General features: G+C 45.2%; 7 protein-coding genes, 2 long non-coding RNA genes, 1 other non-coding gene and 2 pseudogenes across 47 annotated transcripts; 4 read left to right on the top strand and 8 right to left on the bottom strand.

Moving 5' to 3' along the window:
• Positions 1-8,477: 8,477 nt before the first annotated feature.
• LOC147354866 (uncharacterized) lies at positions 8,478-21,134 on the bottom strand. Of its 9 annotated transcripts, XM_086355004.1 has the most exons (6): positions 20,983-21,000; positions 17,588-17,672; positions 16,296-17,330; positions 12,461-12,587; positions 11,650-11,745; positions 8,478-10,882 (listed from the first exon to the last, which is right to left on the bottom strand). In XM_086355004.1, exons 4-6 carry the CDS (start codon positions 12,492-12,494, stop codon positions 9,165-9,167), a joined length of 1,848 nt encoding a protein of 615 aa, XP_086211130.1. In that variant the 5' UTR covers positions 12,495-12,587; positions 16,296-17,330; positions 17,588-17,672; positions 20,983-21,000; the 3' UTR covers positions 8,478-9,164. The 9 variants fall into 9 exon arrangements, with proteins under 9 accessions (XP_086211130.1, XP_086211128.1, XP_086211135.1 ...); XM_086355002.1 differs by lacking the exon at positions 16,296-17,330 and having other exon boundaries at positions 20,983-21,134; XM_086355009.1 differs by lacking the exon at positions 16,296-17,330 and having other exon boundaries at positions 12,419-12,587; positions 20,983-21,052.
• A 5,736-nt stretch (positions 21,135-26,870) lies between these two features.
• LOC147354865 (uncharacterized) lies at positions 26,871-30,180 on the bottom strand. Its single transcript, XR_015146690.1, has 2 exons — positions 30,031-30,180; positions 26,871-28,101 (listed from the first exon to the last, which is right to left on the bottom strand). It is a non-coding gene; the product is annotated as an uncharacterized LOC147354865 (long non-coding RNA).
• Positions 30,181-30,187: 7 nt separating this feature from the next.
• Positions 30,188-50,306, top strand: ZNF606 (zinc finger protein 606). Its single transcript, XM_086354983.1, is given in 8 exon segments — positions 30,188-30,590; positions 31,634-31,743; positions 32,499-32,555; positions 33,024-33,112; positions 43,617-43,743; positions 43,972-44,070; positions 48,480-50,248; positions 50,251-50,306. Coding segments are annotated over 7 exon segments (2,214 nt in total). The 5' UTR covers positions 30,188-30,590; positions 31,634-31,712; the 3' UTR covers positions 50,293-50,306.
• On the bottom strand, positions 39,576-39,680 carry LOC147354864 (U6 spliceosomal RNA). The gene has a single exon (XR_015146749.1). It is a non-coding gene; the product is annotated as a U6 spliceosomal RNA (small nuclear RNA).
• Positions 50,307-56,803: 6,497 nt separating the features above from the next.
• Positions 56,804-68,289, top strand: C18H19orf18 (chromosome 18 C19orf18 homolog). 2 transcript variants are annotated; one of them, XM_086355099.1, is made up of 7 exons: positions 56,804-57,251; positions 58,810-58,908; positions 59,495-59,533; positions 62,595-62,678; positions 64,006-64,108; positions 67,032-67,198; positions 67,912-68,289. In XM_086355099.1, exons 1-7 carry the CDS (start codon positions 57,062-57,064, stop codon positions 68,058-68,060), a joined length of 831 nt encoding a protein of 276 aa, XP_086211225.1. In that variant the 5' UTR covers positions 56,804-57,061; the 3' UTR covers positions 68,061-68,289. The 2 variants fall into 2 exon arrangements, with proteins under 2 accessions (XP_086211225.1, XP_086211224.1); XM_086355098.1 differs by lacking the exon at positions 56,804-57,251 and having other exon boundaries at positions 58,810-59,533; positions 67,942-68,289.
• Positions 68,290-96,887: 28,598 nt separating this feature from the next.
• Positions 96,888-114,598, bottom strand: LOC147354861 (uncharacterized). Of its 11 annotated transcripts, none has more exons than XR_015146647.1 (3): positions 99,896-100,033; positions 99,091-99,217; positions 96,888-97,139 (listed from the first exon to the last, which is right to left on the bottom strand). XR_015146647.1 is itself a non-coding variant. In XM_086355109.1 (3 exons), exons 1-3 carry the CDS (start codon positions 114,434-114,436, stop codon positions 109,702-109,704), a joined length of 441 nt encoding a protein of 146 aa, XP_086211235.1. In that variant the 5' UTR covers positions 114,437-114,598; the 3' UTR covers positions 108,102-109,701. The 11 variants fall into 11 exon arrangements, 1 of the variants encoding a protein (XP_086211235.1); XR_015146646.1 differs by lacking the exon at positions 99,896-100,033 and adding an exon at positions 99,322-99,763; XR_015146652.1 differs by lacking the exon at positions 99,896-100,033 and adding an exon at positions 98,311-98,394 and having other exon boundaries at positions 99,091-99,222.
• Positions 114,599-116,185: 1,587 nt separating this feature from the next.
• Positions 116,186-155,193, bottom strand: LOC147354859 (zinc finger protein 154-like). 13 transcript variants are annotated; one of them, XR_015146624.1, is made up of 5 exons: positions 154,159-155,193; positions 152,716-152,842; positions 122,099-122,263; positions 119,656-120,218; positions 116,186-116,748 (listed from the first exon to the last, which is right to left on the bottom strand). XR_015146624.1 is itself a non-coding variant. In XM_086354977.1 (5 exons), the coding sequence occupies exons 1-4, from the start codon at positions 154,189-154,191 to the stop codon at positions 119,673-119,675; spliced, it is 393 nt and encodes a 130-aa protein (XP_086211103.1). In that variant the 5' UTR covers positions 154,192-155,193; the 3' UTR covers positions 116,186-116,748; positions 119,656-119,672. The 13 variants fall into 13 exon arrangements, 8 of the variants coding, with proteins under 8 accessions (XP_086211103.1, XP_086211105.1, XP_086211101.1 ...); XR_015146627.1 differs by lacking the exons at positions 152,716-152,842; positions 154,159-155,193 and adding exons at positions 129,245-129,370; positions 131,661-131,912 and having other exon boundaries at positions 119,656-119,740; XM_086354977.1 differs by having other exon boundaries at positions 119,656-119,740.
• LOC147354860 (uncharacterized) lies at positions 126,657-128,151 on the bottom strand (annotated as a pseudogene).
• A 5,980-nt stretch (positions 155,194-161,173) lies between the features above and the next one.
• On the bottom strand, positions 161,174-188,428 carry LOC147354857 (uncharacterized). Of its 6 annotated transcripts, XR_015146629.1 has the most exons (5): positions 188,197-188,428; positions 184,674-184,800; positions 170,243-170,370; positions 168,488-168,614; positions 161,174-163,856 (listed from the first exon to the last, which is right to left on the bottom strand). XR_015146629.1 is itself a non-coding variant. In XM_086355013.1 (3 exons), the coding sequence occupies exons 1-3, from the start codon at positions 188,230-188,232 to the stop codon at positions 162,058-162,060; spliced, it is 1,962 nt and encodes a 653-aa protein (XP_086211139.1). In that variant the 5' UTR covers positions 188,233-188,428; the 3' UTR covers positions 161,174-162,057. The 6 variants fall into 6 exon arrangements, 5 of the variants coding, with proteins under 5 accessions (XP_086211139.1, XP_086211138.1, XP_086211140.1 ...); XM_086355013.1 differs by lacking the exons at positions 168,488-168,614; positions 170,243-170,370; XM_086355012.1 differs by lacking the exons at positions 170,243-170,370; positions 184,674-184,800.
• On the top strand, positions 179,450-179,833 carry LOC147354858 (large ribosomal subunit protein P1 pseudogene; annotated as a pseudogene).
• LOC147354856 (uncharacterized) lies at positions 187,997-190,451 on the top strand. The gene is made up of 2 exons (XR_015146689.1): positions 187,997-188,122; positions 189,410-190,451. It is a non-coding gene; the product is annotated as an uncharacterized LOC147354856 (long non-coding RNA).
• Positions 190,452-199,432: 8,981 nt separating this feature from the next.
• On the bottom strand, positions 199,433-216,517 carry LOC147354855 (uncharacterized). Of its 2 annotated transcripts, XM_086354963.1 has the most exons (4): positions 216,216-216,462; positions 212,897-213,648; positions 210,850-210,976; positions 199,433-203,618 (listed from the first exon to the last, which is right to left on the bottom strand). In XM_086354963.1, the coding sequence occupies exons 2-4, from the start codon at positions 213,047-213,049 to the stop codon at positions 200,860-200,862; spliced, it is 3,039 nt and encodes a 1,012-aa protein (XP_086211089.1). In that variant the 5' UTR covers positions 213,050-213,648; positions 216,216-216,462; the 3' UTR covers positions 199,433-200,859. The 2 variants fall into 2 exon arrangements, with proteins under 2 accessions (XP_086211089.1, XP_086211090.1); XM_086354964.1 differs by lacking the exon at positions 212,897-213,648 and having other exon boundaries at positions 216,216-216,517.
• Positions 216,518-217,167: the final 650 nt, after the last annotated feature.

The following is a 217,167-nucleotide window of genomic DNA, read 5'->3' as shown; positions in this document are numbered from 1 at the left end:
TGACGCGGAGGGGCCGGCCTCTCTGGATCAGGAGCCTCAGTTGTGGCTGCACCGCTGTTTCAGGAGCTGCAGTCTCCAGAGGTACCTTCGTACAGGGGAGGGCGGGGTGGGGGACCAGCGCAGCCCCGCTGGAGAAAGATCCTCAGACTCCACCGCTGTGGGCGAGACCTGCCTCTGCAGCATCCCTGCTCACCCTCCCCCTCCCTGCTGGTCTCAGGAATCCTGACCCCACGGGGTCTTCAGTTGGGACCCCACCCTGTTTTAAAGACATGCTAAATGTATTTGACATTGAACACGTTTCCCAAGGTCCTCGGTAGAGATCTCCACTTTGACCTCACTCATCCGCCCACCACCTGTCCTTCCCAAACGCTGGCCGCTGCAGTGATCTCCTGCCGTGTACTAAAACCACCCCAAAGCGTAGTCACTTAAGGACAGCAGTGTTGGGTACTATCCTTCTGTGGACTGACTGGGTCAGCCGGGCAGCCCTTCTGCTGGGCTGTGTCACTTGGAGGCTTGAGTCAGGCTGGCGTGTCCTGGGTGGCCTCACTCACCCCCTGGCAGTTGGCATTGGCCCTTGGCACAGAGCTCAGCTGAAGCTGTCGGCCTGGGTTCTTGTTCATGTTGCTTCACTGCCTCACGGTGTGGCAGGCAGCTGGGTTCAGGAGGGAGCACTCTAGGAGGGTAGGCACTGTGACATGGCAGCCCCGTCAGTGTTCTTGCCTGAATAATCGCATGGGCAGAAGAGCCTGTTGGGCTACAGTCTACAGGATCACAAAGAGTCGGACAGGACTGAGCGACCAACACAGCAAGTACTGTTGTACGGGTGCTTATCAAGCCTTTGCATCATGTGTGCTAATGTCCGGTAGGCTATATAGGTCACGTGGCCAAGCCACTGTACGTGTGTGTGTGTAGGGGGTGGGCTCGGGCGTAGCAGGGGGTGTACCCAAGGGCATGAATCACAGGAGACGGGCATCGTTGGGGCCTCCAGCGTAACACTAGTTACAATGTGGGTGCGTCTGGCCCTCCTGGTGACAGTCCCAGCTCAGACAGCCCACTGCCAGCGTCAGCTCGCAGTCCGGGCTGACTGGCCCGGCTCTCACGGCAGTAGGAGCCCTTGCACTTGTGCTTTTGGGGCAGCGCTGAATCATGTGGCCGCTTCAGCGATACGGTGGGCGGGGAGCGAGGGTCTTTCAGGCAGCCACGAGCTCAGGGACTCAGAGATGGGAAAGCAGACTGGGGACCACCCTGTCCCGCGCCATGGCCCTCAGCAACTGATCCTGCCTGAGTCCACAGCTCCCTCAGTTCGTCGATGATGGCATGCCCTTGCTCACTCCTCCCTACTTGCCCAGACCCTCCATCCTCACCCATACCTGCTCCCGTAGCCATCTCCTTCTCTGAGCCCCATGAGTCAGGTCCATTCACGTGACCTTGTTTCAGGCAGCAGGAAGCGGCGGGAAAGCAAAGACAGCATGTGAGACGTTCACGAGAGAACTTCTCATTTGCTCCTTGGGGGCACTGCCATGTGGGACGAAAGCCAGCTGCAGAAGTTTATGGGTCCTCGGGAGGGGTACCAGGCCTTCTCACCATAGCCCGCAGCTGTCAGTCATCCAGGAGCCAGCCAGGAGAGCGGCATAGCTGGGGAGAGCCCTCCTGCCTGTCACCCCAGGCACCCTGCAGCAAGACTGGGGAAGAAACAGGCCTCACGCGGAGGGTGTGGGTGGGCAGGGCCCCAGGGTGTCTCCAGCAGGAGCAGCCGCCAGCAATGCCACACGAAGAAGGTGCCTGCTGTGGCCAGGCAGGACCAGGGCACTTCAAGCCGTCTGCTGCCCTGCAGTATGTGAACTTGGGTGGGGGTCGGGGGTCCCAAGGGAAGCCAGGGGCCTGCAGGCCCTGTGGGGAGACCTGGCGGGGGGGACCTGCCATTTCACGGATCATCTCAAGAGCCACAGCAGGAAGCTCTAGGTGAGCAGGGCTGCTGGAAACTTCCACTTCAGCCTGGCCCTGGCCGGGCACCAGGAGACCATGAGAAGGAGTCTGTGCTTCTGAGAGGGCCCTGGGCCTCACCAGGCTGCACGTGGAGCCCGGACCAGCAGAGGCTTGGCAGGTCCCAGAACACGTGGAAGTTGACGTTTGCCCTGTTCACTCTGAGGCAGAGATGAGCCACTTTGCTGTACATGCGGGCACAGGAGGACAGCTGCCTGCCTGAATGTTCCGAATCACACATCAGGTTCCTTCCAAACCCTTCTGTGGTTTCCTGTGGTGTCTGTGTGGGTGTAAGTCCGCCCATTTTCTAAATGAGCTAACGTGGCTAAAGCAGGTAGAACCCTGGAAGGGCTGCGAGGAAGCCCTCATCTTGCAAACAGAGCTAAAGAGGGCTGACCCTTGAACACAAGCCATCAAGAATGAACGGACTCTGCTTTCTTCTATGCCCACTTCAGCACCACCCACACATTGGAACATTGGTCTCTGTGCAAAGTGTATAATTGCCTTAAAGTGTGTCATCTGCCAGCTCTTTCTCCAAGTCAGCCTTGTTTCTGTTCCTCTTGGTAGAACTTCTGAAGGCTGTTGTTCAAGCAGAAATCTTGCCAGCTGTTTTGGCCTTTTCATAAGCACGTCATGTCACATTCACGTCTGAATACTCAGTAGCATACTATTTTAGTTTAACTCACATGTCTTTATAGGTATGGAGTGGCTTATAAAGATCACAAAAACACTCAGAGCCTAGTAATGGAGTGTTTTCAAACCATGTTTCAGCTCATTAGTGAGTTGTGAAATCAAACCAGCAGGTGACCACCAACATTACAAAGTAATGACATAGAATAAAAAAGTCAAAATTCATAATATAGTAAAGGCAAATACTGTTTTATGAAACTTTTCAGCCATATATCTAAATATGAAAACTGGATGCCATGTAAAATGTGTATTTTACTTGGTAGGGAGTGGGGAGGATTGTGATTTAAAAAAAAACGAAAACACAAGTAAAGGCTGATGAGCTCTGTCTGCATGAACAAGGGGAACTTAACTCCTTGGGCTGCATAAGGTGATCTTTTGATTTCTGCCTTTAGTTTCAGATTGTAGCATTGTTCTTTTTTTTTTTGCCTGAGATAAACTTAACTGCTTTCTATAGATACCATTGCCTATTTCTGTCAGTTTTGGGGCAGGAAGTCTGTTGTTCAGTTGCTAAGTCACGTCTGACTCTTTGCAACCCCACGGACACCAGCATGCCAGGCCTGTCTGTCCTTCACTAGCTCCCAGAGTTGGCTCAAACTCATGTCCATTGAGTCGGTGATGCCACCCAACCATCTCATCCTCTGTCACCCCTTTGTCCTGCCTTCAATCTTTCCCAGCATCAGGGTCTTTTTCAGTGAGTCAGCTCTTCACATCAGGTGGCCAAAATATTAGGGATTCAGCTTCAACATCAACCTTCCAATGTATATTCAGGGTTGATTTCCTTTAGGATTGACTGGTTTGATCTTTCTGTCCAAGGGACTCTCAGGAGTCTTCTCCAGCACCATAGTTCTGTTGTAATCATGCCCAAATCACAGGGGCTTCATATAATCAAGGATTTATTGCCTCATTCACATCCCTGTCTTGTAGTTGTTGCTGCTGCTTGAGTGTCAGTGGGTTCACACGGAGTGTCAGAGTTTGTTTAGTCCCTAAGTCATGTCTGACTCTGCAAACCCCGTGGACTGTAGCCCACCAGGCTCCTTTGTCCATGGGATTTCCCAGCAAGAATACTGGAGTGGCTTGCCATTTCCTTCTCCAGGGGTTCTTCCCAACTCAGGGATTGAACCTGTGTTTCCTGCATTGGCAGGCAGATTCTTTACCACTGAGCCACCAGGGAAGCCTGTTGTGTCAGAGGGTGCCTATGTTCAAAGGGACGGGGGAGGTAAAATCACATAAAAGGCAACCTGGCAAGGTGGGAATGAATTCCAATGTGCTTAACTACCTTCTGTTATGGATGAGTCATGTGCTGCCATGCTCCCCCTCCCCAGTTCATGTGTTGAAGCCCTAACCCATAATTTAGAGGTAGGGCCTTTAGGGAGATAATTAAGGTTAAATGAGGTCATGCAGGTGGGGCCTACTTCCATAGGACTGGTGGCCTCACAAGAAGTAGAAGAAAAAGCAAAGATTACTCTCTCTTGCCAAGTGTGCACAGAGGAAGTTAGAGAAAACGGTCTCACCAGAAACCAACCCTGACAGCACCTTGATCTTGGACTTTCAGCCTCTGTAACTCTGTAACTCCATAACTTGGACTTCCAGCTTCCAGCAATAAATTTCTGTTGTTTAAGCCAGCTGACCTGTTTGTTATGGCAGCCCAAGCAGACTAATACATGCCCCCATAATTGCCTGAGTTGATGAGCTTTGTAAATCAGTGTCAATCAGTGCAAATACTTGGAACACAAACAGCCCCATTGCTTAAGACTTACTTTGACACTTGTGTTTCTTGAAATGTAAAGACATGATGATTTTTCCAAAGAGTTAGTGAGGAGTGACTTCCCTGGTCGTCCAGTGATTAAGACTCTGAGATTCCAATGCACAGGGCACGGGTCTGACCCCAGGTGGGGAGTGAAAGTCCACAAACTGTGTGGCACGGCCAAAAATAATTTTTTTTTAAACAGTTAGTTGGGAGGTGGTGGGGCAGGGGAAGGAGAAAGCTGTATACATTGAGGCTGAAATCCTTCCTGGACCTATGTGGGATACTAAAAACAAAATAACTAGGATGTTCATTTACATGGAGTTACATACCCCATTACAGAGGAAGTATGACTTGAATTTTGGTAGGGTCATTCAAAGGAATAATAAGCATAATGATAATCAAGAAGACTGTGTGGAACACGGAAAAATATATTTCTAAGCACTGCTTAGTAAGTAAATTATAACTATTTATTTTGTTGTAACTATAAAACAGTGAATGTGGTCAAATCATAGCAGAGAAAGTGTAAAACTTAAAATAGTTTTTTGGAGTCATGGAATTTTGGTTATATTTGTTTTGCTTTTAATTATCTTGAAAATTATTTACTGGGCTTCTATGAAATTTACTTTCCACTATTTTGAAAAAACTTCTCCCAATCATGGAAAACTTAAAAAAAAAAAAGAAGAGGAAATATTTTCTCATGTTCCCAGAACATAGGAACTATTACTTTTGGCTTTTGAGTGTATAGATGATTCGTTTTTCTGTGTGCAATATTTGGTATGTATGTCTTCAGTGCATATATAAAATATATGAGCATCATCACTATAAATGTCTCTCAAGTATCTTGAGTCAGGGATCAGTCCAGATTCATTGGATTCGAGGCTCACACGACTGAGGAGTGCCTCTTTGGGAGGAAAAATTTTAAACTGCCAAGATGAAATTAGGTATTAGACCTTGGAAGGGGCGCAGGAGTTAGTGAATGACCTTGGAGTATGGCTTCTTTCACCTTTGTGACAAATCCGTGAAACCCGAGCCTCGAAATATAACTTAACCCAGGGCTCTCTCAGCCAACCAGCACCTGAGTGCATAGACAGGACAGTTTGCAGAAGTCTCAGTGGTATCTACTAGCTCTCCAGCTCCAGCCTCTGGATGACAAAAAAAAAACCTCTCTTGAGAATTGTGCTACTGAGAGGCCACACAAAACTGAGACAACTCTCCGAGAACAACGCTGCCCGTGCCCCCGCCCCGCCGGAAGCAGCCTCCCCGGGAGTGTGGGTAAAGGGCCGTGGCTTCTGCAGGGGCGGTTCCGGTTTCCCCGTAGTGGAGACTTCTGAAAGGGAGACTGGGGCAGATTAATCTTCCCGTTTTGTTTTGTTTTTTAACCAAATTTGTTCTCAGTGATTCATTTCCCTTCACGTTTGGATGTGAGGTAAGACCCTCAGCACAGACGCCTAATGCCTGAGCCAACTCACTTTTCCGCTGATACTAACAAATGGGGACATTTGGCGATATTTTTCTCTTTGTAGAATCAAATCATCCATTGGTTTGTTTCCCCATGTCTTGGACAGGATGGTAATAGTAGGGGAACAGCAAACACATCCTAAATTTCTTTTAGCAGGTTTGTTTTCATAATGGTTTGAGAAAAGCAACTCTGGAACTATTTTAGAAGTATTTTAGAATTCAGCAAATTAGTGCTTTTATGGGGGTAATCAGCATTCTATTGAAAGTGAAGTCGCTCAGTCGTGTCCGACTCTTTGCGACCCCATGGACCGTAGCCTACCAGGCTTCTCAGTCCATGGGATTTTCCAGGCAGGAGTACTGGAGTGGGTTGCCATTTCCTTCTCCAGGGGATCTTCCCGACCCAGGGATTGAACCCAGGTCTCCCGCATTGTAGGCAGACGCTTTACCCTCTGAGCCACCAGGGAAGCCCCATTCTATTGAAAACGGACTTAAAAATGTGAGGGAATCATAGATTGGATTTGGAGGCATTTCTGTACATGTATACGCACCCATGTACCTTTTAGTATGAATCTGTGTTCATATGTGTGCCTTTATTTCCTAGCAAAACGCGCTCCTGGCACTCAGATTTGGTCCTGAATAGCGCCCCCCTCTAAACGGAACCAGTTCTTTGGAACTGGAGAATTACGGCTGATTACAGGGTTAGTAACCAGATGAGCTTGTAAATGTTCTGAAAAGAAAGGAAGTCTTCAGAAAATGATGGAGGCATGTCACAGGGATGCCAGGAACTTTCCTGAAGGGACTCTCATTGGCCACTTCTGGGACAACGTAAGCACCAAAAAGACTAAGAACAGCAATGCCATAAAACAGGTGTTCACCAAGGCATCAGGGCAAATCTCTGAAAAAACTGACAAACCACAAGTGCAGAGGCTCCTCATGTGAGCCCCCTCCCAACTCCGAATCCACCATACACAATAATCCAGATGTTAATATCTCTGGCCAGTTTTCACTTTGTCTCCTTTCTATTCTGACTACTTTGTTTCTGATCTTCCCAGCACATCTGATTTCTTTGAGGACAAGAAACTGCACAAAGATAGAAGCACAGGGAAACAGCAGAGGATACATGGGAGGAAAAAGGCACCTGGCCAAAGGATCAAGGCTCTTGAGCTGCCCTGTTCAGTACAGCTAGTGGCTGGCTATGTGTGGCAAAAGAGCACCTGAAACATGGTCACAAAAAATTAATATGTACTGCAGATGTCAAACACACTGGATCTCAAAGACACAGTATACTGAAAAAGCACATTATCTCATTAGTGCCTTTTTATATTAACATGTCAAAGTGGCAACATTTGTGATACATGGGAAAAATAGTAAATTAGTTTCACCTGTGTCCTCTTGCTTTTTAAACTGGACTACTACAATGTATTTAATTTACATCTCTGGCTTACGTTGTTTCAATTGGGGAGTGTTGCTATGCACTACGTATTGATTCATAAGTGGTTTTTTATCAATTTTTAAAAGTACTTATTTGGTTATGTCAGGTCTTAGTTGCAGCATGCAGGATTAGCTGTTCCAAGGCATGTGGGATCTTAGTTCCCCAACCAGGGATCAAACTTGCATCCCCTGCAATGCAAGGTGGATTCTTAACCACTGGACTGCCAGGGAAATCCCCTTAAATGGTTTTCAAATGGCTCAAATTAATTCCATAAAGAAGAGGCATTCCACAAGGGTACTGAAGAACAGTATTGAAGACCATTTGCAAACATGGTCCCCTCCAATGGAGAAATTTCAAGTTAACTGGAAACATATTCCAGCATTGTGATTTGAAAACTCAAACTGATTGATATAACCCTAACTGATGGTTAGTTACCAAAATCAGCCAATGCCATTTACACTTGGGTTCTAATGAGGGTGACAAGTCACTGTCTAAGGATCATGGTTGTCAGGGAAACTGCTGTTAGTGGATTCAGGGTTCAGTGAAATACTATAGACTCCCTTCTAGTTGAATTTTATAAAAACAAAATCTTAATAAACACTAGGATGAAGAGTCAATTAAAAAAAAACAGCTCAAAAAAGATTAACTTGTACATTTCTCAAGAGATAAATCTTGCAAAACATAAGCTCCCAACGTGGATGTGCACTTGCCCATGAGATGGTGGCTCTGTTGTTGTTTAGTTGCTAAGTTATGTTTGACCCTTTTACAACCCCATGCACTGTAGCCTACCAGGCTCCTCTCTCCATGGGATCTCTCAGGCAAGAATACTGGAGTGGGTTGCCATTTCCTTCTCCAGGAGAGCTTCCTGACCCAGGGATCAAAACAGCATCTCCTGCTTGGTAGGTGGATTCTTTAACATTGAATCATCTGGGAAGCCCCAAGATGATGACTTAACAAAGATAAAACCTTTTTGTGAAACAGCAACATCTGCATTTCTAATGCCTTTGAGTCTGGTAGAAAATTTTATAGCAAGAACAAAGCAGTAAAAGCCATCTCAGAATCTGCAAGAGTCTGTGGAGGGGGCTCTACCTTTCAAGTCTTCCTATACAAATCCTTTCAGTTCCATTACATATAAAAATTAACTTATTGCCACATAATGCATACAACTATTTTAAAATCTGTTTATAGTACATGGATAATTATCATATGGCATTCACATTTGTGAGGCTGGTGGCCATGTACCTTGTTCAAACAATTACACACCAATCAGAAAATTTTGTGCTGAGATATTTGAATATTCATGATTCCATAAAAATGCCAGTCATGTCTGGAACATTCTGCCATACTGGTTTTAGCAAATATGAAAGTCAACTTGCACTTTTCATAAGCACCTGAAGAATGTCATGTGCAATACTGACAAGTTCTGACTGCATCTGATTCTTTTATATGAAAGGCATTTGCTGAGTTTCTCACCACTTTGAAAATGTCTGGTTTAGAATATAGTGACTTCTTAGAAGCCACCCCATGTCCATTACATTTTTTCCATTTCTCCCTTTTGTAGGTTCTATAGTGAAGCATTGGTGGGCACTCATGGCTGGAGGTTCTCAACAGTGATTAACCTCACACTTCCCTACTGTCTGGATGACTGGCTATCTGGGATGGATGACCCAGAGCTTGCTGTTCCCACAATCATTTCTGTAAATGTCAACTCTGTGTGGGAGTCTTAGGGTGTGTTGAGCACAAAGGCTTGTTTACCGTGTACTGTTTATCAGGAGTATGACTGGGTCAAATGGAGTAAGTGATGTGCTATGGCTTAAGGCGTTGCTGGGTCCCAGCACACACACCAGAGTAGGCCTACCCAGTATGAGTTCTCTGGTGCTTGATAAAGGAGGAGCTGTGTGTGAAGGCCTTCCCACAGTCCCTGCACTCATATGGCTTCTCTCCCGTGTGGATCCTCTGGTGCTGAGTGAGGTGGGTGCGCTGCCTGAAGGACTTCCCACAGTCCTGGCAGTCGTAGGGCTTTTCCCCAGTGTGCGTCCTCTCGTGTTGGCTGAGTGACGAGCTGTGGCTGAAGGACTTTCCACACTCGTTGCACCCATAGGGTTTTTCCTTGGTGTGAATCCTCTGGTGTTCTATGAGGAGGGAGCTCTGGCTGAAGGCTCTGCCACACTGATTACACTCATAGGGCTTCTCTCCCGTGTGGATCCGCTGGTGTTGAATGAGTGGAGCAAGCTGGCTGAAGGCTTTGCCACACTCGTTACACTCATAGGGCTTCTCCCCAGTGTGGATCCGCTGGTGTTTGGTCAGGGATGAGCTGTGGCTGAAGGCCTTGCCGCAGTCACTACACTCGTAGGGCTTCTCCCCCGTGTGGGTTCTCTGATGCTGAGTGAGGTGTGTGCTCTGCCGGAAGGCCTTCCCACACTGACTGCACGCATAGGGTTTCTCGCCTGTGTGCGTCCGCTCGTGCTGGCTAAGCGATGAGCTGTGACTGAAGGCTTTCCCACACTCGTTGCACCCGTAGGGCTTCTCTCCTGTGTGGATCCTCCGATGCTCAGTCAGGAGTGTGCTCTGGCTGAAAGCCCTCCCGCACTCACTGCACTCATAAGGCCGCTCGCCCGTGTGTATCCTCTGATGCTGAATCAGTGGTGTGATCTGGGTGAAGGCTTTTCCACATGCCTGGCACTCGTAGGGCTTCTCCCCAGTGTGGATCCGCTGGTGTTTCGTCAGGGATGAACTGTGGCTGAAGGCCTTGCCACACTCTCCACACTGGTACGGCTTCTCCCCGGTGTGGATTCGCAGGTGCTGGGTGAGATGGATGCTCTGTCGGAAGGCCTTCCCACACTGACTGCACGTGTAGGGCTTCTCACCTGTGTGCGTCCGCTCATGTTGGCTGAAGGACGATCTAAAGCTGAAGGATTTCCCACACTCGCTGCACTCATAGGGTTTCTCACCTGTGTGAGTCCTCTGGTGCTGGATCAGTGGGGCAATTTGGTTGAAGGTCCTCCCACACTGAGCACACTTGTAAGGCTTCTCACCAGTGTGGATCCGCTGGTGTTTGGTAAGTGCCGAGCTGTTTCGAAAGCCTTTTCCACATTCAAGACATTCATAAGGCCTCTCTCCTGTGTGTGTTCGGTGGTGTTCAGTGAGTGCTAAGCTGTGACTAAAGGCCTTTCCACATTCCTGACATCCATAGGGCTTCTCTTTTGCACAGGTTTTCTGTTGAGCATTTGAGTCTGGATTCTCCCTTTGTCCATGTGTCCCCCACATTGGGGCACCCTGCCTTTCAGGAGTCATTGGTTGAGTTGGGAGATCTGGCCTCAAACTCAAGTTTTCCCCACACCCATCCCCTTGCTGCTGCTCCTCTGTCAGTGTCTTTACAAGTGTGCAGGCTGCCTGTACCACACAGCTATCTGACTTCTCAGGGCCCTGTTCCCTGTGGCCTGCAGCATCTTCATCCTTAGAGTGCCACAGACTTTCCTGTAGGAACCTTTCTACCAGGGCACTGTTGGGTATTTCTTCAGTTACACCTTGATTTTCAGTTGATAGCTTGCTTTGGGGTCTGGTTTCCAAATCTGTAAGAAGCAGAGAAATGGAAATGTCCCCTAATCCTGGTTCTGAAGGAAGTCTCTGTGTGTGTTGTGGGGGAGGGGGGGGGATGGTGAGTGGACAGAAGAATAAAACTCATAGTTCTGAAAGGTCCAGGGCACAGGCAGCTTTGTCCATTAAAAAGTACATTTTTACAAGTCAGGGAAGGACACACTGAGAATAATCATGGGTGGGGCACTGGTGTAGGGGGTGTGGATGGGGTGTTCAGGGGAGTACAGAGAATGAGGGCAGGAGAGGATGCTGAGGAGAAAGCACGCATCCAGGGAAACTATCAACAGATGTCCTGGGCCTGGAGTACCCCTGGCCCAGAGCACAGCTCAATGGATGTGTTAAAGGAAGAAACAAATGCATTTCCTCCTCCTCCCTTCTGGCCCTGGGATCTGACTGTCTCTGTACAGCCATGACCTCAGTGCCTGACATCCCCACCCTGACACCAGACTTGCTTAAAAGTATGATGTGGGCACCTTTCCCATTTGTTACACTCCAGTGAAAAGTTATATAGAAAAGCTCAAGCAAGATGTGGTTGGCAGAACAGAGATTCCCAAACATATCCACGTCCTCATCCCTGGAGACTTTGAATTTGAGGTTACCCTTCTCACAGCAGAACAGGTGCTTGGTGAATGTTCCCTGAGAGACTGAGTTGTCAATTTGCTCTGAAGAACCAAGGGTGGGTATGGAGAGAGAAGCTGGGGGGTGAACAGGCTCCCCCCAGACTGCAGGGCTTTCATCTCACCTGGGCACACACCTCGGGGGCCTCCCTTGTCCGCTGCCCACAGCTCTGCCTCCTGCTCCAGCAAGGAGATGACATCCGGCTTTGGGAGCCAGTGTCCTGCTCAGAGGGAGACCCACGCAGTGAACATCTGTGTCCTAGGAGCCTCCCTAACCCTCTGCCCACACCTTCAGTCTTCCAGGACCATGTGTCTGGGGTTCTGGGAGGACATGGTTGTTGTAACAGCTTCTGCCCTTCCTTAGAGGCCCCTTCCCCCCACTCAGTCCCTGACCCCATCCCTAGCCCCAGGGTAGCCAATCAGAGCTCTGCTTCTTCCTTTGCCTCGTGGCAACAATGACCAGCATGGAGGGGACCTGGCTGCCAAACCAAGACAACCTAGGGGCCTTCTATGGGCGCCCGGGACACAGACCCTGTCTCTCCTGCTGGTCTCAAGCCCAGGAGAGGCACACTGTTAGCTGTCTCATCACCTTCAGGGGGCCCATCTGTGAATAGAGGATGAAAGAGGCATGGGGGGAGGAGGGGGTTCCCAACAGCACCAAAGGCAGATCCAAGTCTGCCCTGGGATTCTGCAGTCACAGGACCAATATGTCCCTTTTACCCCAGCACTTTCTGCTTCTGGTATTGTTCACTCGGATCTGTATTTGCAACCAAAACGCTATAACTGATGTTACCTACACTAAAACAATCGGGTCCCTGAAGCCTAAGACACAGCCCAGATATCTCCATTTAAGGCCTAGATGTACACCCACTTTTATCCCAGGAAAATGAGAACCTGTGCTGGGGGCAGATCGTCAGGGCATGGGGGTGGCCTCACCCACAGAGACCAGGAGCCCGAAGGTCTCCAGCATCACATCTCGGTACAGGGTCCTCTGGGCCGGCTCCAGATGCCCCCACTCCTCCTGGGTGAAGTCCACGACCACATCCTCAAAAGTCACTTGGTCCTGAAACATCACACACATGCATCCTCAGAGTCCCCAGCGTGGCTGTTGGGAGCGAGCAGCTGGCAAACAGGGGCCTCAGCCACGTAGGTGAGAGGATCAGGGGATTTGGGTCAGGTTTCCCTTGGGCGGCCAGGAGCCCTGCTGGAGGAGAGACTCTTGAGATGAAAAAATGAGGAGTAACAGTGAAGAGGACGCTGGTCCTGACATGCTGGGGTCACAGGAAGGGTGCTGGCGTGGGTGTCCCTCAGGGAGAAGGCAGGGAAGCAGCACCTAGAAAACTGTCAGGCTGTTTCTCTGCCTCACCCTGTGGCCAAAATCACATCTGAGGGGTCCGTGGTATATACAGAATGAAACAAAGCCCTCTTTAAGAGATAAGAGGGTCCAAGCTGCCAGAAGCCATTTTCCAGAGACTGGGAGAACGTTAAGTATCTTGCCCAAAGGTATAAAGCTAGTAAGCAGCAAGTCCAAGGGTTGAATCTGGGAGATTTTATTAAGAATCTGTTTACTGTGCAAATTAAATTCAAGTACATGAAGATCCATGCATTAGTGGAATGTCAGTGTGGTAGTGGGAGCATTTCAAAGCAGTGGGGAACACTGGGGCAACTAGCCCTTTGGGGGAAAAACAGTAGATCTCTACCTCATACCATAAAAAAATTCGAGAAATCTTAAAGAGATGAATATTGAAAAAGGAAAAAGTTGGAAAAGTATAGACCATTAATTTAATAAATGGGTGGCAGAGAAAGTCTTCACAAATAAAACAGAAGTTAGAAAGAAGAAAAATGAGTTTGGTAGGAAGAACTGTGTCTCTACCATCCCAGGATTACATAGCAAGGAGGAATTAGGATGGCAGATGGAATTAAGGTTGCTAGTCTGCTGACCTTCAGAGAAGGCAATGGCACCCCACTCCAGTACTCTTGCCTGGAAAATCCCATGGACGGAGGAGCCTGGTGGGCTGCAGTCCATGGGGTCGCTAAGAGTTGGACACGACTGAGCGACTTCACTTTCACTTTTCATTTTCATGCATTGGAGAAGGAAATGGCAACCCACTCTGGTGTTCTTGCCTGGAGAATCCCAGGGATGGGGGAGCCTGGTGGGCTGCCGTCTGTGGGGTTGCACAGAGTCAGACACGACTGAAGTGATTTAGCAGCAGTAGCAGCAGCAGTCTGCTGACCTTAAAATAAGGAGGTTATCCTGGAATATCCTAGTGAGCCCAGTGTAATCACAAGGGTCTTTCAATGAGGAAGAGGCTGAAGAGTCAGCCTCACAGTAATGGTATGTGAGGAAGACTCAAATGGCTGAAGCTGTCTTAGAAGATGGAAGGGGCCAGGAGCCAAGGAATGTAGGAGGTATCTAGAAGCTGGAAAAGGGAAGACAGCAGATTCTCTCCTAGAGCTGCCAGAAGCAACACAGCCCTGTGGACACCTTGACTTCAGCCTAAGGAGACGTATTTCAGACTTCTGGTCTCCAGAAGTATAAAACAATAAATTTGTGTGGTTTTAAGCCACTAAGTTTGTTGGGATTTGTTACAGAATCAACAGGAAAATGATACATTCAGCAATCAAAATTCATGATTTCTAGATGACAGTGTTTACAAGCCACAAGGACCATAACAGCAGAATGAATATTTGCAACATAAATGGACAGAAAAGGATGACTGGCCAGCACACGCAAAGAGCTGACAGATCAGTAGCAAAAGGCAAACAACAGGACAGAGAGTCCGGCCCTTCTGAGAAGGGGGTGGCTGAGTACCCAGGCATGGGTTACTTGCACAACGGACAGGATTTTAAACATACATACAGCAGTTATGCTGGCAATTCCACTTCCCATCCCCCAAGAACCTCGCTCCCTTGCTGCACTGTCTATATGTGACAGACAACTGGTAACAGCCTAGACACCTGTCATGTGGGAGCAGCCAAAGTTGGCGTCTGGAAAGCCTGCAGCCATGCACAAGATGGGGGCACTGACACGCACAGCTGGGGAATAACCTTCCAGGTGGAAAAATCCCAGGGGGGCGGACATCACCAGCACAGTGCTATTTATGTGAAATAAAACAGAGTTCTAGTTCCTACTTGTCTGGAAATGTGTATATTAGCACCGGAAAGTGAGGAGCAGAGAGCGACAACAGCGGCAGCTTTGGACGGAAGCCTAGGAGGCTTGAGAACAAGGGGCTTTCTAAGTCTGCCTGGCACTTTCGCAAGGAGAAGATCATTATGGGACTGTGTGGTCTTAAAAAGCAGCCAACCATGGAAGACAACAGAGTTCTGACACACCAAGAACTTTAGATTTCTGAACCTTAAAAAAAACATTCAGAGCAAACATGCAGATGGTGCTGAGAGATGCACATGGATCGCTCACTTAATAGCCCCAGCCATGGGTGATCACATCCAGCCACTGTTCACCCAGGGAGGACGACAATGGAGTCGCCCAAAACCACCCGGAGAGAGGGTGGAGCCAGGATTTGACCTTAGGAAGTCTGGGTCCATCGATTGCCTGTTGGCCATGGGGCTAAGCCAATTCCCTGAAAGACAAGTGAGAGAAAAGCAGGCTCCAGAGGTCGGAATGGGAGTTCTGGGCCTGGGGCGTAGGCAGGGGACTCGCACCCTCCTATCTGGTTCCTCCTTGGACAAACAAGAACCCCTGAGATGTCACAGCAGAATCGACCGAGGGAGCCCCAGAGGGGCTGCGAAGCCCACGCCTCAGGTGGACCATCCACTGGTGTCCATATGTGCAGGCACGAGGCTGCACACTCACAGAACCTACACGGTGCATAACCAACGCCTGAACACAAAGAGGAACTTGGGAGAGAAAGCAATGGAGAGTGGCCAGAAAAATGAAATGGGGATCCAGGGGCAGGGCCCCCGTAGTGCATGATCCAGGAGTCCTACTCCTGGGTATGTATCTGAAGAAAACAAACAACAGAAATTCTAAAAGACATATGCACCCCCGTGTTCACAGCAGCAGTATTTACAATTGCCAAGATTAGATGAGGAAGTAACCCAAGTGTCCATCAGCAGATGAACCAGTAAAGAAGACTCGGTACACACGTGCACACTACACTCACTGGAATGCTGCCCAACCGTAAAAATGAAATTTTGCCATTTGCCACAACACGGATGGACCTGAAGGGTATTATGTTTAGTGAAACAAGCCAGAAAAAGATAAATACTGATCATTCTCTCACATATGCAGTCTAAAAATAAACCAGCGAACAAACAAAACAACAACAGAGTCACAAGTGAGAATAAGGCCAGTTTCTTCCGTGATCAGGTGGGGAATTTATGCTTTTTTTCACAAGGCGCATGAGGTTTGGGCACTCACATCCTCCACAACAAGATTTTCACATCACTGAAGCAAGTATTACGGATGGCCAGAGTGGAGGGTGGAGTTAAGGACTTGGCCACGTGGAGGGGTGGCCAGGGACACAAGGCCGCCCACTTCCTGGACCCTGGTCTCCCGGCAGAATCCTCCTCTGCTAGAGATTCTCCCACCAGAACGGCCTGGTGGGGCGAGGGTGGGGTGGTGATGTGAAGACTGGCGGTGCATCCACTTGGTGGAGATTCCAACCCCAGCCCCAGGTGTCTTTGCACTACACTCCGCCCCTCTGGCTTCATCTGCAATTTGCTGGAAGCTCCCTGAGAAGGCTATTGGGAGGAATGAGGGAAGTCACAGGAAGTGTGCCCAGGACTCGGCACATAGTGGTTGCTTTACCTGCAGACCCAGCTTCAAATTATGTTGAGGGCAGGGCGGGGTGGTTTTCTTTTCTCTCACCAACCCTTCCTGCTTGCTCCACACTTTCAAGAGTCATTAGATCTTGCTCAGTTATCTGCAGTCCTACTGAGCACAGGTCTGGACACTGCAGAGGCTGTGGAGACAAGACCCCCCCCCCACACACACACACACGCGCGCGCGCGCGCGCTCTCTCTCTCTCTGCCTCCTGCTGCTGTGTGCTAGCTGCTGGGTCGGGGAGGGAGCAAAAATGCAAACTCCAGAAGGGCTCGGTGTTCTGGGGAAAGCGGGAGGGATGCTGCTGCAGCAGCACCAGAGGGACCTGGAGGAAGAGGCACGAAGGAGCAGGACGTGCGCGGGGCCCTGGGGCCTCAGGCGTCAATGCTCAGGCCTAGCTCGACCGCTCCCAGCTGTGTCACTTGCCCCCGTGCCTTGGTCCCTCCTCATCCCGCCTCGTGGGACCGATGTAGAGGTCGAACCCAGTGAAACATGTCTAGCACTGACCAGTGTTCAGAACACTCAGTCTTCACCCATTCTCCGTGTGCCTACTGTGTGTCAGTCCTTTGCACATGGTAAAAATGGCCAGAATTGCTTCCTAAGGCCTCGGGCCCCTGCAGCTGGCTTAGGAGACCTGGCTCTCCATCTTCCTGCCACATGTGTGCCTGGTCTTCACATTAAGTTCCCACCCCCAGGCCTCTGCTCCTGTTGTCCCCTCCACCTGCAGCATTCTGCCTGTGGGCTTGACCCCACCCTCTCCCTTCCTGCAGGTCTCTGCCTGGGGGCCACGCCTCACGGAGGCCTTCTGATGCCCAAGCCCACCCTCTTTGGGGGCTTATTTCCCTGCCCAACACATGGTACATTTACATTCCTCACGAGCTCTGTGAGCCGCAGGGTGGAGATTTCCTGTCTGTTTCCGCACCTGCAGTACCTGGAACAGTGCCTGCTCGTGAGCAGTGCTCAGCACACGTTGGCCAAGTGACTGGAGGGAGTGTGAGCTGGGAGAACAGACTCTGAGCCCTGTGTTGAGAAAGTTCCAGGCCCGTCAGTGGGATGGATGAGCGATGTCTGCCAGGGTGGCACAGGGCAGGGGTGGGGCAGTGGGACCCAGCTGGTCTTCTCGGAGTGGCAAGCTAAGATGTGGAGGGACGTGGAGCTGATGAAAGCACAGGCCGGGCTGGGGACAGGGTGAGGGCAGAGGCCCTGAGCGCAGAACGAGCCTGGTGGGGACGACGGGTGGAGCCTGAGGGCCGGGTGGGAGGTGGCACTGTACTCACCGGGTCCCCGGCAGTGAGGAGCCCAGCGGTCATTCCCTCCTCCTCGGGCCTTTCGCAGGAACAGTCAGCTCCTCTGTAGGCAGTTCTGGAGGGAAAGGGGATATGAGAGACTGGGCAAGTGACAAGTGACCCAGGCCCCGAAAGGGCCGTGTCACGTAGAAGGAACTCTGTGCCCAGGTGGGATGCAATAGGATTGCCACCTCAGCGTGGCATTTCTTGAGCTTCTGCTGTGAGCCTGATGCTATTCCAGGTGCTGCTGAAGGAAGACCTCATTCCAGACAGGGAGACTGACGGCCAGAGGGGCAAGGGGCGCAGCCCAGGTCGCACGGATGATGCCCAGGGTGATAACTCTGTTACTACACAGAAGGCAGAGACCCCAGGCAGTACTGGGTCTCTGGCACTCTTTGGCATGCCTGTTTCTACAAAAGGATTTTCCTCTTATAAAATGAGGATGGTGACCCAGGACAGAGCTTACGAGAATTAAAATGTAAAAAGGCGGGGTTCCCTGGTGGGCTAGTGGTTAGGATTCTGGGCTTTTACTGCCATGGCCTGGAGTTTAATTCATGGTTGGGGAACTGAGATTCCGTGAGCCATGCAGTGCGGCTAAATAAATAAGTAAGTAAACAAAATGTGAAAGGAGCTGAACATAGAGCTCAGCAAGCAGCAGAACACAGAGGAAGGTGACTGCTGTTGGGGGAAAGCTAATGGCTTCAGTGAGCATCTATTTAGCATCTGCTACATGCACAGCCTTATTCGCAGTGATTTACAAGCTCATCCCTGGCTGATTGCCAAAGGAAACTCAGGCCAAAGGCAGCATGTGTTTCCCTTATCTCTGGACTGTCCCTTAAGGACCCTGCCTATCACCCGATTCTGCCCCAGCCACTCTGCCCATTTGTTTTCATTGTAGTTTCCTGGATGGGAGTTATCATATTCAGTGATATTTTATGGCTTATCATCCTCTCCCTGACTCTCCTGTGGCATCCAGGGTGGAGACAATGTTGGGGATATAGGACAGGGCCTGGCACCCAGGACATGTAAACACTTGCTTGTTGAAATAATGAAGGAACCTGGATGGTGCCCGGAATGCAGCTGATGCTCAACAAGATTTTAATTTGTCTGTTTCCTGGGTCCCGTGTGGTTAAGATCAAAATTCATTGCTTTGGGTCTCCTTTACCTTTATTCTTTATGCAAAGAAATAGAGGAAAACAACAGAATGGGAAAGATTAGAGATCTTTTCAAGAAAATTAGAGATACCAAGAGAATATTTCATGCAAAGATGGGCTCGATAAAGGACAGAAATGGTATGGATCTAACAGAGGCAGAAGATATTAAGAAGAGGTGGCAAGAATACACAGAAGAACTGTACAAAAAAGATCTTCACAACCCAGATAATCACGGAGGTGTGATCACTCATCTAGAGCCAGACATTCTGGAATGTGAAGTCAAGTGGGCCTTAGAAAGCATCACTATGAACAAAGCTAGTGGAGGTGATGCAATTCCAGTTGAGCTATTTCAAATCCTGAAAGATGATTCTGCGAAAGTGCTGCACTCAATATGCCAGCAAATTTGGAAAACTCAGCAATGGCCACAAGACTGGAAAAGGTCAGTTTTCATTCCAATCCCAAAGAAAGGCAATGCCAAAGAATGCTCAAACTACCACACAATTGCACTCATCTCACACGCTAGTAAAGTAATGCTCAAAATTCTCCAAGCCAGGCTTCAGCACTACGTGAACCATGAACTTCCAGATGTCCAAGCTGGTTTTAGAAAAGGCAGAGGAACCAGAGACCAAATTGCCAACATCCGCTGGATCATGGAAAAAGCAAGAGAGTTCCAGAAAAACATCTATTTCTGCTTTATTGACTATGCCAAAGCCTTTGACTGTGTGGATCACAATAAACTGTGGAAACTTCTGAAAGAGATGGGAATACCAGACCACCTGACCTGCCTCTTGAGAAACCTATATGCAGGTCAGGAAGCAACAGTTAGAACTGGACATGGAACAAGAGACTGGCTCCAAATAGGAAAAAGAGTACGTCAAGGCTGTATATTGTCACCCTGCTTATTTCACTTATATGCAGAGTACATCATGAGAAACGCTGGGCTGGAAGAAGCACAAGCTGGAATCAAGATTGCCAGAAGGAATATCAATAACCTCAGATATGCAGATGACACCACCCTTATGGCAGAAAGTGAAGATGAACTAAAAAGCCTCTTAATGACAGTGAAAGAGGAGAGTGAAAAAATTGGCTTAAAACTCAACATTCAGAAAACGAAGATCATGGCATCTGGTCCCATCACTTCATGGGAAATAGATGGGAAAATAGAGGAAACAGTGTCAGACTTTATTTTTCTGGGCTCCAAAATCACTGCAGATGGTGACTGTAGCCATGAAATTAAAAGACGCTTACTCCTTGGGAGGAAAGTTATGACCAACCTAGATAGCATATTCAAAAGCAGAGACATTACTTCGCCAACAAAGGTCCGTCTAGTCAACGCTATGGCTTTTCCAGTCGTCATGTATGGACGTGAGTGTTGGCCTGTGAAGAAAGCTGAGCCCTGAAGAATTGCTGCTTTTGAACTGTGGTGTTGGAGAAGACTCTTGAGAGTCCCTTGTACTGCAAGGAGATCCAACCAGTCCATTCTAAAGGAGATCAGCCCTGGGATTTCTTTGGAAGGAATGATGCTAAAGCTGAAACTCCAGTACTTTGGCCACCTCATGCGAAGAGTTGACTCATTGGAAAAGACTCTGATGCTGGGAGGGATTGGGGGCAGGAGGAGAAGGGGACGACAGAGAATGAGATGGCTGGATGGCATCACTGACTCGATGGACGTGAGTCTGAGTGAACTCCGGGAGTTGGTGATGGACAGGGAGGCCTGGCGTGCTGCGATTCATGGGGTCGAAAAGAGTCGGACACGACTGAGCGACTGAACTGAACTACCTTTATTCTTTACGGACAGAAGCCCCTCAAGAAAGCGAGGTTCCAGAGCTTACATGGTGGGGCTTCGTCCTTCCCCACCTCCAAACGTGGGAGGTCTCGCCCAGTCCGGGGAGGAATGCAGGTCAGGCTGGCTCCAGGCTCTGAGGAGTCAGGCCAGCTAATCTCTATGACTACGCTCCTGAAGCCAAAGACCTCAATCCCTTCCACCAAAGTCGTGACCCAATCCCCGCCCCAACTCCTCCCCTCGGACACTGACACCCGTCTCGAATCGGGCCCCGCCCACTCGGCCCAGGCCACACCGCCCACAGCGACCCAAACTAGGCCGAAGCAGTAAAAGGCATGCGACACAGGCGCGCGCGGCTACATACACAACCTGGCCGGAGTCCCAAGGAAGACCCTGGACCCGCGCTCCGCCCGGCCTCCCGTACCCCGGCCAACCCAAACCTCACTTACCGCCGGACTGTAGGACAAAGGCTGAGGCTGCCACGGAGCGCACTGCGCCTGCGCACCGACGCTGAACTACACCTCCCAGAGGGCGGCGCGCGCCTCTGAGCGTCTTCCGCTCGCCACGCCCCCTCCTGGGTGGCTGAGGTTGAGGGGCTCTGAATCTTGGCTCCGCCTTGTTTTCCACCCAGGAATCCTCTCGTTCCGCACTCCTTGGAGGAGTGGCAGGACGAAGGCCACGCCCGCTGCTGGCCGAGATTGCGCCTAGCTGGACGGGCGCCGAACTACAACTCCCAGAGGGTGGTGCTCTCACCTCCGGTCGTTTCTCAGCTCGTCCCACCCCTCCTGGGACGGAGGCTGAGATGTTCGAACCCCGCTGAGCCTCACTCCTAGGACTGGAGCGGGAGGTTGCGACCGCGTTGCTCTGGGAGTGCGCCTGCGCGGAGGGCGCGGACCTGCATCGCCCAGGGCCACTCGCGGTTTCCCTGGGCGTCTATTCCCGCCCGTGGGATTCCTCTGGTACCTGAATTCGAGTCCTAACACCTCTGTGTCCCCATCATAAATATTCCGTGCCGCCGCTGCGGTGAGGCGCCTTGTGATTGTAGCCCGGCGCTCAGTAGGTGCCAGTATTTAGTACAGGGTTATAAGAAACATGGATATTTGAAAACTGCTTTACGCACTGCTTCGTAATGGTCAGAACTGTGCGTTTCAATAGCAGCATCAGTTCAGTTCAGTCGCTCAGTCGTATCCGACTCTTTGCGACGCCATGAATTGCAGCACGCCAGGCCTCCCTGTCCATCACCAACTCCCGGAGTTTGCCCAAATTCACGTCCATTGAGTTGGTGATTCCATCCAGCCATCTCATCCTCTGTCGTCCCCTTCTCCTCCTGCCCCCAATCCCTCCCAGCATCAGTCTTTTCCAATGAGTCAACTCTTCGCATGAGGTGGAGTTTCAGCTTTAGCGTCAGTCCTTCCAAAGAACACCGAGGACTGATCTTTAAAATGGACTGGTTGGATCTCCTTGCAGTCCAAAGGACTCTCAACAGTCTTCTCCAATACCACACTTCAAAAGCATCAATTATTCAGCGCTCAGGTTTCTTCACAGTCCAACTCTCACACCCATACATGGCCACAAAAAACCATAGCCTTGACTAGACAGACCTTTGTTGGCAAAGTAATGTCTCTGCTTTTGAATATGCTATCTAGGATGGTCATAACTTTCCTTCCAAGGAGAAAGCGTCTTTTAGTTTCATGGCTGCAATCACCATCTGCAGTGATTTTAGAGCCCCCCAAAATAAAGTCTGACACTGTTTCCTCTGTTTCCCCATCTATTTACCATGAAATGATGGGTCCAGATGCCATGATCTTCATTTTCTGAATGTTGAGCTTTAAGCCAACTTTTTCACTCTCCTCTTTCACTGTCATTAAGAGACTTTTTAGTTCCTCTTCACTTTCTGCCATAAGGGTGGTGTCATCTGCATATCTGAGGTTATTGAATTTCTCCCAGCAATCTTGATTGCAGCTTGTGCTTCTTCCAGCCCAGCGTTTCTCATGATGTACTCTGCATATAAGTGAAATAAGCAGGGTGACAATATACAGCCTTGACGTACTCCTTTTCCTATTTGGAGCCAGTCTCTTGTTCCATGTCCAGTTCTAACTGTTGCTTCCTGACCTGCATATAGGTTTCTCAAGAGGCAGGTCAGGTGGTCTGGTATTCCCATCTCTTTCAGAAGTTTCCACAGTTTATTGTGATCCACACAGTCAAAGGCTTTGGCATAGTCAATAAAGCAGAAATAGATGTTTTTCTGGAACTCTCTTGCTTTTTCCATGATCCAGCGGATGTTGGCAATTTGGTCTCTGGTTCCTCTGCCTTTTCTAAAACCAGCTTGGACATCTGGAAGTTCATGGTTCACGTAGTGCTGAAGTCTGGCTTGGAGAATTTTGAGCATTACTTTACTAGCGTGTGAGATGAGTGCAATTGTGTGGTAGTTTGAGCATTCTTTGGCATTGCCTTTCTTTGGGATTGGAATGAAAACTGACCTTTTCCAGTCTTGTGGCCATTGCTGAGTTTTCCAAATTTGCTGGCATATTGAGTGCAGCACTTTCGCAGAATCATCTTTCAGGATTTGAAATAGCTCAACTGGAATTGCATCACCTCCACTAGCTTTGTTCATAGTGATGCTTTCTAAGGCCCACTTGACTTCACATTCCAGAATGTCTGGCTCTAGATGAGTGATCACACCACCGTGATTATCTGGGTTGTGAAGATCTTTTTTGTACAGTTCTTCTGTGTATTCTTGCCACCTCTTCTGAATATCTTCTGCTTCTGTTAGGTCCATACCATTTCTGTCCTTTACCGAGCCCATTTTTGCATGAAATATTCTCTTGGTATCTCTAATTTTCTTGAAGAGATCTCTAGTCTTTCCCATTCTGTTGTTTTCCTCTATTTCTTTGCATTGATTGCTGAGGAAGGCTTTCTTATCTCTCCTTGCTATTCTTTGGAACTCTGCATTCAGATGCTTATATCTTTCCTTTTCTCCTTTGCTTTTCACTTCTCTTCTTTTCACAGCTATTTGTAAGGCCTCCCCAGACAGCCATTTTGATCTGATAGATAGAGTGCCTGATGAACTATGGACAGAGGTTCGTGACATTGTACAGGAGACAGGGATCAAGACCATCCCTATGGAAAAGAAATGCAATAGCAGCATAGTATTCATAGTATTCACCCAGGTGGGAGAAGGCGATGGCACCCCACTCCAGTACTCTTGCCTGGAAAATCCCATGGATGGAGGAGCCTGGTAGGCTGCAGTCCCTGGGATCGCTACGAGTAGTACATGACTGAGCGACTTCACTTTCACTTTTCACTTTCATGCATTGGAGAAGGATATGGCAACCCACTCCAGTGATCTTGCCTGGAGAATCACAGGGACAGAGAAGCCTTGTGGGCTGACGTCTGTGGAGTCGCACAGAGCAGGGACACGACTGGAGTCTTAGCAGCAGCAGCAGCATTCACCCAGGTGGCGCTAGTGGTAAAGAATGTGCCTGACAATGCAAGAGTCGCGGGTTTGATCCCTGGGTGGGGAAGATCCTTTGGAGAAGGAAATGGCAACCCACTCCAGTATTCTTGTCAGAAGAATGCCTTGGACAGAGAAACCTTGGGGGCTACAGTCCAGGGACCCGCAAAGAATGGGACAGGACTGAAGCGATTTAGCACCTGCACATAGTATGCAAAGCTTCATTGGCTTTGTTGGCTCAGTTGAGGCGCTCAGTCGTGTCCGACTCTTTGCAACCCCATGAATCGCAGCACGCCAGGCCTCCCTGTCCATCACCAACTCCCGGAGTTCACTCAGACTCACGTCCATCGAGTCAGTGATGCCATCCAGCCATCTCATCCTCTGTCGTCCCCTTCTCCTCCTGCCCCCAATCCCTCCCAGCATCAGAGTCTTTTCCAATGAGTCAACTCTTCGCATGAGGTGGCCAAAGTACTGGAGTGGCTCAGTGGTAAAGAATCCGCCTGCAATGCAAGAGATGCGGGTTTGATCCCTGGGTGGTGAAGACCCCTTGGAGTAGGAAACTGCAACCCACTCCAATATTCTTGCCTGGAAAATCCCACTAACGGAGGAGCCTGGCAGGCAACAGTCTGTGGGGTTGCAAAGAGTCAGATGCCACTGAGCATGAGTACATTAAAAATTGACGTCTGCGCACATGACTGAATTTGCCATATGGTGAACACTGATAGAGGCCAACCAGGTGGCATGCTCAGGGTACAGCAGCCAAGTGTACAAGATGAGACTGTTCACCATTCCCCTACTTGAGCTGGACTTATTTTCAGTAATGCATGTGAACATCCAGTGGAGCAAGAATCTAACCAAGGCTGAGACACCTGCCTTTGCTCTTTTAAGAGGGATTGATTGATTCAGATAAGTTGGGGCTTGCATGATGGATCTGAAGCTGAGAAAAAGTTTCAAGCCAAGGGCATCTTTTCTTTTGGAAAAACTCTGATGCTGAAAACAGCAGACAATAAGAATTCTTATGTTAGGGAAAAATATAGCTGGTGACATCTTTTTTTACACATAACAGGTGAAAGATTTGGCTGGTTCACACATGAGTGAAAGATTTCAAATCTAGTAAGCCTTATAACAGTGGTTGTTATGAAATGTGTCTGATCGGAATGCTCTCATGATGCAAGCTCTAGTTTTTCTTTTAAGGTGTTATTTAGAGACTATAAAGGATCATATTTGTGATTGTCATACTGAAAACTACTCTTCTGTCTGAAGTAAGAAAGCTTTAAAGTGTTCATAAAATGTCAATTACCATTTCCCTCACCTGCAAATCCAAATGAAAAATAAGACTGTTTTCCTTTTTCTTTCATAAAATGTGTACCCCTTTTCTCCCCAGTTTCCTTTTACCCGATCAAAAGGCATGAAAACTTCCCGTGTGGCACTAGTGGTAAAGAACCCATCTGCCAATGCAGGAGATATGAGAGACGTGGTTTCAGCCCCTGGGTTGGGAAGACCGCCTGAAGGAGAAAATAGCAACCCACTCCACTATTCTTGTCTGGAAAATCCCATGGAGAAAGGAGCCTGGCAAGCTACAGTCTATGGGGTCACAGAGTCAGTCACGACTGAAGCAACTTAGCATAAACTCACTCATGACGACATCTTTGCTTAAAAAAATTGTTTCTGGCTGTGCTGGGTTTTCATTGCTGTGCGAGCTTTCCTCTAGTTGCAGTGCATGGGCTTCCTATCATGGTGGCTTCTTTTGTGGAGCATGGACTCTAGGGTGTTGTTTTAATGAGTATTTTTCAATGAACTTAAGTGGCCATCAAAAGTCCAAAGGATAAACAAATTGTGGTATAGTCATTCAATGGGAAACTATACAGCAGCGAAAATAAATGAAATTGAGTCTCACATATCAAAAAGGATAAATTTTTGGACTCTCCTGGAGGTCTAGTGCTTAGGAATCCATGCTTCCACTGCAGGGGGCTGGGTTTAGTCCCTGGTTGGGGAACTAAGATTCCGACAGGTAACCTGGCAAAACAAACAACAGCAACAAAAAACCCTACACAAAGCCAAAAGGATAAATCTTGTAATGATAAATTTATGGAGCAAAAAATGCAAGTTGTAGATGAAATTCGATGCTTTTATATGAATGCAAAAAGTGCTTTGTATTGTTATGAAACAACACATTGTAAACTTTCAGGAAACACATGGCGTGATTCACATCTCATTCAGGACAGTGGCTCCCCTGGAAGAAGGGGGGTTTCTATTCCAGAGGGGAATGTTTTTCAGTAGCTACGTTGTGTCCAACTCTTTGTGACCCCATGGACTGCAGCATGCCAGGCTTCCTTGTCCTTCACTATTTCCTGGAGTTTGCTCAAGTTGGTGATTGTATCCAACCATCTCATCCTCTATCTCCTTCTCTTTCTACCCTCAATCTTTCCCAGAATCAGAGTCTTTTCCAATGAAGAGAGGGGAACAAAGGGGTTTAGGCCTGTAGGTTGATGTTCTTTTTCATTTTTTTTATTCAGCTTAGGAGTCTTTTCACAGGTTTCATTGAATCTCTTACAAATTTTTGTCTTACATATTTTTCTTAAAAGAAAAAGGAGCAGACATCTAACATTAAATTCCAGGGACAGGAGAAATTGGATGCTGAATGTTGAACTGGTGGCAAAGCAGACCTGTGAAAGGGGAGCCTCTGCATGGTCACCAGCTATAGAGAAACATCTTGACTTTCACCTGGGGGCAAGGAGGGGTACTCAGAATCCCAAGTGCTGACCTTTGTGACTTTTAGAATATTAGCTGGAGAAAATGAGTTAATCCTAGGGTTTGAGAGCATGAGGTATTACATTGGTGCAAATGTACTTGCAGTTTCGGACCATGAATTTTAAATCATTATACTGGGCTCAAAACATCTTTATTAATCCAAATAGGAAACATTACAATCAAGATTTTGCCAATGAGAAAAGTTTGCTTATTCTTATAATATAAAAATCCGCACTTTAGGAGTCAATGCACTCTTGGAAAGCATTTTCTGCATCCTGCTGTTTGTGGAAGTGGTTTTCCTGCAAAAAGTTCTCAAGATGCTTGAAGAAGGGGTAGCTGATTGGCCAGAGGTCAGGTGAATACAAATGATGGGGCAAAACTCTGTAGCCCAATTCATTCAATTTTTGAAGCCTTGGTTATCTCATGTTTGGTCAGGCATTGTCATAGACAACTGAACCTTTTCTGTTGACTAATGCTGGCTACAGGTGTTGCAGTTTTTGGTGTGTTTCATACATTTGCTGAGCATACTTCTCAGATGTAATGATTTCACCAGGATTCAGAAAGCTGTAGTGGATCAGGCCAACAGTAGACCACCAAATAGTGACCATGACCCTTTTTTGGTGCAAGTTTGCCTTTGGGAAGTGCTTTGGGGCTTTTCAGTCCAACCATTGAGCTGGTCATTGCTGGTTATCATATAAAATCCACTTTTCATTGCATGTCACAATCCAATCAAGAAATGGTTCACTGTTGCACAGAATAAGAGGACACTACAAAACAACATTTTTTTTTTTTTGTCAGCTCATGAGGCATCCACTGATGGATGTTTTTCACATTTCCAATTTGCTCCAAATGCCAAACAACCATAGAATGGTTGACGTTGAGTTCTTTGGCAACGTCTCATGTAGTTGTAAAGAATCAGCTTCGATGATGCTCTCAGTTGGTGTCAACTTCTTTTTTTTTTTTGGTGTCAACTTCTGATGGTCAGCCACTACACTCATCTTCAAAGCCCTGTCTCCTTTGCGAAACTTCTTGAACCACCATTGTATGTTCATTAGCAGTTCCTGGGCCAGATGCATTGTTGATGTTGCGAGTTGTCTCCGCTGCTTTATGATCCATTTTGAACTCAAATAAGAAAATTTCTGGAATTTGCTTTTTGTCTAACATCATTTCCACTGTTGTTGTTGTTCAGTTGCAAAGTTGTGTCAAACATTTTGCGACATCATGGACTACAGCATGCCAGGCTTCCCTGTCTTTCACTATCTCCTGGAGTTTGGTCAAACTTACATTCATTGAGTTGGTGACGCCATCCAACCATGTCATCCTCTGTTACCCTCTTCTCTTCCTGCCCTAAATCTTTCTCAGTCTAAAATAAATATAAAATCAACAGCAAGTAATATCATTACCAAAAAAAAAATGAGAAATGTGCATTCAAATTATATATAACATAACCACATTTATTTAGAATGTATTCCAATATCAATATTTGAGCAAACTCCAGGAAAAAGTGAAGGACAGGGGAGCCAGGCGTGCTGCAGTCCATGGGATTGCAAAGAGTCAGACTTGACTTAGCAACTGAACAAAACAACAAAAACAGTATCAAACGGCAAATTTGAACAAGCAAAAACTGCAATTGCTTTTGCACCAAACTAATAACTTCGAGTCTAGATGACTTGTACTAGTTATTTTATTGTTGGTGACCCTACAACTCAGCTCATAAAATGCCCTGCTGCTGCTGCTAAGTCGCTTCAGTTGTGTCCGAGTCTGTGCAACCCCATAGATGGCAGCCCACCAGGCTCCCCCGTCCCTGGGATTCTCCAGGCAAGAACACTGGAGTGGGTTGCCATTTCCTCCTCCAATGCATGAAAGTGAAAAGTGAAAGTGAAGTCCGTCCAACTCGTAGTGACCCCAGGGACTGCAGCCTACCAGGCTCCTCCGTCCGTGGGATTTTCCAGGCAAGAGTATTGGAGTGGGGTGCCATTGCCTTCTCCGATAAAATGCCCTACTTTTTCCAAATAAGGTGTCCTTGAGTCACCCTCCCTTTACTTTTCATTTTCATCTGGCTATGACGAAATGGAACCAGCTGGAGCCCTTCACTTGCCATGGGGTGATCACATTTTGGACATCTCTCAGAGGGAGCATGTCCACGGAGAGCATAGATTCTACTACCGCTCTGGTCTTTTCCCATTCAGAAACCTCAGTAACAGCTCAGACACAGCCCAGACTTCTGTAACAGAGGCATCCAAAACGGCTGTGTGGCCCAGTCTTGGCCACCCCATCACTCAGAGAGAGCAGGGCACCATCCAGCAAGCTCCCGTAACCGAAATAGGAGGGGGCCTGGACAAAAGGGAAGCAGTTTCATCACACACCTGTAACACATTCTCCACTCACCCTCGGTAAACAGCTCTGCGTTGAGAGGCCTTCTCCACGCCTTGTTCTCCATATTAGGGGCTGGACTGCAGTCCATGATGCACAAACTTGAACCCCCTGCCTGTTGGCGCTACCCTTAAAATACTAACCTGTCCACAATCTGACCACTGATCCCCATCCACCTTGATTATTGCATTGGTTCAAAAGTCATCACGGTCCTTCCCTCACCCTCTTGAGCCTATTCTCCTCACAAAAGCCAGAGTGAGTGATCCTTTAATGAGGCCAGGGCCTGTGGCTCCTCTGCTCAGACCCATGCCCTGGCTCACAGCAGAGCCTTTCTGATGCCCCCAGGCTCTCTCCAACCCGTCACTCACTCTGACTATCTTGCTGCCGCTACTGCTAAGTCACTTCAGTCGTGTCCGACTCTGTGTGACCCCATGGATGGCAGCCCACCAGGCTCCCCCGTCGTGGGATTCTCCAGTCAAGAACACTGGAGTGGGTTGCTATTTCCTTCTCCAGACCATCTTACTGTTGTTGCAACTAAACAATAGAAACGTGGGTGGACAAATTAACAGGCGAGGCGAATGGGGAGGAAAGAGTAGGGGCCAGGAGGGCCAGAATCCTCTGGGCAAGGGTTCCTCCTCAAATTCTATTCGTAACAAGGGGTACGGCTTCATACGTGAGCCGAAGCTCAAAATTAGGTTCCTTGACCGAAAAGGGTACATAACAGCCCTTCCCTTACAACTCTTCAACTACTGAATGAAAAGGAAAGCGCTTCAACAGACTTCAACGAAGTTACCACAAAGTGCGGCTACCGTGAGCTGCCATTTTACGGACAGGCAAACTGAGGCTCGCCGGGCGGCGATTTACCGAGCTTCCCCACCCCCTTGCCGGCGCGGTCCGCGTCTAGGACGGTATAGCCCACCTCGCCAAGGCCTCGGACACTGCTGTCCCAGTAAATCCCTAGGAGGCGGAACTTGTGACATGTGCCGCTTCAGGACTTGGCCAAGAACGCGCTTCCGGTCCAACCGGAAGCGCGCCCCTGGAACTACCACTCCCAGTAGCCCACGCGACGCGTCCCCGTCGAGGCAGGGGGAGAGGCCGCCATTGTCCGCGGCTGAAGTGAAGCGGTCGCCCGGGCGGTGGGGTTATTACTGTTGCCGCTGCCGCCGGCCCGGAGGATAGGGAGAACGGGCGGGGAGAGCTGGCGCCTACACTTGCGCCTGGCTCGCCTCCAGGGCAGGTCCCTTGGCCCGCCTCTGGCTTCGCGGAGGCGCTGGATCGACTGGGAGGGCCCGGGTGAGCCCCGCGCGTCGGGCCTTTGTCCCCCGGGCGGGAACCCTAAGCTCACGGCCGAGCCGGGACGAATGTGACCGCAACAAAAGCCGAACGCCCTCGGCGAAGCGAGCGCGAGCTTGTCTAGCTGCCCGCTGAGAGCAGGGGTCACCGGCCAGCAGGGGTGGGAGGCCGGCGGCTGCGATCCAGGTGAGGTCCGCCGTTACCGGGACGGGCTGTGAGCCTCGCACCCACAGCGGGAGTGCGGAGGAAGTCTGGGATGAGAGGCCAGAAGGCAGGTGGCGAGGACGCCTCCGAGGCCGTCCTTAGGAGTCCACCTTGTCTTTCCCGACGGGCGTTTCTCGTGAGAACCCGTTCTCATTTGTCATAGAGGGAAGTCAAAAGTGACCTGGGAACAGCCCGGGCCTCCTTTAAAGGTGCAGTGACCGGATGACTTTGTCAAGTTGCAAACAAGCGTGCAGAATATTTAGTGTGCCAACTTGGAGTTCGGGCGCAGATCCAGGTGCTCCCGGTGCCCATTGGGCGTTCCAGTGCTTTATACATGCTCCCAGGAATTCGCAGAGCTCTGCCAGTTGGCGTTGGTGCCCTCCGAGAGGTCGCAGAACTTGCATAAAAGTCTAGAATTTAGGGGGTTGGGTTGGTGTGGCCTCCAAATCTGGTTTTCTGTCGGCCCCTGCACCAAGAGACAGATTTTTTTTTTCCTACATAAGATTTACATAACTTAAAATTAACTATTTTAACGTACAAGTCCGTGGTTTTCTTGTGCGTTCAGAGCGTTTTGCAGTTATCACCACTATATAATTCCAGAACATTTTCATCACCCCTCCCCCCCGCAAAAAAAAAAAACAAAAAAAAAAACCCACCCTGAACCATTAAGCTGCCACTCGCCCGTTCTTCCCTCCCCTCAGCTCTAGGCAACTACTTACATATGAATATTGTAGGTAGGTTTTACAACAACTTTTGTTAAATCAATAGAAAAGCTACCTCTTCGCTGTCAGTACCCGTCTCATGAGAACTGTTAACAAATTTCTCCCCCCTCATCCTGGACCATGCCCTTTTTTCAGCTAACCCGAGTCATTCTTCATTTTTCTTCAGGAATTTGTTTTTGACTTGTAAATTGTTTTCTTTCAGTGCTCTGTAGAAGTCTTTTATTGTTTTTGTGGATGTGTTCTCCTTATTCCCACAGTCTTTGAGAAAAACCATTTTTTGTCTTTTCCTACTTTTGTTATTAGGTGGGTTTTGCAGTTGGTTTTCAATAATCACCCAAATCCACTGCTCCTCGGCGAGCTTCTGGTGGATTAATCCTGCAAGATGGCTGCCATCAACCCGTGGGGTTCATGGGGTGAGTACAAATCCTGTTTCATCTGGGCTTCCCTAGTGGTGACCTGCTGTAGCTAGGGGTCAGAGCTGTAGAGGGGGCTAAGGGTTTTTGGGATTGGAGGGGGTCTCTTTATCTTGGTACAGAATTAGAACTGAGTGAGGTTGTTTTGTTTTTTAATTGGTTGTTTGTATAAAAGATAATGTAATTTTCCTGTGTTTTATAGTTCTCTCCTGAGAAGTCTCATTAGTTCTAAGAGATTTTTCTGGTGATTTGTGGAATTTCTTGGAAGACAGTCATCTACAACCAAAATTTCTATACCATCCTCATGTTTTTTACTTGTTTTATTGTTTTTCACTGTATAGCGTTGGTTTATAATTTAAGAACAACATTAAATGGTGTCAGTAGTGTGTTTTATTTTTAAGTGACATTTCATGTATCTGTCATTAAAGACATCAAAAGACCAGTAATGTTTCTTAAAAATTAAATCATGTTCAATTTTATCAGATACTTCTCCAGCCACTTAAGGAGTTACGTTCTTAATTGTTCAGTAGCTGTATCATATCAATAAATTTCCTGAAAGTGACCCACTTGTGCATTTTTGCTATAAATCTAGCTTATGTTTTTTTTTCCCCCCACACGTCCTTGGGCTCTATTTATGGAATTTTGTTGTGCACGTTAGTGAGATAGATCTCCTTTTCCATCTTGTTGCCTATAGTCACTAGGATCAGTGTCACAGTCCTTTCCTTTCCTTGTCCTAACCTGACCCTCTGGTGTAGGTATCCTTATGGACCAGTCCTGGGGAATGACGACTGTTGACCCGTGGGCCTCCTGGGGTGAGTCAAGACCCTGTTTCTTCATCAGACACATTGGTTACTATGTGGTGGTCTCTCCCATCAGTAACCTGCCATTGCTGGAAATCAGAGCTGGTGGGGAGAGAGGAGAGGGTCTGGTCCAGATCCGTCTCTTGGTAGAGCTGGAACAGGGAAGGATCTGAACACATCACTGAGGAATCTAGCGATGAAATTTCCAGAGCAGGATGCATGTGTAGCCATTTAGGGCTCAGACCCAGAAAGGCTGTGAACAGGCACTTTCGCTACGACAGTGCCTCAGGACAACAGGGGATGGGTCGTGTGTTTAGATTTATTGTTTAACTTCTCTGGATCCCACTGCCTTCATCTGTAATGTGAGGAAGTGGATCTTTTCCCTTGCCCAAATGGGAGGGACAGGGTCTGGAAGTAGTACTCAGCTGGGCCACTTCTGGCAGAGAGAGCTGCCTCTGTGACTTGACTTTCCTCCCCCAGCTCTGTGCCCTCAGGACTCTACCTGGCAAATGGAGGAGACCGCCGAAGAGAGGAGGAGGGCCCCAGGGCTCCCAACAGCCCAGGCCCAGGTGAGATGGGGCTTCTCCTTTTATCTGACGGGTTGCCTTCTTCCTAAGGTGTTGAGGTTGTCCCTGACCATCCCAGTTGATACGGCTCCTCAATTTACCACAGCTAAGGTTTGGATAGAGAAGGAATCAGCCAGAAGTTTATTGATTTTTGAGCATAGGTAGGGAGAACTCAGTTTTCCATGACTTGGAGCCTCACTGTCAACCAGCCTGTTCAGAGTCCTTGAGCCCCAGCTGTGCTGTGGGCTGTTTGGTAGATAAGGGTCAGTCCCTTTTGGCAAGCAGTCCCCTCTCCCTTTTCCCTTCCACCTTCCCCATGTATTCAGTGCCTGACTCACATTGGTCCTATTTGCTGAGCTCTGTGCTTAGGGAGGGGAACAAGGTCAATTGTGAGCCCCCATCCTTAGGAGCTTGCAGCCCCCTTTCCAGGGTGGTTTAGTCAGCTCCTGAGGCCTCACCATCTGCCTGGTGCTGTACATGTGATTCAGGACACAGGCCTGAGGTGCTTAGAAAGGCCCTGATCCCTGGAGGAGCTGAGCACAACGGATGCCTTGGAGGTGGGACAGAGTCTGCATAGAGGCCATGTGCCACAGCTGGGGTCCTTTTGTTGTGGAGAGGGAGGCTGCCTGGAAGATAGGATGCACCTGAGCCAAGAGGTGAAGGAGACACATCAGCCAGATGGGCATAGCCTGGTGAGAGAAATCTGCCTTCTCTAGCACCATGGGGACACACTGCATGGCCAGCATCTGGGTGAAGGCTGACCGTAATTTGCTTTTAGGCCAAGAAGGCCAGGAAAAACCTTGCTGTATCCTGAATGCCTGCCACAGAGTTGGAGCTCCATCCTGGTTGTAGTAAGGAGCCGCAGAAGTGTTGGGAGCAAGAAGCACCAGGGTCTAATATGTAGCTGGAAGGATGTTTCTGGCAGGGGAGTGAAGAGAAGGGGACTGGAAAGCAGGCTGGCGAATCAGGCTTCAGTCTGATCGGCACCTGGAAGCAAGATCTGATATGTATAAGGGAGGTGAAGCAGGAGGACTTTGTGATTATTTGGGTACAAGATTGGCTCCCTAGAGAAACAGAGCAGCAGAGTTGATGTTGGAGAGGTGTCATCCCCCTCCTCCCCTCTTGCCAAGCCTCCTTATTGGAGGCAGCCACTTAAGAACTTTTCTATAACTGTTTTGTGAAAATATTATTCACATACCATAAAGTTCAACCTCTTAAAGTATGTAGTTCTGTGGATTTTTTAGTATATTGGCTGCAGAACTGCAGCCATCACCAGTATCTAGAATTTTCATCACTCTAGAAAGAAACCTTATACATATTAGTAGTTACTCCCTGTTTTCCCAACTCCCAGCTCCTGGTAACCACTAATTTACTTCTCTCTGTGTTTGCCCATCGTGGACATTTGATATAAAGGGAACCATATAATATATGGCCTTTTGTGTCTGCTTCTGTCACTTAGCATGTTTTGACAGGTTATCGATGTGATTATCATTTATCAATTTTTTCCTTTCTCATGACACAGAAATAGCCATTTTTAACTTACTGTTTCAGTTTTTTAGAAGTGTGTTGGTCGCTCAATTGTATCCAACGCTTTGCAACCCCATGGACTGTAGCCTGCCAGGCTCCTCTGTCCCTGGAATTCTCCAGGAGATAATACTGGAGTGGTTAGCCATTCCCTTCTCCAGGGGATTTTCCCAATCTAGGGATCAAACCCAGGTCTCTGGCATTGCAGAGACAAATTCTTTACTGTCTCAGCCACCAGAGAAGGGTTACTTGTAAATGAGAGATTTTTATTTTAATTCTTTGAATTTAGGTGCATCCTAATGATTTTCTACTATGAAAGACAAAATAGTTCCACTACTGTATTTAGGGTTTCATTCCTAAGTCACAGTAACGAATCAAGCAAATGGGAGATGCTATGATATAAAAATGTTAATAACATCTTTGCCTAACTTTGTGTCTCCCACCAACTTAAAAAAAAAAATGAACAAAACCTCCCACAGTTTAAAAGCTGACTGGTGAAGTTTGTCATAAGTGTGCTGTCCCCACATGGCAGCGCTGCTGTCTCTGGGAGGCAAGGCCTGAATCGTGTGATGCAGCGTGGTGGTTGTCTGGCATCAAAAGTTGAGTGACTGATGTTTGCTGCTGTTACAGTGTGCAGTCATTTTTAGATTCTGTAACATAATCAGTAGTGAAGCTAGACTAGGTTGAAAGATGGGCCCTGGATCAGTTGCTTGGGAATAGAAGTTAGCTGCAGTGAAATGCTATGAAGTTCTAATAACCACTGTGCTGCACTTAGCTGGCAATATTTGTGAGGGTTTCTGAGAATTATTAGAGTTAATGCCAAGAAAATAAAATGGAGAATTCAAATAACACCACCCTCCAGTGTCTGAAGAGTTGTAATTTATGAGCACATACTCCTGGCCCTCTCTCTACACTCACTTTGGATCTTTCCCTCTGGGAAACTCAAGCCTTGAATATGTGAGTTTTGTATTAAGTGAGGTTTTCAGAAACACAGACAAGAGCCCATTCCACCTCTGTTGTTCCCTCCAAATTAAATATTTATTGAAATAAAGTATTCACCTGGTGAAAACATCAAATGGCTGTTATCCCTTGTTATCGGTATAGTCTGATTTTAGAAACATATTGGTTAGTGAAGTTTTAGCTAGTGGGAGTCCAGATCCCATTATTCTGATGAACAGGGAAAATAATAATATTCCAGCCCATTAAAAAACTCCAGCCAGCCACTCCAAATGTGGAAACTCTTAAACCCCTCCTTAACAATCCACCAAAGTTTTCTGCACAATAAACTTGCATATAAGACGTCAGTTAATAGAATACTCTGCCCCCATCATTGATTGTCTCAAGGATGAACACACTCTAGTTACATTTTCCTTCTCTGCGAAGAGCTTGCCCTAAAACAGTAATAAATCATGAAGTTTTGAAGATGCCGAAGAGTCCATCTGAATTTTTCTAGGTTCCATGAAGGGGCCAGTGGTCAGAGAATTCAGGTAATGCAGGAACAATCAGATGAGATACTGCCAGGCAAACAGCTGAGACCCAGCTCATCATGCCCTGCGTCCTCCCATGGTTTAGAGTGTGGCTGGTGTATCAAATTTCATAAAGTGCCTTAGAATGTCTAGATAAACGCTTATGCTACTGCTGCTAAGTCACTTTGGTCATGTCCGACTCTGTGTGACCCCATAGACGGCAGCCCACCAGGCTCCCCTGTCCCTGGGATTCTCCAGGCAAGAACACTGGAGTGGGTTGCCATTTCCTTCTCCAGTGCGTGAAAGTGAAGTCGCTCAGTCGTGTCCGACTCTTAGCGACCCCATGGACTGCAGCCTACCAGGCTCCTCCTTCCATGGGATTTTCCAGGCAAGAGTCCTGGAGTGGGGTGCCATTGCCTTCTCCGATAAACGCTTATACATGTATGCAAAGCCATCTGTCCAAAAATGTTTACAAAAATTTGGGTGAAATATCTTTGCAATTCATCATGGCAGATAATAATTTGGAAGATGGGAATTCAGGTAAGGGTTACCTGAGAATTGGAAGGGCTCACTCCTACCTAGAGGTGGGCCCTTCTCTGCCCTGTCCCCTTGCTCCTGAGCATTAGATAACAGTGACACGCCTCTCCCAGCCCCACCTCTTCTCCACAGCTGGTGAGGCTAGGTGCCTGTCTCCTGCCATCTCTTCCTTCTGTTTCATCACCAGCCTCAGTTTCGCATTTTCCTTTGTGTCCCTAAGGCCTCCGTGAATTGTGGGCCCTGATGTTGGGGCATGTTCTGCTGGGGGTCTTTTTTTCTTTCTATTTAGCAGACCATGGATCCTTCAGTTTTGATGACATCTCTCAACTCTGGAAATATGTTTTATTTAGATTTTTTTGACAAATTCTATAGCTATAGAAAAATATAAAAAGTGATAAGCTAGACAGGGTCCCTCCCATCACTCCAAATGAACAATTGTTAATGTTTTGCTGTATTTGCTTTGCTTTCTTTTTTAGTCCCCAATTACATTCTTCTCCCACCCTTCCTGAGAACAGCCACTTACAGCGAGTCCATTTTCATACTATGTAGATAGTATGATACATGTAGATAATAAACTGTAGATATAAGGTAATAAATAATTGTATACTTTTTAACAAGGCTTTATACATGTTTTCTTTACACCTTTCAAGGTCAATTTTGAGGTCCCTCCATGTGAGTGTAAAGATCAGGTGCATTTCTTTTTGCCCCATCAAAGACATGCACTCTATATTCATCTGTTCTGTGGATAGGCTTATAAGTCCTCCCTCCCTCTACCATTTTTCCTATTTCAAACAAAGCTGTGTGGACATTACAGTTTTACTTGTATGCACATGTAAGTTTATCTAGGCATACTCCTGGGAGCAGAACTTTGCTAAGTTTTAGGCATATGTGTTGTCAGTATGACCTGTGCTGCCACATGGCTCTGAAAGAGCAAAGCCCCTTCTCAGTCTCCCCACTCTGAGGGAAGGTGTCTGTTTCCATCTTTGCTGCCACTTGACAGTATTAATATTGGGTCTTTTAATTTTTGCTTACCTTGAAACCAAGGAAGTGTATTACTTTAATTTGCATGTCCTTGATTGTTTGTGGGGTTGAATATCTTTGCATGTAGTTACTGGTCATCTGTATGGCTTTCTCTCTCTGTCTCACTCCCATGTCTAGATTTCTGTAGATTCTGTTGATATATAAGCATTTCATGCTTTCTGGATCCTGAATCCTTGCTGTGTATGGATTATCTTCTCCCAGTCTGTAGCTTGTCTTAACTTTCAGTTCAGTTCAGTTGCTCAGTCGTGTCCAGCTCTTTGCGACCCCATGGACTGCAGCATGCCAGGCCTCCCTGTCCGTCACCAACTCCCGGAGTTTACCCAAACTTATGTCCATTGAGTCGGTGATGCCATCTAACCATTTCATCCTCTGTTGTCCCCTTCTCCTCCTGCCTTCAACCTTTCCCAGTATCAGGGTCTTTTCAAATGAGTCAGCTCTTCGCATCAGGTGGCCAAAGTATTGGTGATTCAGCTTCAACATCAGTCCTTCCAATGAACACCCAGGACTGATCTCCTTTAGGATGGACTGGTTGGATCTCCTTGCAGTCCAAGGGACTCTCAAGAGTCTTCTCCAACACCACAGTTCAAAAGCATCAATTCTTCGGCGCTCAGCTTTCTTTATAGTCCAACTCTCACATCCATACATGACTACTGGAAAAACCATAGCCTTGACTAGACGGAACTTTGTTGACAAAGTAATGGCTCTGCTTTTCAATATGCTGTCTAGGTTGGTCATAACTTTCCTTCCAAGGAGTAAGCGTCTTTTAGTTTCATGGCTGCAATCACCATCTGCAATGATTTTGGAACCCCCCAAAATAAAGTCTGTCACTGTTTCCACTGTTTCCCCATCTATTTGCCATGAAGTGATGGGACTGTATGCCATGATCTTGTTTTCTGAATGTTGAGCTTTAAGCCAACTTTTTCACTCTCCTCTTTAACTTTATGGTGTCTTTTATCAGGGGAATGTTTTTTGGTATATTTTTGTCAGATGTATCTGTTTTTGCTTATGGCTAGCATTTTATGTAAAGAAGTCCTTTATTTTAAAACAAAATCCCTTCCTGTCCTCCTTTATATTGCTTTCCTGAGGTTATTTATATGACCTCCTGACCTGATTGCTGTGTTTTCTGTCTCTTCGTATTCTGTAGATTCTTGTACTCCAAGCCTCTTGTATCATCCTGTCCTGTTTTATACTGAAACTTTCCAATCTGAGGATTAGAATTTCAGATCATTGAAAGTTCTATGTGACTACAGCCTGGATTCTCTGTCCCCTTGGCTGCTAAATTCAGTCTCCACCTGTGCAGATGTTTCTCCTGTGTTCAGGGGCCCTCCGATCTGTTTGTGTTTACCAGAGAACTGTGTGACTGTGCAGCTGAGCAGCTTTGGTTCTTGACCTCACTGCCTCCTTGTCTGTCTTCTGTCTCTCCTGACAAGTCTCATTCTAAACTGCATGGACCTGGGTGGGCCACGATCACCAGGTCAGTTCTGCCTGCAGTTTCCTGGGTATACAGCTGACTGTCAGGTCATCCACAGACCCCCTCCTCTCTGCCTGTTTTGGGCTGAAGGGGGTCTCAACTCCAGAGCGGTCACTCACCTGGGCAACCTGAGAACCTCTGACACGCTTTCCCATCAGATAGAGTGGCTGGCAGGGGGGAGGGGCAACTGGCAAAGGTGACCTGAGTACAGGCCTTTAAGCCTGATTTTCACTCCTGACTTCAGTGGCATTTAAACCCAGAGCCCGGAGCCTCTCCTGGGGTGCCGCTTCCACTGCAGCCCCTTCTCACGTGCAGAGTAGGTCTCTGGTGTTTCATTGGTCAGCCACACTCCTGCTCCTGATCTTACAGGAATGTGTGGACCACCACATGCTGATGGCTTCTTTTCTTCACTGGCTTTTCTTTTTTTTAAAATATGGAATGCTTCACGAATTTGCGTGTCATCCTTACATAGGGGCCATGCTAATCTTCTCTATCGTTCCAATTTTAGTATATGTGCTGCCGAAGCGAGCACCACTGGCTTTTCTTTAAAACTAGGTGGTTTTGGGGACTTTGGTTAGTTGGTCCAGTGACTGAGACTGTGCTCCCAATGCTGGGGTCCCAGGTTCAATCCCTGGTCAGGGAACTAGATCCCACATGCTGCAACTAAGACCTGGCACAATCAAATAAATAAAAATAAATATTAAATATTTATTAATTTAAAATATTAAATATTAAATAAAATAAATATTTAAAAATCACCTATTTTTAAACCTGTTAGTTTCCTGTGGTGCTATAACAGATTACCACAAACAATGACTTAGAGCAACATGAATTTATTCTCTTGTTCTGGAGTTCTAAGTCTAGAATGGCACTACAGGGCTCTTATCTTCCTGGAGGCTCAGGGGAGAATTGGCTCCCTTGCTTTTACTCAGTTCTGGAGGCATCTGCATTTCTTGGCTCGTGGGCCTTTCCTCCATTGTGCATCACTCTGAACTCTGCTTCCATTGTCTCATTTTCTCTGATGCAGACCCTCTGGCCTCCTTCACTTGTAAGCACCATTGTGATTACATTGAGCCCACCTGGATAATCCAAGATAATCTCCCCATCTCGGCATCCTTAATGTAATCACATCTCTGTAACTGTGACATCTTTCGTCATGTTGAGGTAACGGTCATTAGGATGTGGACGTCTTTGGCAGGACCATTATTCAGCTGACCACAGACAGCCACATTCATCAGCCTTAGCAAATGTCACCTTTCAGCTTTCTGCCTTTGCATCTATTTGGATACCTTAAAAAAATATAGATCCTATGATAGGCCATAATGGAAAAGAGTGTTTTTTTTAAATGTATATGTATGTATAACCGAATCAATTTGCTGTACAACAGTTATAAACAACATTGGAAATCAACTATATGTCAATAAAAATTTAAAAAAATAAGTTTTTTTTTAAAAGTTGAGTGTTAGGAAAAAATGTATTTTATAGCAAAGCTCAGATATTACATTGTTTCACCCATGTTTGTATCTGAGACATACCCACCTTTTAGGAAATGAACACAATACCTTTATCACACCCAACAAAATTAACAGTAACTTATTACTTAGTACCAAGCCTGCATTCAGTTTTCCCCACTTGTCCCCAAGATATCTTTTGCAGTTGGTTTACTCAGATCAGGATCCAAGCAGGGATGGCACATTGCATGTATTTCATATGCTGATGAAACCAGGTCGCCTGCCTTATTGGTTTGCCTAATTTTGCCCTTGTGATGTCCTCAGATGAGTGCCTTCATCCTGCTGTCTCCTGTAGATGGATAATTGAGCTAGAGGCTAGAGCAGTTACAGGCCTTGTATTTTGGGCAAGAGTCCTTGACAGGTGGTGCCAAGCCCCTCCTGTGTTGCATCAGTGGCACAAGTCGTCTGTTGCCCCATTTCCAGACGACGTGATGGATTAGTGGGTGCAGGTGCAGCCGGCCTGATCCCTCCATCGTAAATTTCCACGTCTGCTTTTCACCTGTAGTTTGGCAGTCATCACTGATCATTCCCAGAGTGCCAGGGTCCACTGTTTTATTAGGGGTTGCGAATTCTTTCTAGTGATTTTCTTCCTTCTGTCTCTGTTAAAGGTGGTTGTTACTTTCTAAGTATTTGTGTGGGGATCTGCTGGGGTCTTTGAAGGAGTGGGAGATGAACTTGTGGCTCATTCCACCTGCTTGACTGCTGCCAGGGTGTGGGCTTGGATATTGTTAACTGTTGAACTTTGACGCCATGTAAGTAGGTGCCACCTTCCAGGGAGATAGCATCCTAAGAGCACCCTGGGCAGGAAGCATGGCCTCCTGCCTGGGCCCCCTGTTTTGGCGAAAGCTTTCACTTTCATGTCAGATTCAAAGGATTTGTTAACAAAATAAGCCACTCGCTATATACAAATAAGTAATACAGATATTTGTCAGAGAATTATCTTACTTTCAATATACTAACATTAAAAGAGAAATAGAGTGGAGGATACATCACTAAATTGGGTTTTGACCAACATCCAGACTTAAACAGTGCTGGGAAGTCACAAGTCACAGCACATCCGGAGTCCCAACTGGGAAAAGGTTCCAGGCAGCGCATCCACTCTGTGGGTAAGACTTCAGAGATGGCAGTTCAGGTTCCTGCTTATAATCCCAGGACGGAGGCAAACTGAGATCATCATCGATATGTGACCGAACTGCAAGCCTTGTTTCATGTTCATGCTGTTTGTTTTGTCTTGTAAAACTTGGAATGTTGCTGGGGCTTGGGGTTTGGTTGGAGCTTGGTTGGCCAGGCCCCCTTTAGGGGCGCAAGGACCTCAAGATTCCTCCCTCATTTTATCTAAGGTGTTGCAAGTCTTGCACTCAGCACGCAGTTACTCCCAGTCAGGGCACTGTCCACACAGGTTAGAAGCAAGGTCAGAGACCTGTACTGCTTTGTCTCTGAAGCCTAAACAAGACTATTTTTTAAAAATTTCCCTAACACCCCTGAGTGTATCACTCTGGAAGTGCAGTGAGTTTATGCTTTGTGCACACTTAGGTTTTGTGCACTTCTCTACCTGAATGTCGCATTTAAGTAAAAATGTTTACATTACCCAAAAATGTAGAGGCAGCTGCCATTAAGAAAACTGAGGCCTGGGCAGGTCTTCAAGAGGAAAACCCATTGTCATTGAGGAGTCCGAGTTTTGGGAGGGTTTCACCATAGGAGGTTGTGATCAGCAGTTGTAAATGTTTTTTGAAGTAAGAGAATCACTGGAGCAGAAGCAATTCTGTGTTTCAAGCCAGTTGTGTGAAAGGGGTGAGGGGAGCAGTTCAGACCAGTAGAGAAATCTATACTGAAGACCCAGCATGAGAGCTGGCCCTCATCAGAGATGACAGGCTTGGTTTATGAGCCATGACCCACAGGGATGGAAGGAAGGCGGCTGTATGTGGTTGGAAGAGAAGTGTTTAATAGGCTTTGTAGAGGTTCACCAGATGCTATGAGGGGAAGCACACCGCACACGTGTCCATTCAGTGTATTTGTCTTGAGGGAATTCTGTGCTGACCTGGAGGAGAGGACCATAGTGGATAGACAGGCCAAGAGAGAGGCCTCAAAAGGAGCAGGGGCTGTGGGGTTTGTAGCACACGTCCCACAACACACAGCTCACTCCCCACCGCCCTCATGAGGGAAGACATGCCCCTGCCCCACGCTGGAAGTGCCCAGATACCTGAGACTCACTTTGATGGCTTCAAAGGACTGTGCAGGATGCATTTGTTGCAAAAATCAGACATCCTTTAATTTTTCTAGTGGGTATTCCTGGTTGTTTTTCTTAAAAACGTCAGTTTGAACTTTTTAGAACTCAAAGTGCTTTGATAGCAACTGTTAGTGGTTCTCCTTGGCTTGGACAGCTCTGCTCAGTCCTGGCCCACCCCACCTCCAGTGCTTGGGAGGCTGTCCTCAGAAACAGTCTGGGAGTGGAGACTTCTCTCTGTGCCCAGGAAGGCAGCCTCTGAATGTTTAGAGAGCCCTTCCAGGTCCTGGACCCACTTGTGGAGCAGATGTCAGCCCCAGGCTCTCTGCTCTGTGGTCAGGGCTCATGCTCTGCGTCCATCCTGGTCCTGGTTTTAGTCTTGGTCTCACTAAGTGTCTGCAGCTCTGGAAAAGCAGGGAGAACTGTCCAGACACTACCCAGTGTTACTAGGACTGAGCAAGACTTGGGAGAGAGCTGCTCATTTTTATTGTGGTTACTGTGAGCCCAGGTATCCACTTGTCTAAGAGTACATTTCAAATGCAGGGCCCTGGCTGGCTCCCAGTGAGACCTTATCCACATCAGTCAGAATATTGAGTACATTCAGGGCAATTCCTCTATGTTCTGTCTCCTCCCCAACGCTGTCAGCCCTACTCCCTCCCCAGAAAACACTAGATGGAATGGGGGGCAGGGAGAGGCGTCTCCAGGTTGAAGAGGAACATGTCTGGTCTTTTAGGAACCAGTGACCTTCAATGATGTGGCTGTGGACTTCACACAAGAGGAGTGGGGGCAGCTGGACCTTGTTCAGAGGACCCTGTACCGTGACGTGATGCTGGAGACCTATGGGCACCTGCTCTCTGTAGGTAAGCTGCTGGCTGGCTGAATAAATGAAGCTGTCCTTGCAATACCCTCTGCTGCTCCCTGTTTACCATCTTACATGAGCCTCAGGAGGGCCGAGGTGATCATGAGCCCTGAGGTTCAAGGATGGAGTCCCTACTGATCATAAAGTATGAAGTGAAGTCACTCATGGAAAGAGTAGGGGAAGGAGGGTTACATGACTACACAAGTCCATGTTTTTCCTCTTCATGTAGGGAATCAGATCACCAAGCCTGAGGTCATCTCCCTGTTGGAGCAAGGAGAAGAGCCATGGTCAATGGAACCAGCATATCCTCTTCAAGGCACTTGTCCAGGTGAGAGCAGGCCCCAGGTGGGAGTGAGGAACCTTCCTCCAAGCCCTACTTTTTGAGAAAAGGGCTGAGGCCATGAAGAGTTCACTTCCTCAGAAAGCATCACAGTTCCTTCCAAGAAGCTTCATCCCTTGTACTATTTTCAGAGCAAAAATGCCCACCTTCTTAACAAGGTAGCAATTTTTGTATCCTGCAGTTTCCCTCCTTACCTCTCATATTATCTGCTGTCCCTTTTGTCTAAAAAGACTTCTCATTCAGTTACCTGCTTTTTAATTTTTTATTGCAAAACTTGTATCCTTGTAGTCACAGACTCTTCTTTCCAAAAAAAAAAAAAAGTATCAAAAAGTGATTGTTTAATACAGATAATGTATCTACATGATTTAAAAACTCAAAGCTATATAAAATGGGTAAGTGAAAGGAAGTTTCATTTATACTTATTCACACTGTTCTTATCCTCCAAAGAGACACACAGAAACACACACAGGTAACCCCTTTCCTTTTACTATAAATTTTTGGTTATTTTACTAGTGGTTGTCCTGGGAATTATAATTAACATCTTAATTTGCAGCAGTTTAGTTTGGATTTTATGTAATTGTCTTTTAAATCAGATAGGAAACAAATAAAAATGCAGTTATACAGTCTTGGATTTTCCCAAGTAGTTACCTTTATTGGTGGTCTGTATTTTGAGTTATTGTCTTTTCATTTCAGTCTGAAGAACTCCTTTTAGCATTTCTCATAGGGCAGCTTTACTAGCAAACTCTTACCTTTTGTTTTATCAGGGAAGGTCTTGATTTCTCTATTTTTGAATGATAGTTTTGCCAGGTATAGGATTCGTGGTTGACACATTTCTTCTTTCTGTCCTCCCTGGTTTCTGATGAGAAATAAGCTGTTAATCTTGTTGAGGATCCCTTGTGTGTGATGACTTGCTTCTCTCTTGTTGCTTTCTTTGACTTTTGAAAATTTAACTACAGTGTATATATATGTGGCCTTCTAGATTCCCAGGAATATGTTAGAACTTTTCAAAGCTCCTATGCATATCTCAGTCCTCAGCTTTTCCTTTCATTTTTTGGTTAGTATATCGTTTGCCCCAACTATTTTGCATCATCTCGGACAGTAATTAAAAAAAAAAAAGACTTCTTAAAACTTGGCCTGGAAATGTTTGACAGATCCCTACTTCCTGGAAGCTTTTAGCACTGTGCAAGTTCCCACAAGTCTTTCAAGTGGGATCTTTCTGGGAATCACCAAACAGCTCAGATAATGACTATTCTTTGGGAGTGAGGCTTTGAAAAAGCTCTAGCTTTGTTCTGTTTCCTCCAGCACCAGAAATATGGGATGTTATTTTCCAAGGCTACTGCTGAGTTGAGGAGTCAGAGATGGGATTAGGGTAAGTTAAAATGCTACAAATCTGTTACTATCAAAATTAACTATTCTCCTTGAATAAACTCTCTCTGGGTCACTGCACAGCTTTGGTTAAGCATATAGACACAATAGTTACTTTTCACCTTTCCAAAGGTGAAATACAGTACACATTGTTCTGTATTTTGTTATTTTTAATTTAACAATATACTGTGCTCTCTCTTGAGTCCTAAAGGTGGACATCTTCCTGTCCACTCTAATGAAGTGGGCTTTTGTGGGGTCTTACCTGTTGCCCCCATCTGGATCTGAAAGCCTGTACCAAGGCGTCATAATTTCTAGTAGCTTTTATGTGCTGACCTTTCTGAGTAATCATCCTGAGCCCTGTGGTTCCACCAGCTCCAGCTTTACACTTCTGCCTTCTTGCAGATCATCTCAGCTGTCTCCTTGATACTGATAGAACCAGGAATCTCACTTTCCCTTCTGGCTGGTGTCCCCGTCTTCCTGATGTGTATTCCTTGTTCAGCCTTCTGTGAATCCCCGGAGCTGGAAATGGGAAGGTCATCCTGACTCCCTGTTCTTTCCTCTCTAAGAAGGAATCTCTCTTCTCATCCAGCTCAAGTTGCTGAGTAAATTTTATTTGTTATGAGCCTCTCAGGTGGTATTTCTAGATTTACATCCCTGAAGTCTTCCATTAAGAGGCCTCTGCCAGTAAATCTACAATGACTTGGATTACCTTTTAAATAACTGACTCAATTTCAAGACCTTCCTATTTTCTCTATTTTCTTTTTCTCTCGTTATTTCCTGCCTAATTCCTGGAGTTTACTCAGCTGGCATCCTTAAGGATGTGTGATGCCTTTGCTCATCACAGCTTGCTTCTGCTTGTGCCATTCTGGCAGTCTGTATTTGAGCCATGCTCGAAGGCTGAGCTCATGTCGTTTCTTGTGGGTGAAACCTTCCTGGATGGCTTCTGTCATGCTGATCTCCTTTTCTGGCCTCCCACCTGCTTAGCATCTACAGCCCCACAGTCACAGTGATGTATAGTGTTTCGATTGTCCTTTCATCACAGAGATTATAATTTACAGGTGGAAGATATGCTCAGGCCACAAATACTGGTTGTAAAGCTGGTCAGAAATTGTTTGGTCAGTGACTTGGTCAGCTACCATTTAAAAAAGTTTTTTACTGGGAAAATTCAAAAGCTATTTGGAGATCATTCCCAGACTTCTGGGGCTTCCCTGGTGGCTCAGCAGGTAAAGAACCTGCCTGCCAATGCAGGAGATGCAAATTTGATCCCTGGGTCGGGAAGATCCCCTGGAGGCAGAAGTGCAACCCACCCCAGTGTACTTGCCTGGGAAATCCCATGTACAGAGCAACCTGGTAGTCCATGGGGTCACAAAAAATTGGACACAACTGAGCACAAAGAGGGACTCTCTAACTTCTAGGAGCGAAGCTTAAAATTGATAATAAATGCCAGTTCTTTAGCAGAGTAGAATCTCTCTCTCTTGTAATGGACTTGGGTAGTAAAAGGGGAAAATAGTATATAGTGAAGAAAGCATAAAAACCTGAAGAAAACCAGGGTCTAGGTCCATATTGGGTTCCTGTAGCTTTTAGACACTGTGGTATGTTGAATAATGATCCCCTCCTCCCTCCACAAAATGTCCACATCCAAAGCTGAATATGGTGCTTTATGTGGCAAAAGTGGCTTTTCAGATGTGAGTTAAACTAGGAATCTTTTGAGATGCAAAGATTATCTTGGATTGTCCAGATGGACCCATTGTAATCATGAGATCCTTAGAAGAGTGAGTATCAGAGACACCGATATGATTGACAGAAGTAGAGATAGGAATAATATACTTTGAAGATAGAAAGAGGAACTACAAGTCAAAGAATGCAGGCAGCTTTTTAAAGCTGGGAAAAGCAAGGATATGGATTCTCCCCTAGAGCTTCTGAAGGAAAGCTATTTTGATTTTAGCCCAGTGAAAGCCGTTTATAGCCTCTGACTTTCAGACTGTGAGATGGGTGATTTGTTATAGCAGCAATAGGAAACTAGGAGACACCCTTCCGTTGCTGGAGGACTGATAACTCAGGGTGATGATAGGTGGCTTCCACGTATTGAATTTGCCAGACATTTTGTTGGTTTTACAATCTCATTTAATCTTTGGAAAACTCACCTAAGGAGAGTGGCAGAGCCAGTAATTAAATACAGATTATCAGACTGTAACTCCTGTACCTTTTTCATTGCAGTATTCTGTCTTTCAAGTCTGTCTCTTCTGCCATCACTCTACAAATTATTCTGCAGTGTTAAAAGAACTTTAGGAGTATCCTTAAACTTTGTGATTTTTGCCCTTTGGGCAGATGGTTTTGTGTTACTGAGTGAACTCTGTGGAATAGGAAATAAGGCTTGACGCCTTGTTGGTGATACTTTCACTTAACACCCCTCCTTTTTTTGGTAGGTGTCAAAATAGGAGAGCAATAGGACATTATAACATAGAAATTAATTGACATGCTTTAATAATTTAAATATTAGTTGCTGAGGGGCTGCTTGTTCATATGTCTTTTGCTTAACCAGTTGTTATTTTTTCACCTTAGTAGTATTGAATGTGTCAGGATCCTCCAGACACCCCCCCCCTCCACCAAGTTCAGTAATTCTCTGGAAGTACACACTGGACTCAGAAGGCATTAAACTCAGGGTAGTGGATTGTTACAGTGAAATAATACAGAGCAGCATCAGCAGAGGGTAAGGTGTGTGGCGCTAAGTCCAGAGGAAACCAAGTGCAGGTTTTCAATAGTCACTTATTCTAGTCCTCCTTTACACAGGGAAATGTTCCTAAATGGGTTTATTCATATTCATTACGCATTTTGTTTTCTACTTAACTACTTACGCTCACTCTTTACTATTTTCCTCTTTCTTGTTATGATGTTTCTCTGGGTTACCAGTCTATTTGGAAACAAGTTCACAGTTGCCTTTTCAATAACATGGACAATAAATCTTACCTTGTCCACCCTACTCTTAGAATTTGTTTCTCTATACTCTCATGGACTTTTTCTATTTATTTCAGAATGGATGAAAAATCTTGAAAGCAAAGCATTGATCCCAACACAGAGCATACTTGAGGAGGAACAGTCCCATAGCATGAAGTTGGAGAGATACATATGGGATGATCCTTGGTTCTCCAGGTTAGAAGTTTTGGGATGTAAAGACCAATTAGAAATGTATCACGTGAACCAGAGTACAGCTATGAGGCAGATGGTCTTCATGCAAAAGCAGATACTATCTCAAAGAGGCTCTGAGTTCTGTGAACTTGGAGCAGGGTGTAGCCAGAGCTTAAACATTGTTCCATCTCAGAAAGTTTCTCAAGTAGAACATTTCTATAAGCCTGATGTAAATGCTGAAAGTTGGAGATGTAACTCAGCCATAATGTATACTGATAAGATTACCTGTGAAAGTAATGAGTATGACAAAGCCTTCTACCAGTCCATGCAGCCTGTTCACCCTGCAAGGGTACAAACTGGAGATAATCTTTTAAAATGTACTGATACTGTTAAATCTTTCAATCATATACTGCATTTTGGTGATCATATGGGAATGCATACAGGAGAAAAACTCTATGAATATAAGGAATGCCATCAAATCTTTAACCAGAGCCCATCATTTAATGATCCGGGAATTCATATTGGAGGAAACCAGTATGATTACAAAGAATATGAAAACATCTTTTACTTTTCATCCTTTATGGAACATCAAAAAATTGGTACTGTAGAGAAAGCATATAAATACAACGAATGGGAGAAAGTCTTTGGGTATGACTCCTTCCTTACACAACATACAAGCACTTACGCTACAGAGAAGCCTTATGAATATAATGAATGTGGAACATCTTTCATCTGGAGTTCTTACCTTATCCAACATAAGAAAACTCATACTGGAGATAAACCCTATGAATGTGATAAATGTGGAAAGGTTTTTAGGAATCGTTCAGCCCTTACTAAACATGAACGGACTCACACTGGAATAAAACCTTATGAATGTAATAAATGTGGAAAAGCCTTCAGCTGGAATTCTCATCTTATTGTACATAAGAGAATTCATACAGGAGAGAAACCTTATGTATGTAATGAATGTGGGAAGTCTTTCAACTGGAACTCCCATCTTATTGGGCATCAGAGAACTCATACTGGAGAGAAACCTTTTGAATGTACTGAATGTGGGAAATCTTTCAGCTGGAGCTCCCATCTGATTGCCCATATGAGAATGCATACTGGAGAGAAGCCCTTTAAATGTGATGAATGTGAAAAAGCTTTTAGGGATTACTCAGCCCTTAGTAAACATGAAAGAACTCACTCGGGAGCAAAACCATATAAATGTACTGAATGTGGAAAATCCTTCAGCTGGAGCTCCCACCTTATTGCCCATCAGAGAACTCATACAGGAGAGAAACCCTATAACTGTCAGGAATGTGGCAAAGCATTCAGAGAACGTTCAGCCCTAACTAAACATGAAATAATTCATTCTGGGATTAAGCCCTATGAATGCAATAAATGTGGAAAATCCTGTAGCCAAATGGCTCACCTTGTTAGACATCAAAGAACTCATACTGGAGAAAAGCCCTATGAATGCAATAAATGTGGAAAATCCTTCAGCCAGAGCTGTCACCTTGTTGCTCATCGGAGAATCCACACTGGTGAGAAACCCTACAAATGTAATCAATGTGAAAGATCCTTTAACTGTAGCTCTCATCTCATTGCTCACCGGAGAACTCATACTGGAGAGAAACCATACAGATGTAACGAGTGTGGAAAAGCATTTAATGAGAGCTCTTCTCTTATTGTGCATCTGAGAAACCATACTGGAGAAAAACCCTACAAATGTAATCATTGTGAGAAAGCTTTCTGTAAGAATTCTTCTCTTATTATTCATCAGAGAATGCATAGTGGAGAGAAACGCTTTATATGCAACAACTGCGGAAAAGCCTTTACTGGTCACTCAGCCCTCCTCCAACACCAGAGAATTCATAGTGAAGAGAAACTCTGTGAATTGAATTGATGAGGTTTTTATTTTATTGTACACTTGATAACACACTGAAAAAACCCTATAAGTATAATCAAGCGGGGAAATTTTAATAAGAGTTTAGTAAGACTTCTCCCCCTATTAATCAGTAGAAATTATCTTTGTAGAAGAAACCTGTGGATGAAAAGAATAAGTAAAAGCCTTCCACAGTTATGTAGCCCTTGCTTAAAATCAAATAAGTACAATGAAGAGAACTTGAGACTCCCCTCATGGTTCACCAGGAATCCTACTTGAGCAACATGAACATAGGGAATGAAACGGCTATTAGTGAGATCTCTACTGTTTGTGGCTCAGAGTGCATTGTTATGGAAAAAACTTTATCCTAGAAAAGTATTTTCAACTGGAAATACACTGTTTTGCATCCAGCTGGAGTACTGAATGGAAGCCTTACAATAACATTTGTGCATCATTATGGAAACACAGATTGTGCTATTGTAAGAGGAGGGTCTGGGTGCCCTTTAAGAATAGAATATGGAATACTAAACCTGAATTTAAGAAAAGAATAGTATTGAGTGGGATATTTACTGTTGATCAAGATTAGCCTTAGGAAAGAGTAGTAAATGAGATTACTAATGATGGAAAGGTTACTGTGCAGAAGTATGAGACTGATGTTCTTGGAACACAAGGTGATACTTCCTAACCCAGTGTGTCAGTGTCCATGGTTTACTTATGACTGCAGTTGGACAATTAGTTTGTAATCTGTTCTAGGCAATCACATAAGTTATAATTATGGACACTGAGTCAGAACGCATAACATAAAGGAATAAAAAGGACACGAAACTGTATATACATATCCACTAGAACATCTGAATAGTGTATTTGCATAAGGACTGGAAATACTCATGGGTAAATTAACCTAATAAGATTTTAAGTTTTACAAACACATACAGCACTTACTGTGTACTAGACTTTTTTTTAAATGCTTTTCAGATATTAACTTATTCAGTCCCCTTAATTCTATAAGATAGGAACTATTATTATCTCAATTTTACAAGTGGGGAAACTGAGGCACAGATCATAAGAAACCTACCTAAGGACACACAACTAGTTAGGAGTAGAGAGATTGACTCCAGAGTTCATGTTTATAACCACTGTGTTACGCTGCCTCTGCAGTGATTTTTTTTTTCCCCTTAATGTGTTTTTAAAAATTTTCTTCACTGTTTTTATAGTAGATATTTGGTAATAAAAATCAAATTCCTAAACAATGAGAAAGTTATCTGGCTCTTTGCCTGTGGAATTTCTGGTAATATGAGAGCAAAGCTCCCTTTGAAATATGAAGTCTAGATTGGATGTTGAGGATCACTGCATTTTCTGGGCTCTGGTTTCCCAAGAATTTCACCACCTCCATCCCTGAAGATTATAGTCGACCAGGGGCTGGAGGACTCGCTGGAGGTTTGGGCAAATCAGAGGAATGCCCCTTGATGGGTTTAGAATTACCCTTCATGAGGCAGAGGGCAAGAAACACCTCTGCACAGGAAATCCCCGTTTCTCAAGGTCTCCGTGGGATGCAGTGTTTCCTTATCTTCTCTAGATGAAAAGATTGCTTGATAGTAGGGAGGACTCAGAAGGGAAGAGAGATCATCAATCATCTCATAAAGTGAGGAAGTTTCTCTGCTCAGAGTGGAAAGAGGGGGTAAGATGAATAGGAGGACTTGGGTGGTATTTCTTTGGTTCACAAATATTTCCTGTGTTCCCCTAAAGTTGGGCCATTATTTGGGACCAACAATCCTTCCTGGATAGGTTTCAACAGTATTGGTTAGAAATCCAGGGTACAGAAAGTTCATCTAGTTCTCTAGGGGTCCATGACGCTCCAAGGGGTGAGAAGCAGTCACCTGCTGGTATTGTGGGATGCTGTGTTCACTATCTGATGCCTATAGCTGGTGCTTATATAGGTGGTATCTGATCCTTACCTTAATGTATAGTTAACCCAATAAATGTTGCAGGGGTAAATTAATTGGATTTCTCATGTGATTTGTGCAAAGATCATTGAAGAGTCTAGAGCTATCAGCATTATCTCTGTAAGAGAAAGCAATCTAATGTATCAAAGAGTTGTACTGCCAATATATGGGAATTGTATTCTAATACCCAAAGAAATACACTTGGAGTGAACCCAGATTCTCTTGATTTAGTGACTCCAGAGGGTTTTGGAAGTCATACACAATATTCCACATGCATCCTCGTAAGTTCTTCTGTAACTATATTACCAAGCCTAGTATTTTTTAAAAAGTATTTCTCTTTAAAAATTTTGTTTATTCATTTGGTTGCGGCAGGTCTTAGTTGCAGCATGCAGGATCTTGTTTAGTTGTGACATGTGAGAGCTAGTTCCCTGACCAGGGATGGAACCCAGGCCTCCTGCATTGGGAGCATGGACTCTTAGCCACTGGGCCACTGGACCACTTTAGGAGGTCCCCAAAAATATTTCTAAAAGGGCCTCCTGGACTTCTAAAGGGTTGTTCTAAAAGGATCCCAGTCTTGTGTTTCCTCCTAGGAGGATTCCCTATCTCCCTACCACCTATCATACAACCTCATGTGTCCAGGACTCCCAGGTCCCCTCTTACCTCCCTTATTCTCACCAAAACATGGCTCAGTTCATTGCCCTTTTGATACCCCTGCTTCACTCTTCCCCAGCTCTGAAACCTTCTGGGCCCGGTGGGAAGTCTCCATTCATCCATCATCTGCTGAAACACGAGTCTCCTCTTTGCACAGCACCTCTCAAGATCCTTGCAGGGAGTGGCTGCTTTCTCCCCTGCTCTTCTTCACTCGTTGTTCTCCCGCCCTTAGATTGTTCTCCCTCCCTTTTCTCTAAAACAGTGCTGACTCTTGGAGGATCAGACTGTCGTATCACTCCTGCTGCTGTGTTGCAGTCACCTTATGAAAGGTCCGCTCGTCTGCGAAGATTTCCACTCTTGCAGTATTGCGTCCAAGACCACCCCCATCACACTCCCAGTCCCACTCTCCGTGCAGACGACCTTCCCATGTCCTGACCTCACAGCTGTTCAACCTCTCTGCTAGTGGTTTTGCCTCCCACCCAGCCTGCAAGACACTTCATTGTCGTCCCTAGGACCATTCCATTACCAGTGGCTAGGACCTGCCCACCATCTGCTTCAAGTATCTTTTCCTATGCTAGTTGGCTATTTAGTACCAAGATTCCAACAATCCCTTGACTGAAGCTTCCTTCTGGGTTGCTCCCAGCAGATGACTTTGCTTCCTGTTTCCTGAGTGAATAGGAGCCACCAGCAGAGGCCTTCCATTGTAGGTCTCCACCTCCTCTACCCACTTTCGGTAACATCCGTGCCTTCCCACTGGTGCCTTTATACAAACTGACTGTGTTGGCGCCAGAGCCTGTTCCGTGTCCACTGCCTCAAGACATTGTTCCTGCAAGTTTCCCTTATCTCTTGTATCATCAGGTTTTCTATATATACTGAGTTATCCCCATTGATGTGCAAACATACTTTAAAAAAAGAAAACCCTCTAGCTCCTGTATCAGTGTCTGCCTTGTTACAGAATTTCTCAAAGGTGGTCTCTTTTTGCTGTCTTCATTTCCCTTCCATTCTTTCTTTTGCTCAGCCATTCAGTTGCGTCTGTCTCTGTGAACACATGGACTGTTGCCCACCAATCTCCTCTGTCCATGGAATTTCCCAGGCAGGAATACTGGAGTGGGTTGTCATTTCCTCCTCCAGGGGATCTTCCCGACGCAGGGATTGAACTGACGTTTCCTGTGTCTCCTGCATTGGCAGGCAGATTCTTTACCGCTGAGGCACTGGGGAAGCCATTCTTTCTTGAACCCACTCCAAAACCTACCTTGCTGCCACATGTCCTCCACATTGCTGAATCCAGGGGTCAGCTCTGTTTTCTTCCTTGACTTTAGCAGCAGCATCTCAAGTTCTCAGGTGATGGTCCTCTCCTCCCTGAAGTACGCTCACCTGGCTTTGGGGCTTGACCCTGCCCCTCTGGCCTGCACTTCAGGTCCCCTTTGCTGTTTCCTCCCCACTTCCCGTCTGCTCACACTACCTTGGCCTCACCCAGTCTTGGGGCTCTATGAACACCACAGGTATGCTGCCGAATCTCCCTTTACGTCTACAGTTTGGTGAGTTTTGAAAAAAATGTCCATATCCTTGTAACCACCACTACAGTAAAACTAGAGAATTTTTTCCCTTCTCCAGAAAGTTCCCCATGTCTCTTCACAGTTAATCTCCACCACAACCCTAAGACCTGGGCAGCCACATGTCTGTTTTGTGAACATACATTAGAACTGTCTTTTAGAGTTTTCTAAAGGTAGAATTGTACAGTGTTCTATTTGTATCCTACGTTTGTATCCAGATACTTTGGCTCAGCATGATTTTGAAGGCTCCTCCACGTTGTAGTGTGTGTCAGTAGCTTGCTTTCCGTTATGTGGATGAGCCACAGCGGTCATTCTGTTCACCTGTAGATGGACATTACCTTGAGCCCAGCTCTGGGCCAGTGTAAATACAGCTGCTCTGGATGTTCTTTTTCAGTGTTATTTGTGTGTGCAGGTTTTCATTTATCTTGGGTAAAACCCTAGCAGTGGAGTAGCTGAGTCATATGGTAAGTATATGATTAACTTCATAAGCTACTTCTATGGGCCTTTTCATCTGATGTCTTTATTCTGTTTTACATTCTGGGAAATTTATCTCTTCTTTTGTTAAGATTTCATCTATGTATTTAAATTTTTTCTCTTTTTAAGACTCCTATTATTTACACTTAGATGTTAGCACGTTTGTGTCTGTTGTCAATATGTCTTACCTTTGCTTTCATGTTCTCTAATTCCTTTTTCTTTCTTTCCTCTGGACATTTCCTGTTTGCTATGCTAGTTTGCTAATTTGTTTCTCAGCTGTCTATTTGCTACTTAATTCCTCTAATTGTATCTTCATTTCAACAACTGTTTTACATATCTAATATTTCCTCTTGGTTATCTTTTATATGTTATTAGTCTCATTCCCTATGGTTAATGTCATGCCTTATCTCTCTAAATGTATGTTACTACTTTAAAGTTTTGGTCCATCTGTTCTAATATATGTGCCTCTGATAGAATCTGTAATCCAGTGTGCTGTTTTTCTTTTGGAAATAAGTATGCTTAGAAACTTGCTTATTTCCTTGGCCAGTGAGCACATTTATTTCTCTTGTTTTCATCAGCTACTTGTTTTTATGCATACATGGGACGGGATCAGATCCTGGTCCCTGTGAACCCCAGTGAGTTCAGGGTTGGGAGGATGGATCCTGGGATGGGGAGGTGAAGGCACCAGAAAGCTAGTCGGTGACTTCTTAGCTCCCAAGGTAACTCTGAAGTGTGATCCGCAAGCCCGGGGCTTCGTAGGGTCAGGGTGGAAGAACACGTGCCTGGTGTCACGGAGCCTCTGCCTGTTTCTCAGCTACTCCCAAGCACGAGTTACTGCCCAGCCTTGACTCCAGCCCTCAGCGACCTGGACCGGGGCTGTTCATGGCCGTGTTGATGCTGGACCATGCAGCCAGCACGCTTTCCTCACTCCCACTTCACCGCCCTGTCTTCACTGGCTGCATTGCACGCGTCTCTACTTGACATCACCTCGTACATTTTCTCCTTTCTTACTGTCCACTCTGTCTCCCGATGCCACACACCAGGCTCTGTGCTCCCTGGGGACCTCATTGGTCCCGGTCTGCCGTGTCTGAGGTGCCCAGCATGGCACTCTGGCTCTGGAAGTGCTTGGGACACCCGCAGGTTGTCAGTTGTGCTTCTCGACCTCCTCTTCTGGATCTCCTGACTGTGGAGATGTGGGGGCACTGAAGGGGTGCGGCACAGGGAGAAGGGCGCTGAGGTCTCAGCAGATGGTCACGAAGCCCTATATGTGGGAGAAAGCCTGGTCAGAAGGCTCAGCCATATGATGGGGTCCAGGGTGGATGGGTATCAAGGAGGCAGTTACAAGAATTGGTCAGAATTACCAATATCCTTTTAAATGTGCTGGAACTGAATGACACTTTTAAGACAATGACCATTATCAAAATGTGTAATTTCTTAATTTGAAGAATAAGTGTTTAAATTCTTAAAAAAAACAAAACAGCAATTAACTCAGAAGCAACAAGGCAGCCTTGCCTTGTGGACAGAGGAGAGAAGGGCCTGGGGATGTGTGCAGTGCTGGGTGCTCCCAGCAACACAGTCTTCAGTCAGGAGAGCCAGGGCTCATGCCAGCCTCCCCCGCAGAAGCTGTTCTTTCTGCCCGGACAGGGAGTGCCCTCCCTTGTGACATCACAAAGACGACACCCCTCTGCAGGTGGAGCGAGCATGGCAGTTACGGGCAGCGCCCTGCTCAAGGTGGGTCCTCACAGTGGGAGGAACTGGTAAAGGGTCTGGAGAAGTCCTAGTGCCCCAAAGAAAGAGGGTCCCAGTGGAGAAACGGGGGCCCTGATGAGATTTTCCACCAGAAGCCACTAAGTTTGGTCTTGTTCCCCAAACTTCTTATCCTGACAGTTACCTGGGGGCATCTTAAAAATACAGGCCCCTCCCCCTGGCCCCAGAAATAATGTATTTTCAACCAGGCTCTGGAGGTTCTTGTCCTGGGAGCAGACGTTCAGTGGGACATGACACGGTTTATAACTCAAAAGGGAGGAAGCCAGCTTGGCTTGAGGTCACTGTGGGTCCGCTTTGGGCAGGACCCACGCAAAGTGCTGGGAACTCGTAACTTGGCCCCGTGTCGCGACAGCATAGAGGAGGGTGGTGGCCTAGGCTTCGTCTGGCCTAGAGGGGCACTCAAAGGGCTCTGGGATACAGGTGGTACGAAACCTGGAGATACGGGCTGACGGTGTAGAAATTTACCTCCAGGTTCCTAGAAAACACACAGTTAATTCCGTCCAGTATTTTGTGATCCGGGAAACCTGGACTAGGAGCCAGATGTTCACAGACCTGGGGGGAAGGACTGGGCAAGGCAGCAGTGAGCACAGGGAGAGCGATACCCTAGGCCAGTCCCCAGGGACCTTGACAGTCCTAAGTCCAGTCTAAACAGTGCCCACAGGCAGGCCAACAGGAAGCTCAAAAGAGATGGGTTTGATTGGAGGCAGTTGTGAGACTGGGATTTAGAGCATGGGAGCTGCATCCTTACCAGGCTCATCCCGGGGGCACAGCAGAATGGGGGGAAGCCAGGTTGGGTGTTGAAAGAACAGAACAAGACCCTCCTGGTAGTTCACAGCAGGAGGAGGTCTTGGGGGGCGGGGTCCCAGCCTTGTCATCCCCCCAGACATTTAGGAGGGGCAGCTGCCCTCTGGGCTGCAGCACAGGGAGTCGGCTCCTGGTCCTCGGGGCTGTGTAAGCATCAAGAGGTGTCCGGTCTGTTCTTACTATCACTGGTGGGAGGGATGAAAGCCTATTTCGAGTATCATGTGAACTACCGGATGGGCAGAGGACAAGTCCCGGGGACAGCCATCTACACCATCTCATTGTTCAATCCCCTTTCTACATGCTGAGATGATTCAATTAATCTCTCCCTTAAAGAAACTTTTGGAGACAGCCACTTGGGTCTAGGCTTCTGGATGGTACCCCAGAGGTTGGAGGCATACCAAATTGCTTTTTTTCAAAGATTACACTCTCACATTTTACATCCAGAACTAACGCTCAGGGCCAACCCAGTTTTTTAGCTTTGTGTGGATTATTGAGCCATCGCTGTTACCCTGTGAAGTGGGCATTCTTTCCTCCTCCTGTTTTACTGATGAGGAAACTGAAGCTCAGAGGGGTTAAGTAACTTGAAGAAACTCAAACATCTAGGAAGCTGGGGTAAGCATTAGAATGGGCCTACAGAGCCCTGCTGTCTCCGTTTGCTTCTGGTGAGGTGTCGCATTGAATTATAATTGATTCCCTTCTGTCTCCTCAAGAGTCAGGACACTCTGAGGGTCTTACTCACTCCCAGCACACCCTCTCATTCTGTTAGTCTCCCCATTGGCTGACTTCGTTCCATCAAAGAATTCCATGTGGCAACATGAGCTGACCTCACACTGGTGGCTCCCAGTCAGAACCGAGACATTCTGTAGGGAGAAGAGCTCCTTAGTTTCTCAGAGAAATATAGGGCAGATGGTGGACAACAGCTAAATACTCCTTACACCCACACGATAACAAAGTAGCAGTTTTGGAATGATGGACAAGGTTCAAAGTTCTTTTGCTGTTTTATTTTTGTTTTTAATGGAGTGCCCACTTCATCTCAGTGTGCCTTATGCAGGTGAGTTCCAACCACTCGGACAGACAACAGGCTGAATGGGTTGCCTCAACCATTGCTTTCACTCATTTCAGGGGAAGTAAAACGGGGTGATTACACCTCACTGCTGTAGGTTTTCTTTTCCAGATTATTTTCCCTTAGAAAGACGCCCAAATGTCACCAAACAACCCATACAGTTCGGTAAGCAATTTCATTTGGCCCATGGAGCTATCCCAAGACCCAGAGGTGAGTCATTGTTACTACTTGGTCAGTGAAATGGGAACTGTACTCTGTGGTCCTCCTAGCTGCTATTCAGTGTGTCTTTTCTTCTGTATTGTTAGTAGCGTGATCCATCAAATAATAAGATTAGATAGACGTTGATTGGAAATTGGATCCTGTGTGGTTCTCTCTGTAAGCTGGGTGATGGCAGGGCTGTCACTGTCGGGCCCTCCCAGCACCACCTCTCTGAGCTGATGATAGCACCGCACTTTCAGCTCCGCACCAAGTTTCTCTAGGTCCTCTGCTTGAGAGGAGGGTTCCCAGCTTGCACGACCGCAGAAGCGGACCAGGACCCAGATGCACTGTGTTGCTGACAGTCCATATGCATCAGAGGAAACGCTGGCTATGAACAGAGCACCATGCTTTTGCAGACTAAGCCCCATGCATCTACTCGGCATTGGAGTAAACTTGCTAAGAACATTTACCATCTCAGCAATTAATATTTGGAAACTACATGTCATGCCCTTTCATCTAATACCCAGTTATATTGTAATTTTCCTAAATGTATCCTAAACCTCTCTCTCCTCTCTGATCCCCTTCAATGGCCATCTAGCTCCGAGTACCACACCCATGCAGCCCCCAGCGAGCACTGGTAAGTCAGGATCTGGGAGTGCATGTGGGATCCATAAATACCTGCAGAGCTCTTGTATCATATGACTCCTCCAGGAGGGCGTCCCATGACGCTCATAACTAACCTGTACAGCTCCCCCCTGCCCTGTGCAAATTAGAAAAAGGCACGCCTTGCCCCCCACGGCTGGGTTAGTAACCATGTTGCTAGGGACAGATTAGAAAATAGCACAGATGTCAAAGTGTCAGGAAATATAGGGGAAAAAAATCACAATTAATACATCTGTCTATCCCAAAGACATTCTTTATTACTCTTCCTAAAGCTCAGCTATGGGCTTCCTAGGTGGCTCAGTGTAAAGAACCTGCCAATGCAGGAGTCATAAGAGACGCACGTTTGATCCCTGGGTTGGGGAGATCCCCTGGAGGCAGGTGTGGCAACCCACTCCAGTATTCTTGACTAGAGAACCCCATTGACAGAGGAACCTGGCTGGTCGCAGTCCATGGGGTCGCAAAGAGTTGGACACGACTGAGCAACTGAGCACGCATACACATGTACACAGCTCAGCTATAGTGTTTCATTTCCCCATTCACTTCACCACCCCCAAAGTCCAGAGAAGGAAACTGGATCAAAGTGTTGGAAGGCCCACATTCTAGTCTTGACATGAACTATCAACACTAACCTCTTGTGAGGTGGCCCTAGAGGTTTGCTGAGACCTCTGCCATCCTTGAGCTTTCAGTCCCAAGGGTAATTTCTGATAGAGACAGAAGACAAAATTGTTCGTCTAGTTGAATCACTGGAAGACTCCAATTTTCTCTTGTAACTCTAAGCTCTCAGTTACATGGAAAGATGCGTACCTCATAAAAAGGAAAATACACCTTGAAAATACACTCTAATTCCAGTTTTCAGCTATTATGTTGAAGATGGGCGAAATATCTCATAATAAACTGTACCGGCAAAGGAATAGGGAAATTTAATGTCCCATCTTGTGCGTAAGCCAGGAATAAGTGCAGCTTCTACAGAGGGCAATTTGGGAGTTCTTATGAGAAGAATGCATTCACTTTCGACCCACAGTTTTGAAATACACCCAGGATTTGTTTTAATCAGGTATGATAAGACCCACAGACTCGGAAATGATCATCGTGAAGGAGGAAGGTTATACACACAGAATCCTAGAAACAGCAGGCAGGGCGCACCGTGCCAACCCATGTGGGGAAGTACCAGCCTTGTTAGGAGGCAGGGGGCAGAAAGGGCAGAAAGAGGAGAGCATGACCCAGAGCTGCTGTTACCATCTGGGGGAAGGGATGCGTGAGGCAGGGTAGGTACATGGAGTAGGTTTAGTGTTGCCTTTGTTGTCATTCAGTCGCTCAGTCGTGTCTGACTGTTTGCGACCCCATGCACTGCAGCACGCCAGGCCTCCCTGTCCTTCGCTATCTCCCAGAGTTTGCTCAAACTCACGTCCATCAAGTCAGTGATACCATCCAACCATCTCATCCTCTGTCACCCCCTTCTCCTCCCACCTTCAATCTTTCCCAGCATCAGGGTCTTTTCCTGATGAGAGTCAGCTCTTCTCATCAGGTGGCCAGAGTATTGGAACTTCAGCTTCAGCATCAGTCCTTCCAATGAATATTCAGGATTGATTTCCTTTAGGATGGACTAGTGTTGAATAGTTTGAATAATTTTGGTGGACTCTGGGCTACAGGAGTGGCTATAAAAAAAATAGTGTACCCAGCCATTCTGTTTCTAGGGAATTTTATTTATGCCGGTCCGTTTTCCTAGTCCACTTACCCTCCCCCTTTGCTTGGTGACTTTCTCCTCTGTTTTCTCATTCCACAAACACCCCCACCATATCTACCCCAACCTTGCTCTTGGAGGATGGCCTTGTTCCTACCATCACTGACAAAACAAGCACTTGAGCGAGCGTCTGTATCGCCCTAACTAGCAGTTGAATAACACTTTCTCATCTTTCCTCCGGGCCAGGTCAAGGCTGACCCTTCACCTGTGCACCAACTTCCATCCCCTCAGGCCAACTCGGGACACTGGTCGATTCTTTCTCCCTTTCCAGTAGCATCACAATTTAAAGTGTGGTCCCTGTGCTCATGAGATCATGATGTCAATTTTCCTGTATTAAAAAGCAAAACCTGTCTCCCAACCCCTCAGCTCCTTCTGGGAGATGCCTTCATTTCTATTCCCACCATGACAGCAAAACTCTTCAGAAAATTTTCAAAACTTTTGCTGTCTGTAATCCCTTTCCTTCTGTTCTCTCATGAACCTCTGTCAGTTATGCACATGGGTAATATCACTTTTGACTAGGTCTCCAATGACTTTCCCATTGCCAAGTCCAATGACCAGTTTTCAGTAGTCACGGTTTTGAAACCATCTGTAACCCATATCCCCCACATCAGTATTTCATTATGAAAACCTGAAAATGTACAGAAAAATTGAGAGAATCATTAAATGAACATCTGCGTATTCATTGGAAGGACTGATGCTGAAGCTGAACCTCCAATACTTTGGCCACCTGATGCAAAGAACTTACTCATTTAAAAAGACCCTGATGCTGGGAAAGATTGAAGATGGGAGGAGACGGGGACATCAGAGCATGAGATGGTTAGATGGCATCAGCGACTCAATGGGCATGAGTTTGAGTAAGCTCCGGGGGTTGGTGATGGACAGGGAATCTTGGCGTGCTGCAGTCCATGAGGTTGCAAAGAGTCGGACACAACTGAGCGCGTGAACTGAAAGCTTAAGCATTTAATCTGTGAGCATTTTCATAGTCCAGGTTCTTTTCTTTATGTCAAGCTAACTTCACGTTGAGGTGCCAGTCTCAAAGAGTTTCTCAGCTCAGTTGTTGAGCCAGGGAAGGGAAAGAAAGTGAGGGAGTGCTCCGTGTGAGACGAGGAGGAGCACCTCAGTTTGTCAGATTTCACAAACGGTTGAGTAATGTACTTAGTCAGTTGCGCCTTTGTTCAGTTTGTACCCGTAGTAGTTTGTCAGATTTCACAAACGGTTGAGTAATGTACTTAGTCAGTCGCGCCTTTGTTCAGTTTGTACCCGTAGTAGCTCTGTTCGTTTATTTTCATTTCAGATGAAGAGAAGAGTAAGCCTGCGAGGACCACCCTTGGTTTTATAGGATATTCAGTGGGCCTAAACACCAATCCCTGGAATGCAGGTTTGTGGGATTAGATCTCGAATTGCCCTGTGATAGCCTGTTTTATTTAAAAACAGCACTGTACAACCTAAGACTATCCGGCAACACTTGAGTTGTAAAACTAAGGCCACTCTCCTTTCAGCTATATCAGTGGCAGTCTCTGCTATACATCAGGGACCAGTCTCATAAGAAATGGCTTTGGCCAAAGACAGGAGACAGATGAAAAAAAGGAGTCAGGGTTTAGGTGGGAATTCAAATTATACTTGTTCACACAGGCTGTGCAATCTAGCTTGCATGGTTTTCTTGTAAATTAAGAATTTTTATTTTTAATGTTATTTCTGATTTTCTCTCCTATTCCCCTAAAACAATATGATTAACAAATATATTAACTGATACATGTATATGTGCTAAGTCGCTTCAGATCAGATCAGATCAGATCAGATCAGTTGCTCAGTCGTGTCTGACTCTTTGCGACCCCATGAATCACAGCACACCAGGCCTCCCTGTCCATCACCATCTCCCGGAGTTCACTCAGACTCACGTCCATCGAGTCGGTGATGCCATCCAGCCATCTCATTCTCTGTCGTCCTCTTCTCCTCCTGCCCCCAATCCCTCCCAGCATCAGAGTCTTTTCCAATGAGTCAACTCTTCGCATGAAGTGGCCAAAGTACTGGAGTTTCAGCTTTAGCATCATTCCTTGCAAAGAAATCCCAGGGCTGATCTTCAGAATGGACTGGTTGGATCTCCTTGCAGTCCAAGGGACTCTCAAGAGTCTTCTCCAACACCACAGTTCAAAAGCATCAATTCTTTGGCGCTCCGCCTTCTTCACAGTCCAACTCTCACATCCATACATGACCACAGGAAAAACCATAGCCTTGACTAGATGTGTCTAATTCTATGCGACCCTGTGGACTGTAGCCTGCCAGGCTTCTCTGTCCATGGGATTCTCCAGGCAAGAATATTGGGGTGGGTTGTCATGCCCTCCTCCAGGGTATCTTCCCGATCCAAGGATTGAACTCAAGTTTCTTTATGTCTCCTACATTGCCAGGTGGGTGCTTTACCACTAGCACCACCTACGAAAGTCGCTTAGTCAGCGACTGACTAAGTCGCTAAGTCTGACTCTTTGCGACCCCATGGACTATGCAGTCCATGGAATTCTCCAGGCCAGAATACTGGAGTGGGTAGCCTTTCCCTTCTCCAGGGGATCTTCTCAATCCAGGAATTGAACCAGGGTCTCCTGTATTGCAGGTGGATTTTTTACCAACTGAGTTATCAAGGAAGCCCTAATAACTGATAGTCACAGCTAAAAATGAGAGTTTATGAAAACTTCTTTTCTTTCTATTTTTAGCATGGATTCCTCATAGACCTGCTCTTGTTAAAGTAATTACAATTGCGTGTATAGCCCTCACTATTGCCCTGATATTTGGGACCACTATTTCCTACGTGATATAGTAAGTCTATGCTAAGTAATCTTTACCATCCTTTAGTAAGACATACAGGTAACTAGATTATTTCATGGTAGTAATGTTAATAATGGTGATAATGTTGATAATTCTTATAATCACTGAGTAATTATAGTCATTACAAGTTTTCAGCGTTTTTCAGAATATGGCCTATATTCATGGTGGATCATGACATAAATGAAAAATATAAAAAGAAACATGGTGAAACATTAAAAAAATAAAAGTTACGAATAAATAACAAAAAACAGGACAGAATGAATACAATTTAGTAGAATGGAAATGCTGATTTTCAACTTTTCAGACTGAAGATTGTGAAGTAAAACTTATCTCTTACTGTGGTTCATGATAAAAAATGTTCTGAGATGCTGGCATCCTTTCATAATGTGATTTTCTAGAGTGAACTTGATGCTTTGGAAAAAAATCTTAATAGAGCAAAGCAGAAAAGTGACCATTGTCTCTTTCACTAGAAACTTATCATCAGTGTGGTTGGGGTGATAGTAGCATTTAGGGAAGACACTTCATCTTGTTTACACAAATAAAGCTTGTGGCGAAGCTCAGTTTATGTGATCATCTTGAAATTAGTATCAGACAAAAGCAAGCCACTCTGTGACATCATGTGACTGTGATCAGGAGCAGCACGTTGATTCCTATTCTAGGATTTAGTTCCAGGATTCCATTATCTCCTATCAGAAACATCTTGAGGAAGTACTAAATTCTTCATTAGGATTAAATGTGCACATGGGCAATACATTGCCACGTATGGAATATCTTTTAAGGTAACCATATTAGGACTACCTTGAAGTATGTCAAATGAAGGAAAATTAAAGGTGAAATTAATGAGTGAGTGTCACCAGCATGTTTGGTTCTGGATTTTCTAATCTGACGATCTCCTTTGACTCAATTTATGGAACTTCAGTTTCAGTTTATTTCATTAGTATAGACAAAGATGTTAACAAATATGAAGATTCCTAAAATAACTCACTAAAACATTTCATCCTGAACTCTTAGTGACCAGTTAAGTTACTGAACTAATGTCAACGTTTACAGCTTTTAAGTTTGTGTTACCCATAGTGACATTTTAAAACCTGAGGCAAAAGGGAAAATATGTGTTCCAGAGTACATGTTTGTATGTAATTTTCAGCCATTAATTTTTTCCAGAAGTGTATTTTGGATATATATCGATGAGGGCCTTCCCTGGTGGTTCAGTGGTTAAGACTCTGTGCTCCCAATGCAGAGGACCCGAGTTTGATCCCTGGTCAGGGAATTAGATCCCACAAGCCACAACTAAACATCCTACGTGCCACAGTGAAGACCCAGTGCAGCCAAGTAAAATGAATGAATACGAAAAGCGAAAATATATTAGTGAGTTTTATTTCATTTAAACCAGGAAAGTAAAATTATAATAGATTTTGTTTCTGGTATAAATTATTTAAACTTAAAATAATGCCGTGAGTTTTGATATAGGACTTTTCAATTTTTAAAATATATTCTTAACTACTTTAATGTTTTAGAAAAGAAGAACCATAAAATAATACATAAAAGCGTGTATATAGGGACTCAACATTTTCCCTTTTGACTCAGGCTCTCATGCAGTTCATCACAGTGCTGATGGAGCCTGTTTTTTAAATTTTGATATTTGGTTTATTATGGATTTTTCCAGTTTTTTTCCTTTTTTTTTTTTTTTTTTTTTACCTATATTGCATTGCTTGTGGGGTCTTAGTTCCCCAACCAGGGATTGAATCTGGGCCCTTGGCGGTGGAAACACCGAGTCCCAACCGCTGGACAGCCAGAGAATTCACTCATTTCAGTTTTTAAAAATATTGAGTCAAAATATTTATCATCATCACTGAGTTTTTTGGCACCCCCTTAAATTTTGCGCATGAAGTGAGCACCTCATTCTCCTCACCCAAATCCTGTTCCTGTCCCAGTTTCCTGATTATCTGCAGCAGTGTTTACAGTCAGATCAGTTCTTCTGCTGCACAGCATGATTCTGGAACGTTACCCCTACACCGCTTCCTCCATCTCAGCTCCTTAGAACACAGTTAAGCTGACCCTAAAATGATTTATTATTACATGTAGTGTTGCTCAGTTGTGTCCAACCTTGCAACCCCATGGACTGTAGCCTGCAGGGCTCCTCTGCCCATGGAATTCTCCAGGCAAGAATACTGGAGTGTGTAGCCATTCCCTTCTCTAGGGGATCTTCCTGACCTAGGGATCTAACCCAGGTCTCCTACATTACAGGCAGATTCTTTGCCATCTGAGCCACCCCAGAAGCCCATGAGCCAAACAATTAAGAAGGTACATATGTTACAAAAAATTAAACACTGTATTATCCATTTCCACTTCACACAGAAATATCTGTTCAATGATCCACTTCCAAGTTGGATCTAGGTGAGGTGAACAAGGCGCTCACTTCAGGTGCAAAATCTAAGGCAGTGCCAAAAACTTGGTAGTCAAGATAAATAATCATATAGTATTTTTTTAATCTAAATTAATGCATTCATAACCCCATGATGAACATTTTAAATACAGGATCAGTAACAGTGCCAGGCCAAAAAATATTGGAGATTGAGCAAAAGGGAAAAACAACAGTCCCTATGCTATCTTCATTTAAAACATTGACACTTTGTTCAAAGCCTATTTCTGCCTCCTTCCCCATGTATTAGTACCACCACGAACTAGTGACTGCTTTTCAGTCGGAAAACCACAGGACTAAGGATTAAGACCTGATGATTTACTGTGAAAATTATGCTTTTCAAATTTATCTATTTGGGGAATTCTTGTGGTGGTCCAGTGGTTAAGACTCTGCGCTCCCATTGCAGGGGGCACAGTTTGATCCCTGGTCGGGGAGCTAAGATTCTGCAAGCCCCAGGGCACAGCCTTCCCCCAAATTATGTGTTTTGTTCTCCAGTCGACTGGTCGAGGCTGAGGAAAAACAACAACTTGCATCACTTTATAAAAATATCAAGATCCCATTGTTAGGAGATGAAGAGGAATTCTTTGAGGATGAGGGCCAGGATGAGTCCACGTACCTCCTTCCGGAGAATGAGAGGGAACTGGAAACTTTCATTCATTCAGGTAGGGGGTCAACCAGTTTATCTTGTCAGATCCAGTTGCAGGAAAGCTGAGCTGACAATGATGGTTTGGTTTTCTCAAAAGCAAAACTAAGTGGGAGGTAAGAAAGATGAATATTTCTAGCCACACCTGCAAGAGTGAACCATTCTCAGTTACACAGAGGGGCAAACAGCTGTGTGGTTGCTTGGTTCCTTTTGCAAGGCAATTCCAAGGATTGAAAAGAGAGTTCAGGAAACAAAACCTTTCCTGGACTAAATATTTTCCTTACCCATACTTATTAATGTTGCATTATTCTTGAGTTTTGAACGCAGTCAGTCAGATGCCTTCCTACACCGTCTGCCTCAGCCTGATATGGAAATGGGATCCAAGCCCACAAAACAGGTTACTACCCCCGGCTCAGAGACCCCTGCTGAGAGTTGCCCACCACCCCTGCCAGTTCTTGTGAGGAGATAACAGGATATATGCTCATGCGGGCAGGCGTGCTAAGTTGCTTAAGTTTTAAAAACAAGTATAGTTGATTTACAATATTATACATTTTTAAAACTGGGAATTTACAAAGCTTGAGTACAGAAAGTGGGGAAATAATTTCAAAGTGCAGTTTTCCTTATCAGGCAAATAACATTCAGTATAACCTAAAAATTCCATTGTTCCTTCCTTTATTTTTCCATATCTTTCCTCACTTCTTTTGTCTCCATTTATAATTCCTCATTTATTAGTATCTCAGCAACATGATGTCTACATTTTAGTTATTAGATCAAAAAGGAGAAAACGTTTTGAAAAGCAGAGATTGAATGCAGCACAAAACTTAATAAAGGAAGTGAAAGTAAAGGATCCTGTACATCCTGCAAAAGCGGGGAGTCCGTGAAAGCAAGTGATGGAGATGCAGGACGTGCTAGCCAGTGCGGAGGAACACCCGCGGGAGGACAGATGGCTGAGGACGTGGGCCTGACTTCCTTCTGGAGAACCTTGTACAGAAGCACCCTGAACGATGACGACTAGACATGAAAGCAGAAAATAAATTCACATGATGCAGCAGTTCCTGCTTCCTAGCTCTCAGAGTTTCATGAATAAACATAACTTAATTGGAAGAGAAATCTGACTTTTAAGTGTGAAAGAGAAATTGTCAGGATTTTCTTTTCTCACTCCTAGCCAGTAATTTCTTAGGGCAAGCCTCCCAGACCATGCCAGGGACCACTTTCATGAAATAAAGCTTCCCCAGTGACATTATCTGTCAATTCCAGTAACTTGCTTCCATTTTACTATGAGGAGAGTAAGAATGTCAAAATGAATATGATACTAGATTAGGATACAATAACCTTTGTTTTTAAGGATCTGGGACCTGGTGAGGGAAATAAGCCTGCAGGCAAAGAGCTGAAAACATTGTCAGATGTATTGTAAGCTAGGAGTCACCGAGAGCTGTGAGAAACATGAAAAGAGGCAAGATTTAATCTGAACAGGGCTGTTGATTTGGGAAACAGTCTGATGGTTCCTCCAGAAGTTAAATATAGAGGCACTCCATGACCCAGCAACTCCACTCCTAGGTATATATCTGAAAGAATTGAAAATACATGTACCTGCACACAAGAGAAAGCTGTATACACATTCATAGCAGCATTGTTCATAAGAGCAAAAAGGTGGAAACACCACTTACATCCATCAGCTGATACATAGGCGAACAAAATGTCTCCCTGTACAGTGGGATGTTGTTAAGCTGGACAAAAGGAGTACCCACACATGCTCCAACACAGACGATCCTTGAAAACATTATGCATAACTTAAAGAGATTAGACACAAAAGGTCACACATCATATGATCCTGTTTATATGAAATACCCAGACTAGGCAAATCCATAGAGGGTGAAAGGAGATAAGTGGTTGTAGGTGCTGGGGGTGGGGAGAAAATGGAAAAATGGTTTGCGGGTATGAGTATTCTTTTGAAGGCAATGAAAATTTTTACCAAAAAAATTTAGTGTAACTGGACAAGGCTGGTACCAAACCCAAGTTCAGCTGCTCACTGCTGCAAAGGCCAATACTCAAGACGCAAGAGTTATATTGGATTTACAATATTACACTAATTTCTGCTGCACAGCAAAGTGACTCAGATATATGCATTTAAGTTGGGCCACTGCAACGAGTGTTGAGGACTCAACTACCAGGGAAATCCCTGGACTACTCTTTATCAGGTATCAAGGATACGAGAAGAGCATAAATTGTCTCAGGCAGACATGTCTTAGCAAAAACCAGGGTGGCAGGCAGAAGTCCGAGACGGCCCCTGGAAATCCTGCTCCCTGGTGTACGCAGCTGCGTGTACACACCTGCCATTGAGTGTGGGTCTTCGAATATGACGGATGTCAGTCTTGGGATTAGGCCAAGGTGATGGGACTGTCACTCTTAACCATTACATTAAACCATCTCTCCAAGTCTTTATGGACTTTATTCTTTAGCCCACCACTCCTCTGTTTATGGAATTCTCCAGGCTAGAGTGGGTGGCCGTTTCTTTCTCCAGGGGATCTTCCCTGGAGATCCTTCCCGATCCAGGGATTGAACCGCATCTCTTACGTCTCCTGCACTGGCAGGCAGGCTCTTTACCACTAGGGCTATCTGGGAAGCCACAACCCATGCAGGGAAAGACCTTTGCTAATCAACCCGCTGTGAAGGCTTCAGGCTTTCTCAGATTTTTTCTGGACATGCATCTTCCCTGGTGTGTGGGTATGAGTGTTTTCCCCCCATACTGCCGTACACAGTATGCTGCGTTAAATATCTTAATTTCCCTAAAGTCTCACTCCCCCACACCTGATTTTTCTCAGGGCATTAAACATTCTATTGCGTTCCTCTGCCCTAGTCTTTTTATCCCCAGACGTGGCAGGACTGCAGTCTCCCTGCTGCTCTCCCGAGGTTTGGAGTCTACCAGGGGTCTTACTGGCCTCCATCCTGACTTTCAGACTATCGCCACCATTGTCATTAGCACTGAGGCAAGCGATGCAGAAACCAGACTGCTGGCCAGCCTTCGGACAAGCCGGAATGCTGCAGTTAAGTGCCACGCTTCTCCTTCCTTTCCCACAGTAGGACTGAGAATACGGCAGCCTCCACCTCACTCTGCTGTGCCTGGGAGGAGGGCCTGGAGCCGTTGAAAATGCCCTCAAGCTTATCTTTTTTCCCGTTAGTTTTTTGGACTCATGGCATGTGACATCTTAGTTCCCTTACAGAGATCAAACCTCTGCCCCCTGCACTGGAAGTGCGAAGTCTTAGCATTGGACTTCTGGGACATCCCCCCAATTTATCATTTTGATTTGTGGGATTTTTTTCGTTAGGGTGCTTGCTTAGTTTCTGCAGATCCTTCACTGGTTTCTACAGTACTTGAAAAACTATTTTGACCAGCGTGATGTTGTTAGAGTTTTTAGGGGAAACAAGGACCTATAATTTCCTACTCTGCCATTTACCGATGCCCCTCTGATTCAAGTTTGACCCTTTTTTATTTTTTTAGAACTCTTTTCCTTTTTAATATTTAGTTTTATTTATTTGGCTGCTCCAGGTCTTGGCTGCAGCATGTGGGATCTTTGGTCTTTGTTGCGGCATGCAGACCGTATTTAAAAGCTTACATTTCTCACTGCTATCTGGTGTCGCTCTACCCATAAATCCAGGATCAAAATATACACATGCCTTTAAATGTTCTCCATAATCTGTCCTGTTACATTCTTTAATAATGTAGGTCTTTCTAAAAAATTAATTTATTTTTTACTGGACTGGGTCTTCATTACTGCACACAGGCTTTCTGTAACTGCACTGAGCAAGGGCTATTCTCTGTTGCAGTGTGTAGGCTTCTCATCGCTGTGGCCTCTTGTGGAGCATGGGTTCTAGGTGCGTGGGCTTCTCAGTAGTGGTGGCACAGAGGCCCAGGTGCTCCTCAGCAAGTGAAATCTTCCCTGAACAGGTATCAAACCTGGGTTCCCTGCATCGGCAAGAGAATTCTTAACTACTGTACCACCAGGGGAGTCCCGTTCTGTTACGTTTGTGACAAATTTTACGTCTCTATACCAACGTCCGGTGTTTGTTTCTGTTGACTTAAAAAACATGCACAACGTGGAAGTTGTGTATCAAGTTTTATTTGGGGCAAAACGAGGACTGTAACCTGGGAGACAGCATTTCAGAGAGCGCTGCGAAACTGCTCCAGAGAGGCAGAGGGGAGAGTCAGTACATATGTACTTCTGGTGAAGGGGGAGTACATGCAATCAGGCATATTTTTTGCAAAAGTTTTCTGCTAGTCTCATCAAGGTTAGTACTAGTCACAGGGAACAGTCGTCACAATGAAGGGTTTTGGTGCTTTTCTAGATATGAGGAGATATAAGAACTGGGCTCATAAAACTGGCTCCTGAAAACGTCTATCTGAAGACCTATCCTGCTAATTTTCCCCGAGCAGAGTGCCTCATTTCTGCTCTCCACCTTGAACTCCTTTCTGGGAGATGTTGAAAGTCAGCAGCTGCAGAGCACACGAGTTAATCCTTGTAGAGGTAGATAGCAATTGCCAGTTAGTAATTGGCATTTTTTTACTCTAGATTTATGTCTCAATTTCTTGCAGAGCAATTACTCCAAATTTACATAAATTACTTTTGTCAATTTATGATCATTGTCATATGATTGTTAAAGATAATTTCTTGAATTTCAAAACATGGTTGAATTTTTATAATTTTGATGCTTGAATTGCACATGATATTTATGAGTCTTCTCTACTAGTGGACACACCTTTTGTGATTCTACGGAGGACAGGTGCGTTATATCTATAGCTTCTGCGAGAATCTGAATCTGTTTAGCCTCTGAGAGCATGCTGAACTTCCTGGAGTCCAAACTAATAGGTCGCCAAACACCTAAGAGTTTTGGTTGCTGACAGGACGCTCCAGTAATCTGAGTACAACCTCTTTAAGAAGGAGTGGAAGTCCCGCCTCTGCCTGGAAACCCAAAGGCACCATTTCCCAGGAGAGCTTTGCCTCCTTTACTGGAGGATGATTCAGTTCAGTTCGGTTCAGTCGCTCAGTCGTGTTTCTACCCTTTGCGACCCCATGGACTGCAGCACACCAGGCCTCCCTGTCCATTGCCAACTCCCAGAGTTTACTCAAACTCACGTCCATTGAGTCAGTGATGCCATCCAGCCATCTCATCCTCTGTCATCCCCTTCTCCTCCTGCCTTCAATCTTTCCCAGCATCAGGGTCTTTTCAAATGAGTCAGCTCTTCTCATCAGGTGGTCAAAGTATTGGAGTTTCACTTCAGCATCAGTCCTTCTAGTGAATATTCAGGACTGATCTCCTTCAGAATGGACTGGTTGGATCTCCTCGCAGTCCAAGGGACTCTCAAGAGTCTTCTCCAACACCACAGTTCAAAAGCATCAATTCTTCGGCGCTCAGCTTTCTTTACAGTCCAACTCTCACATCCATACGTGATCACTGGAAAAACCATAGCCTTGACTAGATGGACCTTTGTTGGCAAAGTAATGTTTCTGCTTTTTAATAAGCTGTCTAGGTTGGTCATAGCTTTCCTTCCAAGGAGCAAGGGTCTTAGGACCAATTCGCAAGGGCGGGACTTCTGATTTCCCTCTCGTGGCTGACGTTATAACTGCCTTAGGTCTGTTTGGGCACCGGTGCCTAAGGCTTTGGACAGACGTGAGGGACGTTCTGGTCTGAGAAGACGCGCTGTCCCCACTGCACCGAGGCGGATCTGAGGCTCCCACGTGGCCCGGCGTCCCCCTCGCCAGGCCCGGGATGGGGATGGCCGCACCGAGTCCCCCCCTGCTCCGCCCTTCACGAACTCCGATGGCAGCCGGCGCTGCCGGGCCGTCTCAGGTAAACGCACGTCCCGCGGACCCGCGCCGCCCTCGCCCCACCAGACACTGAAGCCCGGAGCGCGGGGCCGCAGCCCGGCCCGGGATCCAGGGCGGGGTGGGGCGTGGGGAGGCGGCGGTGGGTGGCCGTAGGTGTCGTAGGCGTGAGGCCGAAAGCGCAGCGTCTGTGCGCAAGTGCGGGATGGGATCTCGCGCTCGACTTTTCCGTGAAGCAGAGAGAACTGTCTGTACTGCTTTGCCCGGCGCAGGGAGACGCAGTGGGACGTGCCCTGAAACAGTGCGTCCCAACCCCCGGGCTGTCAGTGGGGAGTTACTGGGTTCAAGGGGGCAGTTAGGACCAGGGCGTGTGTGCTGGGCCTGCGTTTCTTCAATCTGGCCTCGTCGGCTTCCTGATCGTCTCAGAAGAATGCTTCCTCATCGTCTCAGAAGAATGCTTCCTCAAGTGCTTAGCGTTTTCTATTTGTTGGTTGTTTTAGTTCTGCAGTGGAAATCAAGATATCGTTGTGTGTATCCCTTGACCGACAGACAAGAAGCTGGGGATGGAGAAAGGCTTCCGTGCCCAGGAGCCGCAGGGCGTCCTGTTGCAGTTTCAGGTGGGCACCTGTTTCTGAGAGCATTGTGGCAACTGGGGGAGGGTGACAGGCAGAGGGACACCTGATAAAAGGCGAAGTGAGCATTGAGGGTCAGAGGTTAAAGGGCTGCCAGACACCTCAGGGCCGTGCAGGAGTACACGGACACACGAACGCGTCCAACCCCCGGCCATAGACTCATCACGTTCTCCACCTTTCCCGGGCTGCTTGTGGAACCAACACAGTAGAAGGTGTCCCATTCCCGCCCTGGGGCGTGACACTGAACCACGTGTTCTCTGGGGCAGGCCACCTGTGGGCTGTGACTTGAGTGAGGGAGAGGTGGACAGAGGAAGGTTCTACAAGGGGGCAGCAAGAGAAACACAGAAGCGGAGGAGAGCCATGTGTGTCTGAGACCCACACGAGGTTCTGTGTGACTGAGTCTGAGGCAGGGAACAGAGCCAGGCGGGGAGAGCTTCATAGACAGTTTTGGGGCTGCGACTGCTAGTGGAAGACATGGGATGTCTGGTGTGATATCAAATCATGGCGAACTGTGTACAGCATGGTGTGGGTGTCATCTGCTAGATTGGCACATAGGCCCGTTATGGGTAACCTTAACGTGGGGGGTGAAAAATACAATGGCTCAGATATCCTGAATACAAGTTGCCCTCCCCACTCTGTTCCTACAGGTAAGCTCTCCTAGCCAGATACTCCCCCTCTTTTTTTCTTTTTTAATCAAGAAGACGAGAGCAGTTCCTGTTTCTCTCTTTGTAGCAGGTTTCAGTTCCTACCAATCCATGGAATTTTGCGAAAAGCCTATCACATCCTCCCATCGAAACCAAGGAACACTTCTCTTGACACTACAAAGCTTACGTTCCGCAGTCCGTGGCGGTTTACTCTTTTCTGTTCTATCAAACTGGGGGTCAGATTATTTGTAAACTAACTTAGTTAGTGAAAGTGAAAGTCGGTCAGTCGTGTCTGACTGTTCAAGACCTCTTGGACTATACTGTCCCTGGGATTCTCCAGGGCAGAATACTGGAGTTGGTAGCTGTTCCCTTCTCCCGGGGATCTTCCCAACCCAAGGATTAAACCCAGGTCTCCTGCATTGCAGGTGGATTCTTTACCAGCTGAGCCACAGGGGAAGCCTACTCTTTCTGAAATACAACCTCCATGTGGTCTTGTGTGGTGTGGTGTGTCCTCCTTTCTTAGGCTCTGCATCTATGTGATTTATAAACGTCTATCTGTGTCATATGTTCAGTGTCACGTATTTGGCTGTCTCCATAACTATACACTGGGAATTCCACCCGCAACAGTGGAGTGAAGAGATGCCAATTAAGGTACAAGTAACATGGGGAGACCAGGGACGTGCCTACGGTGTGAACCCTCAGGTGGTGGTAGCCATGGCATGCGGCTGTGGAATCTAGAGAAGTGAGGGATATGCACTGGAAAGAGTGGTGCATCCTTAGAGAGTGTACCTTATGGCTCTAGGATCTGGTATTGAGCCCTTGGTAATATGAGGGTAAAATGAGCAGCTGGATCCTTCTATGCCAGCGCATGGCTTAGATACACAGTTGACCCTTGAACGACGAGAGGTTAGGAGCACCAACCCTCTGCACACTCTAAAATCCACATGAAATTTACTTTCCGACCCTCTGTGTCTGTAGCTCCATATCTGCTGACTCAACCAACCTGTACACAGCTCATGAAGTAGTATTTATTTACTGAAAAAAATTCAAGCATGAGTGGACGCTTGCAGTTCAAACCTGTGTTATCCAAGGTTCACCTGTATGTTTTTCCACCTTCCTCTTGTGGATGTCTGGATCCAGTGATTCACGGGCGCATGAAGGCACAAGGCATCAGTGGTGTCAAGGTCTAGTTTCTCAGAACCCTGAGTTAGGGAGTTTGCGCGGAGGTTGGGCATGGAATAGACGTGTGGGGGAAGAGACTGTGGCTCTGAAGTGGACTGTTCTGTGATGCTTCTGTCACCATCTTGGCAGGGTAATGTGACCTCTGAGGATGTGGCCATGTGCTTCTCTTTGGAGGAATGGAATCTGCTTGATAAGGCTCAGTGATCCATATACCATGATGTGATGCCGGAGAACTTGGCACTTGTAACCCCCTCGATAAGGCCCTCAAACCTACCCCATACTCAGAGTCAATCTCTGCCCGCAAATCTTAGCTAGTTCTAGCATCAACTCTAAATTCCAAAGTCTCATCTAAGTATCATTTAAATCAGATGTGAGTGAGACTTGAAATACAGCTTATCCTTCAACAGATTTGTCTCCAGCTGAGAATCTGTATAACCGAACAGGTTGTATGCTTCCAGAATATAATAATGGGACAGGCATGGGATAGACATTCCCATGTCAGAAGGAAGCAATTCCCATTCTAAAGGGAAGGAAGAAAGGAGTGATAGGTACCAGATAAGTCCAAAACTTACTGGGGCAAGTTTGTTTGAACTTTAAGCCTTAAGAATGCTCCTCAGTGGTTCAGTTTCTGCCCTCCAGGCCCACTGGGAGCAGTCCCACCTCTGTGCCCTCCTGGGTTGGAGTCTCATGACTGCAGCTCTCCCAGACTGGCAGTGTGAGCTGGGGGCTCTGTTGGTCTTGGGTCCAGGCCCCACAGCTCTGGGAATCCCATCTTAATAACTGCACACATAATTTTCCATTTTGCTAAAACACTTTACATCTGCTGTCTAATCCAGATTAACAAAATCTGAAAGCTGCAAGAAAATAGTGTGCTGATTTCTGTACAATCTACAAAACTCCCACCGCTGATCAGGGACCAGGCGCCACCGGGAGAATGTACAGGGCAGCGCGGGGTCGGCACAGTGTTCTGCAAATGGCACAAAAGGCCCCTCGGGAAGCCAGGCTCGGTTCCGTTCAAAGCGCCTCTGAGAACGCTCCCTCCGCAGTCCCGCACGTGGGACCCAGGTCAGTGGCCCGAACTGAGGGGCCTCCTCTAAAAACTGAGGGGCCTCGGCGGGCATCTGCCGCTCCTGCCACCGGGCCAGGTCCGACCGCCACCTTCCTCCCCTGCTCTGGCACCCCTGTTCCCGAAGCCCCTGCCTGCGACCTGGGCAGGGAGAGGGTGGGGCTCAGGCAGCGCCCAGCTCGCGGCCTGCGCTCTGCGGGGAGCCTGCGCACACCCGGGAGCGCCGGCGCGGACACGTGTTCTGTCGGGGTCTCCCTCCGGATTCCAAACCAACGCTCCACCCCGGCACCCACCCCCACCAAACTGGGCCGGAAATAGTGCGTATTCTACACCACACCGGTGTGTGTGCGCGGGTGTAAACGACTGTTTTGTCCCAAGAGTTAAAGTCATGCAGTCAGGCTACTCTGTCTGAATAGCTTATTAAAAGATAGGTCGGCTTCAGGCTGGGAGGAGCTGTGGGCTCTGCGGTGCAGCCAGCCGCCTGGGCCGGGAAGATTCACAGTACAGAGCCCGGCGGCCGTGAGGCAGGACGTCCTCTCAGAGATCCGGGAGAGGCCGTCACGACGGACTGGCCCTGCGGAGAGGGGACCCCGTGGCCACCTCCACCCAGTTCTCCTGGAGGGCCCTGACCACCGCTGTCCTGCACGTTGCTATGTGAACCAGACCTGGATGATGACGCCAGTCAGCAAAGCCCCAGCAGAGGAGGGGCAGGTACCCAAGGCAAGAGAGCCGATCCGATGTCGGAGCACAGCTGGCCTAGGGGAAGCTGGGGCAAGGGGGACAGTCGGGCTCCAGAGAGCGGGGCCGGGCCGGGCGCTCACTGGTCTGGTCCCGTCTGGGCGGGGCCGGGTGGGAGGCTGCGGCCGGGCCACACCCGCAGCTCGCACGGAGCTCGGCGCTCTGGGGTGGGGGCGCAGCAGGCCAGCCTGGGGCCTACGGGCTGCACGCCTGCGGCGGGCTGGGGTCTGCGGGGCGGGGCCTCACCCCAGAGGCTCTCACACACGTAATTTTTAAGTCACTGAACACCAGCCACTCTGTCGCGGTTGCATTTTCCTGAGCCTAAACTCAGAGCCTAAACTCAGTGTTCTACATAACACACCCATGTCAGCAAACGCCCAGGTCTCCTGAGAGTTTTCCCCAGAGCAAGGACTTATAGACCCTTTCTGTCTCACAGTGGCAGTGTATTTAGCCTCCTGAGTCTGCCTCTGATCTGTGATCTTTAGAGGACCAATTCTGCTAAGTAGACCATTCTCAACCTGTCCCCACGTCTTTAGTCCTCAGAACAATCTCACTGATTGCTCCTGGGTTTGTCCCACACACACTTTTCTACAGGTTACCCCTTCTCACCGGAGTCAACATGCACTTCACCAGCATGTCTTTCTTTCCGGTCGTCGGTGTGTAGCGAGGATAAGGAAGCATCTGAGCGGAGCGTTTCTGCTTTGTCATGCCACAGGACAGGACCCTCAAAGCAGGTCTGTTTCCCCAGAAGGCACACCTGTGTGAGGTGTGTGGGCCCATGTCGAGAGACAGTTTGCACTTGGTTGAACACCAGGAAATACAGCACAGGCAGAAACTGCACACGTGTGGGGCCTGTGGAAATCGATTTCATCTCGTGGAAAACCTGTATCAGCAGCACAGGTGGCATGTTGGCAAGAAACACTGCAAAAGCAGCACGAACAGAGCCTTGTTTTTGAAGAGCTGCAAATTCCAAGCGTCAGGGAAATCTTTTACCTTTAAGGAGGTCGGGAAGGACTTCCTGGGCAGCTCAGGACATCTTCAGCAACAGGCCCCTCACACCAGGGAGAAGCCAAACAGCAGAGGAGAGTGTGCGGTGGCCTTCCACACTGTAAAAAGTCACTGACTGGAGAGCGTGAAAGCTTGGAGCCCCAAACACATACTTGTTCAGCACCAGAGAGTCCTCACGAGGGAAAAATCTTACAGGTGCAGTAAAAGTACTTTATCTTCAGGGAGTATTTGAGAGTTCACACTAGAGAAAAGCCTTGTGTGTGGGGGGAATGTGGAAAATCTTTTAGACAAAGCTCTGGCCTCTTTCAATGCCAGAAAGTTCACACTGGAGTAAGACCTCATGAGTGTGATGAATGTAGAAAATTATTTAGCAATCATTATGCATCAGAAAGTTCCTCCTGGTTAAAAGCCATATGATTGCAGTGAATGTGGGAAAATCTTTAGCTATAAGTCTGACCTCATAACTCACCAGAGAATTCTTACTAGAACAAAGCTTTATGAATGCATTGAATGTCGGAAATATTTTAGCCAGAGCTCTCACATCATTATACAGCAAGGAGTTCACACTGAAGAAAGGCCTTATGAGTGCAGTGAATGGGAAATTCTTTATTTCCTTCAGCCACCTGTTCCAACACCGCAGCGTTCACACTTGTTTAAGATCTCATGTGATGAATGTGTACCAGCTTGTTCAACCTCTTTAAACATCAGAAAGTTCACACTGGAGAAAGGCCATATGGACGGTCCTTTAGCTGCAAATCTTACCTCATTTCACACTATAGAGTTCACACTGGGGCAAAGCCTTATGATTGTGAGCAATGTGGGAAATCATTTAGCCATAGCTTGACACTGTTTCAGCACTGGAGAATTCACACTGGAGAAAGGCCTTATGAGTGTAGCGAGTGTCAGAGCCTTCAGTGACAGTTCTAACCTCATTAAGCATTGAAGAGGTCACACTGGAGAAAGACCTTATGGATGTAGAATATGGGAAGTCTTTTAGCCAGAGCTCTAACCTCATTAATCACCAGAAAGTTCACATTAGAGAAAGACCCTAGAGTTTAGTGAATGGAAGTCTTTTACCTTTAACCCTAGTCTGCCAAAGTACCAGAATGTTCATAAGGCATAAAGGCCGTTATATAATATTGGCCAGTCTGTTGTAGACTGAATTGTGCCCCTCAAAATTTGTACGTTCAAGCACTAACACCCAATGGAACTTTTTAGGTGTCACCTATAAGGAGATGGGTGATTAAGACAAATGAGGGCATGAGAATGGCCTCCTAGTGTGACTTGTGTCCTTATAAGAAGACCAGACACCAGGAGGTGCTTGCTTGTCTCCGTAGAGGACAAGGCCATTTAATGACACAGCAATCCTGATGGCACCTTGGCCTTAGACTTCCAGCCTCTAGAAATTTGAGAACGTACATCCCTTGAAGCCACCTAATCAGGGGTTTTGTTGTGGCAACCTGAGAAGAGACAAAGATGCAGAGAAGGTACCGCATTATATCCTGTTGACTCCGTAATGCTACAGTAGACATGGATAACTTCAAGAACATATATATAATAGTAAAGCATAGTAAATTAGGAAGTTACAAATTTTAAGAGTTTGTTTAAAAAAAAAAGCAAAACAGCTTTATTGAAGTCCAATTAGTTGTCATTCACAATAGTCATTTTTTGTAATTCACTGAGTTAATAGATGCACAACCATTGTTTCTAGGGGAAATAACAGAATTAATTTCCTGAGAGCCTCTAGTCACAAAATTGTTGTCCACTAGTCAGTAAATAACATTGTTTTCCTGTTTTTTTTTTTTTTAAGCAGCTCATTTACTATATACTGTTGATTTGTTAACATTGAAATCATGGCCATCAACAGTGGTTCATGACTGAACAACTCTAACCTATCACGTATTTTCTTTACGGCACATTCTTTGTGCTTAGGAACACCAGGTGGCACGTAGGCACCAGGCTTGGAGGCCTGTTTGGACCACAAAATCACCGAGAAAAAGCATAAATGGGGTACCAAAGACATCATGGGAAGAATGCTTGTTTCCAGTATGAGAGCTGAAATGAGAAGGCAGAGCATCACTGGTGACTCAGATGTTTTTGTGTATCTGTACATCTGTGAGGTGCCTCCCCTGTGGCTGAGTGGTATGAATTTGCCGGCGATGCAAGCAATGCGGGTTCGATCTTGGATCAGGAAGATCCCCTGGAAAAGGAAATGGCAACCCACTCCAGTATTGTTGCCTGGGAAATCCCACAGACAGAGGAGCCTGGCTGGGGAAATCCCATGGACAGAGGTGCTTGGTGGGCTACAGTTGATGGGGTTGCAAAGACTCAGACACAGCTGAATGTCTGTGAACGAATGTAAAAATGTAAGTATTGATTTGAGGGGTTTCCACAGTTTTGGCAAGTAGGCAAGTTTACAAATACTGAATCTGTGAAAAGATGAGGACTACTAATTGTGTTACCATAAATTATGCACATGTGAAAGTGAAGTCGCTCAGTCATGTCCAACTCTTTGCGACCCCATGGACTGTAGCCTACCAGGCTCCTCTGTCCATGGGATTATTTAAAGACATACTTAGGCTGAAACTTGGAATTCACCATTTTGTGGACTCACCAAGATTTTGTGAGGAGTCATGGGTGTTTCATTCGGCCGAGTGCATGTAATCAGTCCTTTGTGGAAGTCACCAGACCGGGGGTGGGTTGCCAGTGTCACCGGGCTTCAGATGACAGTTGGATGAATGGAGGAAGGTTGTAATTTCTGACGGCACAGCAAGTACAGGAAATGCAGGACTATGGGTATCTGAGATCACACTCGGTTCTCTGTGACAGCATATAGAGTGATTTGAGGCTGCCATCACTAAGGGGAATTGTGGGAAATCTGTGGTCATCCCGGCTCCTGTGGAATTTGTTAGTGATATTCTTGCTGCTGTCTGCCAAGTTGTAAGTTTTCAAATGAAGGCCAATAGACATGGTGCCCAGATCTGCTGAAACAAGGATGCCCTCGAATGGCTGTAGTGCATTTCCCTCCACACTCTTCTCACAGGTAATATCTCCTAACCTTACAACCCTTTTCATCAAAGGGAACAGGCGCAGTTCCTGCTTATCTGTTTGTAGTGAGTTTCAGTTCCCTACAAATGTGCAGAGTCATTCAAACAAGCCAGTCACGTCCTCCGGGAAGCGGGGCATCCAACCCTCTTGATCCCACAGAGACTGCATCCCAGACCCCGTGGTTGGCCACCCTCCAGAGTGCAGCCTGCTGGTGGCCTTGCGTGCCATCTCCCACATGTTAACGTGGGATCAGTAAGGGGCTGGTGATTGCGTCTGGCCACCGCCAGGTGTCACGTGTCTGGCCACATGCTGAGGGAATTGCACTGTCACCAGTGGGGTTACGGGCAAGTGACTGAAACACCAGTGCCGGGAGGGCAGTGAGACGCCAGGGGCATGGGTCGCGGTGGCCCTGGGCACAGGGCCTGGCGCACGTCTGCTGATCTGCCTTGGGGTTACATGGCCGTGGCCACACCGCGGGGCTGTCCTGTGGAAGTCACACTTCTCTCTCCACCCAGAGCTTAGATGCCTCCTGCTGCCAAGGGCTTTACCCAGTGAAGAGACAGGGGCACCAGGCCTGGTTTTCCTCTGTGTTGAGGAGTGTGGGAAGAGGATGGGGTCGGTGTTGGCGGGGAGGTGGAGAGTGGATCGTGGCTCCATGGGCATGTGGCTTTCGTGGTTTCGTCTGTCACGGTCATAGCAGGATGGCCTGACCTTCGAAGACGTGGCCGTGCATTTTTCCTGGGAGGAGTGAGGTCTCCTTGAGAGGCTCAGGGATGCTGGTCCTGCGATGTGATGCTGGAGAACTGGGCACTCCCACCTCCCTGGGTGAGAACCTCAGGTCCACCGCGTCTCCCCCTTTCCTCAGTGGCAGCACGGTCCTCCCGTCGGCCACGAGGGAAGGCACAGGGCCTCCGCCTCATTTACTGCTCCTGGTCTGTGTGCATCTCCTATTCCCCATCTGGCCTAACAGCTGGCAGAAGTGGGTGTCGCATGGAGGCCCTGGCACGCCGGGCAGTATGTACCTGCGCTTCGGTCCGGGTGCTTTGCTCTCCTTGGGTACAGCAGGTGGGACTATTGGGACATCCTTCCAGGTTAAATCAGAGGCCAGAGTCAGGCCTAAAACCTTTCAGCAGATACTAGGTTCCTTAGAAGATCGGCTTAGTCTCCATGTTGGGCTCAGTTGGTTAGAGAGAAGGGCACATACACTCTGATCATCCTTCGCCATTTGTCACTTTCCCTGATCCTGGGCGAGAGGAAGCTCCCCTACTACGGAGGGACTGGCTTGCCCTCCTGGGGTAACGGAGGGTATGAAAGGTTTCAGGGAAGTGGGATTTGGGGTCAGTTGGAGGGGTCCAGAGGAGTAGGTGGCTCTGGAAAGGCTGCTGGCTCCTGAGGAGCAGGGGAGGCCGGTTTCCCCGTTGAGGGTTGGGGAGCTTCGAAGGGGATCACCTTAGATGTCAGGAGTGTTTTCTGATTCCCCAGGCCTCTAATTACAAAAGCCACGTAGGGTTGGACTTGGGGAAAGGATCTTGAAGACTTGAACGTAGGGAACCTAGGTCCGTTTTCTCCTCTTGTGATGGTAAAGACCCCATTGCAAGGTGATACTGTAATTTAGAGACCCATTTTCAGGCCATTTCCTCTCCATCCTCCCAGGTTCCATAAAGGACAGGCAGCGTTACAACAAACTTTAAGTGTTTCCGTTCTTAGCCCAACGATTTTTAAGAACTTCCAGTTCTTAAGGATACACTCCAGAGGTGTTTCTTCTGGCTTAGAAGGGGATCCTCCCATGCTGAACAACCCACAACTGGACTCTCCTAGAATGGAATCCGGCGTCCGGGAAACGTTTACCAGGGGGCTTTGACCTGAAGGGGTCAGAGCACTGTCTGAATTCCCTCTGAACCTAATGGGTTTTTACATTTTCTTTGTTCCTGGTTGCACTTGGCCTTTGATGCTGCAGGAGGGTTTTCTGTAGCTGCAGCGAGCGCAGGCTTCTCCTCACTGTGGTGTGCAGGCTTCTCGTTGCAGTGCCTTCTTTTCTGGGGGCGCACAGGCATCGGGGTGCGTGGCTTCTGTAGTTGAGGCACACGGGCTTAGTTGCTCCGCAGCACGTGGAATCTACTTGGACCAGAGATCGAACCTGTGTCTTCTGCTTTGGCTGGTGGATTCTTAACCACCAGACCACCTGGGAAGTCCCCCCAGTGGGATTTTGAGCATCCTCTACTCTCCCGTTGTCTAACCCGATGTCTCTGGTTGACCCAGGCCTTTCACTGGTCCCCAGTGGGTGGGGACAGGGACGTTTGCACACTGCCAGGGCATTGCCAGGACTCTCCCTGAGGAGGCTCTGTTGTGTATAAAGGGTAGAGCCAACAGCAAGTTTCCCTACCCTGGGGTGTATTCCTCGCGACTGAGCGTCTATAAAGATTATAACGTGGGCTTCTGGGCAGCGGCCAGCCCAGGAGACTGGAGTGAAAGGCATTCAACGGATGCAGAGAGGAACCCCTGGAGCAAGTAGAGTTGGGCACTGTGGAAGGCAGCGTGGGGTTCAAGACCCGAGGGCCAGGAGATGAAGGTGTTCCTTAGACTTCTTGGACACTGTGTGAGGTGAGAGACGAGGCAGCAGGAGACGCCCGGAGTCCTCTCCCTGCGGCGGCTGTGATAAAACGGGACAGCCTCACGATTGCTTCTGACACAAGCAATGGCAGGAGACGCCCGGAGTCCTCTCCCTGCGTGGCGGCTGTGATAAAACGGGACAGCCTCGTGATTCCTTCTGACACAAGCAACGGCAAGTTCGGACAGTTTCCCAGGCAGTGTAACCCTCCAAATGAACCTAATTAGTTTAGGGTCTCTCTCTGAGATGCTCCAGGGCCCTTTGAAGCACCCCAAAGTCAACTGGAGTTCAGAAGAACTTTAAATAGAACCTGATATTTGGGAAGTCTGTCCAATGTTCTTTTAAAAGTTTTGAAACACCCGGTCAGAGAGAATCATACCCAAAAGATTGAAAGCAGGGCCTGGAACAGATGTGGGTACATGTCCACACTCTGAGCATCGTGAATCAGAACAACCAAGCGGTGGAAGCCACCTGAGCGTTCACCGATGGATGAGTGGATGGACCATGTGTGATCTGCACACAAAGGAGTGCCATTTAGCCTTCACAAGTAAGGAAATGCTGGTGCTTGCTATAGCACGTACCAACCTCAAAGGCATGATCAGTGAAATAGCCCTGTCACAAGAGGACAAACGTGGTAAGTTTCCATGCACAGGAGGCATCCAGAGACGTGCAGCTCAAAGGCCCAAAGGAGACTGAGGGGGATTTGTGTTCGGAGTACAGCGTTTCAACAGTGAAAATGGGAAAGATCTGGACGTGGGTGCTGAGGATGTTTATACAACAGCGTGCGTGTGGCTGATACCACAGGACTGTGTACATAAAATGGTTCAGATGGTAAGTGCGATGTCTGTTTAGTCACAAACAGTTAATGAAGCACTGATGCCTGTTACCGTAAGAAAGGGCCACCCAGAGCCCGCTCATCGGGTGCACTTTCAGTCCATCAAGGCTGTGACAAGGAGGGAAAGTATCTGTCTGTGGTCCCAGAGAAAGAAACACGGATCAGAATGGGAAAGACATTTCTCTAGAATTGGGGCAACTGGTGGAAGTGGACGTGGCCTTGTGGATTGGATTATAATGTAGAAACCAAAATAATGTCCTCACTTGGAGGTCACGTGCCACTTCCCTGGCAGAGGGTTTCTGCTTTGTGTAAAACAGGGCTGAATTCTGTGTGAGATGCAAATGGGAGCCCATTCTACTGCTGTGGACAATTTTCTAGAGTTCAGAAGTTACGTACATTTCTTTTCAAAACAACCACGTCAACGAAGAGCCAGAAATTAGAGAAGACGTCAAAACTTGTTTCAGAGGCCAAGCCCCACCCAGGCCGCTCCCCCAGAGTGGTACGCGGTTTACGACTGTAGGACGGCGTGGGTTCGAAGGGCGTGGCGTGTCTTGGTGTTCTGGATGACCTGGCTGTTGCAGAAACAGTGGTGTGCTAATTGTAGATTTCCGTGTGCAACTACCAAAAGCACCAATAGTATGTGAAGCTTCATGATACAAAAATCAGTACACAAATATCAGTTGTGTTCCTACACACTAATTAGCATCAGAGAGAAAGAAAACCATCTCACAGTAAGGTCAAGAGGACATAAGGCCTGGGAATAAATGTAACCCAAGAAGTAAATAAATGACTTGCCCGGAGAGGACCTCTCCTGCTGGCTTGGGGAGTGTCGGATGGGAGTGTCCAGGCCGTGTGGGCCTCGCTGCTCACTTTGGGCTGGTCGGTTCTGATGCAGACTCTGGCTTTTGTGAATTGCCCAAGGCGGGTGGTGGCAGGGCTGAGGAGAGCTGGCAAACCACCCTCCTCGTGACCTAAAGCTCCGTGCCCTGAGGGGCGGCCCCCTGCAGCACCACTGCACGCCATGTGGTCTTACTGAGCAAGGCTCCCCTTCTGGGGCCTGGCATGTTGGAGGGGGAGGGTGGGCACCACGTGAGCAGCCCCACTTGGGGGTCAAGTCTCTCCTGAGCTTTCCTGGGGAACTACCCTCCGTCACGGGGAGGGGAGACGTTCCGAGACCCTTGAGGAAAGGAGGGGTCGCGAGGAAGCTGGAGGAAGCCCACCCCCGCCACCCGCACCGCGCCTCCTGTTGCACAGCCTGCCGCGTCCTAGCCTCACGCAGCGCGCACTGGGGCCGCTGAGCCTCCTAGAAGGTCCCGAGAGTGAGGGTGGCCACTCGGGAAGTGCGTCTCAGGTTTTGTGGACTGAGCCCTGTGCCCCAGTTCTGCTCAAGAGCCACGGGAACGAGCTGTCTGCCCTGGTGCCTGCACTCGCCCTGACACTCAGCAAGAACTCAGGGGCGCCCGCAGCACTGTCTGCAGGCGGTCGCCATCTGTGGCCGCCTCCCCCGGCCCCAGAGGCAGCATCACCCCACCTTGCCTCACCTTTCTCTCCCAGGGGGTCCCTCCCAGAAGGCCCCGAGGAAACCTAGCCACCCTCTGCGTGGACAAAGCCCTGCATTTTCCCGAAGCCAAAGCACCGGCCGGTCCTGAGGACACCTAATGCCCGTCAGCTGTGCCCTGGGCCAAGCCTGCGGCCTGAAGACACGGTCGGCCCTGGGAAGTGAGGCGGCTTGTCGCCCTCTGCGGGCCAACTGGGAGAATGCAGGCCACGCCCGCTCCCACTGCAGAGCGGCCGGGGTCTTTCCTGCCCGTCGTGCTCGAGGCACAACACTCTGGAAATAAACGGGTCGAGGCCACTATCCCAGGACTTGTGCAACCTAACTACAGGGTAATTAGGAACCACAAAAGGAATGTAGGAACAGACTTTACAGCTCAAACCAAAAGACACTCCAAGTTGTCTAAAGGCAAATTTAAAATATAAAACTTTTTAAAATTATAGAAGAAAATCGACATGGCTGTGGCTTTTGTCATGTAGACCACAAGCTTTTATTTCTAACACATCACATGAAAATCCACAGAAAAGGGGAAAAAATAGCAAACTTTATAAAACTGAAAATTGTACTGGTGAAATCACTTATCCAGAAAGTCAAAACCCAGGCCAGAAATGAAGAAAAAATATTTGCAAACTACACATGTGATAAAGAACTTGTACTTGCATAATATAAAGTGCTATGAAACAAGCAGCTACGTTAAAAAATGAGTACCAGGAGCTTATTTAACTAATATGCAGAGTACATCATGTAAAATGCTGGGCTGGATGAAACTCAAGCCGGAATCAAGATTGCCAGAATAAAATTATCTCATACGCAGATGACACCACCCTTATGGCAGAAAGCAGAGAGAAACTAAAGAGCCTCTTGATGAAGGTAGAAGAGGAGAGTGAAAATGCTGGCTTAAAACTCAGCATTCAGAAAGCTAAGATCATGTCATCCGATCCCATCACTTCATGGCAAACAGATGGGGAAACAGTGGAAACATTGACAGACTTGTTTTCTTGGGCTCCAAAATCACTGTGGATGGTGACTGCAGCCATGAAATTAAAAGATGCTTGTTCCTTGGAAGAAAAGCTATGACCAACCTAGACAATATATTAAAAAGCAGAGACATCTGCTGACAAAGGTCGGTATAGTCAAAGCTGTGGTTTTTCCAGTAGTCATGTATGGATGTGAGAGTTGGACCACAAGGAAGCCTGAATTGATGCTTTCAAACTGTGGTGCTGAAGAAGACTCTTGAGTCCCGTGGACTGCAAGGAGATCCAATCAGTCCATCCTAAAGGAGATCAGTCCTGGCTGTTCATTGGAAAGACTGATGCTGAAGCTGAAGCTCCAATATTTAGGCCACCTGATTCGAATGAAGAACTGACTCCCTGGAAAAGATCCTGATGCTGGGGAAGATTGAAGGCAGGAGGAGAAGGGGACGACAGAGGATGAGATGGTTGGATGGCATCACTGATCAATGGACATGAGTTTGAGCAAACTCTGGGAGATGGTGATGGACAGGGAGGCCTGGCGTGATGCAGTCCAGGGGGTCGCAGAGTCGGACACGACTGAGCGACTGAACAGCAGCCAGTGCCTCCACCATCGCCTCCTCTGGGCCACCTTGCTCTAGATGTGCCCAGGCGGCTTCGGGAGCCCAGTGTCTCCCGGCTCTCACCTCATCCCAGCGCTGCCCAGGGCTGTTTGTCAGAAACTGTGCTGGTCACAAAGAGAAGATGCTCCTTCCCCATGGCCCTCCCAGGGCAAGGGGCACTTTTAAACAGGCACTTCCAGGATGGGAAGCCACCTGGGCAGAAGCCTTCCAGAACCCAAGACTCACCTGGGCAGCCCATGGAGTTTATCTGGCCTCCCCCAACCAGGCCTCCACATCTCCCCTCCTCTCCCTCACTCCTGGGCTCCTCTCCTGGGGAGAGTTCTTTTCTTTTTTTAAGATTCATTCATTTATTTTACTTTTGGCTGTGGTAGGACTTTATCACTGCACACGAGCCTCCTCTCTGGTTGTCGGGAGTCGGGGCTCCTCCTCGCCAAGGTCAGCGGGCTTCGCGTCGTGGCGCCTTCTCTTGCCTGGAGCTCAGGCTCCAGATGGGCCAACTTCAGTAGTTGCAGTGCGTGGGTCCCAGCGCACAGGCTCAGCGGCTGGGGCGCAGCCTCACTCTCTCTGAGGCATGTGGGATCGTCCTGGCCAGAGATCACCAGAGATCGAACTGGTGTCCCATGCTTTGCAAGGTGGATTAATAACCACTGGACCACCAGGAACGCATGACAGGTCTTCTTGAAATCGTTTCCCACTTGTAGGCCAGTTAACATACTTAGAAGACAGACCAGGGCTGCAGCCCCACGTCCATCCTGACCTTCAGGACACAGCTGGTCCGTGGACCTGGGACAGCAGGGTCTGTTTTCTGTAACTGAGCCCCTGGTGGGCGAGGATCGGCTGACCCGGGCAGCGTGACCCAGCTGGCCAGCCCTTCCCAGGTGTGCCTGCTTGAGGCCCTGGTTCCAGGCAGGAGGACACCTGCAGCGGTACCAGACACCGCCTTCTCTGCCATCAGAGGCCACAGGGCTGGGCTGGCGAGAGGGAATGAGGGGCCGTGGCGTGTCAGGGGGTCGCCTGCACGGGGCTCTGCTGGGCCTTCTGCAGGAGTTGCTAGGCTGCCACTTGATAAGGAAGAGGTTGTGTTGCTGGTACCTGCTGTTGGAAGTCTTCCCAGGCAGAGGTGAGGAAGCAAAAACACAGGCAGTGGGAGCAGGGCAGAGGAGTAACTCAGGTAAGAAGATGGAAAGCTTCCAGAAGAGCCCCTGGGGTCAGCACCATCCTGCCTGGCCTGCACAGCCAACTCGGCAAGCGTGCTGCCGCTGGGGTGGTTCCAGGCCCCTTCCTCCAGCCTCTGAGGTCTTTGCTTACATTCAGGTGTCTTAGCTGGGAAGGCTGGAGGAGGCTCAGGAGCCACCAGCCTGGGGGTCAGCCAGCGTTCACTTAGAGATGCCTCCATGGGGTCCCCCAGCTTCGCACTGCAGACCCTCCTTGGCAGTGGGGTGGGAGGGCAGCAGGGCTGCTGGCTGCGTCAGTCCTCACCCTTGGCCACGTTCAGAGCTGTCCGTCCGTGTAGCAGGCGTCCTGATTTTCACCCGTGTAACCGGTGGGTTGTTAATTAGCAACGTGAACGATGACATTAAATGTCCTCTTCAGTCGGCTGAGATGTTACACCACGTGTACCGGTGTAAGAACCTGGGGAGGCCTGTGCAGCCCGTACCCCTAGGGACAGGCTTCAGACTTGACCCCTCAGCATTCTGACATCCAGACACTGCTTCAGGATTTGGGGGGATCCCAGTGCTGACTCCAAGGGTTCTGTAATCCACCCTCCATCTTCCTTTCCTGAGACCCACACTTCTAGGATCCTACAGAGCAGGGTCTGCTCTATGGCTTCTCTAACAAATGATCACAAGCTGGGTGGGTTAAAACAACAGTTTATCCTTCCTCAGTCCTGGAGACCAGACACCTGAGATCAAGGTGGAGCAGGGTTGAGGTCCCTCCAGAGGCTCCAGGATGGGATCCTTCCTGCCTTTTCCAGCTTCAGGGGCTCCAGGGGTCCCTGGGCTTGTGGCCCCTCCCTCCCGTCTCTGCCTCTGTCTTCACGTGGCTTCTCCTCTGTCCTTCCTCATTTGTCTCATAAGGAACTGGTCAGTTGGATTGAGGGCCACCTTAACCGGAGACGACCTCACCTTGAGATCCTTAACTACATCTACAGAGACCTTTCCCCAGACAACGGCCCTGTTTTATGTGTTCTGGGGGGACTCAGCTTTGGGGGCCACAATTCAGCCCATTATCCATGTGTAAAATAACCCTCATTTTAGGAGATCACCGCAGCCCCATATAGACCAGCACAGACAGCAGTCATGTGGGTGGGCATCTGGGGAGAATGAGGACCTGGGAAATACCAAGGCCTGGCTTCATCAGACGTGATATCTCCCACCGTGGGGCCCGTGAGAACAGCCACCCCATCCTGTCCATGGAAAGGAGCCCGGTGTCGAGTCCAGCAGGGCTTACCTTGCAAAGCTGGCTCTCCTAGGTGGCACCGTCAAAACCACCAGGTAGCCACTGGCTTATGATCACGAGGGCAGAGGCTCTCCCCTCATGTGTCTGCCCTTCCCATTCCCACAGTGAGGAGCCTGGCTCCCACCATCTGCCCTCTGTGTGTCGCTTCTTTCCGGATTACATGTGCACAGGTTTCGGTGCTCTTAGCTACTGCGCTCTGGAAAGAACCCTGTAAAATAAAGCCCACTGTCTATGAAAGATCCATTTTGCCTTTAGTCTATAGATTCTGTTCAAGAGGTCTATTTTGAGTCCAAATCCTTTATCAGACACAAGTTTTGCAAACATTTTTCTCCCCGTTTGTAGCTTATCTTTTGATTTCCTGAATAAGGTCTTTCAGAGTAGACATCTTTAATTTTTAAAGTCCACAATATTTTTTGTGGACTGACTTTTTGTGTGCTAAACCCAAGATCATGTCGATTTTCTGTGTTTATGTCTTTAAATTAATTGTTCCTTGGCTATTTTGGAGAAGTTTTGGGATCCTTGGCTCTGTTTCAGTTTGAATTTCCACACTTTAATGGACCTAGTAGAACTGCCCTCAGGGGTGTGGGGTCCCCACTCAGCTGTGAGGGCAGCTCGGTCTGCACTTGCTTACTGGCTGGCAGGGAACGCAGAGCTCCCCTCCCTGACCCACCAGGGCATTGAAGCTCTGCCCATGCACCTGGCTCCCTCTGTCAGTGGACAGAAGCCTGGTCTCCTTCGTACCTGCTGGGGCTTTGGCTTCTGGAACACTCGTGGCTGAGTCCATGCTGAAAGCCTGGGACCTTTGGGACAACATGGGGTCAAGTCCACACTAATGGGAGTCTGGTCTCCTCAGGACCCTCTGGGGCTTTGGCTTTGGGACATTGTGGAATTCAGTTCAGGCTGATAGGAGTCTTGTTTCCTCAGGACCTGCTGGGGCTTCAGCTTTGGGACATTGTGGGGTTCAGTTCAGGAAGACAGGGAGTCTGGTCTCCTCAGGACCTGCTCAGGTTTTGGCTTTGGCCCATTGTGGGGTCCAGTTCATGGTGACAGGAGCCTGGCCCTTCAGGACCCACTGGGGCTTCAGCTTTGGGACATTGTGGGGTTCAGTGAAGGCTGATGGGAGTCTGGTCTCCTCAGGATTTGTGGAGAAGAGGTGCCATTGAAAGAGAAGGTGAGGAAATTGCAGAGAGAGTTTCTGTGTGTGGCTGATGCTGAATGTGTCTGTCTTCAGAGAACTCAGGACTGGAAAAGTTTGATGTGGAAAGTCGTGGGTTTTTAGTTTTTGTCTGTAGTATAGGATGGTGACTACCCTGGTGGCTCAGACGGTAAAGCGTCTGTCTACATTGTGGGAGCCCTGGGTTGGGAAGATCCCCTGGAGAAGGAAATGGCAACCCACTCCAGTACTATTGCCTGGAAAATCCCATGGACAGAGGAGCCTGGTAGGCTACAGTCTATGGGGTCGCAAAGAGTCGGACACGACTGAGCGACCTCACTTCACTTTCACTGCGGGACGGTGTCCAGTGTTGTGTGTGGTGTCCATCCCCCAGCACTGTTTATTGAGAGGACTGGCCCTTCCCCAGTGTATTTACTTAGGTCCTCTCTTGTGAACTGACTGACCATGGGCCTGTAGGTTTATTTCTGGGCTCTCGTCTCTGCCTGTTTCTGTGTCAATTCCACACGTCTTGTGGTGTCATTAGCTGCTTAATGTGGGTTGAAGTCAAGGGGAAAGATGCCACCAGCCTCTTCTCATTTCTCAGCGTCACTTCGGCTCTTCCGGGTCCTTTGTGGCTCCATGCAAATGTTAAGATTGTTTCTGTGGGAAATGTCACTGAAATACTGGTAGTCATTGCATGTGTATGTGGCTTTGGGTAGAATAGATATTTTAACAACATTTTCACTCATGAGCATGGGATAGCGTGCCATTTTTTTGTGTCTGCTCAGTTTCTTTGATCAATGTCTTAGCGTTTTCAGTGTGCGGCCCTTTTAAGTCCCTGGTTAAATTTATTCCTAGTTGTTTGGGGGATACAATTGTAAATGGTTTTTTTTTTAGTTTCTCTTTCTGATACTTCATTATTAGTGTAGAGAATGACAAATGATCCTGCAGTTTTACTGAACTCATTTTTTAGTTCTGGCATTTTTTGGTGGTACTATGTGGAAAACTAGAATTCAGAAATCCCACAGTTTCAGCTACATCAGGGTCACCCTCAGCACGCAAGACATGGCTACTAATATACTCTTCCCATGCTGCCTTTTTATTCTATGCGGACTTCTACAAGGGCAATTAGCATCACTGCTTTGGGTGAATTTGAATTGGGTAAGTAAGTCTTGGCCTCTATTAGCAGTGTTTGATGTCATCTCTGATTTTCTGGCATGTTACTGACATGTATTGAAAAGTAATTTATTTTCTAGTCAATTTCAAATATTTAAACTTTAAATAGCAGTACAAAGTTTGCTACACTCATACCAGGCACTACAGTGTGTTTTACCCAAAACAGGGCCTCTCTCCCTGCACATAACTCCAAAATGAGGGATAATTATGCTTTCCACATTGCAATCCTATCCACAAGACCACTTCAACTTTCGCCAGGTGCCCCCAACTTTGTGCAAAGGCCTTTCTCCATTCTAATGCAATTTTCTTTTCTGGAGCCATCCCTGGGATTTCCCTCATGTTAAAAGTCTTCATGGATTTAAAGTGTACAAGATGCATATGGTCTGGGTGGCTTTTCTGTAGGGCTTTTTCATGAGGATAATTTCAGTGTGTTCCCTTGCACCGTGTATCAAGAGCTTTTCATTGTGATTAAGACATGCAACATTTATCATTTGAATCATGTGAACTATACACTTCTATACCATTAATTACATTCACATTGTTGTAAAAATATTATTGCCATTTATCTCTAGAATCTTTTCATTTTCCTGAAGTGAAACTGTAACCATTAAACACTCAGCACCCTCAATCCCTGGCAACCTAGAATGAGGCTTATCTGGATGTTTCATACTAGTGGAATGATAACCTTTGTCTTTTTGTGTCTGGTTTGTTTCAATTAGGATATTGACTTCCAGGTTTATCCACATGGAAGCCTGTGTGAGAATTACTTTAAAGGTTGAATTGTGTTCTGTTTTGTACATTACTACATTATGTTTATCCATTCATCTGCTGAAGGACACATGTTTTGATTTCACGTTTTGGCTGCTGTGAATATGGGGTACAAATACCTGTTCCAGTCCTTGCTTTTAAATATTTGCGGGCACAGCCTGGAGTGGAATTGAGGGATTCTTCCATCCAAGTACTAACCAGGTCAGACCCTGCTTAGCTTAAGAGGTCAGTCAAGATCAGGTGTGATCAGGGTGGCATGGCCGTAGGCAAATCCAGGCGTTATACGTTAACTTCATGTTTCAGTGTTTGAGGACCCCACCCACTGATGTCCACAGATTCTGCTCCTTATATGGTAAAATAACGCATCTAATGGAGCTATCCTACTTTCCTTATCCAATAACCCAATGATGGGCGTTTTGATTCTTCTTTCAGAGGGGCATCAAGAGCAGCGCTGCTGTGAGTGTTGGTATACAAGTTTTATTTCAACAGTTATTTAAAATTCTTTGGGTATATATGTAAGAGCAGACTTTTTGAAACTGATGATAACTGCATTTTTATAATTTTTATAAGATGCCAAAGTTTTACGTAAGTAGATTGAGCCATATCACATTTCGACAACTAACATTTAAAAGTTCCAATTTCTATACATTGTTGCCAAAAATTATCTTTATTTTTAATATAACAATTTTAAAGTATGTGAAGGTTGTGGTTTTAAGTTCCATATTGATGGCGACTCCTGTTATAGTCAGGTCTGAGAGACGAACAGAATCAGGCCAGAATGAGGACCAGAGCTGGGAATCAGTGAGGAGCAGAGCCGGGCCATACCAACGAGTGGAGCAGGGCCTCAGGGAAGAACAGCTGGGCCTCTGTGAGGAGCGGAGACTTGCCTCAGAGAAGCAGAGTCAGGCTTCAAGGAGGAGAGCGGAACCTCAGTGAGAAGTGAGCCAGGCCTCAGTGTGGAGTGGGGCAGAGCAGGGCCTCAGAGTAGCAAGGTCTGGACTCAGAGGGGCAGAGCCGAACCTCAGTGAGAAGCAAGCCAGGCCTCAGAGAAGCAAAGTTGGGCCTAAGCGAGGAGCAGAGCGAGGACTCAGTGAAGGCCGGAGGCGAGCCTTAGGACCAGACTGGGCCTCGGTGAGGAGCAGAGCCGGGCCTCATTGTGGAGCGGAGCCGGGCTGAAGACAGGCGAAGTCAGGCCTCAGGGAGGACCAGAGCCAAACCTTCCTGAGTAGCGGAGACGGGACTCGGTGAAGCAGTCAGGCCTCAGGGAGAAGCAGTTGGAAGGTAGTGAGAAGCGAGCCTGGCCTCTGTGAGGCCTGGGCTTCAGTTCTGAGGGAGGTGGGTCCCAGTGAGGAGCAGATAGGAGCCTCGGTGGAGAGCGGAGCCGGTTCTCAGTCCCTAGAGGAGCCAGGCCTCAGGGAAGTAAATTCAGGCCTCAGGGAGGAGGAGAACAGAACCTCAGTGAGAAGTGAGCCAGGTTCTGTGTGGACTGAAGCCTGGCCTCCCTGGGGACAAGAGCCGACCCTCAGTGAGGAGTGGAGCCGGGCTTCGCTGAGGACCATAGCCGGGCCCCAGTGAAGGGCAGAGAGGAGCCGGTCTCACTGAGCACTGGAGCCATCCTCTGTGTGGAGTGGAGCAGGCCTCAGTGCAGAATGGAGCCTTGCCTCAGAGACGCAAAGTCTGGCATCGAGGAGGACCAGAGCTGGGCCTCAGAGAAGCAAAGTCAGGTCTCGGGGAGGATCAGAGGTGAACCGTGGTGAGAAGTGAGCCAGGCCTCAGTGAGGAGAGGAGCTGGGCCTTGTTGAGGACCAGAGCCAGTGTTAGGGCTCTCAAGGGGCTCATAGCTGTAGTTAAAATATGGCCCATGGTGGTGACCTGACACAAGGGGTGAAATCGCAGTGGCCACATTGCCCTGACGGCTTCCTGTTTTTTCCTTAAGGCGATACCCTGTTTTTCCCTGCTGGTGCCAGTTTCTCAAGACTACATGACCACCCGACCATGAGACCCCTTTGACTATGTGACCACAGGACTCCAGCTGTGGGCTAAGGATAAACCCCTCTGGGGCACAATTTCCCATCGATACGGTATAAGAAGGGTTGGCTGTAACAAGAGAGCACTGGTTTCTCTCTAAAACCACTTTCTTTCTTCCTATAATAAATATTTCTCTGCCTGACTGTCCGGCTCACTCTCTTTTTCTCCATGCTCGCCTTACAGCCAGGACTCAGAGTAGCAAAGTCAGGCCTCAGGAAGACAATGGAACCTCAGTGAGAAGCGAGCCAGAACTCACTGAGGTTGTAGCCATGCCCCGGTGTGGAGTGGAGCCTGGCCTCAGTGAGGTCCAGAGCCGGGACTCAGAGCAGTTAAGTCAATCCTCAGGAAGAGGGAGAAGAGAACCTCAGTGAGAAGCAAGCTGGGCTCAGTGAGAACCCTAGCCAGACCCCAGTGTGGGTGGAGCCAGTCCTCAGTCAGAGAGAAGCTGGGTCTCACTGAGGAACAGAGCCAGACCTCAGAGAGGACCCGAGTCCAGTCTCTATGTGGAGTGTAGCTGGGCCTCAGTGTAGAATGGAGTCTTGCCTCAGAGAACCAAATTCCGTCCTCAAGGAGGACCAGAGCTGGGCCTGAGTGAAGAGTGGAGGTGAACCTTCACTCTAAGTGAAGGAACGTTGGGCTTCAGTGAGGAGGGTAGCTGAACCACAGTGAGGCCCAGAGCAGGACTCAGTGCTGGAGCTGAATCTCAGTGAGGTGCAGAGCAGGGACTCAGGACTGGAGCCAGGCCCCTGTGCGGAGCAGAGCCAGGCCTTCCTGAGGAGTGGCGCTGGCCCCAAGTGAGGAGGGGAGCCTGGCCTCAGAGTAGCAGTCAGGCCTCACGGAGGTGAACCAAACCTCAGTTAGAAGCAAGCCAAATCTCTGTGAGGACCAGAGCCGGGGCTCACTAAGGACCTGAGCGTGGACTGGAGCTGTGCTTCACTGAGGACGATACCGTGGCCTCACCGAGAACCACAACCAGGCCCATTGCAGGGCGGAGCTGTGCGGCAGTGCTGAGCGGAGCCAGGCCTCAGTGCAGGAGGAGCTGGGTCTCACTGGGGACTAGAGCCGAGCCTCACGGAGGAGCGGAGCCTGGCCTCAGTGCGGACCCTACCTGGGCCCCAGAGCACATCACAGGACCGGAGTGGAACCTCAGTGAGGACGGGAGACAGGCCTCAGTGGAGACCAGAGCCGGTCCTCATTGTGGACCGGAGCTGGTTCTCAGTGGAGAGCAGAGCCAGGCCTCAGAGGAGCAAAGTCATGCCTCAAGGAGGAGCAGAGCTGAACTGCAGTGAGAAGACAGCCTGGCCTCTGTGGGGACCGTAACCAGGCCCGTGTGGAGCAGAGCTGTCCTCACCGAGGAGGGAGCCGGACCTCAGGGAGCAAGGGAGGCATACCTGATTGCGCAGTGGGGCCAGGCCTCACCGAGGACCACAGCCAGGCCCAGTGAGGGGCAGAGCCTTGCCGGGTCTCAGTGCGGAGAGGACCTGGAGTGCTGAGCTGAGCCGAGACTCAGGCAGGGGTGCAGCTGGACTTCAGTGAGGAGCAGAGCCAGCTCTCAGCGTTGAGGTCCGGAGCCAGGCCTCTGTGTGGACCAGAGCCGGGACGTATGAGTACCGGAACCGGGACTCAGAGTAGCAAAGTCAGGCCTCAGAGAGGTGGAGAATGGAGCGTCAGTGAGAAGTGAGCTGGACCTCACTGATCACCAGATCTGGACCCCCGTGTGGCATGGAACCAGGCCTCAGTGCGGGGCCCCACTGAAGACTGGAGTTAGGCCCTAGTGGGGAGCAGAGCCACGTCTTAGTGTGAAGCAGACCCGCGCCTCAGTGAGCTCTGGGGCTGGGCCTCTGTGCAGACCGGAGCTGGGACTCAGAATAGTAAAGTCAAGCCTCAGGGATGAGAAGGGAACTTCAGTGAGAAGCGAGCCGGGCTCTGTGAGGAGCAGAGCCGAGTCTCACTGAGGACGGAGCCTCCGGTTTTTCTCCCAAGGGCCCCTCCCAGCAGGTCCTGAGGAAATCTAGTTACTAGTTATCCTCCACACGTATACAGTCCCGCATTTTCCCAAAGCTAAAAACTGGCCTGCCCTGTGGAGACCTAATGCCTGTCTGCAGCGCTCAGGGCCAAGCCTGTGGCCTGAACACACAGGTCCCGCCCTGGGAAAGGAAGGGGCTTGTCGCCCTCTGCGGGCCAACTGGGAGAATGCAGGCCGCACCCACTCCCACTGCAGAGCAGGCCGAGGTCTCTCCTGCCAGTCCTGCTCAAAGCACTACACTATGGAAATTCAAATGCGTCGAAGCCAGGATCCCAGCACTTCTACAACCCCAACTTCAGGACAATGAGCAAACACGTGGCCCAAAACCTATCTAGGAACACACTTCAGGGCTCACACCAAAAGGCATCCAGGTTGTTCCCAGGCGATTTTAAAATCTACATCACTAAAGAAAAATTTGGACAGGATGCCCCGGAGGAAGATTGATAGAGCCATAGGTCAGGTAGATCATGAGTTCTGGTTGGGAACACACACGTAATTTATTACACACACAGAAAGTCCTGCATGGTGAAAAACCTCCTTCCAAAGACTAAGAGCTAAGCCACAAAGTGGGGAAAAAATGTATTCCCCATCACACCAGATGAATTTTCACTCACATTAGGCTAAGAACCAGAAAGAAACAACTATATTCAAAATGAGTACTGATCTGAAGAGAGCCCTCTCCTCAAAAGATAAAAAGGTAACAAGAAAGTGGACAGGAATATGATCCACATGGCATTAGCCAAGGGAATGGCAAATTACAAAAGAAGACAGCGTTACACAGCACTTACAAGTGCCACCTCCTCAGGAAGGTCAATTCGGATTACTGGAGCACGAGAGGGAGCAGGAACTCTACTTTCTCGAGTCTGGGACACCTGTAAAGGGTCCTCCAGTCCTCCACAGGCAGCCTTTTCAAAGCCAAACAAGTCTCACCCCTGCAGACCAGCCATTAGGCCAACAAGCATTCACACAACTGTATTCCCAATCGGTGTTCAAAGAAAAACAAGAGAGCTCTTTTGCGTGGAGGCTCTGCTGCTGCTGCTGCTAAGTCGCTTCAGTTGTGTCCGACTCTGTGCGACCCCATAGACGGCAGCCCACCAGGCTCCGCCGTCCCTGGGATTCTCCAGGCAAGAACACTGGAGTGGGCTGCCGTTTCCTTCTCCAATGCATGAAAATGAAAAGTGAAAGGGAAGTCGCTCAGTCGTGTCTGACTCCTAGTGACCCCATGGACTGCAGCCTACCAGGCTCCTCCGTCCATGGGATTTTCCAGGCAAGAGTACTGGAGTGGGGTGCCGTTGCCTTCTCCGGCCTGGAGGCTCTACTCCTCCTCTAAACCTTAAAAAAATTGAGGAGGTCCTCAGTGCATATGCATCAGTCAGGGGCATGGGATGAGAGTACATGCACTGAAGGAAAGCAGAAAATCACACCCCACAATATGAAACTACAACACAGTCCACTCCTCTAAAGCAACTGGAAAAAAAAGTCACATTTGAAGGCTGACATCTTAAAATTTCAAATATGCATCCCACACCCACAAGAATAAAACACCATGATATTGGCATGAAATGTACCTTTTGAAGATGATTGGAATTGAAAGGATATTCCAGGAATATACTCATGGGTCGAAAAAGAGGCATCAAGACACTCGAGGAAGCGACAGACATGTGGTCCATTCTTTTAACAGCAAACTGGAGAGACCTGCTCCATTAAAGCACCATCAGTCTAAGATGAAACCCAGAAAGCGAAACACCACAACCCACCCCCCGCCAAAAAAAAAAAAACAAAACAAACCCAAAACACACCTCCTTCCGCACCACACACAAAGCTAACTCAAAGTCAGAATTTTCTCCCCTAGCGTTCTTGTGCTGGTTGTGGGCATTTGGACCTCCTCCCTTCTCCTGCCGGCAGCCCCCAGCCAGCAGCATCTCCCCACAGTTTCCTCAAGTTTTCCTCCCAGGGAGGCGCCTCCCAGCAGGTCCTGAGGAAGCTTAGCTGCCTTCCCAAAGGACAGACTCCTGCATTTTCCCAAAGCCAAAGCACTGGCCTGCCCCGAGGAGACCTAATGCCTGTCAGCTGTGCCCTGGACCAAGCCTGCGGCCCAAACACGCGGGTCCCGCCCTGGGAAGAGGCGGCTTGTCGCCCTCTGCCGGCCAACTGGGAGAATGCAGGCCGCACCCGCTCCCACGCAGAGCAGGCCGATGATGGATCTACGGCAGTGAAAGGACCGTCACCGTAAGAAAAAACCTGGGAAACGGAATATCACAACTGTGAAAACCAAAACCAGAACAGGGCTCCTTCCACGCCATGCACAGGACTAACTCCAAGTCAGAATTTTCCTCCCCCAGCTCTTCCTCTGCTGGGCCCTCCAGGACGGACCTCCCTTATCCTGCAGGCAGCCCCCAGCAGGCAGCATCCCCGCACCGTTTCCTCATCGCTTTTCCCCCTGGGGGCCCCTCCCAGCAGGACCTGAGGAAACCCAGCCACCCTGCGAGTGGACAGAGCCCTGCATTTTCCCGGAGCCAAAGCACTGGCCGGTCCGGAGGAGAACTAATGTCTGACAGCTGGGCCCCGGGCAAAGGCTGAGGCCAGAACTCAGGTCCAGCGCCCTTGGGTGGGTGGGGTCGGGTAGGGTTGGGTGGGACGGGGAGGCGGGGTTTTCGCCCTCTGCGGGCCAACTGGGAGAATGCAGGCTGCGGCCACATGTCAGCCGTGCAGGCAGACATCTCTCCGTCAGTCCTGCTGGGTGCTACATCTGGAAATTCAAACCGGTCGAGGCCACTATCCCAGGACTTTGGTAACCCTAACTACAGGGCAATGAGCAAACATGTCCCCCCAAAGCAACCTAGGCGCACGCTTCAAGGCCCACACCAAAAGGCATTCCAGATTTCCCCAAGGCAACTTTGAAATCTACAGCAGTATGGAAAAAAAAATCAGACATGATCACCTAGAGGAACATCCACAAGGCCACGGGCCTGGTCAGGCAGATCATGAGCTCTGACTGGCAACACACATCACCAAGTCCTTTCACACGCGGGAAACAAAACTTAATGGCACACACTTTATTAAACGCACATACACAAATCCTGCAGGTCAAAAAAACCTATTTTCCAATCCTAGGTGCTAAGCTGGACAGAGGGGCCTGGGGGGCTACAGTTGATGGGGCTGCAGAGTCTGACACAACTGAGCAACTGAGCAGAAAAGCCACAAAGTGGGAGGAAAAAGTACTCCCCAACACACTACATGAGGAATTTTTATTGACATTATACTAAGAACCACAGGCAAATCTACATTCGAAATGAGTGCAGGGCTTCCGCTGTGGTTCAGTTGTAAAGAATAGGCCTGCCAATGCAGGAGACAGGGGATTGATCCCCAGTCCAGGGAGATCCCACATGCCAAGGAACGACCAAGCCCGAGCGCCGCACTATTGAACCTGTGCTCTAGAGCTTGGGAGCTGCAAACACTGAACCCATGTGCTGAAACGACTTAAGCCCACTTGCCCTAGAGCCCAGTCCCGTGACAACAAAAGTCACTGCACTGAGAGCTGTGCAGGGCAACCAGAGTGTGGCCCCCATTTGATGCAATGATCAGAAGCCACCTGGCAATGAAGACCCAACACAGCCAAAAATAAAAAAACTAGTCATAAAAATAAAGCTCCTTTTTTGTTTAAAAAATGAGGAATTTTTATTCACATTAGACTAAGAACCATGAAGGAAAGAGTTACATTCAAAATGAGTACTAATCTGAAGAGGCCTCTGGCCTCCAAAGATAAACAGGTAACTAGTAAGTGGACAGAAAAATGATCCACATGGTATCACCCGAGGGAAAGGGAAATGAACAGCATCACACACCTCTTTCAACTGCCTCCCTCCTCCAGAAAGGGTGGTTCCGATTACAGGGCAACGGCAAGCACCTCTCCTTTCTTGCTGCTGGGACACCCCTAACAGCCCCTCGAGATACCTTTTAGCAGCATTTTCCAAAACCAAACCAACCAAACCCTGCAGACCAGCCATCAGGCCACCAGGCATTCACACCATTGCTTTCCCAAACTGTATCCTAAGAGAAACAAGGGCACTCTTTTGCACGAAGGCTCTACCCATACTTTCTGTACTTTCTGAACCTTAAAAAGTTCAGGAGGTCTTCAGTGCTTGCGTGCATCAGACGAGGGGAGCAGCGAATGGTATATCCCAATGAATAGGATCAGATGATGACACCCCACAATATGTAACTCCAACACACCCACCTCTCTAAAGCAATTGTAAAATAGTCACATTTGAAGGCTCTTGCAATTTCAAGTGTGCATCCCACATTCACAGTAAATAAAACACTGTGATACTGGCATGAGGATGTACCTCTCTGGAGATAACTGGAATATAAAGGGCATCCCAGAATTATGCCCATGGGTTAAAAAACAGGTGTGGAGACAGCCCAGGAAGCATCAGACACATATGTGGTCTATTCCTTTAATACCAAGCTGCCAGGGACCTGCTTAGATAAAACCCCATCACCCTAAGATAAAACCCCAAAAGCTGAACATCACAACCCCCCCCCCAAAAAAAAACAGGCTCCTTCCACACAAGACTAACTCAAAGTCAGAATTTTCTCCCCCAGCTTTCCTGTGCTGGGGATGGGCATTCAAACCTCCTCCCTTTCTCCTGCCGGCAGCCCCCAGCAGGCAGCATTTCCTCCCCCTACTCCGCAGTTTCCTCAAGTTTCCTCGCAGGGTGGCCCCTGCGCCAAAGCACTGGCCTGTGCTGAGGAGACCTAAGGCCTGTCGCCTGTGCCCTGGGCCAAACCTAAGACCAGAAGACACAGGTCCCAGCCTGGGAAGAGAGGAGGGTTGTCGCCCTCTGCGGGCTGACTCACGAACTCCTTATTGCCAAATTCAGACTTAAAAAAAGTAGGGAAAACCACTAGACCATTCAGGTGTGACCTAAATCAAATTCCTTATGATTATACAGTGGAAGTGACAAATAAATTCAAGAGATTAGATCTGATAGATGGAGTGCTTGAAGAACTATGGACAGAGGTTTATGACATTGTATAGGAGGCTGTGATCAAGACCATCCCCAAGAAAAAGAAATGCAAAAAGGCAAAATGGCTGTCTGAGGAGACCTTACAAATAGCTGTGAAAAGAAGAGAAGTGAAAGGCAAAGGAAAAAAGGAAATATACAAGTTTTGAATGCAGAGTTCCAAAGAATAGCAAGGAGAGATAAGAAAGCCTTCCTCAGCGATCAATGCAAAGAAATAGAGGAAAACAACAGAATGGGAAAGACTAGAGATCTCTTCAAGAAAATCAGAGATCCCAAGGGAACTTTTCATGCAAAGATGGGCAAAATAAAGGACAGAATGGTATGGACCTAACAGAGGCAGAAGATAATAAGAAGAGGTGGCAAGAATACACAGAACTGTACAAAAAAGATCTTGATGACCCAGATAATCACGATGGTGTGTGAAGTCAAGTGGGCCTTAGGAAGTATCATTATGAACAAAGCTAGTGGAGGTGATAGAATTCCAGGTAAGCTATTTCAAATCCTAAAAGATGATGCTGTAAAGTGCTGCACTCAATATGCCAGCACATTTGGAAAAGTCAGCAATGGCCACAGGACTGGAAAAGGTCAGTTTTCATTCCCATCCCAAAGAAAGGCAATGCCAAAGAATGCTCAAACTACTGCACAATTGCACTCATCTCACATACTAGCAAAGTAATGCTCAAAATTCTCCAAGCCAGGCTTCAACAGTACGTGAACCAATAACTTCCAGATGTTCAAGCTGGTTTTAGAAAAGGTAGAGGAACCAGAGATCAAATTGCCAACATCTGCTGGATCATAGAAAAAGCAAGAGAGTTCCATAAAAACATCTAATTCTGCTTTATTGACTATGCCAAAGCCTTTGACTGTGTAGATCACAACAAACTGTGAAAAATTCTTCAAGAGATGGGAATACCAGATCACCTTACCTGCTTCCTGAGAAATGTGTTTGCAGGTCAAGAAGCAACAGTTAGAACTGGACATGGAACAACAGATTTGTTCCAAATAGGCAAAGGAGTACATCAAGGTTGTATATTGTAACCCTGCTTATTTAACTTACATGCAGAGTGTATCATGCGAAATGCTGGACTGGATGAAGCACAAGCTGGAATCAAGATTGCTGGGAGAAATATCAATAACCTCAGATATGCAGATGACACCACCCTCATGGCAGAAAGTGAAGAAGAACTAAAGAGTCTCTTGATAAAAGTGAAAGAGGAGAGTGAAAAAGTCAGATTAAAATTCAACATTCAGAAAACTAAGATCATAGTATCTGGTCCCATCACTTCATGGCAAGTAGATAGGGAAACAGTAACAGACTTTGAGAGTCCCTTGGACTGCAAGGAGATCCAACCAGTCCATCCTAAAGGAGATCAGTCCTGAATATTCATCGCAAGGACTGATGTTGAAGCTGAAACTCCAATACTTTAGCCACCTGATGCAAAGAACTGACTCATTTGAAAAGACCCTGATGCTGGGAAAGATTAAAGGCAGGAAGAAAAGGGGACAACAGAGAATGAAATGGTTGGATGGCATCACCGACTTGTTGAATATGAGTTTGCGTAAGCTTCAGGAGTTCATGATGGACAGGGAAGCCTGGTGTGCTACAGTCCATGGGGTCACCAAGAGTCAGACACGACTGAGCAACGGAACTGAACTGCAGGCCAACTGAGAGAATGCAGGCCGCACACACTCCCACCGCAGGGCAGGCCGAAGTCGCTCCTGCTAGTCTGGCTCAAGGCACTACACTCTGGAAATTCAAACAGGTCGAGGTCACTATCCCGGGACTTCTATAGTCCTAACTATAGGGCAATGATTGAAAACATGCCTCCAAACCAATGTAGGTGCTTACTTCAGGGCTCATACCCAAAGGCACTCCTAGTTATCTCCAAGCAATTTTCCAAACCACAGCAGTATATAATAAATTAGGTCACTCAAAGGAACATCCATGCAGCCATGGGTCTGGTCAGGGACATTACGAGCTCTGATTGGAAACACACATCACCAAAAGCCTTCCCAGAGGGAAAATAAAACAAAATTACACACAATTTTTTAAACAGGAAAAAAAGATTCCTGTAGGTTAAGAAACCTCTTTTTATTATATATATATTTTTAATTTTTTTATGTCTGAACGTAGAGTTTTGGGTTTAATTAGCAATAAGTACACAGAAACCTACGCAAACAAAATTAATTATTAAGTCAAGGAACTAAAAAGGCAGAACAGGGTAAGAGCAACACATCACTTAGCGGTACAGTGTTACGTAAGCTCAGTCGTGCATACATCCTTAATCACAGTCAGTAATGAAGACGCTGAATTACATACACCGGGAAAGGGGAGCAGGAAGAGAAAGTGTAATGGCTGGGAAGCAGCAGAACAAAGTTTTATATTAGAAATTAAAGAAATGCCTCAAACTAGAAACAGGTAAAGCAATATAAGCATGCTCTTTAGAGATACAGTAATAAATAACAACAACAAAAAAAATCAGTGAAACAGCTCACTCTGGGGACAGGAAATAGGAGGTGGTCAAGGGAATGGTAATTTTTATTAGAAAAAAAAAATTTTTATAGACCTACTTGAGTCTAAACTATGTGTATTTATTTGATTCTGACTATATGAATCACTACAGATGGTGACTGCAGCCATGAAATTAAAAGACGCTTTCTCCTTGGAAGGAAAGTTATGACCAACCTAGATAGCATATTCAAAAGCAAAGACATTACTTTACCAACAAAGGTCCGTCTAGTACAAGGCTATGGTTTTTCCTGTGGTCCTGTAGGGATGTGAGAGTTGGACTGTGAAGAAGGCTGAGCGCCGAAGAATTGATGCTTTTAAACTGTGGTGTTGGAGAAGACTCTTGAGAGTCCCTTGGACTGCAAGGAGATCCAACCAGTCCATTCTGAAAGGGATCAGCCCTGGGATTTCTTTGGAAGGAATGATGCTAAAGCTGAAACTCCAGTACTTTGGCCACCTCATGTCAAGAGCTGACTCATTGGAAAAGACTCTGATGCTGGGAGGGGTTCGGGGCAGGAGGAGAAGGGGACGACAGAGGATGAGATGGCTGGATGGCATCACCGACTCGATGGACGTGAGTCTGAGTGAACTCCGGGAGTTGGTGATGGACAGGGAGGCCTGGCGTGCTGCGATTCATGGGGTCGCAAAGAGTCGGACACGACTGAGCGGCTGATCTGATCTGATCTCATCTGATGTGAAACCTTAAGACAACAGATCTCCACCCACTGCCCGCCCCCGCCCCACCCCTGGAAACGCAGCATGGTGCCTGATCCATAAAAGTTCAGAAATGTTATAACAAGACAGACGGTGGCATTTTCATATCACCATTACACTCATGCTACAGATAACAATGCTTCCTCTGCTACAAATGCTACTTGATCCTTTTATAACAAGTTATTTACTTAATGCTTGGAATATCTGTGCAGGCTTAATGAAGTAAAAAGTAAAATGTTCAAAATTTTTCTTGTACTTAAGCAAAATACCTAATTTTATATAATTTAAACACAACTTTTCACTTTAGTAATAGAAACAATGGAACTATTTCACTTCTGACATTTAACAATTATTAATATAAGACTTCAAACTCCCCAAGACATGCACTACAGCCATAGAATAGATTCTGTCATCAAAATGATGGTCTTGCATCTTACGTATGTTTGCACTTTGAGTCTTATTTACCAGAATAAAAACAGGTTAAGACAATGAACAGGCAGTTCATACCAAAAGAATACAAACAGCCAATAACACTGCCATAGCAGCCTCGTTTGTAATGAAAGAAACACACTTTTAAAATATAAGGTACCATTTTTAATCTATATTGGCAAAGATTAAATTTTTTTTAAAAGATCCTATCTACAGATGACAAATCTGTAGGTTGATAGGGGGTGGGAGTGGTGAGAGAATGATCAAACATATAACACTAACTGGAAATATAAATTATGCAGCCTTTTTGGAGAAAAATTTGGCAATACTTATTGAGGCTCTAAATATATTTAATTCCTTTGGACATCATTAAACATGTAGTTCAAAATGTGGCTACAAGGATATTCAATAAACCACTGCTTACAGTAAAAACTGCAGACATTCAAAATGCCTAGCAGACAGGACAGAATGAGTTAGCTGTGGCACACCTTCCTCACGGCAGGCAGTGGGCCTCCCCTAGGTATCACTCCCCCAGACTCTGCCTTAGGCTTCTTCCTTACCAAGAGTAGTTCCCTTTCCACAGAAGCCAAGAGTGTCAAGTTCAGCTTTCTCAGTGACCTGACCGGGGTCACCAGAAACTTTGCGGAAATTTTCTGGGGGCTCTTAAGAAGAAAAAACCTTCCTCACTAACAAAACTGAGATGTGAGAAGCAAAACAGCCTTTTCTTTCAGATGCATGAGGGAGACCAGCCTAGAGAAAAACAAATAAGCTAAGAAGGAGGCAAAAAAAAAAAAAGGCCCTAATGACAACTTTAAATTGTTTGTTATGTGACACAATAAATGTCCTTGGTTACTAAGTCAATTAGAGTTGAACTGTATTACCTCTGGTCAATTGCATCTTGATAGTAGCTGGAAAAGAGAATACTTAAGCAGCACTAAAAGTTATGCTACACCAGCATAGTTATGGGCCTCAGATGTAGAGTCAAAAGAAAAATTAAATATAGTTCAGTTCAGTTCAGTCACTCAGTCATGTCCGACTCTTTGCCACCCCATGAATCGCAGCACACCAGGCCTCCCTGTCCATCACCAACTCCAGGAGTTCACTCAGACTCACGTCCATCGAGTCAGTGATGCCATCCAGCCATCTCATCCTCTGTCGTCCCCTTCTCCTCCTGCCCCCAATCCCTCCCAGCATCAGAGTCTTTTCCAATGAGTCAACTCTTCGCATGAGGTGGCCAAAGTACTGGAGTTTCAGCTTTAGCATCATTCCCTCCAAAGAAATCCCAGGGCTGACCTCCTTCAGAATGGACTGGTTGGATCTCCTTGCAGTCCAAGGGACTCTCAGAAGTCTTCTCCAACACCACAGTTCAAAAGCATCAATTCTTTGGTGCTCAGCCTTCTTCACAGTCCAACTCTCACATCCATACATGACCACAGGAAAAACCATAGCCTTGACTAGACGAACCTTTATTGGCAAAGTAATGTCTCTGCTTTTGAATATGCTATCTAGGTTGGTCATAACTTTCCTTCCAAGGAGTAAGCGTCTTTTAATTTCATGGCTGCAGAGAAAAATTAAATATAGTATGTTCTATTAAAAAAAAAGAGTAAGTATATTAATAGGGAATCATTCGCCAAGAAAAAGATCTGGGAAGATACTCCATGTTTTAAGGATAGGTACCTCTAAAATAGTGATCTCTGAAAAATAGGAATTTGAACATTCTCTATTTTGTGTATTCCGTTTTATCACTTTAAGACTCTACCATCGATTTCTATATTTTTTTAAAAATCAAATCCAATGTGATTTTGGGGAGGAAAAAGAGGCAAACATGTATTCTAAGCACCTATCTTGATCTGGGAGTCTGCCTTTTAATAGGAAAAGTTGTTTCTTCTTTTTAAAAATGTTTTGTGACATAAAATTTGATACTCTCAGGCATTTATTTTTTAGTGAATACAGAAGACTACAGTTTTCACTTCCCTTTGTTACTCAGAAAATCATTTCATGAGTTAGTACCATTTCTTATTGAAATCTCTTCTGTAAAGCAAAAACAGTCCCAAAATGAAGGCTCTTCGGGGGTCACAGGAACTGCAGATGATATTACATCATTAAAGGTGAGAATAGTAAACTGCCTCTGGGTTGCTTTAGAACCATCTTGAGATGTAACATTCTGATGTCTAGATCCACTGGGTTTCCTAATGACAGAGTCATTTCCTAGGCAGGTTGATAAGGAGTCTAGGGGACCCAAAGAAGGGACGGGCCTGGAATTCTCAAGGAGGAAGGAAGGACAAACTTTCTTCCTTCTCTACATTCCTTAGGATTATATAACAATAATGTATCCTGCCTGAGGACAGTCTCTGGATTAAACCTTCTGGCTAATTCTGCTATCTTAAAATGTAAATTATGGAGTAGGTCTAGTGAGGTCTTTTCAACCTTGACATTCTTTGGATTCATTGGAGAGTATATAATTTCATTGCTAACACTAGCAAGTGGGTACTTTTTCTGCCCCCTTCTGATGCCTATGTCAGAAGCTTTCTCTATCTCCTTTATACTTTAATAAATCTTTATTACACAAAAGCTCTGAGCGATCAAGCCTCGTCTCTGGCCCCGGATTGAATTCTTCTCCTCTGGGGGCCAAGAACCCCAGTGTCTTCGCGTGATTCAACAACAACCTTTCACTAAGAGCTGCTGCTGCTGCTGCTAAGTCGCTTCAGTCGTGTCCGACTCTGTGCGACCCCATAGACGGCAGCCCACTAGGCTCCCCCGTCCCTGGGATTCTCCAGGCAAGAACACTGGAGTGGGTTGCCATTTCCTTCTCCAGTGCATGAAAGTGAAAAGTGAAAGGGAAGTTGCTCAGTCGTGTCCAACTCTTCGCGACCCCATGAACTGCAGCCTACCAGGCTCCTCTGCCCTTGGGATTTTCCAGGCAAGAGTACTGGAGTGGGTTGCCATTGCCTTCTCCTTCCTAAGAGCTACTGCAACAAAATGGTGCTCATTTCTTTTGCTTTCCTCAAATGCCCATTCTTTTTCTTCTTCTCCATCCAAAAATAAAAGTGTTTCTTTATAAACTTGGCCTATACCCAGGTTTAACGGGGATATATCGAATTCAAGCCATTGCAATTCAAATCCTAATCCAACACCTATTGCTTTTATGAAGCTTTCTTTCAGTGCCCAATTCCTATAAAACGTATCCAGCTGAGTCCATTCATCCTTAAAGCTTCTGATTGTTTCCCATTCTTCGTTGGTAAACTTTCTTTTCATAATATGAAAAAATTCTGGAATTGAACCACGACCTGGAAAACTAGTCTTCATTATATCAATTCCAACTTGTAGCTCAGATTCTGCAGCAAGTACAGCATAGTCTCCTTGATGAGAGATGTTAAAGTTGAAATTGGGGTAAGGATTCAATGAGTCTTTTGCAAGAACTGGTTTTCCTTTTGCAGTTCTTTGCAAACGAATATTACCCCAAGGTATATTCAATTTCTCTGCAACTAATTTCCTTATCATCAAACGACCAGCCAGGGCGGCCTTAGGTCCCGGGCGAAGACGAACTGGCTGATGCGTTCCTTCTCCGGCTGGATCGATCGCACCGCTAGCAGCCATTCGGCGCGGCTGGGCAGCCACGTGCCGCAGGGGAAGGCCCAGCGCAGGCCCTCCACCGCGGCAGCACGCAGAGTCGCCGGCCGAGGAGAACCATCCACCGAAGGCCTCGCCGCCGCCCGGGCTGGATGGCGCGGACCGGGGCGGAGACCCTCCCAGCTGCTCCGGCCGTGCGGGGGGCGGGGCGCCGCGTGCGTCCACAGGACCTAGGTCACGGGGGCAAGAAAGCTCTTTTTAAATCTCAGGAGCTAATCCAGAAGTGAGAGGAAAAAGTATTCCCCACCACACACCTGATGAGGAATTTTCATTCCTATTAGACTGAGAACCAGAAAGTAAAACCTACGTTCAAAATGGGTACCGGGCTTCCCTGGTGGCTCAGCGGTAAAGAATCCACCTGCCAACACAGGAGACATGGGTTCAATTTCTGGTCCAGGGAGATCCCACATGCCTTTGAGGAACTAAACTCGTGTGCTGAAATGAGAGGAGGGGGAAAAAAAAAAAAAAGGATACGTTTAGAGAAACCAGAAAGCAACACAGACACAGACATATGTGGTTACGTTACTTCTGACCAAGCTCCATGGACCTATGGCAGTGAGAGGACCGTCACCCTAGGGAAAAACCTGGAAAACGGAAGAAAACCCCCTTGAAAAAAGAAACGAAATGAAGCAGGGCACTTTCCACACCGCACCCAAGACGAATTCAAAGTCAGAATTTTCCTCCCCCAGCTCTTCCTCTGCTGGGTCCTCCTAGACGGACCTCCCTTCTCCTGCAGGCATCCCCCAGCTGGCAGCATCTCCCCACTTTTTCCTCAGCTTTTTCTCCCAGGGGGAACCTTCCCAGCAGGTCCTCAGGAAACATGACTACCCTCCCTGAAGACAGTGTCTGGCATGTTCCCGACCCCAAAGCATTGGCTCTGAGGAGACCTAATGCCTGTCACTGTTTCCACTGTTTCCCCATCTATTTCCCATAAAGTGGTGGGACCAGATGCCATGATCTTCGTTTTCTGAATGTTGAGCTTTAAGCCAACCTTTTTACTCTCCTCTTTCACTCTCATCAGGAGGCTTTTGAGTTCCTCTTCACTTTCTGCCATAAGGGTGGTGTCATCTGCATATCTGAGGTTATTGATATTTCTCCCAGCAATCTTGATTCCAGCTTGTGTTTCTTCCAGTCCAGCGTTTCTCATGATGTACTCTACATAGAAGTTAAATAAGCAGGGTGACAATATACAGCCTTGACGTACTCCTTGTCCTATTTGGAACCAGTCTGTTGTTCCATGTCCAGTTCTAACTGTTGCTCCCTGACCTGCATACAGATTTCTCAAGAGGCAGGTCAGGGGGTCTGGTATTCCCATCTCTTTCAGAAGTTTCCACAGTTTATTGTGATCCACACAGTCAAAGGCTTTGGCATAGTCAATAAAGCAGAAATAGATGTTTTTCTGGAACTCTCTCGCTTTTTCCATGATCCAGCGGATGCTGGCAATTTGATCTCTGGTTTGTCTGCCTTTTCTAAAACCAGCTTGAACATCTGGAAGTTCATGGTTCACGTATTGCTGAAGCCTGGCTTGGAGAATTTTGAGCATTACTAGCGTGTGAGATGAGTGCAATTGTGCGATAGTTTGAGCATTCTTTGGCATTGCCTTTATTTGGGATTGGAATGAAAACTGACCTTTTCCAGTCCTGTGGCCACTGCTGAATTCTCCAAATTTGCTGGCATATTGAATGTAGCACTTTCACAGCATCATCTTTCAGGATTTGCAATAGCTCAACTGGAATTCCATCACCTCCACTAGCTTTGACTTTATGTTTATGGGCTCCAAAATCACTGCAGATGGTGACTGTAGCCATGAAATTAAAAGACGCTTACTCCTTGGAAGAAAAGTTATGACCAACCTAGATAGCATATTCAAAAGCAGAGACATTACTTTGTCAACAAAGGTCCGTCTAGTCAAGGCTATGGTTTTTCCAGTAGTCATGTATGGATGTGAGAGTTGGACGCCAAAGAATTGATGCTTTTGAATTGTGGTGTTGGAGATGACTCTTGAGAGTCCCTTGGACTGCAAGGAGATCCAACCAGTCCATTCTAAAGGAGATCAGCCTGGGTGTTCTTTGGAAGGAATGATGCTAAAGCTGAAACTCCAGTACTTTGGCCACGTCATACGAAGAGTTGACTCATTGGAAAAGACTCTGATGCTGGGAGGGATTGGGGGCAGGAGGAGAAGGGGACGACAGAGGATGAGATGGCTGGATGGCATCACCAACTCGATGGACGTGAGTTTGAGTGGACTCCGGGAGATGGGGATGGACAGGGAGGCCTGGCGTGCTGCGATTCATGGGGTCGCAAAGAGTCGGACACGACTGAGCGACTGAAGTGGAATGCCTGTCAGCTGCGCCCTGGACCAAGCCTGTGGCCTGAACACTCAGGTCCCGCCCTGGGAAGAAGCAGCTTGTCGCCCTCTACGGGCCAACTGGGAGAATGCAGGCCGCACCCGCTCCCACTGCAGAGCGGGCGGAGGTCTCTCCTGCCCATCCTGCTGAAGGCACAACACTCTGGAAATACACGAGTCTCGACCACTATCCCAGGACTTCTGCAACCTAACTACAGGGCAATGACTGAAAATGTACAGCAAATCATGCCCCCAAACCAATCTAGGCACACACTTCAGGGGTCATACCAAAAGGCATCCAGACTGTCCCCAGGCAATTGTGAAATCTACAGCCTTACAGAAAAAATTAGACATGACCCCACAGAGGAACACTGACACAGCCATGTGTCTCATCATGGCGATCAGGAGCTCTGATTGGCACCACACATCACCAAAAGCCCTCACACATGGGAAACAAAACAACACAATTTATTAAACACACACACACAAATCCTGCAGGGTAAGAAACCTTCTGAAGCCCAAGAGCTAAGCCGCAGAGTGGGAGGAAAAAAGTAAAAAAGTTACCCACCACACACCTGATGAGAAAGTTTTACTAAAATTGTACTAAGAACCATAAAGCAAACACCTACATTCAAAGTGAATACCAGGCTTTGTGGCTCAGTGGTAAAAAAAATCCACCCACCAATTCAACTCCTTGGAGCTCCTTCCACACCACACACAAGACGAACTCGATCAGCATTTTCCTCGCTCAGCTTTTCCTCTGCTGGCTCCTTTCAGACAGACCTCCTCCCTTTCTCCTGCAGACAGCCCCCAGCAGGCAGCATCCCCCCACTTTTCCCTCAGTTTTTCTCCCACAGGGTCCCCTCCCAGCAGGTCCTGAGGAAACCTAGCTACATTCTGAGTGGACAGAGGGCTGCATTCTTCCCAAACCAAAGCACTGCCTGGTCGTGAGGAAACCTAACGCCTGTCAGCTGTGCCCTGGACCAAGCCTGTGGGCCTAAGACACAGGTCTCGCCTTGGGAAGAGAGGCAGGTTGTAGCCCTCCGCGGGCCAACTGGGAGAATGCAGGCCCACCCGCTCCCACTGCAATGCAGGCTGAGGTTTCTCCTGCCAGTCCTGCTTAACACACTAGCCTCTGGAAATTCAAACATGTCGAGGCCAATATCCCAGGACTTCCCTGGTGGTCAGTGGTAGAGAATTCACCTGTCAATGCAGCTGACATAGGTTCTATCCCTGAGTCAGGAAGATCCCCTCGAGAAGGAAATGGCAACCCACTTCAGTATTCTTGCCTGGGAAATCCCATGGACTTAAGGAACCTGGTGGGCTACAGTCCATGGGGTCGCAGTGAGTAGGACATGGCTTAGTGACTAAACAACGACTGGCACCATAAATATAGGGCAATGAGCAAACACGTGTCCGAAAAGCAATCTAAACACAGTTCGGGACTCACACCAAAAGGCACTCCATCTTGGCCTCAGCCAACTTTAAAATGTGCACAACTATATAAAAAATTAGAGAGGATCCCACAGAGAAACAGTGACATGGCCATGGGTCTTTTCAGATAGAGCACGAGCTCTGATTTGTAACACATGTTATAAGAAGGCCTCACACATGAGAAGAAAAATCAGTTAAATGCACTTTATTTTAAAAAAATAAAGTCAAAATCCTCTTGGGTGAAAAACCTCCTTCTGAAGGCCAAAAGTTAAGCCACCAAGTGGGAAGAAAAAATATTGGCTAAACACACACCAGATAAGAAAATTTTACTCACATTAGATAAAGAGGTAAAAACCAAACAGCTACACTCAAATGATTAACGATCTACAGCCAGGATTCTGGCCGGGTGAGTGGGCCTGATTTTGTCTGTGGGTTTTGTGTTCTGTGCAGTTGGTAGTGATGAAGCCTTCAGCCTGTTTGCTAAGTTGCTTCAGTTGTGTGGATTCTTTGTGAACCCACAGACTGTAGCCTGCCAGGCTCCTCTGTCCATGGGATTCTGCAGGCGAGAATACTAGAGTCGGTTACCATTTCCTCCTCCAGGGATCTTCCCGACCCAGGGATTGAACCCGCGCCTCTTAAGTCTCCCGCGTTGGCGGGTGGGTTCCTTACCACTAGCACCACCTGGGAAGAATGTTTGGCAGGTGTGAAAGAGCCTGTGGCATTCATGCCTTGGATTGAAGTAAGTTCAGGGAACTGGCTCCAGTGCCTGGCCATCATTCTCAGACAGTGAAGAGCACAATCGGGCACCCACCCGGCAGTAACATGTTTCAGCTGGCTGTCGTGGAGAGAATCAAGTGGAAGCATAAAGTCTGGACACAGAGTCCTGTCCGGAGACTCCTGGGACATGCCTGTAACAGGTGGCGGAGGCCTGCTCCAGTGGGATTGTTGTGACTCTCAGCGATTTGGAAGAGGCAGCTACAGGAACTGAAGAGGCAGAATCAAGGAACAGGAGTCAGCTATAGGAGGGAAGGCAACCCGTATGATATTCAGATTTCTGGCTGAGACAAATGGACTTAACACCGCACCAACTAGCACCTTGGAGGGAGTCAGCCTACAAAACAGGTGCACAGAGACAACAAACAGGTCAGTGACGAGTGTCAGGCACGGTGTGAAAGCCCTGTTGGAATACACTTCTGCTTGCCTGAGTGCTGACTCCTGACCATTCTGGCCAACCCAGTTTTATATATCACATCTCGTCAATTTTAAGACACACATTTGTTTTCACATCTCCAAAATCAGCATGTTTTTAATTGAATGTGTAACATGATTTAGTTGGCTGTGTATTTTTTCAGTGGTACATATAATCATGATTCTTCTGAAAATGGGATGAAATCTTGCTTTTGATGAAATACAATGATGTCTATCAACCTTAAAAGGAAACAATACATGAGTGTGCTTCCTTATGACTTAAATTTTACCTTATTCTAAAAAGATCTGAAGTTACACACTCCCTGATTTTGACACAGAATAGAGAACCCAGAAATAAATCCATGTACTTATGATTAATTAATCTACAACAGAAGAAACAAGAATATACAATGGAGAAATTCTTCAATAAATGGTGCAGCAAAAACTGGACAGCTACATGTAAAAGAATGAAATTAGGACATTCTCTATGGCCATATACAAAAATAAACTCAAAATGCATTAAAGACCTAAGTGTAAGACCAGAAACCATAAAACTCCCAGAGGAACACACAGGCAGAACATTCTTTGACATAAATCATCGTGATATTTTTTGGATCTGTCCCTAAAACAAATGAAATAAAAGTAAAAACAAACGGACTTAATTAAAAAACGTCTGCACAGCAAAGAAAGCGAAAAAAAAAAAAAGACTGAATGGAAAAAATATATGCAAATGATGTGACTGTTAAGGGGTTATATATATAGTAGTCGTTCAGTCATGTCCAACTCTTTGTGATCCCATGGACTGTAGCCTACCAGGCTCCTCCATCCATGGAATTTTCCAGGCAAGAGTACTGGAGTGGGCTGCCATTTCCTTCTCCAGGGGATCTTCCCAAACCAGGGATCGAACCCAGGTATCCCACATTGCAAGCAGAAGCTTTATCATCTGAACCACCAAAATAAGGGGTTAATAGCCAACATAAACAGCTCATATAACTCAATGTCAATGGAATAGTCCAAATAAAAAATGGGCAGAGAATTGGATACACATTTTTTTCCCAAAGGCAATGCATATGGTTAACATGCACAAGAAAAGATGCTTCACATCACTAATCAGGGAAATGCATGCCTGTCAGAATGATTACCATCCAGAAGAACACAAATAACAAACACTGGAGAGGATGTAGGGAAGAGGGGACTTGTGTGCACTGCTGTTAGGAATGCAAACAGGTGCATACCCTGAGGGAAAAAGCGTGCAGCTTCCTCAAAAACTAATACTAGAGCTACTATATGACTCAGCATTCCACTCCTGGGTATATGTGCAAAAACAGAAAAAAACCACTTTGAAAAAAACATGTATACATTGAAAAAACACATGCACCACAATGTTCATAGCAACATTTATTTATAATTACTAAGATAAAGTGTCCATCAACAGATGAACTGATATATATTCACACACACACAAGGAAAATGGAGTTCCACTCAGCCATAAAAATAATCGATGAAATTTTGCCATTTAGAGCCACACGGATGAACTCAGAGGGTTTATGCTAAGTGAAACAAGTCAACTAGAGAAAGACGAATACTGTATGATTCCACTTATACGTGGGATCTAAAAAATACAACAAATGATAGTGAATGAAGTTTTAAGAAGAAGCAGATTCACAGATATGGAGAACAAACTAGTGGTTACCAGCGGGGAGAGGGAGGAGGGGTAAGAAAAGGGGGGAAGAGACTAGCGGTAGCAGATAAAGAGGAAGAGACTATTAAATACAAAATAAAGCTGTGTGCTTGGTCATCCGTTTGTGTCCGACTCTGTGGCTCCCCTGTCCATTGGATTTTCCAGGCAAGAATACTGGAGCAGATTGCCATTTCCTACTCCAGGGGAACTTCTTGACTCAGGGATCAAATCCTGCATTGGCAGATGGATTCTTTACCACAGCACCGCCTGGAAAGTCCATAAAATAAGCCCATAAAATAAGCTAGAAGGATACATTGTACATGGTAAATACAGCATATATTTTGTAATAAGTAAATGAAGTATAATCTTAAGAGTGTTAATTACTATACACCTGTAATTTCTATAATATACATCAACTAAACTTCAATTAAAAAAAATACTGGCAGTGTGATTTCACTGTTGATGGGAGTTGGAGAGTTACCAGGAGCCCAACAATATATTCTATTTCCACCTTAGAGATAGTGTAGCTGCAATTAACCTCAAGAACACAGTAATAGAACTTAATATGATTAAGGAGTTGGAAGTTTTAATATTTGATTTTAAAAGTTGAATGTATAGGTATAATTGACAAGTTACACACACTTATTAATAAGTAATTTTTGATGCATTGATGCATGTTCAAAATCCCCAAACCAATTTTCCTCCTGCTTTTTAAAATTTATCCTACTCAGCATATAAAATTAATGATACAATGACATATTGTATATTTTGTTATGACTACTTTCAAATATACACCAAAAAAAGAGACTATTATGAAGCTAGATGAACCAATCATCCATCATTTTGTGGCCATTCTTTGCTTTTTTAAGTGGGCTTATTTGCTCCATGGCATGTGGGATCCTTCTGGATCAAGACTAGAACCTGTGTCTCCTGCATTGACAGCAGGATTCTTCACCACCGAGCCTCCAGGGAGGCCTTCATGGCCATTCTTATTTCATCTATCCCATCTACACCAGCAGTCTAGTTTGCCAGTTTCTTAACTATTCACAAACTTGCTTTTTAGGGGTTTCAGAGACCCAAGGTCAACAGAAGTCTGAAAATATTAAATGGAAAATTCCAGAAATGAAACAATTCACGAGTTTTAAATTGCAAGCCTTTCTGCATAAGCAATCTTTCACCACCCTCTTCATCTCTCCCACATGAATATACATTTGTCTAGTAACCCACACAGGCATTCTATCATCTCACAGCATCACAGAAGAGGTGCGTACAGTAGTATATATTTTGAGAGACCACATTCACTTAACAAATACATAATTATTTGGCTGTGCTGGGTCTTAGTTGCGGCACTTGAGATCTAGTTTCCTGACCAGGGATCAAACCCAGCACCCCTGCATTGGGATCTAGGGGTTCCAGGGAAGTCCCTCACTAAGTTTTATTACAGTTATTGTTAAAATTAATCTTTATCACAGGTACATATGTATAAGGGAAAACACAGTACATGTAGGGCTTGGTTTCAGGCATCCACTTGGAGGTCCTGGGATGTTACCTGCTGCAGATAAGGGGGGCCCAGTAGTAGTTCCACATACAGCGTCATTTAATGCATAATCTCTACAGAACTGACTTTTTTATTTATTAATAAACTATTTTATTTTTTTAAATTTTATTTTATTTTTAAACTTTACAATATTGTATTAGTTTTGCCAAATATCAAAATGAATCTGCCACAGGTATACCTGTGTTCCCCATCCTGAACCCTCCTCCCTCCTCCCTCCCCATACCCTCCCTCTGGGTCGTCCCAGTGCACCAGCCCCAAGCATCCAGTATCGTGCATCGAACCTGGACTGGCGACTCGTTTCATACATGATATTATACAGGTTTCAATGCCATTCTCCCAAATCTCCCCACCCTCTCCCTCTCCCACAGAGTCCATAAGACTGATCTATACATCAGTGTCTCTTTTGCTGTCTCGTACAGGGTTATTGTTCCCGTCTTTCTAAATTCCATATATATATGTTAGTATACTGTACTGGTGTTTTTCTTTCTGGCTTACTTCACTCTGTATAATAGGCTCCAGTTTCATCCACCTCATTAGAACTGATTCAAATGTATTCTTTTTAATGGCTGAGTAATACTCCATTGTGTATATGTACCATAGCTTTCTTATCCATTCATCTGCTGATGGGCATCTAGATTGCTTCCATGTCCTGGCTATTATAAACAGTGCTGCGATGAACATTGGGGTACACGTGTCTCTTTCCCTTCTGGTTTCCTCAGTGTGTATGCCCAGCAGTGGGATTGCTGGATCATAAGGCAGTTCTATTTCCAGTTTTTTAAGGAATCTCCACACTGTTCTCCATAGTGGCTGTACTAGTTTGCATTCCCACCAACAGTGTAAGAGAGTTCCCTTTTCTCCACACCCTCTCCAGCATTTATTGCTCGTAGACTTATGGATCGCAGAGAACTGCCTTTTTAAAAAGGTATTTTTATAACTCAATAATCATAAAAATATAAGTATTTTATCAATGCTGAATTGTCTCAAAAATGTTTCTTAACTCAGATTAGTTGCAATCAGAATCCAAAATATATTTCAAAAGCGTTCATTAGCTGTCTCTCACAGATCTCTTAACACATGGGGTTACCTTGTAAAATTCTTGTTTCTTACAGTTTGTTGTCATTAGTTCATCTGAATTTGGCGTATTCTAGATGTGTCTCTGATACTGTCGAACTGACCACCCTTCCCCCATATATCCTGTACACTAGATGCTGATGAGATGGGTGATGAGGTTTGATCCCTGTGGAGAGGTGCATGATGATGACTGTTAGGGAAATGAAAACAAAATTTCTCCCAATCAAGAAATCTTTTCCACAAGGTAATAAAGAGACAAAATAAATTTTATTGTTAAAATAAGTATTAAAGGATTACAGTGCATCACAGGCAATCCACTAGGAAATTGTAAAGACAGGAAAAAAATCTAACTCCCCTAATCCTCAAGAAAGAGGAGCTGACAATACTGTTTGTCACACAGCGTCCTAATTTCACCTGGTAATGGGGTGACTGTGTAGTTCACTGGTTTTATCTAGAGGAAACACAGACTTCTCATCTCTGTAACTGAAGGTAGTTTTTAAAGTTGGAGCACAGCATCCACTAAGATGAGACTCCTATCTTCCTACCTGAACTGACTGGTGAGCTATTTCCCTGTCTGCAGTGGGAGGAGACAGGTCCCAGGTTCTTGAGAAAGACATCTGAGTCCTAAAACTGGGGAAAAAAAAAAAAAAAAAAGACCAGCTGAAAAAAGGCCTTCTTAGAAGTCTTCAAAGACATGCATTTTAAAAAGATGAGACGGTTCCTACAAATTTTCTAAGGTAAATGTTCTGAGAGGAAGGAAATCTCATTCCCCATTTTCAACAAGAAGTAAATCTCTTGTTTTTTATTTATTTATTTTTGGCTGGGCTGGGTCTTCGTTGCTGCGAGGACTTTTCTCAAGTTGCACCAAACCGGGGCTATTCTTCACTGCAGTGTACTTCTCTTATTGCGAAGCCTGGGTTCTAGGGCATGTGGGCTTCAGTAGCTGTGGTGTGTGGGTTCAGCAGTTGCGGCACATGGGCTTAACTGCTCCTCAGCATGTGGGATTTCTTGGAGTAGGGGTAAAACCAGGGTCTCCTGCATTGGCAGATAGATTCTTTACCACTGATCCACCAGGGAAGTTCAATCTCTTGTCTTTTTAAGTGTGTATCTGTGGAATAAAATAATTTGTATGTGACCATCTGGAAACACGAACAGTGTGATTGTGTTTTGGTACCACACCATGACACAGCTTGGATACAAACATTTCACGTCCTAGATATGACCTGCCTCCATGTATCTAGTGACAGTGTGACAGTGTGGGGCACTGTCATTCTATTGTATGTGAAAGGTGCAAGATGTACAAGATGGGCCAGACCTCATCTAGTCCATTCAGGGACGGTGGTCAACTTTAGTTCCCTACGAGGGAATAGGAATGTTCTTAAGGAATGTTCATTGTCAGTCACTGGTTTGCTTTTTACCTAGAAGGTGGTGAGAACTAAATTCACCAGTTGGGGGGGTGAGAGAAGTGCCATGGGGACAGGGACTGGTGAAGGTTACAGTGGACATTCTTAGTCCTGAGCCTCTCTTCCAGGGTCCAGAACAGTGACAGTGATCACTGGGTGACAGCTGAGTAGCGGGGCACTGATTGGAGGAGACACCCCGAGGCGACGCGAGGAGGCAGACCAACAGCCTTGGGATGACTCACATAGCGGGGCACTGATTGCAGGAGACACCCCGAGGCGACGTGAGGAGGCAGACCAACAGCCTTGGGATGACTCACATGCGGCAGCAAGGGTCAGTCATGTGTTTGGGGTGACACCTGGGGAAGATGCTCAGACCATGTGGGAGGAAAGACCACATAAGGACAGAGGAGGAGGACAGCCATTTGCAAGCCTCCAAAAAAACCAGGGTTAACCCCTTGATCTCACACTTTGACCCTCCAGAAATGTGAGGAAGTAATCTGGTGCTTAAAACTCCCAGACCGTGGGGCCTTGTTTAGGCAACCTGAGCACATCACCACAGCGACCAGCAGCAGCTGGAGAGAATCTACAGGGCCCCAGGGGAGGCTGAGAGGGACCCTGAGAGGGGCCCGAGGGAACAAAGAGGAGAGGTTTCTTGGGATGGAACCAGGTCAGAGGGGATGGGGGATACAGTGGGTGAGCCTGGGATTGACGTCTGCACCCCACCTCCGCCAGGCTCACAGCAAGAGATGCCCCTCTAGTCTCACTCATGACGTTTTCCCAGTGCAAAAGGGGGCTAATGACGGGGCTGCCTTGGGGGCTCTTAGAGGACAGATAGGGCCGGGCCTGGAAGGAGGCCCCCAAGGGGGCAGCTGTGAGTCGAGAGCCTGCAGAGAGGTGGTGGGGCCCACAGGGAGGTTACAGGGACAGCAGAGAGTTCCAGGAGCCAAGGGGCTCCGGCCAGTCAGGGAGCTCTTCCCAAAGTAGCTGGGATCCCTACTGTGGGTCCCACTTGGAGGCTGCACCTGCGTTTTCAGCAGACAGCTAGCTACCCAGCTGAGACTCTTCTGCCTAGGGGTTCAGGTCTCTGCTCTGCCTCGTCCCAGCAGCAAGGCTGCCTGCTGGTTCTGGAGCCTCACTTTCCCTGTCTGTGGAATGGGGCCACTATAAAATAACAACAGACTCACAGATATATAGAATAGACCTGAGATTGCCAGGGCGGAGTAGGGGGAGGAGAGGGAAGGGCTGGGAATATGTGATTAGCAGAGGCCATCTATTGTATATAAGGATATATAAACGAGGTACTACTGTATAGCACAGGGAACTATACTGAATATCCTCAGACAAACCACAATGGAAAGGAAAGTGAAAAAGAATGTATGTATTACTGAGTCACTTTGTTGTACACAAGAAATAAACACGGCATTGTAATCAGCTATACTTCAGTAAAATATTTTTAAAATAGTGGAGGCCACTCAAACAAAACCAGAAACAAAATCCTAGAGGACAGAAGTCAGCAACAAAGGACACCCTTTGCTGAAACTAGAACTTCTACCAAGGCAGGTGGCTTAAGTACAGGAAGACTCACCACCATGATCTGGGATCACCAAGGAGATGAAAAGCTCAACGGGGTCTTCTAGGCACCTGACTTGAATCCAAGGCAGTGTTAGAGTCGGTAAGGGCTTATGCAGGTCTGCATCCTGTATCCTGCTTCTGACACCACGTAATGCCAACCAAAAAACAACACAGGAGGCTGCAAGTAAGAAAAGAGTTTATTTGGAGTTTTAAGAACTGCAATTCAGGAGACACAGAATCAGGTAATTCCAAAAGAGTGTTCCGGGAAAAGAGACTCGGGGGCTTACAAAGACAGAAGGCCATGAGTTTCTTCAAGTTGCCTTGTGAGAACTGTGACTGAGTCTGATGCAATTTAGGAAATATTTGTCCTTAAGCAATTAGGAGTTTTTTAGGGTTGGGATCCAAAAGGTAGATAGGCAATCATGAGTTACTTTAGGGTAAAGGTTTGATAAGCATCCTGAGTTCCTGGCAGATGTTCTAGGTGGCTTCATTAGGACAACAAGTCGTCAAAAGATCAGATTCCATCCAGGCTGAGAGGTGCGTAAATCACACTTCCGTAATAGTCTCTGCACCATTTTAGAAAGCCCTGCTCAATATAGACTCCGTTTTGATTTTCCTTTCACAATAGTAACCCGAATGGCTGAATAAATTTAGGAAGAACCACGTGTGACAAGTGGTGCTGTCAAATTCTTGACTTTTTTTTTTGGTTTGTTTTCTGAGCCTATTTCTTACCTTTCAAGTAGACCTACTTCAATGGTTTTAGGATAAGGAATCAGAGCTCCTCTGTCCATGGAATTTTCCAGGCAAGAATACTGGAGTAGGTTGCCATTTCCTCCTCCAAGGGATCAAACCCATGTCTCTTGTGTCTCCTGAACTGGCAGGGGGATTCTTTACCACTGTGCCACCTAGGAAGCCCAGAAAACATCACTACAGAGGAAACACAATATACTGGTATGCTGTCAACTCTCAAACTCCACGTTCAATGATATCACATTAGAAGTTTTAAATTGACAGCGGTGGGAATATTCATATTGGGGAAACTGCAAACAATGTAATTCTTGGCTTGATTATGGGGAATATGTTAGCAATACAGATTAAACTTAAAATATGCTGTATGGGGCCACTGCACTATATACAGCAGAAAAAAAATTAGAAAATAGGATTTCAGAATTCAAAAATAATTATTTCTTATGGCCAGGAATTACATCCCTAAAGAATGAAGTTTCAAATTAAGTCTTGTTGTTTCACTATCTTGCTAATAAAAAAAGAAACAGTCAAAATTATTTCTATAAAAATGGACGAAAATTACCAAGAGGACATACACTAGTGGGAAATTGAAAAAATGAAAAAATGCTCCACATCATAAACATCTGAGGAATGCAATGAAAACAGCAGTGAGACAACATTACACATTTATTGTAAAAGTCAAAAGTTTAAAAAGACTAAACAGATTGGCAAGGATATGGAAGAACTGGAGTTCCAAACTCTTCTGTAAGAATACAAAACGAAACAATCATATTAGATTACAGTATGTGCTGATGTGCTCAGTTGTTGCTGACTCTTTGTGGCTCCATGGACTGAAGCCCACCAGGTTCCTCTGACCGTGGAATTCTCCAGGCAAGAATATTGGGGTGGGCTGCCTTTTCCTTCTCCAGGGGATCTTCCTGACCCAGGAATTGAACCCAAGGCTCCTGCATTGCAGGCAGATTCTTTACCACTGTGCCACCTGGGAAGCCATGGAGAGATTAAATCACCCTCTATTTGGCTGTCCACAAACTCCAGTCACAGTACAGTCCACAGATGGAGAGAGGGCCAGCTGGCCAAGTCAGAGCAGAGCAGGCAGCTCCAGTGTCTACAAGGAATTCAGTTTCACCTGCTACATCAAGGGTGACCCAAGGCTCTGCCGGGGTAATGAAAATGGATCAAGAGGGATCTATATCCAGGCAGGCACTCAGAACTCATCAGTCAGTGTGTGGGCTGATCCAACTTACTCATCCAACTTATTCACAAAGAACTGGGGTTGGTCGGAGTTACCCCTTGGGTGTCCCCCAGGAGGGCTCTCAAGACATCCCCCTTTCCAGTGTCCCCCTTTCTGACAGAAGCACATTGGTTAAGGCCCAAGCGGCGTCTTGGGGGTCTGCCCAGCTTTCTCAGTCCTTCAAGGTCCCCTCGAGGTTGTGGCTGAATCAAAACAGCCAAGAGCTGCATTTTCTTTATTAGTCTCTTATCCTTATTGGCCTCCTCCATCAAGTCTCGATAGTTACAGACCTTGAAGGCCTCCTCTACCAAGGTTGATGATAGGGTTTGGGGCCCAGCTTAAGCTTTTGTAATTTTCTACAGATATCAGGAGTAGCCTGCATGATAAAATGCATGGCAAATAGTGTTCTCCCCTCTGTGGACTCAGGGTCTGTACAGATATAATTCCTTAATGCCTCTCATCACCTAGCTCAGGAAGACTGCTGGGTTTTCATCTTTTTCTTGTGTAACCTCTCCTATCTTAACATAGTATAATGTTCTTTAAAAAGTCATACATTCACTAAGCCTGTAACTCAGGCATTGCAGCCCGAAGTACAGGAAAATACAGGAAAAGTGAAACATAACCATGTGAAGAACTTTTACTGTATTCAAATGTCTGCAGCAGTTTTACTTGCAACAGTCAAAAACTGGGAACTCAAATATGGATAAACAGATGAATGGACAAAGAGTATATCCACAGAATATATTTCTCATCAATATAAAAAAACAAACTACTCACTGATAAATATTTCACATAAGGGTACCTGAGAGGAAAAGCATAAACACTTCATGATTCTAATCATACAAAATTTTAGACAATTAAAACTTATCTAAAGAAAAACAAACCAATGGTTGACTAGAGGTCAGAGTAACATCAAAAAAGGAAACAAGGTAAAAATGAAAGTAGATTTTTTTTTATGGATGTGATGATGGTTTCACGGATTTATATAAATGTCAAAACTTATCAAAGTGTGCATTTTAACTACGTGCATTTTACTGCAAGTATTTTTAGGTTATTAAAACTTAAAAATATATTCAAAATACAAATCTGGATTTCTTACTGTTTAAATAAAATCCCCGATATTGACTTCACCACTTCCTGCCTCATGCTTTGGGAGGGGCAGTTGGCCTCAGTGGTCAAAAATATAAGCAACGAAGACTGTTCCCAACGTGACTCAACAGGAATATTGTCACAATGTCTGTTACTCACTGAAAGATATCCCTTCTCTCTATCCTCAATTTTCTATCTGGACAGAAATGGCCTTGAGGAGGATAGCTCAGAAAGATTACAGAAACCACAAAACTTTCAGATTATTTTCTCCTGTAATGCTCTCTGCTAATACAAGATGCACAATTTAGGAGGCCTGAGAATTCTGTACATATTCATCCTTCACAGCCACAATGACTGGGATACTGTGGAGGCTCTTTTAAATGGGCACATCCAACCAGTCTGTAATAGTGTCCTACTCCCACTATTAACTTAGTGTTTTCTGTAACAATTACCATTCCCACTATAACCTTGCAGCCAGTGATACCACCTACAGAATTCTGCATGTGAGAGCACACGGCTCCACTGCAGGGCCTGAGAGTGTGTTCCTCACCAGTGCGCACACACAAGGCAATATCTCCCGTGAACAAGACAACTTCACGCTATTTTCAGAAGCACTGAAGGTTGCCACAATGACTACTCCTTCCTTAGATGGACCTCTGAACCCAGAAAATACACATTCAGGCCACTGATTAGAACCAGAAAGCTCTGCAATCTTTCCTTGGAAGCCTTGGGCAACAGGCAGAGTCCTCTGGGCCCCAAATGGGTCATGTCAGTGACTTAACTCATCAAAGCAACAAGAAGGAAATGAGTGCTGCTCAGGGTTCTCACAATCCCTCCCATGAATGGGAAAAATCAAGGTTCCTTCCCTGAACACCCTGGGGTGGCTGAATGCTGTACACTGTGAATACCTGCCAGGTGGGAGAAATGAAATGGCTTTGGCTACAGAAACTGTCAGCAATAGAAGTCTGGCAAGAGGCCAGGTTAAAAAGTACAATATAGCTCCCACACACCTGGGATATTTGCAGATGTTTGGATGTATGATGTTCAATTCAGATGGTACCACCAGGAGGGATCTCGAGTGTAGATCCACTGAAAAAGGAAACTCTACAATCCTACACATGTAAGGTATTTTTTCCTTCTGAAATCTGTGGTTCCAAAGAGTCAAGACTTTGGGTTAATGGCCTTATCACTTTCATTGCATTCATAAGGCCTTGATCCAGTGTTTTAAGAGACTGGAGTTGTAGGTAAAGAACTCAGCAGGAAAAAAAAAAAAAAAGAACTCAGCAGATTCCCCAATTTGTAAGGCCTTTTCCCAGTGTGAATTCTCCGATGTGTGATGAGGTTAGAGCTTTGGCTAAACGATTTCTCACATTCACTGCATTTATAAGGCCTTTCTCCAGTATGCACTCTCCGATGAGTAGTGAGGTTGGACATGTATCTAAAGGATTTCTCACACTGATTGCACTTGTAAGGCCTTTCTCCAGTGTGAACTCTCTGATGTTGAAGGAGGACAACATTTTGGTGAAATGATTTCCCACATTCACTGCACTCATAAGGTCTTTTTTCCAGTGTGAACTCTCCAATGCTGATGGAGTGAAGAGCTTTTCTTAAAGGATTTCCCACATTAACTGCAGTCATAAGCCATTTCTCCTGTGTGAAATCTCTGGTGTGTAATGAGGTTGGAGATATCTAAAGGATTTCCCACATTCACCACATTCATAAGGCCTTTCTCCACTATGAACTCTCCGATGCTGAAGGAGTGCAAAGCTTTGCCGAAAAGATTTCCTACATTCGCTGCACTCATAAGGACTTTCTCCAGTGTGAACCCTCAGATGTTGAAGGAGCACAGAGTTTTGGGAAAATGATTTCCCACATTCACCACATTCATAAGGTCTTTTCCCAGTATGAACACTCTGATGGTGAATGAGGCTGTAGCTTTTGCTAAAAGATTTCCCACATTCTTTACACTCTTAAGACCTTTTTCCAGTGTGAACTCTCTGGTGCTGAATGAGATGTGATCTTTGGATAAAGGCTTTCCCACATTCACTGCACTCATAAGGCCTTTCTCCAGTGTGAACTCTCCGATGCTGAATGAGGTTTGAGCTTTGGCTAAAAGATTTGCCACATTTGTTGCACTCATAAGGCCCTTCTCCAGTGTGAACGCTCTGATGTCTAATGAAATGGGAGTTTTGCTAAATGATTTTCCACATTCAGTGCACACGTAACATCTTTCTCTAGTGAGGACTCTCTGGTGCTGAACAACTGCATGTTTGCCACTCAAAGTTTTTGTGTAGTCTCCCCAATTATAATGATTTTTTCCCCTTAGAAAGGGAGCCTCACACTCGGTTTCACTATGTGACTTTTGCCAGGTGTGTGTGGCCTCTTGGTGAAGAAATCCTGAGTTGCCCAGGAAGTCCTTCCCAATATTCCCAAGGGTAAAAGGCTTCATTGATACATAGAATTTGCAGCTGCTCACAACCAAGGCTCTCCTCACATCACTTCTCAATGGTTTCTCTCCAATATGTGGCTTTTGGTGCTGATGAAGGTTTACTCTAAAATAGAATGGTTTCTCACATACCCCACTCACGCGGAGTTCCTGCCCACATTGTGTTTCCTGGTACTCAGCCAAGTGAAAAATGTCACTCGAGATCAGGCCACACATCTCATAGAGGTTGGCCTTCTGGGAGAGACAGACCTGCCTTAACAATCTTGATCTGTGAGCATCCTTGATCAGAAATACTCTGTTCAGAAAATGCCTCCTTATCCTCTTCTCCATGCCAACAACCCGAAAGCAGAGAAATGCTGGTGACATACACATTGACTTTGTGCAAAGAAAAAGGCCCATTACAAATGTGGGTATCATAAACCCTGGAATGAATCAATGGGATTGTTTGCAAGACAAGGTGGTTACGTTCAAGTTAAGGATGGGGCTGCTTAGCAGCACTGGGCTTTTAAAGATTACAGAATGGGGGAGTCCTAACAAAGTAAAGGACACAACCATGGAGAATAACACAAGAAGAGGCAGAGTCTACAGCACATTCTGCAAACAATTTTCAGTAGGACCTTGACTAGTAGTGACACATGAATACTATGTAGTAAGTTATATGCAGGCTCAGGAAATTCCAACTGTAACAGAGCAGCTGGTGTTGAAGGATTAAAGATGTACACACTTTATGACATAAAAGGTATAGGCTGATGTTGGACAGCACTGCAGAAGAAGCAGTGTGAAAAAGCACTGAGGAATGGAGTCCAGGGAGGTAAGAATTAGCCCTAAGACGGAAATAAGAAATGACAAGTAACAGTGTTGAGAAGGTGGCTAACCGAAGAATGGGGAAGTACAGGGAGAAATGAGGTATGGCCAGCATTGTGATTGGCACCCAAAGGCTAGTCAGAGAAAAGCTTTCTGGTATGATCTGTATATAGCCCTGACATTACACCCTCCCCCAGGGGTCACTTATTAGGACCAGACTATGTCCGAGTTCCATGTGCTGTAGTTGGAGTCCTTTCTATTCTGTGAACCTCTCCACTTCATCCTCTTGATGAACAACTATGAAGAACCTGGATGATTCAAAGACTATGGTAAAGACAGGACAGAAAAGTAGCCAGCACTGGCCAAAAATAACTCAGCACATGACAGAGCACAAGACATAAAATTAAATATTATAAAAAGAACTTCAGAGGAGTATCTTGCAAGAATAGCCCATGCTCCATATAAAAGGAGCAGATCAATGATGACAATTTCTGGAACAAGCAAGAATGAGGAAATGTTAGCTACAGAAAGGAAACAGAACCTGGGGTACACTGGTACCTTGGATCTGGAAAATTCACCTGGCTATGGAGAGGGTAAACAAGGTGGAAAGACTCCTGACTCTGGATCCATCCCTGCGAGGCAAGGGGTAGCAGGTCTTGGATCTATCAAGGAGAAAAGAGGGCAGTGCTCAATGCTCAGTCCTACCAGCCACAACACCTACTGAGGGAACTGAGAAAGGAAGCAGTGCCCAGGGTCCTGACATGACAAGGGAGACTTGCCAATGGAAAAAGAGAAAGGGCCAAGACTAGCTCAGGGCACAGGGGTGGGTTTAAGGTTCTTACCCAGGGAGCTTTAAGTGCAAAGTTCTCCAGCATCTCATCATGATACAGGCGTTTCTGAGACTCGTCAAGGAGACCCCATTCCTCCCAGGAAAAGTTCACAGCCACATCTTCAAAAGTCACACTACCCTGTCATAGTCAGGACAGATGAAATCACAAACAAGCCGCTCTCAAGACGACCTACAATCCATTCCCCCATACATCTATTCTATGACCATCCTCCTCCCAATCTCCCCAGTCAGAGGAGAAACTAGGCCCTGGTGCCATTGTCTCCCTACAGGCCCACTGATTATGGGGTCCAGCCATCAGCGACAAGAGACAGGTGCACAAACAGATACTTAAACTGTGAACCTGACATGGAAGAATCCAACACTCCTGCCAGGCAATAACTCTGATATGGTCAAGGTCATGTAAGTCACAATACCAGGGACCTGGGACCATCAGACACACACCCTCTCCATGTACACATCACTCTCTAGATTGCACATCCCTCTTATCTCCAGACACCACAGTCATGTGCCCTCAGCCAGCACCACCTCACCATCCCGCTCTATAAGCCTCTCCTTGGCCTCCCCTGATGTTGAACTATGTTGATCACATCCTCTTCCCTCCACTGGTGAGGAGGGGATTCCTGCCTAGAGTTGTAGTGATGACCAAACATAGGACAACTAACACTGGACAGATGCTATCAGTAGCATCTTAGTAATCCTATATATTCACAGCTAGAATAGGAGGACACCACACACCACACAGGGATACATGGTGTTACACTCTGGAAAAGAGTGGACAACCAAGAGCTGTGGGATGTAAGCTTTATAGTACCAAGAAGGTAAGGTGCCCGTGCTCTCCAAAGGAGGATGCAATTTTCTTTTCTAAATAACCCCAAAGGGCTGGCTGACAGGGCACTGAAACCCACTACGAAGGGATAAGCAGGAACTATACCTCATCCCCTTTATGAAAAGGGTAGTTTAGTTAAGGAGACCCTATCCACCGGAGCAGAGCAAGGTGGGGAACTGGTGCTCGGGTCATTTGAGGTCCTGCCAGTTTTAACACATGTCCAGGCGGCATATAATACTGGGACTTGATTTTAGGATTTATACCACAATTTAGCAGACAACAACCAGAGTTATGTTTGGCAAATTCATACAGGATCCAGTAATTCCCTAGACCTCTCATGGCTCCTAGTAGCAGTGGCAGTGCCCAAATCTTCTATTAAAGGCCTCCCTGACAGGATCCATTTCTTACCTGAGACTCAACCACACACAATCGTCTGTTCGTTTCCAACATCCGTGGCCCTATGCTATTTTGAGGCTGTACCTGCTGTCCCCTTACCTGTCACAACCTTCTTCTGTCCACCTAACTCTCATTCAGAGCCTAGCCCATTGGTGGTGTACCTCAGGCCTACTGATGCTCAGAAATGACCACATTTCCCCCTGATCTTACTCTCCGGGCTGAATGAAACAGGCCAGAGCACCCCGGAGTCATCAATATGATGTCTCTGCATCTTTTTCCTTTGAACAGCTTTTGAAAACATCTTAACTTCCGACGTGTATTCTGCACTTTCTTCCTTAAAACTCCCCATGGCTTCTAGAGTTCTCACAGTAATGAACAACTTGCACTCTACTAGTCCAGGCTTAACAGCTGCCTCGTGTTGTTTATTCCCTGCAGACAATAGATGGACCCCAGGATGCCCGAATCCACCCAGCTAAGTTCCACGTCGAAGCCTCTGCAGTTGCGGGTGCCTCTGCCTGTCACCCTCTCCCAAGCGCCACCAAACTGTCAGACGCAAGACCCCACTCACGACTGCCTCACTGTCCTGGACCCGGGACCTGGACTGTGGGAGCGGAAACAGGCGTCTGGCGCTTGGGCTTTAGTGTCTGGTGGGCTGAGGGCGGTGGGGGCTCAGCCTATTTCAGGTGAACAGTGAAGGGACTCAGCCATACATGTGTTAGGGGAAGCACACTGATTGAAACCGTCCACCCTGGCCAGGCACCATAGCAACCATTTGCATGAGTTATTTTATGACAGGACATCCTGATAAGGAATTTGGAACTCATAAGCCACCACCAACCGGAAGAGTTGGGGAAAGGTCTAAAGGAGACACCGCGTGTCCGTGAACTTCCCGGAATCCCTCTTGCTAGCATCCATCTTGGCCGATCGATGCGTGCGGCACCGCGAAAGACTCTGAATTAGAATGGTTGTCCAAAGACCACCCGGAAGCTAATCCCATCACCATAAAACCCGAGGCTGAGAGGCACGCGGCAGAGCAGTTCTCCTGGGTTCCCTTACCCTACTGCTCTCCACCCGGGTGCCCTTTCCTGGGCACATGTGTACAATTCATTTCCGAGTGTTAGACAAGAGCCCAGTTTCAGGCCCTGGAAGGGGTCCGCCTTCCTGCAACAGGAGGACGAGCGTTTACCTGAGGCGGGTCCCTCAGAGCCGCCGCCGCCATCGGACTTCTAGGCGCAGGGGGGCCGGAGCGCTGGGGAGGCAGGGGATGCCCGCGCCGCGGTCCTGCTCCTGGGCCTGGCGCGGGGCACCCCGGGAGGCGCTGAACCTCGGCCCGCCTCTGTGCAGCCCAGACAGCACCTCCTCCCAGACCTCCTCAATCGCGTCACCTCCGTCCCAACCTAGCGTTCTGGACCTGGCACAAGCTTGGGACAGTTAAAATGGCCGCCTGGAGGCGGAGTCAGGAGGTCCCGCCCCGACCTTTTGTGCCCAAACGGAAACTCCATTTCCCTTAGCCTATACGCAAGGAATTCTGAGTCATGTAGCTTCCTTTTCCAGGTGAAAATGCTGAGCTGCTCCGCGAGGAGGCTGGGGAAATTGTGCGCAAACTATCTAAGGCTAAAGAAAGAGAAGGTATCAAGCATTTCCCTTTGAAGAATATGCAGAAGTTTTCTCTGGTGGCTCAGATGGTAAAGAATCTGCCTACAATGCAGGAGACCTGGGTCGGAAAGATCCCCTGGAGAAAGGAATGGCTACCAACTCCAGGATTCTTGCCTGGAGAATTTTATGCATGGAGTCTAGCATTCTTGCCTGGGAAATCTCCTGGACAGAGGAACCCAGTCTATGGGGTTGCAAAGACATGGGCACGGCTGAGCGACTAACTCTTTGACTTTCATGCAGAAAGAGTGCTCAGTCGTACTTAACTCTGCTGCCCCATGGACTGTAGCCCGCCAGGCTGCTCTGTCCATGGGATTTTTCTAGGCGAGAATACTGGTATGGGTAGCCATTTCCTACTTCAGGGAATCTTCCTGACACAGAGATCAAACCCGTGTCTCCCCCATTGGCAGGCAGATTCTTTACCACTGACCCACGAGGGAAGCCCCACCAATCAATTACTTCAATCCAATTAGGCTGCAGTGGACAGTGGCACAAAAGAGAAAAGTACAGTGGGGGAAAAAAGATATTGGATGGAAAAAACCCTGATAACAATTGAACCCACTACGTCCTAGTAAAAGTAATGGGTCTGCACCTGCCTGGCAGACCAGGGGATAAGAGTGTGCGGTTGCAACGGAGGGACCACAGGTTCGACCCATGGTGGGGGAACTAAGGTTTCATAAAACGAAAAAATCAAAGAAAGAAATGGAAAATTTTACTCAGGCCAAATAGGATTATAACCCAGGAACATGCTCTCAGAAAACTCTAAGAACTGTTACGCTTGTTAAAGATCAAAGCATTATGTAGGTTTTTGCGACAAAAGGCTACTTTAAATGCCATACATAATTGGCTAAATCCAGTTCTGTAAGTACAGAGTGGTAGGTTATCATGATCACTTACACCATCAAGGGAGCATGTTATCTTTTCTAAAACAATAATTTATTTACATTTTTGCCAATGCTGTGTCTTCCCTGCTACTTGGGCTTTTCTCTAGTTGCGGCCGGCAGGTGCTATTCTCCAGTTCTGGTGTGCAGGCTTCTCATTGCGGTAGCCTCTCCTGACGTGGAACATGGGCTCTAGGGCACAGGGACTTCAGTAGTTGTGCGGCACGTTTATTCAGTAGTGTGGCTCCTGGGCTCTAGAGCACAGGCTCAACAGTTGTGCTTATGGGCTTAGTTGCTCTGAGGCATGTGGGATCTTCCTGGATCACAGATGGAATCCTTGTCTCCTGCATTAGCAGGAGGATTCTTTACCAGTGAGCCACCAAGGAAGCCCAGACACGTTATCTTTTAAGGCGTTGTCTTGTTGGTGCTAGGAAAATGTTGCTCTTTATGGGTTAAGCAGGTATTTCTGCCAATGGGGAGTTTTGGGGGGTGCATAATGCAGATATATGATATACAGTAGAGGGGAAGGGAAGGCCAAAGAACAGAAAAAATTTTTCATATAAAATTTTCATATAATTTAATATGAAGTTTATTTCTTGACTTGCCTTAGAATACAAATTTTTAGTGCATCAGTCATTAACTTTGAAAAACACAGACACTCAGACTTTAGGGCATCTGTTGATGTTGCAGTCAAAAGCTTCAGCCCATGGGATTTCCTAGGCAGTCCAGTGGTTAAGACTCCACACTTCCAATTCAGGGGGTGCAGAATCAATCCCTAGTCAGGAAACTAAGATCCCACGATCCCACATGCCGCTTGGTGCAACCAAAAGAAAAAAAAAACAAACAACTCAGCCCTGCCTATGGAGCACTGTGAACAGAGATCAATGGCCCGGGCTGTAATTATATACATTTATTGGAAGCAATGGAGAACATGTTAAAGCTATCGAAGAAATGCAATTATATTAGAAAACATGGAAAATTATCCCAAAGGACCTAGTTACACCATCATATATATGACAAATGGGGCTTCCCAGGTGGCACTAGTGGTAAAGAATCCGCCTGCCAGTGCAAGAGATGTTAAGAGATGCGGGTTTGATCCCTGAGTGAGGAAGATCCCCTGGAGAAGGAAATGGCAACCCACTCCAGTATTCTTTCCTGGGAAATCCCATCGACAGAAGAGCCTGGCCAGCTATTGTCCACAGGGTCACAAAGAGTCGGTCATGACTGAAGTGACTTAGCACAAACACACACATATGACAAATACAACACAAGGATGTAAGACAAAATTTTGAAATAAAAGAGAACTAAGATGCATAAGTAAATATAAAATAGGAGTATGTTGCTTATGATTTAAAGATAATGATTATGAAAAATAAATTTTATAAAAAGCAGAAACATTGAATTTTAAGTTATTGGTATTTGTTAGTGTGAAATGTTAATGCACTTGTCATAATAAAAGACAATTTGTACTTTATAGACATATTCAAAAGATTTATAAGAGTGGTGATGTGTCTGGCATTTTCAATGCTATAATATTAGGAATATATATATTTTGAGAAAATGAAGAAGTACATCTTCATACTCAAAGTTGACCCATATATAACTAAGAATCCTTTTCAAATCATTTAAAATATTATAATTAACAAGAAATTATGGGCATGCATATATGCAATAAAATTAAAAATCAATATTAATTTTTAAGATGCTTTCTTCTATTTTATAATTTAAATGCAGTGTTACTGAAACAAACAAAAATTTGAAAAACATGACACTAAGAAATGTGATGGGAAAATTGAAAAAAAGTCAAAAACTTTGAAATTAAACAGAAATTATGAAAACCACTTCTAAATGATAATAGATATAAACCAAGTTTCTATATAAGAAGGCTATTATGAATAAAAATACTGAGAGGTCACTTACTTTATGTATTGGAAACAAAATACTATTGTTGCAGACCTTATTAGTTAAAGTTTACTTAAAGAAATGTTTATTACAATAAACTAAATATATCCAATAACTTATTCTGGAAGAGAAAACCATAGTGAGTTAATAGTACATAGCAGAGTGCCTGGAAATACATCTTACTGACTTGTACATGCTGAATAATTTATTGATGCATACATGTATTAAACTTGATTATCAATTTAGAGATAAAATATATAATGCAATAAAATATAAAAGTGGATTGAAAACTGAGATGGAAAACATTTTCTTGAATTGGAAAATAATTTAATCAAATCTATACATGAAAAATCATACCTGAATGATTGAGTAGAAATTTTCTCAGTGATTATTTTGATTTATGTAGCATTTTATAAAGTTGAACAAAATTAGGAAATTGGCAGTACAATAAATATGCCAAGAAATTAGAGTAAGAGAAGTATAAAAAGGAAAGAAATCTCACTCTCCATAAATGGATTGAAAGATCCCTATCAGTGTGTGATCAGGGTATGATTTGTTAGAATAAGCCATCTCATGACTGCTAGAAACCTACTGATTCACCATTGAATCATCAGAGATCTTTCCAGAGAGAAGAGAGCAAAATATTAACAATAATGAAGATATTATATATATATATATATAGACATGATATCATACTTAGATAACCTTTAGCTTTGAGATTCTTTATATCCCTGATTATCTTGTTATCTGTATCTTACAATCTTATTCACGTTGCATGACCTGCTCTCACTAAAAAAATCTGACAAGAAATTTTAACACTGGCACTCATCAGAGGCATCTTAGTAAAACTCTCCTACAGATTCCATTTTCAAATGATGCTCCCAAAAGGTAAACAATGCATATCCAACAATTGATACAAAGCCTTTAGAATGGACATTGTGAGGTTCAATGTGTTTGGTCAGCAATAAGAGCAAATACAATCCAGAGAGTTTGTTGAGGAAATTACTAGCTAGCCTTAAGGTAAGTGCAATAGATAAGGTGGCACCATGCCTCTTGGTTCCTCAGAATGCATCCCTTCTCTGTCACTTTGAATTTTCTGAGACATACTCTAATTCTTTTAAGAATATGACATGGATCTGTGGATATTGGCTACTCACCAAATTTATACTTCTCAGGATAGCTGAAATGTCAGCATCTGTGTAGCGGTAAAAACTGGGCACCCAACAAGAGATAAAAGTTAATTCCATGATCTCACCTACTTGCTTGGAAGTGTTTATCATTTTACCTATAAAAGGAATCGTTGTCACTGCAAGAGTACATGAGAGTATCTCAGGAAAATAGCTGTAGAGTGAGCAAATTACAGTTATTAATGCTGATTAATTGGGTCATCCATTGGGCACTGTTGAAACCACTAGAAGAGAAAAAGGATTTGTGAATCCTGAAAAAAGTTTAAGTTTAATGGGTGCTAAATGAAGGACACTGAGTCCTAAATTTGAGAGAATTGAGTCCATGATTATGCTAGAAACATGGCTACCATGAAGTTCTTATTTCCACAAAGTGTGAATCCTTTCATTTATGACATCTCTGAGGAAAACTAACTTGAAGAAAAATAGACCAGAAAGGGGTAGAAGAGTAGAAGGAAAGCCACATCATGTTTTCTTCTATTGGTAATCACTTATTAAACATCTCATCTGCCTAAGAGGCTCATCTAGATAATGAGTTATATACATCAGCAACCAAAGACATGTGTTTTCATGCAGCCTTGCTTTGCTAAGGACAGGATGTTTGAATTCAAGGAACACAGTTTTATCAGTGCCTGCAACAAACCCAACACCTTGTCTGTGCTTAGGGAAACTTGGCTGTGACCACTGTTGTAATTCTCTTTTAAATGACCTACCTTTTATTTTTCTTATGTAGACAGTATCTTAAAAAGAATATTTGTATCTGTTTGCTATTTGGGGAAACCAGTTTGATTTGCAACAAGTGGAAGTTTAACATGAAAAATGAAATCGAAATAATGAAGTCCCAGGGACCTCATGGGGTACGCTCAAGGCTGCTCCCTGTGTTAAAGAGGGACATTAGTTTCAAGTCTGTGTTTGGATTCCCCGCCCCCCCCCCCAAAAAATGGGGGATATTAGTAACAGTGGGTAAATGGAGATCTAGCACTATACTGTAGCAAAACTTTCTTCAGACAGAAGCAAGGGAAAGAGCAGGGAAAAAGGATCAGCAGCTTTCTCAGCATCCAGCCATGCCACTTGTTGTATCTGTGCACACTCTAAAAAATGGTCTCAGGCCGCACAAGACTGTGGTCCAGGCCTTAGAAATAAGCAACAATGGTGTAGCACTGCAGAGCCCATTTCAACTGGGATTGTATGGTTTGGGAAGATGCCCTTGGTCAACTGATAGCAAATGGCTTCCAAGAAGTACTGTCTGAATCACCCTATTCTCTGACACACCTATCATCCATGGCCCTGTGAACTTGGAACACGAGCAGGCTAGGCCAGTCAGCTCCTCTTCTGTGGAATCTGGAACAAGGACCTCAGACGTGGCCAGAGCTTGCTGGGCACTCCAGTGAGGATTCGTGTTAAGGAGTCTGTTTTTTTTTTAAATCTTGGTGTGGACACATAGAGGTTGAAATTTCAGAGAGGATGAGGGTTCAGAACATGTGCAGAGTGCAGGGAAGAAGGCTGGTGTGTGCCAATGGTCTTCTCAACCAGTCAGTCTTCTCAACCTGCTCCAACAGGCAGTAGGTCCATGAATGGAGCAGAGGCAAGCTGCTACCCAGTGAGACCAAGAGCACAGATTTCCATTATCATTTACTGGTACCAGGTCCTCCGGACTGTCTCTGCTCTTCCAAGCTGAAGGTTACAAACACCTGAGAAAGTTAAACCTCCTACCTGGTTGTTAGATGATGTCAGAGGCTGTCAGTCAGCCGCTGAGGGTGGAGACCCAGCTCAGAATCACTGATTCTCGAAGGTTGAGCTCTCTGCTGTGCTCAAATGGAAGATGTGGCCTTGGGGTATAAGCAGTTGCAGCTGAGAGAAAAGCCTCCAGTGGGGGAAGCTACTGGCGGTGACAGACAAGGGTATTACAGTGAGAACTACAAGGGCAGATGGTACATGGGTACCTTGCTGTGTTGATGATTCCAACAAAGCTAAAGGCAGCTGGGGCTCCTTGGAAATCTCTGTGTGTCTGCCTCAGGCTGAGGGCTTCATGTACCGAGGTAAATAGATAAAACATCTCAAGTTTTGGAGCTAGACTGAGGGGTATGAATCCATCTTGACTCAGGTACTTCTCCACTGTGTGACTTTGGGGAACCCACTTCATTGTTTCGACCCTGGATTTTGCCAGTAGTAAAACAATAGTTCCTACTTTCTCAGTTTTGAGAATTAAAGAGAATATGTTTATAAAGCAAACCCTGGAATCTTGGCACTCAGTGTGACACTCACTTAAGTACTCAGTGTTTTGTTACTTCTATTGATTCTCACAGGGACCAAGGTAAGCACCTTCTTCACCTCCAGGTCAGTCAGCAAATAGGCTCAGGAAGCTCTAGTGAGTTGCCTAGAGATTCCCAGGAGGGGAACCCATACTGAGATACCAGCCCTCTGCAGCCTCTGCCTCCTTCAGGTGAGTGTGTCAGTGGCTTATGAGAAGCCCCATTTCTTTCTCAAATGCACTCGGCGCCAGTGGGGCTCAGGGACTTTAGGGGAAATGAGGGGTACCTGGCCAGGCTAGTGGGGAGGTCCAGTGAGATTGTGGGTACAGTCACGGGGCAGCAGATGGGTGCTCCAGCTCAACCTCCCACGGTTCATGGGTAGAGCCACATCTTACACCTGTCTTACGAGGGGAAACTGAGGCCCAGAGGTGGGGAATCATTTGCCTGTGAGTCATAATGATGTTTTGTGATCAGGATTCAAACCCAGGCTGCCTGAGCCAGGGCGTGGGGAGTCTGATTACTGCCCTATTTCCAGCCCAGCTGGGCTCTGAGATTCTTCATTCTGATGCCATCTTGTTCCCCTTCCTCTAGAGTTCTGCTCCAACCCAAACCCCATGATGATAAATCAGGAAACTGGTCAAACACTATTAAGCAAGGGTTTGCGGTTTTATTAAATGCTTGGACTTTAGAAAGTGATGGAGAGTACATTAGTAACACAGATTAAAAGTGAATGATATATGTGTCCGTTACAGTGCACATAGCATTAAAAAAGTGAAAAAATTAGAACACATTATTCCATTATTAAAATACTCCATAAATTAAAAAGTCACAAAATGAGTGAAATTCCAGTATGACTTGGCTGTTTCACTGTTCTTTTGTGAAAGGAAGAAAATAGCCAAAACTCATAGACTAGGCGGCAAATATGAACATTCCACTAAAGATATAGAGATAGCAAATACATATCTGAAAAATGATCATGAATCCTTAGCGAAATGCAAACAAAACAACAGTGAGATAGTATGACGAACTTATCAGAAGGGTTAAAATTAAGAATAACTGATCAGAAGAAAAATAAAAATTAAAAAAATTAAGATAAACATATTCCTAATAAAATCACTAATATCCTGGAAGTTTATCCTCTACCCCATTTATGGAGAAAGATATATATATGTACAATACATTAAAGTGACAGCTTCCTTAAGAGGAAAAAAAAAAGACTGACCAAATGAAGTATTCACTAGGATAAAAGAGGAAATGGACCTTTCAAACACTGCTGCTAAGAATGAAAAACACAAAAATCCCCAGGCAGTCCAGTGGTTAGGACTCCAGGTGCTCACTGCTCAGGGAGCAGGTTCAATCCCTGGGAAATTGCGGTCCCACAGCCACACAGTGTGACCGAAACTGGAAGAACAGGTATGACTGGTTCAGACCAGAATCTGGTGAGTTAGCACCCGCCTATCTTATGATTCACACTCTGCACTCTGAGTTACTGAAGTAAAGACAACTGAAACATATACCCACAGAAAGAATTATACACAAATGTTTTACCAGCTTTCTTTTCCAATAGTCAAAAATTAGAAAAACTTCAAATGTTCATAAACAAAAGAATGGATAATAGTGGTATATTGAAAAACAAGAATATTTCTTAGAAAAAAAGTATGAGCTGCTCATACATTATTGATGACTCTTCAAGTATTTAGGCAACTTAAATAAAAGCAGGAGAAAGAGTAACTTCCCATCATATGAATTCTAGAAAATGCAAAAGTTATCTATTATAATGGAACATAAATCAATGGTTACATGGAGGGTTGTGAAGGGCAAGGAAAGAGAGTATAAAAGGTCGTGAGATAAATATACAGTAACATAGTCATTACCATGACTATGATGATGGTTTTACTTCCATACATATGTCAGAACTCATCAAATAGCTTTTGAAATGGCTCACAATTAAAATCAACAACAACAAAAAACAAACCTCTATGTCCAACTTTCTGGAAAGTAGGTTTGGCAATTCTATATTCATTCCACTTTCTCAGGCCCTTTGTGGATCAGTTTTACCTCAAAGACAGCAAATAGATTGTGCAATGAATGACTTTCCACCTGAGTCAATAGGAATGTGGCCTGGGTCACAAATACATTTGTGGATGAGATTCTCCTTTTTTCTATATTTATTCTTTTTTGCCTGCCTCACTCTTGGTAGGACCTGGGGAAGAAATTCCCCTCAGCCCTAATGACATCCCCTGTGAACAAGGGAAAATATTTATGCTGCTCCCAGAAGCAGTTATGTTGTCACAGCTGACCCCTCCTCAGTGGGATCTAAGTCTCCTGAAACTCATCATAGCATCCAGGCCTGAAATGAGGACAAGAAAGTCCTGCAGCCTTTCACAGGAGGCTATGGGCAGAAATGCAAATTTGGCAAAAAATAGTAAGCCAATTTCTGCCTCTGTATTATCTACTCTGAAGCACAGAAAATTTGATACACCCATGAAGGCTGCACACATCTTCATGCTTGTACAGCCCAATTCTGTTTATAAAGCAGATGACATGGTAAATGGAATGTCCAAGATTAAGGAGGACTTAAACAGTAAAGTATTTGTTATTGTAGAAACCAAAGCAATGGTCAGGCAGATCTGCCAGCAGTGGCTGGCAATTCTTAATTGGTGACTCGGAAGCTAGAAAAATTCATCACTAGTATCTTCAGAACAACATGTCCCTGAAAATGGAGGTCCTTCTCTGCAAGCTGCCAGATGAACTCTTGATGTTCTCTGGGCCAATATTGCATCAGGGCCATGCAAAAGCTGCTCAGAAAGGGAATGAAGACATCCCAAGGGTTTATTTAGGCTAATCCTAATTTCCTCCAACAAATGAGAGAACAGAGTACGCTTCCCTGAGCGTGCTGGGGTAGTGACTGATGCACACTGTGGAGACCTGCCAGGTTAGAGGTGAAATGGATATGGCGACAGACACTGGAAGTGATGTAAATCTATCAAGAGCAGATTAGTGTGCAACACAGTTACATGTACTTCCCACATAAGTGAAATTATGATGAAGATTCTCTTTACTCTTGGTGTTTGGATTTATGAGGCAATTAGTGTCTCACAGTTTGGTCCAGTGTCATTACACTGAACAATGAAACTATATATTTCTTATACATCTAAGGCCTTTTTCCAGTGTGAATTCTCTGATGCTGAGAGAGGTTAGATTTTCGGCTAAAAGACTTCCCACATTTGAGGCAGTCATACGGCTTTTCTCCTGTGTGAACTCTCTGATGATAATGAAGGGTGGAACGAGAGGTGAAAGATTTCCCACATTCACTGCATTCATAAGGCCTTTCTCCTGTGTGAACTCGCCGGTGAATAATGAGGTGAATTCTTTGGGTAAAGGATTTCCCACAGTCACTACATTCATGAGGCCTTTCTCCTGTGTGAACTCTCCGATGTCGAACGAGTATCGAGCTATTGGTAAAAGATTTCCCACAGTCACTGCACTTATAAGGCCGTTCTCCAGTGTGAACTCTCTGATGATAGCCAAGGGCAGAAACAGAAGTAAAAGACTTCTCACATTCACTGCACTCATAAGGCCTTTCTCCAGTGTGAACTCTCCGGTGTTTAGAGAGGTATGAATTCTGGCTAAAGGATCTCCCACAATCCGTACATTCATAAGGCTTTTCTCCAGTGTGAACCCTCTGGTGTTGATTCAACTGGGAACTATCCCTAAAAGATTTCCCACATTCACTGCAGTCAAAAGGCCTTTCTCCTGTGTGAACTCTCTGATGACAACGGAGGGCAGAGTTAGAGGTAAAAGACTTCTCACATTCGCTGCACTCATAAGGCCTTTCTCCAATGTGAATTTTCTGATGATAACGAAGGGCAGAGCCAGAGGTAAAACATTTTCCACATTCGCTGCACTCATAAGGCCTCTCTCCTGTGTGAACTCTCTGGTGTATGTTGAGATGATTTCTTTGGGTAAAGGATTTCCCACACTCATTGCATTCATAAGGCCTTTCTCCTGTGTGAACTCGACGGTGTCGGATGAGTATTGGTCCATTGGTAAAGGATTTCCCACAGTCAGTGCACTCATAAGGTTTTTCTCCTGTGTGAACTCTCTGATGATAACAGAGGGCAGAACCAGAGGTAAAAGATTTTCCACATTCATTACATTCAAAAGGCCTTTCTCCAGTGTGAACTCTCTGGTGTTGAGACAGGTAAGATTTATGGCTAAAGGATTTCCCACATTCACTGCACTCATAAGGCCTTTCTCCTGTGTGAATTCTTCGGTGTATAATGAGGTGATTTATTTGGGTAAAAGACTTCCCACAATCAGTACACTCATATGGCCTTTCTCCTGTGTGAATTCTCTGATGATAACGCAGGCCAGAGCTAGAGGTAAAAGACTTCCCACATTCCCCACATTTATGAGTCTTTTCTCCAGTGTGAACTCTCTGATGATAATGGAGGGCAGAGTTAGAAGTAAAAGATTTCCCACACTCATTGCACTCATAAGGCCTTTCTCCTGTATGAACCCTCCAGTGTTCAATTACATCTGATTTTCGTTTAAAGGACTTCCTACACTCAGTGCATTCATAACTGATTTCTCCAGTGTGAACTGTCCGTTGTTGAATAAAGATGGAGCTATGGCCAGAAGACTGTGCACAATGATAGCACACATGGCAATTTTCTCCAGTGTTACTCCTCTGAGGATAAATGAGGACAAATTCTTGGCTAAAGGATTTCCCACATTTGCTGCACTTGTACTGCCTTGCCCCAGTATGAATTCTTCGATGTTGAATGAGGGCTGAGCTTCCTCTGAAAGATTTTCCACAGTCACCACACTCATAAAGCCTGTCACCAGTGTGGGCTTTCTGGTGCACAATAAATGAGGATTTATACTTGAATTTTTTCCCACATTTACTGCACACAAAACGTTGTCTTTCAGGGCAGGCACTGTGGTCCTGAACAAGTGCGTGTTTGGGACTGAAGGCTTTCTTGCATTCTCCCCTGGGACAATGACTTTTTTTGCTTTGTAAATTTTCCATGCAGTGGGTGACTGTATTTGGCTTCTCCCCAGTGTGACTGGCCTGTTGCTTCAGATGTTCTGAGGTGCTTCTGAAGTCATCCTCAACTTGCTTGCTGGTTAGAGGCTCTCCTGACACATGGAAATTGGAGCTCTTCACAAATGAAGATCTGTCCACGCTGATTATGGGTGGTTTATCTTGCTTGTGCGGCTCCTGGTGCTGCCGAAGGTCTGTACTGAAAGAAAATCCTTTTGCACATGCCCTACACTTCAGTAATTTCTTGCTGTGTTGTGTTCCCTGCTGCTCAGCCAAATGGAAAATGCCTCTCAAGACTGGACCACACACTTCACAGGGGTGAGTCTTCTGAGAAGAGGAAGGTTCCTTGGAAGTCCTGGCCTGTGACACTGCCACAGAAACACTCTGTTCAAAGGAAGTCTCAACTTTCTCCTCTCCGCTCCAGAAGCCTGAATGGAAAGAAATGCTGATGAGGTACACATTCACTTTATTGGAAGGCACAACTCTTTGCACAAACGTGCAAATGAAACAAAAAAAGACCTTGCATGTAACAATGAAGACCCCATGAGCCACATTTAAGACCCCGTATGGGGCATCCTTGGTGGCTCACTAGTAAAGAGTCCACCTGCCAATACAGGAGACACAGGTTTGATCCCTGGTCTGGGAAGATCCCACATGCTACAGAGGGACTAAGCCCATGTGTGCCACAGCTACTAAGCCTGTGCTCTAGAGTCCAGGAGCTGCAACTGGTGAACCCATGAGCCACAACCGCTGAAGTCCATGCACCTAGAGCTCATACTCTACAATGAGAAGCCTTTGCACTGCAATGAGAACAGCCCCCACTCACCACAACTAGAGAAAAAGACCACGCAGCAAGAAAGATCCACCACATCAAAAATAAATAGAAAAATACCTATTTTTCAAAAGCAGGGATTAAATAAAACAAGCAGGGTTATCATACTATGTCAGATGAGATACTCTTTAAGTAAATAATTGTCACAAGAGACAGAGGAGGTCATTACGTAACAAAAAAGCAATCAATTCATCAAGAGGATAAAAATTACAAATACATATGTGATATTGGAGCACCTAAATATATAAAGCCAATATTAACAAATCTGAAGGTAGAAATAGATAGCTGCAATAATATTAAGGGTTCAATATCCCACTCTGGGTAAGAAAACATTGGACTTGAACTGCACCTAAGACCAAACAGACCTAATAGACATGTACAAAAGATGCTATCCAATTATAGCAGAATACACATTCTTCTCGAGTGCATGTATCATTCTCTAGGAGACATGACATGTTGGGTCAAAAATCAAATACTAAAAAATTCACAAAGATAAAAATCGTATCAAGTATCTTTTAAAACTACAATGGTATGAAACTAGAAATCATTAATAAGAAGAAACCTGGAAAATTAACAAATATTGGAATTTAAGTGACACGGTCCTGAATGACCTATGGGTTAAAAAGAAGTTAAAAAAAAAAAAATATAGACAACTGAAAATGAAAACATAACACACCAAAATTTGTGGGATGCAGCAAAAGCAATTGTAAGAGGATTATGTAGAGCAATACATGCCTACATTAAGAATAAAAGAACGATCTCAAATAAACAACGTATGCTTATACCTCAAGACATGAGAAAAAGAACTATGATTAAAATTATCAGAAATAAGCAAATAACAAAGATCAGAGCAAAAAAATGAAATGGAGACTAGGAATATGATAGGAAACATCAATGAAACTAACAGGGTTTTTTTTTGTTTTTTTGTTTTGGGCCACACCATGCGGCTTGAAGAATCTTAGTTCCCTGACCAAGGATCAAACCTGGGTCTCCTGGAATGAAAGTACAGAGTCCTAACCACTGGACACCAGGGAATTCCCAGGAGTCAGTTTCTTAGAAGACATAAGGCCTTTAGTTAGATTGACAGGCCTTTAGTTAGATTATGAAGAGCAAAGACTCAAAGTCAGAAATAGAAGAGGAGATATCACAACTGATACTGCAGGAATACAATCAATCAGAAGAAATTACAATGAACATTTTTTCACCAACAAATTAGATAACCTAAAGAAATGAATAACATTCCTATAAACATAAAACCAACCAAAAATAAATCATGAAGAAATAGAAAATCTGAACAGATCTGTAACTGATAAGGAGACGTAATCACTAATAAAAAAAATCTCCCAACAAAGCAAAGTTCAGGACTAGACAGAATCACTGAGAAATCCACTTAATATTTAAAGACTTAATATTAATCCTGCAAAAGTCTTCCAAAAACTTGAAGCAGGAACACTTCCAAGTTCATTTTATGAGAACAGCATTACTCTGATATCAAAGCTACTTAAGCATAACACAAGAGAAGAAAATTATAGGACAATATCCCTGATAAACATAGATACAAAACTCTTCAACAAAATACTTGCAAATCAAATCCAACAGCACATTAAAAAGATCATACATCACAATCAAGGAGGATTTATCCTGGGGATGCTAAGATGGTTAAACATCATGTGCAACATAAAAAAATGTGACAAACACATTATCAGAATGGAAGATAAAAACCATAATCATATCTATACATGCTGAAAAAGCATTTGATAAAGTTAAATATCTTTTCAAGATAAAAGCTCTCAACAAGTTAGATATAGAAGGAATGTACCTCAACACATCTGATATGCCTGCAGCTAACATCACATTCAGGGCTTCTCAGGTGGCCCAGTGGTAAAGAATCTGCCTGCCAAGCAGGAAACAGTTTTGATGCCTGAATCAGGAAGAGTCCCTGAAGAAGGAAATGGCAACCTACCCCAGTATTCTTGCCTGGGAAATCTCAAGGACAGAGGAGCCTGGTGGGCTACAGTCCATGGGGTCACAAAAGAGTGAGACACAAATCAATGACTAAACAACAACAACAACATTATATTCAACACTCAAAAGCTAAAAAGGTTTTCCTCTAACATCAGGAACAAGACGAGGATGCCCATCACTTCTGTTTTTATTCAACACAGTACAGGAAGCCCTAGCCAGAGTAAGTAGGGAAGAAAAAGAAAGAAAAGGCATTCAAATCAGAATTGATGTCATTGTTCAGTTGTTAAGTCCCATCCAACTCTGGGCCACCTCTGGGACTTCAACACACCAGGCTTCCCCATCCTTCACTATCTCCCCGAATTTGCTCAAACTCATGTCCAAAAAGTTGGTGATGACATCCAACCAGCTCATCTTCTGTTGCACCGTTCTCCTCTTGCCCTCAATCCTCCCCAGCATCAGGGTCTTTGCCAATGGGTTGGTTCTTTGCACCAGGTAGCCTAAGTACCAGAGCTTCAGCTTCAGCATCAGTCTTTCCAATGAACATTCAGGGTTGATTTCTTTTAGGACTAACTAGTTTGATTTCCTTGCAATCCAACTGACTCTCAAGAGTCTTCTCCAGCACCACAATTTGAAAGCATCAATTCTTCGGTGCTCAGCCTTCTTTAGGGTCCAACTCTCACATCTATACATGACTACTGGAAAAACCATAGCTTAGACTGTGCGGACCTTTGTCGGCAAAGTGATGTTTCTACTTTCTAATATGCTGTCTAGGTTTGTCATAAAGCTGTTCTTCCAGGAAGCAAGGGTCTTTAAATTTCATGGCCGCAGTCACCATTTGCAGTGATTTTGGAGCCCAAGAAAACAAAGTCTGTCACTGTTTCCATTGTTTTCCCATCTATTTGCCATGAAGTGATAGGACCAGATGCCATGATCTTAGCTTTCTATTCGAGTTTTAAGCCAGCTTTTTCATTGTCCTCTTTCAACTTCATCAAGAGGTTCCTCTTCACTTTCTGCCCTTAGGGTGGTATTATCCGCATATCTGATGTTGCTGATATTTCTGCTGGCAATCCTGATTCCAGCCAGTGATTCATCCAGTCTGGAATTTTGCATGAGATACTCTGCATATATGTCAAATAAAGAGAGTGACAGTATACAGCCTCATCATACTCCTTTCCCAATTTTGAACCAGTCTATTGTTGCATGTCTGGTTCTAATTGTTGCTTTTTGACCTGAATACAGGTTTCTCAGGAGAAAGGTAAGGTGGTCTGGTACTCCCATCTCTTTAAGAATTTCCTAGACTTTGTTGTGATTCACATAGTCAAAGGCTTTAGCATAGTCAATGAATCAGAAGTAGATGTTTTTCTGGAATTCCCTTACTTTCTCTACGATCCAATGAATGTTGGCAAGTTGACCTCTGGTTCCTCTGGCTTTTGTAAATCCAACTTGTACATCTGTAAGTTCTCAGTTCACATACTGTTGAAGCCTAGCTTGAAGGATTTTGACCATTACCTTGCTAGCGTGTGAAATAAGCACAGTTGTACAGTAGTTTGAACATTCTCTGGCATTGTCCTTCTTTAGGACAGGAATAAAAACTGACTTTTGCCAGTCCTGGGGCCATTGCTGAGCTTTCCAAATTTGCTGGCATATTGAGTCCAGCACTTTAACAGCAAGAATAGAAGAAGCAAAACTGTTTGTAGGTAGCACAGTCTCATATGTAGAAACCCCACAATTCTACTCTACTAAATGAATTCAGTAAAGTTGCAGGACCAAAAAAAAAAAACCCAATATACAAATTGGTTACAGTTACATTTATATACACGAATGTAAAAACTGTCTGAAAAGAAAATTAAGAAAACAACCTTATTTTAAATAGAATCAAAAACAAAATATTCAGGAATAAATTTAACCTAGGAGTTGAGAAATTTATATTCTGAAAATTATATGACAATGATGAAAGAAAGTGGAGAAGACATAAATAAATGAAAAGATATCCAGTGTTCTAGGATTTCAAGAATTAATATTGTTAATTTTACCAAGAGCAATTTACAGATAGAAAACAATCCATATCAAAATTCCAAAGACATTTCCGCAGAAACAAACAATCCTAAAATTCATAGGGAACCACAAAAAATTCCAAATAGCAAAAGCAATCTTGACAAAGAAGGACAAAGCGAGAGGCATCATACTTCCTGATTTCAGAGTAGTACAAAGCTACAGTAATCGACATATTATGTTACTGGCATAAAAGAAGACACATAGATCAATGGAACAGAATAGTGAGCCCAAACTCTAATGGCAGAAAGTGAAGAAGAACTAAAGAGCCTCTTGATGAGAGTCAAAGCGGAAAGTGAAAAGTTAGGTTAAAACTCAACATTCAAAAAACTAAGATCATGGCATTTGGTCCCATCACTTCATGGCAAATCAAAGGGGGAAAATGTGGAAGTGGTGACAGATTTTATTTTCTTGGACTCCAAAATCACTGCAGATTGTGACTGCAGCCATGAAATTAAAAGACACTTATTCCCTGAATGGAAAGTTATAACAAACCTAGAAGCATATTAATTAAAAAGCAGAGACATCACTTTGCCAACAAAGGTCTGTATCGTCAAAGCTACATTTTTTGCAGCAGTCATGTATGGATATGAGAACTGGACCATAAAGAAGGCTGTGTGCCAAAGAATTGATGCTTTGGAACTGTGATGCTGCAGAAGACTCTTGAGAGTCAGATGGACTGCAAGGAGAGGAAAACGGTCACTCCTAAAGGAAATCAACCCTGAATATTCATTGGGAGGACCAATGTCGAAGCTCCAATACTCTGGTTATCTGATTCAAAGAGCTGGCTCATTGGAAAAGACGCTGATGTTGGAAAAGGCTGAAGGCAGGAGGAGGAGGAGGCAACAGAGGAGGAGATAGTTGGGTGGTATCACCAACTCAATGGACATGAGTTTGAGCAAACTCCCGGAGACAGTGGAGCCTGGTGTGCTACAGTCCACTGGGTCGCAGAGTCAGACACAACTTAGTGACTGAACAACAATACAAGATCAAGCCAGGCATAACGTTCCCTAAGCCAAAGCCTAAGGGAGTCAATTCCTAACCCTCTCCAATTCTGTGATGACTGAGAGAAGTGAGAAGCTGAAAAAAAAAAAACGTTTGATGCTAGCTCAGGTTAGTTCATGAGGTTCAAGGAAAGAAACTGTCTGCATAACACAGAAGCACAAGGTGAAGCAGCAAATGCTGATGTAGAAGCTGTACCAAAGTTATCCAAAAGATCTAGCTAAGCTAATGAATAAACACTGCGACACTAAACAACAGATTTTGAATGTAGATGAAACAGTCTTATGCTGGAAGAAGATGTCATCTAGGATTTTCACAGTGAGAGAGAAGTCAATGCCTGGCTTCAAAGGATAAGCTAAACTCTCTCGTTAGGGGCTAATGCAGCTGGTGACTAGATGTTGAAGCCAATGCTCTTTGATCTGAAAATCTTGGGCCCTAAAGCATTATGCTAGATTTACTCTTCATATACTCTATAAACGGGACAACAAAGCCCGGACGACAGCGCATAGATTTATAATATGGTTTACTGAATAATTTAAGACTACTGTTGAGACCTACTGCTCTGAAACAAAGATTGTTTTCAAAATATTACTGTTCACTGAAAATGTACCCAGTCGCCCAAGAGCTCTGATGGAGATGTACATTAATGTTGTTTCCATGCCTAGTATGACAACATCCATTCTGTAGCCCATGGATCAAGTAGACTAGACTGCCAACCTTAAGAAATACATTTCATAAGGCTATAGACACCATAGATAAGAATTCCTCTAATTGTTGTTGTTGTTTAGTCTCTAAGTCACATCTGACTCTTTTTTGACCCCCGTGGACTGTAGCCTACCAGGCTCCTCTTTCCATGGGATTTCCCAGGCAAGAATACTAGAGTGAGTTGCCATTTCCTTTTCCAGGGGATCTTCCCAATCCAGGGATCAAACCCATGTCTCCTACGTTGGCACTTGGAATCTTTACCACTGAGCACTTGGGAAGGCCTGATTCCTCTCATATATCCAGGTCAAGTAAATTGAAAACCTTCTGGAAAGGATTCATCATTCTAGATGCCATTAAGAATATTTATGAACCATGGGAAAAGATCAACATATCAACACTAACAGGATCTGGAGAAAAGTTGATTGAAGACCAGTCTCATGGGTGACTTTGAGGGGTTCAAGACTTCAGTGAAGGAAGTAACTGTAGATGTGGTGGAAAATACAAGAGAACTAGAATTAGAATGGAGCTAGAAGAGAACTGAATTGCTGCACTCTCAGAACAAAACTTTAACAGATGAGAAAAGAAAATGACTTCTTGAGATGGAGTATACTGGTGAAAGTGCTGTGAACAATGTTGGAATGATAATAAAGGATTTAGAATATTACATAAACTTAGTTGATAAAGCAGCAATAGGGTTTGACAAGATTGATTCCAACCTTGAAACAATTTCTACTGTGTGCAAAATGCTATCAAACAGCATTCCATACTACAGAGAAATCATTCATGAAAGGAAGAGTCCATTCATGCGAGAAATTTCATCGTCTTATGTGAAAACATTGCCATAGCCACCCCAGCCTTCAGCAACCTGATTAATCAGCACCTCGATCAGTCAAAATTAAGGGAAGACCCTCCATGAGCAAAAAGATACAGCTCAGATGACAGTTAACATTTTTCTAGCAATGAAGACTTCTCTTTAACTAAAGTATATTTGTTGTCATTTTATATATAATGCTATTGCACACTTAGGCTACTGCACAGTGTGAACGTAACACTTACATTCACTGGGAAACAAAACTTTGTCACTTGCTTTAGGGTCATACTCACTTTTTATTGTGGTGGTCTGGAACCAAACCTGCAATATCTGTGAGGTTTGCCTTGCCTGTATCTGTACACGAATAAATGGATAGTCTGGTAGTTATACATACTGGAGTTATCACTCAGCCAAAAAAGGAAAGCATGCATTGCTGAACCTGGAGGGCTTAACACAAAGTAAAATAAGCCAGAGAAAAACAAATACTGTATGACTGAATGAATGAAAGTCGCTCAGTCATGTCTGATTCTTTGTGACCCCATGGACCACAGCCCACCAGACTCCTCTGTCCATGGAATTCTCCAGGCAAGAATATTGGAGTGGGTAGCCACTTCTTTCTCCAGGGGATCTTTCCAACCCAGGGATCGAACCCAGGGCTCCTGCACTGCAGACAGATTCTTTACCATCTGAGCCACGAGGGAAGCCCAAATACTGTATGCTATCACTTATATATGGAATCTTGAAAAAGAGAGTTGAAAGCACAGAAACAAAGAATGGGGGCTCAGGTCTACAGAAAATGGTGGTTGGTTATAAGGTGAATAAGCTCTGGGGATCTAATATAGCACAGAGACTATAGTTAATAATGCTCAATTGTACACCTCAAATGTGCTAAGAGAGTAGATCTAAGTGTTCTCACACATATGAAAAAGGTAAATAGATCAGGAAACAGATATGTTAATTAACTTTATTATAGCCCTCATTTCATAATACGTGTGTATATATATAAAATCATAACACTGTATACTTTTTTTTTTTTTTTGGCTGTCTTCATTCATGACACCATCTGTCATGAATGAGATAGATGAAACCATAAGCATTCTCTGAGAACCCACAATTCAGTTCACATCTTCACATCTATTCCAGTCATCCTCCCCCAGAGTTCACCACCTCAAGGTTTATGGGATCTTAGTTCCCCAAACAGGAATTGAACCCAGGCCACAGCAACGAAAGAACTAATCCTAATAACAGGACCATCAGGGAACTCCCTGTACACTTTAAATGTATACAGTACTGTTAATTATAACGCAATAAGAGAAAAGCAAAAAAGAGATCTAAACACTACAGACAGAACCATAAAGGATATCCTTGAAAAACAGCCCATGATCCAGGTTATGACCATGACAATGCCTTCAACTCTTGGCATACAGAGACATGAGGAAATGTGAGATAATAAAAGGGAACAAAACCAGGAACACAGAAGTGCCATGGATCTGGATACACCACCTGGTCAGGTAAAAGGGAAGGAAGATGCAATCCATTAGCCTCACTGCAAGATTGCTGACTTCAAATATATCCATATGAGGGTTGAGTACAGAAATCCCTATGCTTATTCAATTATTAGTATTGAAATAGTTTCAATACTATATATATTTCATATATATATATAGATATTTCAATAATATATCAGTATCTCATTTAATTCTTACAATGACCCTGTAAAGAAAACAGTAATATTATTTCCTTCTTTTTGGAAATAATAATTGGGGCTACAAGGCGAGACAAGGGCAGTGCAAACAACCCAGCCCTACCTATCAAAACAACTAACCAGAAAGCCGAGGAAACAAACAGTGCCCAAGGTGCATGTGTTTGAACAGAGCACGCCTTGAGGAAAGGAGGGTGAGGCAAGATCCAGAGCCTAGCCCAGGTCAGTCTGGGGAGGGTGACAGTCTTACCCAGTGAGGATATAAGTGCATAGTTCTCCACCATCACATCATGGTACAGGCGTCTCTGAGCCGCATCAAGGAGCTTCCATTCCTTCCAACTAAAGGACAGGGCAACGTCCTCAAAGGTCACACCACCCTGTCATGAATGAGATAGCTGAAACCATAAACATTCTCTCTCTGAAAACCCACAATCCATCTCACACATCTATTCCAGTCATCTTCCCCCATAGTTCGTCCACTCAGGGTCTGGTGCCAGTGATGCCTGATGTCTCTTCACTGTCCCGTTAATCACTGTTGAGCCCTCAGCCACAAAAGGCAGTGCCCAGGAGGGATAAACTCCACCTAAACTCTGGGCCTGGCTTACAGGGCCCCACCCCTCCCACCAGGTAATTCCCCTGAGGACTCCCACTTTGTGCCTCTAAGACACAGCCAAACATGGTCTCATTGTTACCCTTAAGTCCCCAGCACCAGGGCCTGTGGGCCCTCAATTTGCACTTCCTCTTGATGTGCACATCAGCTGACCAAAACTCCTTCACATCTTCAGACCCCACAGTTGCACTCTCGCAGCTCTCCCACCACCCTGCCCCACATCACAGGCATCTCTGTGGACTCACCTATGTACCTGGAATATGACATCCAGAGCATGCTTAACAAAATCAAACATGATCTAGTATTATCCCAGAACTCTGAGGGCTCCCACACCCAGAGAAGTCCTGAATGCTGTTTTGAAGCACTGCCTACTTTCCCTCTGAACTTTGTTTCAGTATTAGCCACCCAGAACCAGAGAGGGGCTGGGACATCCTCTCCCGCTTTAGGTAGGTTCCATATGTGCCTTTTCAACCTTCAGGACCTGGGGGGAAAGGAAGGCAACCATGGCTGGGCTCAATGCGTATCACCTCGCCTGTATCCCCACCTGGCACTGGAACCTAGTGACGTCAACCTAACTAACCTCTGCGCTCAGTGCTCAGTGCTGCCTCTTAGCAGACCCTGAGACCTCAGACGAAGACTCAACTTCCTGTGTCTTTCTCTGTCACCCCATTCCAGTACGTTCCTTCTCGGAGTAGGTTTTTGAAAACTTTTAAAGCCCTGACAGTGTTCCTTGTCCATTCAAAACTCTCCATGGTTCCCAAGTCCCTCAGAATAAAGGAACAACCTCTCTCTGCCAGGCCAGGCCTGATTTCACCTCACACTCTTGTTTACTGCACATATAAGACGGACCCAGGTTTCCCCATCCTCCTGCCTCAGTCCGACCTCCAAGCCTCTGCGCCTGGGGGTCCCTCCGCCTGTCACCCTCTCCCACGAGCCATCACACTGTCAGACACAGGGCCCCACCCACGACCGCCCCACCGTCCTAGATCCCGCGGCTGCGGGCGCTTGAGCTGGAGCCTCGCGCTCGGAGCTTTAGTGTCTGGTGGGGTGAGGGCGGTGCAGGCCCGGAGATCGAGCGTTTACCTGAGGCGGGTCCCTCAGCGCCGCCGCCGCCATCGGACTCTGGCCGGAGCGGGTCCGGAAGCGGCCTGAGAACTCGGGCACAGCAGGGCCTCTCCTGGGCCTAGAGCGGGTCACCCCGGGCGGCGTCGCCGAGTCTCAGATCTGGCTCTGTGCAGCGGGTACAGGCTCTCCTCTCGGACCCTCTTGGTGCGGCGACCTAGATCCCGACACAACGGTCTGCAGCCGGAAAGGACCCAACGGGCGCGAAAAAATCACTGCCCCAACGACGACGCCGGAAGTCCCTCCCCAAAGCGAGACGCTGGCGCAGGAATCCCTCGCTCTGATTGGTCTTTGCCTCTTAATGGAAGCTTCTCGGCATGCCCTCTTCTGGGTTTCTCGCTCTAGAGGCGCAGTGAACGGAGTTATTGTTCATCTGAAGCATTGGTTTTGCAACCCCCTGAGGGACCGTGGCATCCACTCCCAGGTGGCACAGTGGTAAACAATCGGCCAACCAGTGCAGGCTTCGATCCCTGGGTCGGGAAGATCCCCTGGAGACGGAAAGGGCAACCCACTCCAGTTATTCTTGCCTGGGAAATCCCATGTACAGAGGGGCCTGGCGCGGACTACAGTCCAAGGAGTCGCGAAGAGTCGGAGGCGACTGAGCACACACGTAAGCTAAAACGACTAGGGAGGAACGCTGGACTGCTGCTGCTGCTAAGTCGCTTCAGTCGTGTCCGACTCTGTGCGACCCCATAGACGGCAGCCCACCAGGCTCCCCCGTCCCTGGGATTCTCCAGGCAAGAACACTGGAGTGGGTTGCCATTTCCCTCTCCAATGCATGAAAGTGAAAAGTGAAAGGGAAGTCGCTCAGTCGTGTCCGACTCTGCGCGACCCCACGGACTGCAGCCCACCAGGCTCCTCCATCCATGGGATTTTCCAGGCAAAAGTACTGGAGTTGGGTGCCATTGCCTTCTTCGAAGGAGGAACACTGGACAGTGGTTCTTATACCCCAAAGGAGGGAAAGGCTTTGCTTGTTGGCGAAAAGATACTATTTCAGACTCCATGAAACAGCCAGCTCATATGTGTGTGCTCATTCGCTTCAGTCGTGTCCGGCTCTGCGACCCCGTGGACTGTAACCCGCCAGACTCCTCTGTCCATGGCATTCTCCAGGCAAGAATACTGGACTGGGTAGCCATGCCCTGCTCCAGGGGATCTTCCTGATCCAGGGATCGAACTCTTGTCTCAGGGTTCAAACCACCTGCATTGGCAGGTGAATTCTTTACCACTAGCGCCACCACCTGGGAAGCACCAATATACAAGATGATTTATCCTAGATAATCCAATCACTTAGTGAGTCCCTAGTTGGCTCCAGAGGCCAAAAATGAGATTTTTGACTCAGAGGCTGAATCCTGCCTTTTCACTTCAGAGGCAGAATCCCAACTTGTGCATGCTCTTACCAGGGTGCACCAAAGTTATGGACACGGGTTTCTCTGACAGGACAAGGGAAGGACAGGGAAGCCTGGCATGCCGCAGCCCATAGAGTTGCAAAGAGTTGGACACAACTGGGCGACTGAACCACCACTGGATGCATGAGTGACGGATGGTGGGGTACTACTGGCTAAGTTGGAGAGCCTGTGGATCCCCATGAACTGCGCTGCCTCCCTCAGAAGCCTCCAGGGGCAGATCTGCCAGGAACTCTGGGCAGGGCCTAGCCTTTGGTGATTTTAGAGGGAGAAGCAAGGATTCAGCGCAGAGGGTCCTTTGTGCCTCTCCACAATGGGCAGACACATGCTAGGCGTCTCCTGCGGCCCCTGTACCATCCCAGCCTCCCCAACTGACATTTTGGATCTGGCACTCTCTACTGTGCTCCTCCATCACCACTGTACCCGTATTCCTCCTCCTGAGATACAACCTTAGATCACAGGTGTCCCCACAGACTTGATACATGTCCCTCCTAAGGTATAGAGCAAAGAGTGCATGCCCCAGGCCCCTGCCCTGTACACTCCCACCCCAGTTCTTGAGACCCTGCCCCAACCAGGAGTGAGTAGTGGCCCTGAAGTCCAAGTGTCTGGAAAAGCAGCCAAACGTGGTGAGATCCACAGAAGGTAAAAGCAGTTGCAAATAGTCAACAGTTACAGAAAGGGAGAGATAAAGAGTTTTGGAGAGTTTGGTGTAAGAAGCCCTTGCAAAGTAACCAGTGAGTCAGACGGGGCAACTCAGAATAGCATGACCACTCAGATACCCTGACGCTAAAAAGGTCAGGCCAGTGAGGGTTTCCAGGGATGCTCCAGTGTGTTCAGGGACACGCCTACCCTCTGGTCAGTAAGTTATGTCTTTGAGGCCTCTGAGCGTCCAGTCAGGTCATGGTGCCCTGAGCTGTTGCCTGCCTGCCTTGTAAAGTCTCCTCCTGCACATGTGCAGTTTTCCACCAAAAGCCTGGTGGAACTTGGGTAGAATTTTTCAGCTCCACAGGACTTCCCTGGCAGTCCAGTGGCTTCACACTTCCAGGACAGTTAGGCCCTACTCTATAGCACAAGGAACTCTGCTCAATGTCATATGGCAGCCTGGATGGGAGGGGAGTTTGGGGGAGCATGGATACATGTATACTGTATGGCTGAGTCCCTTCACTGTTCACATGAAACTATCACAACATTCTTAATCAGCTATACTCTACTACAAAATAGAAAGTTCAAAAAAATAAAAGACTCTATGCTTCCATGCAGGGGGTGCGGGTTCCATCCCTGGTTAGGAAACTAAGATCCCACAGGCCACATGGCACAGCCAAATACAAACACATATACACACAAAGAAAGTTTCAGCTCCTTCTCTGACCACATTCCAAATTAGTGGTGATTGGGAAACCCTATAAAGTAAGACTACATTTGTTGTATTATTGAATACCTGGGTTTAAGTAATGGAGGTCATGTTTATAAGGCAGACTGACCTTAAATATGTGTGGGATGTGGTCATGACATTGTGCATAACTCAGAAAATTTGAAGAAAAATGAGGAAATATCCTACCTGTATTAAAAACAATGATTCCATATGGCAAATGTTACTCATTTAAGAAAGAGTAAAATTCCACATGTCTTTGCTGTTTCAGTGTCTTATTTGTAAATGAATTGGGAAACTGTCATAATGCATATTTAAAAATAGCAAATAAGAAGTGAAACAGCACAGAAACAGATATACAGGTGGCAAAGACTTGCAAAGTGCTCAAAACCACAAATCATTAAAAAATGCAATTAAAGTCACACTGAGATGGCACTCTGTATGTGCATGCTCAGTCACTCAGTCATATCCAACTCTTTGTGACCACTGGACTGCAGCCCACCAATCTCCATTGTCCATGGGATTCTCTAGGCAAGAATACTGGCATGGGTTGCCATTTCCTCCTCCAGGGGATCCTCCCAACCTAGGGATCAAACTCGTGTCTCCTGAATTGCAGGTGGATTCTTTACCACTAGGCCACTGGGGAAGCCTCGAGATAGCACTATTTAGTTTTTAAAAAGGGCTGCTATAAATCATATCAAGCATTAGCAGGGATGTAGAAGAAGCATACTGCTAGTTAATATGCCAAAAAAAAAAGTACAATCATTTTAGATCTATCCTGTAACTCAGACATCCCAGTTTAAGTACTGACACAAAATCAAAGAAACACACATCCATGTGAACTAACACAAATGTTTGTAACAGGTTTACTTCCAATAGTCACAGCCTAGAAATAACCTGAAGAACCATAAAGAGATGGATAAGTAAATCAACAGTGGCATATCCAAAGATAAGAATATTACTCAGGGAAAAAAAGAGATACCCATATCTCAAAGTAATTACAAAACAAACAAAACCAGGAAAAAAAAAAAAAAAGAACAGCTTAGTCCCATGACATAAGAAAATGCAAAGGTTATCTATTATAAGGGAGAGTAAACGGTTACCTGGAGAGGTGGGAAAGCAAGAAGAGATGATAAAAAGACATGAGGTAAATACACCATGACAGATCTGGTCATTATCAAGAGTAGGATGATGTTTTCAGAGGTCTGTACATTGGTCAAAATTTGTAAAACTGTGTATTTTACTTATAAGCTGTTAATTACATGAAAATTGTATCCTTATAAAGCTTTAAAAACTGGCTCAAGAAAAAAAACACAACAAAAAGCCCATGTCCCACTCTTTACGGAAAACAGGCTAAGAAACCCTGTACTGACTCCAGCACCTTTCTCCTTATGCCCTCTGGAAGGCCAGTCTTGTCTGAGTAGCAGCAAATACAGGGAGCTACGAACATCTCTATCCATCAGGAGGAGTGCCACACTAGCCAAGAGCCACATCCTCGGAATATGAAACCTCTTCCCTTTTTTCCTCCCTGCATGGTAAGGGCCTTGAGGTGAACATCACTGAGAGGCTACAGCGATCCTCAAAGCCTAATTTCCCTGACAGCATCCTTAGCTACATAAGACAGGCGTGCCCACAAGTCCTGAGGTTTGCAGGATCTGTGATCTTGCAGAGTCACAGAAACATTGCTGGCTACACTTTTGCTTTATTTTGGCGACACTTTGAGGTTTAAGGGATTTTAGTTCCCCAACCAGGGATTGAACCAGGGCCCTTGGCAGTGAAATCGTGTAAGTCCTAACCACTGGGCCACCAGGGAATTCCCTCTAGCTACATTTTTAGAAGAGGTACATTTCATCTAATTGGCTGCAGTCTTCTACACTATATACCAGAGTTTCCATACTTATTATGGTTCCCCTTACAACTGTTCTGTATCTATCAGGGTTCTCTTACAACCAATGACAACCAGTGGATTGTGGCCATCAAGGAATGTGGATCTTTGTAGACCTCGGGAAGACATTCTGACAACAGTGGTGGGAATCTCTGTGATCTTAACTCCAAGTAAGAGAAAAAAAAAATGATGTGGTTCTCAGAACCACTCCCCTTCCTTAACAGTCATCTGAGACTCATAAAAAATACAGCATACAGGCTCCAAATGAGAGAAAGTCCTTCAGTCTTTCCTAGGAGGCTCTGGGCAGTAATGCAAATTTGGTCAAAACCACAAAGTTACTTCCTGCCATGATGCTGCCCCTCCTCAGGTACAGCACGTAAGATCTATAAAAATTTCTCCCCTCCTTCCTGCCTGTAGACTAGAAATCTGTACTAGTTTCTAAACTACCCTACACAGGAACAGAACTGTCAAGATTAAGGAAGACTTCAACGGTAAGGCCTTTAGTTACTGTTCAAAGCAATGTGTAGCTGAGCTCTGGAGTCCAGGACTTGCAAGCTGGACATACTCATCACAAGTATCCACGACACCAACACGTCCCTTAAAACTGTCGTCCTTTTTGGAGCACTACCAGCAAACTCAAATGACGTTCTATGGGTCAGTGTTGGGTTAGGTCTATGCCCAACACTGTAGAGGACGGAAAGACCCCCTAGGGCTCAGGTAACTCCTGATTTGGCCAATACATGGGAGGACAGAGTTCAATTTCCCTGAGCACACTATGTGGACTGCGAGGTGGTAGGTGTGAGATGGCCTTGACCACAGAGATGGCTTAAATTGAAGAAAGTAGGGAAAACCACTAGACCATTCAGGTATGACCTAAATAAAACCCCTTATTATTATACAGTGGAAGTGAGAAATAGATTTAAGGGACTAGATCTGATAGGTAAGACTGCCTGATGAACTATGGACGGAGGTTCGTGACACTGTACAGGAGACAGGGATCAAGACCATCCCCATGGAAAAGAAATGCAAAAAAGCAAAATGGCTGTCTGGGGACGCCTTACAAATAGCTGTGAAAAGAAAAGAAGCGAAAAGCAAAGGAGAAAAGGAAAGATATAAACATCTGATTGCAGAGTTCCAAAGAATAGCAAGGAGAGATAAGAAAGCCTTCCTCAGTGATCAATGCAAAGAAATAGAGGAAAACAACAGAATGGGAAAGACTAGAGATCTCTTCAAGAAAATTAGAGATACCAAGGGAACATTTCATGCAAAGAGGGGCTTGATAAAGGACAGAAATGGTATGGACCTAACAGAAGCAGAAGATATTAAGGTGCAAGAATACACAGAAGAATTGTACAAAAAATATCTTCACGACCAAGATAATCATGATGGTGTGATCACTCACCTAGAGCCAGACATCCTGGAATGGGAAGTCAAGTGGGCCTTAGAAAGCATCACTACAAACAAAGCTAGTGGAGGTGATGGAATTCCAGTTGAGCTATTTCAAATCCTGAAAGATGATGCTGTGAAAGTGCTGCACTCAATATGCCAGCAAATTTGGAAAACTCAGCAGTGGCCACAGGACTGGAAAAGGTCAGTTTTCATTCCAATCCCAAAGAAAGGCAATGCCAAAGAATGCTCAAACTACCACACAATTGCACTCATCACACATGCTAGTAAAGTAATGCTCAAAATTCTCCAAGCCAGGCTTCAGCAATATGTGAACCGTGAACTTCTAGATGTTCAAGCTGGTTTTAGAAAAGGCAGAGAAACCAGAGATCAAATTGCCAACATCCGCTGGATCATGAAAAAAGGAAGAGAATTCCAGAAAAACATCTATTTCTGCTTTATTGACTATGCCAAAGCCTTTGACTGTGTGGATCACAATAAACTGCGGAAAATTCTGAAAGAGATGGGAATACCAGACCACCCGACCTGCCTGTTGAGAAACCTATATGTAGGTCAGGAAGCAACAGTTAGAACTGGACATGGAACAACAGACTGGTTCCAAATAGGAAAAGGAGTACATCAAGGCTGTATATTGTCACCCTGCTTATTTAACCTATATGCAGAGGACATCATGAGAAACACTGGGCTGGAAGAAGCACACGCTGGAATCAAGATTGCTGGGAGAAATATCAATAACCTCAGATATGCAGATGACACCACCCTTATGGCAGAAAGTGAAGAGGAACTAAAAAGCCTCTTGATGAAAGTGAAAGAAGAGAGTGAAAAAGTTGGCCTAAAGCTCAACATTCAGAAAATTAAGATCATGGCATCTGGTCCCATCAATTCATGGCAAATAGATGGGGAAACAGTGGAAACAGTGTCAGACTTTATTTTTTTGGGCTCCAAAATCACTGCAGATGGTGACTGCAGCCATGAAATTACAAGATGCTTACTCCTTGGAAGGAAAGTTATGACCAACCTAGACAGCATATTCAAAAGCAGAGACATTACTTTGCCAACAAAGGTCCATCTAGTCAAGGCTATGGTTTTTCCTGTGGTCATGTATGGATGTGAGAGTTGGACTGTGAAGAAAGCTGAGCGCCGAAGAATTGATGCTTTTGAACTGTGGTGTTGGAGAAGACTCTTGAGAGTCCCTTGGGCTGCAAGGAAATCCAACCAGTCCATTCTAAAGGAGATCAGTCCTGGGTGTTCTTTGGAAGGAATAATGCTAAAGCTGAAACTCCAACACTTTGGCCACCTCGTGCAAAGAGTTGACTCATTGGAAAAGACTCTGATGCTGGGAGGATCAGGGCAGGAGGAGAAGGGGACGACAGAGGATGAGATGGCTGGATGGCATCACCGACTCAATGGACATGGGTTTGGGTGGACTTCAGGAGTTGGTAATGGACAGGGAGGCCTGGTGTGCTGCGATTCATGGGGTCGCAAAGAGTCAGACATGACTGAGCAACTTAACTGAACAGAGATGGCAGTGACATAAATGTGGCAAGAACTCTGGATAGGTTGGAGAGTGCAACACAGTCACACAGGCTTGACACATAACCAGGGCTTCTCTCACTGTTTATGCACAGATGGATGAAAGTCAATTAAGACAGATTGGCTCCTCAGAAAGTTTCCTCCAGTGCCCATAAACTGAATGCTGAAACCACATTTCCTGCCTATCTGTGCCTTTGTGTGAACTCTGATGTTGAAAGGGGTTAGATTTTTCCTACAAAAGATATTCCACATTCAGTGCACTCTTAAGGCCTTTCTCCAATATGACCTTTCTGATGACAACGCAATTTGGATGTGGTAATAAAAGATTTTCCGCATTCACTGCACACGTAAGGTCTTTCTCCAGTGTGAACTCTCTGATGATAATGGAGAGTGGAACTACAAGTAAAAGATTTACCACATTCACTGCACTCATAAGGCCTTTCTCCTGTGTGAATTCTCTGGTGTATTATGAGGTTATTTCTTTGGATAAAGGATTTCCCACATTCACTACACTCATATGGTCTTTCTCCAGAATGAACTCTTTGATGATAATGGAGGTCAGACCTAGAGATAAAAGATTTCCCACATTCACTGCACTCATAGGGTCTTTCTCCAGTGTGAGCTCTCTGATGATAACGAAGGCTGGAGCTAAAGGTAAAAGATTTCCCACATTCATTGCACACATAAGGCCTTTCTCCTGTGTGAATTCGCTGGTGTAAGATGAGGTTATTTCTTCGATTAAAGGACTTCCCACATTCACTGCACTCAAAAGGCCTTTCTCCGGTGTGGACTCTCCAGTGTTGAATGAGTGTCCACCTATTGTTAAAAGACTTCCCACATTCAGTGCACTTAAAAGGCTTTTCACCAGTGTGGGCTTTCTGGTGTTGATTCAATTGGGATCCATACTTAAACAATTTCCCACACTCAGTACACTCATAAGGCCTTTCTCCTGTGTGAACTCTCTGATGTTGAATGAGAACCCACCTATTGTTAAAAGATTTTCCACATTCACTACATTCATAAGGCCTTTCTCCAGTGTGAACTCTTTGATGATAATGGAGGTTAGAGCTAGTGGTAAAAGTCTTCCCACATTGACTGCATGCATAAGGCCGTTCTCCTGTGTGAGATCTCTGATGATACCTGAGGGCAGGCCTAGAGACAAAAGATTTCTCACAGTCACTACACTCATAAGGCCTTTCTCCTGTGTGAGATCTCTGATGGTAAGTGAGGGCTGAGCTAGAGGTAAAAGATTTCGAACATTCACTACAAACATAACTGTTTTCTCCACTGTGCCATGTGTGGGGAGAAATGAGGACAGATTTGTGGCTTAAGAATTTCCCACATTTGCTGCACTTGTACTGCATTGCCCCAGTCTGAATGCTTTGATGTTGACACAGGGATGAGCTTTGCCTGAAGGATTTTCCAGATTCACCACACACATGAATCCATTCTCCAGCGTGGACTCTCTGGTGCACAACAAATGAGGATTTGTACCTGAATGCTTTCCCACATTCACTGCACACAAAACAAGGTCTGCCAGTGCGGACACCCTCGTCCTGAACAAATGTACGTGGGGGACTAAGGGCTTTCTTGCATTCTTCCCATGTGTGATGACTTTTCCTGCCATTTGAGGTTGACTCGCACTGGGTGACTATGTTTGGCTTCTTCACAGCTTGTTGCTGCAGGTGAACCATGATGGTCAGGAAGTCCTTTTCAAAATCCCTGCAGGTAAATGGCTTCTGTGACACATGGAAGCTGCAGCTCTTCACAAACGAGGCCTTGTCCACACTGCTTCTGAGGGTTTTCTCTCCCATGTGCTGCTCCGGGTGCTGCTGAAAGTTTGCACTAAAACAGAAGTGTTTCACACACGCTCCACACCTCAACAGTTTCTGGATGTGTTGTGTTTCATGGTGCTCAGCCAAGCGGAAAACTGGACCACAAATCTCACAAGGGTTCATCTTCTGAGTAGACAAAGCTGCCTTCGGAGTCCTAGCCTGTGACACTTGTAGAGAAGTGATCTGTTCAGAAGGTGCCTCTGCATTCTCTGTTCCACAGCAGCAACCTGAACAGAAAGAAATGCAGGTGAAGTACATATTGACTACAGGGAAGGGTCAAGCTCATCACAAATTTGCATCTGCATCAACAACAAAACAGCCAGAAAACAATAAACAGTGGCCACGATTTCCCTGGAGATCCAGTGGTTAAAACTTCACCTTCCAATACAGGGAGTGTGGGTTCAATCCCTGGTAGGGGAGCTAATATCCCACATGCCTCTGTCAAAAAACCAAAACAGAAAACAGAAACAATACTGTAACAAATTATATAAAGACTTTAAAAATAGTCCACATCAAAATCTTAAAACAAAAACAGCAATCAAATTAGACCGAATTTTATGTTGTCAAAAAAAGACTCACACATCAGTACTAAGGACACACAGAGCTCAAAATGAAGGCAACATAAAGATACTCCATGCAAATGGAAAACTGGAAGTCAGCATAAATACTGTATAGCTTCAGACAAAACAAACATTAAGTGAAAAACTGCCACAAAAGACAAATGATATGATATCATGATATAATGATAAAAGAGTTAATCAAGGGTCTATAACAATAGTCAGTGTATCTGCATTGAACATCGTAGCATGAAAATGTATGCATCAAATGTTAACCAATCTAAAAGCAGGATAACAACCCAGTAACAAGGGATGTCATAGAACTCTCCTGCTGGTCTGGTGGTTAGGAATTTACCTTGCCATGCAGGGGACAGGGGTTTGATCCCTAGTAAGGTAATTAAGATCTCACATGCTACAGAGCTACTAAGCTGGCATGCTACAATTTCTGAGCCCATGAGTTCCAGAGCCAGCTCACCACAGTGGAGGGCCTGTGTGCTGTGAATACTGAAGCCCATGTGCCACAACTAGGGAGTCCATGTACCTCAACAAAAGATTTCAAGTGAGGAAACAAAAAAGACCCTGTGTACTGCAACTAAGACCTGACACAGTCAAACAAATAAATAAAATTAGGGGGAAAAAAAAAAAGAGCTAGAGGATTCAATATTCTCCTTTCAACAATAGGTAGATCATCCAGACAGAAATTCAGTAAAAAAACTTTGCACTTGAAAATATACTTTAGATCAAATGGACATATACAAAATATAACGTCCAACTGCAGCAGAATACACATTCTCCTCAACTGCATACAGAACACTGCCCAGAGCAGATCATATGCTATAGGTTATAAAACCAGGTCTAACAAATTTAAGCAGATTGAAATAATATAAAGTATCTTTGCTGACCACAATGGATTGAAGCAAAAAATCAGTAACAAGGAGGAAACTGGGAAAATTCACAAACATGTGGAAATTAAACAACAGAATCATGAAAAAATAATGGATCTCAGAAGAAACCAAAAAATACCTTAGCAGTTCAAAGAGGGAAATTTAGAGCAATAACTGCTTAGTGTAGGCATATATAGGGAAATAAAAATCCTGGCTTCACAGGTGACTTCTACCAAACATTCAAAAAAGATTAAATACCTACCCTTTTCAAACTCTCAAAATATTGGCGAAAGGAATGCTTCCTAGCTCATTTTACAATGGCAACATCACCAGATACCAAAACCAGATGAAGACAACACAGACAAAATTATAGGACAGCATCTCTGATAAACACAGATGCAAAAATCCTGAACAAAATATTAACTCTGAATTAAGTGGGTAAAGAAGGAACATACCTCAACATAATAAAAGCCATAGATGGAAAATCCTTCAGCTGACATCAAGCTCAATGGTGAAATGTCAAAAGCTATCCCTCTAAAATCAGGAACAAGAAAAGGATGTCCACGATCTCCACTCTTATTCGATGTAATATCGAAAGTCCTAGCAAAGAGCAGTCAGGCAAGGGGGAAAAAAAAAAAAAAGGAAAAAAAACGCATCCAAAATGGAAAGGCAGAAGTAAAACTTTCACTATTTGCAGATATCATGGTTTTACACATAGAAAACTCGAAGGACTCCACCAATAATCTATTAGAAATAACCAACAAAGTTGCAGGGTACAAAATCAACATACAAAAAGCAGTTCGATTTCTAAACTTGAACAGTGAGCTAGCAAAAAATTAAAACAATGCCATTTATAATTCCAACAAAAAGAATAAAATACCTAGGAATATTTAACCAAGAAGGATGAAGACCTATACATGAAAAACTCTAAGACATTGTTGAAAGATTGAAAAAGATACAAATGGAAAGAAATTATGTGCTCACTGACTGGATGAATTAACAGTATTAAATTTAAATAAAAAAAAAACAACTTGAAAAAAAATAAAATAAAATGTCCATACTACCTAAAGCAATCTACAGATTGAATGCAATCTCAATCGAAATCCCAAGGACATTTTTCACAGAAATAGAACAAAAAATCTGACAATTTATATATAAAACCACAAAACTTAGCAAGTAGTCAAAGGATTATTATAAAATAAACAAAAAACCTCAAGAAAACAAAGCTAGGGGAATTCCCTAGAGATCTGATGGTTAGGACTCAGCGCTTTCACTGCAATGACCCAGGTTCAATCCCTGGTCAAGGAACTAAGTTGACCTGCTTGCTACAACTAGAGAAAGTCCAAATGCAGTAATGAAGACTCAGCACAGCCAAAAATAAACGGATCTTTAAAAAAAACTTAACCACCCCTCCCCCACCCCCGCACAGGGTGGTCCAGTGGTTAAGAACCCAACTGCCAATGCATGGGACACAAGTTTGATCTCTGGTGCAGAAAGATTCCATATGCTGAAGGGTGACTGAGCCCATGCGCCACAACTAGTGAAGCCCACTTGCCCTAGAGCCTGTGCTCCACAGCAGAAGAAGACACTGCAATCAGAAGCCTATGCATCTTTGAATCAGTTCCAATGAGGTGGATGAAACTCGAGTCTATTATACAGAGTGAAGTAAGTCACAAAGAAAAACACCAATACAGTATATTAACACATATATATGGAGTTTAGAAAGATGGTAACGATGACCCTATATGCGAGACAGCAAAAGAGACACAGATGTAAAGAACAGACTGCTGGACTCCATGGGAGAAGGTGAGGGTAGGATGATTTGAGAGAATAGCATTGAAACATGTATATTATATGTGAAACAGATTGCCAGTCCAGGTTTGATGCATGAGACAGGGTACTCACGGCTGGTGCACTGGGATGACCCTGAGGGATGGGATGGGGAGGGAGGTGGGAGGGGGGTTCAGGATGGGGAACACATGTACACCCATGGCTGATTCATGTCAATGTATGGCAAAACCCACTACAATATTGTAAAATAATTAGCCGCCAATTAAAAAAAAAAAGAAGCCCATGCATCACAACTAGAGTAGCCCCCACTGATCTCAACTAGAGAAACCTCACACACAGCAACAAAAACTCAGTGCAGCCAAAAATGATTTCTTTTTAAAATGAGGGGTAACACGCTAGCAAGGACACACAGAAAAGGGAACCATTGCACATGGTTGCAAATAATGTACATTAACGTAGTCATGGAAAATACCACAAATATTCATCAAAATATTGAAAGCAGAACTACCATATTATCAAACACACCAACTTCTGGGTATATATCCCAAGGAACAAAACCAGTATCTTCATGAAACAGGTGCATGTGCATATTCATTGCAGGATTATTCAAAAGAGCCAAGATACAGAAACATTTTAAAGTGTTCATTACTGGATGAAGTGATAAAATATGGTACACACACAAACATGTACCAACTTTCCCATGATTATGTGTGCAGGAATATTCAGACAAGAAAAAGGAAAAACTGCCACTTGCAACAAGCATGGGCCTAGAGGACATTATGCTAAATGAAACAAGCCACAGAGAGAAGAACAAACAGTTTATTAAATATAGAATCTTTAAAAGTCAAACTTAGAGAAGCATAAAGTAGAATGCCAAATATTGAGAGCTAGAAAAACGGGGAGATGGTCAAAAACATTTCGTTATGAGTAAGTTCTAAGAACCAAATGTGCAGAATAGTGACTACAGTCATTAATATTGTATTGTATAATTGAAATTTGCTAACAAATCCTAAGTATTCTCACACACACAAAAGAAAAAAGGTTATGTCTGGTGATAGGTGTGTTAATAAATTTCATGGTGATAATTGTTTCATTATATATATATCAAATCATTACATTATATATATTAGGTACATACAATTTTATCAGTTATATCTCAATAAAGTTGGGATGACAGGACGAAATGGAAACAAGAGGTCTAAACATCATAAAAAGAACTATATAGGAGAGAGATCAAGAGTAGCCAATGCTCACATAAGTAGTCACCATGACAACGGCTGCAATTCCATAAACAGGCAGAAACAGAATTGTCAGCTAAAGGAGGGGCAACCGCATGGATCTGGACACACTGACCCATTCAGGGAAAGGGCAAGAAAGCTGCACCCAAAGGCCTTACTGCAAGACTATGAACCACAAACCCTTCCCTGTGACAGTTCAGTATAGCAGGTATTAGGGCTGTAGGGGAGAAAAAAGGGCAGTGCAAACACCCCAGCCCTATTAACCACAACTACCCAGAACACTGGGGAAGCAAGCAGTGCCTACACCATGTGAGGACAGAGCACCTTCTGGGGCGTGAGGCAGGATACAGAGGCCAGCCCAGGTCAGTAGGGAGGCTGAAGGTCTTACCCAGTGAGGATATAAGTGCATAGTTCTCCAGCATCACATCCAGATACAGGCGTCTCTGAGCCTCATCAAGGAGCCTCCATTCCTCCCAGGAGAAGTACACAGCAACATCTGGAAACGTCACACTACCCTGTGGTGAAGGGGACAAATGAAACCTTGAACGTTCTCTAAGAATCCACAACACATCTCTCCAAACACCTATGCCATTCCCATCCTCCACTGGTGCCACTGATGCCTTCTCTCTCTTCACCATCTGCTTTACTCACTGTGTTCAGCCCTCAGCAGTAACTGGGCGGGGGGCAGTACTACAAGGCTTCTCCAGAATTGTGTGCACACAGATGCCATCTAAACTCTGGGTTTGGCCTGCAATGTCCTGTCCCTCCAAATAAGCAATTCCCCTAGAGTCTCCCAAATTATGGGAATCCAGACACAGCCAAAGATAAGCTCATGCTTCACCTGTAAATACTCAACAGGCCATCAGTTCACACTTCCTCTCAATGGGCACATCATTCTGTAGGTAGCACTTCTCTCACAATTTCAGACTCTACAGTTACACTTCCACAGCACTGCCATCTCCCTGCACCACACCACAGAATTCTTCCTGAACATACATGCACACCTGGTGCTTGCCATCCAGAGGATGCTTGAGAATTTAAAGAAGATTCACTACAACCCCAGTCCTCTGATGGATCTGACACCAGACTAAGCCACACATGCTGCTTAGATCTTGCCACCTGCTGCCAGTCCTTCCTTCAATATTCCCCACCCTAAAACCACATATGATTTTCACATTCCCATAACTCTCTTCAACTTCTTTACTGCCAGCTTTGCCCTTTCAACAACCACAACACGCCTCTCTCCACTCAACCTTTGTAAAAAAAATCCAGCCCTAAAAATCTCCCCTCCAGTCACAGTGACGCACAAATGACATCTGCTCCAAAGCTGATCCGCTAGCAAGACTAAAACATCCCAGACCCTGTCAAAGTTCACTGCAACATTCTGGAGAAGCCATATAGTACTAAACGAGAAGCAGCCCCAGCCTTACTGCCTTCTTGTCTCAATTACTCCTGGGTCTCCTCAGCCATATCTCAGACTCCATTCATCCCACTGAAGCCTTGGCCGCCTGCCAAGCTGACGTCTCTTACACGGGTCCCACGGCCACTTCTCACTTCACTTGGGTTTGCAATGCCCTACAAACCCTGAGCAAAAGTACTACTCCTTAGCACACACCCTAGTCTTTCTGACCTACTAATACCATGGCCACTATAACCTGCAGTCCCTTCCTAAATGTGATCCACAGCTCCACTTCTATCCACACAATGGTCATCACTTTTGAAAATTTCCATTCCTGAACATGTCCCCCAGTTTTCCAGACCTGCCTAGTCAACTGCCCACATTGCCTATACTCAGTCTTCTCGGAAACACTTCAGACTCTTCAGAGAGCCAAAACAAACTCATATTTCCAAGGAAAATTAACCTGCTGCTAAGGTCCCCATCCAGTTGATGGGTCTTCTACCCCTTTGTCTACTAGGGCCAAAACCCGAGTCATCCCTTACAATTGCCTGTCTCTTATCACCAACAACACCCACAATTTTATTTGTCCCTTTGTATGAGAGCAGGATGAGAACAGCCCTTAGCAGGCAGCCATGGCTGTGCCTCATTACTTTGCGCTCTGTAACTAGGCAACAAGTCTTGCTCAGCCACCGGTCAGTGCCTCAGAGGACCCTCCCCACAAGCAACCAACTGTCAATGAGTGACCTTTAGGGAAGTGATTCAGTCAAGGGTCAGTGGTGTGGTGATCATCAGTTGCCGAGTGAGCCAGGATGCAGATTCAGGCCTTCTTCTGGAGGCCCTCCAGCGCAACCAGGCTTGGGCGAGTGGGTCACCTGGAGAGTCCAGGAAACAGGCTGGGGATTATGTCCTGCAGGGCTTCAGCGCCCTCATAAGGCCCTCTACTAGCCATGGCCCAGGCCGTGAGGCAGTAGTGAACCTCTCTCCCATCCTTGTCTCTGAGATGTAACAGCAGTTGCCGTTACATGGTTTGCAGTCTGTGAGAACTGGTTTCCCACTTTGGGCAGTCGGAAGAGCCCGAGTTGGATTATAAAGAAAGCTGAGCGCTGAAGAGTTGATGCTTTTGTACTGTGGTGTTGGGAGAAGACTCTTGAGAGTCCCTTAGATAACAAGAAGATCAAACCAGTAAATCCTAAAGGAAATCAGTCCTGAATATTCGTTGGAAGGACTGATGCTGAAGCTGAAACTCCAATGCTTTGGCCACCTGATGCGAAGAACTGACTCATTGGAAAAGACCCTGATGCTGGAAAGACTGAAGGCAGGAGGAGAAGGGGACAACAGAGGATGAGATGGCTGGATGGCATCACCGACTCAATGGACATGAATTTGAGTAAGCTCTGGGAGTTGGTGATGAACAGAGAAGCCTGGCATGCTGCAATCCATGGGGTCGCAAAGAGTCAGATACGACTGAGTGACTGGGCTGAACTGAGACTGAGGGCCAGTTGGGTCGGGTGCCTGGCTCCCTCAGGGATGACAGCGGGGCAAGTCTGGGGACCTGGCCTTGAAGGAGCTCCCAACTGCAATCTGCCTCCTCTTAGCTAGGACTGAGACATTGGAGGGTTAAAGTTGTGCCTCGGGACTTTGCCCTTTCTTGTCAGGACAGAGAATAACATTCATCTGGTAGAGACTTATAGGAACATCCTTACCTGACCATGAACTGATCGCAAGAACAAAGGATCTGACATGAGAAATTTACAAAAACTAACCACGCCCACACTTCATCTTTTGCTTTTAAAGGGCCTTGCTGAAAGCTTTCAGTAACTTTGGGGCTCTTAGGGCATGAGCCACCCATCTCATTGTACAAACCTGTAATAAACCTCTGTTCGAAACTCTGTTTTAATATTGATGGGCCTGACTGTGTGTAGGGCACAAGGACTTGCAATTTCGGTAACACCTTCTCAAAAAATTGATCCAGAATTCAACCACTTTTCACACATCCAAGGTAGTCACTCTGGCCCATCAATACGCACCCAGGCTATTACAATTAATACCTCTGTGCTTCCTGTCTCCTTCCTCCCTCTCCTACTTTGTTTTTTTTTCTTGCCAGTCAGAGGGAGCCTATTTTGGTCTGCATGCAATCACTTCCCGCTTACGATTCAAACCCTCTATTATCTATGAGATAAATGGTCTTTTCTTTTTTCTGGCCACACGGTGGGACTTGTGAGATCTTAGTTCCCCAACCAGGGGTTGAACCGGGGCCCTCGGCCAAGAGAGGTGGAATCCTAACCACTGAGCTGCCAGGAAATTTCCATAAATGGCCAACCTTTCTCGCAGCAGCACTGCAACCTTCACTGGCCCAGCTGCAACTTGCTCCTAGCAGAAACTGCTAGGAGGATAGAGAATTGCTATACCTTAGTCCCTGGTCTGGAGAAGGCAATGGCATCCCACTCCGGTACTTTTGCCTAGAAAATCCCATGGACGGAGGAGCCTGGTGGGCTGCCGTCTATGGGGTCGCACAGAGTCGGACACGACTGAAGCGACTTAGCAGCAGCGGCAGCAGCAGCAGCCCTCGTCAGTACCACCTCCAAATCTCTGCGCCTGGCGCTCCTCCGCCCGTCACTCTCCCCCACGCGCATTCACAGACTGTCAGACACAGAGCCCCACCCAAGTCGGCCTCACCGGCCTGGATCCCGGGCACGTGGGCAGGCGCCCCCCACCCCCTCGACGCTCGGAGCTTTAGTGTCTGGTGGGGTGAGGGCGGTGAAGGCCCAGGGGGCCCAGCGTTTACCTGAGGCGGGTCCCCTAGTGCCGCCGCCATCGGACTCGGTGGGCGGAGCGGGGCCCGGAGCAGCTGGAGTACCCCGCCCGGGGGGCCCCTCCGGATCTTGGCGCGGCGCACCCTGGGCGGTGTCACCGAGCCTCACACCCGCCTCTCTGCAGCGGGTACCTTCTCAGTCTCATCCCCGCTTCCCAGCACGAGTAACCGAAGCGCTTGAATTAGGAAAAAGCTCTAGCACTTTCAAAATGACGCTCATAGCGTCGCAGCCGGAAGTCCCGCCCAGACATTATTGCCTCACAGGAAAATGCGGCTTTGTCTTAATTGGCTGATCGTCGCAGCCACCCATCGCACAGCCGCCTGGGTAATGTATTTCCTACAGATACACGAACCAAGATCCCGTTTGAGTTATCCCTGACGTCCAGGAGAAAAGTCGAAGCTACACTGTGAGATTTGCTAAAATAACAACCTAAGTCCAGAGACTGAGGTGGGGCGTTCCTTCTTAAAGAGAATGCACACAGATGTTTGAGGATTACTATCTGTAACTGATCACCCAAGTGTTTGGAGACATTTTTTTTTTTTCAAAGTCTTCGAAGCTCAGAGTGTTCCTAGAGTCTAAGAGCACCTTTCCAGATGCTCTCAAATGTATCAATCCAAATGCATCCTGAACTACCCAGGGGGTCCAGTGATTAAGATTCCTCCCTTCCAAGGCAGGAGGCGTGGTTCAATATCTGATAAGGGAACTAAGATCCCACAAGCATCCCAGCACGTCCAAACAAACAAAAAAACCCAAGTGACCTATGCAGAGTCACTTAGACACAGAATGGAGCCACTGGAAACTGAAGCTAATAGACAATAGTGCACTGTTCATCTGTGTTTGATATAGACAAATACACAAAAGTGTAGATAAGGAAAAGGATGCTGAGCCACTTTGAGGAAGGAATACAAAGATAGGTCTCTGACAATGATTCCCAAGACAACAGAAATCCTGCCTTTATAGTTGCTGGGAGAAATATCATAACCTCAGATACGCAGATGACACCACCCTTATGGCAGAAAGCGAAGCAGAACTAAAGAGCCTCTTGATGAAAGAGGAGAGTGAAAAAGTTGGCTTAAAGCTCAACGTTCAGAAAACTAAGATCATGGCATCCCGTCCCATCCCTTCATGGGAAACAGATGGGGAAAGAGTGGAAACAGAGGCAGATTTTATTTGGGGGGGCTCCAAAATCACTGCAGATGATGACTGCAGCCATGAAATTAAAAGACGCTTACTCCTTGGAAGGAAAGTTATGACCAACCTAGACAGCATATTCAAAAGCAGAGACATTATTTTGCCAACAAAGGTCCATCTAGTCAAGGCTGTGCTTTTTCCAGTAGTCATGTATGGATGTGAGAGTTGAACTATAAAGAAAGCTGAGCGCCGAAGAATTGATGCTTTTGAACTGTGGTGCTGGAGAAGACTCTTGAGAGTCCCTTGGACTGCAAGGAGATCCAACCAGTCCATCCTAAAGGAGATCAGTCCTGAATATTCACTGGAAGGGCTGATGTTGAAGCTGAAGTTCCAATACTTTGGCCCCCTAACGTGAACAGCTGACTCATTTGAAAAGACCCTGGTGCTGGGAAAGACTGAAGGCGGGAAGAGAAGGAGACGACAGAAGATGAGATGGTTGGATGGCAACACTGACTCAATGGACATGAGTTTGGGTAAATTCCAGGAGTTGGTGATGGACAGGGAGGCCTGGTGTGCTGTAGTCCATGGGGTCACAAAGAGTCAGACACAACTGAGTGACTGAATTGAACTGACTCTGTCCAATTCATTGAGCAATACTTTCATCTATTTAATATATATTACCTCATATCCTCACATATATTCAGTTCCTTTCTGAATCTGTTGTCAATCTCAAAAAAGAGAAGAACAAAACAAACGCCATTTTGACATGTGACAATGGCTGCAGTGTTTTGCAATATTCCAGCACTATTTGCTATTTCATGGTCAGTCTTGTTTCATCTACCCCATGCACCTTAGTATATTATTTCACCTGTAAAGGGGATGACAGAGCATGAGATGGTTGGATGGCATCACCGACTCAATGGACATGAGTTTGGGCAAACTCCAGGAGTTGGTGATGGATAGGGAGGCCTGGCATGCTGTGGTTCATGGGGTCACAAAGAGTCAGACACGACTGAGCGAATGAACTGAAATGAATCCCAGACAGCATGTATTTTAATGTATAAACTCTTCAGATTGTTTTTAAAATGTAAGGGTTTTGGGGACTTCCCCGGTGGAGCAGTGGTTAAGAATCTACCTACCAATGCAGGAGACACGGGTTCGATCCCTGGTCTGGGAAGATTCCACGTGCCTCAGCGCAACTAAACCTGTGTGCCACAACTACTGAGCTCACATTCTGCAACTACTGTATAATGTCTTTGTACCGCAAGATCTAAGTTGTTGTTTAGTCACAAAGTCGTGTCTGACTCTTTTGATACCTCGTGGAATGTAGCCCACCAGGCTCCTCTGTCCATGGGATTTCCCAGGCAAGAATAGTGGAATGGGTTGCTATTTCCTTCTCTGGGGGATCTTCCCAACCCAAGTCCCTTGCATCACGTTAGGATCCTTTACCACTGAGCCACCAGGGAAGCCCAAGATGTAAGGTTCTGTTGTTGTTGCTGTTTAGTCACTAAGCCAGGCTCCTCTGTCCGTGGGTTTTTTTCTGGCAAGAAAACAGAAATAATGACAGATGCCATTCATCATAAGCACAAACTAGGTGTAAAACATCTGATGAACTGTGGTCCATTTTGTTTCTCTGGGAAGAAAGCATTGTCCTTACACCCCTTACATAGCCCAGGACAAAGAGAAACAGCCACACCAGCACTCCAGTGAATTTTACCTAAAGTCTCTGGGAAAATTCTCTGAAGATATTTTTTTTTAATGTTTGCAATGATTATTTTTTGGTGATTTACTAAATGTCAAGTGTTGGGAAGAATATTCCAGAGAGAGAAAAGTACACATGAAGGACAAGTATGTGGAAGGGTGTGAGCACTCAGGAAGCTGAGATAAAGGGTGGAAAGAGAATGAAGGGTACTTCACATTAAGATGCTGAACTGAGCAGACACAATTATTTGTGGAAATATTAACAAGTTAGCTGACCCATAAACCCAGTGGAGTATATTCATAAATTTCAAATCTTTAGATACTAAATTTTAGTCTTCTATAAACGACAATAGTGTGATAATATTTTTCCATGGTAGAAAATGTAGTTTCTGTTTTAAAATTAAAATTATGAAGTGTTCTTTGTTCAAAAAGTCATCCTGGTATGGCTACTGTAGAAACTTTTAAAAATATAAATTATAAATATCCATATACATAAATCAAATGCTTAAAGACACTTCAAATTATGCAAAAGCTCTGACAGTCTCCTGTTTCTTCTCACCTGGTAACCCATAAGTGGAAAATATTAAAAATTATACTTTTTAAACTTTTGAGAAAACAACTTTGAGCAAGATTGTGTTTACTAATGTGAAGTGCTGACTCCATCCAAACCATTAGAACCTAATGTTTATCGTTCCTTTACTAGCTTAGTATAATTTCTTACATTTTCTAGTGTCCTTTTAAAAACCTTTTTAAAGGGGGGAGGTTGTATTATTTTTAACCTTTAAAGTCTACAAGATTCATTAATCTTCAAATCCTTTTCAGGAAAGGTCTAAGAGATTTTCCAACCAATGTTGTTTTTCTTGTCTCAGTCAGAAGTTGCCTGGACTGTGTGCGCACAGAAGAGAAATGAATGTTCTAATAAACGTTCTTTCCCAACCTGGGATTTAGGAAGTCTTTGACAATGCCAGAGATCTGAACACAACCGTGCTGAATGTACATGGAAGGTTTCCCCCATGTGGAAACTGCAAATGCCGGGGACACTGAGTGGCATCTCCCTGGTGGCCCAGTGGTTCAGACTGTGCTTCCACCGTAGGGGCACAGGTCTGATCCCTGGTCAAGGAACTAAGATCTGGCAAGCCATATGGTTCAGCGCACACACACACACACACACACAAAGGACACCGAGCTACTTCCACCTAAATCCTGCCCCTTTAAGTAACACAAAAGGGGCAGGATTTAGGTGGTTTCACCAGTGAGAAAGCTTTAACTTATTCATAAATTATCTATAGCTAAGTCCCCCAGATGTTCAAGCTGGTTTTAGAAAAGGCAGAGGAACCAGAGATCAAATTGCCAACATCCGCTGGATCATGGAAAAAGCAAGAGAGTTCCAGAAAAACATCTATTTCTGCTTTATTGACTATGCCAAAGCCTTTGACTGTGTGGATCACAATCAACTGTGGAAAATTCTGAGAGATGGGAATACCAGACCACCTGACCTGCCTCTTAAGAAACCTATATGCAGGTCAGGAAGCAACAGTTAGAACTGGACATGGATCAACAGACTGGTTCCAAATAGGAAAAAGAGTACATCAAGGCTGTATATTGTCACCCTGCTTATTTCACTTACATGCAGAGTACATCATGAGAAACGCTGGGCTGGAAGAAGCACACGCTGGAATCAAGATTGCCAGGAGAAATATCAATAACCTCAGATATGCAGATGACACCACCTTTATGGCAGAAAGTGAAGAGGAACTAAAAAGCCTCTTGATGGAAGTGAAAGTGGAGACTGAAAAAGCTGGCTTAAAGCTCAACATTCAGAAAATTAAGATCATGGCATCTGGTCCCATCACTTCATGGCAAACAGATGGGGAAACAGTGGTAACAGTGTCAGACTTTATTTTTTTGGGGCTCCAAAATCACTGCAGATGGTGACTGCAGCCATGAAATTACAAGACACTTACTCCTTGGAAGGAAAGTTATGACCAACCTAGATAGCATACTCAAAACCAGAGACATTACTTTGCCAACAAAGGTCTGTCTAGTCAAGGCTATGGTTTTTCCTGTGGTTATGTATGGATGTGAGAGTTGGACTGTGAAGAAAGCTGAGCGCTGAAGAATTGATACTTTTGAACTGTGGTGTTGGAGAAGACTCTTGAGAGTCTCTTGGGCTGCAAGGAAATCCAACCAGTCCATTCTAAAGGAGATCAGTCCTGGGTGTTCTTTGGAAGGACTGATGTTAAAGCTGAAACTCCAGTCCTTGGCCACCTCATGCGAAGAGTTGACTCATTGGAAAAGACTCTGATGCTGGGAGGGATTGGGGGCAGGAGGAGAAGGGGACGACCGAGGATGAGATGGCTGGATGGCATCACTGACTCGATGGACATGAGTTTGAGTGAACTCCTGGAGTTGGTGATGGACAGGGAGGCCTGGTGTGCTGCAATTCATGGAGCTGCAAAGAGTCAGACACGACTGAGTGACTGAACTGAAGTCCCCCTAAGTGGTTCCTACAGTATTGTTTACTCACAAGGAAAAGAAAATTCTGATTAACCAATGGACCACTTTCCATATATGGTGTGATGAGGCTTCCAGATGCAATTTAGACTAACAATGCCTCCTTTAAAGATGTTAGTTAAGGGTATCTCCTTAGATCCATTTGTTGCTAAAATGTCAATAACCTAAAATGGAAAATGAAATACAACAAACTAAATGTATAAAATGAATACTTGTATAATCACATAGTCAAAAACTATTTCAAATCAATTTATAACATAGAATTTTGACTACACTTACTTACACTTGTGGAAATAAAGATGGCCAACCAAATGAGAACACTCAAAGCCTATTTATTCAGAGCTACAAATCATGGCTTGAAAACGTTGAGTATCTAGATTTAAGAATTAATCAAGAAACAAGGTCAGGGAACTATATTGAATACTCTGTGTGATAAATCATAGTAGAAAAGAATATTTTTTAAAAAAGAACATATATATGCATATAACTGAGTCACCGTGCTGTACAGCATAGATTGGCACATGCTGTAATAAAAAAAGTTTTAAGTGATCAAGAATATTAATGATTAAACTTTAAAAGTATATGCTGTATGTGGCTACTGCATTGTGTACAGTACACAAAGTGTTTATGAAATACTCCATTAAAAAAACAATTATTTTTATGCCAGAGAGGTCACATCACTGAAAAATAAATAAAATTCCAACATAAGTTTTTGCTGTTTCACTATCTTTTTTGTTAGGAAAAACACAGAAACTTCAAAAAAAATTTTTTTTAATATTTAATTTTTTTGTGGTTGCAGCTTGTAGCAGAGACTGAACCTGAGCCCTCAGCAGTGAAAGTGCCAAGCCCTAACTACTGAATTGCTAGGAAATCCCCCCAAAATTCAATAGGAATGCAGGGGTGACATTGCATTCAGTGGGGACAGCACATCCTCACTATCCTCATTTTCCTGCACAGCAACACATCTGAAGTGAAATCACATAGACACTACAAAACCACTGATGATTTTTTCATCTCACAACAGCTTCCCTATACAAGATACATAGTTCTGAATGCCATGACAATTTCTGCACTGGCTCATCCTTCACAGCTAATAGCTGGAATATTGTGGAGGCCCCTTCAATATAGACACATTTCCACAAACTTGTGGTAGCCTTTCCCCCTCCCTACAAATTCAGTGTTCCTTTAACAGATGATTCCCCCTGTCTGTACGACTGTATAATCTATGCTGCCACTATCTGGAATTCTACATATGAGGATACATGGCTCCACTGCAGGACCTAGGGAACAGACTTCTCTTACTAACTGGATGCAATCCATGATCCCTGGGAACAAGAAAATTTTCTTGCCTTAGGAAGCAGCAAAGGTATCACAACTGCCCGTCTGAAGACTGACATCTGAACCAACAAAATACCAATGCATCCAGGCTACCAATAAGAACCACAAATCCCTGCAGTCTTTTCTTGGAGGCCCTGAGCAGCAATGGCAACTAGGACAAAACTAGAGAGAGGTACATTCACAGCATACTGTTCCCTCTGAGGCAGAGAGTGTGCAATTCCACAAAAAAACTTTTCAACCCTGATTGCTGCTAGAACCCAGTTGTTTTCAAGTCACCACAGTGAATAAAATCCCAAGATTGAAGGAACTTAGAGTAAGGTCTTGCTTTATCCTCCTCTGCTGCTAAGGTGCTTGGTTCTTCCGAGGAAGCGAAGGCCATTTTGGGATGAGGCCCTCACTTCATCCAGTGACTAGCACCATGCCTGGCAGCCCCCACCTAGCATTTGCCCTCACCATGGCCTCAATCTCAGAGCTCACCTGCATCTACTCTGCCCTCATTCTGCATGGTCATGGAGGATAAAATCAATGCCCTCATTAAAAGGCAGTCAGTGTAAATGTTGAGCCTTTCTGGCCAGGCTTGTTTGCAAAGGCTTTGGCCACTGTCAACATCGGGAGCCTCATCTGCAACCTGGGGGCTGGTGGACCTGCCATGGCAGCTGGTGCTGCACCAGCAGGAGGTCTTGCCCCATCTATCACTGCTGCCCCAGCTGAGGAGAAGAAAGGAGAAACAAAGAAAGAAGAATCTGAAGAATCTGATGATGACATGGGCTTTGGTCTTTTTGACTAAACCTCTTTAGTAACATATTCAATAAAAATCTGAGCTGTTAAAAAAAAAAAAGAGTAAGGTCTTCATTTTTCACACAAACCAGTACAATGGGACACAGACTATTCCTGGGCTTGAGGCAGGAAGAGGAGGAAAATCTCATCACAGGAGTCACAACAGACACTGAGAAAAGTAGGCTCAGTTTGCAAGTCACCAGCAGAGTAGTCTAGGACAAAAACTGGTCAACTCAGAGATGTAACCCATCAAAGGAATTAGAAAGGAATGAGTGCTCAGATTTATTACGAAGGCTCCCATAAATGGGACAACATCAAAATGTTCTTCCTTGGACTCAGGGTGGTTCAAAAATGTACATCATGAGCACCTGCCAGTCGTGAAATGGCTTTTGCTATGGAACTGGCAATGACATAAATCTGGCAAGGGCTCTGGGCAGGTTAAGAAATGCACTGAAGCTCCCATAAACCTGGAATATTAGTGGTTTGATGTCGGGAGCCGCATTAGGCATTGCTGACAAAATGGAGGCACGGCCCTAACCCCCTTCCCTTTGTTCCATAGGCATGGACCCGGAATGGAGGAGTTAGGCTTTGTGATTCTGACTTGTTTTTTCCTTCCCTAGGCTGAGTTGACTGAAGAGAATATTAAGGTGCTTATTGTTTTTGAGAGGAGCATGAGAAGGCATAAAGCCTTCTGCAGCTGTGCTCAAAGAATAATTCATAAAGTTAATCACTGACATTTGTTCAAGGACTTTTACAAAAAAGTGTTCCAGAGTGAGCACACAGGCCACAGCTTGAAGCCATGGGAGGGATTGCTATCTGAAGCCCATTTGTGAGAAAAGTGTTTATGGCAAAGGAGTTTGCTGAATTTAGGGCTTAGGAATAATTAAAATAATTAGAAGCTAAAGATTTAAGGATTGCTGAAATGTTAGCATATTCTACTATAGCTTACAGAAATTAGGGACTTTAGAGATATTATTAGCTAGAAGCCCTTTCTAAGAAATAGTGAGCTTAGGATACTAGGGGCAAACAGGACTTAGAAAGATAAGAATTAAACTGAGGAATGTGGTATGCAGCCCAGACATTAGCATGAATTACAGTGTTTTCACAAGGACACATAAGAAGAAGTTGATAAGAGAATCACTGAGGAAGGAGCTCCTTTTGAGGGGTAACAATGATTTTTGGAGAAAAATAAATCTGGGTCAATGGGAACTAAAAATATCAAACCTCTGACCTAATGCTTTTGTAAAAGTATAAAAGAGAATCATAAGCTTGAAATAAACAGGAAGTCCAAGAAAAATGAGAGGCTGCCTCAGTTTCTCGCCCACACCGCTTACCCCTTTAGGTTGAATCCCTGGCTGCTGGAGATGGACTCCGGCAGTTTATTGCATGTATGAGGTCAACAGAGGCAGACAACACCCTCATAAGGGATCTCCACAGTGTTATACTGACCAATAATTCATCCCTGCACAACCCTTTTTTCTGAACTTTGTGGTATTCAATGAAATAAGAGTGAAGCCTGTGAACTCTCCAGTATGTCATGAGGCTAGAGTTTTGGCTAAAAAAACAACTTCCCACATTAGTCACATCCGCAAGGCTATTATCCAGTGTGAACATTATGGTGTTCTATGAGACTAGAGTTGTAGGTAAAGGAATTCAAACCTTTTCTACAATATAATGCCTTTCTGCAGTATGAACACTCCTGTGTTTAATGAACCTGAAGTTTTTTGCAAAGTATTTCTGACACTCATGGCACTCACACGGCTTTGATCCAATGTGAGTTCTCTGATTTTGAAAAACAGCTTGGGCTAACCAGCTTCTCAAATTTTCTTTACTTGTAAGATTTTTTCCCAGTGAACTCTCTGATGTCGAAGGAGTGAAGAACTTTGGGAAAATGCTTTCCCACATTTGCTGCACTCATAAGGCCTTTCTCCAGTGTGAATTCTCCTGTGTTTAATGAAGGTGGAATTATCAGCAAAGGATTTCCCATAATCAGTGCACTTATAAGGCCTTGAACCAGTGTGAAGTCTCTGATGCTGATGAAGGGCAGAACGTTGATTGAAAATTTTCCCACATTCACTGCACTCATAAGGTCTTTCTCCAGTGTGGATTTTCTGGTGTTGAAGGAGCATAGAGTTTTGGCTAAATGATTTCCCACATTCATTGCATTTATATGGCCTTTCCCCGGTGTGAACTCTCTGGTGTATAATGAGGTAGGACTTCTTGCCAAAGAATTTCTTACATTCCCCACACTCAAATGGCCTTTCTCTAGTGTGAACTCTTTGAAGGTTGAGATGGGACTTATTGCTAAATAATTTCCCACACTTATAAGGTCTTTCTCTAGTGTGAATTCTCCAATGTTGAATAAGGTTGGGCTTTTGTCTAAACGATTTTCCACACTCTCCACATTCATAAGGCCTTTCTCCAGTGTGAACTCTCCAATGTCGAAGGAGTGAAGAACTTTGGGAAAACGCTTTCCCACATTTACTGCACTCATAAGGCCTTTCTCCAGTGTGAATTCTCCAATGTCGAAGGAGTGAAGAATTTTGGGAAAACGCTTTCCCACATTTACTGCATTCATAAGGCCTTTCTCCAGTGTGAATTCTTCTGTGTTTAATGAAGGTGGAATTATCAGCAAAGGATTTCCCACAATCAGTGCACTTATAAGGCCTTGAACCAGTGTGAAGTCTCTGATGCTGATGAAGGGCAGAACGTTGATTGAAAGTTTTCCCGCATTCACTGCACTCATAAGGTCTTTCTCCAGTGTGGATTCTCTGATGTTGAAGGAGCATAGAGTTTTGGCTAAATGATTTCCCGCATTCATTGCATTTATATGGCCTTTCCCTGGTGTGAACTCTCTGGTGTACAATGAGGTGTGACTTCCTGGTAACTTCTCCCCAGTTAGGATAAGTTTTTCCCCTCTGAAAGGCTGTCTCACACTCAGTTCTGTTTGACCTCTCCCAGGTGTTAGTAGCCCATTGCTGGAGAAATTGAGACCTGGTCAAGAAGTCCTTCTCAACCACCCTGAAGACTAATGACTTTCCTGACACATGGAATTTGCAGTTCTTCACAAATGAAGTTCTATCCACATCTCTTCTGAAGAGTTTCTCCCCTATGCACTGCTTCTGATGCTGATGAAGGTTTGTGCTGACATACAACTGTTTCCCAGACCTATGTAATTTTAGCTTTGAATGTATTGCTTGACATTCATCAAAGTACAGAAAGTCTCTCAATATTTGGACACATAGTTCACAGGGGTGGGCCTCTTTGGAGGATAGATCTGCCTTGGGAGTCCTGATCTGTGACATTCTTTGAAAAGAAACATTTTGCTCAAAAGAAGTCTTCTTGTTCTCCACTTCATGGCAACAACCTAAAAGCAAGAAATGTTGGTGAAGCACATGTTGACTTTAGTGGGGCAGGGGGAGCCCACACACCAGTGTGTGTCTGACAAACTCATGAATGAGTCCATGTGATTATTTACAAGAACAGGGAGTTGGCTTCTTGATGACATTATCATGAGCAATACTGGGCTATAAAGGCCACAGGATGGGGGAAGACCACATGAGAAAAAAGATAACCATGTGATGTGTCATAGAGAAGAAAAGCAGGGTGAAAAATTACTTAATTGTTGACAGTTAAAATATCAGTTACAGGGACTTCCTTGGTGATCAAGTGGTAAAGAATCTGTGTTCCAATGCAGAGGACATGGGTTTGATCCCTAGTTGGAAAACTAAGATCCCACAAGCCACAGGCAACCAAGCCCATGAGCTGCAACCTAGAGAAGCCCATGTGCCACAATGAAGACCCAGTGTAGCCATTAACAAAAAAAAAAAAAAAGGAAAAAATATATAAATTAGTTACAAACAACTGTCAGCAGGACTGTGTCTGCTGGTAACACATGACTGCAATGTAGATGAGTATTTCCAGGGCCAAGAAAAAAGAACTGCAAAAAAGTAGATTCTGGTCAGGAACATTTTAAGAATGGGTATGTTTGATTATAGAAAGTATATGGGCCAATGTTACAGAATGAACAGATAAAGCAGGGAGGAAACTGGGTGATACAGGAGTTCAGAGATATAAGGATTAGGTTGGACTACAAGTAGAAGAACCACAATGCAGAATTAAGTCAGCAATATTAAGAATGGAGAGGGAAAAAAAAGGAGAAAAAAGTTGTGGTCACTGGAAATAGCCATCAAAATTCAAGTCGAACAGAACAAATTCCTGGTATCACTTGAACTAGCATCATGCACTCCCACAGGGTGCTACTGTACAGCAGCCCTTTGAGCCTACTTGGTTGAGTTGGAATTCATATCCAGCTTGTGGACAAATAAGAGCTCCCCACTCCACTTCCAAAATGAACAAGTGTATGGGACCTGGATGATGCAAATACAAGGGGAAAGACACCACATAGGAGCAGTTGACCCATATTCATCACATCATAAACCAGAGGAAAACATTTAAATACTATTAAGAGAACTTTTGAAAGGTTCTTGCAAGAAGTGCATGCTCTACACCATAGAATTAATTCCCAGCAAAGGCAGTTACATGGAAATGTTTATGAGAAGAAAGAAGTAGAACCTGAGGAGCACAGATTACTTGCATCTAGATGTCACCCAGTAGGAAGAGGGCAAGTATGGTGGAATATATTAGGCTGAATGGAAGATTCCTGACCCTGGATCCTTCCAGGGGAGGCTGCAGGGTAGCAGATGTGGGGCCTCTTCAAGGAAAACGGATGGCAGTGCAAATACCTCAGCCCAACCAACCACAGAACCAACCTAGAGTACTGGAAAAAGAAAAAAAAAGCAGTGACCATGGTCCTGACATGAGAAGGACAAGCTTGTCTCTGGGGAAAAGGAAAGCACAGATACTACCTCAGGTCATGAGGAAAGGTTTGAAGTTCTTACCCAGGGAGGTTATAAGTGCCAAGTTCTCCAGCATCACATCACGGTACAGGCATCTTTGAGTCTCATCAAGGAGACCCCATTCCTCCCAGGAAAAGGTCACAGCTACATCTTCAAAGTTCACACTGACCTGCCATGATGGTGACAGATGAAACAACAAAGAGTACACCTCTGAAGAGTTGCAGTCCATTTCCCCACACATCTACCCTTTGACTGTCTATCACCCAGCCCTTCCAATTCAGAGAAGCAATCACACCCTGGCACCTTGGTGTGGTTGTCTTCCCACAGGCTCACTGATCACTATGTATAACCACCAGGAACAAGAGGCAGGTGGATGAACATATATCTCAACTATAGGCCTGGCATAGAGGGACCCACCCCCTGCTGACAAGCAATTTCCCCTGGTAAGGGCATTGCCCTGGACATGTTAGCACCATCAGACATGCTCTCTCTTCAAGCACACATCACTCCTTGGGTTGCACATCCTCAGTCGCTATATCCCATAGCCATACATGACCATGGCCACCAAAACCTCACTCTCCCACACCACAGACATCTCCTTACCCTTCCCACACCTTATCTGTATTTAAATCACTTTCTCCTAATCCCAGCATAGGGCTATGATGGTGACCTAACACATGACATCTGAGACTGGACAAATGCAACTAACGGTAACTTTTTAATCACATAAATTCACCACTCACCACAAAGGCCCACAGGGAGCAGTACTCAAAAAAACCCAGCACAATCAGGGTCTGTGCGAAGGAATCTTTGTGGGATGAAGGGGTTGGGATGCTCCAAGGAGGATGTGACTACCTTATTTGAATAATTCTGAGGGCTAGTGCTACCTAGAAGTATCTGGTTTCCTTTGTAAAAATGGTTGTTAAGCTAAGAGACATTATCCATAGGTGAGGAGAGGAACTTGCACTCAGGTCATCTGAAGGCACCCAAGTTTCACCAAATGTCAAAGAAGCACATCACATTGAACTTAGTTAGGCTTTATACCACAACTTGGCAGGCAGTATCCACAATACAAATGGCAAAGTCAAACAGAACCCAATATGACCACAGAACTCTCAACAATTCCCAATGGCAGTATCAGAAATCATCTATAAAGGCCTTACTGCATGACTCTGATCCTTGTCTCAGATTTAAAACAACAGAACCGTGTGTGGATCTCAGATACACATAGTCCCATGGTACTTCTGTACTGTCCTTGATGTAAGTCAGCAATGACAACCTTTCTCTGTTCCCTTACCCTCATTCAAACTCCAGCCCCATTACTCGCCTACCCCAAGCCCAGTGATTCTTACAGATGACTTTATTGCTTGTGGCCATATAACTAGGTTGAATGAAACACGCCAGGTACCACCGAAGTTCTCACAAAACTTGGTGAGCTGATAAAGTGGTAAAGAAGTACCAGTTCTGGCCTGAGTGTCATATGGATGAATTACCCCTTGCTTCTTCATCCACCTCATGTTAACTCTTCTCTTGGAAGCTTTGGCTGCCTGCCAGACTATCCTGTCTCATACATCAAAACTTCTTGGCCATTTACTTATGTTTATGAAGTAAATGACACCATCAAGCATGGAAGCAAGTAAGAAACCCAATCGTCTGCCCCCTTCTTCCATACCTCTTCCCTAAAAGATCTGCCACCACAGCCTGAAGCTTGCCTCTTCCAAATGTTGAGACACAGGTCATTCAGTATGGTCTACACTGTAGTTACATTTTGGATGTCTCTAACCAGAATCACTCTCAAGAATTCCAAACTTGTATGTCAGATGTTTATTTGATGCCTCCACTCATTGGTGTCTAAAATATCTGACTCTTAACATGGTTAAAACAAAGCTCTGAATAAACACAATGAATATTACACCTACTACCAACCTGATTATCTCTACTGATGCAGCTTCCAAATCTACAGCTGCAAAGCCAGGGGTCATCTCTGGTACCTGCGTTTCATTCCCTCACCACCCACTTTACAAAATCTAGCTGCCTCTTCTAAAAACATGCAGCCAGGGACTTCCCTCGTGGTCCAGTTATTAACACTCTGTGCTTCCAGCACAGGGGGAACATGCAAGATCACAAATTGGGGAACTAAGATCCCACATGCTGCATGGGATGGCAAAAACTAAAAACAAAAACACGCAGCCAGAATACAGCCACATTTTCCAAGGCATGTCCCTGCTCCATTAACCCTCACCTGGACTATGGTAGTACCCTCCACAATGATGGCCCTTCTTCCTCTCTCAAGCCCACAGTTTGTTTTCCACTCTAAAGCCAAATGAAGCTTTAATCACATCACCTCCATCCCACAACCGAAACTTTTAATTTCCTCTAGAACACAAAAATTGACATCTCAGGCAGTTGTTCCTCTCCTGACTCCAACCCACCTGCTATTTAGTCCTACCTAAAAGAGACGAGACCTGTGGGTCCTGAATATTCCTGAGCTCAGTTTTACCTCTAGGCATTTGCACATCTTGGGTTAGGTTGACCTTACGCACGTTTACCGTGACTGCCAGAAATGGGAACACCTCTCCATATAACCTCTAGCATGGACTCAGGACGGTAGGTTTGACGTTTTTCAGGAACCTCGGACTCAAGGAGGGGATAAAGGACATTAAGCGTCTCCTGTGTGAGTGTGTGCTAAGTTGCTTCAGTCATGCCTGACTCTCTGAAACCCCATGGACTGTAGCCTAACAGGATCCTCTGTCCATGGGATTCTCCAGGCAAGGATACTAGAGTGGGTTGCCATGCCCTCCTCCAGGGGATCTTCCCAACCCAGGGATAAAACCCGTGTCTCCTCTATCTCCCACATTGCAGGTAGAGTCTTTACGCTGAGCCACCAGGGAAGCCCATTAAGTATCTCGGCGACAAGAAGTCCAGGGAACATGGGGGTGAGAGCAGGCCAGTGAGGCAATGGGACACCCCCTACTTTCCTGTTCAGGTTCCATAAGCACTTCTTTGACCCTGAGAATTGTGTGAAGAGGAAGGAATGCATCCAATGTGGGATTCCACCGTTCACCGTCTGTACTCCTGCCTGGCCCTGGAAGCCAGCTGACCTCAGGCTGGCGGATTAACCTCTGGGCCTCAATGCTCAGTGCTGCGTCTTACCAGCTGTGGGGCCCTGAACGAAGATTCAACCTCCCAGGACCTCAATGTCCTCATCAACCCTCTCCACCCCGTTTTCCCCTTAAACAGCTCTTGGGGATTACATCCCGTTAATGCACTAACCCGGAGCTGACTGCGCTAACACTCTTATTTCCGGCAAGCCGAAGGCTGATGCTAGGTTTCCGGAATTCCCCCGCCTCAGTCCGACCTCCAAGCCTCTGCACCGACCGGTCCCTCCGAATGTCCCCATTTCCCATGCGTCATGACGCTGTCTGTGAGACGCAGGGCCCCACCCAGCACCGCCTGACCATCCTGGAGCCCAGGGCCAGGGCTGCGCGCAGGTGAGCAGCCGCCCCGTGGGGCTTTAGTGTTTGATGGGATGAGGGCGGTGCGGGGCCGCAGGACGAGCGTTTACCTGAGGCTGCTCCCTCAGAGCCGCCGCCGTCGCCATCGGACTCTGGGGGTAGCAGGGCTAGGAGAGGCGGGGAGACCCGGGAGCGGCGGACCCCGGGCGGTGCCGCCGAGGTTCAGAGCCGTCTCTGTGCAGCAACGACAGCGCCTCCTCTCGGACCTTCCTGTTCTGGTCACTCGGGTCCTGACAGCCCTCTCACAACGAACAGGACCAGCGGACTTAAAATGTCCGCCTCGAGGAGGCGGCCAGAAGTCCCGCCCCTTAGTGTTGTGCCCCAGCGGAAATAGCTTTTTTCCTGCGCCATCATTGCCTCAGCAGCGTCGCCTTCGACGCTGGGCACTCTGGGTCTTGTAGTTCCCAGGTGCCAGGAGAAAAGGCCTGCGTCCACCTCGTAAGGCGCCAGGAAATGACCTCTCCCAAGCCATGCCAGAGCAGTGACTCGCCGCCTTTAAAGGGGCCGAACACCAATTGGTAGGGATGCGTTCTGCAACTGATCGCCAAGGAATCCATGCCATGAATTAAGATGACACATCTTTCCCAGAACGCCAAGGGCGCCAATGCAAATTCGCACGAAATATTTTGTTAATTTTGAGTATCTGTAAATGTTTTTGGTTATAAGGCAAATATTTTTAAAAAGTTTCCTTTATGCCCTTATGATTCTCATTTGTGGAATTGTAATTTCTTTTGGATACTAATCTTAAATATAGCAAACTTGTGGAAGTGTCGTAAATATGCCAGATACTCATGTTACTTTTTGAAACTCTTCTATGTAGATAATCATATTTTCAGATAGGCTTGAAAGTGAAAGAAAGTGAAAGTCGCTCAGTCGTGTCGGACTTTTTGCGACCACATGGACTATACTGTCCATAGAATTTTCCAGACCAGAATACTGGAGTGGGTAGCCTTTCCCTTCTCTAGGGAATCTTCCCAACCCAGGGATTGAGACCAGGTCTCCCGCATTGCAAGCGGATTCTTTGATTCACCAGCTGAGCCACCAGGGAAGCCCAAGTGGGTTTTCAATTATTTAAATTCTTTAATGTCTGTGTTAAGGTACCAGTTAGAATGTATAGTATATTTGATCTAGCACCAATACTGAGAGCCTTGTTTGCTTGCTAATTTTAAACAAAGCGCTCTTATTTTATTACTAGAATGCTAATTTACTGTAGTGTTTTCTTTGGTACATTTTGACTAATTATATATATATTTCTCTGTATAGTTGTGTTGTTTTCTAATATGAATGGATCTGTTAGGGGAAGCACACTGATTGAAACCACCCACCCTGGCCAGGCACCACAGGAGCCATTTGCATGAGTTGTATTGACAGGAGGTCCTGGTAAGGAACACAGAACTAAATAAATAAGCCTCCACCAACCAGAAGAGTTCGGGAAAGGTCAAAAGGAGACACCACAGGTCCGACCACCTCCCAGAATCCTTCTCTCTGGCATCCATCTTGGCTGAACAAGGCACGCGCCACCAGGAAGGACTCTGAGTCAGAATGATCAGCTAAGGACAACCCAGAAGCTAATCCCATCTCCATAAAACCGGAGACTGCGAGTCATGCAGCAGAGCAGTTCTCCTGGGTTCCCTTACCCTACTTCTCTCCACCCAGGTGCCCTTTCCCAATAAAATCTCTTGCTTTGTCAGCACATGTGTCTCCTCGGACAATTCATTTCCGAGTGTTAGACAAGAGCCCAGTTTCGGGCCCTGGAAAGGGTCCCCCTTCCTGCAACAGATTTATTTTTCTGTACCTATTAATATAAACATGTTTTATAATTCATTAGTATTATGTCGAATCTGTTAATGTATTTCTAATACTAAACCATTCTTAAGTTACTGAGATGCTTTCAACTTGTATTACATTCTGGAAACACAGCTGAATTTAATAAGTTTTATGAGACTGTTATTCTAGCACCATAAAATTAGTTGAGGAACATGAATCTCTGCAAGATTTAGAATAAGCTTAGATTCCTCGTTTCAGTGAATGATTCATGTGACTCCCTTCCTATGAATCAGGGTCTTTCTACAAATCTGTCAGATATCAAGTATCAGCAAGTATCAAAGAGATTTGGTATTTGTTAGTTTGATCAAGAAAGACATGCGTTTTAGGGAGGTTCAAGAGGGAGATGACATGTGTATAACTATCAGGCATATGTATATGGCTGATTCATGTTGATGTATGGCAGAAACCAACACAATATTGTAAAGCAATTATCCTTCAATTAAAAATAAACCTTAAATAAAGAAAGACATGTCCTGGAGGTTGACTTATTGTTTTATTTTGTTATTTATTTTTTAATAAATTTGCTGCTGCTGTTGCTAAGTCGCTTCAGTCGTGTCTGATTCTGTGCGACCCCATGGACTGCAGCCTACCAGGGTCCTCCACCCATGGGATTTTTCAGGCAAGAGCACTGGAGTGGGTTGCCATTGCCTTCTCCTAATAAGATTTATTGAGTTATAATATAAAACTGTAATGTATCAATGTGTACATCTTGCTGATCTGACGTATGTACACCATGTGAAACCATTCCTTCATCTAGTTAATTAATACATCACCTCATATAGTCATCGTGTGTATGAGAGAGAGAACATTTATGTTACACTCTCTTTGCATATATCAATTATAAAGTATGGTTTTATCAACATTATTCATGGTGTTTTACATTAGACCCTCAGACCTTAGTCATTTTATACCTGGAAGTTTGCTCCCTTTCACCAACCTCTCCCTATTTCTTCCACCCCGCCTCACACCAGTAACAACACTTATACTCTTTATTTCTATGAGTTTGACTTTTTAAGATTTTGTATAAAAGTGATACCACAGAGTATTCGTCTTTCTGTTCCACTTCTTTTACTTAACACAATGCATTGAAGTTCCGTTGATGTTGTCAGAAATAGCAAGAGTTCCTTCATTCTCATGGCTAGGTTGTTGTTCAGTCACTGTCATGTTCAACTCTTTGCAAACCCATGGACTGCAGGCTTCCCAGTCTTCCACTATCTCCCAGAGTTTGCTGAAACTCATCTCCATTGAGTTGGTGATGCTATCCAACCATCCCATCCTCTGTCACCCCCTTCTCCTCCTGCTCTTAAGCCTTCCCAGCATCAGGATCTTTCCCAATGAGTCTGCTCTTCACATCAGGTGGCCAAAGTATTCGAACTTCAGGCTTAGCATCAGTCCATCCAATAATATTGAGGGTTGATTTCCTTTAGGGTTGACTGGTTTGATCTCCTTGCAGTCCAAGGAACTCTGAAGAGTCTTCTCTAGCTCTGTATCTGGAATTGTTGGATACTAGGTTAGTTCTATTGTGTGTGTGTGTGTGTGTGTGTGTGTGTGTGTGTGTGTGTGTGTGTGAAAACTCAACTCTTTACCATAGTGGCTGCACTAATTTACATTCCCAGAATTGATGCACAAAAATTTCACATTTCTCAACATCCTCTCTAAAACTTATTATCCTTTGTTTGATGATCGCCTTTCTAATGTGTGTGATGATATCTCATTACAATTTTCTTTGTGTATTTAGTAATACTGAACACATTTCCATGTACTTGTTGCCCATTTGTAGGCTCTCATTGGAAAACATGTTTATATAGTTCCACTGTTCATATTTTAATTGGATTATTTATTTATTTTGCTATTAAGTTGTATGAGTTCTTCTTATATTTTACTTATTAACCACTTATCAGATGTATGATTTGCAAATATTTCCTGCTATTCTGTACATTCCCTTTTCATTTTGTTGATAGTTTTGGTTTCCTGTGCTGTGCAGATGCTTTTTTAGATTGATGTAGTCCCACTTGTTTATTAATATTTTTCTTTTATTAGTTGCTTTTGGTGTTAATCCCCCCAAAAATCAATGCCAAGGCAAATAACAAGGAGCTTTCACTCTATGTTTTCTTCTAGAAGCTTTATAATTCCAGGTTATGTGTTCAAATTTTACATCCATTCTGAGTTGATTTTTGTGTGCGGTGTAAGATAGGGATCCAGTTCCACTCTTTTGTATGTGTCTCTCCAGTTTTCCCCAAAACCATTTTTAGAAAAGACAATCCTTTCCTCATTGTCTGTTCTTGATGGCTTTGAAGTAAGCAGATTCACCGTATGTGGACCTATTCATTTCTGGGCTATATATTCTGTTCCATTGGCCTACATACCTACCTCTATTCCAATGATGGATTTAAAAGCTTAATTGTAAACCCACATACTATACTGGGAGTATAACTGTGTGTTTCTAAATTTCTATACACTTTGTAAACATTTATTGGGGTTAAATTCCAGGTGGTAAAGAATCCGCCTGTCAAGGCAGGAAATACAAGAGGTTCGGGTTGGATCCTTAGGTAGGGAAGACCCCCTGGAGAAGGAAATGGCACCGCACTCTAGTATTCTTGCCTGAAAAATTCCATGGGCAGAGGAGCCTGGTGGGTTACAGTCCATGAGGCCCCAAAGAGTTGGACCTGACTAAGCAAACAGGCACTTCACAATAAGCTGTAATGAGGCTGTGTCCTTCCTATTCCTCCATTTACAGAATCTTTACAATAGAGTCAAGGGTATATTTCAGTAAAGCACAAAGACTTGAATGATTTCCAACTAGCGAAGTAGTTCACCAACGAACTTTTGCTCCCACTAGTCATAAAGTCATTTCTAACCCAGTCATAACTGAATAAATTTATGATGAAACATTCTCCTAAGCCACTTCACTAGTGTCCAACTCTTTGTGACACTGTGGACTTTAGCCTGCCAGGCTTCTCTGTCGATGGGAGTCTCCAGGCAAGAATACTGGAGTAGGTTGTCATGTCATACTTAAGATCCCCTAGGTCAGGGGATCTTCCTGACCTAGGGATTGAACCCGCATCTCCTATGCCTCCTGCATTGGCGGGTGGGTTCTTTACCACTAATGCCACCTGGGAAGCATTAATATAACATTATTAATGTTAATGTATAATGAAATATTAATATAACATTATTATTTTGTCTGATGACAGATAACTAAGGGACACTGTTAAGCAATGAATCCATAGTAAATAACGAGGTTTATTTACTACATATTTACCATGTGACATGACCACACCAATGTCACAAAATCAGAAATAAGTCCTGTCTTGGTTTGCTAATTTGTCTTTTCCAATTATTTCATTTCTTTCACTTCTATCCCAGTATGCATTTTTTCTTTCTTTCTTTCTTTCTTTTTTTTTTGGTCAAGCCATGGGCATGCAGGATTTTAGTTCTCCCACCAAAGACTGAACCCGGGGCCCCAGAAGTGGAAAGGTGGAGTCCTAACTCCTGGATTGCCAGGGAATTCCATGATTCATATTCTATTGCCCCTGTGGCAAATTGTTACAAATTTAGAAGATTAAGACCGTTTCTGTAGATAATACTTAGGATCTTGGTTTTCTACCTACCCTGGAAATCTCTTGTATTTAGTCTTTTGCTGTTCAAAGTGACTATGAGATAGTTGGATTGTTGGATTAATATCTACCATGCTGTGTTGTGCTCAGTCACTCAGTCACATCTAATTCTTTGCCACCCCATGGACTGTAGCATATTTGTTACTAATTTGTATTCATTGCCCTTTTCCTTTGTTTAAAGTAAATTCTTTCTTTTTTTTAAATTTATGTTTGGTGTGCTGGGTCTTTGTTGCTGCATGACCTTTTTCTCTAGTAATGGCAAGCAGAGGCTACTTTCTGGTTGCAGTGTGTGGGCTTCTCATTGCACTGGCTTCTCTTGTTGTGGAGCACAGGCTCTAGGTTGCACAGGCTTAAGTAGTTGAAGTGCATAGGTTCAGTAGTTGTTGTTCCCGGGCTGTACAGCACAGGCTCCATAGTTGTGGCACACGGGCTTAGTTGCTCTGTGGCATGAGGGATCCTCTGGGACCAGTGATCTCCTGCATTGGCAGGCAGATTCTTTACCACTGAGCTACCAGGGAAGTCCCTTTATTCCAATTTTTGTTTTCTACTCTTTTCCTGCTTTTGTGGCTTTCATTATTTTATGATTCCATTCTATCTTGTTAGCATATCAGGTTATACTTCTTTGCACTGATAAAGAACCTGCCTGCCAATTCAGGAGATACAAGAGACATGGGTTTGACCCCTGGATCAGGAAGATCCCCTGGAGGAGGGCATGGCAATACATTCCATTCTTCTTGCCTGAGGAATCCCATGGACAGAGGAGCCTGGTGGGCTACAGTCCATAGAGTTGCAAAGTCAGACACAACTGAAGCATCTTAGCACATAGACAATAGAGTTTGAAGTAAACATTGACAACTAAACCAAGTCCACTTTCAAATAATATTCTCCATTTCACAGATAGTGTACCTCATAATACAACAATCCCAGTTCTTCCCTCTAGTCCCTTGAATTAAGGTCATTCATTCTACTTATAATCAAATCCTTTACGATTATACAGTGGAAGTGACAAATAGATTGAAGGGATTAGATCTGATAGAGTGCCTGAAGAACTATGAATGGAGGTTTATAACACTGTATAGGAGGCAGTGATCAAAACCATACCCAAGAAAAAGAAATGCAAAAAGGCAAAATAGTTGTCTGAGGAGGCCTTAAAAATAGCTGAGAAAAGAAGAGATGTGAAAGGCAAAGGAGTAAAGGAAAGATATACCCATCTGAATGCAGAGTTCCAAAGAATAGCAAGGAGAGATAAGAAAACCTTAAGTGAACAATACAAAGAAATAGAGAAAAACAACAGAATGGGAAAGAATAGAGAACTCTTCAAGAAAATTAGAGATACCAGGGGAAATTTTCATGCAAAGATGGGCACAATAATGGACAGAAACGGTATGGACCTAACAGAAGAAGATATTAAGAAGAGGTAGCAAGAATACAGAGAAAAACCATACAAAAAAGATCTTAATGACCCAGATAACCATGATGGTGTGATCACTAACCTAGAGCCAGACATCTTGGAATGTGAAGTCAAGGGGGCCTTAGCAAGAATGACTACGAACAAAGCTAGTGGAGATGAAGGAATTCCAGCTGAGCTATTTCAAGTCCTTAAACACAATGCTTTGAAAGTGCTACACTCAATATGCCAATAAATATGGAAAACTCACCAGTGGCCACAGGGCTGGAAAAGGTCAGTTTTCATCCCCACCCCAAAGAAAGACAGTGCCAAAGAATGTTCAGCTACTGAACAATTGTATTCATTTCTCATGCTAGCAAAGTAATGATCAAAATTCTCCAAGCTAGGCTTCAACACTGTGTGAACCAAGAACTGCCAGATGCTCAAGCTGGATTTAGAAAAGGCAGAGGAACCAGAGATCAAATTGCCAACATCTAGTTGGATCATAGAAAAGGCAAGAGAATTCCAGAAAAACATCTACTTCTGCTTCATTGACTACACTAAAGCCTTTGGCAGTATGGTTCACAACAAATTGTGGGAAATTCTTAAAGAGATGGGAATACTAGACCACCTTACCTGCCTCCTGAGAAATCTGTATGCAGGTCAAGAAGCAACAGTTAGAACCAGACATGGAACAGACTGGTTCAAAATTGGGAAAGGAGCACATCAAGGCTGAATATTGTCACCTGGCTTATTTAATTTCCATGCAGAGTACATCATGGAAAATGCTGGGCTGGATTGAAGCACAAGCTGGAGTCAAGATTGCAAGGAGAAATATCAATAACCTCAGCTATGCAGATGACACCACCCTTATGGCAGAAAGCAAAGAGAAACTAAAGAGCTTTTTAACATAGGTGAAAGAGGAGAGTGAAAAAACTGGCTTAAAACTCAACATTCAAAAAGCAAAGATCATGGCATCAGGTCCCATCACTTCATGGCAAATAGATGGGGAAACAATGGAAATATTGACAGATTTTATTTTCTTGGACTCCACAAAATCACTACAGATGGTGACTGCAGCTGTGAAATTAAATGATGCTTACTCCTTAGAAGAAAAGCTATGACAAACTTAGACAGCATATTAAAAAGCAGAGACATTACTTTGCCAACAAAGGTCCATCTAGTCAAAGCAATGGTTTTTCCAGTAGTCATGTATAGATGTAAGAGTTGGAGTATAAAGAAAGCTGAGTGACAAAGAATTGATGCTTTTGAACTGTGGTGTTGGAGAAGACTCTTGAGAGTCCCTTGGATGGCAAAGAGATCCAACCAGTCCACCTGAAAAGAAATCAGTCCTGAATATTCACTGGAAGAACTGGTGCTGAAGCTGAAACTCCAATATTTAGGCCACCTGATACAAAAAGCTGACTCATTAGAAAAGACCTTGATGCTAGAAAAGGTTGATAGCAGGAGGAGAAGGGGACGACAGAGGATGAGATGATTGGATAGCATCACCAACTCAATGGATGAGTTTGAGCAAGCTCTGGTGAATATGGTAAAGGACAGGGAAGCTTGGCATATTGCAATCCGACCAGTGAGTTGGACACACTGAGCGACTAAACAATTGTACTTACATAGAAGCATACATATACAGGATATGCATACACATAAGCATACATAATAGAATGTGTTGGTATTAGTATTTCAAACAAATTGTTATCAGATCAATTAAGAATGAGAAAAATAACTTTACCTTTATTCCTTCTTCAGTGCTCTTCTTTAACTGGACTTTTTGACCTATACAATTTTGCTCATCTCTAATGAAATTTCCACATTTCTTGCAAGGCAGAAGCTATGGTCTGAATGTTTGAGTTAGTCCTCCAAAAGGTGTGTGTTGAAAGAACAGTCCCAAAGGTGCTAGTGGGGTCTTTAAGAGATTAGGAGTGGGGTCTTTAAGAGATGTTTCCGTTATAGGGTGATGGAGTCCTCGGAAGTGGTATTAATGCCTTTATAAGAAGCTCCAGAGAGACCCCTAACTCTATCACATGTGAACACAGCAAGAAAGCACCAACTAAGATCCAGGAAGTGGGGTGCCATCAGAAAACTCATCCATTCTGGTATCTTGATCTGGTACTCCACAGCCTCCAACTTAATAAGAAATATTCATTAAAAACAAAAAACAAACAAACAAAAACAACTAACAAGGTTGTGGTATTTTGTTATAACACCCCAAATGAACCAAGATGGTAGTCTTACTGGGAAAAAAAATTCCATTTTTATTTCTCTTTATTTTTTTAAACTATTTTACATTGGAGTATAGCTGATTATCTTTAAAAGGCTTTGCTTTCCCTGCACAATTTTTGAAGATTATTTATTATTGGTTACAGTGGGTCTTCGTTACTGTACACAGGCTTTCTCTAGTTGAAGCCAGTGGGGGCTACTCTAGTTGCTGTGGGGCGGCGTTCTCATTATGGAGGCTTCTTGTGTTGCAGAGCACAAGCTCTAAAGCGTTCAGGCTTCAGTAGTTGTGGCCCGTGGACTTACCTGCCCCTGGCATGTGTAATCTTCCCAGACCAGGGATAGAACCTATGTCCCCTCCATTGACAGGCAGATTCCCAAACACTGGACAACCAGGGAAGTCCCCCTTAACTTTTTTTTTTTTTTGAGGTGGTGGCTGTGGTGGCGGTCTTTGTTGCTTCGTGCTTTCTCTAAGTTGCAGTAAGCAGGGGCTGCTCTCTATTTGTGGTGAGAGAGTTCCTCATTAGTTTCTCTTGTTCTGGAGAACAGGCTTCGTTTCCCTGTGGCATATGGGATCTTCCAGGACCAGGGAATCCACCCCATGCCACCTGCATTGTAAGACCAATTTCACCCAATCTGAAATTGGTGAATTGTTAACCACTGTACCACAAGAAGTCACTGAAATATTTTATTTCCTTTAATTTCAAAATGATGTCTACATGTAGTTTTTAATCTTTAATCCTTGATTTCCTGGAGTTTCGAACTGATGGCTACATGTAGTTTTTTACCATTTATCCTGCTTAGTACTAAAGTTCCTGATTTGTGCTTTCTTGTCTGACATTAATTTCTTCCTTAATGATGTAGCTTGGACAACCTAATTAATACCAAGATTGAGTCTCCACTTTGCTCCAAAGACTGAAACTCTTGATTCGTGCCTCAGAGGCTAAGCCTTGGTTTTTTGCCTCATCGAGGAAATCTTTGGCGTTTACACCATACATGTTGGGCACAAGGTGGGGCCTGCCAGCAGATCAACAAGACTGCATCCTGCCCTCACTGTCCTGCATTGCTCAGGAACCTCCAAGGGCAAGAGGGATCTGTGACTTTGGGCAGTGCATCACCTTAGGGATAAGCCGTGGTAACCTCACCCCAAGAGAATTGGTTACTCAGCCTGAATGGTCCTACCAAAATTCCCTTAGTGGGTGCCAACACACCTAGGTTTCTCCTGGGTCCCCATTACCACCACTACCTTCCTGCCACCTCCTGCTCTGCACCATACCTGGCTCACCCCTTTCCCTCTCCTGAGATGCCACCTCCAATCAAACATGGCCAGTGGTTTGGAGAATGTGGGCCTTGGACAAAAAGGCCACACCAGGTTCTGTTGGGGAACTTCCTATGCTCTAGATTTCCTGAGAAGTCTCACCAGGGATGGAGAGACCCACAGTAGCCCAATCAACCAACTGGAGCCTTTGAAAAACATCCCAAGTGTTGGTGAACTTCACGTAGGGAAAATACCTGATGCCATGAGTTATTAATTACAGAAAAAGATGACAAGAACCTTGAAGAGAGCATTTAGAGTGTAAGAAGCCCATATCAGGAGATGGTGAGACAGGGAAGCCTAGTGTCCTGCACTTCATGGGGTTTCGGAGTTGGACACGACTGAGTGACTGAACAACATAAGAAACTGGACGCTAAGTTTAGTTTTCCACCGAACACCCAGAGGACCCAAGCAGAATTTATCAGCTGCTTCCCTGAGTACATCCCACTTTCACAACCTAAGAATTTTTAAAATTGGCAAAAGCTACAAAGCAGGGCTAGGTTTATTGTTTCACTGAATGCCTAGACTTAAGTGATGGGAACAGGGATGATACATATTAAAAAAGGCAAATGATACAATCAGCAATTATACAGAAGATATACAGCTGGTAAACAGCACATTAAAAATGCTCAAAATCATGAATCTCTAGGGAAATGTAGTAAAACCAATTGAAAGCTCACTGAGACAGCACTACTCACTTATTAAAAGGACTGATATTAATGACTGGTACAGATGTTGAGAAACTGGAACTCCTACAATGCAGATGGAAATGCAAAGGGGAACAGTCATTTTAAATGAGTTTCTTAGTTTCATCAGGTGTTAAAATTTATCTACCAAAGTGACCCAGACATTCCCCTGAGTTATCAATAAAAGGAACATACATCCACATAAAGAACTGACACAAGTGTTTACAGCAGCTTTATTTTCAAGAATGAAAACCTAGAAATAACCTAAACACTAAGAAAAAGATGAATGGATAAACAGTTGTACATCTAAATATAAGAACGCTACTCACCAAAAACTAGAGATGAGATATTTATATATATCATGGATGAATCTGAAACAATTATGAAACAAAGGAAAACAAAAATAGTAAGCCGTTTATGACTCCAACCAGATAAATTCAAGAAAATGCACATATTATCTATTCTAAGGGAAAGTACACCAATGGTTATTGGAAAGGTGGGAAGGGCAAGGAGAGAGAAACATACCATTAACAGATATGGGCATTATTAGGACTCAAGAGGTTCATACCTAGGTGAAAACTTGCTTCAGCATCAGTCCTTCCAGTTAATATTCAAGATTGGATCTCCTTGCTGTAAAAGGACTTTCAGGAGTCTTCTCTAGCACCACATTTTGAAGTCATCAATTCCTTGGCATTCTGCCTTCTTTATGGTCCAGCTCTCACAACCGTAAGTGACCACTGGGGACACCATAGCCTTGGCTATACAAATCTTTGTCGGCAGAGCAATGTCTCTGATTTTCAGGACACCGTCTAGATTTGTCATTGGTTTCCCGCCAAGAAACAATGTCTGACTTCATGGCTGAAGTTTGGTGCATGTAAATTATACTTTGATATAGCTTTAAAGATTGGCTCAAAATGAAAAAAACCTTTATGTCCTACTCTTTTTGGAAAAAAAGGTTCTGCAACTGTATGCTGAACCCACCAACACACTCCTCATGTTCTCTGGAGATCAGTCTTCTATCAGTGGTAGCGAAGATGGGGTTAGGGTTTCTGCCTGAGTCAGCAGGAATGCTGCCTAGATCACAAGAGTCACATCCCCTTTTCCTTTCCTGCCTCTGCAGTAAGGTCCTTAAAGTAAAATTCACTAGAATCAGCAGATAAACTGATACTGCACAGTCAATGTCATATAAACATCAGGATGCACTTTAAGGAGAGGCACATTCCATCAAGTTGCCTGCAATTTCCCCCCACTCCCTATTAAACCAGAGTTTCTGTACCAATTGTGGTTTCCCTTGGACCCAGTTGTCATACAAATAATGAGATTGTACAAATAATGAGATTAGCTCAAAGATTTGTGGACATCAGGAAACACATCAGGTTCTTTTAGACTTGGAGAATACATACTTTTCAACAGTGCCTCAATACCCTATAATCTTTAATCTGAATAAGGAATAAAGATTCATGCTGCTCTCAGAAACACTTGAAACGAGATTCAATTCAGACCAATGGCCCCTCAATTTCCTCCAGTGTCCCTAAACTCAACAAGGAAATTGCACATTCACTGCACATTTATGACTTCCTGTAGGGTAAACTCTCAAATGTTCAAAGTGATTTGCTCGTAAAAGATTTCCGATATTTAGTGCATTCCTAAGGCCTTTCTCCAGTGTGAGCTTTCTTATGACAGTGCAGTTTAGCGGTGTTAATAAAAGATTTCCCACATTCACTACATTTAAAAGGCCTTTCTCCACGGTGAACTTTCTGATGATAATAGAGGCTGTTGCCACGAGTGAAAGATTTCCCACATTCACTGCACTTATAAGGCCTTTCTCCAGTGTGAGCTCTCTGGTGTATAATGAGATGATTTCTCTGGACAAAGGTTTTCCCACAATCACCACACTCATAAGGCCTTTCTCCAGTGTGAGCACTCTGATGATAACAGAGGCCAGATTTGCTGCTAAAGGATCTCCCACATTCACTGCACTCATAAGGCTTTTCTCCAGTGTGACTTCTCAGATGTATACGGAGCTGGTAACTAGTGGTAAAAGATTTCCCACATTTGGTGCATTTGTAAGGCCTTTCTCCAGTATGAACTTTAAGATGACAACGAAGGTAGTAATTAAGGGTATAAGATTTCCCACATTCACTGCACTCAAAAGGCTTTTCTCCAGTGTGGGCTCTCTGATGAACACGGAGGAGGTAATTAGTAATAAAAGATTTTCCACATTCAATGCATTTGTAAGGCTTTTCTCCAGCGTGAGTTTTCTTATGATAGTACAAGGCAGAGTTAAAGTTAAAAGATTTTCCACATTCCCTGCATTCATAACGCCTTCCACCTTTGTGAATACTCTGGTGTTCAATAAACCTACACTTACTATTATAAGATTTCCCACACTCAGTACACACATAAGCACTTTTCCCTGTGTGAACTCTTTGGTGTTCAATTAAGGTACTCCTAAAGAGAAAGGATTTCCCACATTCACTACACTCAAAAGGCCTTTCCCTTGCATGTGATTTCTGATGACACTTCAGGGCCGACCTATACATGAAAGATTTTCCACATTCACTGCACTCATGAGGTCTTTCTCCAGAATGAACTCTCTGATGATTACGGAGAGAACTGATAGTCGTAAATGATTTCTTGCATTCAGTGCACCTTACATAAGACCTGTCTCCAGAATGAATCCCCTGATGATAATGAAAGTTGAATTTAGAGGTAAAAGATTTCCCACACTCACTGCACCTATATGGCCATTCACTAGAATGAATTCTCTGATGGTAATGAAAAACAACAGGATTAAAAAAAGATTTCCCACATTCACTGCACTCAATAGGCCTTTCAGTGTGAGTGCCTTCATGAAGACGGAGACTAGTGCTACTGGCAAAAGATTTTCCACACTCACCACACGCATAAGGCCTTTCTTCAGTGTGAATTCTCTGATGACGATGGAGATGGGAGTTAGTAATAAAAGATTTCCCACATTCATTGCACTTATAAGGCCTTGCTCCTGCATGAGATCTCTGATGATATCTGAGGGAAGGCCTAGAGGTAAAAGATTTCTCACATTCACTGCACTTGTAAGGTCTTTCTCCTGTGTGAGATCTATTATGACAAATGAATGAGGATCTAGACATAAAAGATTTCCCACATTCACTGCATTTGTAAGGCCTTTCTCCAGTATGAGATCTCTGATGATATTGGAGAGCACCGGTAGAGGTAAAAGATTTCCCACATTCATAACATTTATAAGGCTTTTCTCCTGTGTGAGATCTCCGATGATATTGGAAAGAATTGGTAGAGGTAAAAGATTTCCCACATTCACAGCATTTATAAGGCTTTTCTCCTGTGTGAGATCTCTGATGATTACGGAGTTTGAAGTTAGAGGTGAAGCATTTTCCACATTCACTGCATTTATAAGGCCTTTCTCCAGTGTGAGATCTCTGATGAGATCGGAGGATGCAGTTAGTGGTAAAGGATTTCCCACATTCACTGCAGTCATAAGGTCTTTCTCCTGTGTGAGATCTCTGATGATAAATGAGGGCAGATCTACATGTAAAAGATTTCACACAGTCACTACACCTATAAGGACGTTCTCCAGAAAATACTCTCTTATGTCCAATGAACACAAAGCTGTCATAAAAAGACTCTGCACAGTCACTGCACACAGAACTATTCTCTCCATTGTGCAATCTCTGGGGAGAAACAAGGACTGACTTGTGGCTTAAGGATTTCCCACATTTGCTGCACTTCTCTGATCCTGAACGAGTATAAATTTTTTGATCCTGACTGACAGTTGAGTTTTGTCTAAAAGATTTGCCACTTTTGATAAACAAATGAAGTCTTTCCCCAGGATGAACTCTCTGGTGGATAATAAACGTTGATTTGTACCTGAATGTTTTCCCGCATTCCCTGCACACAAAACATGGCCTTTCAGTGTAGACACTCCAGTCCTGAACAAGTGTGTGTTCAGAGCCGAAGGCTTTCTCGCAATTTCCGGAGGTATGATTTCTGCTTGGTGAAGTTGATCTGCACTGGGTGACTGTATTCAGCTTCTCCACAGTATAAGTGGCCTGCAGATGTCCCATGCTGGCCAGAATTTTCCCAGAAGTAAGAGGCTTCCCTGACACATGGAATCTGGGGCTCTTAAAAGATAAAGCCTCATGGACACAGCTTCTCAAAGACATATAAAATTTTTTTGCACACGCCCCACACCTCAACAGTTTTTGGCTGTTTTGTGTTCCCTGCTGCTCCACCAACTGGAAAACATATCTCAAGACTGTACTACACTTCTCACAGGGATGGGTCTTCTGAGAAAATGGAGTTGCTGTGGGAGATCCAGTCCATGAGACTCCTATAGGAACAGTTTTTTCACAGGGTGTCTCCCCACCTTCTGCTCCACAGCAGCAACCTGAATGCAAAGAAACACTAGTGAAGTGCACGTTGACTTCATAGGGAGGGAGCTAGTTCACCATAAATGTATAGCCATTTCATATAAGAATGACCTTCAAAGAAATGGGATACTTTTAAAGACTAGGGAGTTGGAAATCAGTTTAAGCAGCAGCTGCTGTGCATTACTGGGACTGAAACTGGTGGAGATCTCAACAAGAAAAGGATACAAAAATAGAGTGTGACACAAGGAAAAGAAGCAGGGTCTAGTGCTTGTTTCTCTGCCCACAGCTTCCTGTAGGACCTTTTCTACTACTGATGTGAAGCTCAGTAGAAGGGTGTGATCACAGCCACGAAAACAGAATCACAAATCATTTGCTTTTCAAGGTCAATTTAAGGATATATTCACACCTCACAGCATGATGCATGATGGGCAAAGTTCAGAGAGTAATAGAGAAAGCGTGGTAAGAGAAAGAGGTAAGATGTTGAGTCCAGAGAGGTGGAGCTGATCCCTGTGCTGGAAGTCATAGCAGAAATGACAAAGTAACAGAAATGACAGGTCAGCAAAAAGTCAACAGCGGAGGAGTAAAAGTAGAAATGGGGTGTGGTCACTGGCAATAGTACCAAAGTTTTCATTGAACAAAGACAGTTTCCTGGTATATTTTTAACAATGCCCTGATGTCACAGTCTCCCCAGCTATAATTCAGCAGGACCAGGCCCACTGACCTCACCATGCCATAGCTAGAGTCATGTCCATCCCATTATGCACAAAGGATTCCTTTCCCTAAGAAAGTCATAACCGCAATTACTGGGTACATGGAGCACTGAAGGAAAAAAAAAAAAAAAGAAACACAGAAAGGCTAGTAGCGTTCCAGAGCAACTCAGCATTACAGCAGACCCAGGAAAGAGCACAAGTTGAGTGACATCAATAAAATAGTAGAATAGGAGATACCACCCTTCACTACCAATGAAAAATAAACAGCTATCCATGAAGGACATTAATCAGCCTTGGAAGACACAAGAGTCCAGTGAAGAACGGACTCTTATATTCATGTATGGAAGTGAGAGTTGAGCCATAAAGAAGGCTGAGTGCCAAAGAACTGACGCTTTTGAATTGTGTTGGAGAATACTCTTGAGAATACTGTGGACTGCAAGAAGATCCAACTAGTCAATCCTAAAGGAAATCAACCCTGAATACTCATTGGAAGGACTGATGCTAAAGCTGAAGTTCTAATACTTTGGCCACCTGATACGAAGAGCCAACTCACTGGAAAAGACCCTGATGATGGGGAAAATTGAAGGCAAAAGGAGAAAGGGGCAGCAGAAGATAAGATGGTTAGATAGCATCACTGGCTCAATGGACATGAATTTGAGCAAACTCCGGAAGACAGTGAAAGACAGATGAGTCTGCAGTGCTGCAGTCCAGGAGGTTGTAAAGAGTAGGACACAACCTAACTGTTGAACACCACCACCACCACTACAGTGAAACATAATAAAAGGAAGAAGCACACAGAAAGGATCACTGGAAAGTGTCTTAAAAAAGACATCTGGAAATGACTAGGAAATGAGGGCTGGGCTGCCACTGACCTATTTCTCTCAGCCACAGGGCAGGGGCCACTGCAGTCCCAGTGGCCTCTGCTGCAGAAGACATAGCTGCCTGCTCTACAGAGGACACTGGAACTTTTGCCACTGAATTATCTGACACTCATGGTCAGAGTGGATACCCTGGTGAGTATGAAGCTACTGGTTAACACCCTCGGCAGGAGCTGTTGTGCTGATTCAGAAGCAGGGCTGCCACACCCCCTAAACCTGTGCCAGCATTTCAGACCCTGACTCCACCACTACACCATGTACTTCTGTGTCTCAGGTACTAGAAACAACTTCGCTATAGACATGCCAGTTTGACAGAACCACAGCCACTGTCTACATGTGCAGCCAGGCAGATTCCATGGCTGCTCCCTGCACAGCCACATATCTCAAACAAAAGCCAAGGCTGCTGAGGCTATCCAATCACCCAGACCCCAGAACCACTGTCACTCCAAAAGTGCCTGTATACAACACCCCAGGTCTGTGGATCCTCAACAGATGCACACACCTCAGACACCAGTGCTACTACAACCAATCAGGTACCCAACAGTCGATAGGGCACCAAGAAGGATCCCCTTGGTGACAAAGTCCTCTGGGAGAAAAAGAGATCAGGAGTTTGCTAGCAGCCTTCTCCACCACTTTGGACACCCTCAGCTTTGCTGATTGAGGAATCTTGATTATCTTTACTGACACTGACTTCAGGTGAAGAAGCTGCACAGAGAACAACCTAATTGGGTCTTCCACAGAGCCAGAATGGCCACAGCCCAAACTTGAACCCCCCACAGATTGAGATCTTCCCACACCAAAAACTGTAATGTGAAGCCTGGAAGAAATGACTAAACCATCAAATCAGCGTAAAGAAATGCAAGGCTACAGGAAACACACAAAAAATCAAAGAAACATGAAACCAATACAGAAATACCATAATTTATCAGAAACCACACTCAAGGAAATGGAGACCTACAAAGGGTCAAAGAGTTCAAAATAATTGTTTGACCACAGTTCAGTGAAGCAACAACAAAGCAACAATTCAACAAAGTAAGGTAAACAATATATAAACAAAACAAGTTGTTTAACAAAGAGACAAAAATGAAAAAGCAGGTCTTCACTGGTGGCTCGGTCAGTAAAGATTCTGCCTCCAATGCGAGAGACCTGGGTTCAGTCCCTGGGTTGGGAAGATCCCATGGAGAAGGAAATGGCAACCCACTCCAGTATTCTTGCCTGGAGAATTCCATGGACAGAGGAGCTTGGTGGGCTACAGTTCATGGGGTCGTAAAGAGTCGGACACAACTAAGTGACTAACGATACCGGCACTCACTGAACTCATGAAGGTTGGCTGAGAGGAACAGGACTGAAGAATCACCCCACACTTTCAACCAGTGATATTGGAGGTTCTGGTAAGCCCACTCTCCAAAAAGGCCCATAGATGTGAAGAATCAACAGATAAATTGATAAATGAATATGTGGGAAATCCCTATCACATCATTGATGGGATTCTTAATATGATACAACAGGGAGCTAAGACATATCAAAATAAGAAATGGAACAATACAAGATCATTACATATATTTATAATCAAACACTTTCATGCAGACACAAAACTACTATATCCTCTTAATACCAGTAGAGTGTCAACTAATACATGGGAAAGGCTGTTTTTACATTGACTGTCCTTATTGCACTGATCTTTAGCAGAATTATTCTACTTGGTCTGCAAAAGAAAACATTCTACTATGCTGAAATAGCACAAACAACTTATGCTTTTACAGTCTGCTCTTACCTATTACCAGAACAGTTTATGTATTCTTACACCTTTGGCCTTCTATGGGTATTAAAAACTTGAAAAACTAAAGTTATGAGAACCAAGATGGTATATATATGAAGTATACGCCTTCAGTTCAATTCAGTCACTCAGTCATGTTTGACTCTGTGACCCCATAGACTGCAGCATGTCAGGCTTCCCTGTCCATCATGAACTCCCGGAGCCTGTTCAAATTCGTGTCCATTGAGTCAGTGATGCCATCCAACTACCCCATCCTCTGTCATCCCCTTCTCCTCCTGCCTTCAGTCTTTTCCAGAATCGGGGTCTTTTCCAGTGAGTCAGTTCTTTGCACCAGGTGGCCAAAGTATTGGAGCTTCAGCTTCAGCATCAGTCCTTCCAATGAATATTCAGGACTGATTTCCCTTAGGATTGACTGGTTTGATCCCCTTGCAGTCCAAGGGACTCTTTTTTAAGAGTCTTCTCCAACACCACAGTTTAAAAGCATCCATTCTTCAGTGCTCAGCTTTCCTTATGGTCCAACTCTCACATCCACACATGACTCCTGGAAAAACCATAGCTTTGACTAGATGCACCTTTGTTAGCAAAGTAAGGTCTCTGCTTTTTAATATGCTGTCTAGGTTGGTCATAGCTTCGCAAGCGTCTTTTAATTTCATGGCTGCAGTCATCATTTGCAGTGATTTTGGAGCCGCAAAAAATAAAGTCTGTCACTGTTTCTAGTTTCCCCATCTATTTGCCATGAAGTGATGGGACCTGATGCTATGATCTTTGTTTTTTGAATGCTGAGTTTTAAGCCATCTTTTCACTCTCCTCTTTCACTTTCATAAAGAGGCTCCTCAGTTACTCTTCTCTTCCTGCTATAATGGTGGTATATCATCTGCATATCTGAAGTTACTGATATTTCTCCCAGCGATCTTGATTCCAGCTTGTGTTTCATCCATCCTGGTATTTTGCATGATGTAATCTGCATAGAAGTTAAATAAGCAGAGTGACAGAATACAGCCTTGATGTGCTCCTTTTCCAACTTGGAACCAGTCCGTTGTTCCATGTCTGGTTTTAACTGTTGCTTCTTGACCTGCATACAGATTTCTCAGGAGGCAGGTAAGGCGGTCTGGGTTCCCATCTCTTGAAGAATTTTCCACAGTTTGTTGTGATCCACACAGTTAAAGGTTTTGGCATAGTCAATGAAGCAAAAGTAGATGTTTTTCTGGAATTCTCTAGCTTTTTCTATGATCCAACAGATGTTGGCAATTTGATCTATGCTTCCTCTGCCTTTCCTAAATCCAGCTTGAACATCTGGAAGTTCATGTACTGTTTAAGCCTTGCTTGGAGAATTTTCAGCATTACTTTGCTAGGGTGTGAGATGAGTGCAATTGTGCAGTAGTTTGAACATTCTTTGGCATTGCCTTTCTTTGGGACTGGAATGAAAATTGACCTTTTCCAGTCCTGTGGCCATTGCTGAGTTTTCCAGATTTGTTAGCATGTTGAATGCAGCACTTTCACAGCATCATCTTTCAGAATTTGAAATAGCCCAACTGGAATTCCATTACCTCCATTAGCTTTGTTCATAGTGATGCTTCCTAAGGCCCACTTGACTTCACATTCCAGGATGTCTGGCTCTAGGTGAGTGATCACACCATCGTGGTTACCTGGGTCATGAAGATCTTTCTTGTATAGTTCTTTCATGTATTCTTGCCACCTTTTCTTAATATCTTCTGCTTCTGTTAGGTCCATGTCATTTCTGTCCTTTATTGAGCCCATCTTTGCATGAAATGTTCCCTTGGTATCTCTAATTTTCTTGAAGAGAGATCTCTAGTCTTTCCCATTCTATTGTTTTCCTCTGTTTCTTTGCAATGTATATCCCTTAGGCATCTATTTTTAACTAAGTGAAAACTAGATGGAAATATGGGAGACCCAATTGATTTGCAGGAAAGATAATTAAGTTTCTATCAAAAAATTATGACTATGAGCTTAAACTTTTATTGTCTTTTTGTGCTTTGTGTTTTGAATGTTCAAACATATAACTGGTGTATTAGAAGAGTATAAATATCTGTTGAAAAGGGGTAGTATCAATAATCTGATGATATTATCAATCTTTTTGGGGGGAGTAATTGTTTCCCAATGTTGTGTTAATTTCTACTGTACAACAAAGTAAATTAGCCATATGTATACGAATATCCCCTCCCTGTTGAGCCTCCCTATTTCTTACCTTGTGTTTAACTAAAATTCAGTCACTTGGAATTCTGTTTAGATTGAAAGTCCTTGGCACATTCTTATGTTATGGCTATTGAAAATCATTCCAAAGCAGCTACACTGGAATATAATTAAGAAATGCTCTGACTAGTCTGAGAAAACCATACAATAAAAATGGAAATTTCATGTACTTGCAAAAACTCTGAGTTGATAAAATTACCTTCATCTGTTGGGCATTATGTTTACCTTAGTAATACAATCATGACACTCATTTAAAAGAAACAAACAAGAGCTTCCCTGGTGGTCCAGTTTTTAAGAGTCCACCTGTCAAAGATCCCTGGTCCAGGAAGATTATACATGGCCTGTAGCAACTGAGCCCCTGCACAACTACTGAGCCCATGCTCCTAGAGTCTGTGCTCCACAAGAAAAGAAACCACTGCAATGAGAAACCTACACACCACAAGGAAGAGCAGTCCCCGCTCACTGCAACAAAGACCCGCATAGCCAAAATTAACCAAATAAAAATGTGTTTTAAAAAAGAAAGCAAACAAACAAATGGACCCAAACAGAAGTTCTGCTGCTGAAGAATACAATGAAATAAAGCACAATGAAGACAGTATCAATAGCCAAATTTTATTAAGCAAAATAAGTCTAGGTACTTGAAAACAGGTGTTCTAATTATCCAGTGAGGAGAAAAGAGAGACAAAGATGAAGTGAAGAAAGCATACACGGATTATGAAACAAAAAGCAAAACACTATTTGTATTTTCAGAGTCCTGGAAAGAGCAGACAGAGAGAAAGGGGTAACAAGCACATTTAAAGAAACAATGATTGAAAACTTTCTAACTAGAGAGAAAAGAGTACACATCCAGATACATGAGGCTCACAGGTTCAATCAAAAACTTCACTGAAGCATATTATAATAAAATGGTCAAAAAGCAATTACAGCGAATGCCCTGGAGGTCCAGTAGTTAGGACTGGGCACTTTCACTGCTGGGGCCTAAGTTCAATCCCTGGCCAGGGAACTAAGATCCCAAAGCCTCAAGGTGTGAGGTGTGTCTGGGAGCAGTGGGTCGAGGGGGGGCCGGGTATTACATACTAGTCATAAAAAGAATGAAATAATGCTATTTGCAGCAACATGGATGAACCTAGAAGTTATCATACTAAGTGAAGTAAGTCAGAGAAAAAGAAATATATGTGATGTCACTTATATGTAGAATCTAAAAAAAAAAAAGTACGAATGAACTTTATTTACAAAATATACACAGACTCAGATAAAACAAACTCATGTTTACCAAAGCAGAAGTGAGGGAGGGATAAACTGGGAGTATGGGATTAACAGATGCACACTACCATGTATACAATAAACAATGATGTACTGTATAGCACAGGGAACCATATTCAATAACTTACAGTAAACTATTTAATGGAAAAGAACTGAAAACACATGGATATATACATATATATGTATAACCAAATCACTTGCCCTATGAGAGTTTAGTACAGCAAAGATTGGGGTTGGAGAGAAAAGAGGGCAGTGCCAACACCCCAGCCTTCTACCTACCCCAACTATACAGAAAACTGGGGAAACCAGCAGTGCCTATACCACGTGAGGCCAGAGCACCTCCTTCAGAAAGGTGGGATGAGGCAGGATACAGAGCCCAGCTCAGGTCACTGGGGAGGTTGAGTCTTACCCAGTGAGGATATAAGTGTGTAGTTCTCCAGCATCACATCCAGATACAGGAGTCTCTGAGTCTCATCAAGGAGTCTCCATTCCCTCTGGGAGAAGCGCACAGCAATATCTGGAAAGGTCACACCACCCTGTCAAGAAGGGAACAGATGAAAGCTTGAACATTATCCCTCTGAGAACCCACAATCCATGTCTGCACAAATCTATTCCAGATATTCTCCACCAGAGCTCCCAACCTGAGGGAAGATGCCAGGCCCTGGTGCAACAGAGGCCACTGTCTCCTCACAGCCCATTAACCACTTGTGTTCAGCCTTCAGCAGTCACTAGGTGGAAGGGGTGGTGGTGCACACAGATGCGATCTGAACTCTGGGCTTGGCCTGCAATCTCACCACCTGCCACCAGTCCTTCCTTCCATATTTGCCACCCTAAAACCAGACGTGAATTTCACATCCCCACAGCTTTCTTCAACTTCTTTACTGCCAGCTTTGCCCTTTCAACCACCACACTTGTCTCTCCACTCAACCTTTGTAAAAAACCCAGCCCTAAAAATCTCCCCACAAGACATCACTTCAGTTCAGTTCAGTCGTTCAGTCGTGTCCAGCTCTTCACGACCTCATGGACTACAGCACACCAGGCTTTACTGTCCATCACCAACTCCCAGAGTGGACTCAAACTCATGTCCTTTGAGTTGGTGATGCCATCCAACCATCTCATCCTCTGTCATCCCCTTCTCCTCCCACTTCAATCTTTTCCAGCATCAGGGTCTTTTCCAGTCAGTCATTTCTTCGCATCAGGTGGCCAAAGCATTGGATTTTCAGTATCAGTCCCTTCAATGAATAGTCAGGACTGATTTCTTTAAGGATTAACTAGTTTTATCTCCTTGCAGTCCAAGGAACTCTCAAGAGTCTTCTCCAACACCACAGTTCAAAAGCATCAGTTCTTCATTGCTCAGCTTTCTTTATAGCCCAACTCTCACATCCATACATGACTACTGGAAAAACTACAGCCTTGACTAGATCGACCTTTGTTGGCAAAGTAATGTCTCTGCTTTTTGATATGCTGTCTAGGTTGGTCATAGTTTTCCTTCCAAGGGGCAAGCATCTTTTAATTTCATGGCTGCAATCACCATCTGCAGTGATTTTGGAGTCCAAGAAAATAAAGTCTATCACTGTTTCCATTGTTTCCCCATCTATTTGGCATGAAGTGATGGGACTGGATGCCATGATCTTAGTTTTCTGAATGTTGAGTTTTAAGCCAGATGTAGTGACTCATAAATGACATCTGCCCCAGACCTTATCCACTAGCAAGACTAAAACATCCCAGATCCCATCAAAATTCATCACAAAATCCTGAAGAAGCCATATAGTATTAAATAAGCAGTAGCCCCAGCCTCACTGCCTTCTTGTCTCAATTACTCCTGGGTCTCCTCAGCCATTTTTCCTCCACTCATCCCACAAACATATCCAGGCCCTGAGCAAAAGAACCACTTCTCAGGACACACCCATCTTTCTGACCAACTAATATCATGCCTACTATAACCTGCATCCCCTCCTAAATGTGATCCACAGCTCCACGCTGCTCCACACAACGGTCATCACTTTTGAGAATTTCCATTCCTGAACACCTTCCCAGTTTTCCAGACCTGCTTAGTCAACTGCCCACTTGTTGCCTACACTCAGTCTTCTCTGAAACATCTCAGACTCTTAACAGAGCGAAAACAAACATAATATTTCCAAGGAAAATTAATCTGCTGTTAAGGTCCCCATCCAGTTGATGGGCCTTCCATCCCTTCATCTACTAGGGTCAAAACCCTGAAGGTCATCCATCGCTACTTCCTTTCTGTCATCAACAAGACCCCAAATTTGGCTTGGCCCGTCTCCAAAAATGGATCCAGAATTCCTGAGACATCGAGGGCAGTCCCTCTGGTCCATGAATACTCAATTCAGTTCAGTTCAGTCGCTCAGTCGTGTCTGACTCTTTTCGACCCCATGAATCGCAGCACGCCAGGCCTCCCTGTCCATCACCAACTCCCAGAGTTCACTCAGACTCACGTCCATCGAGTCAGTGATGCCATCCAGCCATCTCATCCTCTGTCGTCCCCTTCTCCTCCTGCCCCCAATCCCTCCCAGCATCAGGGTCTTTTCCAATGAGTCAACTCTTCGCATGAGGTGGCCAAAGTACTGGAGTTTCAGCTTTAGCATCATTCCTTCCAAAGAAATCCCAGGCTGATTTCCTTCAGAATGGACTGGTTGGATCTCCTTGCAGTCCAAGGGACTCTCAAGAGTCTTCTCCAACACCACAGTTCAAAAGCATCAATTATTCAGCGCTCAGCCTTCTTCACAGTCCAACTCTCACATCCATACATGACCACAGGAAAAACCATAGCCTTGACTAGACGGACCTTTGTTGGTAAAGTAATGTCTCTGCTTTTGAATATGCTATCTAGGTTGGTCATAACTTTCCTTCCAAGGAGTAAGCGTCTTTTAATTTCATGGCTGCAGTCACCATCTGCAGTCATTTTGGAGCCCAAAAAAATGACGTCTGACACTGTTTCCACAGTTTTCCCATCTATTTCCCTTGAAGTGATGGGACCGGATGCCATGATCTTCATTTTCTGAATGTTGAGCTTTAAGCCAACTTTTTCACTCTCCACTTTCACTTTCATCAAGAGGCTTTTTTAGTTCCTCTTCACTTTCTGCCACAAGGGTGGTGTCATCTGCATATCTGAGGTTATTGATATTTCTCCCGGCAATCTTGATTCCAGCTTGTGCTTCTTCCAGCCCAGCATTTCTCATGATGTACTCTGCATATAAGTGAAATAAGCAGGGTGACAATATACAGCCTTGACGTACTCCTTTTCCTATTTGGAACCAGTCTGTTGTTCCATGTCCAGTTCTAACTGTTAGGCTACCGCAATTAATCATTCCATGCCTCCTGCTACCCCTCCCCTGTTTACTTCTATAGTCTGTTCTCTTCTCTGCGACTAGTTGGAGTGTCTTTTGATTTCGGTAAGACTACCTCCTACCTGCAATTCAAACCTCTCATTACTTGTATAACAAATTGCCAATTTCTCAGGCAGCAACACTGCAAGCCTGACTCTGGCCTCATCACATCTGGCTTCTAAAGGAAAACAGAGAAGTTGTACCAGGATTCCGGCTAGTCTGACCTACAAGCCTCTGCATTTCGGGGTCCCTCTGTCTGTCACGCTCTCCCACTAGCCACCATGTGGTCAGAAATGACCTGATGACCGCTTCACCATCCTGAATCCTGGGGCCTGAGCTGCAGGCAAGTGAGGATGGGCCTCAGACTTAAGTGTCTGGTGCAGCGTGGCCTTCCCAAGGTGGCAACACTGGTAAAGAATCACCCTGCTCAGGGCTGGTGCACTAGGATGACCTGAGGGGTGGGATGGGGAGGGAGGTGGGAGGGAGGATTCAGGATGGGGGACACATGTACACATGTACATGATTCATGTGAATGTATGGCAAAAACCATTACAATATTGTAAAGTAATTAGCCTCCAATTAAAATAAATAGATAAATATTTTAAAATGTGTTGTAAGTCAGAAAGCCTTTTCTATGTCTGAAGCTTGGAACTGAAAAAAAAAAAAATGTATTAAATATAGCCTCTTGCTTTCCTTCCTTAGAACAACACCATGGAGTAAGAGGCAGACTGCTTGAGGTTAAGTTCTAGGGTACTGTACACCAGCTATGAGTCTCTACAACATGCTTAATAGTGAAGTGAAGTCACTCAGTCGTGTCCAACTCTTTGCGACCCGTGGACTGTAGCCCACCAAGCTCCTCTGTCCATGGGATTCTCCAGGCAAGAATACTGGAGTGGGTTGCCATTTCCTTCTCCAGGGGATCTTCCCGATCCAGGGATCAAACCCAGGTCTCCCACATTGCAGGTAGACGCTTTAACCTCTGCGCCACCAAGGAAGCCCTTAAATACAAGAATACAGTCTCTTAGAAAACCTCCTATAGAGACACAGAACTTCAGATCCAAGTACTACCATCAAAGATTTCAAAGGGAGGAAAGGAAGCCAGGTTGAAAGAAGAAGGGGGAGGAGGCGGGAGAGGGGGGCGAAAGGGGTGGCCTTACAGACGTCTCCTGCCACCTACAGATACCCAGGCGTTATGGAACTTTTCCCTGGGCCTCCAGAGAAGGGAGGACTGGAACTCAGCCCTACCACAAATCAGACCAGACCAGAACCAGAATTTGAGTTCTCTGCCAAGAGGAGGTGATCAGTCTCCAATCCTCAGCTCAGACTGAGGGCCCTTCGACCAGATTCTTGCGTCCAGGACCGGGAGACTAGAAAAACGGTGAAGGATAGGAAGGGTTAAGGAGAGGAAAGAGAGAGGGAAGGGGAGAGAGTGCTAAAGTTTCCTTCTCTATAAAACAGTTATCACCTACTTCAAACGATTACTATTAAGATTAAATAACATATATTGAGGGTTTAAAACAGTTCTTGGTAAGCACTGTGTGTTTACTGTTATTTTTGTGACCGTTGTTACTATCATTGCTATTTACATATTCTAGTCCCTCTGCTCTGGAGAAGGCGATGGCACCCAACTCCAGTACTCTTGCCTGGAAAATCCCATGGACAGAGGAGCCTGGTAGGCTGCAGTCCATGGGGTCACAAAGAGTCGGACACGCCTGAGCAATTTCACTTTCACTTTTCACTTTCATGCATTGGAGAAGGAAATGGCAACCCACTCCAGTGTTCTTGCCTGGAGAATCCCAGGAACGGGGGAGCCTGGTGGGCTGCCATCTATGGGGTCGCAGAGTCGGACACGACTGAAGTGACTTAGCAGCAGCAGCAGCAGTCCCTCCGCTCAGGATGTATTTTCTTTCTTACTTCACTCGGCAAAATACTTCTCATTTTTCTAAACCTGACTCAAAAAAACTGTCCTGAACTTTTAAAACAATGTCCTTTTTCAGTGCTATCTTAACAACCTTTATATATATAGTTATTAACAAAATTACCCTGAAATTATCTATTTGAATGTCATACGCCTGTACACACTTGCCTCCTTCCTCCCCCCTAAATTCCTGAAGAACAGTGTCCCTTCTCCATTTGTTCCCTAGAACTGATGCACAACTTATGTATTAGGGATCCACATCCACCCACCCCACCCCCCCAAAAAGAACCCGCCTGCTAATGCAAGAGACACAGGAGACGCGGGTTCGATCCCTGTGTCGGGTCCCGGGAGTAGGGCATGACAACCCCCTCCAGTATTCCTGCTTGGAGAATCCATGGACAGAGGACATGGAGGGCTACGGTCCATATGGTCGCAAAGAGTCGGACACGACTGAAGCGACTTAGCACGCACGGGGCGAGGGCGGTGAGGGCCGGGAGGAAGAGCGTTTACCTGAGGTGGGTCCCGCAGCGCCGCCGTAGCCATCGGACTCTGCCTTGCGAGGGACGGGAGTGTCGGTCCTTACCCCGGGTCTGGTGCCTCCTCTCAGACCCTCCCGTCCCCGACCAGCGAGCCAACAGGAGAGACGCCAAAAAAAGGGGCAACCAGGCTGGCTAGGCGGGTGTCCCCTTCTCTTCTCACCATTCCATGAGGACAACCATACCCAACGGAGCACAACGGTTTCCCGGTAGCCTACCCTGCAGCAAAGGATGTTCTAAGCAAATTGAGCGCTAGGCGAGGAGACCGGAAATCCCTCCCCTGACGCATGCTCACTGGGGGAAAGTCTTCATCCTCATCCCTCATTGGTTCAACGCTGGTGTCGCTCTGCCTGGGCTCTTCCTGGTAGTGTGTTCTGGGTGCTCTGGAGACCCCATGAAAGGCTGTTTGCCATCCTTAACTTGCAGAGCATTTCCTGTCAGCTCCCCGGAAGAATGCGGGGAAATGGTTCTCCTCCCCAGAGGGAGGAGCTTTACTCCTTTAAGATGTGAAGAGACATTAATTTAGACTCCTCCCAAGCTCATCCTGCTCTCAGAGGACAAGTCTAATAGACTTTTCCAAATTCTGTTACTGTGGGCAGGCAACGTTGCCCACATTCCTGATCCCATTCTAGTTCTTAAAGAAACAAAGCCACAGCCACTGCTGCTGTTCCCCAAAGGTGTTCCCTGAGGGGAAATCAGGATGCAGCCAGGCAGGAAGCATTCTGTGCCTGGGACAATGAGCGTTAATAGTTAAGATGCATATCTAAGGACTAAAGTTAAGTAGCCCAGATTCTTGCATCCTCTCATATACAGAAGAAAAGCACTAAAATCATTAACTTGAGTTGTCTATTCTTTGTGATTATCAGTGATCCTTTAATGGTCAACTGCCTGTTTTTTCCAGGGAAAAAAAAAAAACACACAAAAAA

This window comes from Bos grunniens, chromosome 18 (genome assembly GCF_055505025.1).
Source record: "Bos grunniens cultivar Pamir isolate PY7600 chromosome 18, Bosgru_T2T1.0, whole genome shotgun sequence".
NCBI lineage: Eukaryota > Metazoa > Chordata > Mammalia > Artiodactyla > Bovidae > Bos > Bos grunniens.
The sequence above is the reverse complement of the archived record's forward strand: the minus strand, read 5'-3'. Positions and strand labels throughout refer to the sequence as shown.

What these genes read in the sequence shown, in the direction of transcription:
- LOC147354866 (XM_086355002.1), bottom strand. Translation starts at nt 17,620, where the DNA reads ATGACCGCTGGGCTCCTCACTGCCGGGGACCCG. An exon ending in TCCTCACTGCCGGGGACCCG is followed by an intron (nt 12,588 to 17,587) that starts GTGAGTACAGTG and finishes GTGATGTTTCAG; the next exon opens with GACCAAGTGACTTTTGAGGA. An exon ending in CGGGCTCCTGGTCTCTGTGG is followed by an intron (nt 11,746 to 12,460) that starts GTGAGGCCACCC and finishes CCCTCTGAGCAG; the next exon opens with GACACTGGCTCCCAAAGCCG.
- C18H19orf18 (XM_086355099.1), top strand. Translation starts at nt 57,062, where the DNA reads ATGACACGGTTTATAACTCAAAAGGGAGGAAGCCAGCTTGGCTTGAGG. An exon ending in GCAGCCCCCAGCGAGCACTG is followed by an intron (nt 59,534 to 62,594) that starts GTAAGTCAGGAT and finishes TTTTCATTTCAG; the next exon opens with ATGAAGAGAAGAGTAAGCCT. An exon ending in GGAAACTTTCATTCATTCAG is followed by an intron (nt 67,199 to 67,911) that starts GTAGGGGGTCAA and finishes CTCATTTATTAG; the next exon opens with TATCTCAGCAACATGATGTC.
- LOC147354861 (XM_086355109.1), bottom strand. An exon ending in GCCCGGTACCCATTTTGAAC is followed by an intron (nt 110,002 to 110,138) that starts GTAGGTTTTACT and finishes CCCGTGACCTAG; the next exon opens with GTCCTGTGGACGCACGCGGC.
- LOC147354859 (XM_086354972.1), bottom strand. Translation starts at nt 154,191, where the DNA reads ATGGCGGCGGCGGCGCTGAGGGACCCGCCTCAG. An exon ending in CGCTGAGGGACCCGCCTCAG is followed by an intron (nt 152,843 to 154,158) that starts GTAAACGCTCGA and finishes CATTCATGACAG; the next exon opens with GGTGGTGTGACCTTTGAGGA. An exon ending in TGCACTTATATCCTCACTGG is followed by an intron (nt 143,825 to 152,715) that starts GTAAGACTGTCA and finishes CTTTCCATTCAG; the next exon opens with GCTTCTGGAGCGGAGAGGAG.
- LOC147354857 (XM_086355013.1), bottom strand. Translation starts at nt 188,232, where the DNA reads ATGGCGACGGCGGCGGCTCTGAGGGAGCAGCCTCAG. An exon ending in CTCTGAGGGAGCAGCCTCAG is followed by an intron (nt 184,801 to 188,196) that starts GTAAACGCTCGT and finishes CCATCATGGCAG; the next exon opens with GTCAGTGTGAACTTTGAAGA. An exon ending in GGCACTTATAACCTCCCTGG is followed by an intron (nt 163,857 to 184,673) that starts GTAAGAACTTCA and finishes CTTTCTGTTCAG; the next exon opens with GTTGCTGCTGTGGAACAGAG.
- LOC147354855 (XM_086354963.1), bottom strand. Translation starts at nt 213,049, where the DNA reads ATGATGCTAAAGCTGAAACTCCAGTACTTTGGCCACCTCATGCGAAGA. An exon ending in GCATCACTGACTCGATGGAC is followed by an intron (nt 210,977 to 212,896) that starts GTGAGTCTGAGT and finishes CCTTCTTGACAG; the next exon opens with GGTGGTGTGACCTTTCCAGA. An exon ending in CACACTTATATCCTCACTGG is followed by an intron (nt 203,619 to 210,849) that starts GTAAGACTCAAC and finishes CTTTGCATTCAG; the next exon opens with GTTGCTGCTGTGGAGCAGAA.